Raw genomic sequence first — 288,358 nt, forward strand, 5'->3', positions numbered from 1 at the left:
TGTATATTCTGTTGCTCCCTGCATTTTCCATACCTACTGCAGCAGAGCCTTTTAAGAGGCTGCTCACACCACTGAGACCATCCTTCACACAAGCCACCTGACATGGTCCTTACTATAGCCACCCAGAAAACACCCCCTCTTGATGCTGTATACTTTGCCTAGATAGTTCTAGGAGGACCCTGGCAGCCCCCCACCTAATAGATGCCAAGGTGTACTACAGATGCCACCAAGAGAAACTGGTGGGCCGATCTACTATGATCAAGATAGTCAGGCCCAAGAGGGACAATGCATCTTCATATATCAACCTTTAATAACCACTGATCTGAACTGGAACAATCATACACCTTCATTCACTGAGCATACTCAGGCTATGATTGATTGCACTCCATCATTCAGAACCACAGCCCAGTTAGACTAATTACCACCAGTTACTCCTGACCGTTTAACTTTGAAGAATCCTGCCAAATTACCCATGTTGGAGGAACATGCCCCAGTGTGAACCATGAATGCACGAGCTTATGCCCAGAGCCAATTCTCCAAGACAGATGCCTAATGGGACCCTAATGATGACCAGCAATTTCAGATGCTTGAGTGGTATCAAGAGTTTCTTTTTTTAAGTGGCAAGAAGGAAGGAGAGAAAAGGGCATGAACATGAACAAGATCTCTGAGGTGCTCCAAGGACCCAAAGAGAGCCCAAGTCATTTATATGAGAAGCTATGTGAAGCATTCTGATGTTATACCCCATGCAACCCAGAAGTAACTGAGAATCAGAGGATGGTTAATACAACCTTTGTCAGTCAGGCCCATGAAGACATTGGGCATAAACTCCGGAAGTTAGAGGGCTTTGCTGGAATGAATGCCAGCCAACGATTGAAGGCTGAGACAAAAGTCTTGTCCAATGACACCAAGAACCCTGATTTGAGGCAGACTGTAAAATAAAGAAGGAAGATCTACTCGTGGCTGTCGCGTCTACCCGCCGGCAGGAAAGACGACAACAGCAGGATTCTTCTTTAACACACTTTATTGGAAGCTTCCATGAGGTATAGATGAGAGAAAAAGGGGCCCCGGGCCCGAAAAAACCACCCCTTATATACTTCAGCTGCAGCCCTGCTCGTACACCATTGGACAAAGAGTGCATAGCAACACAGCAGCAGCCAATAGAATGATAGACCCAGCACTTGCACATAATGCAAGAGACACCCAGCTCCAGCTTGTGCAAAGCAACAAGCACTTCTTGAAAACAGTTTGTTCCAGGAGCTGGACAATTGATACATTGTATTCTAGGGAGTGGCTGAAAACAAAGAACTGGGTCTCAGCCCAAGAATTAGGCTCACGCCCACACAAGGCAGCACAGCAAAATGGCTCTCTACAGTTCCCCCCTTTTGTTTTCTAAAAACAATACAGGCAAGAGTAGAGGTGAATTGCCATTACTCATGCTAAGCCTTCAACCAGGAACCTTATCAGACCCAAGCAGGTCAGGACGTTCCCGCATGACCGGTATTGGCTGAATATGAAAACAGACACCACAGATCTTACAAGGCCTTGTGAGCTGGCCTCCTTGACGTGCATAAACTTCAGGGCTGGATCCAAGCCCTGGGGGCCGGGGGGAATCCACTGCCAGCAGTGTTTTCCTTTTGTTTGTTGCACGTCAAAGGGAATCAAGTAGCCCCTGTCTTAGGTCGTTCACTGCCCTTACATTGCTTACCCGTCCTTGGGGAGGCCCCATTCCCCTGTCTTAGGTTGCAGTGCAAGCGTGAAAGTTGCCCGTCTCTGGGTACTACAAGATCAGCTCGTTGTTGCCAAGGCGTTTAATGGTATCTACTCAGCCAGTCATTATTAGGTCTCTGAGGCTGAACTGTGGCTATAAAAATACAACGACAAACAAGTTGGCAACACCCTAAAAGAAAGGCACGGGTCCTAAAGCGATAGAAAAGCACTAGTGTGGAAACCCATCTGCGTGCAATGGCAGTAAAGCCGGCAGAGTGCAAGGGCTTTCCAACACTAAGAGAATAGCAAGAAGAGACATGTCGTTCCCAGTGCAATGTCCGTAAACTTGGGGTGCAACGACCATGTCAAAGATTCACTGTTTAATTTGCGCAAGCCAAACTTGAGGTGAGTTGCCATTTTCTAAAGCTGCAAGAGCTTGTGTGAGCATAGCCTTATCATGAGCATTGCGGGCCTTAAGGCGACAGAGAAACCACAAGCAGAGAACCATACCGAAGCAACACATTGCACCAATCTCTGTAAAGTGCTATGCTTCACTTTCAGGCCCTTGGAGCGTAACAGACCATCTAGGGCCGAGAAAAGCGGACTTGAAGGTGCGGCACCCCTGACACAACAACAAGAAAAACACAGAAAACAAAAGACACAGACGACAAAAAGAACACAGAAAACAAAAGTGAAAGCACACATTGCAGCTGCAATAAAATATGAGGCCTACGGGGTCCCGCTCTCGGGGACGAGGGGTCCGCTCACGGACGAGGGGTCCACTCAGGGACGAGGGGTCCACTCACGGGACGAGGGGTCCACTCCGGGACGAGGGGTCCACTCCGGGACGAGGGGTCCACTCACGGGACGAGGGGTCCACTCCGGGACGAGGGGTCCACTCAGGGACGAGGGGTCCACTCACGGACGATCGGTGCACCACTCCTGTCGACTGAAAGTTCTGATTCTCCCGGGTCTCGGCACCACTTGTCGCGTCTACCCGCCGGCAGGAAAGACGACAACAGCAGGATTCTTCTTTAACACACTTTATTGGAAGCTTCCATGAGGTATAGATGAGAGAAAAAGGGGCCCCGGGCCCGAAAAAACCACCCCTTATATACTTCAGCTGCAGCCCTGCTCGTACACCATTGGACAAAGAGTGCATAGCAACACAGCAGCAGCCAATAGAATGATAGACCCAGCACTTGCACATAATGCAAGAGACACCCAGCTCCAGCTTGTGCAAAGCAACAAGCACTTCTTGAAAACAGTTTGTTCCAGGAGCTGGACAATTGATACATTGTATTCTAGGGAGTGGCTGAAAACAAAGAACTGGGTCTCAGCCCAAGAATTAGGCTCACGCCCACACAAGGCAGCACAGCAAAATGGCTCTCTACACGTGGCCATCCTCAGGGAACACTCAGGACATTCCTGGAGAGGTATCATTTCAGGCCAGAGCTGAGGCCAATGAAGGAGCCAAAAAGAAGAACCATCTCACCCAGAGATGATATTAGGATGTGTGCTCACTGTCATCAATAATGTCACTGAGAATTAGTGCCCCCAAAAGTCAGAGGATTATTGCCTAGTCTCTGGACAAAGTAGGAGAAGTCAGTTTATTCAAGGATGGTTCTAACCACTGCAGTGACCACAGGAAGCCCCTGAGATTAATTTTGTTGTTTGGCCACCATAGGAAACTCTGAGAGAGACTAGTACAGACCAGGCTCCATTTTGTTAGGCCTCCAGGAGCCTCTGGTCTGAACAACCTTGGGGGACGGACCCATGGACTTCATGGTTGACATGAGTGCAGAACATTCCATGGTGACTCAACCCAACACTGCCAGTCATCCTGGAACATACCTCTCCTGCCAGTCAGTCTAGAAGCTGTGAACAGTGGACTATCAACTGTTTCATGACCTGTGATCCATAAACCAGGCCACTGTTGGCTTACACTCAGTTATCCCTAATTCCCATACTCTCCTAGGTATCATCTCCACAGAAACTGCCTTCTTCACATATCTAGATCTCAAGAATGCCTTCTTCTCTACTGCCTTTACCCTCAGAGTTAACCGATCTTCATTTACCATTGAGAAAATCCTGAGAACAGAAACAAAGGCAAGCTGACAAGGACTAGACAGCCTCAAGGATTTAAAAATTCTTCAACCATTTTTGGAACCACATTAAACTCTAATTTGAACGCCTTCCCAGTGGACCAACATAGCTAAACACACTATTGCAATATGCTGGCCAGACAGACCCAGGAGGATTATCCCAGGAGGGAACAGGCCTACTCCTCACCAACCTATGGGAAACTGGCTACAAGTTTTTAAGGAAAAATGCCCCAAACTGTCAAGAAATAATTGAATACTTTAGTTCTCACTTGTCCCACAGACAAGTGTCAACTCTCCTTGGAGAGAAAACAGGCCATCTGCTCAATCTTAGTTTAATTTACTATTATAACCCGACTATTATGGTCCTTAATTTGCTATTAAAAACCCTAACCAGAGGACGGGTTCTACAAGTACCAAACTTCATTCTGTATGTTAAATTGCATTATTAGTTATAGGCAATTGCTGAAATTATCACTAATAAAACTTCAAGAGGCCTCAACTTATTAGCCAAGTACTTAAATGAGCAATACTATTGACCAAAACCACTCAGCCTTAGACTGCATGCTTTCTTCTGAAGGTGGGGTATGTGGGGAAATTAACCTGAGCAAACATTTCTTACAAATAGATGATGAAAGCAGGGTCATAGGAGAAATCATAGATTGTATAAGAAAGATCGCTCCCAATCCAATCCAGACCTGGAAAAGTGGTAACCCAAAGGAATTATTTGCTAGTCCTACTGTGCCTCTTACCCTGTCATAAGATCTGTCTCCAGTTTCATGGAGGCTATGGTTGAAAGGAAAACAGCAACACATGTCATGATGTTATGAAAATATAAGCTGTGTAATCAGGATGATGCTCTTTGACACTGAAAGATTTTGAACCAAAAGTGGGGAATGTATTATGGGGTCTCCCCTTACTACATTTAGTATCTATGGGTGCAAGCATGACTGTCAAGCAATGTACAACTCTGTTGCAACTGTGTTAAGTTTAACACTGTTGCAGCTCTGTTGCTGCACCATCGTATAGAATACCCAATCATAACATATGGGGAATACAAATGGGTTAACACGTAAATGGAGGACTAACTGAGGGTTTATAAGGCAACACCCATGACTTTCAGGTTTAGCCTTTTGGATAAGAATCTGCTGGACTGGTGCCAGCACTAATGAATACTGCTTCTGCCAAAAGCCCCAGCGTCCTGCCTCTCTGTGAAAGAATCCTGCATCACACTCATTAGCTCTCCTACCTCCATCTATGCAGGACATAATTTGACTGACACTTTTGTCTATAGTACTTTTGCAGAATGTTTTAAAATTAAGAAATTGAATCCTCCAACATTATTCTCCATCAAGAATGATTTGGCTGTTTGGGAACCCTTAAGTTTCCATATTAATATTAGAAAGAACATTCTTATCAAAAATGACTTTTAGGGACTGGGGTTGTAGATTAGTGGTTGAGCACTTGCCTCACATATATGAGGCACCAGGTTCAATCCTCAGCACCACATAAAATAAATAAATAAAACAAAGATATTGTGTCCACCTACAACTAAAAACAACAAAAATTTTTTAAAGTGACTTTTATGTGTACACCAATAATTAGCCTAAATGGGTCAATTATCAGAAGAACCTAAGAGAATCTTCTTCAACGTGATTTTAAATAGCTGTTCAGCCAAGAGTTCACACAAATATCTGTCAGAGGTAAAACACAAAGGGAGAAGAAGAGAAAAATAAATTGACTTTTCTTCTCTCTCTCTACTAGTATCTCTACATAAAGCTGTAGTCTTGGCTTTTGCCATGCACTGCTCTGTGGTGGAGCCACGGAGAATTGAAGATGTGAGTAGGAGATTTGTAGTAAGTACACTAGGGAATAGAAAGCCACTTGTGGCAAAATTCTCCTGTACCCAGGAAGAGAGACCAGCACTGAGTTTAGGGGACCATGCACAGTAGCAGTAAGGGTGCTGCAGCACAAACTACTGTACACTGAGGACCATGGGAGTCTTGACACTTTGGTGCTAGGACCTCATGATTCAAGACAGAGCTAAATGTGGGATTCCTTTGTTTTCTTTTTGCCTTTGAGAGACTGTGCTGATAAATTCATGCCCAATGTCAGAAAAAGTGTCTTAGGACCAAGTCTTTAGCATTTCAAAGTACATAGTTGGGTCACTTCCAAACATAAAAGAACCCTACTTTGAAAGGGTATTTCCTTTGGGTTTAAAAATCTAAATGACATAAGCTTAGTGTACGCCCTGGTGGCTGGCAAAGAACACATCAGTAAGACAAAGTGTGTACATTTTGACACAAGCAGAAAACTGGGAGGTCTGTGGTTTTATATACAACTGGCCTATGCTGATATTGTCCATGAAGCAATTTTGTTGTCTTCTTCCTCTTGGAGTTAGGCAGTGTCAAAGTGAGTCACAGAACTGCCTACCTCATAAACACTTTAACCATTGTGAAATCTGTAGAATTAAATGTAGTGATGTTATTATACAATTAACAAGAGAAGAGTCATGTAGACCACTTTCCCAACAAGGAGTACATGTTGGCACAAATGACAATCCTGGGGAGACTGTTCCCTTTAGAAAAATTAAAATGCAAACAACACACCAAGAACAATTACTCCTAATTTTAATAATCACTGGTTCATCACTGGTGCCTGACTTGTGTTTCAGAGTCATTATAATTGAGATTGCTTACATAATAAATCCATGATTGCCATGTGAACCACAAATCAGATACTGAACTCTCTGTATACATTGAAAATAACAACAAAATTTACTGAATGCTTTGAGAAAATGATGCCAGTCTTTTAGATGTTGTAGGTTCCTCCATAATGACCAACTGTCAGAAAGTAGTGCCTTCAGCTCCTGTAGAAATTCAGGATTGAACTTTGACAATGTTTTTAAGGCTTCTGCATCTCTGTGGCTAAAGATTACAGGGACTTCTGTGAGGTAGAGAGAGTAGAGGGAGAGTGGTGTGAAAATATGTCAAGGAGACATAATTTGACTGACACAACAGTTTTCCTACTGAGAAGCAAAAGCATGGTTGCCTTCATATAATAGAACATAAAAACAGTCCTGAGTGAGTCCCTCATCCTACATTTGGTCTTTGGGCAGCTTCTCCTCCTGCTGGGGCTCTGTTTTTGCACACCCTATTACTCCTGCTGAAGAGGTGAAAAGGAAACACAGTGCCTCTGCTGTGCCTGTTCCACATTCTCTCAGCCTTCCCTCTGGTGAGAGAAGTTCACACTTTGATGAATCTGCCCCTGCAGAGGAGGCAGCCAGCCAGCAGAGCATCCAGATCTCCAGCAGAGCCTCCATGGTGAAAGTTCAGCCCCTCTACAGCTGTGCAGCCTCTAATATTCAGTGCAGAAAAATAGAAGGGAGGGCTTGGAGCTCTCACCTGACAGTGGTCCTTCTTGCAGTGGCACTTCCTCATGGATATTTCAGCCTCTCAGCCCCCTTGACCTGCATTTGTACCCAATGTCACTAAAAATCATGCCACAAACTCTTCTGAACAGATGTTCTGTGAACACGCAGTGATCTCCCTGGGAAACTGGACCAACAGCAGCCAGACTCCTAGAAGCTAAGAAACGAACAGGCTTGCCATCCTGGCCCTAGTCTCTCTTGCTCTGGCCTTTCTGCCCTACTTGGGGATTGCAGAGGTCTCACCTTTTGACCTGAGCCTGTGTGTCTCCCTGGGCTTCAGGCCACTTTCCCTCTTTGGCTCAACCAGGCTTTTATATGTTTGGGGGTATAGCTCAGCTCCTGAGCCAAAGTTCCAAGCTCCACCCCTTCCCCACCCACCTCTACTGGTAATTGTCTTCCTCAGGTTTGTTCACTCTCCACACCTCTCCTCACTCCACACTCACATCCTTGCATCCTCCCATTCATCTTTTGACTTTTGTTTAAGAGTTTCAAATGCCTTCTTCCTTATTCATTCATTTCTTTTTCTACATTCTATTGACGTGGTTACTGAAATATCTGTAACCCATTTGGTGCTTGTTTTTAAATCTCAAACACAGGGGAGTCTCATCATAGGAAACAGAGTTGAACAAAAGACATGAAAACCTGCCTTGTCAGCTCACTGCCAGTTTATCTCAGTTCACTCTTTCTGCATAAATAGCTTCCCATCAATTCACATTTCTTTATATTTCTTCTTTAAGGCATTACATGACTAGAATTATATAGTTACAGTTCCCAGTACATCCATCCATAATATTGTGATGCAGGAATGGACTACTTTTTCACAAAGGATAGGAAACGGATGACGATTACCTATGTACTATGAAAAGTATGAAAATTTCTAGTAATATCACATTAGGTTTCCATAAGGATGTCTAACTGTTACACTGTTCTTTCCTATTCATTCATTTACAAGATCAGAAACTTAAGTGGAGAGGACACCCAAAGGCCATTATTACATCTGCCCTCCAGAGAGCCTGAGGAGACAACAAGCAGGGGCTCCTAGAGTTGCCTGGTAAGTCTTGGAAGAGCACAGGTTGCAGGTCTTCTCACAATGGGAGAAGTCAGATTCTAATCACCTTCTATTCTTTCTTTCCAATGGTTTTCTGGGGCATTGGTTGATTTTTTTTCCCTGTTGCAGGAATGTTTTAGTTTGATACTGTATTCTTTATGTGTAGTGATGGACAACACACACATACACACACAACATAAAAGTAAAGAAAAAGTAGCAGAAACCTATAATCCAGAAAGAGTATGTTGTTGATGGATGTTCTTCCAAAAGAATTAAATCATTTATGATAAATTTCCTGTATTCTATGTGTTTTGTGTAGAAGAGAAAATGGTTTTTCATTTTCATATAGCACAGTTTTCTTGGCAATGGGCACACTAGATAGCAGTCAAATCATACAGTGTGCTTTGGAATGCAAATAGGGCCACATATTTATAAGACTCTTTTGTTTGTGTTTTACCTCTGTTCCCTCAGGGAAACTGGAGGACTTGTTGTGATTTGGGGTACTTTAAAGAAACTAGTAAACAGCCTTAGTTCCAAATAAAAGATAGAATTTATTTATTTTTCACAGTGGAATAGGGACTTGTCTTTTGTAAATTTTTAAGAGTAAAAAGTAATTGATGAGGTTATATCATTAATAAAATAGGACTAGGATACTTCTATGGTAGAAAAAGATTAATCTTCAACTCATGGAAATAATGGACAGATTTCATTTTTACAGTAAAAACATCATAGTATTATATTTCCAAGAAGGTTATTTTTCAAGAAATGTTTATCTCAATATAGAATGTGGTTGGTTTTAGTGATTTGGATGACTTAAAATGGGATATGTATAGTGTCCTAGAGAATAAACACCCAACTTCGACTAGTTTTTCCCTACCCATGGTGAGAAAAACTAACACTGAGTTTTTGGCACTGCGAGAAATCCCTGAGGATGTTTTTTTGGGAAACTATGGGACTATGAAACCCTACTGAATTGAAAATATAGTATTAACCCCCCAGGTTTCAAGGCACAGAAAAAATGTTGGAACTGAATTTAAAAGACTTTAGAATAATTTTCCGCAGTGCTAGAGTTTTGATGTATAGTTGATTTATTAAAGTGAAGTCGGTGGATATTTCTTACACACAAGGGACTGGGCTTGTAATTCATACTTGGTACATACAGAAACAATTTTTGAGAATAATCCATTTAGGTCACTTAACAATGTTATTTCAATCTCTTAGAAGCAGGATAGAAACCAGTCTAAAAGTGTTTGAATTCCTTGGAGAGAAAAATTCAAGTTAGATGTTTTTATAATCTGCTTGTGAGCAAAGGCCATTTCAATAGCACCAAACAAGTACTCAACTACACCACCGCATGGTTTGTGATATTATTTTTGGATGGTGTTAACTGACAAGTCACTAAAATTATTTTGATACTTTAATATGTACTTGTTTAGGCAATGTAGACAGTGCTTTTGTTGGTTAAAGTGATAAACATGTTGCAATCATTATTATGTTAGAAGATGAAAAAGCAACTGAGGTAATTTATACGTTAATAAAATAGAACAAGGATACTTTTATGGCAGAAAATAATTTTCAACTCATGCTCAATCACAGGTGATTTTATACTTACAGTAAAAACATCATCATATTATGTTTACAACAAGAAGGCAGGAACCTCTCTCATGGCTACCTTTTCTGTTAACAGGGGTCCCAGTGTTCTTAGGTTTCATTTAGATTCCCGATGAGAAAGGCAAGAAAAAAAATGGATCAAAAGAAGGAGACGGGGTATTCGGGGTCTAATTTTGAAAGCTACAACTTACCACCCTGACTTTCCTGAGGGCTGAAAGCAGAATCTAAGTGCACTGGGAGCCTCCTCGGTGTTCCAGGGACTGCGGATGCTTTCAAGACCGCTGGGACGCATGCGTAAAAGTGCATCCGGACAGGGGTGGGGCCGGGAGAGGTGGGGTCCGCAGACAGCGGTTGCCACGCTACCTGGCCCCGGCTGAAGGACCCAGGGATGACGCAGCTCTTTGGTTTACTTCTGCTGTGGTTTGGGCCCCTGCTGCTTCAGTTCTCCAGTCAACTTAGAGAAGACTTAACCAAAACCAGGAAGCTGTGCGGCAGGTACCTGGTGAAAGAAATAGAAAAACTCTGTGGCACTACTAACTGGAGCCAGTTCAAGATTGAGGAGGAAACCCCTAATACAGAGGAACCCCCGATTCCTGGCGAGATTGAAATCTTCGACCCCTACGAATACCAAAACCACCGGGACCGTTTCTCCGAGTGGGGAAGAGTCACAAACCCAGGTAAAAATCGAAACCAAGGGCATGTTTGTTCATCTCAGTACATTTTTTATCCTCAAGCTTGCTCCACGAGATAATGAGCTTCTGCAGGAAGTGGAATTTGTGCCCAGTACACAGGTAAATACAAAAATTTTAAAGGCAGTATATCGAGAATATATTAATTCTCTATGAGAAAACTTCTTTTTAAAAATCTGAAGGGAAATAAATGTATATACATATACTTATAAGAACACTGTCTCCCCCCCCCCCCGACACACACACACACACACACACACACACACACACACACACACTTCACCTTGTTGGAGGGCTCTTGTCTTCTGGCACACTCTCTTTGTCCTTCACAGCCCACCATTGATATTTTCCCTTGTAAAATCATCATTGACCTTCCCATAGTTAACTGCATCATTTCTCTATTCTGTCACAGTATCTGGCCCATGCAGTAGTTTTATTTGACTGTCATTAGGACTGGCTGCATAATTGGCTAAACCCAGTGCCCAATCCACTGTTCTAAAAGCAGAAAAGAGCCAAATGTACTAAAATGTAAAGCTTTTATCGTTTTTTGTCTTTATCTCCTCTGCTCACACTCGGTCCATTCTCCCATCAGACTTCACTTAAAAGTTCATGTACTTAGACTTCACCTGCAAGTTCAAAGATAAGTTATTGAGAATTTCAAGACTGCACCAACAGAACTTTAGAAGCAAACGCACAGCTTGGGCAACTGTACAAATCTCACACCTATAAAGCCAGCCAGGCATACCACATCATATTATGGGAACTATCTCATTCATGTTTTTACCTAAAATGCCTAGCAAAGGGCTTAGCATATAAATCTGTGCTTAGTATATATTTAATTTGTACTCTAAGCTTTCAAGCAGTTTTCAGGAAAATATTCTTGTGTCATGTCTATAAGTATATCTTCCAAATACATTTTTACATTTTGTGACTAACAGATTTCAGGCCTTACATGATTTGCCATTTTAATAGAAAATGCACTTTGTTGATATTCTATTCACAGTGTAGTCGTTGAAATTATTGCCTTTTAAAGTAATTCACTTGATTTTTGGACAAATATTGCAAAAGTTAACTAAGATTAAGGAAAGAGTCAACTATCATGCCAAAAATAGACACTAATGTAGATGACTGAACAAATAGTGCTGGCACATTTTAAACACTTGTTCAATTTAACTTTTTAAGGAGTGAATGAATGAATGAAGGGATGGCTGGATGGCTGAATGGAGTTAATTAAACTATTGCTGTTTAGGGAATGAAAATTTTGAGACAGAAACTATCAGACTAAATCTCGATTATTTTACACCATCAAACCTACTTACAAATAAACTTATCTTGTCCTTCTCTTACAAAGGAGGAAGTCTCTCTCCCCAAAGTCTTCTACTTGTGATTTAGTTCAGTGATCCTCAGATTTAATGTTCATATGAATCACTTGGGAATTCTGTTAATGTAGAATATGCAGAGTCTGATTCAGTAAGTTGGTGATGGGATCTGAGATTTTGCATTTTTAACAAGTGCCTTGGGGGATGCTGATGATACAAGTTGGTGGGCAATATCTAAGTTACTAGGTCTATTTCACCTTCTCTGTTTTATTCCTTCCTTTTTTTTTTTCTTTTTTCTGTTTGTTTTAGGTTTACTATCACATTAATTCAAAGAAAACTCTGTCATTGGTGCAGTCTTTCAGGCATTTCATTAGACTTCATATTCCAGCAGAGAATTCAGTAAGAAACTGCTACCTGCACTAGTAACATATGCTTTCCAAATCCTCTGCCTTAGAACCTCAGCTATCAAGCCTACTCTGAAGACAATTTTGGTGTTATTTATAATTTCTTGGATGAATAAATGATATTAATTCAATGAGAGGGAATCTACAATGGAACTGGAGTTTCAAGTGTGTCTGATAATGTTTCAGAATTGTCATACTCACTAAACTTGTTAATATTGGCAACTATTAGGTAAAGGATAATTTGGTGGAGTGGAAATATGTGCCACCATTGTTTTGAAATGTGTAAAGAAGGAAAAATCTGTTTGAATGTATATCAAAAATTTAAAAAGTTAAAAGAGAATATGACATTTATTCTGTCCTGTTAATTTCTCATGAACTAGAAATTGAGAGGTATGTGTTTCCAGTATTAAATATATAACTATGCCATTTATTTTACACATGATGTGCTTAAAAATTTATTAATTTTTATTTAGCTGTCACCAGTGGGCCACATTACTATATTAGATCAAGTCAATTTTAATCTTCTAATGATCTGTTTGACTCTTCACACAGGAAAAGATAGTTTGTACACTGATATTAAAATTTTTTTCAGTGCTACTCATACAAAATTTGAATCTGAAATCGTGTGCTTCTTGTTAATAAGTGTGTGGACTGTGTCTCTAAGACCTACCCAGAATATGGCACCATGAAACAGACATCATACTTCTAAACTATGGTTGAGTAGAGCCAGGTGAAATCATTCATGTTTCAACATCAGCTTTTTATAATCCATAACCCCTTTTGCAGTTAAATTGATCACATTCTCTTATTTTTGGTCTTATTCATCTATTCCTGGTTTTCTACTTGTATTTTTAGATATCACCACAACTAGCCCATGCAGGGTTCCTCTCTTTACATAATAATTCAACAATATTGTTGAGCCCAGGAGTACTTTGCCACAGAGCTACACCCATAGTCCTTTCTACTTTTCTTTTTTCGTACCAGAGATTGAACCCAGATGCTCTTAACCACTGAGCCACATCCCCAGCCCTTTTTGTTTTTATTTTGAGACAGGGTCTCACTAAGTAGCTTAGGGCCTCACTAAACTACTAAGACTCTCTTGAAATTTGTAATCTTTCTGCTTTAGCCTCCTAAGCCCCTGGGATTATAGGTTTGTGCCACCAAGCCTGGCCCTTTTTATTTTTTATTTTGAGATAGGGTGTCACTAAATTTCCCAGGCTGGCCTGGAACTTGTGATCCTCCTGCCTCAATCTCTTAATTACTGGGATTATAGGCATGTGCCACTGCACCCCAGCCTAATTTAACACCATCTGAATAACTATTATGTGCTACACATACTCTTGGTACTTGGGATATAAGAAGAAACAGTAACGCTCCTGCCTTCATAAGGTTTACATAATGATGAAGATAGAAAAATATAAGTAAATTATACAGTATATTAGAGCATCATCATCTTCACTTGTCCTCTTTCTACTCCCATGCCCCTCCTCTCATAGGCAGCTTCTCCATACATTTATTATGTATGCTTGTTTTTATACATTTTGGAAAATTATGCATTGCTTCCAGTATAACTTTTAAATATATCTAAATTATAGTTAAGATCTCTTGTTGTCATGTGAACATTTATTTCATTGCTTTTAACTGCTGCACACTACTCATTTTGCCTCAACTTGTTCTTGGTTTGAGCATATTTCACATGCATCTTAGCCTTTTGGCTTTTCTCTTTCTGAAACATTCCTGCTTTTGTATTTGATTGGGGTTTTTTTTTGGGGGGGGGGGTGGTGGAGATTGTAATTATCATTTGATTTTTAACAGTTATTCAAATACAATAGTTATACTTTTACTTTCCACACTATGTCCTTAATTCTTCTGGGGTTCATTTTTAGTTCTGGTCTAGATAGGGATACTATCTTGTGTTAGTTTTCTCAAGTCTTATTTTTCTCTATATAAGGAGCTAGTTTCCTGAACCCTTTTACCAATCATTTTTTCCCATTGATTTACAGGGATCCACCTTTATTTTTATTTTATTTTATTTTTTAAAGAGAGAGTGAGAGAGGAGAGAGAGAGAGAGAATTTTTTTTTAATATTTATTTTTTAGTTCTCGGCGGACACAACATCTTTGTTGGTATGTGGTGCTGAGGATCGAACCCGGGCCGCACACATGCCAGGCGAGCGCACTACCGCTTGAGCCACATCCCCAGCCCCGACCTTTATTGTTTATTAAATTTGAATAAGCTTCCTATTCTATTTAATTGGTCTGTTTGTTTGACCTTGTAACATGATTACACTATTTCTAACACTATAATTCTGTAGTATGTCATATATCTGTGAGGGCAAGTCTTTGGTGTTTAACTTTTAAAAATTTTGTTCCCTTAAGATTGACCAAGTTAATTTCCAACCTTCATTCTTTTCTATATATAATTAATAGTATATTTATTTTTTTAAAAAATCCATATGAAAATTTAATTGGGATGCATGGAGTGTAGAGCTGAATTTGAAGAGAATTAACATCTTTATAACATTAAAGTCATCTCAATCAAAAACATAAAATATGTTTATATACTATTATTAGAATTTTTAAGTTTTCTCTATAGAGACTTTTTGTATTATTTAAGTTAATGCTTAACACTTTGTTTTTGATGCAATTATAAATAGTTGTGAATTATACGTCTTTGTTAGTGATTATTGGTTAGAGAAACTTAAATTGATTTTAAAAGGTTGAACTTGATCCAGAAACCATGATGAAATATTTTCATGGTTCTAATAGTTTTCTGATTGTATAGGTTTTTCTATCATTTGCAAATGATAGTTTGTCAGTTTCTTTCTAAACCATTTTTTTTCTTTCCACATAGAGCTGGCTAGGTTGTCTAGTCATGTTAAATCAGTATGATAGTGGGATATCTTGTCTCCAGTCTTAAAGAGCATGTATTTAAATTTCTCCATTAGTCATATATTGGTAGGTTCATGTTATATAATCTTTACTAAGACAAGGAAATTTGCTAAGAGGTTTATTTTTTATAATTAAGAGCAGGGTTGAAATTATTAAGAACTTTGTTTTGCATTATGTATAGTCACGTGATTTTTAAATTTTTATCAATTAATTCAGCAAATACTTATGAGATACCAATTAAGTGGAAGGCATTGTTCTGGATCCTTGGGATACATAAATAGGACAAAACAGACAAAGGTTCTGGCCTCATGGAACTTGCATAAATAATAAATATAATAAATAAGGAAATATTAGAAGGTAATAATAGCTACAGAAAAAAATTAAAAATTAAATAGGATAAGGGAGACACATAAGATAAGGGATTGAAAGGTGGTCAGAGGACTCATTGAAAAGTTGATATTTGAGAAAGGAGATTTCTGTGGTTTAAATGTATCCATCAGAGTTCATATGTTGGAAACCTACTCCCCAGTGCCACAGTGTTGGTGGCAGCACCTACTAAGAGGTGATTAGGTAAAAAGGGCTCTTCCCTCATAAATAGATTCATGTTGTTAATGTTATTATCATAGGAGTGGGTTATCACAAGAGTGAATTATTTGTAAAAGCAAGTTCATTCCCCTCTTGCTCTCTTGTCCTTGCTTTCTCTTGTCACTCTATCTACTATCCATGAGATGATGCATCACAATGGCTCTTACCAGATGCTGGCATCACACTCCTGGATTTTCTAGACCCCAAGAACCATTAGGTATCTAAATTTATGTTCATTATAAATTACCTAGTATCAAGTATTTTGTTTCAAGCAGCAAAAATGGATTAAGACAGAGGTGGCAAGGGAATTATCCAAGTGAATATCTAGGGAAGAGCATTTAAGAGAAAACAGCTGAGCAAAGACACTTTTGCCTGGTGCATACAGGAAACAGCAAGTATGCCAGGATGACTGGAACAGAGAGAGTAGATGAAAGTAGTAGAAGATAGGTCAGAGAAATATCAGTCAGGAAAGTTAAAATAGGATGTTTTAGGCCATTTAAGAGACTTTATATTTTACTCTGACTGATACAGGGAGTAATTACAGATTTTTGAGCAGTAAAATGACATGAATAATTTTTTAAAGGGATCACTGTGCCTACTATGTTGAGAATAGACTATAGGGTAGAAAGAGTAGAAGCAGAGAGGTCTGTTAATGAGGGAGGGTCTTAAAGTTGGTAGCAGTGGAAATAGTGAAAACTATTATAATCTAGATATATTTGGGAAACTTTGAACAAAAAGAAATAATGACTTTCAAACATAAAAAAGTGATTCTAAAGTTTTTATGTGGACCACCTAGAAAGATGGGGTTTCCATCAACCAAGATAGGACAGGCCTCAAGTGGAACAGGTTTGGAAGACAATATTAATAATTCAGTTCTGGACATAGTTTTTAAAATCCAGGTAGAGTTTTAAATATATTGAGTTTGTTCAAATCAGAAATATTGAGGTAAAAATGTTCAGTAGAAAATATTCTATATGAATCTAGATTTTAGAAGAGAAATCTTGTTTGAAGGTAGAAATTTAGGAGTTATAGTTGCATAGATAATTTTTGAGCCATAAGATTAAAGGAAATTACTAAGGGAGAAAATATAGATACAAAAGAGCACCAAGAAATGAACCTTAGGAGACAAAAATATTTTAAAATTATGGAGGAAGAATTTGCAAAGGAGATAGAAAAAGGGATAGCTAGTCTAGTAGGAAGAAAAGAGAATGTGGTGTCCTGGAAACCGAGTGAAGAACATCTTTCAAGAAGCGGTTGGTGAGGTTATAACTTTCATAATCTAATGCCTTCACCTCTGAACGTTTCTACACTGGCAATCATGTTTCCAACACATGAGTTTTTTGCAGGGGGCATTCATGTCCAAACCATAATATGCTACCCCTGGCCTCCAAAACCTCATTCTCATCTCACAATGCAAAATACATTTAGTGCATCTCCAAGGATCTTCATAATCTTAACAGTTCCAGTATTTCTCAAAAGTACTGAAGTCCAAAGTCTCAACTAAGATTCAAGACAAACTCTTGATCTCCTCTAAAAATCAAAAAGCAAATTACATATATCCAATATGCAGTGGCACAGAGTAAACATTCCCATTTCAAAAGGGAGGAGTAGGGGTATAGAAAGAAGCAAGATCAAAACTGAACCAGGCAAACATTAGTTCCTTTAACTACATATCTGCTACCTGAGCCACATGGTGGCAAGATGTGAGTTCCAAAGGGCTTGGACAGTCCTACCCTTGTGGCCTTGTAGGGTATAGCACATATGGCCTCTCTCTGGACACATCCTTCAGCTTTCCTGAGCAAACATTCCATGTTCCTAGCATCTCTTCATCTCTTAATTGTTGGGGTATCCATTCCAGCTTTGGCTTAATTCTTTCTTTCTTTATTTTAATTAAACATTCTATATTCACATCAAACAAATCTTAACCACAATAATATTATATCATCTTTTTCTGAATATTAAGTAACAAACTGAGTGAGCAATTAGTTGCCAACATATCTTTTATTACATATTTTAAAATATATTATGGATTATAAAATTAGCACATTTGAATTTACAATTAAAACATTCACAGATTTGTTTTTAACTAAACTAGACTTAGCATGGTAGAAGAAACACTCCACCTTGCCTTTCTGACCTCTGCCCTGCTAGCCTCACTCTGTGTAGCTGCCTAATGTTGGGAACATCATGTGTTCCCACTTTCTGCTGGAGTCTTCAGTCCCATGTGGTCTCCAGTTTCAGAGTCTATTCTGGATTTGTCTCCCTGAGTCCCCATTTCTTCTAGTACACAGCCTTCTTAGGGCACCAGACCTCCCTCCTTTGGAGCAATGCTCATCTTCAACTGAGTATCTTATCCATGAGGAGTTCTACAGGGTTCTCTGTGATTGTCAACTTTGGCTCCATTATTACATCTTCACGTACCACCCTCTTGTGGGCTTCACACAAGGATTTCAATCCTGCTACAATTTTCTTGACATTCCAGGCCTTCCTTTGAAATCTTGGTAGAAGCCTCTCTGATCCCCTCATTTCATTGTCCTACATTCCTGCAGAACCAGAACCATGTAGACAATGCCAACATCTGCTGCCAACTTGTGTAGTAGCTTGCTCCATCAGTGCAGCAGCCTCTGAGTTTCTGGGCAGCTGAGCATGATGAATCAAATCCTGGGGAAACAACTTCCTAGCCTGTTTGAGTAGGGTCTCTTCTCATATGACTTTTAACTTTTACCTTACCCTTGATCCTGCATAGGCATGGTCTTGCAGCTTCCTGAGATGTCCTCAAGGCATGTTTTCTCTTATCTCTGTCCAAAGTACTTACTTTGTCTTTAGTGGTGGTAATCTCTTCAGCAACCATGCTTTCCATGGCCCCAATTTTACATGTGCTCCTTTTCTAACTAAACTGCAAGTTTTTCAAACATTTGCTCTCCACTTTCTGCGTCTGATTCCCACAATAAACTTAGCTAAAAGCTGCCAGTTATGCCTGTGCCACCACCTGAATGCCATGATACAGAGAGGCTGGATTTATGGTGGAGGCTATTGACAAATATATCTTCCTAGAAGATTCTATAGATGAGTCAGGGTCATGGCAGAAGTCTAACAAGTCTCCAAATAATTGTCTGATGTAGTTATTTTGTTTTCTTGTGGATAATATCCAATAATGTTGAATGAGTTAAGAGCACTATAACAGCAACAATCAGATCATTCATTGAACCTTGAGCATATACCACTTCTTGTTTCTTTATATTTTGATGAAGAACAAAATGGTTTCTGATGACTGTTTACTTATAAAATATCCATAAAAAGACAACCCAATTTTAAAATGGATGAAGACATTAAATGGACATTGATCCAAACAGGATATCCAATAAGCACATGAAAAGATTGCTTAGTATCATTAAGCATTAGGTAAATATAGATTAAAAACTCAATGAGATAATATTTCAAATCCATTAGGATAGCTGTATCAGAAAATGGAAAATGTCAAGTGTTGGTGAAAATATGGGGAAATTGGAACACTATTTTGACAGTGTTAAGATTGTGAAATGGTATAGTTGCTGTGGAAAAGTTTGTCGATTCCTCAAAAAATTAAAATTATCATATGATCTATGTGTTTAGCCAAAAGAATTGAAAAAATATTCACATAAAAACTTGCATGTGAATGTTCATAGCAGTGCTTTTTTGTATTAGCCCAAAAGCGTACACTACTTAAATGTTCATCAACTGATGGGAGATAAATGGATAAACACAATATAATGTGGAATATCTCTGCAACAGAAACTCTTTCCGTCATAAAGAAATGAAAAGATCACATATGTTACATCATGAACATAGAAAACATTATGCTAAATGAAAGAAACCAGACACAAACAGCCACATAGTATATACTTCCATTTATATTCCATTTACTGTATATACAAAGAAACAAAATAGATGCCTGGTTGCCAAGGGCAACCAAGGAGGAGAAACTAATAGTGACTGCTATTTTTTCTTGTTGTTTTATTGGGTTAGTGTTTTTTTTTGGGGGGGTGATATATATATATTCTGGAATTAGATGGTAATGATGGTTTTATATCCCTGTGAATATATTAAAAACCACCAATTTACATACTGTAAAATTTTATGGCACAGGAATATTTTAGTTAAAAATGTTATTACAAAAATGTTCAAAGAAATTATAGGAAAATCCCACAACTATTTTAGTTAAAAATATATATTGCCTTTGAATAACCATACTTTCTATTCTTTATTTAAAATGTAATTGTTTTAATCATTAGCTGATTTCTAGTATTCCAATATTTAATTTCAATCTAAGGGAAAACTTTAATAAGGCAGTAATATTTTCTTGTTTCTCAACAGCCTCTGCCTCTCCTGGAAAACCAATAAATAGTTTGAGGATACAGTCACACTCTAAGTATCACTATAAAAAGGTCAACTGGCTGCCCATCAAGATAAGCGATTCTTCTTCATCAGATGATGTTGATCCATATTCTCATGACAGTATAAAACCTCAGAAGAAAAGCTCAACTAAAATTAAAACACCACACAGTTTATTTTGGGGGAATCATCCCCAAAGAAAACGCAGAGGATTCTCAAATAAATGTTGTATTAAAGGATGTTCAAAAGCAGAACTTGCCATTGCATGTCTCCCATATATTGATTATTTAAACAATGATAAAAGAACCATCACTTTTGACTAAGATATGTTATCCATCCTATGAACTATATTAATTTAATAAAAGTTTATTATATTTAATTTACTATTTATTTTTGGTAATTGTACTTATAGGTACTGTGTTGTGAACTACATCTGAATGTACTTGCAAACACATATAGTAGTAATAGGAATCCTAGTATTTTCTTCAATGACTCCAATTTTTTTTCTTATGTTTCATATATTTTTTAAAGAAGATATTATTGGAGGTGGCAGGGTCCATGGAGGCATCTAAGAATCACCTGTTTGTTTTTTGTTATTATGAATTAACCCTCTGTTAGCTGAATTTAAATGGATTGTGGAATGTTATACATTCTATCTATATGACATACAGACTGATATCTGTGACTATTAGGTTCACCCAAGTATTAATCCAATACACTGTTGTAACAACTTAGAAATAACTAACCAACTACACTCCTGGTAGGAGGTCTTCTACTGTCATAGTAGGTACACTTTTATTTCCTTGAGTTGTATTACAGAAGCTTGGCACATTCTCTTAAAATTTCTGCTGAGACAGTTCAGTGACTGTCAAGGTTTAAAATCTCTCCAAGATACTCTTCACTTTGAAGGTATAAAAATAAGGTATACGAACAAATTATTCTCAATATTATTCAGAAGTCTGCAGCAGGGGTTCTCAAAACATGATCCTGGTCAAACCAGAAGCATCAGCATCTCCTGAGAATTTGCCAGAGTTCAATCCTTGGGACTACCCTGCCCCATCCAAAGAAAAGAAATACAATTCTAAGGTTCCACCTAGACATGCTAAACCAAAAAGTGAGTATGGAGACCAGTAATCTGCTTCTTTTTTTTTTTTTTAACAGGTTTTCCAAGTCATTTTGATGTAGGTTAGAGGTTGAAAACCACTGATAATAAAAGTCACTATGAACAGTTTTAAAGTCCTACAATGTGTGTACTTGCATAGAAAAGGGCTAGGGATGTGGTGCAGTGGTTAAGTGCCCCTGTGTTCAATTTCTGGTACCAAAAATAAATGCACATCTAAATAAATATAGATGTTATTACACTACAGAACACCGAGTTTTGGTATATTTTTCTACTTTAAGTCCACATATGAGATAATTTTAATTCTACAAAGTAGATCAAACTTGAATCCAAAGAATCCAAAGTGTTATTTCTACTTTCCACCCATTAATTAATGAGTAAGCATCATTTTTTTTAAAAAAAAATTATCTCTATTTTCTTCTCCAAGTATGTGCTATAACACTCTTTTCAATTAAAATTTTTATTCCTATTTAGCTCTGTTATTTAAGACAAAGGTTCTTTTTCACATATATCTATATCACACTCTGCAGGCATTAACAAATGTTGATTTTTTTCCAAATGTTGCATTTTTAATCAACTTCAGGATATAGTTGACAGTTTTCTTTGTAACATATGGATCCACTTTTTTATATAGATGATAACAGATTATATCATGGTTGAGTGAGAGAATATATCTGTAGCTTCAAATGAAAATTCAGAATTGCCTATGCTTGGGCTAAAAGTACACATGAACTGCTTAGAAAATGTATAGGTAGTTTAGAAAATGTATTTGTAGTTTAAGAGTAAGAATACATCCTATTAACTTATATCTACACATCAAAAATCCAAATTAGAAAATCATGAGGTTGACTGAGAGCATTATTATTTGCACAGCTATTTAGTTCCCTACACACTTCAATAATTTGTATGTGCTTTAGCTGGGCTAATTATCTCCCAAAGGCCCATGAATTAAAAGCTTGGTCCCCAGCCTGTGGGAAGACAGAAAACCTTCTTTAGAGATGGGCCTCGTTGGAAATCTTCTGGTCATAGCAGGTGTGGCCTCAAAGGAGATATTGGGACTGTGGCCCCCTCCTCTTACTCTGCTTCCCTGCCACCATGCAAGAGTACAGCTTCTTCGACCACACCCACCCACCATGATATATTCCCCTACCACAGGCCCAAAAGCAATGGGGCCAAGAGACCCTGGACTGAAACCCTGAAACTGTTAGCCAAAACAGTTTCCTCTTTACAGCTTCATTTATCTCTGGTGTTTGTTATGTTAATGGAATAATTAATAATTAATTAATTAATGGAATAATTAATAATAATAATTAATAATAATGTTATGATAATGGAAAGTTAACACCAGATGTTAGGTCATTTTTTATTTTCCATATTATTATTTTCAATATTAATAATTATACCAACAATGATGTTGTACACTTGGATAGAACACTCAAGTTTATCTCATAGGCTCTGTGGAGCAACCCCAAAGTAGGGGGAAAATAGATGAAAGCTGAGATACCTTGATAATTGTTAGGAGATAGTGAAGATGTAGGTAAACAGAACAGGCAGATTGATGTTTGAGAGGTTGGCTCAACACACTTGACACATGTAGACCATTTGAAAAGTGCCTGGTACAACACTGAGAAAAGATAAGATGTAAAATAGGCGTTGTAAGGAACTTCATTCTGGTTGGAATAAAACACTTTGTGAGTGAACCAATCAACTTAGCATTTCTCTGATCCCCAATTAACATATATGGTGAGCAATGCCAGTATTAATTAAGTCCCTAGACTAAAACACTTGGATGGCAAACCTTTATCAGAACCCCTGTCACTCAATGAGAGATCTTTTCTTTCTTGCTTGCTTGAATAAATATTATTCTTTTGTGCTCATTCTCCACTATCCATGGATTTTATTCTTTGCATTTGTGAGACAAGAACCTTGTCTGGAGGAATGGCTGATAGACGGCTACTAAATGGCAATACCTGCTGCAGAATTAATGAGCTATAACAGCAAACAGACCTCACCCACCACTATCCAAAACATCCAGTTTCAATATTAAGTATCTAGTTGAAGATCCTGCATGTTAAGTTACTTGTTGGTGGTAGAACGTAGAGCTGGATCATGATTTTAATCCTGACATTTCACCCAATACTACTATACTTATTAAAATCATGAACCAAAATTATCCACGCATTTTTGGTTGGCATTCATTATTTATCTTCTACGTCATTTTGTTTGGCATTTGTGTTAAAGAGTAATCTATTTGTTGTCAGCACCAAGTCTCTTTTTTACTCTGCTTCCTGATGCTGGGGCTTGGATTCTGTAAACCATGTTTTTCATAATAACTGGATTTTGTTAGGTTCTGCCAAGGGGGGCACTAGAGGATCCTCCTTCTCTTATCCTCCCATCTCACCATCACCCTGGCAACATTTCTGTACACTTCTAGAGCCAGCCTCATCATTTTCCCTCAGATATACTGACACCAGCTACTTGCCTCTTTCTCAGCACTGTCACATCTCTGTAGTGGCCATCCCTCAAACTTCTAAGGCACAAACACTACTGGGGCAACATGTTCATCAAGAGGTTCTAGTTTAGACTCATGGGCGGCCCTTCTTCCAGGCTTTTAGTTCTTAACCTCAGCTTCCTTCCTGTGTTTTGGCATGAAAACCGTGTGGGAGGCGTGGGAGGATGCTGGGATTTGAATCCAGGGCCTTGACATGCTGCTATCCAAACTCTACCAGCTATATCCCAAGCCCTTTCCTAAAGTTTCTCTCTCTGTATTAACTCAGTGTTCAACGTTTTCCTTTTTAGTCCTCCAATATGAGCTTAACTCTTTTATTTGTTCATTTCAATTACACATAATATTGGGATTTATTTTGACGTACCATACATGCATGGAACATAATTGACTCCAATTTACCCCAGTACTACTCCTTTTTCTGCCTTCCTGCCTGCCCCTGTTTCCTTTCCTCTACTCTACTGATCTTTCCTCTATTAATTTATAGTTTTTGCTATTTTATTGCATTATGGACATACATAAAGGTCAAGTTCACTGTTTTATATTCATGTATGTACATAGGAAAAGTTTGGTAAAATTTATTCCACCATTCCTTCTTTTTCCTATCTCTCCACCCTCCCTCACCCACTCAATCCCCTTCCTCTACTCTACTCATCTCTCTTCTATTTTCATGGAATACTCTCCTCCCTTTCTTCTTATTTTTTTTTCTTATTTTGTATTACGTTCTCTGTTAAAATAGTGTGGTTTCTTTCTGTTTACTTGAGTTGTCTGGAATTATAAAGTCCCTGACAGTGGTTTAGAAAGTGGTTTTGAGTTGTTTTAGGGCAAGAATGATAAAAGGGTTTCATCTTAAATGCAAACTCCAAATTATTAGCAACAGCTTGCCCATTTATAGTCAATCTGTGTTGAGGAAACCACTGCCATCATAGCTGAATCTTCCCTTTTCTAGAATTTAATGTAAATGGGAATCTGCATTATATTCAATTATGTCTGACTAGTTTTACTTAGCATAAGATTTTTGAGATACATATATATTATTGTATGAATCAGTAAGTTGTTCCTTTTTATCTTTGCATTACATTCCATTGTGTTAGGAATAAAGCTGCTATGAAAATGTATGGACAAATTTTAGTGTGGACATAAGTTTTAATTTCTCTTAGATAAATACATAGGCAATGCTGTAGCATCTGAAAAGTATAAATTTAATTTGTAAGAAATTGTCAAATTGATTTCCAAAGTGAGCTACAGTTGCTCTATATCCTCTATATCTGTAGCCATTCTAGTGAGAGTGTTGTGCTAGTTTGTTATGGTTAAACCTTGTATTTTCCTGACAATATTGAGCCTCTCCTTCTACTATTCTTGGCCATTTGGACACCTTCCTTTATGAATGTCTATAAAAATCTTCTGTTTATTTTTAACTGATTTTTTTCTGATTAATATAAGAAGTTTTCATTGATTCTGAATAGAAATTCTTTATTGGATATATACATTGTACATATTTTCTCCCATTCTGACTTACTTGTTTTTGTTTTCTGTGACTCTAGGGTTGAATCCAGGGGTGCTTTACCACTGAGCTATGTCTTCAGCCCTTTTTATATTTTATTTTGAGACAGGGTCTCCCTAAGTTGCCAAGGTTGACTGCCACAATCTGCACAGCTGTTAATTCAGAAAACTGATGAGGGCTGATGGGAGATTAAGAAAGACACACAAACATTTAGATAGAAAAGTAGGATCAGGTGAGACACTGATCTCAGGTGGAGAAGAAGTGACCCAGAGCTGGCTCTGCACATTTATTATATAGGGTCTCACAATCAGGAAGATAAAAACTATAGAAGTATATATATATATTTGGTGCACTAGACAATTACAAGACTAGAAACATTTTGTAGCTCAGAATCCTCTATTCCTGGAAGCTATTGTCTGAGATTTAGGTCAAGACTAATATAGGTTCATGGTTTGCATGGAGCCTTCATGGACAGGGTGTCACCATAGCAACTGGGATTTTTTTTTCCTGGTACACAGGATAGAACACAAACCACATGCCCAATCCCATTTTGTATTTTATTTAGAGACAGGGTCTCACTGAGTTGCCTAGCATCTCACTTTTGCTGAGGCTGGCTTTGAACTCAAGATCCTCCTGCCTTAACTTTCTGAGCTTCTGGGATTACTGTCTTGCTCCATCATACCCAGCTAACAACTGGGAAATCTTGACCCATACTTTTTGCACAGGAAGTTCCCAAGGTTTGGAAGTGCACCACAGACACTAGCCAAAGACTCTGATCCAGATCACCACATACTTGACCATGAAATAGTGATTCTCCTGCTTCAGTTGGGCTTGTCTCTTCTTTTGTTTCCTTGACAATAAAAGAACAGATATTTTTAATTCTGATGAAGTTCAATATATCAATTTTCTTACTATTTCTGATATTTTGCATTTTATTTTAATTTTGCCTTTTTTTAAGTTCAAGATTTTCTCCCAAGTTTTCTTATAAAAGTTTTATAATTTTATCTTTTATGTTAGGCTTATGATCCATTTGAATTCATTTATTCATTTCATTCTTAGGAGTCAGTGTTTGTTGTTTCCACATTTTTCTAACCAGCAATTTCAAAAAATTTATTTTAATACTATTCTTTCCTCCAGTCACCTTGGTGTGCAAGACGTGCACATATATAATCACACTCATATTTATATAGGTATATTTCTGTTACTCTATTTTGTTTCCTTAATCTACACATTTATCTATACATTTATCTTTATGCTAGTACCACACTGTCTCAATAACTACAACTTTTAACTAAGTTAAAATGTTTAAATATGATAGCTAAATTCTCTGACCATTTAATAATTTTTCAAAATTGTATCAACTATTTTTCCTTCTTTGTATTTACACCTAAACATTAGAACCATTTGTTATCTTTCTTTACAAAATTCTTTTGTAATTATGATAAGAGCTGCATTGATTCTATAGTTTAATTTGGGTGGAATTGAGTCTTGTGACCAATGAGTATGGTATATTTTTCTAATTTTTAGTCTTATATGCAGCAGAAGCTTATAATTTTCATCATACACTTCTTATATCTTGTTAAACATACCCCTGAGTATTTTACTTTTATGCTCTTATGAGCGATATTTTAAAAATTTTGCTTTTAACTGTTGCCAGTATAAATAGCTAACTTTTTATATCAGCTATGTATCCTACAACACTGTAAATACAATTTTTCTAGTACCTTCTAAACTTTTATATAATGTGTAGCATTTTCTACATAAACAATCATGTCATCTGTGGGTACAATTTTTCTTTCTTTATAACATGATGTCTCTTTTTCCCCTTGACTCATTGCTTGCCTAGGACCATTAATACAACATTGACTAGAGAGTTGCCCTTCTTGCCTTGTTCCAATCCTACGGGAAAGCTTTTTTTATTTTTTAACATCATTAAGTATTTTGTTAAAGATCAGTTTTAGGATTTTTGTAGATAAATTTTATGTGCTTGAAAAATTCCTTCCTATTTTCCTTGTTTGCCGGGAGTTTTTATTGTGAAAGGGTATTGAATTTTGTCCAATTCCTTTTCTGCATTAGTGAGATGATTATTTAGACATTCTCTTTTATTCAGTTCATATAGTGAATATAGATCTGTTGCTAATGGGGGATTTTTGTGTGTATACAGAGATATTAGTTTATGGTTTTATCTAATGTCTTTGTTTCTCCTTGATGTCAGAGGAATGGGACCTTATAAAGTGATTTGTGAAGTGTTTGCTTCTTTATTTTCATAAATTAATTGTTAAGTATTATATGATTTATTCCTTAATTGTTTAATAGATTTTAACAGTGAGGTTATTTTGGCGAGTTTTTAATTACAGTTCAATTTTTTAAAATATGTATTTCTATTTAGAATTCGTATGTCTTCTTGAGTCCGTTTTGGAATATTTTTCTCTTAGAAAATTTGTCAACTGTGTCTAAATTGAGTTATATTTATTGGCATAAAGTTGTTCATTATATTACCTCACAATCCTTTCAACGATTGTAGAATAGGTATTCTAACTCTTCTTTTATTATTGATTTTGGTAATTTGTTTTTCTTTTTCTCTTGAAAAAGATTGATTAGCTGTGGTTCATCGATTCTATTGATCTTTTCAAATCATTGACATTTGATTTCAATGATATTTCTATTGTTTTTCTATTTAATTGATTTATGTTTCTAATTACATTTCCTTTGTTTTACTTGAATTTATTTTGTTTTCATAGATTTATTGAGATAAAATTGAAGTACAATAAAATATGCATATTTGAAGTATGAAATTTGATCAGTTTTGACATGTTTTGACACGTATGTAACCAATACAACCAATATAAAAAACATTTCTATTACATTTTTTAAAAATTGAAATCATGCAGACTGTGTTTCCTGCATGATTTATTACATTAGAAATCAATCACCTGAAGATATATAGAATTCCACTCCCACATGTCAAATACTTCAAAATTAAATGGCACATTCACAAATATCTCATGGGTCAAGGAAAAAAGAAAAAGAAAAGTAAATAAAAAATACTTTGAACTAAATGATAATAAAAGCTTAAAATAGGGGCTGAGGATGCGCTCGTTCAGCACGTGTGAGGCACTGGGTTTGATCCTCAACACCACATATAAATAAACAAAGGTATTATGTTCATCTACAATTAAAACTATTGTTTAAAAAAAGCTTAAAATATCAGAATCTCTGTGATGAAACAATACTAAGACGAACATTTATAACTTAGTTGAATTTAATTTCCTTTTTGTTTTCTAGTTTCTTAAGTTATTGATTTTAAGCTTTTCTTACTTTTCAGTAGAAGTATGTAAAATTGTAAATTTCACTCTAAGAAAAACTGTAACATCACATGCTCTTTTCATTTTCATTCATTATAAAATATTTCCTATTTTATCTTGTGATTTTCTTTGATGTATGGGGTTATTGTTTATTTTCAATTTCTAATGTTTCAGCATTTATAAGATATCTTTATTTTATTGGCTTGTATGTATATTGCTGACAGAAAATATTAATTTAAACTTTTAAATTTTTTTGACAATTGTTTTATGACCCAATATATACTTCATAATGAACATTTTTTTTGTGTCTGCTTGGAATGAATGCATATTATGCTGTTTGATACAATGTACTAAAAATATTCATTAGGTCAAGTTTGTAGATACTATTGATCTTCTGTTTTCTTACTTTGTAAATTAGTGAAACAAAAATTTTGAATCTCAATAATTTTAGGTTTGTATACTATTTTTAGGTCATTTATTTTTCTTCCATTAATTCTTTATTTATTTCAACATTCTGTTGATAGGTGCCTGTCATGTTTTCTTGATGAATTGATCCTTTGATCATTGTAATGTTTCCTTTTGATATTAGTAATTTTCTTGATATTAATATAGCCAATCCAGCTTGCTTTTGATTAGTGTTTTCACCAATATCATCTTTTACCTATCTAGATTTTTACATTTAAAATTGGATTCTTATAAACATGTTATTGGTTCTTGCTTTGATATTAAGTTCAAAAATAACTGTCTTTTATCAGTATGTTTAGATTATTGATTAATATTAATTATCAATATGGTTTGAGTTTAATTTGATAATTTTGATTTTTAAAAAAATTTATCCCATCTGATCTATTTTTCTCTTTTTTGTACTCTATTGGGCTAAATTTATTTATAGAATTTCATTTTATTCTCTCTTCTATTGACTAGCTATTTATCTTAATTTTTAAGTTTGGTTTTTGGTTGTTGCTCTGTCTATAGTAAATCACAGGCTGCCTTCAAATAATAATATACAATTTCACATGCAGTTTGAATTGTATAATTGCATGTTTCAATTTTTCCCTCCTATCTTTTCTGTTATTTGTGTTATACTTTTACTGCTGTATATATCATAAACCATAAAAACATCATTTTTCTTTAAACAGTCAATTATCTCTTTGGGGCTAGGGTTGTGGCTCAGTGGTAGAGTGCTTGCTTCGCATGCCTGAGTCATTGGGTTCAATCCTCAGCACCACATAAGTATAAAATAAAGATATTGTGTCCACCTAAAACTAAAAAATAAATATTTTTTTAAAAAAATTATCATTTTTATTCATGTATTTTTATTTTTTCCACATTTTATGGTGCTTTTATGTAGAAATTATTCTACATTAAAGAATTTATTCTACATAACTGTGGGATTTGTTGTTGCATATTTTTGCATAAATATTTGGCCAACATTTTATCCACTTTTAGTGAGATTATTGCCACTTCATCCATCATTTAACGAAGTTTTACATTAAGTCACTATCCATCATGTAGCCATAGAATATCTTACACTAATTTACATGAGGTTTTAATATTAGACTCTTGCTTTTTGAATCACTATTTTCTGACTGTTTTCATTAAGTCCTTATATTCCACAAATTTATAAATACGCCCACTGTGGTACAAACATTTCTCAGGTTTTGCTATGGTTTAGATGAGTATCCCCCAAGGTCCATATTTATTTATTTATTATTTATTTATTTATTTATTTATTTATTTATTTTTTAAAGAGAGTGCGAGAGAGAGAGAGAGAGAGAGAGAATTTTTTAAAAAATATTTACTTTTTAGTTTTTCGGCGGGCACAACATCTTTGTTTGTATGTGGTGCTGAGGATCCAACCCCGGCTGCACGCATGCCAGGCGAGCGCGCTACCGCTAGAGCCACATCCCCAACCCCCAAAGGTCCATATTCAAAGGCTTGAAACTTAACATAGTATTGGGAGGCGTTGTGGATCTTTAAGAGGTGAGGCCTGATGGGAAGTCCTTAGATCATAGGAGAATGTCCTTAAAGGGGATTATGGGATACTGGTTTCTCTGTCTCTATCTTGCTCCCTCTCTCTGTTTTTCTGTTGGAGATGTGACCATTTGCTCCTACATATGCTCCCACCATGATATTCCACCATCTGTCACCCTCACTAGAAGCCAAACCTATAGGACAACCCTATTTTAGACTTTAAACTTCCAAATATGTGAGCTAAATAAATCTCTTCTCTTTATTTAGTTGCTTCAAGTATATCTTTGTAACACAAAGCCAATAGTCTGTTTCATTAAAGTCATCTGAGCCTCATACTTGCTTCTAATAATTTATTTCATCATGCCTTGTAAAGGTATCTATGGATTTTAATACGTGTTATCTTGTTTGTTCATCTGATTATTCAATAGTTTCTATTTGCTTGGAGGAAGCAAAATAGGATCCACTCTACTTGGCTGTTTGCCATCACAATCATTTTAGCTCTGTGCAGAGTATTATATACATTTTTTAACACTATTCAAGTTTTCTGAATCTATCAGCTGAAGTACTTTCAGAAAACCAATGTCCATCAATGGCATCTATTTTTTTCTGTAAAAATGATGCATAGCATGACTTGTAGCATAAACATTTCTCTGAGCAAATGAGCACTTTCACCCATGAATTTATCTACAGTAGAAATTATTCTACATTAAAGAATCTATTCTACATTAAAGAAATTGAGGAATTTCAAGATGGCAGAATAGAGAAAGTTGCTTCCCTGGCTGCTCTGCAGCATGAAACAAAGAGAGCAGATTGCAGCTTCGCAGAAAGGTGAGTGAACAAAAAAAGAGGGGTGGGGGGACTTTACTGGAATTTAATATTGGAAGTTCAAAGCAGATTAAGAACTCAGGAATTTGGATATACTAAAATAAAGAAGACATCTCCAGTGTCATGGTTGCTGCCATGGATAGAGGCACCAATCAGAGCAGTCCATCCATGAGGAAAGTGGAGGAATAAGGAAATTAAAGGAACCCACATTTGAGGAGGCCTGATGTGTCTGCTTATGAAGAGTTTAGAAATCAAAGACACTGCCCAACTAAACTGAAAGTCATGCTATACAATATCCTTGTGCAGGAAAGAAGCCCCATCATGCTGGATTTGTCTGGAAGATAGAGGAAGGAACCATTTTGCAGTCATGTTAAAGGCCAGTAGCTGAGGGAGCCAATTCCTGGCAAACTCAAAATACAGGCCTAGCAAACACATATAAGTGAGTCTAAGTGACCAAGAGAAAAATCAAATGTGGAGAGAGGTTTACACAGGATAATACTTGTCAGGGAAACCCACTCAGCTCTCCCTCTCCCCCTCCAGACTGGCTGCTTGCAGGAACAGCTGGGAGAAATTCCCCTGGCCAGGAATTCCAAAGTTGAGGGAGGAAAAGATTGAGTTTGGAGACTGAACCCAAGACCAAGAAATATGGGGCCCACAGGTGATGTAGTGGACTCAGAATTGGCTCCTCTACCACATGAGAGGAACTCAGGGTGGATCCCTGGGGTGCAGTCTTCCAACATGACTTGGTAATTGCTGGACCTAGGGAGTACACTGATTTAAAAAACTCCAGATAAATTGGTATTCAGTGAAGAACCTGGATCCTACCTAAAACCAAACGTTGCCTCCAGGAGTTCCACCTACAGGATTAACTATCTCACTCCAGCAACCCCACCCTGAAGGTGGAGCTTCACATGCCAGACAACCTACCTAACACTGTAGAAAAGGGGAAGCTGAGAAGCTTTTGAAATTCAAGGGAAATAATTCTTTAACTTTTCATCAATAACTTCTTTTCCCTTTCCCCCTCCCTCTAATTGTGACCTTAATGGTTCATGGACATTAACATCTGCTTTGAACTTATTTATTTATTTTTTTCATTTCTAGCATTTTTGAAGCCAGTAATTTTTCATGGATCAGTTCTTTCTTTCTCTCTTTCTTTCTTTACGGTCTCTCTCTCTCTTTCTTTTTATTGATTTTTAAAAAATGTCAGCAGAATGCATTACAATTCTTATTACACATATATACCACAATTTTTCATTTCTGTTTGTATATAAAGTATGTTGACACCTAATTCGTGTCTTCATACATGTACTTTGGATAATGATGTCCATCACATTCCACCATCCTTGCTAATCCCCTGCCCCCTTCCTTTTCCCTCTCACCCCTCTTCTCCATCTAGAATTCATCTATTCCTCCCATGTTCCCCCTCCCTACCCCATTATGAGTCAGCCTCTTTATATCAGAGAAAACATTTGGCATTTGTTTTTTTGGGGGATTGGCTAACTTCACTTAGCATTATCTTCTCCAATGCCATCCATTTACCTGCAAATGCCATGATTTTATTCTCTTTTATTGCTGAATAAAATTCCATTGTGTATATATGCCACATTTTTTAATCCATTCATCCACTGAAGGGCATCTAGGTTGACCCCACAGTTTAGCTATTGTGAATTGTGCTGCTATAAACATTGATGTGGCTGTGTCCCTGCTTTTAAGTCCTTTGGGTAAAGAGCAAGGAGAGGGATAGCTGGGTCAAATGGTGGTTCCATTCCCAGATCTAAAAACTAGAACAAGACAGGAATGCCCTCTTTCACCATTTCTATTCAACATAGTTCTTGAAACACTGGCCAGAGCAATTAGACAGACAAAAGAAATTAAAGGGATATGTATAGGAAAAGAAGAACTTAAATTAGCACTATTTGCTAACAATATGATTCGATACCTAGAAGACCCAAAAAACTCCACCAGAAAACTTCTAGAGCTAGTAAATGAATTCAGCAAAGTAGCAGGATATAAAATTAACACCCATAAATCAAAGGCATTTTTGTATATCAGTAACAAATACTCTGAGAAGGAAATGAGGAAAACTACCCCATTCACAATAACCTAAAAAAAAAAAAAAGATACTTGGGAATCCACTTAACGAAAGAGGTAAAAGATCTATACAATGAAAACTACAGAACCCTAAAGGGAGAAATCAAAGAAGACATTAGAAGATGGAAAGATCTACCTTGCTCTTGGATAGGCAGAATTAAGATTATCAAAATGACCATACTACCAAAAACAATATACAGATTTAATGCAATTCTGATCAAAATCCCAGTGGCATTCCTCATAGAAATAGAAAAGCAATCATGAAATTCATCCTCCTCAGTTTCAACTGTTTATCAGAATAGTTCACAGTACTCAGAAAAACATGTATTAACGTTTAATAATTTATTATAAAGGTATTTCAAAGGACATAGATGAACACTCTGAAAAAGAGGTACATAGAATGTTGTCAAGAGGGTCCCATGTGCGGAACCTTTTGTCTTTAAGAAGTTGAAATTGGCACCCTCCTGGCATGTGGATGTGTTCAGGAACTAGGATACTCTCTGACACTTATAGTTTAGGAATTTTTATGGAGGCTTCATCATATAGGCTTGATTGTTTATTAACTAAATATCCATTACCTGTTTCCTTTTTGAAGAATGGGGGATAAGGCTAACCATTCCAAGTTTTTGGTTGTGGAATGGTCTTTCTGTCTCACCTCCCATTTAGGAATTCACCAAGAACAAAAGACATTCCAGCACCCAGAAAATCCTAAGAGATTTAAGAGCTCTGTATCAGGAATCAAGTTCAAAGGTCACATATTAGAACAAAAGATATTCCTAGCACCAGTGTTTCTTAGGAAAGTACAAGGTTTTAGCAGGAAACAGAGGCAGAGACCAAATATACATTTCTTATTATGACACATTATCACAATTTGAAATTATCTTAATTGTTTGAGTACTTATTCATTGTCTTTCTCCCCTAACTACAATGTAAATCTCTGTGGCTGTAAGGACCTTATTAGATTGTTTCTTGTCTCCCCAGCACCCAATAATCATACCTAGTATTGGTTTAGTATTAGGAATTCAGTACATATTAGTTTCTCTTCTCATGAAAATCCAAGAATTTATATTTTCTTTCTTACTATTATAACAATTGAAGTTTATATATGGGGAAGATAGGGGACCACTGTGATCTGTAAATGGCAGAAAAATAGAGCAACCTGTTTAGTTTGGCACATGACTGCTCAGCTGAAGACTGTATTTTCCTGCTTCTTGTGGGCTATGGTTAGTAGGGCTATGGGATTGAGTGGACAGGTGTGTGCAATTTTTGGTAGTGACTTTAGAAAAAGAGTATAGGTGCTGTTTATTTTCCATTCTGTCTTCCCACAGGGCAGTGTGTGATGCTATTGGGAGAAGTTGTTTCATACCACAAGTTGGAAGCTGCATTATTATAATTAAAGAGAAAGAAGATAGAAAGATGGAGCCACCCAACTGGGCAGTTTGCTGCAGTAACAACCAATTACAAATTTCTAGAGGAGTATAGAAAGAATTTTTTTTCATTTATAGAACATGTAAGGTGACTGCTGCTGTGGGTTGGGCATGGATGTTTTCTATGTATCTCCATTTTACAATGCTGGAGAAACATTTCCCAATCTGGACATAGTCTCACTGTAGTAGGAAAAAGAAAAGGAAATTGGTGGAAGCACACAAAACTCTTAAGAGTTCTGTGTTATCAATCAAACAAGTCACATGCTATCAAACAAGTCACATGGCAAAGCCCAATACTAATAAGGCAGGGATATATATATATATATATATATATATATATATATATATATATATATCAATCATGGTGAGAATATATGTTTTAGCTTTGGAATACTAATTGGGAACAATAATATAATATACTACATCTGCATAGCAACTCTAGATTGCTTATGCTTGAACCACTGTTATTTTGACTTTAATATGACAGTCAAAACTATTAAAATTTATGTTGCAATGGAATTCTCCACAAATAAATTTAGACAAAGGAGGAATAGTTTTTAAAATATAGAATATAGATGGTATCAAAGTGTTTTGGAACTTTTTTAAAACATAAGGCCTGCTGAGGACAGTGGTGCATGCCTATAATCTCAGGGACTCGGGAGGTTCAAGGAACCCAGGTTCAAGGCCAACCTCAGCAATTTAGCACAATCCTGTCTCAAAATAAAATAAAATAAAACGGGCAGGGGAAATATGTCCATGTTAAAGCACTTTCCTGGCATATACAAGGCCCTGAATTTCCTCCCTAATACTATAGACAAGAACAACAACAGCAGCAGCAATATCCCTAAGGACAATAAGTAAATAGAAAAAGGGATTGCTAAAGGAAAGGAGTTATCCACTTCCTTAGTTTAATTCTTTTGTCATTTTTAAACTAAAAAAAAATCAGTTGTAGATGGACATAATACCTTTATTTTATTTATTTATTTTAATGTGGTGCTTAGGATTAAACCCAGTACTTTGCTTGTGCAAGGCAAATGCTCTACCACTGAGCTACAACCCCAGCCCCTTTATTTATTTTACTACATATTTTTTACATTTTCTTAGTGGTTGCCCTTGGGATTGACATCTTAATTTATAATAATGCAGTTCAAATTAATCCCATCTTAGGGCTGGGGTTGTGGCTCAGTGGCAGAGCACTTGTCTGGCACGTGTGAGGCACTGGGTTCGATCCTCAGCACCACATAAAAACAAATAAAATAAAGATATTGTATCTGTCTACAACTAAAAAATATTCAAAAAATTAATCCCATTTTAGTTTTAGTAGTACATAAAAGTTTTACTCCTATATAGCTCCTTCCTTCTCCCCTGTGCTGTTGTTAGAAACTACACCTTTATTTATTATATGCCAATCAACATAGATTCATAAGTACTGTTTTATGCAGCTGTCTTTGAAAGAAGATAGGAAAATAGGTTGTGAACAAAAATGCATTGAAATGGTCATATATATTTACCTACATCCTTACCTTTGCAGGTGTTCTTTTTTCATGTAGTTTTGAATAACTGTCTGGTGTCATTTTATTTTAGCCTGAAGGACCCTCTTTGGCTTTTTTTTTTTCTTGTAGCTTAAGTCTACTAGTAACAAATTATCCTGTTATTTTGCTCTTAGTTCTGGTAATTTTGTTAGATATAGAATTTTTGGTGACAGCTTTTTTTTTTTAATCTCTTAGTACTTTGACTATCTCTTCCCACTTCCTGTTGTCCTCCATGCTTCCTAATGAGAAATCAGCTGTTGATCTATTTTTTAGTCTCTCTTATACACAATAAATGGCTTCTCTCTTGCTGCTTTCAGTATTCTTTTTCTTTCAACAGTTTGCTTATGTCATATCTTGGTGTGGATCTTTTTATCTTCCTTGAAATTTCTTGAGCTTCTTAGATGTGTAGACTCATGAATTTAATCAAAATTAGAGATATTTTGCTCTCCGTATTTTTTCAGATATTTCTTCTTCCTCTTTATCTCTCTCCTTTCTCAGGACTCCCATTATTTTTATGTAGGTACACTTAAAGGTATATCATAGGTCATTTTTTTTCTAAACTTTTAAAAAACTTCTCAAAATGTGGTCCTTAGGCCAGAAGCATCAATATCTCCCAGGAAATCATTAGAAATGTAAATTCTCAAAGCTCTACCCCATATTGAAAAAATTTCTGGATAGGAGACCCAGCAATCTGTGTTTTAACAAGCAACCTAGGAATTTTGATGCATGCTAAAGTTTGAGAATCTAGAATGTTGACACGTTGACTTTACTGATTTAGCCTAGCCATTCTTTTCACACTTTTAAAAATTCCTACTTGGTGCTAAGCACTGGGGATATAATGATAAGATACTACTTCTTCTCTAAACAATAGGACATAGGTTTTTCCTCACTGGATTACAGAATTTTGTTCAAGAGGCTACTACATATATTATACAAGGTTATGTGTGCAGTTGTGAATAGTTATTATGGGATCTCAAAGGAGGAGCATTGAACATAAACATTTATCCTGAAACTAGAGCAGTGTTAGTATTAGTTCCAGGCTGATGTGGAAAAAAGCTCACAGTTTCATGATGATTAAAAAAAGGGCATAATGAATTAGCAGGGTGGGTATAAGTGTGGTCTTGAGCAAGTTCTCTGTGAACTGGGAGGAGCTAACTTCTACCCTGGCCCTTACATCTGAGGGCCTGTGGTTGAGCCAAGTAGACTTTTATCCTTATGAACATGGAAGTGTGGAAGCAAGTACAAGGCAAGGAATATGTCATTTATCATTTAGTATGAAAGAAGAATCTATGAACAGATGTAAAACATTGTAATAGATAATTTCAAATATAAGCAAAGATCAACAGAGTTGTATCATTAACCTGTATTTATCTTTTAAAAAATTATTTATTTGTTCTAGTCAGTTATACATGATAGCAGAATGCTCTTTGACTCATTATACACAATGGAGTTGTGCTAGCACAACTTTTGACTTCTCTTGTTGTACCCAAAGTAGGATCACACCATTCATGCAATCATACATGTACCTAGGATAATGATGTCTGTCTCATTTCATCATCTTTCCTACCCCCAAAACCTCTATTTATCTTTAATATAACATTTGAACTAATTGGTATGAGGATAAATAAGATTACCTTGGTGAAACCTTTAGCATAGAGCCTCATTCCCAATAGGACTTCAATAATCTTATCCAAGATATTTCTTGTGGCTTGCTGAGATAGAACTATGCAGGGTTTGTTATGGTTTGGATGTGAGGTGTTTGTTCCTCAAAAACTCATATGTGAGACAATGCAAGAATGTTCAGAAGTAAAATGAGTATCAGAGTTGTAACCTAATCAGTGGATTAATCCACTGATATAGATTAATTGGGCAGCAACTCTAGGCAACTGGGGTGTGGCTGGAATAAGTAGGTCACTGGGGGTACTCCTTTGTGATTTATATTTTATCTCTGGTGAGCAGAGTCCTGTTTCCTAGTTGCCATGTCCTAAGCTGCTTTCCTCTGCTGCACTCTTGGCCATTGACCTGTCTCACCTTGGACCTAGAGCTATGGAGTCAGCTGACCATAGACCTTACTTCTGAAACTGTGAGCTAAAATAAACTTCTCCTCCTCTGTATTGTTCAGGTCAGGTGTTTAGGTCACAGCCACAGAAAACCCTAACTAAATCAAGAGTACATAGTTATACTGTATCAAAACTGAAACAATACAAATGTGCCACAGTGAATCTTTTTCAATTATTTATTACTTTATAAAAACCTCTCCTAAACCATATTTTAATATGATAACAATAATTGGTTTAGTTTATGGATATGCAATTTGGACAGGGCCCATAAGGAATAGCTCATCTGTGCTCCAGATGGCCTCAGCTAGGATGGCTGCAAAGGCTGGTCAGAAGCTGGCTGGGGAATGGAATCATCTGAGGGCTTGCTTATTACCCTGTCTGGCAGTTGATGCTGGGTATCTACAGGAGCAGTGTGCTCTCTCTCCCTCTCTCTGTCTGGTTCCTCTAACATTACAACTTCATCACCATCAGACTTATGCCAGGCTTTTTATTAAGTATTCAGAACTTAGATAATATTTTGTTCTGATTTTACCATTTACTGTTACCACTTTATATAAATTATGTTTTTTTTTCTGAATCTCAGTTCAGAAATTTAAGGTCAGGATTTATTTTGGGGTTGCCCAGAAGAAGACCCCAAGGAAAGAATTTGAGTGAAATTAATTTATTTGTGATTTAATTCTAGGACATATCATAAGGGTGTTGGTAAGTGATACAGGGAAGGAAAGATTCTTAACCAAGCAAATTACCATGGTGGGCACGTGAAGCTTAAATTCATTGGGGAATCCTGGGGAAACACTGCAGAATCTATTATCTCAGAGCTATCTCACCTAAGGGTTAAGGAGCTGAGGTATTTATGTATCAATTCCAGTTAGTCATAAGTTGAAGACTCTGGAGGGCATTAACTCTCTTTTACTATTGACCAGGTAAGTTGCTTGCAGGTGGAAAAACCCCTCAAGCAGAGATGAAGCTGATGGTGGAAGAAAACTGAGTAGGTTTGTGCTGAAAATAGTAAGGATATGAACAGGGCAGCTATAGAGGATAATAGTTTTTTCCTTGAGGTTGTTGTGTAATTAAATGAGATGACATATATTAAAAAAAAAAACCCACACCTGGTGTGAGTTCCTTCCCTCCTTTTAGCATTCTCTACTGAATAGCAGTCACTCAGGGTCCTGGAGCTTTTCCATGGCTCCCTTCCTAACCACTGTCAGCTCCATAAAAGGCAATCTAAAGGAGGGAGGATGGGAGGCAACCGGAAAGTACTGGGGAATATGATTGATCAAATTACATTCGTGTACAAATGACATAATGAATTACACTATTATGCAGAATTATAAGGCACCAATAAAAAAGGCAATCTCCAGAAACTGTATTAATGGGTTGCCCACTTTTCTCAGTGAACATCTGGGCTGATTCTATTAAATTCTATCTACACCTTTACTATCCTGTCGCAGTTTAGAAATTTATACCTCTCAGGTGGTTCCTCATAACCGACCTACCCACTTAAGTCTGGTTATATCTCTTATTCTTACTCCAGCTCCCATCCCTTTCAGACACTCCCTTCCCCCACTCCCATACCCCAATGTGTGTTCTGAAACTCAAGTTCTGTCCAAGGAATGGCTGCCTAATTCTAGGAAATATATAAGGGTATTGGTAAGAGTTACAAGGAAAGGAAAGGTATCTAACCAAGAAAGTTACCTCTGTGGGCATGTAAAGCTTAAATTCATTGGGAAATTCTGGGGCAACACTGCAGAATCTATTATCTCAGAGCTGTCTCCTAAGTTTGAAGTTATTTGATAGTCGACTGTGCATCTTTGAAGGTTTTTAGGAAAGAGAGTGAAAAACTCCAAGATTCAGTAAGATTTTGGTGTGCAGGATTGGAGGACAAAAAAGCAGCATTGAAGTTATTACAACTATCCATTATGAAGTATGTGAGGTGAAGGGCTAGTTTTGACATAAAACACACGGTGAATATAAAGAACAAATAATTAAGGGCCACAACGAGCTATCTCAAAAGAATAACTTGGTGTCGAAGGGCATATCCTAATACAGGCTACCACGTCTAGCTTCATAGTTTTCCTGTAGTAAGTCGGAAGGCACTACCTTCCAGGGTGACAGTGGAACAAAAGAACTGCGCCGGCAATGCTCTTAGCACTGCGCGGATAGCAGGAGAGGCGCGCCAATCTTGGTTTTCTCTTCTATTAGGAAAAAAGCAATAACTGATCATATCATTTATATTTAATACTACAATTAACATTTTGGACTTCATAACAGGAACTATTTGGTTCAATGCTATAAATTATTTGCATTTTTTGTTCTTATTTGTCTCCCCCTAACCAGTGAGGTACTGTAAACCTTCAGGGACAGTGTAAGTCCACAGGGTAGAAGCTCAACTGCCTCTAATCCATAGTGTTAGATGGGTAGACAAACAAACAATGTCAAAAAGCAAGGGAACAAATTTCCCCAAACAAGCCAAAGCCAAGATTCTCTGGTGATAGAATTCATTGACACCAGTGGAAGAAATGTCAGAAAAGGAGTTTAGATTGTATCTAGATAAACTAATCTGTGGAGGAAGGGGTAGGGTGGATCAGGCCCTCATGCTGGACTCTGAGGGCAGGCAGTGAGGCTCTGTGCTAGGTGAGGTAGTTCTGGTGGTAAAACTGTGTACGGGGCCCAGTCATGTCACATGGCCCAGCCAGCCTGCTCCAGGTGTGTCAGGCTCAGGCACCAGATGGGTCAGGGTCAGGGTCAGGGTCAGGTACCACAGGCCAGCCACAAAGCTGTGTGCTGGGACGGGCTGGTCTGGCAGTGTACAGCAACCTAGTATGCAGGGCTGTAGGCTGGCAGCTATGGTGCAGGCCTAGTTGGCAGAGAGGTGAGTCAGGTCATGGGGTTGGGAGACTGGGAATTAGGGAGCCAGAGGGTTCTGGTGGGTGCCAGACTGGTGATGGACCAGGGAACAGTGGATGCTGGACTGGGGAGGAAGCTGGGGCCTGGAGAGTGCCAACCCAGGGGAGGCCCAGGAAATTGATGGGTGCCAGATTGAGCCAGCTAAGAGCTAAAAGCCCTCACACCATCTTTTCCAACCTTCCAACCTGCTAGAGCCAGCCCCATCAGTCCCCACTAATCGCAGGTCTCATGAAGCTAAGTAGAGCCTCTCTGGAGCCTCTTTAACCTGTGTGTCCCATACCCCGCCCCCTACTGCCCTGGGTGAAATATACTCAATTTCTGGCTTTTCTCATATTTTCTAGGCTCAGACAGGTCCACACAGAGCTAACTGCAAACTCATGGATCTGGGTTTTCAGTATCTGTGGGCTCCACCATACTGGAATCCCAAGATGGCTCCTGATTGGACTCTCCATGGATAATTGATAAGCTCAGGTAAACAGTTTTTTTCTTCAGATCTGTTTAATGAGTCAAACAGTCTCTGATTCAGCTAGGGAAGACTGCTTACTCCTCCAGTCTCAGGATTTTTCACTCTAAACCTGCTAAATACTTGCTAAGAATTGTTTTGTGGCCCAAGATATGGTCTATTTTAGAGAAGGATCCATGTGCTGCTGAGAAGAAAGTATATTCAGTCCTTGATGGATGAAATATTCTATATTTCTGTTAAGTCTAATTTATTAATTGCTTCATTAGTTCCATTGCTTCTTTATTTAGTTTTTGTTTGAAGTGTCTAACCAGTGGTGAGAAAGTTATGCTAAAGTCACCCAGTACTATTGTGTTGTAGTCTATTAGATTTTTGAAATTGAGAAGGGTTTACTGGATATACATAAATGTTCCATTGTTTGGGGCATAAATATTTATGATTATTATATCATCTTGATATATATAACTCCATTAAGCAGTATGAAATGACCTTCATAGTCCCTTATAATTAACTTTGGCTTGAAGTCCATTTTATCTGATATGAGGATAGAAACCCCTGCTTGTTTATTATGTCCATGTTAATGTTATGTTTTTTCCCATTCTTTTATCTTCAGTCTGTGGATGTCTTTGCTTATGAGGTGAGTCTCTTGGAGACAGTATATTTTTGGGTCTTGCTTTTTTATCCAATCTGCCAGTCTGTATCTTTTGATTGATGAGTTTAGGTCATTTACATCTAATGTTATTATTGATAAATGATTTTTATTCCCTATCATTTTATTTCTGATTTTTAATTTGAATTAGTTTCCCCTATGATTGTCTATTCTTCTATCATAGTTCCTTCCTTTACTTGTTTTCATTTTGATTTTTCATTTCTTCTTCATGAAATATTTTAATTGGAATATTTTATAGTGCAAGGTTTCTAGTTGTCAATTCTTTTAACTTTTGTTTATCATGGAAGGTTTTTATTTCATCATAAGTTCTGAGGCTTAATTTTGTTGGCTATAGTATTCTTAGCTGTCATCCATTTTCTTTCAGAGATTGATATATATTATTCTACGACCTCCCAGCTTTGAGGGTTTGGATTGAGAAATCAGCTGAGATCCAGATTATCTAAATGTGATATTTCGTTTTTCTCTGGCAGCCTTTAAAATTCTGTCATTGCTGTGTATGTTAGTCATTTTCATAATAATGTGCCTTGGTGTGGGTCTGTTGTAATTTTGTATATTAGGGGTCCTACAAGTATTTGGTATTCCATTTTATTCTTAAGATTTGGGAAATTTTCTGATATTATTTCATTTAAAATGTTGTGCATTCTTTTGGTTTGAATCTCTGAGCCTTCATCTATTCTGATATATCTTAAGTTTGGTCTTTTCATGTTATCCCATATTTCTTGAAATTTCTGTTCATGGACTCTACATTTTTCCCATGGTCAACCTTATTTCTAGATTATATATTTTGTCTTCATTGCCTGAAACAAGGTCTTCCAAGTATTCTAGTATATTGGTGATGCTTTCCATCATGAAATTCATTTGGAGGCACAGAATAGCCAAAAAAAATCCTTAGTGAGAAAAGTGAAGCAGGAGGCATCACAATATCATACCTTAAATTATATTGCAGAGCTGTAGTCACAACAACAACAAGGTATTGGCACCAAGACAGACATGAAGACCAATGGTTCAAAATAGAAGACACAGAGATAAACCCACATACAGTTATCTCATACTAGACAAAACCCATAAACATATATTGGAGAAAAGATAGCCTCTTTAACAAATAATGCTAGGAAAACTGAAAATCCATATGTAGTAGGTTGAAATTGAACTCGTGTATCTTTCCCTGCACAAAACTCAACTCAAAGTGAATCAAGGACCTTGGCATTAGAACAGGGACCCTGTACCTACTAGAAGAAAATGTAGGCCCAAATCTCCATCATGTTTACTTGGAAACTAATTTCCTCAATAAGACTCTTAAGGCACAACAAATAAAATCAAGAATCAATAAATGAGATGGCATCAAACTAAAAAGCTTCTTCATAGCAAAGAAAACAATCAAGAGAGTGAACATACAGCCTATAGAATGGGAGAAAATCTTTGCCACCTGCACCTCAGAGCATTAATCTCCAGGATATAAAAATAACTCAAAAAACTTAACACCAAAAACCCCAATAACCCAATAAATAAATGAGCAAAGAAACTGAGCCAGCACTTCATAAAAGAAGAAATATGAATGGTTGGCAAATATATCAAAAACTGTTCAATATCTCTAGCAATTAGAGAAATACAAACTAAAAGAAGAAGATTCCTCAGAAAACTTGAAATGGAACCACCATTTGACCCAGTTATCCCACTCCTCAGCTTATACCCAAAGGACTTAAAATCAGCATACTAGAGTGAAACAGCCACATCAATGTTTAGCAGCTCAATTCATAATAGCCAATCTATAGAACCAACCTCAGTGCCCTTCAACAGATAATGGATAATGAAAATATAGTATGTATGTATGTATATATATATATATATACACACACACACACACACACACACACACACACACACACACACACCAGAATATTACTCAGACATAAAAAAGAATGAAATGGTTCACCCTTTGTGCTCCCAAACCATTTTTTGATAGCCTTGAAACTTGCTGTCTTTAGAGTATGCTTTGATGAAATACCATGTTTATGGGGGATGCTGAGAATGACTATGGTTACTGGGGTGGGTAAAGAGGTAAAAATGAGAGGAGAGCAGTACTGGAACAAAGAGTATGAATGGTCCTGCCCATCCCAATATCTCTTAAGGAAATCAAAAAGAAAACATTTTTTTGTTAGGGCTGAGATTGTGGCTCAGCAGTAGAGTACTCACCTAGCATGTGCAAGGTGCTGGTTTTGATTCTTAGCACCACATAGAAGTAAATAAATAGAATGAAAGTATTATGTGCAACTACAACTAAAAAATAAATTTAAAAAAAACATTTTATGTTTACCTTTATATTCACCATTTCTTGATCTTTTCATTTCTTTATTGTGGAATCAAGCTTCTAGGTAATATAATTTTCTTATTGTCTGAAGATCTTCCTTATTTATTTATTGTAGTAAGTAAGGTAATAATGAATTCTCTCAGCTTTTGATTTTCTGAGAAGTCTTTGTTTTTGATAATAAACTTTATGTAAGTCTTTATTTTGGAAAATATTCTTGTTTTGGAGGATATTGTATAAATTTTAAGTTAATAGTTGATTTTGTCCCTTCACATAGCTTTATTTTTTATTTTTATTCTGCCGAGGATTCATGATCTTCTTGAACCCCTGGTTTTATTGTTTGAAATTTAAAACATTTTCAGTCATTAACTCTTTGAATAATTTCTACTTCTTTAAAATTTATTTATTTGTTTGTTTATTTATTTATTTTGTGTGTGTGTGGTGCTGAGGATTGAACCCAGGGCCTTGTGCATTTGATGCAAGCCCTCTATCAAGTAAGCTATACCCCCAGCCCCACTTCTACTTTTTTATTCCATGTCTTCAATATAAACACAAGTTATAATTCTTGAGAGTATTCCACAGGTCAGTGAAGTTCTGTTTGAGTTTTTGCCTTGTTTAAATCTTTTCTTCTTTGTGCTTCAATTTAAGATAGTTTCTATTCCCACTCACATCCTGCATGGGCGAGAGAAAGGATTCTGTCAGAGGGATAGGCTGGCTGAGAAATAAAAGCTAAGAAAATAGTACTACAAAATAAACACAAAGCACCAGAAATATGTTTTCAGAATGGAGGCAGCAACAGGCCAAGCCGACCAGAGGGATGCAGCTTCTAACTAAGAGCCTGCACACACTTTATTTATGCCGGAACAGATCAAAAGGATTCGATAGCAACTTCTTCACAAAAACAGGATAGGGGTGGGGACAGGTAGACTGTTCGGTTCTTAATGGGTCATGCTCATCTCTGGTGTTTTGTGAAAACTTTGGCAGAGCTGAAGAGGAGTCACATGTATCACAGGCAGTCTCAAACCAGCAGGGTTGCCACTGGGAATTCCCAGATACCAGATACTTTCCTATCCAATGGCTTCTATCCCAATTTGGTTCACACACATTTCATGGATGGCTTCCCATATTCTATATTGGAATTATCATACAGTACACCTCACTTGTTTCTCTTCTCTAATGGAGCACAATCTTGCCTACCATCCAGTGTCTGAATTGAGGTGTTTTTTATGTTTTATCCAGTTATCTATTTGGTTTTTTTTAAATTATAATTTCCTTTAATCCTTCTATAGTTATAACAAATGTCTCTGAATTTTCTGTAAATGGTCAAATTCCTTCTTAATCCTGAGTAACCTGACCTAATGTAAGCTGAGTCAAAAATTCCAAAAACACCCTCTGAGAGATAGCTGTAGTTTACACAATGTATTATTTGGCTTTTGTGAGCCATTCTACCAAAGGGCAGTGAAATATCATTCTGAGAATACCTCAAATATCAAAGAAGGGAAAGGGAGGCCTAGGTGACTTTTTATCCTTTTAAGTAAGTAAAGGCAAGAAGAACTACTAGGATTGCTCCACACACACTGTAGAGCCCTGTTAAAGGGAGGAACATCTGCCCAGTTGATGCACAGGGCCTAAATTCCTACAGACACCATGTAGATTTAAGTTCTGTGAGGCCCTGAAGTATGTATCCTTCCAGGTGTACTTCTGATAATATATGGTTGTCCTTTGCTCTAGAAAGTTTCAGTAAATTTTTGTCCTTGCTTCTTGCCCATGGTTGTACAACCAGCAAGTGGTAGAGTAGCTTTCAGACCTAAGTTTGGCTGTCTCCAAAATCCTCATTCTTTGTTATACTCCTCATCATCAGGGGGTCAGAATACTCCTCTATCCATCAAAACCTTCCTTACAGTTTCAGGAGTCTCAGTTCATAGACAGCTGGCTCTATTTCTCAGGGCACAAAGTGAGGCAGAACATCATGGCAGAAGAGTGTGGCAGAGGGAAGCAGCTCACATGATGATTGGCAAGCAGAGAGCAGTTCTCTATTTGTATATGGGGGGGAATCAAGTCTGGTTACAATGACTCCATCATGGCCCAAAACAAAAGACTCTGCTTCATGTTTTAGGAAATAGTAACATTAGATATGGGTGAACCATCAAATTGACAGTGTCAGCTGGTAATTTCACTTCAAGCTTCAATGAGATAAATTTATTAAAAGAAAATATTCTCATGTTTCTATTATCAAATTTACAAATCTACGCATATTACCCTCCATTTTACTATCTTTCCTCTAAATACAATTATAGAAGTACCCACATCTATTCAAGACTCATTTCTTTTCTTGTGCTCTGGATTCCATTCAGGAAATCACTTCTTTTGTAATTTTCTTCCTCATATCATTCCCTCACTCTATTGTTCACCCCATCAGTATATAAATTTGGTATAATATCTCACAACTAAAAAACAAGAGTTCTCTTCACCCCATTAAACTGTCATGTTATTGTTTTGTTTCCCTTCATGGCAAAATTCTCAAGAGGATCTGCTTTCACAATTATCACTTCCTTGCCAACCTCATCACCTCTTCAACCTGATCCAGTCTGGAAGTTTTCCTTCCACTATACTGAGATTACCCATCTGTTCAATATGGCTAGTTTTGGTGGTCAATTCATGGTACCCTTATTACTTGATTCTTCCTATAACTCAATTGCTCTCTACAATTAAAACAATTGTTTTCTATAATTTTTGTCTCTTGCCATAAGACCTCATTATCCTTTTTTCCCTTTTAGTTCAAATGACCATTCATTGCCTTTCCTTGCTGACTCTTCTTCATCAGTCTAACTTGTAAATGTCAGACTGTCTGGGTCTTGCCTCTAGTTGCTTCATTTCTCTAACACTTCTTTAAGTTACCATTACATGTGTTATTTTAAATGCCAATCATCACCACTTGAAATCTATTAGCCATCTCAAATTTAACATATCCAAAAGAGAATTCTGTCTAAACTCACTTCTCCCCTACTAGTAAATAGCTCATACCAACCAAAACTTGAGACATCCCATGATCCTGCTCTCTCATCCTTTTAATCCAATATACCAATAGTATGGTTTTCTACTCTTCATTTCTATCACCACCTCCCTAGTCCAAGGTACAAGAAGCATTCAAGAAATACACGGTGAATAAACCAGTTGAGATGAGTTGAAAAATTACTGTTGGAGAGTAGTGGGAGATAAATATAAGAAAGTTTAAGGTGTGTTTTGAAGGTCTTGGAATGACAGAAGCCTAGTTTAAAAGGGTAGCAGCACCAGGTGTAGTGGCACACACCTGTAATACCAGGACACTAAGTAAGGAGGACTGTCTAAGCTCAAGAGTTTAAGACCAGCCTGTGCAACATACCAGATCCCACCTCAAAATCAAACTAAACAAATATAATAACATGGGGTGGGGAACAGAGGGAAGTATTCTTTTTGTGCATGAGTCTCCTGAAAAATAATACTTTTTTCATAATTTAAAATGTTGCCATAACAGTTGTTAAAATTATGATGAAAAACAGCTAATGGAAGTAATACTAAGACACAGTTAGAAAGGTAGTCAAATTAAAAGAGAGAGAGAGAGAGAGAGAGAGAGAGAGAGAGAGAGAAAGAAAGAAAGAAAGAAAGAAAGAAAGAAAGAAAGAAAGAAAGAAAGAAAGAAAGAGCAAGCCACCAAGATAGACCTTACCCCAGGGGTCCCTTTTTTTAATTTGTTTTAGTTATACATGACAGTAGAGTCTATTTTGACATATTTATACAAACATGGAGTGTATCTTATTCTAGGATCCCAGTCTTGTGGATATACACTATAATGAGATTCACTGTGGTATATTCATATATCTATGTTGGAATAATTCCACTGCCTTTCCTATTCTTATCCCTCCTCCTGTCCCTTTATTCCCCTTTGTTTAATCCAATGAACTTCTATTCTTCCCCACCCTACCCTCTTATTGTGTGTTAGTATCCACATATCAGAGAGAAACATTCAACTTTTGTGTTTTAGGGGATTGGCTTATTTTACTTATCACAATTGTCTCCAGATCCATCCATTTACCAGCAAATGTCATAAAATCATTCTTTATGAAGTTAAATTTTGGTTCTGTCTCTGGTGAGTCTGGGATCATGGATTTTTTCCTCTAGGAAATGGGAAGAAACAGAAAACTTTTGAGAAGAGTGACACGTTTAAAATTGTGTTACAGGAAGAATGGCCTGTGATATGAAAGACATTATAATGAGAAAAGGTAGGAAGACTAATTAGGAGTTTATTACAATAGTCCATACAAAAAATATAAGGGAGTATAAGAGAAGAGGTGACAGAAACACTAAGAAAGAGGAGAAAGTGCATATGGTTAAAAATAAAAGTCAAAGGGGTGGAGGTGTATCTCAGTGGCAGAGCACTTGCTTAGCATGTGCAAGGCCCTAGGTTCAATCCTCTAACAACAAAAAATAAAAACAAAAATAAAATACATAAAAACAATAGTCAAAGGCTTTTACTCATATTTTGAGTTGTGATGACTAATAGAGTTGTGATGCCATTATTATAACCAAGCATATTAAGAATGGAAGCTGTTTTGCAGTGAAAATATGAGTTCTGCCTAAGTTCTGACATCTGTGAATGAGAGTTCTCAAGTGTGATTTTACTTGGTATAATTGGTGTAATTCTATGGATCATTCACCATCATACAAATAGTTTTCCAATCTTGGTTCTAGGTTAACATTCCCAAGGTAATTGATTTAATTTAAATAGAATGTCTATTTGCTATATACATAACTGAAACTGCTCAAATTTTCTTTGTCACTCATTTTCTTCTACAGCAAATTCATCAGAAGTTACTTCATTTTAGTAACATGTTATCGAATATTCTGTTATTTTCTTAGGTATTTGCAAGCTGTTTTTATGATGCTTTCTAAAGATACAACTTGGCCACATCTCACTAAAACAACCCCTTGACAAACTTGAACATCTGTTTTTCACCAACATTTAGCACAGTGTCTTTTTCAGTGAAGTCTCTCAAAATATTTTGTGATAAATAATTATGATTTGCTTACAACCTAAGCTTACTAAAAATAATTTAGCATGCTGTAGTAGAAAGAGCATTTATCAGTGCCAGAAGACAGCCTGGCTTTGCTCTTGACCAGATCTGTGATATGGGCACATTAAGGTAACTGTTTTGGACTTAGTTTGCTCAGCTGTAACACGAATGGTTTCAAATAAATTTGATTCTTTTCTAGTACTTCAGTACTCTTTAATGTAGCAAATATTTTGGTGACTTTTGGAAAGTAGGGTTCAGTTCCTCAAGCAACTAGACAGATGTCTAGACTTGAATCCAATTTAAATCCTTATATTTTGACCTTGTATTCTGAGGAGCAAAGATCATCCAGTCCAAATTTTTTAAAATTTAAACTTTCTCTTGTCATCTTATAAAAGATGGTATTATTCCCTAGGTACAAAGACTTCCTTTAAAATCGTTTAACAACTAAATTTTTTTTGTTTGGAAAATAGGATGTAGGGGCTGGGGATGTGGCTCAAGCGGTAGCGCGCCCGTCTAGCATGCGCGCGGCCCGGGTTCGATCCTCAGCACCACATACAAAGATGTTGTGTCTGCCGAAAACTAAGAAATAAAATGTTAAAATTCTCTCTCTCTCTCTCTCTCTCTCTCTCTCTCCACTCTCTCTTAAAAAAAAAAAAAAAGGAAAATAGGATGTAGTGATTCAACTAGAAATACATTCAAATAATTTCCACTAGGAACTGAAATGCTTTGGTCACCTTGCTTCCAGGGCAATATAACCACAGATCACTGCAGGCTATCTAGTTGATTTCTGCTTAGTATGTATTGCTGCCAAAGCTATGAAAGGCAGCCCAGACAAATGGGGGTTACAAATTCTTACATTGGAGTCAAACTGCCTGAGTTCAAATTCTAGTATTCTTTCTTTCTACATGTAGGTCTTGAGAATTTACTATGTCTTGCTAAACTCCAGTTTCTACATACTTAAATATGAGAAAATGGTTCCTATTCGTATGGTTATAAAATGAGATAATCCACATAGGAGGATACTATCCTTTCCCAAAGTAATCTCTACATTCAGTGTAACCTCTATCAAAATCTGAATGACTTTTTATTTTTTTTTGTAAAAGTAGAAAACACATTCTAAAATTCATGTGAAATCTCAGGGGACCCTAAAAGTAGCCAAACCAGTCTTTAAAAAAACTTTCTACAAAGTTACAGTGAGGAAATGATATAAGTATAGTCATTTAAGACTATAGTTAAGTCATTTGGTGCAATAGAGAAATGAACTGTTGAGTGTTTGGTCAAAAGATTCTCAACAAGGGTGCCAAGATCAATTAGTCAGGAAAGGAGTTTTATCAATAAGTGGTGCTAGGACAACTCAATATGTATATGTAAAGGAATGGAACTGAAACATTATTTTATGTCACCTAGAAAAATTAACTCCAAATGGATTATAGACCCCTGAAAAAAAAATCAAATACTTAGAAGAAAACTTAAGAGCAAAAGCTTCATGAAATTGAATTTGGATTGATATTTTGGTTATGACATCAAAAGCAAATGCAACAAATGTTTAATCCCTTGATTTTGTTGGAATATTTATTTAACAAGGAATTCTTAATTGATACCATCAGGATTTACCCTCAAAGAAAATAATCCAGGATTTCTTTGCTATGTCAATAAATGGTTTATCTATCTATTCTTTATTTTCAATATGTGAACAAGATTTAGGACATTATGAAAATACTTAAGAGGTCACGATTTCACTATTACACCATTAACATGAGTTACCTGATGCAACTTGAAAGTTGTAGATACTTAGCACTGTGGTATTTTAATGACTGGGTGCATATGCTAAAAGATCTGCAGCGATATATAACGTGGATACAGTCCTCAGAAAACTCGGAATGAAACCATTAATTGACCCACATATCCCACTCCTCGGTCTATACCCAAAGGTCTTAAAATCAGCATATTACAGTGACACAGCCCAGGACAATCTTTATAGCAGCACAATTCACAATAGCTAAACTATGGAACCAACCCAGATGCCCTTCAATAGATGAATGGATAAAGAAACTGTGGTATATGTATACAATGGAATATTATTCAGCATTAAAAGAAAAAAAAATATGGCATCTGCAGGTAAATGGATGGAACTGGAGAATATCATGCCAAGCAAAATAAGCAAATCCCCCAAAATCAAAGGCCGAATGTTTTCTTCTCTGGTAAGCAGATACTAATTCACAATAAGTGGGGGGGGGCACTAGGGAAGAATAGTTACCATAGATTAGGTAGAGGGAAGTGAAAGAAGGGAAGGAAAAGGAGAGGATATGGTGATAGGAAGGATAGTAGAATGAAACAGACATTATTACCTTACGTACATATATAACGGCAAAACTGATGTGATTCTACAACATGTACATTCAGAAAAATGAAAAATTATACCCCATCTATGTATGATACATCAAAGTACATAAGTGAATTATACTGTTATATATAACTAATTAAAACAAAATTTTAAAAATTAACAAAAAAAAAAAAAAAAAGAAAGAATGGGGAAGGACTCTACCAAGAATTTAAGCATTAAAATGTAGCTGAACTATTTGAGCAAGTATAAGAATGACCTACACAATGATTAGAGCCAAGATTTTGGCATTTTATTGAGTTTTCCCTACACTAAGCTTCCACATTAAGTACAATAATCATAAGATAGTAAAAGTTCAAGATATTGGGTAAAAAATTTCTGTTAAGACACAAATAATCTCAGATTTGTCCTTTTCCCACCTCTTACTCATTTCTCTTTAGGTCACAATTTCCAATCTCTTTTTAGGAAAAAGGTTGTCTTCTCCAATAAAGTCTCAATTTTTAGAATCATCTTCCTCTGAAATAATAGTTTTGAAATTAATGATGGCTCCTTAGGAACTGTAATGGTATGCTCAATGTCCTAGTGTTGAACTTCAACATTTTTTCAAAGTCTTTCAACAAAAAAGTTAAAACTTGGTTCCAATTTTCTTTGTAAACAATACCTCACTCCTATTGTCAAGAATTTCTATTCAACAAACTGCAATGCACTATTATATGACTAATAAAGGAAAACGTGGTTATTAGGAGATTTGTGCTACCTTCAAAATTACTGATAGAAATAAATAAGTATTCAAAATAGCTCCTAAAAATGAAAGAAAAGAAAGTCCTGGGAGAATTGGGGGGAAATAGTGTGTGACCATTATTTTGTAAATGATTTCTGAACATCAGTCAAAGAATGCTATCAATCAACACAAAGCAATTCTTACTTGTCCTTTAGCTCTGGGCCACCTGCAGTTTATATTTATCTCACGGCCTTTTCTAAGAAGATTGAAAGTATTTTCATTGGTGCTTTTCTAATGAAGTATCTGACAAATTTCAAACAAATTCTCAAATTTCAAACAAATTTCAAACAAAGTCTCAAACAAATTTCCTTTTTGCTTTTTCTCCAATTAAAAATTGAGGAATCTTAAATGTTTATCGGGACACAAAAATAATTATGTCTAATGTAAGACACTACACATTTAGGATACACATAAAGGTTCATTGTTACAGAAACCTTCAACAGAACTATCTGCAGAAGAAGAAAGTATCATGTATATATTTGAGTAGTCTTCCACTGTGTTCATATTTGAATACCATGAATATCAGGTTTATCTTTCTCATTTGTTTCTATTTACTTTAGTATCTTTGACTTCTTTAGTTCTTAACTTCAGTAGGTAAGCTCCAACAAATCATGTAGTAACATGCTACCAGAAAATTCAGTCTCTGAGATTTGTATCTGCTCAAAGCATTTGAAGGATTCTAAACCTTTTCAGTAAAAATACCATCTACTTACATCTACTTATCTTTTTTTTGTGAAAAAATACCTAAACATTTTCATCTATGTACAAATTGTGATTTGTTAGGTGACATTACAAAAGAAAAACAATATCTGAACATCTATTACTTTGGTCTTTCAATTTTGTTGGAACATGCTAAAAGTAAAAAGACATTAACATCATCTCAATAAATTGAGCATATAAGCCACCCCATGGAGAATGGCTCCCTAGATAGAGAAATGTAGGCATTTTCTAATGTTTATTGCACAATAAAGCTGTTTAAATAAAATTCAAGTATCAGAATTTACACCTGTGATAAAAATTTCACTTAACTTTAAAGCAGAACTATTGGATTATAAGAAAGTGCTGTTCCACAACAAATGGTAGTACCCCAGCAGCACACACAAATAGCATAAAAAAGTGATCATTTTCTAAAGCAAGTGCCCAGGGAAGTAGAGAATTACTTATATTAATATTACATAACATATTGAAATACGTACAGAACTCTAATTAAACATTTTTCCCTCATTTCTGAAGAATGTGAAGAAACATTTGGCATTAACTGATAGATACTATAATTACTTACCTGTTTCTTTTATAGAACCAAATTAACATAGATACAGGGTTAACTTCTTATGTAGAGCCAAAATAAAAATTTAAAATATTCCAAACTCTCATTGTAAAAGAAATCTACTGAAAACTTGAAATTTTACAATAAAGTAGTCATTTCTCTTTAGAAACTTAAGAATATTGTGATTTGTTAGGTGACATTAAGAATATGTATGTGGGATTCTTTAAAACTAAAAAAAAATGAAACATTAAAACAAAGATACTTTTTTAAAGAAAACAAACAAAATGCTACAGAAATTTGAGAAGATAGAATCTCTCTCTTACTTGAAAGTCTACAATAAATACCTATTATACTCAATTTTTTTTAAAGAGAGAGAGATGAAATGAGAGAGAGAGAGAGAGAGAGAGAGATGAAATGAGAGAGAGAGAGAGAGAGAGAGAGAGAGAGAGAGAGAGAGAGAGAGAGAGAGAATTTTTTAATATTTATTTTGTAGTTTTCGGCGGACACAACATCTTTCTTTGTATGTGGTGCCGAGGATCGAACCCGGGCCGCATGCATGCCAGGCGAGCGTGCTACCCCTTGAGCCACATCCCCAGCCCTATTATACTCAATTTTAATCAAAATATCTATCAGAAATCTTTTTTAAAAAATTGAATACACTCTCATTTTAGATGACATCTGTATCTGGTATCTACTAAAATATCTTATAGACAAAGAATGCAAGAAGCATTTCTTTACTTTCCTTTCCTTCAACCCAAAATCAGAAATTTTAAGTATATGTTTTACAAAATGGCATACACCACTGAAAATAAAGAAGTCATTTCCTTCTTAACTATTATTAAACTTTGTATAATTAATACACATACACACACGTGCACACACACAAAACCACCATATTTTATTTTAGGTATGGGATCTAAATGGAGTCACAGTAAAACAAATGACAACAACAAATTCTTTACACTTGTATGAAAATATGTATGTTCTCTCTCCTTTTCCTTAAACCTATACATCATGAATTTTCTACTAGAATTTTTGAATCAAATTATTATAAGCATATTTTTTCACCAATTTACCTCTTTTGTGTAGGAGACACTCTAAAAAATCTATGACTGCAATAAGAAAGTTTGGAAACCACTCAAATACATACTCTTTAGAAAAATAATTCTTAATCCAATATGCATCTTAATGAGCTTGTACATTTTAGAAATTATTTTATGGCTTATGTTTAAATGTAATGCATTACCACAGGTCCCAGGGATTGAAGAAGCTTATTGGCAGTCAACAGCTCAAGGGATGACAATATTTCCAGCATTCTTAATCTCAAAAATTTTAAAGAATACTATTCATTATAGTCTTAGAAAAGTCTGAAGATACTTCTATTTAAAAAAAAAACATACTTACCACAAACAGACACAAGGGAAACAAATAAGAAAATAGATTGTGTTATGTCTTTGTAAGCTTGTTCCATTTCAAAATGTGTTCCTTAGAAGGTCAGGGAAATTCCCTATACAAATAAAACTAGACTTTTGTTCCCTCTGCTTTGAAAAATACTTACAGTACATGAAACTACAAGTCAAAAGTATAAGCCTGCTTAATATTGCCAGACAGTGACACAGATGAACAAGAACACAAAGTTGCTTATTCAATTTCTTAAGCATCTAATTTGTTTGCATAATGAAGTTATTTAAATCAATTATGGAAAAATTAGAAAACGTTACTAATGAACATCAGCCCTTGTGTATCTCACACAAGATGCCAAAGTATAATACATTCACTGTGGTAAAAACTGTACATATATATTCTATGTATCTTTAACATTGAAAAATTTACATTATAATATTTCATCTCTCAAAAAGCTGAGTTGAAAAAGAGTCTATTTTTTCTTTTGCTAGAGGAGGAGATGTAACTGACAAAATTCATGATACTTTTCACAAACTTTCTTGCTCAAGACTCTTCATTAGTATCCTCTACGGATGGCTGAATGAAGAAAAATTCACAAAAGTTTGAAGTTTTGAGCAGGTATTTTCACATCTTTGCCAGCGGGCATCATGGTTTATATAAGAATGATATGTGTAAATATAGTCCACAGCATTTCTTTTCTAAGTGTACTTTGGTCTCAGTTTAAACACGATTTCTTTCAGCCAGACATGCTGTCCCTTATTTGATCCACTCGAAGTGCTAGGTCCCTGAAGGTGGGGCGTTGATTTACATTATTGTTCCAGCACTCTGTCATGATCATATAAATCTGTAAAAGAAAAAAAATTATAATAAATCCAAAGTATCATCTTTTTAATTGATGGAAAATGAATTTAGAATTTCTATTTAATTTTCCTATAGATTACATATTTCATAGCTATGCCTCGATTCACAGTCATCTATTTCTGCTATTTGTGTAAAAGCTCAGCAATTTCAGTGACCTAAAATCGTAGAGTAAAAACAAAAAGAAAACACATGATTACTGTGAATTAAAAAAAAAATGCTACCTCATCTGGGCATCCATCTGGCCTTGGTAATCTTCCATTACTCTTCAGGAGTTCTATCAAATGGAACACAATCATCTGTCCTTGCTTGTCATTGCCAATCATACGCATAAATTCCTGAAATACAAATTCATATTTTAATGATGCTTTTGTAGTTTTAATTTGAAGAATTCTTTCTCAACTTCTTCTAGTAAATGGGGAAAATTCAGCTTATGTATTATTTTAAACTTTTTCAAAAAACAGACTATATTAAGAATCAAAAACTTCCTTTTCAGTCATATTTTAGAAAAGACTTAAATGGTATGGAACCTCTTTAATTCCATTTCCACAACTTTTCTTGAGAAAGGCCAGAAACACATAAACTAAAAATGTATCACTCAAGGTTTTTTTTCATTGTTGTTTTTAACACATCTTATTATATTTTAGCTGAAATGAAAAGTTGAATGTAAAAGAGGACATGAAAAAAGAAAATGCAGGATGAATATTTAAGCATAAATGAAATGCAGAGAAAGTTTTCATATGCTAAAAATCCATAAAATTCTGAATTAAAAGTTGGAAAATATTTACAATAAACATATCATGTTTATTTTAAATACAGAGAGCTATTATAAATTGGTAAGAAACATTACCAATGCAAAAATAGGCAAAGCATAGAAAAGACAATTTATACACACACATACTTTAAATATTCAATAAATACATACTCAACACACTAATAAGAAAAATGCAAAAACAAATGCCAAATGTCTTCTTTGATATAATGAGAGCAACTAAGAACAGAGCAGGGAAGAAGAGCAAGAGGAAAAGATTAACATTAAACAGAGACATGAGATGGGAGGGAAAGGGAGAGAAAAGGGAAATTGCATGGAAATGGAAGGAGACCCTCAATGTTATATAAAATTACATATAAGAGGTTGTGAGGGGAATGGGGGGAAAAAAACAAGGAGAGAAATGAATTACAGTAGATGGGGTAGAGAGAGAAGATGGGAGGGGAGGGTAGGGGGGATAGTAGAGGATAGGAAAGGTAGCAGAATACAACAGTTACTAATATGGCATTATGTAAAAATGTGGATGTGTAACCGATATGATTCTGCAATCTTTGTAATGTTTTGAACAACCAATAAAATGAAAAAAAAAGATATGGACATCATTATCCAAAGTGTATGTATGAAGACACGAATTGGTGTGAATATATTTTGTATACAACCAGAGATATGAAAAATTGTGCTCTGTGTAATATGAATTGAAATGCATTCTGCTGCTGTCATATATAACAAATTAGAATTAAAAAGTTTAAAGAAGATTAAAAAAATGCAAGTAAAATAAAAAGATAACTCCTCTCATATCGATTTCACAAAATTACATAAAAACAATTGCTAGTATTGGCAAATAATAAAATGTATGCCCCTGAGCATTGCTGTTAAAATATAATCTTGTACAATTTTTCTTAATTATTTTGAAATAATTTAGAACCTTTACAAAAAGACAGCTTTTACTAGCTCATGACCTTTCACCTATAATTATACTTTTATTCTAATAAACATAGATAAACAAATATTTATATAGGACTGTTCATTATGTTCACTTAAGTATTATATTGAAATGTTACATAAATAAGTGAAGATTGGAAAGCGTCCAGAAATATATACCCTTATGATAGAATTCTACTTAGAAATTAGTAATGATATTTTTAGTAAATATTTCTTAATATAGTAAAATACCAAAAATGTAATAATGAAATAGCCGAATAGCAAACTGTACATTATAACTTTAGTTTTATAAACCAATACATACTTCTTCATAAAATTTAACATTTATATATAAAATAAAAAGAGGCCAAGAAGAAAATATATCACAATATTAATGTGGTTGTTTCTGAGTAATTGCATTAGAGATGACTTTTATTTTTCATATTTTCCTATATTGAAAACAAATCTGAAATGAACAGAAAAAAATTACGTTGAAAGATTTAACTGGAATGATTCAGATTATTGAGTTTACTTAATATTAAAAGATGTTTTGGCTTGGATGTAATTTGTCCTCTAAAGGGTCCTAGGTTAGAAATTCGGTCCCCAGTGTGGAAGCATTAAGATGGTAGAATCTTTAAAAAGTGGGGCCTAGTGGAAAGTAATTAAGTCATAGAGGTCATAGCCTTCTGAATGGGATTAACCCTACAAAGGGGTTAAGGCTGCTTTTATAGAATGTTACTTTTCCTGAAAGCAAGTCATTTTATAAAAAAAGCAAGACTGTCCCCTCCTGACTCTCTGGCTTCAAGTCCTGCCATATGATCCTTCAGCTCGTAGCTAGTTCCCTTTCTACTAACCTGTCATGTTGTGACACAGCCAAGGACTCTCTCACTAGAGGCTGAACATATGGGGCATCTTGATATTGAATGGGACTTTTGTCCTCCAAAACTATGAGCTAAATAAACTAACTTCTTTTATTTTCTCCTTTCTTTCTTCTTTTCTCTTTCTCTATTTTTCTTTCTTTCTTTTTTTTAATTTTGATACTACAGAATTAAAGTCCCAGGTACTTTAACACTAAACTACATTCCAGTCTTTATGTTTTTAAATTTTGAGACAGGGTCTCACTAATTTTCTTAGGGCCTTGCTAAACTGCCATCACTGGCCTAGAAATTGTAATCTTCCTGCCTCAGTTTCCCAAGTTGCTGGGATTATAGGATTGTACCAGTGAGCCCAGCAAAACCTTTTTCTTTATAAAATACTCAGGTATTTTGCTACAGTAACAGAAAACATACTAAGAAAGAGATTATACTAAAAAGTGTTCTAAAACATCCTTTGACAAATTTTAAGTTAATTTAATGAATAAATTTAGGGTTATTTTGTTGACAGCACCTTACAAGTTGGCAATTAAAGGCTCTAAAATGAGCCCTAGGCTTATTATTATTCGTTAGGTAATACCTTTCTCATGTTAGGGGAAAAAGAAAGAAAGACAAATACATTAAAAAGCAGACTGACCGCTGGCGGACTTTTACTCTTTTCAATGTATGTGAAAAGTTCATACAAAACCACTCCAAAGCTCCAAACATCCGAGGCCACAGAAAACTTGCTCTCCGTTAGAGATTCTGGAGCATACCTGTTCATGGAAAACATTTAAAAAGACAGTTATTTATGTGTCAATTCTACATTTTACCAACAAAATATTACTTGTTTGTTTGTTTTAAATTTTATAGAAAATCGTTAACATAGCAGGCCGGAGACTGACATCTTTAGAAGGACCTCCTTGCAATGTTGATCCTTGACTGGCACCTGGGAACTTAAGATTTCAGGAAGGTTTCTACAATTCCCTAAATGATGAGCACCTTACTTGTGTATGAAGTATTTATGCAAAAAATGTGGTTTATGTTCACATCTGCTTTTCTTATGGGACTCTGGAATTTTGGTATGTGCCAGGCATAGAGTGCTATGTAACCATTCCTAATAAAAAAATCTTGCATTCTAATGAGCTTCTCTGATAGACAATATCTCACATGTGTTGTGGTCATTTATTGGTGGAAGAATTAAGTTATGTTCTATATAACTTTACTGGGACAGAAGATGGAAATTTGTGTCTGCTTTCCTCCAAGCTTTGTGCCACACACCTTTTCCCCCTTTGTTGATTTTGCTGTGTTATTCTTCCTGTAATGAATCGTGCTGTGAACAGGACTACATGCTGAGTACTGTGAACGTTCCCATCAAAGCATAGAGTCTGAGAGTGGTCTTGAGAACCTCTGACATACACAGATAAGGAAAATCTAAAGAAATTTATTTCTGTCTCTATGATCAGCTCCAAGGTCAAATGCAAAGTACCTTCTAAAAACTGAAAAATAAGTGTTTATGCAAAATTTGGGATGAGAGGGGAAAAGAAATATAAATTTAAGAATAAAAGAATGATATAAAGTTTCTATCAAAAAGAAAAAGTGTTTCTGTACCTTTTTGAATGTTGTGACACTGGTATTAAATTTGAGTGCATTTAAAAGATTACTATATTTGTTATTTAGATGTCAATATTTACCATAGTCAAGAAAATAATTACTCATAACTATCTAAAATTTACAAAGAAAAATTTAGCTATTCATTTAAAAATATCCTTGAGAGGGCTGGGAAATATAGCTCAGTTGGTAGAGTGCTTGCCTCACATGTACAAGGCCCTGGGGTTCAATCCCTAGCACCACACACACACACACACACACACACACACACACACACAAAATATATATATATATATCGTTTTAAGATTTCTTTTATTAAGTATATACACACAAAATGTTTAAAAACCAATTATTTAGATTTCTGAAAAAAATCTACCTATGTAGCTGCTTCTCTGCTTTTTGCCTCTTCTTAATGTATGTCCTCTCTATAGTATCAGTCTTTTGGTCTCAGGATCCCCCATATGCTCTTAAAAATTATTGATATTCCCCCCCCAAAAAATTTTGTTAATGTGGATTATATCTACTGATATTAGCTAATATTAAATATTGACATTAAGTATTAAAACTAAGAAAATACAAAACTATTAATTCATTTAGAGTAAAAAAGAAACCCATTACATCTTAAATAAATATGTGAGAAAAATAGGATTTTTAAGCATTTTTTCAAATCTCTTTAATGTTTGGGAAATAGAAACATGTCCTGTAGCCTCTGGAAAATTCTACTACATATTCATGAAAAAAATGAGAGTTAAAAATTCCAATTAAATTTTCATATTATTATGACTTGGAGTTCTACAGCACAAGTAGAGCTTTATACCAAAAATATGAATTTCACCATGTTATTCATCTGTATAAATTTCACACCTTACACACTTGTCTACTATGTAAGGTCTGAACTCTACATGATATATGAGGCTTCTCTTAGGCCATTTATGCTGCTCTAACAAAATACCTGACACTATAATTTATAAAAAACAGAAATTTATTGGGAAGTCAAAGATCACAGTATAGACAGGCCCAGTTGTTGCAATTGATACATTCTTCAGAGGGAAGAATCATCGTGTCCTTAGATGGAAGAAGCTGGAAGTTCCACAAGAGGAACCAAATGCTAGGCAAAACCTCCTTCCTAAGAGCCTTAATCCCATTCCCAAAAGAGCCTCCTGTTTTATTCATCTCTTAAAGGTTTCCCTCAATCTTAATACTATTCACATTGGCAACACCTAAATTTTGGAGAGCACACATAAGCCATACCAACGCTCAATCTCTTTCTAGCCCCAATTACATCCTGTTTGTTCTGTGATTATGCCTGTCACCTGCAAGCCCTTGATTCTTTTGCTCTTATCAACTTCCTCATTGTCTAAGTGGTAAATTCCTCCTAATCAATATTTGAAATATCATTTCTTAGTTGTCATCTTTTTTACGCTTTACTTAAACTCTCAGCAGAATTATTTGCACCCTTGTGTTTTACCATTATATTCATTGTTGCACTTCCATACTGCATGAGAGTGATTTGATTATATATTTGTGTTATGGTTTGGATATGAGGTGTCCCCCAAAAGCTCATGTGTGAGACAATGCAAGAAGGTTCAGAGGAGAAATGATTGGGTATAAGAGTCTTAACCCAATCAGTGATTTAATCCCTTGATAGGGATTAACTGAGTGGTAACTGATGTGATGGAGTGTGGCTGGAGGTGGCGGGAATTGGGGTATAGCTTTGGGTATATATTTGTACCTGGCCAGTGGACTCACTCTCTGCTTCCAGATCACAATGATGTGAGCTGCTTCCCTCCGTCACACTATTCTGCCATGATGTTATACATCACCTGGAGCTCCAAGAAATGGAGCCGGCCTTCAACAGACTAAGACCTCTGAAACTGTGAGCCCTCAAACTTTTCCTTCTTTAAAATTCTTCTGGTCAGACCTTTTAGTCACAACAGTGAAATAGCTGACTAAAACACTTTGATTTTTCCTAAATTATGAGCTCTTAAAGGGAAAGGATTATAGATAGTAGGCCTGTCAGCTGAATGTGCCTGCCATACAAACTTTTCCTTTTACTCAACATTACTAGTAAAGGACAGTTCTTTTCTGATGCTGATCCTATCTTCTCAAATTCCTTGCATGGAATTTGAAGCACAGTAGGTGGTTAATTAATGTTAACTACACTGGATTCATTAAGTTTATACAAAGTTTATCCAATTCATTGAATTTTCACGTAATTAATTGCCAATTAATTCCATTTAACTTCTTAATCTTCCACCCTAGAAAATGAAAAATGAAGAAAAAAAAAGAATGAAGTAAAAAATAAATTAAATTCTGGTATCACTTGGACATGACCAAAGAAATGATCATGTAGATGAGTCTTCTAGTTTCATACATACTCTAAAAATAATTAGATGAAAGTATTGCTAAAAATTATCATGAAGATACTCCTTAAAAATTGTTTTAAAATTATGAAACAATTTAAATATATATAAATTAGAACATTAAACTACCATGTACCTCTCACTCAGCTAAACTCATCATCTCTTATTTCATATATTACTCTCCATGTTCCCTGCTACTGAATTTATATGAAGTGAATTCCGATATGACAATATTTCAATTTCAAGATACATTTCCACATCTCTAAAAGATAAGAATTCTTCTTTAAAAAAATTCATAATACCATTATAAATTACACTTCTGTGGAAATAATCAATTTGTTCTAAATCATTGGTGTCTTTTTACTTGACTTTTCCAGAATAACAATTTGTAATAGATGGTATCAACTGTAAAATTTACAATTACAAACAAAATGAACATAAGTAGCACATATGGATAATCTATGAACTTAGCAGTAACAAAACAAACCATTAATATCTTTCTACTTATAAACACTATTGTTTGCATTAGCACTTCTAATTTTTTTATTTCTTACATACATGAGAATAGTGGAATGCATTACAATCATAATTATCCATTCACAACACAATTTTTCGTAACTCTGTATATAAAGTATGTTCATGCCAAATTATGCCATTATACATGAGCTCTCTTATTATTATTTTTGCATTACAATTCTTAATACACCTATATACCACAATTTATCATATCTCTGATTGTACATAAGGTATGTTGACACCAAATTCACATCTTCATACATGTATTTTGTATAATTATGAGGGTCTCCTTCCACCATCCATGCTATTCCCCTTCTCCCTCACTTTCCCTCCCACCCCTATTCCCTATCTAGAGGTAATCTTCCTCCCTTGCTCTCCCTTCCAACCCCATTTTGAATCACCCCCCTTATATCAGAGAAGACATTCAGCATTTGTTATTTTTTGGGGGGGGGGATTGGCTAACTTCACTTAGCATAATCTTCTCTAATGCCATCCATATCCCTGCAAATGCCATGATCTTATTCTTCTAACTTTTAAGTCATATATAAAAGACTAAATAAAGCATACTTAACTAAAATAAATAAAACCCCTCCTTTAACATTGATATCTGACTCAAATGACACGATCTTAATAGTATTATTTTAGCAGATAAATAAAACAGAATTAAAGTCTATTTTTGGAATGCATACAAAACCAAAACAAATGATTTCAAAGTTATCCCTAGAAAAATGAAACATACCATAAAAGAATGAAGGCATAAAGTAAAAATGTTTCATCAAAGCATCTATCAACAGAACATTTTTTAATGTGTACATAGCACATTAAAAAATGAGGATTTAATGTTCCTCAAAATAATTCACAATTTTCAGACCAATAATTATCTTCAGCTTCAAACTGTTATCTTCAGCTTCAAACTGTTATAACCTATAAAAATAATCAGTTAATGCCAGACTGTACACTACCCTAGTTAGGAAAGCTTAAGAGCTCAAACTCTAGAATCAGACTATCTGGTTTAAATCTAGTTCTACTCTGTACCAGTCACATACTAGTGGGCAAACTACTTAACTTATCTACACTTCAGTTCTTTCATGATTAAAATGGAGATGCAGGCTGGGTACAATGGCACATGCCTGTAATCCCAGCGGTTCAGGAGGCTGAAACAGGAGAATTGCGAGTTCAAATCCAGCCTCAGCAACAGTGAGGCACTCAGTGAGACTCTATCTCTAATAAAATACAAAATAGGGCTAGGGATGTGGATCAGTGATCAAGTACCCTTGAGTTCAATCCCCAATACAAAAAAAAAAAAGGAGTTGCAGATGGAGGAACCCTTATCTAAAATGCTTGGGAACAGAAGTGTTTCAGATTTCAGAATTTTTCAGATTTTGGAATGCTTATATAAAGTATACCAGTTAAGCATCCTTATTCTAAAAATCCATATTTTAAAGTGCTCCAAAATTTGAAACTTTTCAAGTGTCATGTGAGGGCTAAAAGATTTTGGATTTCAGAATTTTGTAGTAGGACTCATTTTTTTTTTCTCTTTTGGCGGTACTGGGTGTCAGTAGCCATCTGTGGGCTGTGTGTGGACAGTTGTGCAACACAGCCTAACTGAATAGGGAAATCTGATGTCTGGGAACTTCCAGTGGACATTTCCTCTGGTTGACTGCTCAGATACATTGTGAGCCTTATTCAAGCTCTGCCAGGTCCCACATAGCACCAGAGATGGGGTGACCTGCTACAGTCACACATCCCCTCTGAGATGGATGTGACTTATTAAGATGTCAATCAACCTGCTGACTACAAGATATCATAAAGCCAGACTCCCCTCCTGAAACCTTCCTCCTGCCTTTTATGTACCCCCTTAAATAAACCACAGGAGCCATTTTCTATTTGTCTATCTCCAGCTCATGTGTGGACTGCATCTATCAGGGCTCCATCTTTAAAACTGTCTTTTCTGACTCTATCTTTTGTTCTTTACTAATTATTCTAGACTTTAATTTCTCAGGAGGCTTATCCCTCCAAGCAGGCAAGAATTCCCTGGTGAGATGCAAGACACCCCACCTGGTGCATGCTGGATGAGTATTCTATCATTGTGCTACACCCTCAATTCTTTTTCAGAGCATTTTGGATTTTCAAGTTTGGGATACTCAGTCCGTATTCTCCAAGGGCTGTTATGAGGATTAAGTGAGATGATCCATGAAATGCATTTAACCCAATGTAACACATATGATAAATGATTGCTACTATAATAAGCAATATGAAACATTATTATATGTTATATAATAATAATAGTAACAAGAATGTTTGAAGTTTGTGCTTTAAAAATTCATTTTATAATACTGAAGTAGACTGTACTCACCAGAATATGGGACTTTCACCAGGTTCTTTCACTTTATAGTATTCTTTGTCTTGTGGCAAGACTTTAGTTAATCCAAAATCTCCAATTTTAACTCTGTTCTCATTCTCCACTAATATATTTCTTGTTGCTAGATCTCTATGAATATACCTTTTTGTACCAAGATACTCCATGCCCTATGAATAAAATAACATTTTCCTTTCAGCCGTTTGAATAGACCTAATTTAAATGACTTCATCCTTATAAATTCCCTTTGTTAGCTAATAAAAAGTCTAGAAGATTTCTTAATTACTTCAACATGCTCTTCATCTACAAAAAATAACAAGGATATTAGGTACCTTGCATATCTGAGATGTGTACTGCAGAAGTTTCTTGTGATCTATCCGTTCTTTATGTTTTTGGAGGTAGTCTCGTAAACTTCCATATGGTAAATATTCCATAATTAATCTTAGATTACGCCGTCCTTTTAATGTACAAACAGAACATAATATTTTACTTTGCTTTATTTTACTTACTACTAGAAAAAATATATAAATAACTTAAATAAATGTAAAATTATGTCTATGATGATAACACTTCATTATAACTTAAAGGTAATGTAGTAGTTAAGAATTACTTAGTTAAAAACTACACAGGGTTTTTTTTAAATCCAAAAGTTTTGGGAACAATAATTAAAAATATGTTTTAGTCTTCTATGTTTATGTTTTAGTTTTCTTCTAAAATAAGTTGATAAGACAACTTTGATTTTCCTCATTGAACAAAATCATATAATTTAATAATCTTTTGATAGAAAATATAAGGAAAGATTTTTTTTAAAAAAATAAATTCTTGTTAAATTTAAGCAAGTGGTGAGGAGAATGATTAATCAAGCCAAAGACTTCCTGTAGTTATAGCCCATGGCTACCATGCACAATCTCTAGTCATAGAGTATGCATCTGTCTATGGGCATTGTCATTGTCATATGCTAAATCCAGATCTTAAAACATTAAGTGTTTTGATTACCTAGGATGTCAAAGACAAATCTTCAGTTTAAAATAGGTTTCAATGTGCAACATACCAGCACTGTAGCATACTCCTTTGTACTTTACAATGTTGTCATGCTGCAGAGATTTCAGGATTTCAATTTCCCTTTCAAAGTCTCTGAGATGCTCCTCAGTACTGTGTTGGAGTTTTTTAACAGCCACCACTTCCCCAGTGTTGTCCTGTAGAGGATCATACCGGCACATCTCCACACTCCCAAAATTACCCTAAACAACACACTCCATATTAAGATAGAAATCTCAAGCTTTTCAGACAAATTACTAATGAATTCTAATTATACAGAGGAAATCCTAGTAGCTGGAATTAGTAGACATATCTCTAAGCTAACATTAGGCAGATTGCAGAGCAAGAAAAGGAAATACTATCTCAACAAGTGGGTAGGAAACCTATATATTTAATTTTTTCAAAAGAAATTATATAGGCTAAAATGCAAACTATTTCAAAAAGGCATTTTAAAAAAGGATAAACATTAATTACTAATTAATTAATAATTTTAAGCCAAAGGACATGCCAGAGAGTTCTTATATTTCTGTAACTTTCAGAAAGAACTTCTTCAGAATGTATCCGTGATATCATTCTAAGTGATCTGGATGAAATAAGGGTCTGTTACAAACTGAATGCTTTTACTGTCTCAAAGTTTATACCAGGAACCCTAATCCACAATGTGACTGTATTTGGAGATAAGGCCTTGTGAGGAAGTAATGAAATTTAAATGAAGTCATTAGAGTGGGTCCTAATGTAAATAGGTTAGTGCCCTAAAAAGAGCTGGAAGAAACACTAGAGCTTTCTATCCCATGGGAGGACACACTAAGCAGGTACCTTTGAAAGCTAGCAAAAGACACTTCACCAGAAAACAAACTCTGCTGGAAGTTTTATCTTGGACTTTCTACCCTTCATAAATGTGAGAAATAAACTGTTGTTTAAACTACCCAATCCAGAGTATTCTGGTATAGCAACCCAAGCACTAAATACAGAATCTTATCTATTTAAGAAAATAAATTTTTAACTTATGGGGATGTTCTTACATTTTTTTTAAAGAGATCACCTTTAAGAAATTCATTTTCCTTTTACTTAGACTCAAGTTATTTATGTAGAATTGGTATGTCAACATATAAAATATAAAGTATATAATTTGTATATTAATCAAATCCATGTATTTTAAATATTACTGTATTCTTAAAGAATATAGTTAGTTCTTGAGCTACAAGACTATATGAGTGACTAAATTCTCAGTTATATACTTGATGTCAATTTTTAAAAACCAAGACTATATGTAGGCTCAAAGTTAGATCTCTATTTTAGAGAAGAAGCCATGTGCTGCTGAGAAGAAAGTATATTCACTTGTTGATGGATGGAATATTCTATATATATGTCTGTTATGTCTAAATTATTTATTGTATTATTTAGTTCTATAGTTTCTTTATATAGGTTTTGTTTGGAAGATCTGTCTAGTAGTGAGAGAGGTGTGTTAAAGTCGCCCAGTATTATTGTGTTGTGATTTATTTGATTCTTGAACTTGAGAAGGGTTTGTTAGATGTACACAGATGCTCCATTGGTTGGAACATAAATATTTATAATTGTTATGTCTTGCTGATATATACTTTCCTTAAGTAGAATGAAATGTCCTTCTTTGTCCCTTCTGATTAACTTTGGCTTGAAGTCCACTTTATCTGAAATGAGGATGAAAAACCCTGCTTGCTTTCACAATCCATATGAGTGATATGTTTTTTCCCATCCTTTCCCCTTCAGTCTGTGGATGTCTTTGCTCATGAAGTGAGTCTCTTGGAGACAGCATATTGTTGGGTCTTGCTTTTTAATCCAATCTGCCAGTCTCTGTCTTATGATTAATGAATTTAGGCCGTTTACATTCAAGGTTATTATTGAGATATGATTTGTATTCCCAGTCATTTTGATTTATTTCTAGTTTTTAATTTGACTTAGTTTCTTCTTTGGTTAAATATTCCTTTAGTGTAGTCCCTCCCTTTGCTGGTTTTCATTTTTTTTTTCACTTCATCCTTATGGAATACTGTGTTGAGAATTTTCTGTAAGGAGAGATTTTTTAGTTGTAAATTGTTTTAATTTTGTTTATTATGGAAGGTTTTAATTTCATCTTCAAATCTGAAGCTTAACTTGCTGGATATAAAATTTTTGGATGACATTCATTTTCTTTCAGAACTTGAAATATATTATTCCAGAACCTCCTATATCTGAGGGTCTGGGTTGAAGAATCAGTTGAGATCTGAATTGTTTTCCTCTTAAACATAATTTGATTTTTTTCTCTCATGGCCTCTAAGATTTTATACTTATTCTTTGGGTTAGTTATTCTCATTATAATGTGTCTGTTATAATTTTGTACATATAGACCATATTTTATGCCACAAAGCAAATCTTAGTAAATACAAAAAAATGGAGATAATACCCTGCATTCTAACAGATTACAATGGGATGAAATTAGAAGTCAACAATAAAATAAAAAATAGAAGCTACTCCAACAAATGGAAACTAAGTAATACACTATTGAATAACAGATGGATAGTAGAATAAATCATGGATGAAATTTTAAAAATTTCTTAGAGGTAAATGACAACACCAGAACAACATATCAAAATCTCTGGGATACTATGAAGGCAGTACTAAGAGGCAAGTTTACTGCATTGAGCTCATTCTCTAAAAGAATAAAAAGTCAACAAATAAATGATCTAACATTACATCTCAAAGCCCTGGAAAAAGAATAACAAATCAATACCCAAAGCAGAAGAAGATAGAAAATAATTATGATCAGAGATAAAATTCAATGAAATTGAAATAAAAGAAATAATAATTGGGAAAAATGACAAAACAAAAAGTTGGCTCTTTGAAAAAATAAATAAAAAAGATAAATCCCTAACAATGCTAACAAAGAGAAAAAGAGAGAAAACTCAAATTACTAAAATACAAGAGGAAGAAGGAAATATCATAACATACACATCTGAAATTCAGAAGATAATTAGAATCTATTTTGAAAAATTATACTCCAATAAAATAGAAAATATCAAAGACATCAACAAATTTTTAGACATATGACCTACCCAAACTGAATGAGGAGGTCATACACAATTTAAGCAGATCAATTTCAAGTAATGAAACAGAAAACGCCATCAAAACCCTACCAACCAAAAAAAGCTCAGGATCAGACACATTCTTATTTGACTTCTACAAGACCTTCAAAGAATTAATACTGATACTCCTCAAAGTATTCCATGAAATAGAAAGGAAGAAAAACCTTCCAAACTCATTCTATGAGGCGAATACACCCTCATACCAAAACCAGAAAAAGATGAACATCAAGGAAAGATCAATATCCTTGATGAACATAGATGCAAAAATTCTCAATGAAATTCTGTCAAATCACATATAAAAACATATTAAAAAGATAGTGCACCATGATCAAGTGTGGTTCTCCCCAGTGATGCAGGGTTGGTTCAACATATGGAAGTCAATGTTATACATCATATTAATAGACTTAAAAACAAAAATTATATGATCATCTCAACAGATGCAGAAGAAGTATTTGACAAAATACAGTATCCATTCACCTTAAAAACACTAGAAAAATGAGGGATAATAGGAACATACCTCAACATTGTAAAAGCTATATATGCTAAACCCAAGGGCAGCATCATTTTAAATGGAGGAAAATTGAAAGCATTCCGTCTAAAAACTGGAAAAAGACAAAGATGTTCTCTTTCACCATTTCTATTCAACATCATGCTTGAAACTCTAGTCAGAGCAATTAGAATAAAGAAATTAAAGGGATACAAATAGGTAAAGAAGAACTCAAACTATGACTATTTGCTGATGACATGATTCGATATCTAGAAGATCCAAAAAGTTCCACCTGGAAACTTTTAAAACTAACAAATGAATTCAGCAAAGTAGAAGAATATAAAATTAATATCCATAAATCAAACATATCCCTATATATCAACGATGAATCCACTGAAAGAGAAATAAGGAAAACTACCCCATTCACAATAGTCTAAAAAAATAAAATATCTGGGAATCAATCTAACAAAAGAGGTGAAAGACCTCTAAAGTGAAAACTACAGAACACTAAGGAAATAAATTGAAGAAAACCTTAGAAGATTAAAAAGACCTCCCATGATCCTGGATAGGAAAAAGTAATATGGTCAAAATGACCATACTACCAAAAGCATTATATAGATTTAGTGCAATTCTTATTAAAATCCAATGATATTCTTCATAGAAATAGAAAAAACAATCATAAAGTTCATTTGAGAAAATAACAGACCCAGGATAGCCAAAATAATCCTTAGCAAAAAAAAAAAAAAAAAAAAAAAGTGAAACAGGAGGCATTACAATACTAGACCTTAAACTATACAGCAGAGCTATAGTAACAAAACACGGTATGGTATTGGCAACAAAACAGACAAGTAGACCAATGGTACAGAATAGAAGACACAAAGAAAAACCCACATAAATACAGTTATCTCATACTAGACAAAGGTGCCAAAACATTCACTGGAGAAAAGATAGCTTATTCAACAAATGGTGCTGGCAAAACTGGAAATCGATATGCAGCAAAATGAAATTAAATCTCTACCTCTCAGCCTGCACAAAAATCAACTCAAAGTAGATCAAAGACTTAGGCACTAGAACACAGACCCTGAACCTAACAGAAGAAAAAGTAGGCTCATATCTTCACCATGTTGACCTAGGATCTGACTTCCATAACAAGACTCCTAAAGCACAAGAAGTAAAACCAAGAATCAATAAATGGGATGAATTCAAACTAAAAAGCTTCTTCTCAGCAAGGAAACAATCATGTGAGGAGAGAGCCTACAGATTGGGAGAAAATCTTTACTACATGCACCTCAAATAAAGCACTAATCTCTAGGATATATAAAGAACTCAGAAAACCTAACACCAAAAAAACCAAATAACCCAATCAATAAATGGACTAAGGAACTGAACAGATACTTCAAAGAAGAAGAAATTCAATCAATAACAAATATATAAAAAAGTTTCAACATCTCTAGCAATCAGGGAAACATAAATCAAAAATAAACTGAGATTTCATGTCTCTCCGGTCAGAATGGCAATTATCAGGAATACAGGCAACAATAAATGTTGGCGAGGATGTGGTGGAAAAGGTACACTCATACATTGCTGGTGGGACTGAAAACTGGTGCAACCACTATGGAAAGCAGTATGCAGATTCCTCAGAAAACTCAGAATGAAAGCACCATTTGACCCAGCTATCCCACTACTTGGTTTATACCCAAATGACTTAAAATCAATGTACTACAGTAACACAGCCACCTCAATGCTTATGGCAGCTCAATGCACAATAACTAGATTATGGAACCAACCTAGGTGTCCCTCAATAGAAGAATGGATAAAGAAAATGTGGTACATATAATGGAATATACTCAGCTTTAAAGAAGAGTGAAAGTATGGTATTTGCCAGTAAATGCTCAGAGTTGGAAAATATCATGCTAAGCAAAATAAGGCAATCCCACAAAACCAAAGGCCAAATGTTTTCTCTAATATGCGGATGCTAATTCACAATAAGGGGGTACTCTAGGGAAGAATACAGTTACCTTAGATTAAGTAGAGGGGAGTGAAGGGAGGGGAAAGGAAGGAATATGGGGATAGGAGGAATAGTAGAATGAAACAGACATTATTACCTTATGTAATACATACATACATATATATATATATATTTACACACACACATATATATGACTGCATGACCAATCTGATTCTACTCAGATTCTACTTAGATGTATACTCAGAAAAATGATAAATTATATTCCATCTATGTATGACATATCAAAGTGCACAAATACATTCCACTGTCATGTATAACAAATTAAAACAAATTTTAATCTTTTTTTAAAGTTAGATCTCTAGTTACATAGTTTGAAAGGCCATAGAGAAGTGGTTAAAACCTGATACTCTCCAGTCAGACAGACTGGAGCTAGAATCTTGGTGTACTATGTACTCCCTTTGTGACCTTAGACAATTCACTTACCTCTGTGAATATGTTTTTTCCTCTTTAAAAATGGAAGATAATAAAATATCTACTTCATATTACCATTGTCAGAAATTATTCCAAAGGGTGCTTATAAAAATTAAAAGTGGGAAATGAGAATTTTATATCCTTTCCCCTTACTTAACAATGTTAAAAATTTATTTTCCAATAACATTATATTTCCTTGAAAATACATATTTTCTTGATTTTTAATTATTGTACACTGTTAGATAAATACACTAATTTTTAAAATTATAAACAATGTACACTAAGATTTTTAAAGCACATTCATGTCATTGCAATGATACACTTATTCATAAATACTGTGTACAACTTTACAGAGGATACTTAAGAATTAGCTGTTCAAAAGATAGCAGCATTTCAAAGGCCCTTCATATCTACTGCATCAGAAACTCTCTAGAAAAGTTTACTAAATTCTATTATGATGAACAATGGGAAAGTGTTTATCCTATCTTTGCTAACACTAGCCACTATTTTTTTCTATAGTTTGTCAATTTGAATGACAAAAAATCAATCTTGCTGTTTTAATTTGGAACACCTCCATTTTCTTTTAGAAGAATAAGGGGAAGCCAAATGCGGAGGGTAAAGACAACAAGTAGAATAGAAAACCAGAAGGGAATGGAATGGAACCAAAGAAGAAACCATGTAAGGGAGAATAAAATAACCATCACTAAAAGAATCTTAAGTACCTAGTCTGGAAATTAGTTTCAAATGGAGATACACATTTATATCTATTTTTTTTCTTATAGCATTTGAGAGATAGAAGCATAAATAAGAAAAAAATCAGAACTGTATTTTCACTATACTAGGAAATAACAGGGAAAGTGAATCTGATAGTCAAGGGGAAGAGGGTGATATAACTGCAGATATATGTGAAAGTAATTTCAGTAGTCCACCCAGAAATCTACTCAATAAGGAAAGGAGTCAATTAAATCTAGAAGGTTGCTAACAGGCTTTAAGAGGAGGAGAGTGTCAGCTGGGCTTGATAGTACATGCTGTAATCCCAATGACTTAAGAGACTGAGGCAAAAGGCAAAAGCCTCAGCAATTTAGCAACATCTTCTTTCAAAAATTTAAAAAATGAAAAGGGCCTACGGTTTAGCTCAGTTTTAGAGCACCGGTTTCAATCCATACCACTAAAAAAAGGGGGGGGGGGGAGTGAGTGTCAAAGATATCAGCAATACCCATGCTATTTTTTAAGTGTAAATTGAGAAGAGTCAAAAGATACAAAGTAGAAGCATCTGTTGGTAATTAGAAGAGGAGACTTCAGGTTCTGAAATTCCATCAGCAAGGTTATTATAGGGGATTACAGAGTTCAAAGTACTCTCATCTAATACAGACACAGGGTAGAAAAGTTGAGAAGTTTTAAAAAAGCATTGGTTGGGCATTCATGCAGGAAGTAAAGTGAAGAAAATAATGAATACCCAAAATACTCAAGGATTGTGAAACAAAATATTAGCCAGTGATGGTAAGAAGGAAGAATAACAATCATATTCAGAAAAGACTAAGAGTTTTGTTGATAGTTTCAAAGTGGTAGTGGTAAGGTATACAGATCTCTAAATTCTAGATCTATACCACAGAGGGATAGACAATAAAAAGGATTTTTAAAAAGCTAGATTTAAATTAAGGCAAGAAGGTAAAGGATATAAAGAACATATGTTAGGCATTAGTTCATTAGAATTCATGTGGCAGGAGAAAGGCTTCAAAATAGTTTCTTAGCTCTTTTTACAAGAGTATTAAATAAAAAATACTTTCCTTGGTTTATTTATAGTATGCTTAAATGAATTTAAACTCAAATAGTTATGTAAAATTTTTAAATGTTTTTAGAAGAAATAAAAATAAATGCTACAAGCTTCCAGAAAAAGGAAAATCAATGATAAGCTGGAGACATGCAGGAAAAACTTTATGGCACTGATGATAGTAACAGGCAATACCCATATGACTTAGTATTTGAGGAAATTCCTATTTCCTAACTGGAAATAGAATATAAAAATAGGACATAGATAGAAATTTCTATTTCCTTTTTATTCAGAAACATACTTAGGATAAGACACTGAAAACAGTTTAAAAAGAAAAACAATCTAAAAGTTTAGTTGTTTAAAGAAGACAAAACAGATGGTGTGGGAGAGATACTATAAATTTTACTGCCAGATCTATCATAAAGGAAGTTTTGAAAAAACAAACAAAGATTATAGCACTCTTCAAAAGTTTTTTTTCTTTGTTTTCAATGGTTTTAGAAAGTTTCAATTTATCTTTAATGTTACTTACCTTATGATTAGAAAAATTGCAAACAATCATAAAGTTCTGCCCTGATTTGAGATGAAAATCTATGTTTTTAAAGGAACAAACAGATGCTATAACATGTACATTTTCTAGTCTTTAACATTTATTTTCAAACCATGGCAGAAAACTTCAAGTGAAGTATGGATGACAGAACTATTTGAAAACCTCCTAATTCATACTTCCTAATTCATTTCTGCCTCTCAATTGGTCTTAATCATCAGGTATGAAAAAGTCCATCAATATTTAACACAGACATGCCTGAATAACAGGGAAATACATAATTTTTATTACCTCTCTAATCGGGTAAATAAGAAAGGAAAATTGTAATTATGTTTTAAGAAAGCTCAAATATCCATTACTTTTAGAAAATAATGAAAATCATCAGATTTTAAATTAAACTAAATAAGAGTAATCTGAATAAGTGAACAGTAAGCCAAAAGGTACTTATCGAACTACTGACGAGTAGCTTTATCAATGTAGTTACTTTTTCTAAGCAATTTCTCTATAATATATAGAAAAATGTGTCACATGTCCATGTATGGAATATGTGCCTAAATATTAATTCTCTTATAAAATATTTTAATTATAGAAATATACTTATATCCAGCCGAGTTTGAATTATTAAAAATATTGAGATTGTTAATTACAAATATGAGATTGTAAGGAACATTTACAAAATGGAAATTTTCTAAAAACAGAAACATACCCTAACAATACCAGAAAATATTCCTAAAAATAATTTTATAATATTTTGATACAAACAGGTATATCACAATTTACTACAGGCCTGTTTCACTTAGGAATATTTTCTGGGTAATTCTAAACCAATTCTCACTAAGTACTAAATAATAACACAGTGTTGCATTCTTTTGCATAAATTTTTATTTTTTATTTTTGGGGCCTCATGCATCCTAGGCAAATACTCTACCACTGAACTACATCACTAGTCTTGCATCCTATTTTTTAAAAATATCATTCAAATTATGACCAAAAGTATGTAAGAGCCATCTATGTATGACCAAAAGTATGTAAGGGCCATGTTAATGGAATTTTATGTGAAAAGCAACTTGCATTAAGGAAGCTATGAACTATCTCAAAATTAAACAACAATCAAGCATATCACAAATATGTATAAAATAAGTAATGTTGACATTTGTTCCAATCACATCTTAAGAAAATCTTAGAAACTGTGATCAGCATGGAATTTAAAAAGAATACATTCTTATCATACTTTCTTCCAAGGCTGTCTAGTTCCTAGAGTGCTCTTTAGATTGAAAAAGTTCTGATTCTAATAGAAACCATGATTTTTCACTTTAGATTATGGAATTTGAAATACTGACTTTTTTCCTAGAAAGTCAAAAAAGGTCTTTTGTTGTTGTTGCTATTGTTTTGTCTTCAGTTTTATTAAGGTAAAACTGGCAAATAAAAATTGTGTATATTTAAGTTATATAACATGATGATTGAATATATATGTATACATTGTGAAATGATTACTTTAATCAAGCTAATTGATATAGAAAGGGTCTTAATCATACAAATGTTCACATATTCATGTTCATATTAAGAAGAGGTATAAGAAGAAAATTAAAAAGCTAATTGAAAATATCACTTTCAACTGAGTACAATGAAATTTCACTAGATTTCTTCCCTTTACTTCAAATAAATTAAACTTTTATTTCTAAAACTTTCTTTGTATTCTACCAAAACAAAAATTTCTAAGAGAGATAATAATACCCATTAAAGGCTATATCTAGGGACTAGAGAAATTAAATTGTTCAGAATCATAGGTAAAATAATTTTAAGGCTCTCAGGATTTTGACACCAAAAATTATGATCAAATGTTCCAATGACTAGTGTTTATGGACATGAAAATATCTGTATACAACTAACAACAAATTGAGATGTATTCAACAATAAATCCATGAATAAGTCATACTGTATTAATTTCTGCCTTTTACATTAATCATTTAGACTTTTGCCATGTGATCAAAATAAAACCTTTGAGTGGAAAAATATAATAATTTTATGTCTTAATGACACAATATATGATTTGCCACAGAAAGACACTAGAAGATACCAATATAACTGAAGCATATTTACACCCAAAAAAATAAAAATCAAAGAAGAAATGGACAGAAGAAATAGCATGGAATTAGAAGTAGGGAAACAAAGGCTCTCATCACATCTGCTACTATCTTGCTGTATAACCACTGGCCAATTATTTAACTTCTCTATACCTCAATTTTTCTTGTCAAAAAATAAAGAGATTTATTATTGTATCTAAGGAATCATTCCCCAAATTGTCCTAGAAAACACTTTCAATAAAATGACAATAAATAATTGAGAGGGACATTGAAAAGTCTTTCATGGTCTAATTAAGTTTAGACACACTACATACTACCAAGAAATTGGTTCTAGTGACATATAATGAGGCTAAAGTCAGCTAGTTTGTTGGAGGACTCTAAGATATTTCTCAATGATCCACACCTTCCAGTATTCATGTTCTTACATAAATCTCTTCCTTTAGCATGTGAACTAAATTTCTTGACTCACTTGTGAAGAAGAAAATATTGCAAGAGTGTGATGATGTGCTCTCTGATACTATGTTGTAAAAAGACCATGGCTCCCACCTTGGGTTCTGCTCTCAGCTGCTCTATTATGAAGCAGCCCTGTGGAGAGGTCCTTGTAAGGAACCAAGAAATAAGATCTGAGGCTTTCAATGGCCATGTGACTGAGTTTGGAAGTAGTTCTTCCCCTAGTAGAGCCTTCAGATGAGACTGTGAGGCCTGATACCTTGAATAGCTAAATTGTTGCCAGGTTCCTGACTCGCGGAAACTGGAGATAATAAATATTTGTCTGCAGCTGCTATGCTTCAGGGTAATTTGTTATACAGCAATAGATAACCAATATACCCCAATACCTAGACTTGTATTTGTTTTTTTATTGCTATATCCCTTCAAATGTTCTCAAGAGTATTTTACAAATAAGGAACAAACAGTAAAGTATTAATGTAGTTAAGTCAAGCAAGAGTCCCACAATCAAATCAATTTGGGAATTACTGCCCAATTTAATATCCTCTTGAAGATGTTCATTGCATATTACACAATAAAGGCTCTGAGAAGTTCTTCATTTCTTTCCTTCAGTTCTTTATTTCACAGAACATGTCAGACAACTAAGCCTTTATTCTAAAAACACCCCTTAAAATATTTATGTAAAGTGAACTTTAGAGACTCTTAAAAGCCTTTTTTTTATTCTCACATAAAATGCCATACTCTATTTGAAAAACTTAAGATACCTTGCCAAGTTGCTGTAGAAATTTCAAATGTCTCTCTTCAAATTGTGTGGGGTCTCTGTCTTCAAATGCACCAGAAAACCCTAGGGCACCAATCCTCATGTTTGGTAGCATGTCATTTTCTGTTAATAGTTCATAATCTGGAGAAATACAGAAAAATACCATCTAAAGTTGGCAAATACATTCTCTGCATTAAACTCAAACACATTCAAGCTGACAAAATAATAAGAGTGAGTTAGAAATACTAAATGATATAAGAAAATGTAAATGGTTAGATTATCTTAATAGAGCCTTTACTTATTACTCATATCTGATTCACTTTCAAGAAAAATTTTTACAAAGAATGATTATTTTACAAAATAGGTAATTTTAATATTTAAAAAAAAGGTATATATTCTGATTTTTGTGGTGAGAATGGTGAGTAGGACTGAAGCAGGAAGTACCCATGGGGAAAATACTTGTGTATTTAGCTCAATATTTTAAAGCAGATAATAACAACCAAAACCAAATTCACTTCATGTTTAGAAAATCAATCATTAATAAAATATACAGGAACCAGTTGAAAACCTAAAGAACTAGTATTAAAAAAAAAAGCAAGCAATGTAGTCAAATAAACATTTGTACCCAAATAAACATGCTTCTCATTACCTGGCAAACTAAAATTAAGTTGGAGTCTAATACTCCCATGTTGTGGGCATGTAATAAATTCTGTTTCTTTTTCCTTTTCAAATGAGCAAACAAACAAAAAACGAAGTTACTGAAGAATAAAAGGCATTTTTAAAAATAAAAGACTACCCAATCAAGGAGATCAAAATATGTATAAAGCATGAGAAATCATATAAATTAAGAATGCCTAGAAGATATCATAAAACCTTTTGATAGGGATTGCAGAATTAATAAAGTTTATTAAATACAACAAAGAAAGATAGTGATCAGTATGATGACTTAATCAATACATACCTGGAGTAAATAAACTGTTAAGATCTCGTATAATAGCTCTGAAAGAAGGCCTAAAATCTGGTTCATAATCCATGCAATTATTTATAAGGTTTGCTAATTCTGTCCACTTTGGTGCAGGAAGCTGATGCCTATCTTCATAAAACTGTAGCTTCTACAATTAAAAAATAAAATGCTGAAAATAAATTGTATAATGATATACAACATTCTTATTAAAATTAATGTGTTAAGAATTATCAAATCATCTGGAAGAAACATGAAGGATCACAAAGTCATTCTAGAGTCAGTCTGTATCAACTTACTCTTTGAGAATCTAGAGCATTCAGAGGCTTATCTCCTCCACTGCAGATTTCCCATAAAGTGGTACCAAAACTCCACTTGTCTGTTGCCAAATTTAGATTTTTAGGATTTTCAATGCATTCAGGTGGTACCCACGGTATTCTCTCCTGAAGAACTTTTAAATGATAAGGACAAAGTATAATAGTTAATAATCCCCAGAAATAAACCAGTGTTTTACATGCAAATAGTTTTCAAATTTATTTGAATAATTGAGTCTTATTTTGTTGGAGGGGGAATGCTCATGCTCACAGTTGCATAAGCTTGGAAGGTACATTTGAGATAATCTAATTCAATATTGCAGCTTTTACAATGACAATATAGAGATGAACAAAAACTGACTGATTTGTCAAAAAGTTACACAATTTGTTAGCAGAATGGACAGCATTAGAATCCTATACAAGGAATTCCTTATCACTTAAACTTCTTTGCATTAAATCTTAGCATCTCAAATGGCATACTGCTTTCTCTATCTCTTCCCATTAGTTCACCTTTCAAAAAAAATTTTTTTAAAAAACTACAAAATTTGCCCTAAATACTTCCTGATATTTAAAATTTTTCTTTATAATGTGAAAATAGTAAATGTGTTGTTAATGACTGAAAGTGCTTAATGATTTATTAGCAGTGGCCATCCTGACTTTCAGATAAACAAGGATCAACAGACATTTACCATAACATGAAGTGAATGACTAAATTATACTAAAATATTCTAGGTATTGATAAATTGTTTTCTGCTCAGATCATGGGAGTTCCAAAGTAAAGTTTCTGTGGTCCATGACTGCAACAGAAAGATGATATTCAAAGAAAGAAGAAGCAATATAATTCTGTCCTCTGATATTCTAGCACAGGTAGATGAATAGATTGTATATACATAATAATACACTATTGTATCTTTCAGTATATTTTGGTAAAGCAATGTGAATATTTTTGCTGTATAATCAAGATTAAAGAGGACATCAATTCCCCTCCTCTTCATCATATGAATATATTTTTTCTCTATCTTTATCTCCCATGGGAAAGGGTAAAACTTCCTTGAGTGCCAGATCTAAGACCCTATTAGATTTTCTGCCCTATACTATTATTATTGTCTGTTATTGTCTATACTATTATTGCTGTCTTCACTTTTGGATAAGCCATCAAGTTTAAGTACTATTGGATCAAGTAAGATACTGTACATCAATTCCAAAAAAATTGATCATTTTAGATTCTAAATTAGAACATTTCATTAGAAAATTTAGCTAAGATAGTGAAATACAATTATAATATTATTTGGACACTACCACCGCCAAAAAAAAAAAAAAACTCTCAACTCTTTGAAACTTTTACTATTAACTTACTGTGTAAACAGAAGATTAACAGGCACACAAAAAAAGGCTTTTTTAAGAAGAGTTATTAAATGTCAGAATTAGCCAAATAATTAAATGAGATCTCAAGCTGGATAACATCTCTTTTCACACAAAAAGTTTTTTTAAAAGTAACTAGAGAAAGGGAGATTTTAAACATTTACCCTGGCTCAAAGAATAATATTAGAAAATTTCAAATTAAAATGAAATAAAATCTCATTTTCCATAAAATAATTATGGACCAAAATTCCATAACATAATTAGGGACCAAAACTGTTTTTTAAAAATTATCTCACAGTCCACAGTGGCATGCTTATCATGAAGAAGAAATGGACAAAGACAAGACTGTAACTGTAACTTAACTGAAACTGTTAAAAGGGATAGCTTAATATTGTTATTTAATCAATGTTAAATGCAATCCCTATTGAACTTACTGTCCTTTGGTAAAACTGTAATACTAATGCCAGGATCACTAAGTTTGATGAAAGGAGGATTTCCTGTTTTCCTGTCTTCTTCTCTGATAAGCAGAATATTTTTGGCACATACATTCCCATGAACAAGGGATTTTTCTTCCTATTAAAGTTAAAAGAACATACATTGAAATATCAATCCACAAGTATTTGAGCAATTAATTTGGTCCAGACCCCAAAGTAGATTTAAAGAAGAAAGATATGTAAGATAGCATAATAAATATTAACGTGGTAGCATGCTTTGAGACAGTAAAAGTATTTATGACAGTACAGTTTTCATTTGCACTTTACATAACACAGTAATTTATACCCAGGATGAATAAATAAAAGCTACCCAGTATTACTTCACTTTCCAAAGCTGAGATTCTAAACAGTATATATTTCTAGATGGGAGGAAGTATTGTTTTCAGTTCAACAATAGGACACAGGTACATTTTGAGGGGTCTGAAAACTGGGTTGACTCTCTAATATGCTGCTTCTCTGTCAACACTGCTTTCTACTGGATATAAGGTTCAACTGTCCCCAAACACTGTAACAAGGTATTTTCTGCTATCCACAGCAACACAACATATTTCGGCATAATTTTTGGTCAAATTTTCTAACCCAACTGACACACTACAGATTGTCCAACAGTAGTTCTATGAGACCAATGGGATGAAAAAACTGTTTCTTTCCAAAGGCATTTTATTTAAAATGTATACATAAAATAATCCCTTTCATCACCTAACACAGACTTTTTGAATGACTCAGCATCTCACAAATTTATTTCTTTTTGCCAGATCAACATAATTTTACAGTGCTTCATAAAATAAAACAATAAGTTGTGATAAAAAAATGCTAATTACTTACTAGAAAATGCATGGCCCATGCCAACTGTTTAGCCACTTCAAGTTTCCATAATATATTTATAGAATTTTTATTCTTTTTCAGATATGTATCTAGTGATCCATATTTTACAAACTCCTGAACCAGAATATCTGCATTAAAATATAGGTAATAATAATAGGGCTCAAGTATAAACATAATTAAAAATGTATGTTTTAAACTTTTATAAATATATTTATAGTTATCTTTGAATATCTAGATAAATTAAAACTAAACAAAATTCATTAATATAAATGAAATATAAATGAATATACAGAATTTTTAGTTTTTAGTTTATTCACAAGAGTAAGATATAGCAATATAAACAATTATATATAATATTTTAAATAATCACATGTAATATACATTATACAATATTATATATGCTATTACTCTAGTACAGATAAAGACTATTTCTGATATCAATATCTAATAATTCCAGTCAGTTCCATTAATAATTCAGTCTTATTTATATACTTTGTCTTTTGAATTCTAAATAATGAATGAATTATTTGGAATTATTTGAAAGGGCCAATTGTTTCAATGTTGTACTGAACAAGCCAAAATCTGTATTGCCATGGTAAACATAAAAGGTTGTAATATGTTTGTTTACAATAATATTCTATTGTTTAGTCATTGTAACAAAAGGTGAATTAACTGTCTTCTGCATTTTAACTTCATTCATTGGGTTCCTTTTCAACAAGGCATAACTGCACAGTCCTAAAATGTTTTCTGGTTCAACAATATTTAATACCTACTAAGTTATAGTTTATACTGATACCTAACTGTGATCATGAAATTGAATTTTCTATATAAGCAAGAATGGATTCTCTGGGAGAGGTATGACACTAGCATAAGAAAGCAAATGGTTTTACTTACTCTCATCTCCACAGACACATACTCCATAATTTAAAACCAAATGCTTATGAGAAAGCTGGCTCATCATGCTTGCTGCTTCAAAGAAAGACTGGGGAAAGAAAAATAACAAGACATGCAAAAAATTATTGTGTGACTTTTATTCGTTAGTATCCATAGTTCAGAAAGATACTCTCTGCCATTAAAGAAATGCACTTTCTCCTATACTCAGCAGGCTACAGTGTGTTTTGGTACCCTTATATGGACTTGCAACTGACATCAACCTTAATTTTCATGGTGAGGAAACCCTTAAGTAAGTCTGGAATATGGAGATAGCAATGAAATAAAGCAATAGTGGTAAAGAGTACTATGAACAATGCAAGTCAAACAGGCTTAGACCTAGAACTCCTGGAATACAGAGAGACACTAGACATGTGATATGGAACTAAAGTAGGAGGATGTAAACTTTAAACAATGGTTCCTAAATAATTAAGAATGGTCTCTCTGCAAATAAATAACACCTATCTCAGGATACTGGTATAGTATTGATATCACTCTAACAACCAAACTTTGACAAGAATTTCTAATTCTATGAAACCCATAAGGCTCTGGACAGCCAAGTTTAAAAGCCACTAATTCAGGATATGAAGAGATGTAATAATACCAATAACACAATGCTAAAAGTAATTAATTTGGAAATCAGCTATTATTTTAAAAATTCCTATAATTTTCAATAGCCCCATCAGAATGCATTCTCAGAAAATTCCTTGACACACTTTTTAAAATTACAGTTTTGAAAATCTGTATACATAAATCTGTGTGCATATGAAATCACATCTCTACATAGTATAAACTACATGAACTGCCCAAAGAACATACATACCTCTGAATAATTTCTATGTGCTTTATCCAGAACTTTTAAAAGAACTTCCGTTTCATGCAGTTGACCATAGTCTCCTACTTCTCTTCTTATACCTTTAAAAATTTTTGTAAAAGTGCCTTGACCAAGGCTTTCATTCTTTAAAAGAAAAAAGATTTAAAAAAAATTAGTAAAATGAAGAAAGATGTGGGAAATAGGAAATATAACCAATGATGAAGACAAAAAATACAAGGCCATTGTAAATATTTCCTTTAAAAACTAAACCTAGATTTGAGATTCTAAATTAATTCTTTTATTCTTCTTTAAAAGTATTTAAAGACAGAAAACAAGGATTAATGAATAAAGTACATTTTGGTTCTAGCCTTTTTAAAAATCTTCTGCATTGGCTGTAATTATCACTTTTTAGAGTCAAGGTTTACCTACATTTATAGATGAGTCTCTTTTTCTGTTTGCCTTTCCTACTAATGCAAGAAAAAAGTAAACCAGTGTGGTCTGGGAAGGCAGAATATCTGACTTGTTCCTTATCATTAACTAGCTATTTGACTTTGTATGGACTATTTTCTCTCTTTGTGCTGCACTTGTCTTGGTTTCTTCATCTGAAGAATAAGGAAAATAACAATCTTTCCCATAGAATTTTTTTAACAATAAGTGAATGAATACATGAAAGCACTATGGTACAGACTATGACACATAATAAATTCACATTAAATAATAGCTACAACTAGTAATAACAGTACCAGTATTTCTTGTATATCTTCATTGACTGTTGAAAGCCTACACTCTGAAGCAGGATTATCGGTGTCCATATCCAAGCTCTACTCCTTATTAGTTCTGTAATGTTAGTTAAATTTCTTGGCCATGAGATATTATGCCTTTACAGTCTGGGTAATTCTACCATCTCTTCATGGAATTTTAACATCAATTAGTCTTCAAATTTCCCTTCCCTTAATTTCTTTTTCATTTCTTTCTATTTGCTGCACCCTGGATAATTTCTTCAGGTCTATCTTTTAATTCAATAATAGTCTTCAGTTATGAGTTATCCGCTTTCTGATCTGTCCATTTCATTTAAATGTCAATGAACATATATTTGATTTCTGTGTCTCCCTCCAACCAGAGTTCTTTATCCTTTAAAATAATGTCTTATTAAGCTGGGCACAGTGGAATACACCTATAATCCCTGTGACTCAGAAGGCTTAGGCAGGGAGATTGCAAGTTCAAAGCCAGCCTCAACAATGTAGGGAGGCCCTAAGCAACTTAGTGAGACAATGTCTCAAAATAGAAAATAAAAAAAATGGCTAGAGATGTGGCTCAATGGCTAAACTGATGGATTAGCTTAACCCATGGATTCAATCTCCAGTACCAAATAGTAGTAGTAGTAGTAACAACAGAAACAATAATGTCTTATTTTAAGTTGTTTTCATTTTCCCATGTTTTCCACTTCTTTGTTTATCTTTAAATACACATGTTTTGCAGATCACACTACTAGCATAAACTAAAATTCAAAAGCTTATGACTTAAATTCTTAGAAGAGTCTCTTTTTCCTAAGAGCCCAATTAAAATAGACAATGTTCCTTTTCCTCTCCTTTTGCAAGTGGGTCAATCTTTCTTTTTCCATATATATTTTTTGAATTGAGGATAAATATTCTTGAGGGATATGACTCAGAGATGGTCTCACTTTTAACTCCTATCCTTGCACAGGCCTAACATATGGCCCTCTTCTTTGTACTGCTTTGAATTTTAAACTCCATGATAAATGAAACTAATCTCCATCCTCCCAACACCAACAGACAGTCAACAGACAGTCAAATCATCAGCTCTTATATACTGTTTTACTTTCAGTTATTTCCTTATTTTTAATCCCTTGAATTTCCTTTAATTTCTTGAGAACTTGAGATTTAAGATATGTCTTTTATAGATTTTAAATTTTTATGATTTGTAGAGGAATATTTTTAAATTTCTGGAAAAAAGGCTTTCATTCTTAAAATAATTAATTTTGCCAATTTCTCACATAAGATTGGTATATTCTTTATAAGAAATAAAAATATTTAAATTACAAGTAAATTTTAACAATATGGTTTGTAACAAAATAGTTCCAAATGTCACACGAACATATGTAGGATAGTAAATCAAGAAAATAGTTATTGTTTTAACACTTGTTTTTTTTTTTTTTTTTGAGGTGCTGGGGATTGAACCCAGGGCCTTGTGCATGTGAGGCAAGCACTCTACCAACTGAGCTATATCCCCAGCCCACTGTTATTGTTTCAAGAGGATAAAAAAGACAATAATAAGTATCTAATGACTTACGAATATTAAATCTTCATTTCTGATTTTGTGAAACACCATTTGGTTCACATTATTATGCCTCTGTAATGTTGGTGAGGTTGGTACATCAGAAATGCCATTGGTTCTGAAGACCAGAAGATTTGATTTATCTAGGAGAAAAACAATAAAAATATATTTTTGTATATATATGTGTGTGTTTATAACTATATATATCATCAAAACACACTGAAAATACGAATTGCTCCAAGGATGAATAAAATGAAATGTGTTCTATATGTAAAAAAGTCTTAATAACTCATTATTGTTAATCTTTTTTCCTAGAAAATTACTTTAGGTATCTATTCATTGAACTTTTAAGTACTCTTACCAATTATTTCATACATTCAAAATCATAATCTCTTCCTTAACAAATATAATTTTTTCAGCATTTCAATAATTTTAATAAGACTTATTAACTCAATAAATTACCAATCTATTTTTTAAATATAGAAAGTAAAATCCTAAAAGCATGTTTAAGTTTATATTTAAAAACACCTGAGAATTTGGTAGTGAGAACTTCCAGTTCAATAAGTAAGCAACTGATTTATACCAAGTAATTATTATCTTTAAAATGTCATTTTTACAAACACAGAAATTCAAGTCACTTATATACAACTCAAACCAAACTATACAATCCTATTTGATGATGTTTGCATGATAAAATGAGACAAATTTAATTTGGTTTTGGACTACTGCTTTAATATTTTTTTTGAAATCCATGTATTTAAGTTACATCCTACCACAGACACAATGCAAGACCAGTAATTTTTTTAAAATAACTAGAAAATTACCTTTTGGCTTTGGGGGACAGCATTTAGTAAACTGGAAAATTATATTGTCTGAGCGAACAGTTTCCATCTGGTAGCAATTCAAAAGATCTTTAAGATTACTGAAATTCTTCTTAGTTCCACTGAGATTATATTCTCTATTTTCATTTTTAGTAATCAAACAGTGTTTATATTCAATGACACTTTCTTGCTACAAAGTTTAATTATAAAGACAGGGAGGAAAAATCACAATAAACATCATAGTGATTATTCTGTCAAAAAAATCGCAAAACAATCAACAGAATATTCAGACATTTGAACTGTGAATCCTAAAATAAGTGCTGGTATAGTGATATAATCAAGAATTTCCTCAAAAAAAGCATAATTATAATGTCATATAGCCTTTTACTAAAAGTAAAAAAAATTAATAGTAATTTATTAGATGAATAATATATAAAATCTAAACCTAGTGTTATCATGGTCCTTCATAAGTTTGCTTCTCCCTCTATGTTCAACCTCAGTTCCTGCCCCTTCCAACATGCAATCTATTTTATAGCCAAATTAAATGACTTAAATAATTTCAAGTACCTACCACACTATTCATACCTTGGTAACTGTATTTGCCATTCCTCTACTATGATTGTATACCCTCCCTGAAATGAACTGTTACTCATTCCTTAAAACTCAAATCAAGCTCTACTTTTTCTGTAAGGTCCTAGCAACAGTTATCTATTTCACAGAAAGGTTACTGAATACTTATTCCATTGCACCACTATTGTATTTGTTATAATTATCTCTAATATGACACTTCTAATATTTGGCAGTTTTAAAATATTAGTCTTATATGCTATACTATGAATTTGTTCTTCCATCTTTTTTTTTTTTGGTAGTAGGGATTGAATCCTATTAAATGCCCTAGTAAGGGCAATTAACCACTGAGCCATATCCCCAACCCTTCTTTATTTTTTATTTTGAGACAGAGTCTCACTATGCTGCTTAGGGCCTTGTTAAGTTGCTGAGATTGGTTTTGAACTTGTGATCTTCCTGTCTCAGTCTCCCAAGTTGCTGAGTTATCTTACTGTTTTTAAGCTGCTTTTTATAAGCATATTCATTCCACTTAGAACCATTTACAAAACATCTACCAGACCCTCAATTTCAATTTCAAATGTTTCCTACTCCAAAAGACCTTTCTTAAAAATTGCAATCCTTTTTGTTATTGTCTATATTTGTCAATGCTAGATAATTACTAAGTTCAATGTCATATTTTTTGTTATTTTTAAATTTTTTACTTTCAAAAGATAAGTTTCTCAAATATAGGGTTATATTGTATGTTCCCTAATGCCTATCATTCACATTGGAGTGGGCACATGTAGTAAATTATATATACATTTTGAATTTATAATTCAGTGTAATGAATTGTTAAATGTATAATAAAAAGATACTCTAAAATTAGAATATATTATCAACTTTATACAATAGTAAATGATGAGAGGAAACATCCAACCCTTTGTAACTATAATGTTCTAATTTTTAAAAAAGAAAAACTAAAAAAAAATGGTAAATGATGGAGTAATCTACTTTCTATATTGATAATTAATCCATTCTCTACTTTTACTAAATATAAGATGGTTGCTTTTATAATAATTTTATTACCTTACTTTCTCTATTTGTAAAAAGTAAAATGTATCTAGATGTTGTTATAAAGGCTCTCAGAGTTTAAACAATGAAATTGCCTTATAAATGATATTATCTTTTAAGATAATTTCAGGTACTAAGTAAATCTTAAATAAGGTTGAAAATTATCTATATTAACAATGAGGTTTCACTGCAGTTTTTCACTTAAAACAAACTACAAATCATTATTCTTAAAATTGGAAAATCACTAGTTAAAAGTGCTATGATAATTCTATTTCTTTATTATTGTTCTGTTTTGCTCTAATTAGTAACTGCTGCTAGTAAACAACAAATTTACTTCTAATTTATTTTATTCTACCTGGGAGGGTACAGATTTCCATTTTTGTGAAGAGACCACCAGAAATCTGATGAAATGCCATTTGACACAGTGATAACACCCAAACATCAAACAACAAAAAAAGAAATGCCAAATAAAACCATAGAAGAACATTGTATATCATTTTATACTTTAATGAAAACACTAGGAATTATATATTTATTTATGCAGAATTCCTGAGGTAAATGACACATTATCATGACAGTTATATCCAGAGCTGTAAATCTGCATATTAAAAAGATAAATACTGTATGGTAGATAAATATGAAGAGGAAAGCACATGGACTAAACAACACGCTACTATTAATAAATGTGATATACTAACCTCAACGGCAAAAGTCAGAAAATACTTATTAAAGTCCTTAGGACTACATCGAAGTACATACAGCCCAGTCTGATTACCTGCTTTTTTCAGTTTACTGATGGCAAAATCCATTCTAAAGGTAAAGAAGAAAGAATTTGAAGGCTAGAAAGCACCATGATGTTATGATCAAATGTTATCCAAAAATTCAGAAATAAAAATCTAAAACCCTCAGAATTTTTAGAAGACTTCTCTACTTTATACGTTTACAATAATCTTTCAAGAAAAAAATTAAAGTCCCAAGCTATTTTACAATAAGTTCAAAATAATTCAAGGCAATTATATTACTTTAAAAACACAGAAAAGATATTATGAGATAAAAATCACAAAAAATTTCACTCAAATATTTTGCCTCTGATCACGGATTTAATATTTGAAAAATCATACTCACTCTCATAAGATTTCATTCAACTATGCAGACAACATATCAGAAATACTCCTCATGTCTCTTGAATCATAATTTAAGTTACTAATACCAACAATTATGTGCACTACTTTAACATTTAGTACAATATCAAAGTCTAACAGAAGGCTTGTGAGTAGCTGGAGACTAATGAGTTTTAAATTTTTCTACATTTTTGAAGCTGCACATCTTAAAAGAAAAGCAAAATAGGAAGGGCGGAGAAGATGGCGGCGGGAAGTGAGTAAGCCGCTCTGAGCCCCGCGCCGTGGCGTCTGAAAAGATGAGGTAAAGATCATTAAAGGAGATCTGTCGACAAAAACCCAGCACCGTGTCATGATAAGGGCCTAGGTGGAGTGAATCAGCCACTAATCCAGCCAAGGTGAAGGGAGTACAGCAGGACTTCAGCGCGAGCAGTAAGGCTGCAGCCCGAGCCGCCTGGCTCCATCAACCCCTTCTACTTCTCCCTCCCCTTCTCCTCTCCGCCTTTCCACCTTGCTTCTTTCTCCCCAGCCGTCTCTCCTCCCAAGCTCAGTCTCTAAATTTAGATCTCAACTTCTTTCCCCCACCCCGCCCGCTCTCCTGCGTGTCCGGTACCCGGACCGCGTGGCCTGAGGCGCCGCCTCCCCTCCCCCAACCCGCACCCCCTCCCCGGGGGTCCCGAAGGCCGCCGCTGCCGCCGCCGCTGCTGCCGCCGCCTCCCACAGAGCACCACAGAGCAGACGCTTCACCGCGCGATTGAGCTGCCGAAGTATATGAAACAGCTGATAAGATGAGCGACAATTTAAAATCCAAGTGATCCGAGAACACGCACTGAGCTCTGGCCCGCTGAATTCAAACTCCCGGTCACCTGCTTCCCGCAGACAAACAGCTATGACTCGGCATTAATTCATCCCGCTGAAACAACGGGTCAGCCCTTCTCATCCTACGAAGGTAAATGCCTACCGAGCCTTCATAAGTAGTGGCCACAGGTTTGAAACGGGGCTTGGGAGAGAAGGACCCACCCGTAGAATTAGTCTCCCGGCAAAGGGAAACCGTGTCATCAGACTGCTGCGGAGATAACTTTGTTGAAACAGGTGTGTGATCCCATAGCCTTGCCTCTCCACACATCGGGAAAACTCTAAGAGCCCCTCCCAGCTCTCCCCTAAGGGCACCTCCCAGCTCTCTTTGTGAGTGCTTCAGCCAGCCCGAGGGAATCAGAGGTGGTGCGGGTCTCGCAAGCGGAAATACCGCTCCCACCTGGGCTGATTGCTGAGGCCTCTTGCACCACCTACGGGAAGTGGATACCAGAGGGCAAGTAAAAGCCGCTGAGGATTCTCAGCCCCAAACTCTACAAGCTTAGGGTCTGAGGGAATGGCAAACTGGAAGAGTGTGCCCAGTCGTTCATGAAAACAGGGCTCCCGGGAGCAGCAGACTTGGCGTGTAGCCAGTATTGTGGTGAGAGGGGCCTGGCTAGAGAAAAAGTGGGAAGTGACTAGACACAAGAGGAGGCCCTAGACACTCAGGATTGGAGACTCGCCCAGTCTGGGAGGAGCTGCTGCACAGTGATTGGTTCCCGCGTATTGACAGGAGAAACTTGACCTGGTGGGCACAGCGCCATCTACTGGAAGAGAAGTTAATCAAACTCTAAGACTGCAGTTATTAGGTTTTTTTTTTCTTTTTCTTTTCTCCTTTTTTTTTTTTTTTTTTTTTTTGATTTAGGTTTTTCTTTCATTTTCATTTTTTTCTTTCTTGTTGTTTTATTAATTTTTTTTTTTACAAAATATTTTTTAAATTTTTTTTTCTACTAATTTTAACTTAAATTTTTTTAATTATTATTATTATTTTTTTTAAATCTTTTTCTTTTTTAGTTCCTATTCTTTTTCTTCTTTAGTCTTCTCATTTTTCTTATCCCCCCTTTTTTCTTGAATTCTACCTGCCTACTCTCATTCTCTTTAGAGACTTCTTCCCTTCCCTTCAAATACCTTTCCTCCCAAGCATCAAACTAATTTATAGGAGTAAACAGTAACTCAGCAGTCAAACAGAACAAGAAACAACATGAGCAGCTTCAAAAAACAAGGAAGAAAAGGAGTACAAACAACGCAGGATAGCCTAAATATTCAGGAGGACCTAGAGTCATCAGAAAAATGGTCATATAAAGAACTCAAGGAACACCTAAGACAGATGGAATGGAACCTTAAAGAGGATACAAGACAGCAAATTCAAGCAGCGAAAGAACACATTGAGAATGCATTTCACAAACAGATAAAAGAAGAAGTTAAGCATCTTTATCAGGAGATAGAGTCTATAAAAAATAATCAAACAATAATTCTAGAAATGAAGGAAACGATAAACCAAATTAAAAACTCAATTGAGAGTATCACTAACAGAGTGGAGCAAGTAGAAACCAGAACATCAGATAATGAAGACAAAATACACCATCTTGAAAAGAGTCTAGCCAACTCAGAAAGGCTGGTAAAAAATCACGAGAAAAACATCCAAGAATTATGGGATAACATTAAGAAACCGAACTTGCGAGTCATCGGGATAGAAGAAGGTACAGAGATTCAAACCAAGGGAATGAGAAACTTACTGAAGGAAATAATTACAGAAAACTTTCCAGAAATAAAAAAGGAAACAGATATACAAATTGAAGATGCATACAGGACACCGAGCACACAAAATCACAGTAGACCAACGCCAAGACACATTGTTATGAAGATATCCAATATACAGAACAAAGAGAAAATATTAAAAGCTACAAGAGAAAGGAGACAGATTACATTTAGGGGTAAACCAATACGGTTAACCACGGATTTTTCATCACAGACACTGAAAGCAAGAAGGTCATGGAACAATGTATTTCAAACACTGAAAGACAATGGATGCCAACCAAGAATTCTGTATCCAGCAAAATTAAGCTTCAGGTATGACAACGAAATAAAAATCTTTCATGATAAACAAAAGTTAAAAGAATTTGCAGCCAGAAAACCAGCATTGCAAAGCATTTTGAGCAAAACACTACACGAGGAAGAAATGAAAAACAATAACCAAAACCATCAGTGGGAAGTGCCGCAGTAAAGACAGAGGGCAAGGGGAAAGACAATCATGGAGAGACAAACTAAATTTTTTTTTTTTTTAAAAAAAGGATAAACAATCAAACATGGATGGAAGTTCAAACCACATATCAATAGTAACTCTGAATGTTAATGGCTTAAACTCTCCAATAAAGCGACATAGGCTGGTATCATGGATTAAAAAAATAAATCCAACAATATGCTGCCTCCAGGAGACACATCTGATGGGAAAAGACATACACAGGCTGAAGGTGAAAGGATGGGAAAAAATATACCACGCACATGGTCCTCGTAAGCAAGCAGGGGTGGCCATCCTCATATCGAATAAAATCGACTTCAAGACTAAGTTAATCAAAAGGGATAAAGAAGGTCATTATATACTGTTAAAAGGAACCATTCACCAACAAGACATAACAATTATCAATATTTACGCACCAAACAATGGTGCTGCGACATTCACAAAACAAATTCTCCTCAAATTCAAGAATCAAATAGACCACAACACAATAATTATGGGAGACTTCAACACACCTCTCTCACCATTGGACAGATCCTCCAAACAAAAGTTAAATAAAGAAACTATAGAACTCAATACCACAATCAATAACCTAGACTTAACTGACTTATATAGAATATATCAACCATCATCAAATGGATATACTTTCTTCTCAGCAGCACATGGATCCTTCTCAAAAATAGACCATATATTATGCCATAGGGCAAACCTCAGTAAATATAAAGGGGTGGGGATAATACCATGCATTTTATCTGATCATAATGGAATGAAACTGGAAATCAAGGATAAAAGAAGGAAGGAAAAATCCTACATCACATGGAAAATGAACAATATGTTACTGAATGATCAATGGGTTACAGAAGACATAAAGGAGGAAATCAAAAAATTCTTAGAGATAAACGAAAATACAGACACAACATATCGGAATCTATGGGACACAATGAAAGCAGTTTTAAGAGGAAAGTTCATCGCCTGGTGGTCATTCCTCAAAAAAAGAAGAAACCAACAAATAAATGAGCTCACACTCCAACTCAAAGCCCTAGAAAAGGAAGAGCAAAAAAACAGCAAATGTAGCAGAAGGCAAGAAATAATTAAAATCAGAGCGGAAATTAATGAAATTGAAACAAAAGAAACTATTGAAAAAATTAACAAAACTAAAAGTTGGTTCTTCGAAAAAATAAATAAGATCGACAGACCTTTAGCCATGCTAACGAAGAGAAGAAGAGAGAGAACTCAAATTACTAACATACGGGATGAAAAAGGCAATATTACAACAGATGCTACAGAAATACAGAAGACAATTAGAAATTATTTTGAAAATCTATATTCCAATAAAATAGAGGATAGTGAAGACATCGATAAATTTCTTAAGTCATATGATTTGCCCAGACTGAGTCAGGAGGATATAGACAATCTGAACAGACCAATATCAATAGATGAAATTGAAGAAGCCATCAAAAGACTACCAACCAAGAAAAGCCCAGGACCGGATGGGTATACAGCGGAGTTTTACAAAACCTTTAAAGAAGAATTAATACCAATACTTTTCAAGTTATTTCAGGAAATAGAAAAAGAGGGAGCTCTTCCAAATTCATTCTATGAGGCCAACATCACCCTGATCCCGAAACCAGACAAAGACACCTCAAAGAAAGAAAACTACAGACCAATATCTCTAATGAACCTAGATGCAAAAATCCTCAATAAAATTCTGGCGAATCGAATACAAAAACACATCAAAAAAATAGTGCACCATGATCAAGTAGGATTCATCCCTGGGATGCAAGGATGGTTCAACATACGGAAATCAATAAATGTTATTCACCACATCAATAGACTTAAAGATAAGAACCATATGATCATCTCGATAGATGCAGAGAAAGCATTCGACAAAGTACAGCATGCCTTTATGTTCAAAACATTAGAAAAACTAGGGATAACAGGAACTTACCTTGACATTGTAAAAGCTATCTATGCTAAGCCTCAGGCTAGCATCATTCTGAATGGACAAAAGTTGAAGGCATTCCCTCTAAAATCCGGAACAAGACAGGGATGCCCTCTATCTCCACTTCTATTCAATATAGTTCTCGAAACACTGGCCAGAGCAATTAGACAGACGAAAGAAATTAAAGGCATAAAAATTGGAAAAGAAGAACTTAAATTATCACTATTTGCAGATGACATGATTCTATACCTAGAAGACCCAAAAGGGTCTACAAAGAAACTACTAGAACTAATAAATGAATTCAGCAAAGTGGCAGGATATAAAATCAACACGCATAAATCAAAGGCATTTCTGTATATCAGCAACAAAACTTCTGAAATGGAAATGAGGAAAAACACTCCATTCACAATATCCTCAAAAAAAATAAGATACTTGGGAATCAACCTAACAAAAGAGGTGAAAGATTTATACAATGAAAACTACAGAACCCTAAAGAGAGAAGTAGAAGAAGATCTTAGAAGATGGAAAAATATACCCTGTTCATGGATAGGCAGAACAAACATCATCAAAATGGCGATATTACCAAAAGTTCTTTATAGATTTAATGCAATGCCAATCAAAATCCCAACGGCATTTCTTGTAGAAATAGATAAAGCAATCATGAAATTCATATGGAAAAATAAAAGACCCAGAATAGCAAAAGCAATTCTAAGCAGAAAGAGTGAATCAGGCGGTATAGCGATACCAGATTTCAAACTATATTACAGAGCAATAGTGACAAAAACAGCATGGTACTGGTACCAAAACAGGCGGGTGGACCAATGGTATAAAATAGAGGACACAGAGACTAACCCACAAAGTTACAACTATCTTATATTTGATAAAGGGGCTATAAGCATGCAATGGAGGAAGGATAGCATCTTCAACAAATGGTGTTGGGAAAACTGGAAATCCATATGCAACAAAATGAAACTGAATCCCTTTCTCTCGCCATGCACAAAAGTTAACTCAAAATGGATCAAGGAGCTTGATATCAAATCAGAAACTCTGCGTCTGATAGAAGATAAAGTTGGCTCAGATCTACAGATTGTGGGGTCGGGCTCCAAATTCCTTAATAGGACACCCATAGCACAAGAGTTAACAACTAGAATCAACAAATGGGACTTAATTAAACTTAAAAGTTTTTTTTCAGCAAAAGAAACAATAAGAGAGGTAAATAGGGAGCCTACATCCTGGGAACGAATTTTTACTCCTCACACTTCAGATAGAGCCCTAATATCCAGAGTATACAAAGAACTCAAAAAACTAGACAATAAGATAACAAATAACCCAATCAACAAATGGGCCAAGGACCTGAACAGACACTTCTCAGAGGAGGATATACAATCAATCAACAAGTACATGAAAAAATGCTCTCCATCTCTAGCAGTCAGAGAAATGCAAATCAAAACCACCCTAAGATACCATCTCACTCCAGTAAGATTGGCAGCCACTATGAATTCAAACAACAACAAGTGCTGGCGAGGATGTGGAGAAAAGGGTACACTTGTACATTGCTGGTGGGACTGCAAATTGGTGCAGCCAATTTGGAAAGCAGTTTGGAGATTCCTGGGAAAGCTGGGAATGGAACCACCATTTGACCCTGCTATTGCCCTTCTCGGACTATTCCCTGAAGACCTTAAAAGAGCATGCTACAGGGACACTGCCACATCGATGTTCATAGCAGCACAATTCACAATAGCTAGACTGTGGAACCAACCCAGATGCCCTTCAATAGACGAATGGATAAAAAAAATGTGGCATCTATACACAATGGAGTACTATGCAGCAATAAAAAATGACAAAATCATAGAATTTTCAGGGAAATGGATGGCATTAGAGCAGATTATGCTTAGTGAAGCTAGCCAAACCCTAAAAAACAGATACCAAATGTCTTCTTTGATATAATGAGAGCAAGTATGAACAGAGCAGGGAGGAAGAGTAGGAAGAAAAGAGTAACATTAAACAGAGACTTGAGATGGGAGGGAAAGGGAGAGAAAAGGGAAATTGCATGGAAATGAAGGGAGACACTCATTGCTAAACATAATTACATATAAGAGGTTGTGAGGGGAATGGGAAAATAAACAAAGAGAGAAATGAATTACAGTAGATGGGGTAGAGAGAGAAGATGGGAGGGGAGGGGAGGGGGGATAGTAGGGGATAGGAAAGGTAGCAGAATACAACAGTCACTAATATGGCATTATGTAAAATTGTGGATGTGTAACTGACGTGATTCTGCAATCTGCATTTGGGGTAAAATTGGGAGTTCATAACCCATGTCAATCTAATGTATGAAATATAATATGTCAAGAGCTTTGTAATGTTGTGAACAACCAATAAAAAAAAAAAATGATTGAAAAAAAAAAAAAAAAAAAAAAAAAAAAAGAAAAGCAAAATATAATCTGCATGAAAGCAAGAACCATTTCTATTTCAGGTGTCACCATATCTCTCATGCACAGACCAGTGCTTACATTTAGTAGGTCCTCAGTAAACATTCTATAAATAAATAATGGAGATAAGGGCCAGGGAACGGATGACTGAAAGGAGTTTTTACACTGTTGAACATATAAATTACAAAGATAAATTTCAAGAAGTTCAACCTTGTAGTAACAACTATATTTATTACTAAGTATACACTGAGCACAGCAGCAAGTCTTAAATATTATTAAAGATACATTTTCTCAAACATTTAGGTGTAGGTTAAGTTCAATACACATGCTCAGAATACCAAATCTTTTTTTGTATTCAGGTTCTTCAAATATGATACCAATCATAAAGAACACCCTATCTGAAAAATAACTAGAACTTACATTAAGTAAATTTTATACATCACAGCTAGCTTTACCCAGTGTTAAAGCCAAGTTCTATAATTGTGTAGGTCGATATAGAAGTTATTAGCCATACATAGGTATTTAAATGTAAAGAAATTAAAATTGAATTAAATATAAAATTCAGTTTATCAGTTGCAGTAGCCACATTTCAAATGCTAAATAGCCACATATACCTAGTGCCTACTGGATTAAATATCCTATACAAAGAATATTTTCATCACTGATGAAAGTTCTATTGCACAGTCATCATCTAGAAATACGGACATCATATATACATCTTGCATTTAAGGCATTGCTGCATTATTCAAAAATAGTAACAATTTTCAAATTTTGACTTGTGGTTCCTTTGCAGTATTTCAAAATTAGTGTAATATAAATTGGAAGTGTTCTTTTAAAAAGAACATCTATGAGTTAACTAAGTATGCACAAACAACTAAATGTTAAACTTGTATAACAAGTTGTGAGTATTGTAGATTGGGACACAGATGGTAAACTATGTCCAAAATAATTGTTATGTAATCTGACTTATGCAAACAGACTTTATGTCAAAAAAGAAAACATAAATTATAATAATATTTTTCAAGAACTTCTAAACCTACATCTATTTATAAAATTTTCTTTAAATACAGTCATTCCTTGGCATCCATAGAGGCTTGGTTCCATAATCAAACTCTGAGGTTTTGCTCAAATCCCTTATATAAAATGGCATAATTTTCACATGTAAATATATACATCCTCCTCTATACATTAAATCGTCTCTAGATTATTAATAAAACCTAATAGAATGTAAATTCTATGTAAATAGCTAGTACACTGTGTTGTTTAGGAAATAATGAAAAATAAGGTTGGTACATGTTTAGTACAGACACAAAATTTTTAAAATATATATTTTCAACTGTAATTGACTGCATCCATGTATGTGGAATCTAAAGATAAGGGACTGTGCAACACTTGCTTTAAATTTTTTTTTTTTTTTTACTTTTAAAGTTGGTATTACTCACGAAATTGGGCCATGACAGTTGCTCTGTATATTTTCAAGCATTGTTGGAGGTGCTACTTCTTTACAGAGATAATGATGCGCATCTGCAGTTAATCTGTAATACCCATCAATTAATGACACAAAAGACAAGGCTTCTCTCAATGAGCTAAGTTCAATTTCCTAAGCAGAAAAAAAGAAAAATAAGCTGTTAAGTATCATTTAAAAAGTAAATTGAATGCTAAATAATAAAAATTCACTACACTCCATGTAATATCATTTCTCCTAATTTTATTTTTTTAAATTGCTTAAAAGTCTTCTGTGATTCCCAGTTACTTTATCATGTACTTCCACTTGTAGTTCACTCTATATCATAATTTTACTGTATTTTCCAATACCCCTATTAGACTAATATGAGTCTTCTCAATTAGAAATTCATTTAATCTGATATAAAAGTTGGTATTGAGAGGTCATAAGCAGTTGTTTTTACATACCTACTGCACACTGCTAAGTATTCATGATATAAATTAAAATGTTAGGATATGTAGCTATGTTTTGATTGTATCATTATATATATATATATATATATATATATATATATATATATATATATATATAAACATATACTCAGCCTAAAATACAGTATTTATCTAATGGGAAAGCATACATACATACATATATAAAAGTACATGTGTATGTGTGTATATATACACACACATATTCAATTTTATTATGTTATGAAAAAATAAAGCCCTATTTAAAACAATAAAAATATGTAGTAGTGAGGACTAAAGTTAACAAAAAATGTGCAAAATGATTAATAGAAAAATTTCAAAACACTTGTGCAACACTTTTTATTTGAATATACAGAAGATTACCTATGTTCCTGCATGGGAAAATTCAACATCATCAAATGTAAAAATCTTCCCTAAGTTAATTTTCCATTTTGTCAAATCCTAAAAATACCAATGAATACTAGAGGACATAGCAAGAAGAACAAGGCAAATATGGGATTCAGAGAACCAGGGATCCAACACAAGAGAGATAAGATGGTAATTCCCAGGATGATAAAAAAGGAATGCTGAAAGATTACAGCTGTGGTTATTAACAACTGTATCTAGAGAGCTTCCAGGTGAGATTAGGAAAGCCACTAATTAGTGATCAAGGCAGAGCTTCTCTGGAAGAAAGAGACATTATATAATATTTGACGGGTTTGACTATATGAAATTTTATACTGAGAAATGAGCTACTTTACAAAGTCTTTGCAGGGAATGGAAAGACAACTATAAATACAAAGGGGAAAAGCAATAATTAACTACTGGAAAAACAAAAGATTACAAAAGAATGGAAATGTGATCTGAGTATGTTTCTTGGCTCTTCAATAAATAATATTTACATAATCATAGTGGGAACATAGAATAGGGAGTTAGAACAAAAAGTTTAATAAGAAGTATGTGATATGTTTGAATATTTACTTAATAAAATAAAGCCATAAAAATAGTTACTGTAACTGGGTGTGTTGGTGCACACTTGTACTCCCAGTGGCTCAGTAGACTGAGACACAAGGATTGCAAATTCAAAGCCAACCTCAGCAACTTAAGCAAGTCAGCAAGACACTGTCTCTAAATAAAATACAAAAAGGGTTGGGGTTGTGGCTCAGTGGTTAAACACCCCTGGATTCAGTCCCTGATACAAACATACTCTCTGTGTGTGGGGGGGGGGAGAAGGGGGGGTTACTGTAAAAGACTCTAGAAGCAATGTTAAAAGTCTTTGAGAAAAGTTAAAAGCCAGTACAACAAATGATTGATACTCAATATGTATTGGGGGAAAATTCTATAAGTCAACTAAAATTAAAAAGGAAAACTAGTCAAAGGATATGAAAAGGGAATCCATAGAGAAGAAATAAATATAACTACCCTATATAAGCACATAAGACCTGCTCAATCTCAGGTTCCAATTAAATAAATAAAATATAACAAAAGGAATGCATTTTTAATCATCAATTTTGCAGAAAAATTAAGACTGATAATATCCAGTGTTGGCACAGATTACAGGGACATGGGGATATACACACATTGGAAACAATGTTGAGACGCACTTTAAAAGTCTATCAAATTATAAGCATTTATATCCTTGACCTAGCAATTTCACTTACTGGTATATATCTCTTAATGAGATATTGACATATATATATAGAAAAGCATACTCAAATGCCTTCTTTTAGCATTTTTTGTAGTGACAAAAATAGCCAAAATTAAGTGTCTAACAATATAATTATTATTAATTCTAAATTAAAGATATATACAGTATATGATATGCAAAAGTTAATTATAAATTATAGGTTAAGGTATATATACAATATGGAGAAACATGCAATAGTTTTTTTTTAATTAGATCTATATGTACACAGAATGACAAGTCTTTATTTTTTTTAAATCAAGTTCAAGAACAATACATAAAACATGGCTATATTTTTGTAAATAAAACATTTGTTTTAAATGACAATGAAAACATTTATTTTAATGAAAATGCCATATATGTTGATATGTGTAAAAATACAAAGGCTAGAAAAATACATACACACAGATGGTCACCTATGAAAAGGGGGATAAGACTGAATGAATGTTGATGAAAAAGAATAACCTACTTGTTCTTACATCAGAAAACAAAGAAAAGGGACACACATAAGTAAATATAAAACAATACTGACTTAAAACATAAGAGTGGATAAAATGGAATAAAAGTATTTTAACAATCAAAATAAGTCAGAACTAAAACCAAAACAAAATTCATAGGACAATCAGAAGGCAAATAGCAAAATGGCAGACTTAAAACCCAGCTGTGTTAGTAATTATGCCAAATTTAAATGGACAAAATACTATATTAAAATTAAAGATTTTTATTCATAAAAAGTAACTATTAAAAGTAAGAAGGCAACCCACTAACTAGAAGATAGTATATATTTTAACAGATATCCTACAAAAGACATGTATCCAGAATTTTTAAGAACTCTACAAATTGATATGAAAAAAGGTGCATTAGTATAACAACTTTGGAAAACTGTTTATCAGTATCACCATGACACAATATTATCTCACTCCTAATGTCTACCAACAGAAGAATGAATTTTGAAATGCAATACTGATTGTGGATACTAACACACAACAAGGGTGGTGAAGAATAGAAGTTCAGTAGATTGGGCAGAGGGAAGTGAGGGGAAGACAGAGGAAGGGAGAGAGATAAGAATGGGAAAGACAGTGGAGTGAGTCTGATACAGGTTTCCTATATACATGAACACACCAAAATGAATCTCCACCATGTACAACCACAAGACTGGGATCCTAATTAGAATAAGATATACTCCATGTTTGTATAAATATGTCAAAATATACTCTCATTTATATCTAAAAAGAATAAGTGTTTTTTAAAAATGCAGTACTACCCAGGAATAAAAAAGGAATGAAAATGTAAAATCATGAGTTTTCAGATATGCTAAGAATAAGACCTAGATTTTAAAAAATACATACAATATTATTCCATTTATATAACAGAGCAGAGATAATTGAAGGTAAAAGTCAGAATGATGGGTACCTTAAATTGGAGGCAAGGGTGGGAAGAAGCATGTGGAAATCTTCTGAGAATACTGGAAACAGTCTATACCTTAAACCAGGTATGGCTACACAGGTATGTGCATATGTAAAAATGTATTGAGCTATACACCTAAAATTAATGTATTTTACTGTGTTCAAGTTATGTCTCAACAAAAATAAAAGAAAGAAAAAAATAAAAGAAACAAAAGTAAAAGCTATATTGAACTACCTCGAAATTTAAAACGTCTAGGCATCAAAGGACACAAACAACAAAATAGCAAAGCATACTATGAATAGAAGACAATATTTGCAAACCTATGTCTGATAATGGGTTAATTTCCAGAATATAAATAACTATTAGAATTCAACAACAAAAAATGGCAGCAAGTACATGAAAAGATGACCAACACCACTAACCATTGGGAAAATGCAAATTAAAACCATAGTGAGATACCACTTCATTCCCATCAGTAGGGTTATTATTCAGAAAACAGAAAACAAAAAGTGTTGGTGAGAATGTGGAAAACCTAGAATGCTTGTGCACTGCTAGTAGGAATGTAAAATGGTACAGCTACAACAGAAAATAGCAGGATGGTTCCTCAAACAATCACATACAGAATACCATATAATCTATCAACTTTATTTCTTGGTTTATCTCCAAAGAAATTGAAAGCAGGGTCTTGAAAAGATATTTGAACATACACATTTACAGCAATGTTATCTACAATAGCCAAAAGGAGTAGAAACAACCCAAAAGAGTATTGATGGATGAATAAACAAATATGACTATATATATATATATATATATACACACACACACACACACATACACATACATACATACAATGCTATATACATATCTATTTTAAAGGAAGGAAATTCTGATACATGTTTTAACATGGATGTATCACATACTAAGTAAAATAATACAGTCACAAAAAGATAGTATTGTGTGATGCCACTTATAAGAGGTTTCTAGAGTAATCAAATTTATAGAGACAGAAAATAGAATGAGGTTGCAATAGTTTTTAATGCATACAGAGTTTCAGTGTTGCAAAAATAAAAAGTTCTAGAGATTGGATGCACACCAATGTGAATATAGTAAACATTATTGAACTGCATGCTTAAAATGTTTATGAGTCTAAGTTTTATTTTGTATATATTTTACTAAAATTTTAAAACAATAAAAAGAAAAAATGCCAGAGTAAAGAGAAAAAATGGTAATAAAACACATAAAACTAACATATAATAGACAAGGAAAATGCAAGAATAAACAAAAATTAGTTACTTTCTTATATCTAGCAACAATTTATTCGACAAATAAACTGAGAAAAGTTCTTACTTCTAATAAATAACAGAAAAGCATAATACCATCATTAATAAAATTCAGCAAGAAACATGATATATCAAAATGAATAAAACTATCAAGTTACTGAAAAACAATATAATACATGGATACAAGAGAAATATGAGGTATTCCTAAAATATATGTTATATGGGAAAGAAACATCAACTCTCCCCAAACTAATCTTTGGTGCAATTACAACAAAATGTCAATGTAATATTTTTAAGAAGCTTTAGGAATACTCACAATTAAGAACTTAGGTTATCAAATAATGGATTTGAATTTAAATAGCCTTAATATTTTATCAATACTGTGACCTCGGAAAGATATTTAACTTCTCTGTATTGCAGACTTCATAAATTAAGCCAACAAGTCCACACACCTTTCCATAAGGAATATTACTAAAGAATATTCACATTAGCATCAACATACTTTTCCAGAAATATTTATTATAGATGCAGAAGGGGGTTGATAATTATTAAACACCCTTTCATCCATCCATGAAATTTAATCATACTCCTAAACTAGCTCCTAGAACACTGTGCAAAATGCAGGAAGTACAAACATACATGAAAATATAACTCTTGCCTTCAAGAAGTTCATAGCCTACTAGATAGTAGGTATACTTTATCATGTTTTTATCTAAGAATGGGAAAATGTGCTGAATAAAGTGAATTATAAGTCAGTTATTTTTTTAGTAATCTTTTAGAATCAATCATGTCTTACAGATTGAGTGAAGCTGACCTGGGATTGGTTTGTATTTTGTCATATAAATTCCATATAATATTGCTTTATTTTTGTCCTTTAATTAGGCAGAATGGTTGGCATTATGCACATCCCTCTTGATTAAAAAAAATAGTCAAGAATGAGTATTACAACAGGCAACTAGCACAGCCCAGAGTCAGAGGGGGTGGGGGAAAGAACTGGTGCTTTGTTAATCACAAAAAAGTATAAAAAACTGTGGGAAGAGTGTTTGGTAAAAAGTGAGGTGAAAGTTTTAAAAAAGTTCACTGAACTGATAATTATGTTTAGAGCTATATTAATAACTATAATTTAAAAAGTAACTTTAGTGTTGTCATGTATAACTAATTAGAACTAATAAAAAATATTTTTAAAAAGTAACTTTGGTATTTTAAAAAAGTAAATTTGGCTTTTGGATTCTGAAATATTTATTTCTGATAGATGTTCAATGTAACCACTATTTAGTCATAAAACAAACTTACCAAATTTTTACCATCTTGTTTATGGATAGTTACAATTCTACTTTCATTTGAGCCTTCCTGGTTTGCTTGCTTAATACTGACATCAATAACTTCAGGAAAATCACAATATAATTGTAAATTCTGTAATTAAAAGCATTTAAAATTTAACAATTATGGAACCATTTTTAAATAAAACTTATAAAAGAGACAACATTGGTTCAAAATTCTTTAAGAAATATAAATTTTTATTGATAACAATAGATAAGCATTATGTGATTCCTTCTTCCAAAATTCTAATCCCAAGACTATACTGTATCTGACTTATAAATGAGAACATTAAAGGATGCAAGAATCAGAGCTGGGGGTGTAGCTCAGTGGTAGAGCACTCGCCTAGCATGTGCGAGGTGCTGGGTTCAATCCTCAGTACCACATAAAAATAAATAAATAAAATAAAGATATTGTGTCCAACTACAACTAAAAAATATTTTTTAAAAAAAAGGAAGCAAGGAATCTAAAGTGTGTTATCATACTCTCCAACCCAATTAACATTAATAAGAACTGCTGCCAGAAAACTGAAAATCTAACTACCAAAAAAAAAAATTAAAAATAAGAACAAAATCATCTTAAATCTTTAAAACAATCTAAGAACAATACAAACATGAAGAAATTTAAAACTTGCAATGCAAACCTTGAAAAGTAAATTAATTATTTAACAGATATATAGTATAATAAAAATTAATTTAAGTGAATATTTTCCATTTTATTTTATGATTGTGCCTTATTATCAATAATAATGAATGTAAAAAGGAGACAAGACTATCTTAAAAATCACTTACAGAATCCAACTCTTTTCTGAAACTATAAGAAAGTCATTAGAAATTATTCTGTCTTTAAAAGATTAAATAAAAATCCATTTAAGAACAATGAGAAAAGAACTATAGATACAATCTTGATAGCGTCACATGTTACTAGAAACTTCCACTTCTAACAGTGGAAGAAGTGCAAGACCAGGTTTGAAATAATTAAAACTACTTTGCTTATATTGTCATTCTACTTAAAATTTAAAACAAAGAATGAGAACATATCATTAAGGATTACCTGTTCTGTCAGTGTCTCACTTTCTTTATGTTTCCCTCTTGACCACTGAATTCCACCGTTTCCAGTTATTATAATGGTTGCAAAAATCTCCTCACCTGAAGGACCTCTTCCAGGTTCTTTTACTTCAAATTGCTCTGTGTAGAAGGCAGACTGAAGAGTTTCCAGATTTATAAGATACTTAAGTTTCAAGTTTCTGGCAGTGGCTTTGCATTGACTGAACTGCTGAATAAATTTGCGAAATCTGTACCTTATTCGCTTCCTTGTCAAAATATGATAGTCTTGAATCTTTGCTCGAACACATTTTGGTAAGAATGTCTTATAGCTAGGAATACACAGAAAGAGCATACACAGAAAAGGAAAACAAAGAAAACAAAAATTGGAAAATAAACCGAAAACAAAAGTGAAAGACAATTTCTTATCTTTTTCCATGATAGGTAGGTGCTACAACACGGTAGTAAGTTGGAGTAAGTTGATATAACCATCCACAGAGGAGAAAACCTCAATGTTTCATTTGATGGTACACATACTCTAAGTTACCATAAAGCTCAGAATAGAAGATTTTAATTTTCTTCTCTTCATGAAATGCACTCTCAGTCTAGTAAAAGAGTCTCGAAAAATTCATTTTTTCTGATTATCTTATATCTCTGGGATGGTGATTTATAAGGTTTTTTTTGTTTTTGCACTGTGCTGAAAATATTTCCTAAAATATGGAAATTTTTATTTGAATTTTAACCAGATTTTATCTGAATTTTGGAAATGGTTGCTTTTTGTTGGTGCTGTTTGTTGTTCATTATGCAAACATACTTTTTTGTATAAGTTATTTTGTTAGGTTAACTTCTTAAATCCTAATAATTCCTCTGATTGAAATAATTCTTTCTAGAAATACTCTGACCTTTCTGTACTTTTATCTCTATGTATTAAATAGCCTAAAAAGGGGGAATAAATTAATATTTCTGCTTCTAGTGAACACAGACATACAGAGTAACCTCTTATATGTATTTTTGTTTTTTAGGTGTAGATGGACACAACACAATGCCTTTATTTTTTATGTGGTGCTGAGGATCAAACCCAGATCCCACCCGTGCTAGGCGAGCGCTCTTCCGCTGAGCCACAATCCCAGCCCTTATATGCATTTTTTTAAATCTAGTAAAGTATTTAGACTATTCAAAGATCTATATCCTACTGGATATTTCCAGAAACAAGCACCTTATTTCATTCTGCAAGGACTAATTTCTCATCTGTTCTCCCATCAATTCTAAGTAACTTAACAATAATTAGAGTTCCTTGTTTATTTTTCAGAAATTACCATCAAATAAGAATTCAGAAAACATCAGTGAATTAAATATGTTTTTAACTGTTAAGAATAGCAGGCATGTTTTTCCACAGGGCAGGAATAAATTATTTATCCACTCCTAAAATGCCATGGCACAGTAGATAAAAGAAAAATAGGTTAAGTGGGGGTATTTCAAATTTAAAACTTTTATTCTGAAAATGATAACTTCAAGAAAGTAAAAAAAAATACACAGAATGGGAGAAATTATTTGCAAATATTATATGATAACTTGTATTTGGAGACATATCCAGAATATAAAAAGAACACTTACACCTCAATAATAAAAAGACAACTCAATTTTAAAATAAGCAGAGAATTTCAAGAGACATTTTTCCAAAGGAGACATACATATGGCCAATAAGCACATGACAAGATGCTAACCATCAGTAGTCATTAAGGAAATTAAAATCAAAACCAGAATGGGATAACACTTTTACTTGGTAAGGTGGGTAAAATAAAGACAGAGAAGTGTGGAAAAAGTTAGAATTCTTATGTACTGCCAGTGAATCTAATATGGTATAGCTGCTTGGGAAAAGTTTGGTAGTTTGTCAATAAGTTAAACTGAGTTATTGAATGAAATAGGAATTCTACTCCTAAGCATGTACACTGGAGAAATAGATATATACATCCACAAAATAACTCATATTCAACCCTTCATACCATCATTATTCACAGCAGCCAAGAAGCAGAAACAAGACAAATTTTCATCAAGTGATGAACAGGTAAGCAAAATGTAGTATGTTCATACAATGGAATAATAAAACTCAAAAGGAATGAAATATTGATATATGCTACAACATGGAAGAACCTTAAAAACATTATGCTAAGTAAAAGAAGCCAGACAGAAAATGATACCACATATTGTCTGATTCCAATTATATGAAATGCCCAGAATAGGCAATCCATTGAGACAAGAATTAGATAAGTGATTGCCAGAGACTGGGGGGGGAAGAGGATGAGGGCTGAATGCTAATAAATATGGGATTTCTTTTAGGGAAGATAAAAATGTTCTAAAATCACATTGTTATTATCTTTTACAATGCTTTGAACACAACAAAAAATAATTAATTGTTTACTTTAAATAGGTGAACTTCGTGATATGTGAATTTCAATAAGTTGTTTTAAAGTGTCATCAAATTTTATAAGGAATGTGTAATATTCATGCAATTTAAAAAGTAAAGCAAAAATAACGATGCAGAATTTTAAAGATATGTTTATATACTGATTCAGAGTATGGGTTAAGAGAATCAGAGATTGGGTTATTTGTTATCTTATTGTCTAATTTTTTGAGTTCTTTGTATACTCTGGATATTAGGGCTCTATCTGAAGTGTGAGGAGTAAAGATTTGTTCCCAGGATGTAGGCTCCCTGTTTACCTCTCTTATTGTTTCTCTTGCTGAGAAAAAACTTTTAAGTTTAATTAAGTCCCATTTGTTGATTCTTGTTGTTAACTCTTGTGCTATGGGTGTCCTATTGAGGAATTTGGAGCCCGACCCCACAATTTGTAGATCGGATCCAACTTTGTCTTCTATCAGACGCAGAGTTTCTGGTTTGATATCAAGTTCCTTGATCCATTTTGAGTTAACTTTTGTGCATGGCGAGAGAAAGGGGTTCAGTTTCATTTTGTTGCATATGGATTTCCAGTTTTCCCAACACCATTTGTTGAAAATGCTATCCTTCCTCCATTGCATGCTTTTAGCCCCTTTATCAAATATAAGATAGTTGTAACTTTGTGGATCAGTCTCTGTGTCCTCTATTCTAAACCATTGGTCTATCCGCCTCTCAGAGGAGGATATACAATCAATCAATAAGTACATGAAAAAATGCTCACCATCTCTAGCAGTCAGAGAAATGCAAATCAAAACCACCCTAAGATACCATTTCACTCCAGTAAGATTGGCAGCCACTATGAAGTCAAACAACAACAAGTGCTGGAGAGGTTGTGGAGAAAAGGGTACACTTGTACATTGCTGGTGGGACTGCAAATTGGTGCGGCCAATTTGGAAAGCAGTTTGGAGATTCCTGGGAAAGATGGGAATGGAACCACCATTTGACCCTGCTATTGCCCTTCTTGGACTATTCCCTGAAGACCTTAAAAGAGCATGCTACAGGGATACTGCCACATCGATGTTCATAGCAGCACAATTCACAATTGCTAGACTGTGGAACCAACCCAGATGCCCCTCAGTAGATGAATGGATAAAAAAAATGTGGCATCTATACACAATGGAGTACTATGCAGCAATAAAAAATGACAAAATCATAGAATTTGCAGGGAAATGGATGGCACTAGAGCAGATTATGCTTAGTGAAGCTAGCCAATCCCTAAAAAACAAATACCAAATGTCTTCTTTGATATAATGAGAGCAACTATGAACAGAGCAGGGAGGAAGAGTAGGAAGAAAAGATTAACATTAAACAGAGACATGAGATGGGAGGGAAAGGGTGAGAAAAGGGAAATTGCATGGAAATGAAGGGAGACCCTCATTGCTATACAAAATTACATACAAGAGGTTGTGAGGGAATGGGAAAATAAACAAGGAGAGAAATGAATTACAGTAGATGGGGTAGAGAGAGAAGTTGGGAGGGGAGGGGAGGGGGGATAGTAGGGGATAGGAAAGGTAGCAGAATACAACAATGACCAATAGGACATTATGTAAAATTGTGGAAGTGTAACCGATGTGACTCTGCAATCTGCATTTGGGGTAAAATTGGGGGTTCATAACCCACTTCAGTCCAATGTATGAAGTATGTTATGTCAAGAGCTTTGTAATGTTGTGAACAACCAATAAAAAAAAAAGAGAAAAAAAAAGAGAATCAGAGAAATACAATTATAAACAAGAATAATAGATGATATATATTTCAACCTATGTGAAAATATTCTATTTAACTTTGGATATGATCTAGTCTCAAATGCAGAATTATCCCACCACAGTAGAAGCCTAAAGATGGCTTCATATTTACAACATTTGCCTTTAGTGGCTCAAAGCTTCTATTCTTCAACTATGTTTCTTCAATTTTCATCAACAACTTTTAAGATACTTTTTCTCTAATTCTGTTCTACTGTAACCTGGCATATACCAAGTATTTAATAAATAGCTGTTTGAATGAATGAATGAATAAATGGATGGATGAATACACTAACATATAAGACATATCTGTCTGCATCTTAATAAAGACCAAGGAATTAGTAGAAAATAGAAATGTTTTTGGTGTTCCTTTGAATCTAGTCTTCTAGATTCCTGAGTGAGTTCACAAAATCATAACTACAGCCTGTTCCATTTGAGTTAAGGCCTAACAGACATCTGCAAGCAAAATAAAAACACTTAAAACCAAAGAGAGAAACATAGAAACTGATCTAAAAATTGGGTATTGAACTACTTTGAGAAACTTAGTGACAAAACAATGTCAAAAAAAAAGGAAGTCAACCACATTGACTTTTAATCTCGTAAGTATGTCACTTGTAAAATATTTCATCTTCAAAACTTAAGGAAAATCAAGGTATTCTTATGTAGAAGTTCTTGGGGGGTGGGTACTAGAGATTGAACCCAGGGGTGCTCTATCACTGAACTACAGCCCCAACTCCCACCTCTTTTTATTTTTGATTTTCAGACAGGGTCTCATGAAGTTCTCCAGGCTGGCCTCAAACTTGCCATCCTCCTGCCTCAGCTTCCCAAGTTATGGGGATTATAGGCATGCACAACCATGCCCAGTTATATAAAACTTCTTTAAAAAGTGGAAATTTTGTAGACCTTAAACCTAGACAGTAGAAGTAGTGTTTCAAAGAAGTGTAATTTAAAATTGTCATGATTGTCAAAATCCAATATGCAGAATAATAACTTGGGGAATGCTGAGTTTGGATAACTTGTATAAACAGAATCCCTGAAGTACTTGTAAAATTTCTTATTTGTGGGCTTCATCTTAGAATCTTCTCTTTTTCTATTTTTTGGGAGGAGGGGGCACAGAGTGCTTAACTACTGAGCCACACTCCCAGCTCTTTTCTTAAAATATGTTATTTAGAAACAGGGTCTTTCTATTGCTTAGGGAAGAATCTTCAATTTTAACAGGCCCCTCAGGTGATTTTAATGCAAGTAAAATACAGACCAAAATTTGAGAAATACTGATTCAGATAATTTATACAAAAAATTTGAGGATCTACTACCAAAAATTATTCCTGCAGATGTTCTTTCCATTCATCTCATCTTACCTACCCTTTTCAGAATAAATGAATCAAACAATAAATTGATACTGATCATCTATGACACTTTCTGTAACACTACAACTTTTTCAATAATTTCATCTTACAAAGTATGTGTCATACACAAGAAAAATAGTTACCCATGTGATTTTTCTTATTATAAAATCAAAAGGTGGGGACAAACAAAAAAACACAAGTAAATTCTATAAAATCTCTAATTGTTGACATTTATGCATATGCATATGCAGCAGGAAATTACCTGATAGAGTTATAAATGGCCAGTGGAGTTTGATCATTTTCTTTGGCTATTCTCATCATATCTAACACTGCCATCCCAAGACATTCTTCCTGTGTTTCATGAGTCACAGGCACTTTTATCCATCCATGCACAAAATCATGCCGCCACTAAAAGAAACAAAAATATCTAAGGAAATATCTCAGCATAAATTTTAATCTGCTATCATATTTTAACCAATAACATAATTTCCAGAAAATATGTATTTAAAAGGCATAAGTCAAAAAACAGCATTAGAAACATAAACTATAGCCCATGTATTCATATAATCCTATCTTCTCAGATCCTTGTTAGAATTCTGTAGTAATCATGAAATAATTTGTCCAAAATGGTCCTATTTCAAAGATATTTGGACAATGAAAGCTTATTGTTGTCTTTACTGGAATATAAGTATTTATTTTAAGGCTATGCAAGAAAAATGCTCACCATAGGAAATGTCTCATTTTCCTAATTCTTTTTTTTTTTTTTATACCAGGGACACTATACATCTCCAGCCCTACTTTGTATTTTATTTAGAGACATGGTCTCACTGAGTTGCTTAGCACTTTGCTTTTGCTAAAGCTGGCTTTGAACTCATGATTCTCCTGTCTCAGCCTCCTGAGCCACTGGGATTACAGGCATGTGCCAACGAGCCCAGCCTAATTCATTTCCATCTTGTAGATCAGAAAGCACTAGAATTCGTCCTACCTTTGTTGAAATGGATCCATACTAATAAATTGATGACCATACAGTTTTATTTAACAAAAGAAATGCAAACATTATTTTTTTCTGTAATGATCATATATTAAAATCAATTTTCAATGATAAAAGGCACAGGTCAACTCCTTCCTTGATTTAATTTTACCATAAAATTTTAGTAAAAATATAATTTGCAAATGAAAACCAATTTAAATTGGGTTTGCAGCTATACAACACACACGCTGTCAAACTATTTCACTGCATGTGTTTTCAAACTGTATCTCCTACATAAAAATTACCTAAATTAAAATAGTAACCAATTATGTCCTGAATTCCATTTAAGTTAAAAGCATTATAATAGAGATTGTGTTGCATACAAAGAAACACATAATACAGGCTTAGCCATCAAAAGGACTAAAATGTAGTTTAGAAGCTAAACATGAAAACAATAATTTTAATGCCAGATACTTAAGAAGTGCCACAAAATTGCTGATTGAGGATATTTGAGAAAGGTGAAATTGTATCCACTTAGGGTAAACAGGAAAGGTTTCATGGTTGATTTAAAATGTTATGTAAACTTAAATGATGAAGAAATTTTTGATGAGTAAAAAAATCAGTAAGAAAATAGAAAGAATGACAAAAACAAAGCAAAAGACATGTACAGAGATTCAAACCAGTTTGGTTGGGAGTAGAATATAGGTAATCTTGAATGAATTGACTCTATAAACAATAAATATCTGGTTTTTAAAGCATCAGTTTCACCATATCTCTTTCAGTGCTAGAGCAGTAGCAGTCACAAATGTGCTTAAAGAAAATTAAATGTGCTCAGAGAAGTTCTAAGAGGCTGCTGTATGGCTCAGATAGAAGATAATAAGTATATGATATAGAAAACAGAAGACATTAAAATTATCTCACCACTAGATAGAGCCTCCAAACAAAAACTAAATAAAGAAGCTATAGAACTAAAAAATATAATTAATAATTTAGACTTAACAGACAGTTATAGAATCTTTCATTCATCAACAAATGAATACACTTTCTTCTCAGCAGCATACAGATCCTTCTCTAAAATCAACCATAGCTTAGGCCACAAAGCAACTCTTAGCAAATACAAAAAAGTAAAGATCCTTTACTAAAATCAACCATAGCTTAGGCCACAAAGCAACTCTTAGCAAATACAAAAAAGTAAAGATAATATCGTGAATTCTATCAGATCATATGAAATCAAATTAGAAATCAACAATAGAATAAAAAACACAAGCTACTCTAACAAATGGAGACTCAATAATATGCTATTGAATAACAAATTGATAGCAGAAGAAATCAGGGATGAAATTTAAAAAAATACTTAAGAGGTAAATGAGAATTGCAATACAATATATCAAAATCTCTGGGACACTATGAAGGCAGTGCTAAGAGAAAAGTTCATTACATTAAGCCCATTCATTAAAAGAATAGAAAGACAACAAATAAATAACATAATATCACATCTCAAAGCTCCAGGAAAAAAACAACAAATCAACACCAAAAGCAGTAGGAGACAGGAAATAAAAACTAAATCAGAGCTGACATCAATGAAACTGAAACAAAAAAAAAAATCAACAAAACAAAAAGTTGGTTCTTTGAAAAAGTTAATCAAATTAACAAATCCTTTGCCAAGCTAACAAAGAGAAAGAGAGAGAAAACTCAAAAGCCTAAAATTTGTAATGAAAAAGGAAATATCACAATGGACACCACTGAAAGACAGATGATACTCAAATTATTTTGAAAATTTATACTCAAATAAAATAGAAATTCTTGAAGACATCAACAAATTTTTTGAGACATATGACCTACGTAAATAGAATCAGGAGGACACAGGAAATTTAAACAGATAGATCTCAAGAAATGAAATTGAAGATGCAATCAAAAGCCTAACAACAAAGAAAAGCCCAAGACTAGACATATTCTCATCCAACTTCTACAAGACATTCAAAGAAGAACTAACACCAATTCTCCTCAAATTATTCCATGAAATAGAAAAGGAAGGAAACCCTCCAAACTCATTCTATTAAGCTAGTATCATTCAGATACCAAAACTAGAAAAAGACACATCAAAGATAGGAAATTTCAGACCAATATCCTTGATGAACATAGATGCAAAAATTCTTAACAAAATACTTGCAAATCACATACAAAACCATGTTTAAAAGATATGCATTCTACTGTCATATATAAATTTAAAAAAAAAGATAGTGCACCATGATCAAGTGGGGTTCAACCCAGGGATGTAAGGTTGGTTAAACATGAAAATCAATAAATGCATCACATAAATACACTTACAACAGGAATCATATGATCATCTCAATAGATGCAGAAAAAAGCATTTGACAAAATAGAGCATCCACTCACCTTTAAAATACTAGAAAAACTAGGGGAAATATGAACACACCTCAACACTGTAAAGTCTATATATGCTAAATCCAAGGCAACAACATTCTAAATGGAGAAAAACTGAAACCATTCCCTCTAAAAACTGGAGCAAGACAGGGATGCCCTCTTTCACCACTTCTATTCAACGTAGTCCTAGAAACTCTAGCCAGAGCAATTAGATACAAATAGGAAAAGAACAACTCAAACTATCCCTACAATGGTACAGAACAGAAGACACAGAGACAAACTCACATAAATACAATTATCTCAGACTAGACAAAGGCACCATAAACATACATTGAAGAAAAGATAGCTTCTTCAACAAATGATGCTAGGAAAACTAGAAATCCATATATGAAGAAAAATGAAATCCTCTTACCCTACACAAAACTCAACTGAAGTGGATCCAGAATATAGGCATTAGATCAGAGACCCCACACCTACTAGAAGAAAAAGTAGTCCCAAACCTCCATTATGTTGGCTTAAGAACCTACTTCCTCAACCAGATTACTAAAGCATGAGAAGTAAAATCAAGAATCAATAAATGGAATAGCAATCCCACTAAAAAGCTTCTTCACAACAAAGGAAACAATCAAGACTATGAACAGAAAGCCTACAGAATGGGGGAATATCTTTGCCACCTGCACCTCAGACAGAGTATTGATCTCTAGGATATGTGAAGAACTCAAAAAACTTAACACATACAAAAAATAATAATAACCCAGTCAATAAATAGGCAAAAGAACTGAACAGACACTTTACAGAAGAAGAAAAAATGTTTAACATCTCTAGCAATTAGAGAAATGCAAATTAAAACTACGCTGAGATTCCATCTCACACTAGTCAATGGCAATTACTAAGAATACAAGTAATAATGACTGTTGGCAAAGATGTGGGGGAAAGGGTTCACTCATACATTAGCGGTGGGACTGCAAACTAGTGCAACCACTCTGGAAAGCAGTATGGAGATTCCTCAGAAAACTTGGAATGGAACCACCATTTAACCCAGTTATCCCACTCCTTGGCTTATATCCAAAGAACTTAAAATTAGCAGACTACAGTGATATAGCTACATCAATGTTCACAGCAGCTCAATTCAAAATAGTCAAGCTTTAGAACCAACCTGGTTACCGTTCAACAGATGAATGGATAAAGAAAATGTGATATATGTATACACAATGGAATATTACTCAATCATAAAGAAGAACAAAATTATGGCATTTTCCAGTAAGTGGAGAATATCATGCTAAGTGAAATAAGCAAGTCTCAGAAAACCAAAGGTCAAATGTTCTCTCTAATTTTAATGTGGATACTAACCCATAATAAGTGAGGGTAAGGAGAGGAAGTTTAGATATTCGTTGGATTAGATAAAGGAGAATGAAAGGAAGGGAGAGGAGATGGGAATAGTAAAGACACTAGAATGAATCAGACATAATTTTCTTAAGCTCATAAATACACGAACAGTATAACTTCACATCATGTTCAACTACAAGAATGAAATCAAAACTGTAATGGGTTGTATCCCATATGTCAAAATACACCCTACTGTCATGTTTATCTAAAAACAACAAACTAAAAAAATAAAACTTACAAAATGTAAAAATAAATGAATAAATAAATAAAGACTGGATGGAACCTTAAAAAAATACAGGTACAAATAAATGTTGACAAAGATGTAGGGAAATAGATACACTCATACATTCCTGTTGGGACTGCAAATTTGTGCAACCACTCTGGAAAGCAGTATGGAAATTCCTTAGTAAACTTGGAATGAAACCACCATTTGACCCAGCTAACCCAATCCTTGGCTTATACCCAAAGGACTTCAAATCAGCATACTAAAGTAACACAGCCCATCACTGTTTATAGTAGCTCAATTCACAACAGCTAAGCTAAAGAACTAAATTATATGCCCTTCAACAAATGAATGGATAAACAAAATGTGGTATATATAAACAATGGAATATTACTCAGCCATAAAAAATAATGAAATTATGGCATTGGACATCAATGGATGGAAGTGCAGACTGTTAAGTGAAATAAGCCAATCCCCCAAAAAGAAAGGCTGAATGTTCTCCTTGATATTCAGAAGCTCACTCAACAATAGGCTGAGATGGAGAGGGGAGAGGAGTGGAGGGAGGTTCACTGGATTGGACAGGGGGAAATGGGGAAAAGGGAGGGGAAATGGAAATGGGAAAGACATTAGAATGAATTGGACATAACTTTCCTATGTTCATATATTAATACACAACCAGTATAACTCCACATCATGTACAACCACAAAAATGGGAAGTTATACTCCATGTATGTATGATATTTCAAAATATATTCTACTGTCTTATAAAAGTAAAAAGAAGAAAAAATTTTAAAGTTTTATAGAAACTTTTTAAGAACTTAGAAGATAAATAATTGGATTAAAATGATAAATATACATTTTAAAGTGGTATTTGACTTTCTATTAATAAAATATAAATGATATTTCACTAAACAAAAATATACTACATTTTTTAAAAAGTACAAACCAAAAAATAATCATTATTAACTGAACCAAAGACCTAAATGTTAGTAATACAAAACTTATTTAATAAGTTAGATTTCTCTCCGCTCAATTTTAAACACTTATTTCCTCACACTTTTGAAAATGGGCAAGTTATACTGTTTAAATAGGATGATCAATAACTATATAGATTATTTCTAATAGCATGCTTTTTGTTCTATATGGCATACAAAACTAGCAGATAATAAGTTCTGCTTATCAGAAATTCTATTGAACTCATGATCAAAAGACAGTAAATATGTAAAAATCAGTGAGGGCAAATATTGTATACAATATTTGTATACAAGTATTTCTTAAGTCCTGGATTTCAGTTCTGTTTGTAATTTTTTTTTGAGGAGCTACTATGCTGTTTTCCAAAGAGGCTGCACCATTTATCATTTCTATAAGCAGTGTATAAGTGTTCCAATTTCTCCACATCCTTAGCAATACTTAGTTTTTTGATAATAACTGTCCTGATATGTGTGCAATGGTATCTCACTGTGATTTGAATTTTCATTTCTCTAGTGGTTACTGCTGTTATGGATCTTTTCATATGTTTGTTGGCCATATGTATATTTTTTTTGGAGAAATGTCTATCTGTGTGCACATGAATGCAGCCGGACCTTTCCCTAACAGCATAAACAAAAATTAACTCAAAATTGATTGAAGGCTTAAATGGAAGAGTTAAAATATAAAACTCTTAGAAGAAAACATGGAGTAAAGCCTCATGCACTGGATTTGGCAATGATTTCTTGGGTATGACACCAAAAGCGTAAGCAACAAAACAAAAAATAAAAAATTGGAATACATCAAAATATAAAAGTTTTGTCCATCAAGAAAACCAACAGAGTGAAAGGGCAACATATGTAATAGGAAAATATATGTAAAAACATAAGGTATTAATGTCCAGAATACAGAAAGAACTCCTACAATTCAACAAGAAAAACAAACAACAAGAACGAAAAAATGGGCAAAGGACTTGAATAGACATTACTCCAAAAAAGGATACAAAAATGATGAACACACATATGAAAAGATACTTACAACATCACTAGCCACGAGAGAAATGCAAATAAAAACCTTAATAAGAAACCATTTGATATCCATCAGGACAGCTATTATCAGAAAAACAAAGTATTGTCAAATATGTAGAAAAATTGCAACACTTGTACACTGCATGTAGGAATGAAAAATGGTGCAGCCACATTGAAAAACAGTATAGTAGCTCTCCAAAAAATTGCAAACAAAATTACCATATGATCCAGGAATTCAAATTGTGGATATACGTACAAAAAACTTGAAAGCAGGGACTCAAATATATAATGAATGAATACATAAAATACAGTATAAGACATACAATGGAATAATATTATTCAGCTCTAAAAAGGAAGGAAATTCTCACACTTGCTACATTGCTTTTTCTGAGCATTTTATCACTCAAGTCTTGCCCAAAATCCTAAATTAGCTGGTTGCTGACCAAACAGGGATGAACCTTTAAGACATTATGCTAAGTAAAATAAGCCAGCCACAAAAAAAAAGACAAAAGATGTTATAATTCCATTTGTATGAGGTATTTAAGACAGGCAAATATGTACAGATAGAAAGTAGAATGGTGATTGACAAGGCCCAGGAAAGGAAGAAATAGAGAATTACTTTTTAATGGGTACAAAGCTTTAGTTTGGAAAGATGAAAAGTGTTCTAGAGATGGAGGGTTGGTGATCTTTGTAAAATAATGTGAATATACTTAATTAATGTGAATGAACTATACACTTAATAATGGTTAAAATGGTCAATTTTTTATGTATTTTTACCATAATAAAAACAAATTGGTTGACCCTGTCTCTAAATAAAAATACAAAAAGGGCTGTGGCTGTGACTCAGTGGTCAAGTGCCCCTGAGTTCAATCCCTGGTAACCAAAAACAAAAACAAAGACCAAATTGGTTGACCTCACACCCCAATAAGGTAAATATTTTCTGATTTATTGCTCATAAACTTAACAAGCCTTACTCGGGCTTTTTGGAAATGTGAGGCATGAGGATCTATAGGGTTATTTCCTATGACATTGGCAAATTTTATTTAGAACTCCTTAATTTAATAATACCTTATGAATATCTTTACCCAAGAGCACTAACTGTCTTTTCTTTCTTTAGTTTCTATTCATTTGACTCCAACAACACATGAAAACAAAAGTTATTTAATAATAAAATATTTCAATTAAGATGAAAGAGAAGAAAGTATTATGAAACATTCAAACACAATACAAAAATTTAGTATAACAGTATTAATGAACAAATGGCTAAAGCACAGCTCTTAGAATATCAATATCCAGTAACATTCCTATGAGGACTTAAAATATCAATATCCAGTAACCTTCCTATGAGGACCTATTCAAGCTATCAAAATATATCATTTGTTGTATTGCTTTCTTTACTTTTCAATACCCACTGTTTAAGTCCAAAATTAACCAGAAAAAGAAAACACTCAAGAAATTGTACTGTTCAGTATTTCAGCCACATAGGTCCATATGACTCATAGTGTAAAACTCAGTGTACACTTTGTGAAATCCTTAAAATGATCTAAAGCCCTAAAATAAAAGAAAATTTAAAAATATCAATTCAACAAATCCATTTAAAATAAATTCTATTATTCATAAATCATGAGATTAAAACTTACTGTTAAAAAGACTATCTCTACACCTGCCATGCAACACAGAATTCAATTTTCCCAGATGAAGTTTCCCCTGATTAAGAGATATACTATATGAAAAGATATTTATCACTTACTGCACATACAAATAAGATAATATAATCATACCTGAGCAAAAAGATAAGACATGACGAAGTCATCAAGAAGAGGAGCTTCCGCACCTCGAGATATCCCATGCCGATAAGTTCTGTTGCTGCCACTGCAATACCAGTGAGGAAAGTAAAATCTAAAAGACAGTTAAAACAGTCCATTAGCCTCTAAAGAGATCAAAATATAAACATTTTATATAAAGAACCACTTTCAGCACAATTAAAGGTGTCTTTTCTTATCAGAAAACCTATAGATAAGACCTTGATAATAATGTAGACAGAAAATACAAGAAACACAAGGGTAAAATCAATATATTGCTTACTTTGATGCAATATAGAATGTAGAATATAGAAATAATCATAGGTAAGAGAATTGTAGAAATAAAATGTTAAAAATGCTTAATTCCTTGATGCAATATAGAATGTAGAATATAGAAATAATCATAGTAACAGAATTGTAGAAATAAAATGTTAAAAATGCTTAATTCATTAACATCAGTAAAGGAATCAAAATGTTAAATTGGGGTGAAAAAATAATTGTTTCTTCTTTTAGAGAAATGGAAATTAAAACTATCCTTCAAATAATAAACAAGTACTCTCTATTGATTCAACTGATAGTATTCAATTTAATGTTCTGTAAAATATCCACAGAGTTGTATCAACATCACTATAATGTAAGTATTTTGCTGAAGATTTTTATAACTATATTTATAAAGTATACTGATCTGTATCTTTCTTTTCTTCTATGTATCTTTGAATTAGTTACCATAGAATACAGCTGGAAGGTATTCACACATTTTCTACTTCTTGTGAATAACTGGTAATAATTCTTTAAATGTTTGATAGAATTAACCAGTTAAACCATTTGGGCCTGAACTTTTCTTCATGGGGAGTTTTCTTGAGTTATGAGTTCATTCTCTTTACTAGTTACAGATCTACTTCGACTTTCTATTACTTCTTTTGTTAGTTACTATAATTTTAATCTTTCTAGGCATTTATGCATTTCATCTTGGTTGCCGAATTTGTTAGCAGAAAATTGTTTCTGATAATCCTTTTTATTTCTATAGTCATAATGATGTTCCCTTTCCCATTCCCAATTTTAATAATTTTTTTCTCTCATTTTCAGTCTAGTCAAAAGCAGGTTAAGTTCGTTGATCTTTTCAAAGAACTTTCTCTCTCTATTGTGTTTCTAAATTTCATTTATTTCTACTCTGACCTTTATTATTTCCTTCCTTCTACTTGCTTTAATTTACTGTTCTCTTTCTATATTTTCTTTTCTCTTTTATTTTATTTTTTTAATACCAGAGATTGAACCCAAGAGCACTTAACCACTGTGTTATATGTCCAACCAACTCCTTTTTAAATATTTTATTTAGAGAAAGGGACTCATTAAGTCATGTGGAATCTAAGTTACTAATCCTCCTGCCTCTGCTTCTGGAGCCACTGGGATTACAGGCATGTGCCACCATGCCTAGCTTCTTAATGGGAAAGTTACAGATTTGGAATGTTTTCATTTTTAACATAGGTGCTTATAAATAAAAATCCCCCTTCTAAATACCACTTTAGTTGCACAGGGCAAATCTGACAATTTGGGTTTTCATTTTCAGTCACATCAAAGTATTTTCTGTTTTTCCCTCCTTTGACTCTTTGGCTATTTAGAAGTGTGTTGGTAATAACCATATGTTTGCAAATTTTCCAGTTTTCCTTCTGTTACTGATTTTTAATGTAATTCCATTGTGGTAAGAGAACATACATAGTATGGTTTCATCTTTCTTGTTTTTATTGAGACTTGTTTTACAGCTTAACATATGGTCTATACTTTAAAATAAAGTATATCACGTGTTGTTGGATGGAATGTTCTATATAAGTCTGTGTATCTACCCGTTTTATAGTGTTGTTCAAGTCTTTAATTTCCTGGATTATATTTAATATAATTGTCCCCTCTGTTACTGAAAGTGGGATACTGAAGTCTCCAAATATTGTTGTTCAATTGTCCATTTTTTCCTCATTCTCTTTGTTTTTGATTCATATATTGTGGGGCACTACTGTTACAATTCATTTTTGTCTGTAATTGTTATGTCTTCCTAATGAATTGGCCCACATCCTTATAAAATGGTTCCTTTTATTTCTAGCAATGATTTTTCTCTGAAAGTTTATTTTGTCTGATATTATAGTATAATTATTATAGGTGTCTTTTGTTCACTGTATACCTAGTAAATCTTTTTTATTACTTGTTTCTCACTTTTTGTCATATCACAATAGGTATCTTTTAACTGTGATTGCAATATTGCAATCTTGCTGCCTCAGCCTTGTAAGCAGCTGCAATTACAAGTGTGCACTATCACACCAGGTTTTACTGTATTTTCTCTACCCATTCATCTGTTGATGGGCACCTACACTGATTCCATACCTTGGATTTTAAGCACAGTAATACAATAAACATGGAACTGCAAGTTCTTTTATTTTCTTTTTAAAAATTTATTATTTCTAGTTAAATACAATACCAGAATACACTCTGACATTATCACAAAGGTATAGAACTCAACCCACTCCAATTCAACACCAGCACTTTCCCCCCACACCGGTGCCTGCTCCCCTTCGCTCCATTTTGTTTTGTTTTGTTTTGTTTAATTAGTGTCCTGTAAGTACCCACAATGCCAGGAACCATTATGCCTCATCCATGCATGCACATACAAAGGTTTAGTGAGATTCATTCATTGGTCTACTCTTTTCCCATTCCTTCTTCCTCCTGCTCAATACCCTTCATCTATTCCACTAATTTTTCCTGTTTTGATGAAATTCCCTCATCCCCTTCTTTTTTCCTTTCCATTTTTTTTAAATTTCCCCTTCTTATATTATGGATTAGCTTCCATATCAGAGAAAACATTCATCATTTGATTTTTTTTTGAATTGTCTTATTTCACTCTCTAGTTCACTCTCTTATTTCAGTCTCCAATTCCATTCATTTACCAGAAAATACCTAATTTCATTCTCTTTTATGGTTGAGTACTATTTAACTTTGTATGTATACCATATTTTCTTCATCCATTCATCTGTTGATTCCATAGCTTGGCTATCATGTGTTGAGCTAATATAAACATGGATGTGGCTGCATCACTTTACTATGCTGATTTAAAATATTTTTAATATATTCCAAGGAGGGAATAGTTGGGTCATATGATGGTTCCATTCCTAGTTTTTTGAGGAATCTCCATAATGTTTTCCAGATTAATTTGTAGTCCCACCAACAACGTATGATTGTTTCTTGATAATTGCCATTCTGACTAGAATGAGATGAAATCTCAATGTAGTTTTGATTTGCATTTCCCTAATTGCTAGAGATGCTAAATATTTTTTCATATATTTGTTGAACATTTGTATTTCTTCTTTTGAAAAGTGTCTGTTTAGTTTTTTGCCCATTTATTGACTGGGTTTTTTCTCTTTTTTTGGCGTGAAGTTTTTTGAGTTCTTTGGATATTAATATCTTATCTGAGGAAGAGGTGGCAAAGATCTCCGCCCATTCCATAGGCTCTCTCTTTATACTCTTACTTATTTCCTTTGCTGTTAAGAAGCTTTTTAATTTGGTGCCACACTATGTATTGATTTTTATTTTATTTCTTGTGTTCTAGGAGTCTTGTCAAGGAAGTTGGTTCCTGTGCTGACATGTTGGAGAGTTGGGCCTACATTTTCTTCTAGCAATTGCAGGATCTCTGGTCTAATTCCTAGGTCTTTCAGTCAGCTTTGGTACAGGGTAAGAGACGGGTTAAATTTCATTCCATTACATATGGATTTCTAGTTTTTCCAGCACCATTTGTTAAAAAAAAAACTGTCTTTTTTCCACTGTATGTTTTTGGCACCTTCATCTAATATCAGATAACTGTATTTATGTGATTTTTATCTCTGTGCTTTCTATTCTATTTTTTTTTAATATTTATTTTTTAGTTCTCGGCGGACACAACATCTTTGTTGGTATGTGGTGCTGAGGATCGAACCCGGGCCGCACACATGCCAGGCGAGCGCGCTACCGCTTGAGCCACATCCCCAGCCCCTTTCTATTCTATTCCATTGGTTTTTGTGCCTGTTCTGTTATCATGCTGGTTCTGTTACAATGGATCTGTAGTATAATTTGAGGTCTGATATTGCTTCACTTTTCTCATTAAGGATTACTTTAGCTATTCTGAATCTCTTATTTTTCCAAATGAATTTCCTAAATGCTTTTTCTAGTTCTGAGAAGAATGTCATTAGAATTTTGATGGGGATTGCATTGAATCTGTATAGCACTTTTGGTAGTATGGCAATTTTGACAGTATTAATTCTGTCTATCCAAGAACACATGGTAGGTCTTTCTATCTTCTAATGTGTCTTGAATTTCTTTATTTAGTGTTCTGTAGTTTTCATTTTAAAGTCGTTCACCTCTTGTTAGTTTGATTCCCAAGTATTTTATTTTATTTTTTGATGCTATTGTTAATGGGATAGTTTTCCTAATTTCTATTTCAGCAGATTCATCATTTGAGTATAGGAAAAGGAATGATTTATGGGTGTTGATCCTGCTACTTTGCTGAATTTATTTATGAGCTCTAGAAGTCTTCTGGTGGAGTTTTTTTTTTTTTGATCTTCTAAATATAGAATCATGTCATCATCAAAGAGATAAGCTCTTGAGCTCTTCTTTTCTTATTTGTATCCCTTTAATTTCCTTTTCAATTGCTCTGACTAGAGTTTTAAGGTAATGTTGAATAGGAATAGTGAAAGTGGGCATCCTTCTCTTGTTTCTATTTGTAGAGGAAATGCTTTAGTTTTTCTCCATTCAGTATAAAGTTGGCCTTAGGTTTGTCATACACAGCCTTTAAGTTCCTTCTATCCCTAGTTTTTCAAGTGTTTTTAAACATGAATGGGTGCTGTGCTTTTTCATATGCTTTTTCTCCATCTATTAAGATAATTATGTGATTCTTGACCTTGACTCTATTTACATATTTACATAAATTACATTTATGATTTCCATATGTTAAGCCAACCTTGCATCCCTGGGATGAAACCATTTGATCATGGTGCACTATCTTTTTAACGTATTTTTATATAAGGTTTGCCTATATGTTATTACAAATTTTTGCATTTATGTTCATCAAGAATATTGGCCTGAAGTTTTCCTTCCTTGATATGTCTCTGCTTTCGGTATCAGAATGATACTGGCTTCACAGATTGAGTTCGGCAGTGTTCCCTCCTTTTCTAATTCATGAAATAATTTGAGAAAAATCGGTATTAGTTCTTTAAAGGTCTGATAGAACTCAGTTGAGAATCCATCAAGTCCTGGGCTTTTCTTTGTTGAAAGATTTTTGATAGCTGCTTCAATTTCATTATTCAATATTGATCTGTTTAACTTTACTATATCCTTAAGGTTCAATTTGCATAGGTCATAGGTCTCTAGGAATTTATCAATATCTTCAAGGTTTTCTAGCTTAATGGCGTATAAATTTTCAAAACGGTTTCTAATGACCCTTTGGATTTCACTAGTGTCTGTGGTGATACTTCCTTTTCATGTCATTTTTTTTAGTGTTTTCTCTTTTCCTTTTGTTTACTTTGGCTAAGGGTTTATTAATCTTATTTGTCTTAAAATAATAAAATAAAATTTTATTTATCAAAAAATAAATCTTGCTGTGCCCCGAGGTCTTTTCTCTGAGCACAGCCTCAGACCTAAATTCTGACGCTATCTGCATGGTTGCTGCAGCTGAACCAGAATTAACCTGTCAATCAACCGTCACCTGTACCACTATCACAATTGATGCTGGCTCTGATTCCACTGCTGCCAGCCTAAGATCACCTGGAGTCTTCTTTCTGGATGCTGCAGCCACAGTAGAAATCACTGCCCAGGATGCAACTGAAGCCAACATTGCTGCTGATCCCTGGAGATTGCCTGGTGATGCTAGCCCCACAGCTGCAGTTGCAGCTGCCACTGCAGCCACCGCTACTACTGACCCTTTGCCTATTGCCAACAACAACCACCACTACTGCAGCTTCAGGGGAGACTTCAGGTTTGGTTGCACATGCTGTAACCATTTTTGGGACACCAGTCAGGGCCTGGAGCTGGGGTGCCAGCAGTTTTACCATCACAAGAGCCTCTGTCTGGGGACTCCATCTGGGACCAGTGTGGGAGTCTCTGCAGGTTTGAAGGAGCCTGGGATCTTCCTGCTGCATTTCGGGGTTGCTCCTTTGCTTGAGTATATATCCCTGGTGATCTCTCTGCAAGTAGGAGCAGCACTGAGATATTGGGACTGCACTGTGGCTGAGCCTGAAGTACCTGAAGCCAAATCAGTGGGATAGAGACTGATTTTACGAGGACTGATCTGGGTTTGATGATCCAGAGAGATGTCAAAGAAAGGACTGAGAAACTGACAGAGACAATTCAAATTTCCAGCAAGATTTACTTTATTTTATTTTATTTTATTTTTTGATTTACTAATGTCTCTTACTATATTTGGAACAGAATATTTTTTATGCATCAATATGTAGAGGACAATGATATATGAATGGTGTTTTGCAGTTTTGTTGTATTCTTATGTGTTTAATTTTTTTCTCTTTATTCTTATTCTTCCTCTCTTGTCTATTTTCTTGGATTTTCTTTCCAACTTTTCTCTAATCAACAGCCAAACATAGAATAATGTGATTTTATATTTAGAAGATCCAAAAAAGACATAGAGTGGCAGATAGGATTAAAAAGCAAGACAAAACAATATGCTGTCTCCAAGAGACTCACCTCATGGGCAAAGACATCCACAGGCTGGTGAAAGGGAGGAAAAAAAACTTATCACTCATATGGACTGCATAAACAAGCAGGGGTTTCCATTCTCATTTCAGAAATCAACAAAATTGAAACAAAAAAAAACATTGAAAAATTGAAAAAACTAAAAATTGGTTCTTTGAAAAACTAAATAAGATCGACAGGCCCTTAGCCATGCTAACGAAGAGAAGAAGAGAGAGAACTCCAATTACTAACATACGGGATGAAAAAAGCAATATCACAACAGACACTACAGAAATACAGAAGATAATTAGAAAGTATTTTGAAACCCTATATTCCAATAAAATAGAAGATAGTGAAGATATCGATAAATTTCTTAAGTCATAAGATCTGCCCAGATTGAGTCAGGAAGACACACACAATTTAAACAGACCAATAACAAAGGAAGAAATAGAAGAAGCCATCAAAAGACTACCAACCAAAAAAAGCCCTGGACCGGATGGGTATACAGCGGAGTTCTACAAAACCTTCAAAGAAGAATTAATACAAATACTTTTCAAGCTATTTCAACAAATAGAAAAAGAAGGAGTTCTTCCAAATTCATTCTATGAGGCCAACATCACCCTGATCCCGAAACCAAAGACACTTCAAAGAAAGAAAACTACAGACCAATATCTCTAATGAAATTGGATGCAAAAATTCTCAATAAAATCCTGGCGAATCGAATACAAAAACACATCAAAAAAATTGTTCATCATGATCAAGTAGGATTCATCCCTGGGATGCAAGGATGGTTCAATATACGGAAATCAATAAATGTAATCCACCACATCAATAGACTTAAAGACAAGAACCATATGATCATCTCGATAGATGCAGAAAAAGCATTCGACAAAGTACAGCATCCCTTCATGTTCAAAACACTAGAAAAATTAGGGATAACAGGAACTTACCTCAACATGGTAAAAGCTATATATGCTAAACCTCAGGCTAGCATCATCCTAAATGGAGAAAAACTGAAGGCATTCCCTCTAAAATCTGGAACAAGACAGGGATGCCCTCTATCACCACTTCTATTCAATTTAGTTCTTGAAATACTAGCCAGAGCAATTAGACAGACAAAAGACATTAAAGGCATAAAAATAGGAAAAGAAGAACTTAAATTATCGCTATTTGCGGATGACATGATAATATATTTAACAGACCCAAAAGGGTCTACAAAGAAACTGCTAGAGTTAATAAATGAATTCAGCAAAGTGGCAGGATATAAAATCAACACACATAAATCAAAGGCATTCCTGTATATCAGCAACAAAACTTCTGAAATGGAAATGAGTGAGGAAAACCACTCCATTCACAATATCCTCAAAGCAAATAAGATACTTGGGAATCAACCTAACAAAAGAGGTGAAAGATTTATACAATGAAAACATAACCCTAAAGAGAGAAGTAGAAGAAGATCTTAGAAGATGGAAAAATTTACCCTGTTCATGGATAGGCAGAACTAACATCATCAAAATGGCGATATTACCCAAAGTTCTCTACAGGTTTAATGCGATGCCAATCAAAATCCCAACAGCATTTCTTGTAGAAATAGATAAAGCAATCATGAAATTCATATGGAAAAACAAAAGACCCAGAATAGCAAAAGCAATTCTAAGCAGGAAGTGTGAATCTGGAGGTATAGCCATACCAGAGTTCAAACTGTACTACAAAGCAATAGTAACAAAAACAGCATGGTACTGGTACCAAAACAGGTGGGTGGACCAATGGTACAGAACGGAGGACACAGAAACCAATCCACAAAAGTACAACTTTCTTATATTTTATAAAGGGGCTAAAAGCATGCAATGGAGGAAGGATAGCATCTTCAACAAATGGTGCTGGGAAAATTGGAAATCCATATGCAACAAAATGAAACTGAATCCCTTTCTCTTGCCATGCACAAAAGTTAACTCAAAATGGATCAAGGAGCTAGATATCAAATCAGAGACACTGCGTCTGATAGAAGAAAAAGTTGGCTACGATCTACATACTGTGGGGTCGGGCTCCAAATTCCTTAATAGGACGCCCATAGCCCAAGAGTTAATAATGCCAAAAGCAGTAAAAGACAGAAAATAATTAAAATCAGAGCTGAAATTAATGAAATCTAAACAAAAGAAACAACTGAAAAAATTGACAAAACAAAAAGTTGGTTCTCTGAAAAAAATAAATAAAATAGATAAACCCCTGGCCATGCTAATGAAGAGAACAAGAGAGTAAACTCAAATTACTGAAATATAAGATGAAGAAGGAAATATCACAATGGACACATCTGAAATACCGAAGATAATTAGAAACTTTTTTGAAAATTTATACTCTAATAAAATAGAAAATATCAAAGGTGTTGACAAATTTCTAGAGGCATATGATCTTACCCAAACTGAATGAGGAGGTCATATATGATTTAAACAGATCAATTTCAAGTAATAAAATAGAAAATACCATTAAAAGTCTACCAACCAATAAAAGCTCAGGACCAGAAGGGTTCTCAGCCAAGTTCTACAAGACTTTCGAAGAAGAATTAACACCAATACACCTCAAAGAATTCCATGAAATACAAAAGGAGGGAATCCTTCCAAACTCATTCTATGAAGGTAATATCACCTTGATACCAAAACCAGACAAAGACCCATCAAGTAAAGAAAACTTCAGATCAATATCCCTGATGAATATAGATGCAAAAATTCTCAATAAAATTCTGCCAGATCACATACAAAAACATATTAAAAAGATAGTGTTCCACAATCAAGTGGGATTCATCCCAGGGATGCAGGGTTGGTTCAACATACAGAAATCAATAAACTCAATTCAACATATTAACATACTTAAAAACAAAAATCATATGATTATCTCAATAGATGCAGAAAAAGTATTTGACTTTTGTATTTTTACAGCCCACCTTCATGTTGAAAACACTAGAAAAACTAGGGATAGTAGGAACATATACCTCAACATTGTAAAAGCTATATATGCTAAACCCAGGGCCAGCATCATTCTAAATAGAAAAAAAAAAATTGAAAACATTCCTGCTAAAAACTGGAACAACACAAGAAATATCTTCGCTCATCATTTCTATTTAACATCACCACCCTTGAAACTCTAGCCAAAGCAATTAGACAGAAGAAAGAAACTAAAGGGATGCAAATAGATAAAGAAGAACTCAAACTATCACTATTTGCTTATGACATGATTTTATATCTAGAAAATCCACAAAATTCCACCAGGAAACTTCTTGAACTAACAAATGAATTCAGCAAAGTGGCAAGATATAAAATCAACACCCATAAATCAAATGTATCCCTTATACATCAGCAATGAATCCACTGAAAGAGAAATTAGGAAAACTACTCCATTCACAATAGCCTCAAAAAAACAAAATTCCTGGGAATCAATCCAACAAAAGAGGTGACAGTCCTCTACAATGAAAACTATAGAACTCTAAAGAAAAAAATTGAAGAAAATCTCAAAAGATGGAAATAACTTCCATGCTCTTAGATAGGCAGACTTAATAGCCATACTACCAAAAGTGTTATACAGAATTGATGCAATTCCTATCAAAATCACAATGACATTCTTCATAGAAATAGAAGAAGCAACATGAAATTTATTTGGAAAAATAAAAGACCCAGAATAGCTAAAGCAATGCATAGCAAGAAAAGTGAGACAGGAGGCGCCATAATACCAGATCTTAAACTATACTACAGAGCTACAGTAACAAAAACGGCATGGTATTGGCGCCAAAATAGACTTGTAAACCAATGATACAAAATAGAGGACACTGAGATAAACCCATATAAATATGATTATTTTGTACTAGACAAGGAGGCCAAAAACATTCACTGGATAAAAGATAGTCTATTCAACAAATGGTGCTGGCAAAACTGGAAATCCATATGCAGCAAAATGAAATTAAACCTTTACCTCTCACCCTGCACAAAAATCAACTCAAAGTAGATCAAATACTTAGGCACTAGAACAGAGACCCTGTGCCTAAGAGAAGAAAAAATAGGCCCAGATCTTCACCACATTGGCCTAGGATCTGACTTCCTTAACAAGACTCCTAAAGCACAAGAAGTAAAATCAAGAATCAATAAATGTGATACATTCAAATTAAAAAGTTTCTTATCAGCCAAAGTAACAATTAATAACATGAGAGAGCCAGCATATTCAGAGAAAATCTTTACCACATGCACCTCTGACAAAGCATTAATCCCTAGGACATACAAAGAACTCAAAAAAGTTAGCACCAAAAAAAACCAAATAACCCAATCAATAAATGGGCTAAGGAACTGAAAAGACACTTCACAGAAGAAGAAATTCAATCAATCAACAAATATATGAAAAAGTTTTCAATATCTCTAGCAATCAGATAAATGCAAACAAAACTTCGCTAAGATTTCATCTTACTCCTGTCAGAATGGAAATTATCAAGAATACAAGCAACAATAAATGTTGGCAAGGATGTGATGAAAAAGGTATACTCATACATTGCTGGTGGGACTAAAAATTGGTGCAACCACTATGGAAAGCAGTATGCAGGTTACTCAAAAAACTGGGAATGAAAGCACCATTTGACCCAGCTATCCCACTACTTGCTTTATACCCAAATGACTTAGAATCAACATACTACAGTAACACAGCCACCTCAATGCTTATGGCAGCTCAATGCACAATAGCTAGATTATGGAACCAACCTAGGTGTCCCTCAATAGAAGAATGTATAAAGAAAATATGGTACACATACTCAATGGAATATTACTCAGCTTTAAAGAAGAGTGAAAGTATGGTATTTGCCAGTGAATGCTCAGAGTTGGAAAATATCATGCTAAGCAAAATAAGGCAATCCAACAAAACCAAAGGCCGAATGTTTTCTCTAATATTCGGATGCAATTCACAATAAGGCAGAGAGCACTAGGGAAGAACAGAGTTACCTTAAATTAAGTAGAGGGAAGTGTTGGGAGGGGGGGTATGGGGACGTGAAGATAGGAAAATGGTGGAATGAAACTGACATTATTACTGTATGTATAATATATATGAATACATGACCAATGATTCTGTAACATGTGCACTCAGAAAAAGAGAAATCATATCCCATCTATATATGATCCCCCAAAGTACATAAATGCATTCTACTGTCATATATAACTAATTAAATCGAGTAAAAAAAAAAACTAAAAATAAGTAAATCTTAGTTGTTGATCTTTTGTATTTTTTTATTCTTAAGGTCATTGATTTTGATTCTGATTTTAATTATTTCATGTCTTCTACTGATTTTCGTATGGGTTTGTTCTTATTGCTCTAGGGACTTGAGATATAATGTTAGATTTATTTGTTATCTTTCTACTATTTAGATGTATGAACTCAATGTTATAAATTTTTCTCTTAGAACTGCCTTCATACTGTCCCAGAGATTTTGATATATCACTATTTTCATTTACTTCAGAGAATTTTTTTTATTTCTCCCTCAATTTCTTCTGCTATCCATTTGTCATTCAAATGTGTATTATTTAATCTCCAAGTATTAGATTGGTTTCTGGAGTTTTTTTTAATCTTATCTAGATTTCTAATTTGATTCTATTATGATCTAAAAGAATATAAAGTATTACCTTTATTTTTTTGTATTTGCTAAGATTTGCTTTGTGACCTAAAATATGGTCTATTTTAGAAAATGTTCCATGTGCTGCTGAGAAAAAAAGAAATAGTTGTTCATTAATGAACAAAATATTCTATAGATGTCTTTTAGGTCCATATTATTAATTGTATTTTTTAGTTCTATAGAATCTTTATTAGTTTATGTCTGGATGATCTATCCAGTAGTAAGAAAGGTGTATTAGAGTAACCCTGTATTATTGGACTGTGGTCTATTTGATTCTTAATATTGAGAATGGAAAAAAAAGATTGAGAGCAGTGGATTAAAAAAGCCAACTAAAGCTTGCTTTCCTTGCTGTTTCTTCCAAAGGATAAGGCAAAGGAGTAACTTCAGATCTTCAGCCTCTCAGCCTAATTGAAACAGTTTTGTTTTACGTTTATCTACTGTATGTTTTGAGCTTCTGAAATGATCATTTGTTCTTTTTTTATGTAAATTTTTAAATTTATATATGACAGCAGAATGCCTTACAATTCTTATTACATATATAGAGCACAAAAAAAAATATTGAGAATGGTTTGTGTTATATATGTAGAAGCATCATTATTAGGGTATAAATACTTACAATCATTATATCTTGTAGTTTTATGATTTCCTTAACCAGTATGAAGTTACCTTTGTCTCTTTTGATTAATTTTGGCTTGAAGTCCACTTTGTCCAATATGAGATAGCTACCCCTTCTTGTTTATGAGAACCATTTGAATGATATGTCTTTTCCCATCCTTCCACCTTCAGTCTGTAGATGTCTTTGCCTGTGTGGTGAGTCTCTTAATGTGAGCATATTTTTGTATCTTGTTTTTAATCCAATCTACAACCTATGTCTTTTAAGAATTTAGATCATTTACATTCTGTTATTATAGAGAAATGATTTTTATTTTCTGTAATTTTAATTTATTTCTAATGTTAGAATATGACTTTACTCTCCCCTAATGGACTATTCTTCTAGTATAATTTATCCCCATACTGGTTTTCATTTCTTCAAAAATATTTCATTGAGTATATTTTATAGGAAAGGCTTTCTGGTTATTCTTTTATCTTCTGTTTAACATTGAGATTTTTATTTCATCTTTAATTCTGAAGCTTAATTTTGCTGAGTATAGGATTCCTGGTTGGCATCCATTTACTTTTGGAGCTTGATATATTATCCCAAACCCTCCTGGGCCTTTAGGGTCTAGACTGAGAAATAAGTTGAAATCCAGATTGGTTTACTTCTAAATGTGACAGGTCATTTTTATCTTGCAGCTTTTAAAAGTCTATCATTCTGTATGTGAGGCATTTTCATTTTAATGTGGATGTAATAATAATGGAGTGGATCTATTGAGACTTTTTTATTTTGAGTCCTATTTGCCTCTTGTATTTGTATTTCAATTTCATTCTTAATATTTGGAAATTTTTTTGATTAGTTCATTGAAAAGACTATACATCCCTTTAGCTTGTATTTCAAGCTAAACCCATCCCCCAATAATTCTTAAATTTCACCTCTTGATGTTATTCCATATTTTTTGAATATTCTAGTCATGGACTCTTAACATCTTTTCTTTATGGTCAACTTTATTTTCAAGATCATATACTTTATCTTTGAGGCCTAAAAATCTACCTTCAGAGTGATCTAATCTATTAGTGATGCTTTTAACTGGATTTTTTACTTGGTTTAATGAGTTTTTCATTTCCAGGATTTCCATTTGGTTCCTTTTTAGAATCTCTTTATTGAAGTGATCTTTCACTTCCTGTATTTTCTCTCTAATTTCATTTTTTACATCTATTTTAGCTTAAAGAACATTTTGACTATGAACTCTCTAAACTTTTTCTGATATTTCCTCCCCTTTGTGTTGATGGAGTCAGTTGTTGAAGAATTATGAGTTATTAGAAATGGTTTATTGTTTGTATGTCCACCTATCAGGATAGTCACCACTTCTTTTAAGTAACAGACGACTTTGTGACCTTCTTTCTTGTAAAAGCCCTATGTTAGGTGAATATCCAACTATTGATACTTTAAGTCAATGTGTAACGTATGCTGATCCCAGTATCAGCACCACTTTGAAAGATGCCTTTGAACCCTATTTACTATAATCACTTCAGAGCCAAGCCTCAATTCAACCTTATGAGAACAAAAACTTGCCGCTATTATTCTCCACAATTCCTCAAATCCAGGGATATACTTGTAGTAAAGTTCTGGAATAGGTCAAAAAATTACTTCCTAATCTACTAAAATTGCTATAACTTTAAATGAGGGCTAAAGCAAGGATAAGAAAGATTGAGCAAAAAGGAAAAAGAGAAGGAAAGAGGAAGAAAAGGAAAGATAGAAAGAATAATCTATAGCAAGGTAAAAAGGAAGAATAGATGGGTGGTAAGTATTTGAGATAGTAGCAGATAATGCAAGAAGATGAACAGCAGGAAAGAGAAGCAAGTATAAATTAGAATTAGGAAAACAAACATAGAAAGATTCTAATTAATGCTTTAAACCATTAGATGAAATACATTCAAGTGGCTTGAAAGTACAATCTTAGCTAATATGGTAACCAATATTGTTCAAGTTATTTATATGTTCAAAGTTGATTTTAAATAAAGAATGGAATTATAGCATTTATTGGTGAATGGATGGAACTGGAGGATATTATGCTAAGTGAAATAAACTAGTCCCCAAAACCCAAAGATAGAATGTTCTCTCTGATATAACCCACAACAAGGGAGGGAAGATTGGAAGTTCGGTGGGCTAGAAAAAGGGGACTAAAGGGAAGGGAGAAGGAATGGGAATAGAAAAGACAGTAGAATGAATTGGAATATCTTTACTATCCTTGTATATGAATACACAACCAATGTAACTCCATATCATATACAACCACAATAATGGAATCCTAACTGGAACAAGTTATACTTATTCTATGTATGTATGATATGTAACATACATTCTACTTCCATGTATATCTTGAAAGAATAAATATTTATAATTTTTTTAAAAACATACTCTTATTTGAAATGGTGAGAAATTTGAAATTGTATTATTTTTATTGGTTTATATTGTTCTTGATGATTTGGATGTGTCATTTACTTCTGAAATAAGTAATAAAAGTTGGAATTAAAAGTGGAAAAGAAAACAAAGTTGATATTAGAGTTACTTATAGTAAAACCATGCCATGGTGAAGAAAATTCTTTTTATATCTTGGTTTGAATTTTATTGGGGTTCAGACATTTAGCAGATGTCCATCATTCTTTGGCTGTGGATCTCTCCAAAATTTTCAGGAGCACAGGAGTCAATTCCCTAGCTGCTGTGGAACTCCCACCAATTAGTTCTGTTTTGTCAGCTCAGGATCCTGAAGTTGACTGCTTGGAGAGTAGAGTGTTGTGACTTGGTTTTTTCTATTATGTGTAGGAATTCAGGATGCAGGCTCTGGAGTATCCTTGTGATTACTATGAATCACCATGAACCTGCTCCCCTCTACAGGAGCCATTTCATGGTGGTGTAAATCCTGGTGGCTCTCTGTGAACATACAATCTCTGGCTGTGAATTTTCCACAGGTGTTCTGTGGTCCAGAAGTATTCCCCTGGCCAACACCAGTCTCTGGAGTACTGTAGTATAGGAATTCAGTTAGTTCAATTGGGTCCTAATTTCCATTGCTCCATATTGTGAACAGCAGGAGTTGATTACCTCTGTTGACTAGGACTGATGCAAGATCCAGCCAACATCCAAACAATGCCCTTTCACTCACTAGTTGTGATCACAGGTGAGGCTGGAAGCCAGTTAGGGCTGGGAACAGCCACTTCCTATTGCCTTGGATCAGGCAATTTTTCACTTTAACTGATCTCCCTCTAGCTATGATTGCAGATGCCTATCCTGGGATATTCAGGGAACTACTCTTAGCAGCCTTCTACTCAGGCTGCCACCATCCAGGAACTGGATCTCTATGTCACTAAATATTCGGGCAGCTTCCCTCTGGTATGGTCCCATGATTGAGAGGACAGTCCCTAGGATTCCCACAATGCCTCTCCACATTGTCAATGGTTGGGGCTGGGGCTGCTCTGATGGATCCACTTTCCTCTGCTGTGGCCAAAGATGTTTTGCTGCTCTGTCTCTGGGTCACAGAGGATACACACTTCCCCCATACAGGTCTGCTCTACCCTACTCCCCTTGTTCATGGTGAAGGGGAAGAGGGATGAGTTTCTGTGATTTTCAGCCCAGTATTTGTTCCTTTAGAAGTTCCTTCTGGTTGGATTCTTAAGAAGTCTCACTACAGGGGACTTCCCTCTGATTTAATTTGCAGCTCTCTGGACTTGGAAAGATGCCATAATGATTTAAGAGAGTGACTAGTTGTTGGCTAAGGGCTCCACAAGATGGCTGTAGACTCCAAGCATAGCTTTCTTTTCACAATTTGGTTTAAGCTGCTTGCTCTGTTTTAAGGACCCTACCGTTCCCATTGCACTTTAAATTTTGTCTGCCTTGCCAAGTATTTTTATATGGATGAAAATAAAATATTTTCCACTCCATCTCGATCTCTCTGTTGACTCTCCCCCACCCTCACCGGGATTTAGGTTCAGATTAGGGAACTCTGAGCTTATTTTTTTAATATCTTTATTTATTTATTTTTGTGAGTGTGTGGTGCTGAGGATCAAACCCAGCACGCCATATATGCTAGGCGAGCACTCTACCGCTGAGCCACAACCCCAACTCCTATTTACTTATTCTTATGTGGTGCTGAGGATCGAACCCAGTGCCTCATATGTGCTAGGCAAGTACTCTACCACTAAGCAACAACCCCAGACCTCTGAGCTTATTTTCAGCTCTAGTAACCAATCTTCAAGTTTCTCCAGGTCTCAGATTTTGTAATATCCATTCAGGTTATTTATTTTGTCATCTACCTCTCAATTCCGCTTTTCCTTCAAGGCCTCCTTTCTGCACTGCCCTTTTGTTTGGGTTACTCTTTTTTTGTTGTTTTTGAGTTCTTTATATATTCTGAAAGTCAATTTTTTGTAAAATGAATAACTGGGAAAAAAAATTTTTTCCCATTCTGTGGGTTGTCCCTTCAGTCTGCTGATTGTTTCCTTTAGTGGGCAGATTTTTAATTTGATGTGATCACATTTGATCAATTTTGTTTCCTGAGCTACTGGAGTCCTATTTGGGAAATCATTGCCTGTGCCAATATCTGGAAATGTTTCTCCTATGTTTTCTTCTGGTAGTTTTAATGCCCTACATTAAGGTTGTTGATCCATTTTGAGCTGATGTTTTTTTTTTTTTTTTTTAAATCAGGAGAGAGAGAGGTGTCTAGTTCAAATCCTTTACATGTGGATATCCAGTTTTTCCAGGATTATTTGTTGAAGAGGCTATCCTTTCTACAACACATGTTTTGGGCACTTTTGCTAGGAACCAGATGGTTAAAAATGTCCAGGTTTATCTCTGGGTGTCCACTGATATGCATTTATGTTATTATGCTAATATTGTGCATATTAGTAACAATTTGTTACTGTTATCTGTAACATGTTTTAAAATCAAGTATTGTGATGTGTCCAGCACTACTCTTTTTACTCAAAATTGCTTTAGCTATTCGGGGTCCTTTTTAGGATTGTTTTTTCTAGTTCTGTGAAGAATGACATTAGTGTTTTGATGGGGATTGCATTAGTTCTAGGCTTTCTTTGTGAGGAGATTTTTATTATTATCTCAATTTCATTACTTATTATTTATCTATTTGGGTTTTTTATATTCTGAGTTCAATTTTGGTAGGTCATATGTGTCCAAAAACTTGTATATTTCTTAAAGTTTTTCCAATTTATGCCATATAGTTTTTCAAAATATTCCCTAATGATCCTTTGAACTTTAGTGATATGTGTTGCAATGTTTCCTTTTTAATATCTAACTTTATCTGTTTCTGTCTTCTCTCTTTCTTTTTGGCTATTTAGATAAATGTTCGTCAGTTTTTGTTTATTTCCAAAGAACCAACTCTCATTGATTTTCTTAGTCTCTATTTCATCTCTGATATTTATTATCTCTTTTTTTGTCATTTTTGTTGGTTCTTATTTTTCTAAGGCCTTTAAATGCATCATTAGACTATTTACTTGAGATCACACTATTTTTTTTTAATGTTGCTGCTTACAGCTATAAACTTCTCTCTTAGTACTGCTTTCACTGTAGCCCACAAATTCTGCTATGTTGCATTTACATTTTCATTTGACTACAGGAATTTTTAAATTTCCTGTCTGATTTCTTCAATGACAATGTTCATTCAATATTACATTGTTCCATCTCCATGTGTTTAATTTTTGCAGTTTCTCTTGCTGTTGATTTCTAGTTTTATTCCATGTGATCATTTAAGATGAAAGAAATTATTTCAATTCTTCTTAATTTTTTAAGGCTTGCTTTGTGGCCTAATATATTGGAAAAAGTTCCATATACTGATTATATATATATATATATATATATATATATATACACACACACACACACACACACACACATACACACACACACACACACACACACACACACACACTACAGCAGTTGGAGGGAATATTATGTAGCTGTCAAGTTCATTTGACTTGCAGTGTAATTTAATTTTGATGTTTCCACATTGATTTTTGCCTGGATGATCTATCTATTGTAATAGTGGGGTATTGATGCTGCACACTGTTTTTGTATTGGGATCTATCTCTCCCTGTATGTCTAGTAGTATTTATTAATTGGGTGTTCCCATGTTCGGTACATAAATATATTTACAATCATTATATCTTTATAATGAATTGTGTCCTTGTTCTAATTCATTTTATCTTGAAGTCTATTTTGTCAAATGCAAGTATAACTACATCTGCTTGGTTCTGGATTCCATTTGTTTGAAATATCATTTTCCATGCTTTCAGTTTCCATCTGTGTATGTCACGACAGGTGATCTGACTTCCTTATAGGCATCATATTGTTGGGTCTTATTATACAACATACATATTTTGACTTAGTGTTTTATCTATTAATAATTTAAAGCAATAATTAAAATCCAAAGGATCATTAGAGAATCTTTTGAAAAACTATATGGAATAAATTGGAAAATCTTATTCAGTCACTTATCCAGCCTGCATCTTTTAACTGGAGCATCGAGATCATTTATATTCAGGGATATTATTGACTTGTTCTTGTTATTTTGTTGTTTTTCTTTTCATTAATTTGAATATCATGTGTTTATTTCTTTCTTTCTTATTCTTAGAAGTTTAATGATTTCTTATATCTTAGAAGTTTAATAATTTACTGTGTTTATAATGTTTGGTTCTTTCCTACTTCTCATTTGTTTGCCTACTCTTCTAATGAAATTTATTCTTGTAATTTTATTGTGAATAAATTATTATTATAATTGTGTTTATATTTCTTTCTCTTCTGGATATAGGATTCCTTTAAATATCTTCCATAAAGTTGGTCTAATGGTCATGAATTTCCTTGGTTTATGCTTACTTGGAAGGTGTTAATTTTATCTTCAATTCTGAAGAATAACTGTGCTGCAATCTTGATTGGCAGTTATTTTCTTTTAGGACTTGAAATATATTATTCCATGCCCTCCTAGCCTTTAGAGCTTCTGATGAGAATTCTACTAATAGGATTTAGTTTAAATGTGATTTGGTGCTTTTCTTTTGTAGATTTTAACATTCTTTTTTTTGTACTTTTGGCAATTTATACTATGTCATGGAGAGGTTCTTTTCTGTTCATGTCCATTAGAGGTTATAAATGCCTCCTGTATCTAGATATCCACATCTTTCCCAAGATTTGGGAAATTTTCTGACATTACTTCATTGTAGCATGTTAATGAGATAGCTGGAAATGTGGCGGTCAGTAAGCAAAGATTCTCAGGAGCTTTTGGGGCTGGGCACTCCTTAGATGATGTAATATGTCCCCAGATGCCCCACAGGAGGGAGAGGCAATGGAGATGTTGGAAGTCTCAATCTCTTTAAACCACATATCTTTGAGTGACAAATTCTGTACTTGAGGAGCTTACTGGGACTCTTTCCCTTTCATCTATAGCACCCAGGGGATATCTCCTGTCCTCCTGCCATGATGACATGCAATCGATGCTGGGAAGCTCTATTTCTCCCACTACTCTGTTATCAAAAATCTCTAGGTTTCTCCACGTTTCTTTCTCTCTACTATTGAATTCCAGTGCTCTCTCACAGTCACTCACATCAACAAGCAACTATACACCTGTTGTTTTGGTTCTATCTTGTAAAAAAGTAGGTGAGTTTTGAGTGCCTCTGATTCACCATCTTGAATCCTCCTTGCTTCTTACTTTTTATTGTATCTTTTTAAATCCTTTATTTTCACCCTACTGTATCTTTGAATATAAAACATGCCTCTAAAACCATATGTAGTTGGATCATGTTTTTCATCCATTCCTTTAATCTCTGCCTTTTGACTTAGTGTTTTATCTATTAATAATTAAAGAAATTACAATGAAGTAGGACTTATGTCAGTCATTGTGCTAGTAATTTCTAAACAGCTTGTCTTTTTTGTTCATCTATTTCCCTATACTGCCTTCGTTTACATTAAAAAGATATTTTCTAGTGTATTGTTTTAAGTCTCTTGTTTTTTTCTTTTACTATATACTTTTGAGTTATAAGGAGTAGCCCTTAGGATTACAATTAACATCTTAATTTAAAATAATCTTGTTTTTATTAATACCAGCTTAATAATGACACTATATACAAACTTGTTTCTATATCTTTTGTGTTATTGTCATATAAATTACATCTTTATTCACCATAAGCTCTTCAACAGTTTTTAACTATTGCTTTTTTATGTTGTCTTGATCTAATTCATACATATTTTATAACAGAAATGAAGAATAACACTAGGCAAGTAAGATTTTTCAAATTATATAAGATCTCCTCATCAATAGTATCTGGTCAGACTTTTCTTTGAACTTTTGATTATAGGTAGCTATGGATATATGACTCTTTAGTTTAAGAAAAGGAATTTCTATTCTAATGGTAAGAGAAACATTTTTCAATTCTTGAGGAGAGATTAGCAAACTGTAGCTCATAGGTCAAATCTAGCCCACTGCCAGGTCTCAGTAAATAATTTGTTATAATTTTTGAGACACAGCTACCCCTACTTATTTAATATTGTCTCTGAATTCTTTTACACAACACGCTTGGATAGTTAACAGGAGAAACAGTATGACTTACAAAGCCTTAAATATTTAGTATCTGTCACTTTTCAAAAGAAATTGCTGATCCAGCCTGCTCTACATGCAGTTTTAAATAAAAAGGAACCTTTGTTGATTGCATAAAATATGGTAAATAAAGAAAATATGGAAAAAATCTTCAAAAGAAATTGATATATTGTCAATTTATATAATATTCTAGCAAGCTGCAAATACAAAATTTTAGAATAAAACCTGAAGGAATGAAATGTCTTATATAATTTTGGAAAGATTTAATACTAGATACTTTGCTATTAAATGACCTCATTTCTCTTTGTGACAAATAGAAACAAGTGATTTTTGAAAATATTAACCATAGAAATTTAGTGCCCTGCTGAAAGCTTATAACTTATGCCTGTAGCCCTGTTCATATCTTGATAGAATTGATAACAATTCTATCAATTCCAATGACTTTTTGTTTCTTTGTTCTATATTGTTAAACACTTTAGTTATTTTTCTTGTCTTACTATATTAGTTAGGAACTCCTCTAAAATCCTGATGTAGTTGCGATTGTGGACATCTTCGCTTTCTTGTCTTCTTCTTCTTTTTAAATATTTATTTTTTAGTTGTAGATGGACACAATACCTTCATTTTATTTATTTATATGTGGTGTTGAGGATCAAATCCAGGGCCTCGCAATGCTACGCAGATGCTCTACCACTGAGTTACAACCCCAGCCCCCTTATTATTCATTTGAAAGAGAATGACTCTAACATTTTACCACTAAAAATATTTGCTACATGTTTTTAGTAGATATACTTTATCATTTTAAGTACTTTCATCTTAAATCTTACTTTGTATTAAAGTTTCTTTTTCCTTTCTTTTTGTAATTACAAGTGAGTCCATATTTTTTTTAGTATGCCCTACTGTCTGCCTGCAAAGAATTGATATGGTATATGAATAAGGGCCACCTATAATCTAAAAATCCACAGAAAACCATGAGGAATAGCAGGTGACACAAGAACAGCAAATACTGTAAAATTATTTTCTAAAGATGATACACAATATTAAGTTTTCACTAGTAAAATAATTATGAGAGCTTGCTGGCTTCAAGTATTCACTATTTTTATAACTAATGAGATCAAGCATTTTTTCAAAAGGACATTACTTATTTGTCCTTTTGTGAAATTACATCTCTTTATGTACTTTTAAGTAACTAATTAATATAACAGTATTTTAAATTTTAGTTTAGTAAAACTACTAACAACTAACTGATTTGTTGAAACCATCTTTAAAGTTTGCATTTTAATTTTGATAGTTGATTTTAACTTTCAGAAGTTTAAAATTTTTTATATTTAGCAATAGTAATCAGGAGACATGCGACCGACCGGCAGAGCAGGCCCAGGGGCCTGCCACGAGGTGGACACATCGCCCCAATTGTAGGAGGGGCAGAGCAGAGCCGCTGCCCGTGCCTGCAAGGTGGGCATACCTGCGACCAACCGGCGGAGCAGGCCCAGCAGCCTGCCAGCATGGTAGACACATCCCCCCAATTGGAGGAGGAGCACAGCCACCACCCGCGACTGCAAAGAAGACTTTGCAACTATACAAGAGCAATATAAATATATAGGGGGAAAATTCAATAACACAACAGTTTCACCAAGCAGAAAGAAACATGAGCAGTATGAAAAGACAAGGAAAGAAAGGACCACAAGCAATGCAGGTCAACTCAATTTTAGAAGAGGTGTCAGATAAGAATTCAGGATTTACATGCTTCAGATGATCTGGAGTCTTAAGGAAGACATTAGACAGCAAAATCAGACAATGAAAGATCACTTCAACAATGAATTACATAAACAAATCCAAGAAGCAAAAGATCAACTATATAGGGAGATAGAGGTTATAAAAAACAAACAGAAATCCTAGAAATGCAGGAAGCAAGAAACCAACTTAAAAACTCAAATGAGAATACTACCAGCAGAGTAGAACATTTAGAAGATAGAACATCAGACAATGAAGACAAAGTATTTCAACTTGAAAAGAACATAGACAGCTCAGCGAGACTGTTAAGAAACCATGACCAGAACATCCAAGAAATTTGGGATAGCATAAACAGACCGAACTTAAGAGTCATTGGGATATAGGAAGGTATAGAGGTCCAAACCAAAGGAATGAGCAATCTGTTCAGCTAAATAATACGAGAAAACTTCCCAGACTTGAAGAATGAGACAGAATCCCAAATCCTAGAAGCCTACAGGATGCTGAATGTGCAAAATCATAAGAGATCCACACCTAGACACATTATAATGAAGATGCCCAACATACAGAATAAGGAGAGAATTTTAAAAGCTTCAAGAGAAAGGAAGCAGATTACATTTAGGGGTAAACCAATCAGGATAACAGCTGAACTCTCAACACAGACTCTGAAAGCTAGAAGATCCTGGAACAACATATTTCAAATGCTGAATGAAAATGGGTTCCAACCAAGAATTGTGTATCCAGCGAAATTAAGTTTCAGGATGGAAGATGAAATTAAAACCTTCCATGATAAACAAAAGTTAAAAGAATTTGCAGCTAGAAAACCATCTCATCAAAACATCCTCGGCAAAACATTACAGGAAGAGGAAATGGAAAATGACAATGAAAACCAACAGTGGGAGGTAGTACAGTAAAGGGGAAAAATAATCAAAGAGGAAAACAAACCATGTTAAGTAACATAAATAAACAAATATGGCTGGAAGAACAATCCATATCTCAATAATAACCCTAAATGTTAATGGCTTAAACTCACCAATTAAGAGACACAGGCTAGTAGAATGGATCAGAAACAAAAGATCCAACAATATGCTGCCTACAGGAGAGGCATTTGATAGGAAAAGACATACATAGACTGAAGGTGAAAGGTTGGGAAAAATCATATCACTCATATGGACTTCGGCAACAAGCAGGAGTGTCCATACACATATCAAATAAAATAGATTTCAAGCCAAAGTCAATCAAAAGGGATAAAGAGGGACACTACATACTACTCAAGGGAACCATACACCAACAAGACATAACAATCATAAATATATATGCTCCAAACAATGGTGCAGCTATGTTCATCAAACAAACTCTTCACAAGTTCAAGAGTCTAATAGACCACCATACAATAATTATGGGAGACTTCAACACACCTCTCTCACCACTGGACAGATCTTCCAAACAAAAGTTGAATAAAGAAACTATAGAACTCAATAATATAATTAATAACCTAGACTTAATTGACATATATAGAATATACCACCCAACATCAACCAGTTACACTTTTTTCTCAGCAGCACATGGATCCTTCTCAAAAATAGATCATATATTATGTCACAGGGCAACTCTTAGACATTATAAAGGAGTAGAGATAATACCATGCATCTTATCTGATCACAATGGAATGAAACTGGAAATCAACAATAAAAGAAGGAAGGAAAAATCATGCATCACTTGGAGAATGAACAATAGGTTACTGAATGATCAATGGGTTATAGAAGACAACAAGGAGGAAATTAAAAAATTCTTAGAGATAAATGAAAACACAGACACAACATATCAAAATCTATGGGACACAATGAAAGCAGTTCTAAGAGTAAAATTCACTGCCTGGAGTTCCTTCCTTAAAAAAAGAAAAAAACAACAAATAAATGATCTCACACTTCATCTCAAAATCCTAGAAGAAGAAGAGCAAAACAACAGCAAAAGAAGTAGAAGGCAAGAAATAATTAAAATCAGAGCTGAAATTAATGAAATCGAAACAAAAGAAACAATTGAAAAAAATGACAAAACTAAAAGTTGGTGTTTTGAAAAAATAAATAAGATCAACAGACCCTTAGCCATGCTAATGAAGAGAAGAAGAGAGAAAACTCAAATTACTAGCATACGGGATGAAAAAGGCAATATCACAACAGACACTTCAGAAATACAGAAGATAATTAGAAATTATTTTGAATCCTTATACTCCAATAAAATAGAAGATAGTGAAGGCATCGATAAATTTCTTAAGTCATATGATCTACCCAGATTGAGTCAGGAGGATATAGACAACCTAAACAGACCAATATCAATCGAGGAAATAGAAGAAGCCATCAAAAGACTACTAATTAAGAAAAGCCCAGGACCGGATGGGTATACAGCAGAGTTTTACAAAACCTTTAAAGAAGAACTAACACCAATACTTTTCAAGCTATTCCAGGAAATAGAGAAAGAGGGAGAACTTCCAAATTCATTCTATGAGGCCAACATCACCCTGATTCCTAAACCAGACAAAGACACTTCAAAGAAAGAAAACTACAGACCAATATCTCTAATGAATCTAGATGCAAAAATCCTCAATAAAATTCTGGCGAATCGGATACAAAAGCATATCAAAAAAATTGTGCAACATGATCAAGTAGGATTCATCCCTGGGATGCAAGGATGGTTCAATATACGGAAATCAATAAATGTAATCCACCACATCAATAGACTTAAAGATAAGAACCATATGATCATCTCGATAGATGCAGAAAAAGCATTCAACAAAGTACAGCATCCCTTCATGTTCAAAACTCTAGAAAAACTAGGGATAACAGGAACATACCTCAATATTGTAAAAGCTATCTATCTATGCTAAGCCTCAGGCTAGCATCACTCCGAACGGAGAAAAATTGAAGGCATTCCCTCTAAAATCTGGAACAAGACAGGGATGCCCTCTCTCACCACTTCTGTTCAACATAGTTCTCGAAACACTGGCCAGAGCAATTAGACAAAAGAAATTAAAGGCATAAAAATAGGAAAAGAAGAACTTAAATTATCACTATTTGCAGATGACATGATCCTATACCTAGCAGACCCAAAAGGGTCTACAAAGAAACTATTAGAGCTAATAAATGAATTCAGCAAAGTGGCAGGATATAAAGTCAACACGCATAAATCAAAGGCATTCCTGTATATCAGCAACAAATCCTCTGAAATAGAAATGAGGACAACCACTCCATTCACAATATCGTCAAAAAAAAAATAAAATACTTGGGAATCAACCTAACAAAAGAGGTGAAAGATTTATACAATGAAAACTACAGAACCCTAAAGAGAGAAATAGAAGATCTTAGAAGATGGAAAAATATACCCTGTTCATGGATAGGCAGAACCAACATCATCAAAATGGCAATATTACAAAAAGTTCTCTATAGGTTTAATGCAATGCCAATCAAAATTCCAACAGCATTTCTTGTAGAAATAGACAAAGCAATCATGAAATTCATATGGAAAAATAAAAGACCCAGAATAGCAAAAACAACTCTAAGCAGGAAGTGTGAATCAGGCGGTATAGCGATACCAGACTTCAAAGTATATTACACAGCAATAGTAACAAAAACAGCATGGTACTGGTACCAAAACAGGTGGGTAGACCAATGGTACAGAATAGAGGACACAGAAACCAATCCACAAAATTACAACTATCTTATATTTTATAAAGGGGCTAAAAGCATGCAATGGAGGAAGGATAGCATCTTCAACAAATGGTGCTGGGAAAACTGGAAATCCATATGCAACAAAATGAAACTGAATCCCTTTCTCTCGCCATGCACAAAAGTTAACTCAAAATGGATCAAGGAGCTAGATATCAAATCAGAGACACTGCGTCTGCTAGAAGAAAAAGTTGGCTACGATCTACATACTGTGGGGTCGGGCTCCAAATTCCTTAATAGGACGCCCATAGCCCAAGAGTTAATAACTAGAATCAACAAGTGGGACTTACTTAAACTAAAAAGTTTTGTCTCAGCAAGAGAAACAATAAGAGAGGTAAATGGAGAGCCTACATCCTGGATGTTATGATTTTGAATTTAATTATGCAGCTTCAATAATAGATACTGCTTTGTAGCTTCATATAATGTGACAATATCTCCTAAAATATTTTATAACAAATAAATCTCCTTTCTTTTGATTATCTTATTTAACTAGTAATTTGAGATTAACTTTGTAATAATGTGGCAAGTTTCTTAAAATGCTTTGTTGAGATTTTACTGGATTAGAGTTAATTCTATATTTTAAGAAAAATCATTATCTTTATAATATGCCATCTCTCCAGTCCAGTACGGTCAGTAGCCCTCCCTATACATGAGTTCTGCACCTGTAGATTCAATCAACTGCTGATCAAAAATATTTAGGAAAAAAAATGAGTCTGAATGTATATACCTTTTTGTTGTTATTTCCTACATAACACAGCATAACAACTATTTACATACCATTTATATTGTATGAGGTATTATAAAGTTCTAGAGATGGTTTAAATTATAGGTTGAGTATAGGTTACATGCTAATATTAGGAATACGTGACTTGAGCATTTGTGGATGATGATATCTGGGGGGGGGGGTACCTATAACCAACACCCAATGGATAATGAAGGATGGCTGTATTATACTCTTATTATTCATGTTTTCAATGAAGTTTGTAATTTTTCCATCCTGTCTGATGTTTTTCTTAATAGAATTATTCATGAATGCTTAATGTTTTGCAGCTATTTTGAGTGGATCTTCTTCATCTATTTTGTTAAGACTGGCAGTATATAAGAATGACATTTTTGTAAATGACACTTACTGAACACTAATTTTGTCTTTTTGATAATTCCATCAAAAATGATCTGTTGAATGTAATATAAATTATATCCTGGAAATCAGAAAATTTAAACACATCAAACTACATATTTTCATATAGAATAGAGTGAAGGAAAGACGCAATACAACATTAAAATATAGTAAAAGTCAAACAATTGATAGGTACAATGTTAAATAATATTTACACATTATTCTTTAATGAGGTACATATAATATGGTTAAAAGGCAAGCTTAGGAAGAAACTTAGGTTGGATTTGAACCCTGCCATTTCCTAGCTATGAGACCATAAGTAAATATAAGAAATACCTCAAAGCTATATCTAAAAATAACAAATTTTTTTAAAACTTTAAAAAAGAAATACCTCAAATCATCAGATATTTTTAACATGGAACTTTAATACCTCATGAAGTTGTGAAGAAAAATAATACATATAAATCCTTGGAAAACCACAGGTTTGTGTTATTTGCCTCCTGCTTTTGAATAAAAAAAAAATACTTCTGAATTTCTCTAAGTAGGCATTACACACTGCCATACATTATTAAATAAATTAACTTAAAAATTAAGGCTCTAGGGCTGGGATATAGCTCGGTTCACAGAACACTTGCCTTGAATGCATAAGGCCCTGAGTTCAATCCCCCCTCCCAAAAAAAAAAGACTTTAAGACTGTACATGAACACCAATAAAAATGTATCTTTTTCATTTCAACTTTTCAAAAAAGTTATTTATGAAGAAGAAATGTGAGGCCATATTTTAATGCACAAAACATCAAATTTCCTGGGAAATCAGCAATATTCCAAACATTTTGAATTTTACTAATAAAGGCCAATCCCACCCCTTTTTATTAAATTTCATTTCACTAATTATAATCTAAAGGGGTTAAGTGGCATCTCACCAAAAAAATTATAATTATCAAATTATATAGCTGGAACTCTCTCACACTTTGCCCTTTTTCCAAAAAGTAAGTCACTGTACATCATAAACAATAAAGTACCTTATTCTGTAGAGTACATTATGCCTTGTTGATTCATCTATATGGAAGACGTGGTTTGGGGGATACCAGATCCTGTCTGTTTCACTCATTAAAGCAAACATATTATGATACACAGGTGTGATACCTAGAAAAGAAGCAGAAATAAAAATGATGACAGATGGTTTAAAAAAAACTTGTTAGAAATCAGGAGAAAATGCAGTAGCAATTGAAAACTTCTGGTACAACAACATTTAAAACTGAACTTTTAATCAGACACCTCTTATGCTCCATATTTTTAAAATATGACTGTTGATTGGGCGTGGTGACATACACCTGTAATCCCAGGTATTTAGGAAACTGAAGCTGGAAGATCTCAGGTTCAGGGCCATCTTCAGCAGCCTCGGCAAATTAGCAAGACCCTGTCTCAAAAAAATACAAGAGCTAGGGATGCAGGCCAATGGTAGAGTACTCCTAGGTTTAATCACCAGTACTGCCTAGTGATTAAATATATATAAAAACAAAAAACAAACAACAACAAAATATCCCAATAATCATCTCACACACAGATTCTCTCTCTCTCTCTCTCTCTCTCTCACACACACACACACACACACACATACTCACATCCATCCTTCATGCAGTTTTTTTTAAATCCAGTTTTAATTGTCTTCTGTAGAAAGGTTAATTCATACGTTCAAGTTTCCTTTAATTGAAGGGAAGCCTATTTGTGTATGTACATATGTGTGTGTGTTTTTATTGATATGGAGAGTATCAAATCATTAAAATATTTAGAAATCATCCAACACATTTAAAAGAATGATGGAATGATGAAATGGTTTCATTTTAAAATGAAAAGTTTTATACAATCCACTAGTAATTACATCCCTTTCACCTTTATTTTTTTATTTTTTTTCTTATAAAGACTTTAAGATCAGAATCTTTACTGTCAACTTAAAATGTACAAGGCTACATGATTTTATCAGATATTTTAGGCAACAGATAAATGGTTGAAGGGCGCTGAGTTAAAAACATATAGAAAACCTAAGCCTCACAAATACTACATATTATTTTCAAACACATATAAAACATTCACATACATGCATACAAGCACACAAATGCACACAAAAATCATCTGAACTCAAAATTAGGTCTCCACAAATGTCAAAGAAAACCAAATATTCATGTTTTCCTAGTGATGCTTCAATTAAATCAGAAATGAATATGTAAAAATGATTTTAAATCCTTTATATATGAAATATAAACTTCACAAAGAGTATTTTTATTCTAGTAATATTTTCATTCTTTTCCATTGCAGACAAAAAAAAAATCAACCCTACACTGTCAACAAAGATTTAAATTCTGAATTTAAACTGTTAACATAACTATCTATAGATGTATAATAATTTCAGCAGGTATTTAAAAAAAACATTATTCAGTAGCAACTTTTAAACTGTATCCCTGCATTCATTCTTTTATTTACAAATATTTCTAAATATCTCAGATTTTAATTTCTTTAATATTTTAATTTCTTAAAATTTAATTTTAATTTAAAAATTAAATTAAAATGCATAAATTAAAATGCATTTATAGTGAATGATTACCAAATACCACACATTATAAATTTGTGAACTACAACTAGAAAGACTGAGAAGGAAAATTATAGCTACAATCTGCTGACATTAGAAAATAGCAAGAAAGATCTAAGTATCTGGGCTGGGATTGTGGCTTAGTGGTAAAGCGCTTGCCTAGCATGCACCGGGGCCCTGGATTCGATCCTCAGCACCGCAAAAAAATAAATGAATGAAATAAAGGTATTGTGTCCAACTACAACTAAAAAATAAATAAATATAAAAAAAAAGATCTGAGTATCTAACCCCATTACATTAGAGAACAAAAATGAAGGAAGCACAGATAAAAAGAAGTTAACAGAGGATACTCAATAGAGAATTGACAAAAGATAATTCTTTGGAATTATTTACAAAATAAATATGTCTTTGTTAAGTCTAAAAAAGAATAAAAGGCATAAACACTATGAATTTTTAAAAAACATAATTATAGGTTGTGAAGGCCAAAAGATAGTACTGCAATTACAAATAAATTTGAAAATAGTGGACAATTTTGAGAAAAATACAATTTTAGAAACTAAGTTCAAGAAATAAAAAAACTCCAATGGAACTATAATCATGAAAGACATAGAATCAACCCACTTTTTAAAATGGAGAAGACAGAAAAAGAGGAAGGAAAATAACAAAGAAGAAAGGAAAAACCATCAGATCTGAATGGAATTTATATGTGAATTCAACCAAACAAGAAAGACAATTCCGTCTTAAACATACTATTACAGAGAACAGAAAAGAAGCAAACAGAGAGTTGAAATTGGCCATGAAACCCAAACCAGACAGAGATCATAAAAGAGTAATCTCACCAAAATAAATGTAAAAAATCCTAAACTAAGGGAGATCCAAGATGGTGGGCTACAAGAAGGCTGAATTTTGTGTCACTCTGTGACCTGGGATTCAAGTAGTGGGAATATTGTTTCTCTGCGAGTGATTAGTGGACTCCCAACAGCTACTCCTACACAGGTCTCCAGGCCTTAGCATTAACACAAATCTCCCAGCCACATGCCGAGGCAGGACCCCTAGGTGCCCAAGCAGGACCACCAGCACCAGCATTCATGCATGACTCTCAGCTGCCCACCCAAGTAGGAATCCTGGCCACTATCCACGCTCAGGAATTCTGGCTGTCACTCCCATGTGGACCACCATCTACCAACGTGGGGCACCCCCAGATGCCTCCATCTTGGGACACTGCAATCACCACCATAGTCCCCTACAGGCAATAGCCTACACCTGGGGACACCTCACAGGGTCTGGAGACAGCTGCCAGCCACAACACAGCACACCACAGAGCTGCATCTCTCTGAACACGCCACTCACAACTACTGCCCATCCCCATACAGCCTGACACCCCATTGCTGAAAGTAGCTGTCTCCATCTTGGGACACCTTCGTGGCCATTTTTAATTAGGGCAACCTCCAGCTTAGAACACCAACTGGGGCTCAGAAGCAATATCAAGATATCTTTAGTCCCCAACTGTCCCCATCTGCCCGGCAGCCACAAACCCAGCACAGTGCTTGCAGCTATGTGGACAATAGATAGCATGCAAAACCTGGTTCTAAACTGCCCAATACAAAACACCTCTCCATGACCGGTGCAAAGCTCCCAGAGCACAGCCCACAAGACCTTCAGAGAAAAAGGCTCCTGATTGGGAAGCAGAAAGGGAGTGGGTGAGTGAGATACAGCATAGAGACTAAATTGGAGACCAGGAATTGTGAGGTTTACAGGTAATATAAGAATAAAGGACCAGGCACCCACATCATAGGCTCTCCCAGAGGAGATCCTTGGGGTACAGTCTCCCATCTGGGACCAGCAAGTGCAATACCCCACATCTAGGAGCTCTGACCAAAGACCGACACTCCCACCATCCTGAGGATGGAGATACCAGTGAATAATAGACAACCCCACCTGTTGGACAAGAAGGGAGGCAGGAAAGATACTGATCTCAAACCGAAACAATCCTTATATCTTCCTTCAAGATTTTCTTTTCTCTCTCTCCTGCCCTCACATCCCCAACATTGTGAAACCAAGTATTTTTCATGAATTAGGCTACTGAGAACTGAAATGTCTGAATGTATATTACAGTTGTGTTGTATATTCTTTCTTCTACCTCCTATTTGTACATTTTTTAATTTGTCTTAATATTTCTATTGTCTTCCCACTTACTTGTCTCCCCAAAAATCACTTTCTCTCTCTTCTCCTGCTACTAACCAACTTCCTTAGATTCCTCTTTCACACATCTTTAATTCTTTCTAAGATCTAATAACTCTATATCCTCACCTCCTATCCCCTCACCATTTCATCCTATACCTCAACCTGGTTCTTTGTCTACCATCAGAAACTGTAGACACTTTTCCAAATCTACTGTTTACATTGTTGATAATAATTGAACTCAACATTTCTGTATATTATGACAAAACCATAAACATCTTAATAGCAGCTACTTGGTTTAAGGTTGTATATTGTTTGTATTATGATCTGTTAATATTGTTCTCCTCCTTGGAACCCTACAGGGACACTATAAGCAGATAGGATAAAAACTGTAACATCTTGGATCTGCAGTGCTAGAAGGGAAGAAACACGAACAAGAAAAAACAAGGAAAGAAAGTGTCCCAAACAAATCAAGATACTACATTATTAGAATCCATGGGTAGCACAACAGAAGAAATTACAAATAAGGAATTTAGGATGTACATAATTAAAATGTTCTGTGAACTAAAGGATGATATAAGAGAGGAAATACAGGCAGCAAAAGATCATTTCAATAATTAGCTACATAAACAAATACAGGAAGCAAAAGATTACTTCAATTGAGGTTCTGAAAAAAAAAAAGAAATCCTTGAAATAAAGAAACAACAAATCAAATTTAAAACTCAATAGAAAGCACCACCAATAGATTAGAACACTTGGTATACAGGACCTCAGACAATGAAGACAAAATATATAGTCTTGGAAAGTATATTGACCACACAGTGAAGATGGTTAGAAACCATGAGCAGAACATTCAAGAATTATGGGATAACATAAAAAGACCAAATTTAAGAGTTAGTGGGATAGAGGAAGGCATACAGTTTGAAGTCAAAGGAATGAACTATCTAGTCAACAAAATAATATCAGAAAATTTTCCAAACATGAAGAATGAATTGGAAAATCAAATACAAGAGGCTTACAGGACACCAAACATACAAAATCACAACAAATCCACACTAAGTCACATTATAATGAAAATGCTTGGCATACAAAATGAAGAGAGAATTTTAAAAGCCACAAGAAAAAGGAATCAGATTACATACAGGGGAAAACAATTATGATATCTGCAGATTTTTCAACCCAGACCTTGAAAGCTAATATCCTGGAACAACATATACCAAGCTCTGAAAGGAAATGGATGTCAACCAAGAATCTTATACCCAGCAAAATTAAGTTTTAGATTTTATGATGAAATAAAAACCTTCCATGATAAACAAAAATTAAAAGAATTTACTACTAGAAAGCCTGCACTACAGAACATAATCAGAAAAATATTCCATGAGCAGGAAATGAAAAACAGCAATGAAAATCAGAACAGGGAGGTTTTACACTAAAGGAAAATCAATCAAAGGAGAAACAAAGTCAAGTTAAATACCAAAAGTAAACAAAAAATGACTGGAAAAACAAATTGTGTCTCAATAATGATCCTGAATGTTAATAGCCTAAACTGACCAATCAAAAGACACAGATTGGCAGCTTGGATTAAAAAAAAAAAGACCCAACAATATGCCCCTTCAAGAGACTCATAAGAAAAGACATCCACAGACTGTAGGTGAAAGGTTGGGGAAAAAACATACCACTCACATGGACTACAGAAAAAAACAGGGATTTCCATCCTCATACCAAATAAAGTAGACTTCAAGCCAAAGTTAATCAAAAGGAATAAAGAAGGACATTTTATACTAATTAAAGGAACCATACATCAACAAGTCATAACAATTGTAAGTATATATACCCCCAAACAATAGAGCATCTACATTCATCAAACAAACTCTTTGTCAAGTTCAAGAGTCAAATAGACCACAACACAATAATGGGTGACTTTAATACACCTCTTTCACCACTGGATAGATCTTCCAAAAAGCTAAACAAAGAAACTATAGAACACAATAATACAATCAATAACTTATACTTAACAGATAATGTATAGACTATTTAATCCATCAATGAGAATACATTTTCTTCTCAGCAGCACATAGATCCTTCTCTAAAACCGACCATATATTATGCCACAAAGCAACTCTTAGCAAATACAAAAGAGAAGAGAGATACTACCCTGCATTCTATCAGATCATAATGGAATGAAACTGGAAATAAATGATAAAATAAAAAATGAAAGCTACTCCTACACCTGGAGACTAAATAATATGCTACTAAATGAACAATGGGTGCAAAACACACCAAAAAGGAGACTAAGAAATTCTTAGAGGTAAATGAGTACACTGATAGAACATATTGAAATCTCTGGGACACTACAAAGGCAGTACAAAGAGGGAAGTTTATTGCATGGAGTTCATTCCTTAAAAGAAGAAAAACTCAACAAATAAATGGTCTAATATTACATCTCAAAGCCCTAGAAAAACAAGAACAAATCAACACCAAAAGCAGTAGAAGATGGGAAATAATTAAAATCAAAGATGAAATCAATGAAATTGAAATAAAAGAAACCATTGAAAAAAATTAACAAAACAAAAAGTTGATTCTTTGAAAAAATAAAATTGATAAAACTTTTACCATGCTAATGAAGTGAAGGAGAGAGAAAACTCAAATCACTAACATAGTGATAAAAAAGGAAATATCATGATGAGCATTACAGAAATGCAGAAGATAATTAGAAATTATTTTGAAAATTTGTACTCCGATAAAATAGAAAATATCAAAGCCATCGACAAATTTCTAGAGTCATATGATTTGCCGAAACTGAATCAGGATGATATACACAAGTTAAACAAATCGATTTCAAGCAATGAAATAGAAGACGTCATCAGAAGCCTACCAGCCAAGAAAAGCCCAGGACCAGATGGACATACAGCTAAGTTCTACAAGACCTTCAAAGAAGAACTAATACCAATACTCCTCAAATTATTTCATGAAACAGAAAAAGAAGGAACACTTCCAAACTCATTCTATGAGGCCAATATCACCATGATTCCAAAACCAGACAAACACACTTCAAAGAAAGAAAACTTCATATCAATATCTCTAATGAACATAGATACAAAAATTCTCAATAAAATACTGGCAAATTGAATAAAAAATATATCAAAATTATAATGTACCACAATCAAGTGGGATTCATCCCAGGGATGAAAGGTCGGTTCAACATATGAAAATCAATAAATGTAATTCATTATATCAACAGACTTAAAGATAAGAATCATATAATCAACCCAATAGATTCAGAAAAAGCATTCGACAAAATACAGCACCCTTCATGTTCAAAACACTAGAAAAACTAGGGATAACAGGAACATACCTGAAAATTGTAAAAGGTATATCTGCCAAGACTAAGGCCAACATCATTCTGAATAGATAAAAATTGAAAGCATTTCCTCTAAAACCGGAACAAGACAGGGATATCCTCTTTCACCACTTCTATTTCACATAATTTTTGAAACACTAGCCAGAGCAATTAGAACAAAGAAATTAAAAGGATATGGTTAGGAAAAGAAGAACTCAAATTAGCACTATTTGCTGACAATATGATTCTATACCTACAAGACCCAAAAAATTGCACCAGAAAAATTCTAGAACTAATAAATGAATTCAGCAAAGTAGCAGGTTATAAAATCAACACCCATAAATCAAAGTCATTTCTTTACATGAGTGACAAATCCTCTGAAAGGAAAACTACCCCATTTACAATAGACCCTCCAAAAATAAAATACTTGCAAATCAACTTAACGAAAAAGGTAAAAGACTCCTACAATGAAAACTACAGAATGCTAAAGAATGAAATTAAAGAAGACCTTAGAAGATGGAAAGATCTACCTTGTTCTTGAATAGCAGAATGAATATTGTCAAAATGACCATACTACCAAAAGCAATATACAGTTTTAATTCAATTCCAATCATAAAAATCGAAAAAGAAGTCATGAAATTCATCTGGAAAAATAAGAGACCCAGAAAAGCTAAAGCAATCCTTAGCAAGAAGAGTGAAGCAGGTGATATCACTATACCAGACCTTAAACTATACTGTAGTGCAATTATAACAAAAACAGCATGCTACTGGCACCAAAACAGACTTGTAGACCAATGGTGCAGAATAGAGGACACAAAGACAAACTCTCATAAATACAGTTACCTCATATAAGACAAAGGCACCAAAAACATATATTGAAGAAAAGATGGCCTCTTCAACAAATGGTGCTAGGGAAACTGAAAATCCATATGCAGCACAATGAAATTAAACCCCTATCTATCACCATGCACAAAACTCAACTCAAAAGTGGATCAAGGGGCTGGGGATGTGGCTCAAGCGGTAGCGCGCTTGCCTGGTTTGCGTGCGGCCCGGGTTCGATCCTCAGCACCACATACAAACATGTTGTGTCTGCCGAATACTAAAAAAATAAATATTAAAAAAATTCTCTGGGCTGGGGATGTGGCTCAAGCGGTAGCACGCTTGCCTGGCATGCGTGCGGCCCGGGTTCGAATCTCAGCACCACATACCAACAAAGATGTTGTGTCCGCCGAGAACTAAAAAAATAAATAAATATTAAACACTCTCTCTCTCTCTCTCTCTCTCTCTCTCCTCTCTCTCTCTTTCTTTAAAAAAAAATTCTCTCTCTCTCTTTCTCTCTCTCTCTCTCTCAAAAAAAAAAAAAGTGGATCAAGGACCTAGGAATTAAATCAGAGATCCTGCACCTAATAGAAGAAAAGGTAGGCCCAAATCTTTGTCATGTTGGATTAGGCCTCAACTTCCTTAATAAGACCCCTATAGCACAACAAATAAAATCAAGAATCAATAAATGGTATAGATTCAAACTAAAAAGCTTCTTTTAAGCCAAAGAAACGATAATTTAGGTGAACAGAGAGCATACAGAATGGGAGCAAATTTTTACCACACACACATCAGATAGAGAGCACTAATCTTCAGGATATATAAAGAATTTAAAAATCTTAACGCCAAAAAAACAAACAACCCAATCAACAAATGGGTGAAGGAACTGAATAGACACTTCTCAGATGAAAAATAATGAATTAACAAATATATGAAAAAAAGGTTCAACATCTCTAGCAACTAGAGAAATGTAAATCAAAACTACTCTAAGATTTCATCTCACTCCAGTCAGAATGGCAGCTATTAAGAATACAAACAACAATAAGTGTTGGCAATGATGTGGGGGAAAAAGACACACTTATACATCGCTGGTGGGACTGCAAATTGGTGCAACCACTCTGGAAAGCAGTATGAAGATTCCTTGGAAAACTTGGAATGGAACCACCATTTGATCCAGCTATCCCACTCTTTGGTTTATACCCAAAGGACTTAAAAACAGCATACTACAGTGACGTAGCCACATCAATGTTTATAGCACCACAATTCACAATAGCTAAATTGTGGAACTAACCTAAATGCAGTCAATAAATGGATTAGAAAAACATGATATATATACAAAATATAATACTACTCAGCATTAAAGAGAATAAAATCATGGCATTTGCAGGTAAATGGATGTAATTGGAGAATATAATGCAAGTAAAGTAAGCCAATCCCAAAAACTAAATGTCAAATGTTTTCTCTGATATGGGGATGCTGATCCATAATGAGGATGGACAGGGAACACAGAAGGATGGAGAGACTATATATAGGGTAAAGAGAAGGGAGGGAAAGGGAGGGGAAATGGGGGAAAGACAGTGGAATGAGATGGACATCATTACCCTAAGTATATGTATGAAGATACAAATGGTGTGACTCCACTTTGTGTACAACCAGAGACACGAAAAATTGTGTTCTATATGTGTACTATGAATTGAAATGCATTCTGCTGTCATGCATAACATATTAGAATAAATAAATATTTTTAAAAACTCCTAAACTAAGTACCAGCAAAGCAAATCCACCGATGTTTCTTTAAAAATATTCATCCATTTATCTTAGGATTGGCAGAGATAACAAAATCTAAAAAAAATATATTAATGTAATTCATCACAATAATGTATTAGGGCAGGTTTCAAGATGGCTAAATAGCGATGGTCACTTTCCTGGCTGCTTCATGACATAAAACTAAGAAAGCAAACAGGCAGTTTCTCAGCAAGGTAGGTGAACAAAAATAAAGCAGGGCAGAGTACTGGAATTTAAAACTGGACATGCAAAGCTGATAGATTGATCTGGGAGTCAGGAGGTTGAATATAATAAAATAAGGGAGAAATCCCCAGCACCACAGCTGCTGTTGCAGCCAGAGGCACAAGCAAGAGCAGTCCCTTTGAGAGCAAAGCAGAGGGATGAGGGAGTTAAAGGAACCCACATTTTTAGGAGGCCTGATGTGTGTCTGAGGTATGGAGAGTTTAGAGACCAAAGACACTGCCTGACTAAAATGAAAGGCATGCTATACCACCGTCTCTTCTGGAAGCATGTAGAAAACAGAGGAAGGAACCATTTTGCAGCTGTGGTGTGGGAGTCGGCATCTGAGGGAAACAATTCCTGGTAAACCAGAGTTTGGCCCAAAATATAAGCCTGGTAACCCACACTGCACAACAAGAAGTGTGCCTAAGTGACTAGGAAAAAATAAAATGTGGAGAAAGGTTTACACGGGGGACAACTGGTTGTGGGAACTCACCCAACTTCCCTCCTGTCCCTCCAATCCAGCGGCTGGCAGGACTGTCTGGGAGAGACTAACCTGGCCAGGAATTCAAAAGGGCGGGGCGGGGGAGGGGGTTTCAGTTTGAAGACTGAATCTGAGACCAGGAAACTTGAGGATGCACAGGTAACATAGTGGACTGAGAATTAGCTCCTCTGCCACACAAATGTAATCCAGGAGAGCTCAATGGGTTGCAGTCTTCCATTGTGGACCATCAACTGCTGGGCACTAGACCTACACTGATTTAAAAATCTCCAGACCAGCTGGCATTCCGCCAAGAGCCTGGAGGCCACCTAAGTCCAAGCCCCACCTCCATGAATTCCACCTATAGGATTACCTCTCACATTCCATCAATCCAACCAAAGAGTGGGGCATCACACTGCAGAGGACACCACCTAACACTGCTGAGAATCTTTTGAACTCCAATCGAACTTGAACTTTTCTTGAGATTTTTTTTCTTCTTTTTTATTCTTTTCTCTTGTTTAATTGTTACCTTAATGATTCATAAACATCTATACATACTTATATTTGGGGTTTTTCCTCATTTTTAGAATTTTTGAAGCCAATTATTTTTCATGGATGAGTTTTATTTTGAGGACTAAGATGTATGGTTAGTATATTTCAGTATTGTTTGTATTCTTGTATTTCTGTTTTTAATTTTTTTTAATTTTACTTTATGTTTTTTCTCTCACTTATGTTTCCCTTGATTCTCTTTCTCTCTTTTCTCTGTTATTAGCTAATCTCTACTGTTCTCTTTTTCACTCGTCCTTTAATTTTTTAATTCTATCTTCTCTCCTTTTCCTTCATAATCATCACATCTTATATCACTTCTGTTCTCTCCCTGTCCACCATCTGAAATTGTAAACACTTTTGCAAACTTGCTGTTTTTATTGTAGGCAATAACTGATAATATCATTTATGTTTATTGTGACAATTAACATTATAGATGTCATAGCAGCAAATATTTGGTTTGATGCTGTATATTGTTTGCTTTGGTGGTAGTTATTATCCGTCTCTCCCTACATGGTGAGGTTCTGGAAACCTTCAGGGATATCATAAGTCCATAGGGTAGAAACTCTACTGCCTCAGATCCATACTGTTAGATGGGTAGTCACACAAACAACATGAAAAATCAAAGGAACAAATCACCCCAAACAAAACAAGATATTCCAGTAACAAAATTCATCAACTCCACAGTGGAAAAAATGTCAGAGAAGGAGTTTAGAATGTATACAGTTCAACTTATCTGTGAGGTAAAGTACCATATAAGTAGTGAAATCAGAGAGGAAGTGAAAGATCACTTCAATAAAGAGATGGAGATTCTGAAAAAAAAAAATCAAGCAGAAATCCTCAAAATGGAGGAATCAATAAACCAAATTAAAATTTCAATGGAAAGCATCACCAATAGACTAGGATTACTTGGAAAACAGAGTTTCAGACAATGAAGACAAAATATATACTGTTGGCCATAGATAAAAGATGTTAAAAGACCATGAACAGAACTTCTAAGAAATATAGGATAACCTTATCAGATCAAATTTAAGATTTACTGGGATAGATGAAGGTTTGGAGACATAAACCAAAGGAATGCACAATATTTTCAATGAAATGATACCAGAAAGTTTCACAATAATATATTAAAGAAATATTTAAACTAAAAAAAAAATGGCAAAATTATAAATTTACAAAGTTCAGTGGTGAGTACCCTAGTACCTATTTTTCTTTTATAAATGAACTATTGTTTGACATATTTTATAATTATAAACAGAATTAAAAATTAACAATGGCAAAAATGGAAATAAATTATTCATAGTACAACAAATCCATATGACTAATAATCATGAAAAAGGAGAATAATATGTAGTATTGAAGGAAATACAAACTAAAATTACATGAGAGCACTGTATACCCACTCATCTAGCAAAAACAATAAGGATAAACACCTAGTAGTGAACTGTAGTGAAAATGATATTGCTACAATAGTACTAGAAATAAAAACTGGTACAGTTCTAAGAAAGCAATATATAATGCAACTTAAAGAAATTGATGTCTACAAAAATTGAAAATAACACTTCAGCCCAACAACCACTCCTATGTATTTCTAAAAGGGTAATAAGGAGGTAAGAAAACAGAAACAAAACAAAACATAAATTTAAGAGCACAAGATAAGAAAAACTTGTGGTCATAAGAGCAAATGTAAATGGTTTAAGTGGATTTTTCACAATGTGTTTTCATAAGAAAAGCAAGATGGACACCAGAATATGATTTCATTTAAAAGAATTACCTCAAAATTCTAAACTGGTGGGAGGCAAAATATTCTACAGAAATGATAACTATATAATTACGGAAAAGATCACAGACAATCATAAGGAAGGGCTGCCATAATTATCAGGATGGAGACTATGAGTACAGGAAGGAAAGAGTACAGTGGAGAAGAAACTTCATTTTTGTTAAAAGGAATTCAGAAGATAGAAATGGAAACCCCTCATGTAAAAAAGGAATAAAAGTGAAAGAAAAGAGAAAAAAGTAAAAAGTTGTCAAGAATAAAAAAAGAGGTAAAGCAATACCAAGATGAGGCAGGTTCATCCTATAGTTCATCTCCAAACTACAGAGAATAATGACTTATGTAAACTTTAAAATAACCATAACAATGTCATTCAAATAATATACCAAAAAGTTATTTTGACTAGGTGAATTATGTATTGAAGAATATTTTAAACTTGGACATTCAAATGCCATCATCTAATTAATCAAACATCATAATTCCATGTCTATGCCTTGAACTTCTTTTATTTAGAAGGTATAATTCTCCTCTACCACTAAGTGTCTAGGTACACAAGAAACACAGTGGGAGATGGAACTGCCCAAGAAGGGGCCATAAGAGGCCTGGTATACCATTTAGAAAAACACTAGAAAGAGAACCTTAATTTCAAAGCTGGCATTTATTTTAAATGTCACCATATAAATAAAATTGTAATCTCTATTCTTAAGGATTAAGAATAGATTTTTTAGAATAATACAATGCCATGATTTCTCAAACAATAAGGGCATTTATATAAAGCATGAAAAATGAATTCATATTCATGACTCATCAGAATTTCTGAAATGATGAATAATGAATTTTTAATATAAATAAGACCCTATGCCTTAATTGGAGGTATCAAAATAAGAAAATGAATGTGTAGACATATAAATTGGCACAAATAGGTCAGAAAAAGGAGATAAGCACCTAAAGAAAAATGGTTGGATTAGCATTGCAAACAAATAACAAAAGACAACACTTATAAGTCATGTTTAGTCAAAGATTTCTTATTCCAAAATTGTAGCTATATATTATATTAGTTACATTTGTTTCTTAGTAATTTACATTAATTGGGTTGTCCTAAAGAAGAAGAAAACGTAGTAACAATATATTTGAGATATATTTTATAATGAAAAGATAGGACCTCAAAGAAACCTCAGAATCATTGTTAACTCCCTTTCTATCCCTACTATTATAGTTCAGATATGAGGTATCTCCCAAAAGCTCATGTATAAGTCAATGCAATATAACTTAGAAGTGAAATGATTAGGTTATGAAAACCATAACATAATCATTGCATTAATTCACTAATAGAGATTAACTGAATAGTAACTATAGTCAGGTAGGATGTAGCTGAAGCAGGGTAGTCATTAGGGGCATGCCTTTTGAGTATATATTTTGTCCATGGTCAGAGGAATCTATCTCTCTCTCTCTCTCTCTCTCTCTCTCTCTCTCTCTCTCTCTCTCTCTCTTAGGGCCATGTCCTAAACTGCTTTCCTTTGCCACATCCTTCCACCAAGATGTTCTGCCTCACCTGGCTGTCTATTGACTGAGACCTCAAAAACCATGAGCCCCAAAATAAACATTTCCCCTTTTAATTGTTATTGTTAGATCGCTGGGTCACATCAGTAAAAAAGCTGACTAAAACACCAGTATGCCATATCCAAATTCTTTTTACTCTTATCTATTAAAAATCACCAAGTATGTTTCTTTCTTTCCCAAACCATTTCACCAGAATTGTCATTCAGATTCATAATCTAGAGGAGGTCTAGCCATCCTTCTGATAATATTAACAGAGTCCTTATTTTACAATAGGTGCAAGGCAAGTATTATAAATACAAGAATAAAGAAGAATGCCTAATATTAAGGCTCTCAGAGTATAACAGATGAGACAAAGAAGACATTGGAAAATTACAATTCAAAAAGTTTAGTGCAATTAGTAGAGACCACAGAAGAACAGAGAGGTACAGAAAAGAGGTAAAAAAGTTATCACGAGGGTCAGTAGAGTAAAAATTTCCAAAAAGGGCTTCTGAAAATGTAATTCATAAGCCAAAATACTTAGGAGCTAGGTATTATATTCTACATAATTCCAGGCAGAAATCATAAAATGTACATAGGCATGGAGGTGGAACTGTATATTAGCTGTAAATGTTTCTGGAGCTAAAATAGTTACACAGAAAAAAAAAAAAAAAGTGCTACATAACCTAGCGGTTATAGATAGGATGAGCATACAAGCCAGCTGGACCAAATAATTTCAGTTCATGTATAGTGTCTCAGCATAATAACAATTAGTATTAGTGTTAGTATTCTGGTGGTGCTTGGGATTAAATCAAGGAACACTATACTTCTGAACTACCTCTCCAGCCTGTTTTTTATCTTATTTTGAGACAGGGCCTCACTAGGTTGCTGAAGCTAGCCTCCAATTTTTAATCCTTCTGACTTAGTCTCCTAAGGATTACAGATGTGTTCCACTGTGCATAGCCAATGCATTTTTTTATTTTTATATTTTTTATTGGCGCATTACAATTGTACATAATGGTGGGATTTGTTGTTACATATTAGTACATGTAGACCATATAACAACTATAATTTGGTCAATTTGGCTCCCCAACACTTTCTCCTCCCTCCCTCCTCCCACTCCTAGGTCCCTTACACTACTGATCTTCCTTTGACTTTTACATTTATTTTCCTTTTTCCTCTCTAGCTTCTACACATGAGAGAAAACATATGACCCTGGACCTTCTGAGTTTGACTTATTTTGTTTAAAATAATGTTCTCAATTATAACCCATTTTTCCTGCAAATGATATAATTTCATTCTTCTACATGATTGAATAAAGCTCCTTTGTGTATATATATCACATTTTTTCCACTCATCTGTTGATGAATACTTAGGCTGATTACATAGTTTGGCTATTGTAAATTATGCTGATTTTAACATGGAAAGGCATTTATTGCTATAGTATAATGACTTTAATTCTTCAGGAAAAAATACTGAGGAGTGGTATATCTAGGTCATATGGTGGTTCCACACTCAGTCTTTCAAGAAACATCCAGACTGATTTCCACAGTGGTTTAACCAATATATAATCTCACCCAAAATGTAAAAGTGTTCCTTTTCCTCCACATCTTCTCCAGCATATATTATTTTTTGTATTCTTAATGACTGCCATTCTCTCTACTGTGAGATGAAATCTCAGTGCAGTTTTGCTTTGCATTTCCCTAACTGCATAATGTCCTCTACAAAATAAAGTGCTTTATGATTTATCACATACAGTGACTTACTTATTATATAAAGAGGTAAAGTGGGGGAATTTACAACTATTTTGGAGACAGTTCCATGAGTCATTAAGAAGAAAGTGTATTCAGTTATTGTTAGATGGAATGTTCTATTGATATCTGTTAAGTCCATTTGATTCATAATACTATCCAAGTACAAAGAATTTTACTGAGTTGAAGTCTGGGTGACCTACCTAATGGTGAGAAAGGTATGTTGATATCACCCAGTATTATAGTACAGTCTATCTGGGGCTTTAATTTGATTAGTATCTGTTTTATATAATTATCTATACCCACATTGGGGACATAAATATTTATAATTGTTATATCTTTGTCTTGTTGGATTATTCCCTTTACTAGTATGAAGTGACCTTATTTGTCTCTTCTAATTAATTTTGGTTTGAACTCTGATTGAGATGAGAAGAGTTATTCCTATATGTTTTGGGGCTCCATTCACATAGTATATCAACTTCTATACTTGCCCTTTCAGCCTGTGACTGTCTTTGTCTGTAAGGTAAGTCTTTTGCAAAAAACATAGTTGGGTCTTATTTTTTAATCCATTCTGCCAGCCTATGTCTTTTAAATGGAGAGTTTAGACCATTTACATTCAATGTTATTATAGAGAGATGTTTGTTAATTCTGCTGTTTTGATTTATTCATGTTTTATTTGGTCTCATTTACTTAGCTATTCTCAAATGAGATTTGTTCATTTATGATTTCTGGGGTTTGTATTTTGCTTCTTCTGTGTGGAATATTTCTTTAAGTAAGTTCTGTAATGCCATTTTAGTAGTCATGAATTATTTTAGTTTCTCTTGTTTAGAAAAGTTTTTATTTCTTTTTAGATTTTTAAGGATAACTTTGCTGTATAAAACAATCTTGGTTGACAGTTATTTTCTTTTAGGACTTGAACACACCAAACTAAGCTCTCCTGGCTTTTAGAGTTTGTGCTGAGAAATGAGAAGTAATCCTGATTGGCTTACCATAATGTGACCTGACATTTTTCTCTTGAGGCATTTAAGTTCTACCCTTGTTCTGAAGGTTAGGCATTTTTTTATCTCTCTTTGGAGTTCTGGATGCATCTTATATCTGGATGTCCATCTCATTCTCAATGTTTGGAAATTTTTCTGTTATTATTTCCCTCAAGAGACTTCTTATTCCAAATAGCATGCATCTCACAAGTCTCCTCAATTCCAATGATACTAAATTTGACCCTAATATTTTCCCAGAGTTCTTGTATATTCTGGTTATGGTTACTTATTTTCTTTATTCTGTCTGAATGTTCATGGCCTGCCACTTTGTCTTCCAGCTGTGAGATTTTGTATTCATCATGGTCTATGCTATTGGAAAAACTTTCAACTGAGCATTTTATTTGATTTATTGTGACTTTCACTTCCAAAATTTCTGTTTGGTTCTTTTTCAATATTTCTTTCTCTTTATTGAATTTCTCATTCATATGCTATACTGACTTTCTTAATTCATTCAGTTTTTCTGCATTCTCTTAGAATTTATTGATCATTTTTATAATCATTCTTTTTAATTCTTCATCTGGTATTTCATCCACTTTAATATCTCTGGAGTCAGTTGCTGGTGAATTATGAACTTAAGGAAGTGTCATGTTACCTTGTTTATTCATATTTCTTGTCTTCCTGTGTTGGGTTTTATGCATCTGTTAGGATGGATTTTTTTTTCCATTCCATTGTGGGGGCCCTTTTAGGGCACAGCCTTCTCTTGCCAAAGTATCCTAGAGTAATCTGAATTGATACCCCCTTACAGGTGTGGTAATCACAGACCTTGTATTAATTCTATTTTTGCTATAGCTGTGGATTTCCATGAATAGGACCTAAATGCCTATTCTGAGGCATTCTTACTTAGGGCCTTATCATTAGTTTGGGTTTTTGTCTCTCCTGTTCTTTGTATAAAAGCATAGCTGTGATATGTGCCCATACCCCAGTGATTAGGTAGGCTGAGACAGGACAATCTCAAGTTCAAGACCAGCCTTAGCAAATTAGCAAGGTCCTCAGCAACTTAAACTTTGTCTCAAAATTTAAAAAAAAAAAGTTAATAGAGTTGGGGATGTAACTCATGGTAAAATACCCCTGGGTTCAAGGCACAGTACAAAAAAAAAAAGTATAGCTGAAGTCTGAATGTTGTTAATTTATATGTGGAGCAAGGTGCCCTGTCTTTTGGCTGAGTTAGTTCAGCAGATTCTCTAACCTGTGAACTTGTAGTGTCCCTATAGTTTCCTAGTAACTCACAGAATAAGAGAAAACAACAGCAATAGCTAATAATGTAAGCATTAAAATAAACACCTGACTCCTAATATAACATCTTCAACATTTTGTTCATTACTACAATGAACAAAAACAGTGGGGTCAGCATGAGCCAAAAGCAAAAACAATAAATAACCATGAACTAGATCTGGCATTAAAGCAAATAGCAGGTGTCAACTATGTTATCCACACCAATAATAACTGCACCAACATGAATGGTGGGGACAGAAGTTATATAAACTAATTAGTTCTAAAAGATGGTAAAAATACAGATCATTAATAGAAAAGAAAATGTGACAGAAAGGTAGAAGAGAGTTTACAATGGTCAAAAAGAAAACAGAGAGAATCCAGAACAGGTGTAGCAGGTGATGGTTATGAGGAAGCAGTATGAGAAAAAGGAGAGAAGAAATAAACAAAAGAGTAAAACAAAACAAAAAACTAAACAACCAAAAGCCCTAATCCTAAAAAGGGGGGGGGGTCAAGAAAAAATAACTACATTTTATTAAATTCTAAAAATGAGAAACAAAGAAACAAAAAGGTACACTCATACATTGCTGGTGGGACTGAAAATTGGTACAGCCAATATGGAAAGCAGTATGGAGATTCCTTGGAAAACTGGAAATGGAACCACCGTTTGACCCAGCTATCCCTCTCCTCAGTCTATACCCAAAGGACTTAAAAACAGCATACTACAGGGACACAGCCACATCAATGTTTACTGCAGCACAATTCACAATCGCTAAACTGTGGAACCAACCTAGATGGCCTTCAACAGATGAATGAATAAAAAAAAAGTGGCATATAAATACACAATGGAATATTACTCAGCAATAAAAGAGAATAAAATCATGGCATTTGCAGGTAAATGGATGTCACTGGAGAAGATAATGCTAAATGAAGTTAGTCAATCCCAAAAAAACAAATGCCAAATGTTTTTTCTGATATAAGGAGGCTGATTCATAGTCGGGTAGAGAGGGAGAGCATGGGAGGAATGGACGAACTCTAGATAGGGCAGAGAGGTGGGAGGGAAAGAGAGGGGTTAGGGGGTTAGCAAGGATGGTGGAATGTGATAGACATCATTATCCAAAGTACATGTATGAAGACACGAATTGGTGTCAACATACTTTATATACAACCAGAGATATGAAAAATTGTGCTGTATATGTATAATAAGAATTATAATGCATTCTGCTGTCATTTATTTTTTAAAATCAATTTTAAAAAATTTTTAAAAATAAATACATAATGTCCATATGTCCAAACACAAATCAACACAAGAATACCAAAAACAAATAAATAAAAACAGAAGAAAATATTCTTAATGAAAAATTAAGGAACTGTCTCCAGTGAGGTGATCAAAATAGTTGATGATAATGGATGCCTTCACATAACTATCTTTATTTCTATTTCTTCTTGAGATATTTACTGAGAAAAAGGGTGTGGGGGAATGTTTTATGATGTTCACTGAGCTGACAATTAGAGTGGCCTAACCCTGAAGCTGGTTGAAATAGCTCTCATCTTCCCTTCTCACGAATATAAGGCAGAATGGAGTTGGATGTACTTTCAATTAGAGTTTTGTCTGCACAGACCAGATGAATGCACTCTCTGGGCAGGGTTGCTACAGAGTTCTATGAGAGAAGTTCTTGTGGTTGGGGATTAAGTCTAATCAGTAATCAGGCCTTAGAGGCTTTGTTGGATGTTATTTGGTCTGGAGAGATTAGATCAACACACCTCTATGGCCTGTCAGGGGTCTGGATCTCAGAAGCCTCCAAAGAACTGTACTCATGCCAGGTGCAGTGGCACATGCCTGTAATCCCAGCAGCTCGGGAGGCTGAGACATGAGGATCCCAAGTTTAAAGCCAGCCTCAGCAAATAGTGAGGCGCTAAGCAACTCAGTGAGAGCCTGTCTCTAATAAAATACAAAAAATAAGGCTAGAGATGTGGCTCAGTGGTTGAGTGCCCCGGTTCAGTCCCTGTTCTTCAAACACACACACACATACACACACACACACACACACACACACACACACACACAAAGAATTACACTCAACCACAGGGAGCCAAACCTCCACATGCTCTGCTGCCCAGGAACACAACCTTCCGAGGCTTAATAATTGAGTGTGTTCACATCTACCTGTTTAAATTTCACAACCCTCTTCAGCTGGTCAGGTGAACCATCAGATTTAAAGGAAAAGCAGTTGGCTTCCCTTAATTTTTTTGGACTTGAATCCCCCTGGATACAATCTTCTCTATGCCCGTTTCACTCATATACTGCCAGTTATCCCTAAGCTGAATGGTAGGTGCTTGCCAGGACAGTATGGCAATGTTTGTTATGATCTCCCTTACTCCTGCAGCAGCAAGCTGCAGTGTGGCCTCCTCAAGAGATGGCTGCTACCTCAGCTCTCCACTTTCTAGTTGAGAAACAGAGCACTTTTCAACATCCAGTTCACAGTGAAGCCTCTGGATCAGCTATATTTAGGCTGCTTTTCTGGGCTACAAATTTTTCCATACCAGATCTATCCATTGTATTTCTTTCTCTGTGTTATCCCTCACCTATATGGTGAACCAGTGCCACTGTCTTTGCCCCTGCCTCAACAAGCTTGGTTCCAATGTACTTTTTTTTTTGTTCAATACACCCGAATTTCTGAGTCTCTAAGATACTCTGATTGTCCAATACTGAATTTTAGTGAAATCCCTTCTACCCACCTGGCTGAGAAGCAGTATTCCCAATGTTTAAATCCTGAGACATGGAGCAACTATGTATGTATTCTTCCTCTAACCTACCATCTTGAACCTCTCCTCCACAGCATAATTATTAATAGCATTTCAAAAGGGTTACAGTTTGAAATGTGGCAACATAGTTATTCAGTGTACGCTCAAAATCAGATATGGTTAAGTCCAAATTCTGCCAACTACCAGCTTGACAAACTTGTGATAGTTAATTTCTCTAAGCCTGTTTCATCATCTATGGAATTAAGACACACACAAAAAAAACTGAGCTCATAAGAGAGTTGGAACAATAAAAGTGATGATATGATTAAAGTGCTTAGCAAAGCATATGGCACAAAAGAACAGGTTTCATAGCAAAGATCCCAGGAGCATGTCCTAACTGGGTTATATAAGCTACATAAATACTTTTTAATTGTTTGCTTATTTCTTCTAACTGAATCAATTAGACCAATACTTTTCTAACTTAATGTGTCTAAGAGTAACTTAGGGACTGTGTTAAATATACATCATTTTTCAGTAAATCTAAAAGGGGCCTCAATTCTGTGACCTTGGAAAAAAATTTTAATAAACAGAATAATCAGAAAATCCCCCAAACAAATCAGTATCCAGAGTTACTGTATTATTTAAATATCCAGTTTTTAACAAAAAGACTATAAGACATGCAAAGAAACAGAAAAGTGTAATCCATACACAGGAAAAAAGAAAGCAGCAGATACTGTTTATAAAAGGATGTCAGATTTAACAAATAATTCAAAGCAGCCATTGTAAATATGTTGAAATAATTAAAGGAAACCATGATTACAGAAGTAAGGGAAGACAGATAGCTGTGAAAATAGTAGAATACATTGCTCCAAGTTTCTACTCTTCCAAAGAAATTTTTTTTAAAAAAAGAAAGAAAAGAAAAACTGAGTAAAAATTGTCACAGTGAACTCTATAAGAACTCTGAAAAATAGTCAAAGATATGCAGTAATCAAATAATGCTGAATTAAGAAAATAATGACTTAAATATGGTAGGAAAATTTTGCAGCATTTTTACTTTCCCTCGAACCATTCCTTCCCTGTTCAGTAAGGTGTTGAGGATGGTAAAAGGTGGTCTCAGTGTGGAATTCTGTTCCCTGGCTCTAGAATGTTCAGAGTCAACCTTAGTCTCAGTGGACTGTTTTTCTCTCTATTGATATTACTAGAGGCTGACCAAAAAACCGATGCAAGAAACTCACCTATGTTTCACTTAATTCAGAACTTTCTTGGGGCAGAAAAGTGATACAAGAAGATTCTTGACAACACTGTAAGGCAAATTAACAATTAATGCAATGTGGGGCAAAGGTCTAAATCTGGGGCGAACAACAGACACAGTGAAAGCCAAACAGGAAATACAGGGAGAAAGTTTATTTGGGAAATTAGGGCACTGAAATGCACTCACATATATTGGAAAATAGAAAGGTTACTTCCATGCTAGTGGAAGGGCACTGAGAGAAGACTGTAAACTTTCAATTTATAATGGTCCAACTATATACTATCTACAAGAGACTCATTTTAAATATAAAGGCACAAATAGGTTGAAAGAAAAAAGATAGAAAAAGATCATACATGAAAATAGTAAGCAAAGGCAGGCAAGCATAACTACAATAACATCAGACCAAACAGACTTTAAGGCAAAAAGTGTTATAAAAGATAAAAAGAACATTATGTAATATTTCAAGAAGTATCAATCTTTCAAGAAGATACAATGATTATAAAGATATATGTAACTAACAAAATAGCTCCAAAACATAAACCAAAAATTGAGAACTCAAGGGAAAAATAGATAATTCAACAATAATAGAGAATTCAATACCCCATCCTCAATAATGGGAAAAAAAACTACACAGAAGAACAATAAAGCACACAGGACTTAAATAAAAACTATAAATTCACTAGATTTAACAGACATTAGGAAAAAAACACTACTCTAAAACAATACAATTTTCAAGTACATATGGAATATTCTCCAGGATTGGCCATGCTAGGTCACAACATTAATCTCAATAAATTGTTAAAGATTGAAATCATCCAAAGTTTTCTTCTTTGACCACAATGTAATGAAGAAAATTAGAAATAATAAAAGAAGAAAAATAAGAAATTTTACAAATATGTGGAAATTAACCCACTGTGAAATAATCATTGGGTCAAAGAAGAAACCACAGGATATTATAAAATACATTGAGATAAATGAAAACAAAAACACATCAAAAATTATGGGATACAGAGAAACCAACAGATAGAGGGAAAGCTATGGTTATAAACATCTACATTAAAAACAAAGCCAGTCAAGGTGGAACACACCTATAATGCCAAAGACTTAGGAGGCTAAAACTAAAGGCTCACAAGTTCAAGATCAGCCTTGGCAACTTAGTGAGTTCATGTCTCAAAATTAAAAGTGCTGGGGATATAGACCAGTGGTAAAGCTTACCTAGGTTTAATCCCCAATAATGCAAAAAAAAAGAAAAGAAAGAGTGAAGGCATCAAGTCAATAACCCAACCTAACTCTACACACCCTAAGGAACTAGAGGGAAAAATAAAACTAAACTCAAAGCAAATAGAAAGAAGAAAATAACAAAGACTAGAGCAGAGACAAAAAGAATAGCAAATAGAAAAATAGGGGGAAAAAAATCAATGAAACCATACATTAGTTCTATGAAATGATAAATAAAAGACAAACTTTTAGCTAGATTGAATAAGAAAAAAGAAAAAGATTCAAACTGCCAAAATTAGATATGAATGTGGGTACAATACTATTGACATTACAGAAATAAAAGGGATTATAAAAAATACCATAACAAATTATTCCCAACAACTATACAATCCATATGAGACACCAAAATTTCTAAAAAAGAACTCTTTACAAATTGACTTAACAAGAAATAGAAAATATAAACAGATCTAAAAGAAATAAAAAGATTGATTACTGTAATCAAAAACTTCTCAAGAAATACAAGTTCAGGACCAGATGGCTTTATTTATGATTTCGATCAATCATTTAAAGGAAAATAACAACAAGACCCACTCAAAAATCTTTCAAAAAATAGAAAAGGCAATACTTTCTAAATTATTCCTTGAGATCAGCATTTTTTCCAAAGTCAGAAAAAGACACTAGGAGAAAAGAAACTACAAACCAATACCCTTGATGAATACAGATGCAAATTTCCTCGGCAATAGTAAAAAATTACACACAGAAATAAAGAATTAAAAAGATTATTCACCATAACCAAGTAGAATTTATCCCAGAAATATAAGGTGGTTCAACTTATGAAAATAATATAATGAAGGGACAAAATATCATCTTAATTTATGCAAAAAAAGTATGTGATGAAATCCACTACCATTTTGTAATGAAAATCACACTTAAACTATGAATCGTAGGGAACTTCCTCAACTTGATAAAGGGTATTTATAAAAATAAGAAGTAATATCCTAATAACTGATGAAAGATTGAAAGCCCACCCCTAAGATCAGAAATAAGACAAAGATTCTCCCATTTACTACTTTGATTCAACACCGTAATGGAAGTTCTAGTCACAGCAATTAGGCATAGGTAAATAGATAAATGGCATCCAAACCGGAAAAGAAGTATTTAAACCATCCCATTTTACAAATGACTTTATATACAAAAAATAATAATCCCCCCAAATTATTAGACATCATAAATGAATTTAGCAAAATTTCAGAATACAATATCAACACACAAAAATCAGTTGTACTTTATTTCTTTAGTACTGGGGATTAAAACCAAGGCTTCATGCATGCTGTGAAAGTGCTCTACCACTGAGCTACATCCCAAGGCCTAAAAATCTTTGTATTCCTATATACTAGCAATGAACAATCAAAAAAGAATAATAGGAAAGAATTTCATTTATTCTAATATCCAAGTGATTAAAATACCCATTAATAAATTTCAAAGATAAAAAATTGAAAACCATAAAACATTGCTAGAAAAAAACAGATATTTAAATTAGTAAAATGATATTCCAGGTTCACAGACTGGACTGAAAGTCTTAACACTGTTAAGATGACAATACTCTCCAAATTAACCTGTATATACAATGCAATCTCTCCTGAAATCTCAACTGTCTTTTTTGCAGAAATTGATAATCATAAAATTCATGTCAAAATTAAAGGGACTGGAATCACCAAAATAATCTTATAAAATAATAAAAAAGTTAAAACACTCACATTTCTTAATTTCCAATAGTAGAGTATCTGCCTATCATATGCAAGGCCCTGGGTTTGATTCCCAGCACCACAAAAAAAAAAAAAAATAGAGAGTGATTCAAACTGTATGCTAACAGCATGAAGACCACTAACATCTAGCTACACTATACTTCTGGTTTTTAAAACAAAGCAAAATAAAAACTTTTTTGGTTTCAAGCATTATTTCTATACAGTAATTTTTTAATTAAAACAATTTAACATTAAAAGAATTTTTCTGCCATTACATAGTTGTTATATCCATATTTTTAAACAGTTATATATCAGTAACTCTCAGTAGCTGGATGTGTCTCAAACATAAAAAAGGGAGGCAACTCACTCTTCCTAAAACAAACTATGAGAAAAGTACAGAGCAGTCCACTAAGCTTACCTTTAAATTTATTCAAGTGAGAAAGAAAAAAAATTTAAAGGATTCAGCAAAACCAAAGACAAAAGGGGACTTAATGTCTAAAAAAGTCTCTGTAAACTGTTTTTATGCCTTCAATCAGCTTTTGTTTTTCTTTTCCCATTGTTTCATCTTTCCCAGCATCCCATTCATTATTTAATGGAATTACATCTACAGCACTACTGAAAAGAAAAAAACAATTAGAACAGCAGGTTTTGCTCCAAACCTTATCCCTTTTCATTGGCTTCTCAAATTAAATATATAGTATAAGTGAAATGAGATTTTTAAAAAATGATTAAGGCTCACATGCTCTATGTCTTGACACTTAAACTTCCTGTATCTCATATGTAACAAATTATAAAAGCTACTCAATGGGTCAATTGACCATTTAATCAGCATCTTAACATGGTCTGAGTTGAAACTGTCATTCAAGTAAAACAAATTTTGCAGGATTTAAAAAACAAAAAACTTTTGAACTACTATTAAAAGTATCAGGAATACATTTACTTTGAAATTCCTACCACAAAACTTTTAGAGGCTTTTTTTTTAGGATTTGTAGTTTCTTTAAACTACATTTTATTAGGATATTTTCAAATGCAACTAGAACTTTATTTAGAGTAGAAGAAATTATGATTGCATTCAGTACTTTTATACTTTTTATAGAAAATCTAAAAGAAACAAATGTAAGAGAGTTGGCAGATACTTTAGGAACTCCATAAATTTGAAGTTATTTTAAAATAACAATGTACCTTTTATTAGTAACTCAAAGAGACACTCATAGGAGACTGTATGATGATTTCAAGATGTTAATAAAAGCAAACTGAAGATATAATAAACATTGTATAAGTAATTAACCTAAATTATTCATCAACTAATCTTAAGAAAATAACCACTATAGATTTGGGACAAATAGCTACTGCTACTTATAAATAGATCATTTTGATTTATGAAATGCCCTCTTTGGAACCATTGCTTTAAAAACTACACTTAATAAATTTATGTCAATGAATGCATACTGTTTACAAATTTAAACTGTTCATCTTCCAATTAGTATTAGTGTGCTTTACTTTTATATTCTAGTTCAAAACTAAATATATGAAAATCATTTTCTCCAACTCACATTAAATGATTATTCTGACTTATATTGATCAGATAATCTCATCTGCATTGTTAAATAAGACAGATAAATTCATGTTACAGCATATTCTTATATCAGACATTTAATTTACCTCTAGAATTAAAATCATAACTAGTCTTCAAAACAAACATAAACATCAATTGGTCCTTCTAGTAAAAGAACAATTAAAAATTAGATCCCATTATATAAGCTCTTTAGTAATTTCAGTGGTCAGGAAAATGTGTCACCTCTACAGAAAGAGTTCTATGGTCCATAGCTTTGGATAGACTATAAAGACAAAAAATAATCAGATCTCAAGAGTAAAAATTATTTTAAGATACACCAAAGAAATAAGAAAACTGCATTTAAGGGGAGAGACTGATAGAGATCTTCAACAACTAACTACAAAAAATGATGATCTTCAACCTTGAATGTAAAATGTTTCATCAATATTTTAAATTGAATACATAGTCCGACACTTTGTTTTTATGCTGTACTCAGGATGTAGCTTTAAGATTGAGTTATGAGAGTAGAAAGAAGAGGCAGATTAGAGAGGAAGGATGCACTTCCCAGCAGTTCCTAAGCTACATATGGAAAGAGTCAGACGACTGCTCCTCAGTAAAGCAGGTAACTAAGGGAACTTACTCAAATTCAATACAGTAAAAGAAACCATACAGACCAAAAAAATCAGAATCTTCAAATATAATATAAGAAATAATGTTTCAGATGTGAAAGCCTTCCTGTCAGCAACAGGCACAGCTGCTGAGGGGAGGGAAGCACAGGTAGAAAGAGTTTCTCTAGACTCTAAAATTATAATTCATGGGAGGGACCTAAAACCCAGATGTCCTACAGAGATCGGCATCTCCCCAGCAACAGAGGGTGTGAATCAAATCTCAAATACCAACAAACAGAGCTCCAAACGTCAGTGAAGATTAAATCCCAACTACTGGAACTTCCAATTTAGAACTCTGTACCACCCCCACTACAGAAGTACACAATTTGTCGGCACTCCCAATTCTATCCCACCCTATACGGGGAGACAGGAAGCTGAGAGCTACTATACCCAGCTTTGGCTCCTAGCCACAGTGCCTGGCAGCTAGATAAGGAACAAAAAGATAGAACTCCTATCCCTTAAGCCAAGGGTTAGATAGCCCAAAAATAAATTCAAAAAATGAAAATTCATTCATGCCAATAATTCTGATAACCTCAGTGGAAACAAGCCCTGTATTTCTCATGAAGAATTTTTAATTTTTTTATTATTTCACCATTTTAAATTTTTTTTGCAATTAAATGTTTTGTCTTTATTTTAATTTTGAAAGATTTATTAAAGGCTCAAGTAACGAGATACTGCTACCAAGCAATACAACTCAGTCAAGTAACAGCGAATCTCATTTCATTTATAACTTAACTCCACCCGAGCTTCGGTGATACTTCAACACATAAAATAGGGGAGACAAAAAAATCAAAACATTAACCAGGCCCCAAGAAGGAACAACCAGGCAGGAACCTCAAGTCCTACTTCCAAACATCTACTCATGCATCAAAAAACAGACAGAAGTCCCAGAACAAAGAAGACAGGGAAGGGGACTTCATCTCAATTGATGGATGAAAACATAAGGGAACAGGCAAATAAGTCTCTCCACTCAAAAAAAAATTTTCACAATACCCCAACAATATGCAAGTAAATGAAATTCCAGAAAAGACTACAAAAAAATGATTTATAAAATGTCCAATGAACTAAAAGAAGGTCTAAGGAACAAATTATGAGAATATAGGAAATGAAAGACTATTTCAATAAAAAAATAGAGATAATGAAAAAAATCAGAATTCCTAAAAATGAAAGTCAAAATGAATCAAATTTAAAATTCTCTTAAATGCATCACCAACAGATTAGATTTCATAGAAAACAGAACATCAGACCTTGAAGACAGAACTTCAGCCCTTGAACACATGGTATATGAAATTGAATACTCAGTATGCAATAAAAGACCATGATCAGAATATACAAGAACTCTGGAAGAGCATCAAGAGAACAAACCTGAGAGTCTTTGAAATAGAAGAGAATGTGGAGATATAGACTAAAGGCATTAAGAATATCTTCAATGAGATAATAACAGAAAATATTTCCCGTACTGGAAATGAGACATTCACATAAAGGACACATATAGTTCCCAAATAGACAAGATCAAAACAGAATCTCTCCAAGACACATCATAATCAAAATGCTTAACACAGAAATTAAGGAAAGAATATTAAAAGCTGCAGAAATAAAATGTCAGTTCACATTTAGAGGCAAGCCAACAAAGCTCACTTTCAACTACTTAACTCAGACCCTAAAATCAAAGAGGGCCTGGAATGAGATATTCTAAGCTTTAAGAAAAAAAACAAATTGCCAGTCAAGATTGCTATATTCAACAAAGCTCTCTTTTTAAATCTATGAGTAAATAAAAACTTTTCATGATTAAGAATAAAAGAATTAATGACCAATAAGCCAGACTACAAAGAATATTCAAAGATAGACTGTATCCAGAGAAACCCAAAAACAAACCCCAAAGCTCCCAAATAAATGAAGATCTCTAGAATAGCAATCAACTAAATGAAAATCAAGTCAGAATTAAATATAGAAAAAAATGGCAGGAACAAGCATCTATAATAACACTGAATGCAAATGGTCTCAAGTCCCTAATTTAAAGACATAGATTAGCAGAATGGTCTAAAACAAAGATCCAACTGTTTGAAAGAGACTCATCTCATAGGCTGACAATAAAAGTACGGAAAAAGATATTTCACACAAATATAGTACAAATGCAACCAGGAATAGCTAGTCTCATATCTCACAAAGCAGAAATCAATCGGAAATTAATAAGAAGAGACAAATAAGGCCACTACATACTAGCAAAGGGAACAATACGACAGATACAAATATTATAAATATATATGCCCCCAAAGGTCGGTGCACCTAATTACCAAAAAAAAAAAAAAAATTACTTCTTGACATGAAATCCTGGATAGACTACAATACAATAACACTGGATTATATTATTTATAACAAACATCTACAGAATATTTCACTACAAAAGAGTTCAATTTATTTTCTTCTTAGAAGCGCATAGAACCTTTTCCAAAATAGATCATATTCTAGGTCACAATGTAAGTCTTAGCGAATTTAAAAAAACATATGTATAATATCATGCATCCTATCAGACCATAATAAAATGAAAATAGAAATCAACAGCAAAAAAAAATAGAAAACACATAAATACATGGAGATTGAATAATACTCTTTTAAATGATCACAAAAGAAATGAAGAGAAATCAAAACATTCTTAGAAATAAATGAGAACAGAGATATAACATCAAAATTTCTGTGACAAAATAAAAGCAGTACTAAGAAGAAAATTTATTGAGTGACTACATTAAAAACTAGATTCCAAATAAACTTACACTCTACCTTAGGAGAAAAAAAAACTAACTCCAAAATCAAAAGGCAAGAAATGATAAATATCAGAGTCAAAATTGGTGAAATAGAGAATAAAAAAAAATACACAGGGTCAATGCAACAAAGAGTTGGTTCTTCTAAAAGATGAGTAAAACTAATAAACTCTTACCCAAACTAACCAAGAAAAAAAGAGAGAGAAAACCTAAATCAACAAAATTAGAGATGAAACAGGAGATATCATCTCCTGTATCTGGATCTGTATCCATCTGAAATGTAAAGGACCATGAGAAACTGTTCTGAAAATCTAACCTCCACTATACTGGAAAATATAGAAGACACTGACAAATTTCTAGACACATATGACCTGCCCAAATTGAACCAGGAAGATAAAGAAAACCTAAATAGACCAATAACAAGTAATGAAATTGAAACAGCAATTAAAAGTCTCCAACAAAAACAAAAAAAAACAGGATTAGATGGATTCTCAGCAGAGTTCTAGCAGACCTTTAAAGAAAAATTAACGCCGCTCTTTCTCAATTAATCCATAAAATTGAAAGGAAAGAAACACTCCCAAATACATTCTATGAAATCAGAAAAACCCTGATACCAAAATCAGACAAATATACACTGAGAAAAGAAAACTATAGATCAATATCCCTGATGAATATAGATGCAAAAATTCTTAATATTAGCAAATTGCATTCTGAAACACATCAAAAAGATAATATATAATGATCAAGTCAGTTTCATCTTAGAAATGCAAGGTTTGTTCACCATATGCAAATCAATGACTGCAAATCACCTGTAAATAGAATTAAGGATAAGAATCATATGAGCATCTTCAATAGATGCAGAAAAGGGTTTTGATAAAATCCAGCCCCATTCATGTTAAAAATACTGAAGGAACTAGGGATAGAAGGAACTAACCTCAACATTACAAAGGCTATCTATGACAAACCCAAACCAAACATCATACTAAATGGAAAAAAACTAAAAGCATTTACTCTAAAATCAGGAACAAAACAGGATGTTCACTCTCATCACTTCTTTTCAATATACTTCTTGAAACTCCAGCCAGAACAATCAGGCAAGAGAAGGAAATTAAGGGATACAAATAGGAAAAGAAGTCAAATTATCTCTCTTTGCTAATAACATAATCCAAAAAACTCCACCAGAAGACTTCTAGAACTGATAAATGAATTCAGTAAAGTAGCATAATATAAGATCAACATTCATAAATCAAAAGCTTTATACACACATACACACACACACACACACACACACACACACACACACAATGGAGTTTTACTCAGCCATAAAAAAGAATGGAATTACGGCATCTGTCAGTAAATGGATGGAAATGAAGAACATCATGCTAAGTGAAATACGCCAGACTCAGAAAATCAAGGGTCAAATGTTTTCTCTCATATGCGGAAACTAAAGAAAAATAAGAGAAACAAGGGGGTGGGGGGGCCAGGGATCAGATATTATAAAGATATAGGGAAGATCAGTGGAGTGGAAGAGAGAGAGAGGAAGGGAGGAGGGATGGGAGAGATAGGGAAATGTGGGATGAATTTAACAAAATCATGCTATGTGCATATATAAATATACTATAGTGAATTCCACCTTTAGCACATGTATAAAGTGCCCAACAAATATATATATAAATAAATAAATAAATAAATAAATAAAAGATCTGTAGAGGAAAGAGAGTAGGAGGAAGGAGGAGAAGAGGGAAAGGAAGGGCACCAGGGACTAAAACAGAGTAAATCAACATTCATTCATGTATGATTTTGTCAAAATTAACTCAATTACTATGTACAATTAAAATACTCTAATAAAAAATAGATTAAGTTATGAGATATTTCATAATAGGATTTTTAGTCACCTTATACGGCCTTTAAAATATGCCCAGTAAATATTTATAAGCAGCCCAAGGAAAAGTCACCTTAAATTCTCTTCTAGTACTGTTATCCTTTTTTATGCATGTTAAAACACACCTGCATTATCCATATGCACTTAACTGGAGTAGCATAATCAAAGCAATGATCTATCAGTACAAAGAAAAAATGCTGATTTTTAATACTTACCACAAGCTTTAGAAGCAGCAACACATATTTCTTCTGCAATGTACTCTCCACTTGGAAACTTCAGATAATCTCCCTCAGCTTTCCCAAGGGAATGGTAAAGATACACTTGAAGAATTGGATCTATATGCTTTAGAGAATTAGTGTTTCCAGGAATATCACCATTCTGATGTACAAGAGATGTGGATGTTGTTTCCATTTCTGTCATCATAAGGCAAGCCATTCCCATGCAGAGTCTTTCTCAGAACATTGCCCTATTAGAGAAAAAAAATTACAAATCAAAGTGATATTAATAAATTATCCCTCATACACAAAGAAGTCTTCTTGACAGCAGTGACCCTCAAAGCCCTTAGCACAGTGCAAGAAATCAGATCATAATCATAATATAAATATGCAATACTAACAAAAAAAACCATTAAAATCAATTATAGACAGCAGAAGAAACATGACTACAAAACAACTGAATTACTCTGACAATTGCTTAGTGGTGTCTACAGGAGAACACCAACATTCAAGCTGGAATCACCAATGAGTTTCATTAAAAAGATTTAAAACTGACCTTGAAAAATGGATTGTATTTAGATGAATGGAAGAAGAAACATATTCTAAGAGACTAAATGTGCTAAAGAGTAAGAAGCTACAAGACATGTGCAGTAATATATTGGGGTGAATTGCAATGTATGAGAAGTTATACCACCAGGGAAAGGATTAAAAACACACATGCATACTTGTGGCAAGACTGTTTGTGACCTACTCAATCAATATTCTTTTTCCTTGATACAGAATCTCAGTTTTATTGGAGATACCTAAGTGCCTCCCCAAAATTGTACTTACCCACAAATGGACAGTTACATGAACATGTTTCATCAAATGAGATTTAAGTGGAAGTTATTGGATGGTTCTTTGAGGACCATCTTTGAGGCTGACCTAGCTGGCATGATCTTTTTTGCTTTTTTCTCTGCACCTTCTTTCTACCTGAATCTGACCATAATTTAGGATAGAGCAGTCACCACAACACCATGAGGCAGACATGAAGGAAAGGCCATTATAAAACACCTAGCAGGCCTAAGCAGCTGAATCTGTGCCAGAAATCACATACCTACTGTCAGACATCTTGTTACTTGCAAATTAATGCAATCCTAACTTATAAGTACAAAATTAAAGAAAGGAAGGTTTAAATGGCAGGCCAAAGAATTAAAACTTGATTCCACAGACAACAAATTAGAAAGGTGATATAATTAACATTTTAAAAAAATTATTACAGCAGTTCAAACAGGAGCAAGAATCTTAACTGAAATAGCTGAATTAGAAGTACTATAAAAACAAGACTTGATGCTACTACATATAGAGGGAGCTAAGGGAGTAAAAGATGATGTTCAGAGTTCAAACTTAGGACATATGTAAAACCATAAACTGAAATAAGAAAGTGAGAAGGACATTGCCCCTTGACTTTGGAAGGTAAAAAGTATAAGGACTACTGTTTCGCAAGTTTTCATTTAGAAATTTAACTGGGTAATTATACCAGAATTGAGCTGGCAGCCAAAAGATGAGATTGGTATTTAGAAGAGTCATGAATAGAAATGAAAACCTTTCCCACAGATATAATCATAGGCAGCAGGGAAGGGATGTGAAAAATATCAAACAAACTCAAAGTATTTTCTATGTGCGGAGCAATGCTCTAAGTCATACAGATACAAAGAAAATACTGAATAAGTACATTGCAACTTACTCAATTTATTCTATATTCATATCGAGAATATTACTCTATTGGAGAAAATATTAGAGTTAATGCTTAGTTATTCAAATACCACCCCATGAAACTTGCAGTGGGCAAAATAAAACAAAAATCTGACAGTTGTTGGAACAGATATAAAACCACAAGATTTTTGAAGTCCATCTGCAACTGAATGTGCAAAATTTTAAAGAATTTTAATTTGTTCAAAAATATATAATTTAAAAACCATTTCTTGTAATCTATTAACTCTTGTTAACTGTAGAAATTCAATTAAATACAGCCCAAGCAGTTCTAAGAGGGAAGTTAACAGCAATAAACACATCAAAAAAGATCTCAAATAACCTAACATTATAGATCAAGGAACTAGAAAAACAAAAACAAAAAACTAAGCCCAAAGTTATAAATAAAGAAATAATAAGACCAGAGAAGAAATAAATGAATAAGAACTAGAAAAACGGAAAAGATCAACAAAACTAGTTCAATTTTTTAAAAGTCAATTAAAATAAATTATTAGTATTATAGAGCAAATTTGCTAGAATTATATCACTTTGTGCTCACCACTGTTTTGGACTTCTAAATCTTCCTTCTGGGCTTACCTCTTCCTGTGGAAATATCTCTTTTGGTAGATCTTTCAGTGAGTTTCAGTGGGTTTTTAAGTTGTAGTCATTAAAAAATATTTTGCCCTCACTCTCAAAATTCTATAGTTCTTTTCCCCAGCACAATAAAATATTGCTATATTGTTTTATGGCATCTGTTGATATAAAGTCTGATATTATATTAGAATCATATTTTTCTATCTAGTCATTTTAATATTTTTTTGTTTAACAGCAATGTTTATAATTTCTTTGCAATCATACTGGTGTAGATTTATTTTTATTTATCTTAATCAAAATTTGCTATATACTTTTAACCTTAAGCCTTGAGGATTTTGTTTTTTCCCCCCATTCCAGATAAATTCTCAGCAACCACGCATTCAAAAGTCACCTTTTTATCTTACCCTCTAATTTTTCTTAGCAGAGTTATTCATTAACCCTGGGAGCCTTTCAAGTTCTCTTGCACATCCCTTAATTGTTCGTGCCCATGGTGACAAAAGTTAGGACTATGTTCACCTTGGAAGGACAAAGAGACTGACTGGTAGGAGGTGCAAGAAGCACACAAGACCACTGGGGTGCTGGTAATAATCTATTATAGTCAGTAATGGTTAACACAAATGTGTTCATCTTATGAAAACTCTTCAAGCTATACACTTATGTCACACTTCAATTAAAGGCTTACTTTAAAAAATTTTATAAGTAAATTCATGTTTCAGTCTTTTTTATATATATTTTTGTAATACTGGGGATCAAACCCAAAGCCTTGTGCATGTAACACAAGCACTCCATCACTGAGCTATATCCCCATCCCTTTTTATTTTATTTTGAGACAGGGCCTCACAAAGTTTCCCAGGCTGGCTTTGAACTTGTGATCCAGAAATGCCAGAAAACATCGTGATCCTCCTGCCTCAGTCTCCCAAGTAGATGGGACAACAGTAGTGCACTACAATATTCAGCTTGTGTTTCAATTTTCAATTTTGTTGACTATCTTTCTTTGCATTAGAATTCTTTATGTATTTTGAAATTTGGTTTGCAAGCTCATTGCACTGTTTCCTTACCCCTGAAACACATGTGTAGTCTGTGATCACCCCTTCTTGTTTGTGGTCAACCTAGCTATCCATATATAACATGAAGTCTCACAACAACAAGTTAAAATTTCTGACAGGAAGAGACATCATATACAATGTAAATTCAATCACAAAGCAGGGATGCTTGGCTCCATTTTGGTGTTTAAAACTCTGCATCATCTAGAATTCCTAAGCCTGCAACTCATCCAAAACTATAGCACCAGGCAGCATATGGCAATATTTCAATAGCCCATATAGAAGAAAGCAATGGCTGTCAGTAAAACTTATCATTCTGGACCCCAGCACCTGCTTCTACACAAGGAAACCACAGGCTTTAACCTAGTCTGTTTTGTATTTATAGTCTATAGGTATGTTCAGCTTGATGTGTTTTATCTAGAATATGTGTTTTTGTTGTTGTTATCACTTTTTACATTTTAGAATGACTCAAACAAGTTTAGAACAGAAAGGATGTTAAATGAATATCACACCACATCAAACATAACCTAGAATTCTACAGGCATTCAATAAATGTTTGCCTAATTTAAAAAAAAATCAGGATTTTAGAAAACATATGTATACACTATAGAATACAGTTCTCAATTTTTAAAATAAATGACTATAGCTTTATACAGCATAGATAAATCTTAGAAATACAATGCAGTGAAAACAGTAGATTGTAGACTTGTAAGCTATAAAATAACCATTTTTGTAAAGCTCAAAACAAGCAAAAATGAAAAGTGCATGGTCAAGATATACATTAAAACAAGTCAAGGGGCTGGGGTTGCAGCTCAGAGGTAGAGTGCTTGCCTATCATGCCGTAGGCACTGGGTTCGATCTCCAGCACCACATAAAAATAAAATAAAGATATTGTGTCCACCTGTAACTAAAAATAAATATTTTTTAAGAAGTCAAAAAATAAAAAAGCAAAAAACAATGTCAAACCAATTCAATAAATGAATGTCTCATTCATTACTGTACTCCAGTGCCTAGAACAGTGCCTTACACATGGAAGTTGTTGAATAAATAAAGATTAGGGGCTGGGGATGTGGCTCAAGCGGTAGCGCACTCGCCTGGCGTGCGTGCGGCCCGGGTTCAATCCTCAGCACCACATACAAACAAAGATGTTGTGTCCGCTGAAAAAAACTAAAAAATAAATATTAAAATTCTCTCTTTCTCTCTCTAAAAAAAAAAAAAAAGTTAAAAAAAATAAAGATTAAGTAAGAGTTGTAATGAATTTTAATACAAAATAATTGGAGATAAGCAGAGGAATAACTAGAGAGAATCACATATGTAAGTGCAAATAAACGATAATATTCTAGTTCCTAGAATGAATGTGGTTTAATGGATATTTAACATATTATTCTTTAGAACTCACATGTAAGTTATATTTATTCGATTTTTACATGATTTTCCCCTTTATGTACAATGAAATGTACAAATCTCAAGTGTATTCAATGAGTCTGGACAATGCACATACCTGTGTAGCCCAAAGCCTACAGAAATTATCATTATCCCAGAAAGTTCTTTTATGCTCCTTCTCCACCAATCCCTGCTCCAAGCAGGCACTACTTTTCTGATTTTTTTCCACTATGCGCTAGATTATTCTTTTGCTCACTGATTGTTTTATATCACTAGAATAAAAATTTGCAAAAAGTGCTAATAAACTAGATGTCTCATTCACTACTGCATTCTTATTGCCTAGAATAGGGCTGGACACAAGGAAGTTGTGAAATTAATGAAGAGTAAATAAGCATTATAATGAATTTTAATCAACCTATACATATACAATGGAAACACAGAACCTCAAATGTGAAACTTTTAGAAGTTAATATTATCAAAATTTACTCATATACTTTATAACTCTAAGAGACACTGACTTCTCAGATCAATAATACCCATGAGCAAATAATGAAACAGACTAAAACACTACTAAGCTGTGAACTAAAAGATCTAAAAATAGGGGCTGGGGTTGTGGCTCAGCGGTAGAGCGCTCACCTCGCATGTGCGAGACCCTGGGTTCGATCCTCAGCACCATATACAAAAAAAACAAATAAATAAATAAACAACTGAAAAAAATAATTTTAAAAAAACCTTATATTAAAAAAAAGATCTAAAAATAATTTTAATCCACTATTATTACAAAGTAATGACAAGTGAATTACACCTTCCTGGCTTCAATAATAAAATTAATAAATTAAATTACAAATGTTTTTCTCTAGTCTTAAAAATCTATGATTTCCAGTCAGTTAACACATAGCTTAAGTACCAAATAAATAATTTAAGTGCTGTAAAACTGACAATGAGAAAATGATTGTGATTACTAAAAAGAAAGAAAAGTTTTAGAAGTTTCACAGAACAATTACAACATGGGCTAGAGCTTAAAAGAAAAAAAGAATTTAAAGAATGAGAAACAGAACATTATTTTCAGGGAGAAAGGAATTAAAAACGTGATAAGAAGAATGTGCAAAGCATATTCCTGAAAGATACAGGTCCCAAAAAAAGAAGAACTAAGGGAAAATTAAATTTATAATGAGTCGGGAAAGGTGGTGCATGCCTCTAATCCCAACTACTAGAGAGGTAGAGGCAGGATGATCACGAGTTTGAGGCCAACCTGAGAAACTTAGAGAGATCCTGTCTCAAAATAAAAAAAAAAAGGCTGAATATGTACTACAGTGGTAGAACACCTCTGGTTTCAACTCAAGTACTGCTAAATAAATAAAACATCATGAGTCTAATCTTCATGTTTCAAATTAGCAAAGACCAAGTCATCTGAAAACATTCTGTTAATAAAGGTGTAGAAAATCATGTCTATATTAATTTGGCAACATGTGTTAAAATTGAGAACACTTTCCAATTATAGACAATTCCCAAGACTAAATACCAGATCCACACTCAGTTCTGAGTACTAGAGTGTCAGCCTTCATTTCTTTACCAAGTTCTAGTCATATGTCCCAATGTCTGGCTATAGATTTTCACTTGCCTATCAAATGTCACCTCAAACTCAACATATAAAAAATAGACTCTACTATAGATAGAACTTCAAATCACTACTATGTATACAATTTTGTCAGTACTATCATAATCAAATTCTAGTTCTTTCTTTGTCATTAACTAACTGAGTAACATCAAACACATTTTTATATTTCTCTGGGTCTCAACATTTCTTATGCACAAAATGTATGAACTGGCTCAAATGTTCCAAGATGTCTGATAGTCCCAAAACCCTCTGATTTCCTGCCACTGAGGATCAAAACTTCAAAGTCATTTTAAACTACTCCTCTCCCCATATCCTCTTTTTTTATCCAGTCCAAGACAGAGTCTTGTGACATCTCTCCACTCTGACTTATTTCCACTAAGTCCAATTCTGCATTATTTCAGGCAGAGAATATTTTCCTACCTCTACCCCTTCATTTTCAATTTCATACTACACTAGTACTGGCACCACTTTAATTTTCCTAAAATATTTATTTTAGAAAGCTCTTTCCCAATCTAAAACTTTTAAAACTTCTTCTTTACCTATGGGGAAAAATACATTCTTCTCATCCTAATCCTTAAAGTCTCCATAAACCAACTCCAATCTACATTTAACCTGATTTCTTACTACTTTCTCACACAAGCATTCATTTCTGTCAAATTTTCTGTTCTCTATAAATGTCATATATATTCATCTTTGACTACTTCCTACACAAGTTCCTTTCTCTTACACAAAATCAGATCCTGACTAGTTTGAGTCTTTCTCCTCTCTAAACCTTCTCTGCTCACTTCAACCCTAAGTGGTCTCGAATATTTACAACTTTTATTATTTATCTTATATCCCCAATTATACCATAAGTCTCCAGAAAAAAGAACCTATTTTATATTTTCTGTATCTCCTTCAGATGTAGCAAAATACTATTTATGGTGCAGCTATTAGTAAATATTTGGTGATTAAAGCCCTTTTTAATTTACAACGAATATGTATTTATTGAATATTGCCCATATGTTCTGCACTGTGTGTTTTTTAAACCTAAGGTACTATGCCTCAAAAAATCCACAATAAAACTGAAAAGATATAAGATAAGGAAAATAACTATCAAACAACCAAAACACAGCATATAATTAAACTATGTGAAGATGTGCTTAGACTATGAAGTTATGTGAATATAGAGACCAAAAAAAAAAAAAAAACACATTTACTGAGAAACCATTGCACAAATTAGATAGAATTTCATTATTATAATAGTAGCATTAATTAATAATAACAATAATTAACACTTAAGGAGATCTTAAGGTGCAAGGCTTAAGAGCTTTTAATGTATTAATTCATTTAATTCTTACTATAATCCTGTTGAACAAGTACCATAATTCTTCTTATTTTCCAGATTAGGGGACTGACACACTGATCAGTTGTTCCATAACAAGTAGCTGTGAAATAGGGTGTAGAATTAAGATGGAGAACATAAGCAAAAGTTAAAGGATAGACCAAACATAGCTTGTTATCAGAAAATGGAGACATTAACTTGCCAATCTACAGCAGAGAATACGTGCTGAGAATCCTTAGACAAAAGACTGAACAGAGAAGAGACTAATAGAATGTCTAAAAGCCAGGAAAACAAAGTTAAATTTAATGGGCGAAAACAAAAAGCCACTTAAAACATGGGAATAAGAGAATGCCACAATAAGGAGTATTATAATGATAACTTTACTTAGGACAAGCTGGAGGAAGAGACAAGATTTTGAGAAGCTTATACAATGTTCAATGTTTTAAGCATTGAAACAAGTCTTGGGATTCAAGTGGGGAAGGGGAGAAAGTAGAATTGTGATATACAAAAAAAATTAATAGCTATATTGAATGGATTAATATAAAAGGTAAATGGAAGAGGCAATTTAGAGATAATGCCTAATTTAAAGCCTACATGACCAGGAAAAGGAAAGTTTTAGCTTTGTGTTAATCAGTTTTCAGAATACTTGACATAATTAACTTAAAACCAGTAAAGGTTTACTTGGGTTTATGATTTCATTCTTTGGATGCTTGGGCCCATTGCTTTGGGCTTACGGTGACAGAACTTGTGATGCTAAGCATGTGGAAGAGAAGCCCTGTTCACCTTATGACAGCAAGGAAGTAAAGAGAAAGAAGGGGCCTGGGTTCTAAACCACCCCCTAAAGAGGGGTGTCCCCAATTACTTAACTTCCTTCCACTAAGCACTACCTCCCAAAGGTTCCACAACCTCCCAGTAGTGCTACAAGCTGGTGACCAAACTTTTAACTCAAGGGCCTTTGGAGGATATTCAAGATCCAAAGTAAGACAGGTGTATAAGATGATGATTTTTATTTGGATCACATTCAGCTTAAGGAGATGATCAGAAATAGTGTCAGACCAGTACTGAAAAAACTGTAATGACAAGTAAGCAACAGAATTAGTTTTAAAGTGAAAGAACTGAGCAGAAATTATAATGATATAAAAGGAGAGGAAATATATTAAGTCATGATCAACTGGCCCTGGCTTTTTGTATCAATAATTGTATCAGAAAAACCAACTAAATACTAACACAGAGGTTCCAAAATTGTCTCCAATCAAGGAGCTCTTGGAATCTCAGTAATTTTTTCATGACATCCTTGCACTAAAAGAAATACTTCAGCATGTTCAAACAACCTAATAAGTATTATTATCCTTACAATTTAATGTTTGTTAGGCACTGTACAACTTCTCAAACTTCAGAATCCAATTAAACACTACCAATAATTTCCTGTTCCACACCAACTTTCAAATAATTAGTAGTTGATTTTCAGCAGAGCATCCTTTGAAAACATAGCTTTACAAAGATAGACTGTTATAGAAAGGGATATAGGTATCTGACATTGAAACTGTGAAGTGAACTCAAGCCTGAGTTCACTGATGCTCCAGGCACCTTATCACACAGTTTGGGAAACTGGAGACTAAAGGAAAAGGCTCCAAAAAAGGAAAAATAACATAATGGGGGAAGAACAAAAAAAAAAAAAAAAAAAAAAAAAAAAAAAAAAAAAAAAATTCTTAGTATAGTGAACCACAGGGGGGCAGCACACAAGCTACAAGGGGCAGGACAATGGGGCTCAAAAAGAGAGATAATAGTAAAAGGCTACAAGACCTCTTAGCTAGTTCAAGATCTAAAAGTCTTTTTGCTCCTCAAACAAAAGAGCAAGAAACACTGGTCACTGGCAGATCACTGTATGTGAAGTCATCTTATCTTTCTTTGATTCCCCTTTGCCTGCCCAATTGCAACAGCAGTCAAGACTTTTTTTTTTTTTTTCCCTGCCTTCCCCAGTCAGGGTTTCATTATATTGCCCAGGCTGGTCTCAAACTTCTGGACTCAAGTGATCCTCCCACCTCAACCCTGGGAGAAGCACCAGGCACCAGCCTGGCTTAACCAAGACTTCTTTAGCAGTCAGGCAATTTACTACTTTACATGCATCTTATTTAAGCCTATAACAATCTTATAAGAAAAATGTGGTTCAAAGGCATTTTAAATAATACAAGTGTTTAGAAGCAAGAATATCATGAGTCAAACATAGATCTGACTCTAAAGCCAAATTTCTTTCCTGTTTGCCTAAAAATCTTTCTTTCAGGAATACCAGGTCAGGAAGAGAAAGATATTACATTTGTCTCCCATACCTGAGACACCTGTCTCAAATCACTAAGGAAAAGATACTAAAAGAAACTATTTCCTAACCAGTCCCTTCAAATATGCTATAAACTCCAAACAGAATACTACTCACTTGGAGCAAAAATAAGCATTATGTGCTCATCTAGCCAACAAGTACTGCAGCTTTCCTGTACAAGTAAACACATGCACTATTATGGCAAGTGCTGGACACATTTAATTTACATACATTACACTACAAAAGATAACTACACATACAAGCAAGTGAATCTCACACTTGATGAAGTAAAAGATGAAGCAGATGGGAGGAAAGAGGCCAAAAAACTGATTATTCATTTTCAAATCTGCTGGGTGTTATTATCAGAATATATGAAGTAGCCCAACAACTCACTTGTATAAACCTATTATGAAACCAAAAGCAATCAACATCTCCCTATTTCCACTTCTGTTTTCTTTCTCCACATTTCTCCTCCTTTCTATGACATACTCAGCTGTTCCTATCCTTTCATTGAGAGAAAGGAGTTTCCCTTGACAGATTAATAACCACCGGAAAGTAAACTGGGTAAATTCAACCGACACAGCAAGATCAGACAGATAAAACTACCCAGGAAGAATTCAATGTGGTAGCAGAAAGAGCAGCAAGAACAGCTCAATAGGTATTCCTTACTACCTGGAAATATCCCTCTGAACGTTTAAGAATTTCTGGCCGTTTGAAGATAAAGAGAAAGGGATGCTTTGCTTTTTTCTGCAAAGCCATGTTACTTTTAAGATCAACAAGAAATGTTTCTTGAAATATCTAAGAGCAACAATAAACATCTCAAAATTATTGTCCCAAGGCAACATTAAAAGTTCAGCTCTGCCATTTTCAGAGTAAGCAAGAGGAGCCCTGCCTGTCCACACAGGCATCCAACCTTCCTAGGCACACACAGCTCGCCTTTACACCCTCACCTTACTGCAGCAATAGAGGACAGCAGCCAGGATATCATAACCACTGTCGCGGGAGGGGGAGGAAGGGCCTCTTTTTCTGCAGAAGAGAAACAGTTCACATCTTGTTCCCGTTGCCTGCTTCTGAAACCTAAAAATAGAAGCAGCTGTTACTACCGCAGAAATCCAGGGGAAATAGATGCTCTTTTCTAGGATGTTTAGATGTCTCAAAAATGTTAAAGAGGGACAAGTAAGGAGGGAGAGACTACGAGGGACACACGGATGCAAATATCAACAGCAAGGCATTACGTCCTCGGTTTTGTCTTAAAGAGGAAGATTTTCTGGCAAAGTTCACTGCCACTGGCCGGAGTGGGGTGGGGGGGAGTCGGGGATCGCGAGGTGGTAAGGGGTTGGAGAGACAACTGCTGCCCTCATCTAGACGCCAGGCAGCGACAACACCCACCGGCTGCGCGGATCGGGCGACAAGGGACTGTCCTCAAGCCCTAAAGAGTTGCTCCTTCACGGTGCCTCCGGTGGGCCAAGGTCTGCGAAGCCCGGGACCCAACACGGGTCCGAGCGTCCGCCAGGCTGGGCCCTCGCGGGCCCTCCCGTGCGGGCTCGGCTCCCACTCACATCCCTCGGCGGCGAGGACCCGGCCTGTCCCCGCGCCGCGGCAGCCCTCCGCCCCGACGGGTGCCGCAAGACCGGGCTCAGGGGCCCACGGGCCTGAGGTGGCTGAAACGGCGGCACGAACTCCGGAGAGCGCCGGGCGCCCGCCTAGCCTGTCAGCGCCGCGGGAGGCCGTTAGCGGCGGCCGCTGCTGCCCCCTTCGGCTCCTCTTCCTCTCTCCTTCCTGCAGCCCACACCACTCCCACTTTGGGCAGCCGGGAAGCCCGTCACAGACGTTGTCTCCACCCTTTCCCGAGCCACACCGTCTTCTCAGCGCCGTAGGCGACACTGCTTAGGACGCCCTGTTTGCGTCGGACTCAGCCTCCGCGTTGGCCTCGAGTCGAACCGCCAGTTGGCGGCGGACTAAGGCAGGCTCCCGGCAGGGCCGGGGAGGCAGCGGGACTCTCTCCTGACTGCGCGTGCGCCGCTCGGCGGGCTACGCTTTTCCTGGCGCTCGCCGGGGTTTGGAAAGGGTGGGCCACGCAGGACCGAGGCCTCTCGGGAAGCTGGTGTGCGCGCGTGGAGATTCCCGGGGCAACCCCCGGCGTGAGCGCGCGAAGAAGTTAAGGTAGCGGCGGCTCGCTGAGCGCCGGGGCCTGGCAGGGGCTCGGTGTCAGCACTGGTCCCGGCACTCCCCAGATGGGCGTGTATGTGGCCGCCGCCCGCCGTGAAGGCGGCTGGGAATGAGTCAGCCGGGCTGGGAAGGCCCCACTGCACGCAGGCTGGCACCAAAGGAGGAAGGGCTGCCTCCGCACGGAGAGTTTCCCCTCCAGTGCACGTTGTCCCCTTCTGCTTTCGCTTCCACGTTCCGGGTACTGCAGACCCGTCCTTACCCAGGCTCTGGGCCGCAAGGGTCGGAACAACTGGATCACAGGCGCTGTTTGGTGGCAATACAATCCCGAATGAACCCCTGACTCCAGTGAGCCACCTCTGCTGAAAAAGGGAGAGGGTAGAATTAGGCTCACAGCGAATGAAGAGAAAACTTCTGTTAAGAGCCTTATTCATTCATTGAAACATTTACCTGTTGCCTACTGGGTCCTAGATGAAGGCAACCCGCATTTCCTTGTCAGGTTGGAGCCTGTCTTTTCACACAAGTGACAAAGTATGCTTTGAATGTGTAATGTACTGGGTGTGTAATTGCCCCTAAGAAAAATAATACTCAAGGAGTAAAAAGTGAGGGGAACGTTATTTTATGGAGGCCAAAAAAGACTTGTTGGAGTTAACATTTCAGCAAAGTTCTGTAGAATGAGAATGTGACAATCCACGAAGAGTTTAAGGTAGAGGGACTAGCAAAAACAAAGCCCTAAGAAGGGAATGTGTTTGGCAAATTGAAAGACCAGGAAATAAGTCATTGTGACTGGATGACAGTGAAGGAGGGGACAAGAGGTGAAGCAAAAGGCTTTGTTGAGTACCAGAGTGTATTTTGTCCACCTGAATGAAGTGATGCACTTACGGCTTCTGTTTCCCCTTACATAAAAGATGTTGCCATTCAGATCTATCTTGTATGTGTTTCTTTAAATAAACTTCATCAGTGCAACCCCTGCATTTCTTCCTACATACGACCCATTGCAGAAGATCTCTGAGCAAATGATAGCAGGATATGAAATGACTTGAATTCACACTGACTAAACAATGAACTAGAGCCATTGTTTTCTCATAAGATGTGAGGTGGGAAAATTTACAGGGATATTGCATACCTGTGGTTACTGTCTTATAAGCAAAATATGATGGAGCTCCTTTTTTTTTTTTTTTTTTTTTTTTGGTTAGAAACTAAAATCTGCCTAAAATATTAAGGCTGAAATTACAAACAACAACCACCATGAGATTTTCCTTTTCTATAAACAAAAACTCTTGCTGAGGTAAAGGCTGGAACACAAACCCACACAAAGAAGTGCTGAAGATGGCCATAAAGTCATTGTTAAAATTAGAAACAACAGAACTGTGGGAAAAGATTATCTTTCCTGAAGAAAAAAAATAAGTTTTAGAACTCTGAAACTATGTGCATGTATCATTGTAATAAATGATGTTCCTATATTTTGCAATGATGTGTTATTCAATTTGGCAATGTCTGTTACTGTCTCCCACCCTGTTTTCCAGGAAAAGAGGTTTGGAACTAGTGAATATTCAGGAATTTTTTTTTGGGGGGGGACTTTTTTTTTTGTACTGGGGATAGAATCCAGAGGCACTTTACCACTGAGACACATCCTCAATCCATTTCTTTTCTTTCTTTTTTGAGACAGGATCTCACCAAGTTGCTTGGGGCCTTGCTAAATTGCTTCAGCTAGCTTTGAACTTACAATCCTCCTGCCTTAGCCTCCCAAGTCACTGGGATTACAAGCATGTGCCACCATGCCCGGCAGGAATTTCTTTTTTATATTAGAAATTTGGGTATGGAAGATAAGGTGGACAAGCAAAATATATTATCCATAAGCTTACAAAACGAGAAATTGAGAAATTCTCTACCTACCCACACTGATAGATGAAGTAACTTGTTTAGTGTTATTCAGAGAGAAAAAGTCTCTCTCCTCCCTACTATATGATTTTAAGCCAATGCTATGCTGGAATGTTGATCTCTTTTTACTCTGTGTATTAGGGGATTTTGGAGCTCTTTAGATAGTTCCTAGTAATATATCTAGAAATTTGCAAACATTTAGAAATTTACCCTGTTCTTTAATAATGAAAAAGGAGAATTCTAAAGAATTTGATCAAGTCTTTGAAGTCATTCACTCAATATGGAGATAAGAAATGTTAACTAGATGGTTAACACATTTGGATTCAAAACTGATTATATAGCCACATTTACAGTTTAAAACAAGCAGCTAGTTGTCAATTATGGCACCCTGTATGGATTCACGTGGCAAGATTCTGTCTTTCCACTATGGGAGAGCATGGCAGCAGAGGATCTTACATGCTGCATCCAAGCCCATACCTGCAACAAAACTTGACTTAGTCAAGTGGAAGATGGGGTCTTGGCTTCTATATTTTCTTTTAAGTTCTTGGGTAGTTTTGATATAAAACCATGGTTGAAAATCCATGACCAATTGTTTAAGAAATTATACTTGACAGTCCAAACAATGCAGGTTTTAATCAAAGCTTCTCTTTCCTCATCAGGCAGGATAATAACATTTCTCTTGCTTGAAGAGACTTGTTTTAGTTTCTTTTCCACATTTTTCTATTGTTGCATTACAGTTGTAATTATTGATGGGGTTTGTTATTGCATACTTGTATATACACACATTGAAGAGATACTTTTAAGATTAAACAGTATTTTTAAACCCTTAAGCATAACTATTAAGTGCCTGTATGATACTTAAGGAAAAGGGAGAGAGTAAGACACCATGTCCGTGAATGCCCCTTTCTTTTTCCAAAAACCCTGCCAAGTTATGAGAACAAGCCTGGGCCAGAATGTCCAGATACACATTATCTTGAAGGACACTGGCTTTCTCTTATGCAAATGGGAGATAGGGAAAATTAATGTTATTTTGTAAAAAATTCCTTTTTGCAACTACACCAGTACAGTTGCTCCTTGGGGTACTAGTCATACGATAAACTAAGCAAGCTAATGTTGATGATGAGATTGGAAGAAGAGATGAAGGATCCCCCTTAGAGGATTCAGAGGGCCCATGGACCCACCAACACCTTGCTTTAGGAAGTCTAGCCTCAGAACTATGAAAGAATAAATATTTATGATTTAGGGATGGGGTTGTGGCTCAGAGGTACAGCGCTCACCTAGCACTCACATGTGAGGCACTGGGTTCAATCTTCAGCACTACATAAAGTAAAATAAAGACATTATGTTCACCTATAACTAAAAAATAGATATTTTTTAAAAAATTATGATTTAAGACACCAAATTTGTAGCACTTTACTTCTGCAGTCTACAAAACTAATATGCCATCCTACAAGCCTTGAGAATAATTTTTTTGTTGTTATTGCTAACATGCTGGGGATTGAACCCAGGGCCTCACACATACTAGGCAAGTAAGAGCCCTACCACTGAGCTACACCCAGTCATTTTTATCTTTTATCTTGAGACATGGTCTCACTATGTTGCCCAGGCTGGCATCAAACTTATGATCCTCCTTCCTCAGCCTCCTGAGTAGCTGAGATTATAGGCATGCAGAATTTTCTCTTTTGCCAGCCACACCTAACACTGCCTCCCACTGAGCATTGATATAACTGTCCACTTGAAGGAGGAAAAAGTACCTTTTTTGCTTTCTACTTTTGTGTAATGGAGCTTCTGATTAATTGTTCATTGACTGTCACCTTCACTAGTTACAGAACAAGCATAAAATGGTGTAATAGTCCTAAGGCAAACTGTTTTGGCTGAGTACTCAATGCCACAAGAATTTTAGTATCATGTGCTTTGCACTCGGATGCCAATTCGGCTCTTTCACTATTCACAGGAAATGTGCTGGGAATCAACAGCATTACAAGTAATAAAATTTTAGTAAGAGTGATGACTTTGAAAAATTTTAAAAACAACTGTTCATTACTGGAGTAGAGATGTTTTAAGGTCCAAGAAAACTTACTGTTTTTACATTTTAGAACCTATTACCCATATTAAAGGGTTTCTAAATATATTTGTTGAGCAAGCTACTTTTTCTCCCTTTTAATTCACAAGTAAACATTAATACATACTAATTGTGGAAAATCCAATTTAATTCACAAAGTGGAAATTGCTGTTAATCCTCTTCCTGGCCCTCTTCACTTTCCAGAATTAGCACTGATAATTCTCTGAGGAATAACCTTTCCAACTTTTTTCAAAGCATTTTCCTACTTATTTCCTATAGATATAGTTTGAATTCTGTAAACAACATGAATAATTCTACACATTTCTGATATATTTTTTAGTTTCAATATCTTGTCTTTATTCTTTTTAAATTTTTTTATTTATTTTAATGAGTTATATGTGACAGTAGAATGTATTTATGCTCTAATATATTCTACATAGATGGGATATAATTTCTCATTTTTTTTTTTGAGTGCACATGTTGTAGAATCATATTGGTCATGCAGTCACATATATACATAAAGTAATAATGTTTGTTTTATTCTACTATTTTTCCTATCCCCACATCCCCTGCCCTCCCCTCCTTTCATTTCTCTTTACCTAATCTAAGGTAACGTTATTCTTCTCTAATGCTCCCTGCCCTTATTGTGAATTAGCAGCCACACATTAGAGAAAACATTTGGCCTTTGGTTTTGTGGGATTGCCTTATTTTGCTTAGCATGATATTCTCCAACTCCATCTACTTATAGACAAATGCCATAATTTCATTCTTCTTTAATGCTGAGTAATATCCCATTGAATATATATATATACCACATTTTCTTTATCCATTCATCTATTGAAGGACACCTAGGTTGGTTCCATTGTTTAGCTATTGTGAATGGAACTGCTATAAACATTGACAAGTCTGCATTACTGTAGCATACTGATTTTAAGTCCTTTGGACATAAACCAAAGAGTGGGATTGCTGGGTCAAATGGTGGTTCCATTCTAAGTCTTCTGAGGAATCTTCATACGGCTTTTCACAATGGTTGCACCAATTTGCAGTCCCACCAGCAATGAATGAGTATACCTTTTTCCCCACATCCTCACCAACATTTATTGTTGCCTGTATTCTTGATGATTGTCATTCTGACAGGAGTGAGATGAAATCTTAGTGTAGTTTTTATTTTAATTTCTCTAGTTGCTAGAGATGTTGAATACTTTTTTTATATATTTTTGATCAATTGTATTTCTTCTTCTGTGAAGTATCTGTTCAGTTCCTTAGTCCATTTATTGATTGGATTATTTGGTTTTTGTGTGTTAAGTTTTTTGAGTTCTTTATATATCCTAGAAATTAATTCTGTTACATTTTTTCACTTAATGTATCTTGGAGATCTTTCATTTCAATACATATATCTTTTCCTCATTTTAAAAAAATTCTTATATAACATTCAAAAATATACAACTCATAATATTAGATAATTATATTTATGCTCTGCTTTTTGACAATAAAAAATGATAAAACAGGGGCTGGGGTTGTGGCTCAGTGGTAGAGTGCTCACCTAGCACGCATGAGGCACTGGGTTCAATCCTCAGCACCACATACATATAAAATAAAGATATTGTATCCACTTAAAACTAAAAAATAAATATTAAAAAAATGATAAAATAGAACACCTATATATATCACGAGCATAAAAATATTTCCTAAGATAGATATTTAGAAATAGATTTTCTGAACCAAGGAAAATATACATTGAAAATTTGTTGGCAATTGCCAAATCAGCTTGCAAAAATTTCACAGCCGTCTATCAATGCTATTTCACTATAATCTCACAAATTCTGGATATTATGAATCTTTAATTTTAGATAACATTAATTCCAAATCACAGTCATTCTGATAGTTTGACATGTATTCATTAAACATCTATTACATGACAGGTATTTGGCAAATGTTAAATAATCTTTAGTGTGATATTAGATAACAATATTAGATTATGAAATTCACCAACCATATTGATGAAGAAAATAATTTTTCAATTAATGGTACAGCTTTTTATACCATTTCCTTACTGGAGAAAAATTATTCCTTTGAGAAAATGCTAGTGAAATACAAAGATCACAGATAATTACTATTGGGAAACTGGATCAGTTATTCAATCTTTCTGAACTTCTGTTTCCTACTCTCAGCAATGAGAGTAACAGAAGTGTTTTATCTTGATTGATCTGAAGTGACAATGAGATGATATATAGTAAACACTCAACAAATTTCTGATAACAATAATAGGTAACATTCCAGTGCTTACAATATATCAAGCATTGTTCAATTTATGTGTACTTAAAAAAAAAAAAAAAAAAAAACCTCTAGTTATTTTCATCATGCTTAGTCACTGGCTCACTGGCTGAGAGGAGCCCAAGGAGGGAGGTATGAGAGGAAGAAGAGAAGGCTTTCAGAGAAAAGAAGATGGCGGTGGGAAGTGAGTAAGCCACTCTGTGCTCCACGCCGCCGCGTCTGAAAAGATGAGGTAAAGATCATTAAAGGAGATCTGTCGACAAAAACCCAGCACCATGTCAAGAAAGGGGCCTAGGTGGAGTGAATCCGCCACTAATCCAGCCAAGGTGGAGGGAGTCCATCACGACTTCAGCGCGAGCAGTAAGGCTGCAGCCCCAGCTGCACGGCTCTATCGGCCCCATCTCCTTCTCCTCTCCGCCTCTCCGCCTTGCTTCTCCCCAGCTGTCTCTCCTCCCAAGCTCAGTCTCTAAATCTAGATCTCAATTTCATTCCCCCACCCCGCCCGCTCTCCCGCGTGTCCAGTACCCGGACCGCGCGGCCCCGAGGCGCCGCCTCCCCTCCCCCAACCCGCACCCCCTCCCCGAGGGACCCGAAGGCCGCTGCTGCTGCTGCCGCCGCCGCTGCTACCGCCGCTTCCCGCGGAGCACCATAGAGCAGACTCTTCACCGCGCGAATGAGCTGCCAAATTAAATGAAACAGCTGATAAGATGAGTGACAATTTAAAATCCAAGTGATCCGAGAACACGCACTGAGCCCTGATCCGCTGAATTCAAACTCCCGGTCACCTGCTTCCCACACACAAACAGCTATGACTCGGCATTAATTCATCCGGCTGAAACAACTGGTCAGCCCTTCTCATCATACGAAGGTAAATGCCTACCGAGCCTTCATAAGTAGTGGCCACAGGTTTGAAACGGGGCTTGGGAGAAAAGGACCCACCCGTTGAATTGGTTGCCCGGCAAAGAGAAACGACGTCATCAGACTGCTGCGGAGGAGATAACTTCGTTGAAACCGGCAGCTACAGGTGTGTGATCCCATAGCCTTCCCTCTCCACACATCGGGAAAAATTTAAGGGCCCCTCCCAGCTCTCCTGTGAGTGCTACAGCCAGCCTGAGGGAATCAGAGGTGGTGCGGAACCCACAGCGCAGAACTACCGCTCCCACCAGGGCTGACTGCTGAGGTCTCTTGCACCAGCTACGGGGAAGTGGATACCGGAGGGCAAGTAAAATCCGCTGAGGATTCTCAGCCCCAAGCTCTACAAACTTAGGGTCTGAGGGAATGGCAAACTGGAAGAGTGTGCCCAGTCGTTCATGAAAACAGGGCTCCCGGGAGCAGCAGACCTGGCGTGTAGCCAGTATTGTGGTGAGAGGGGCCTGGCTAGAGAAAGAGTGGGAAGTGACTAGACACAAGAGGAGGCCCTAGACACTCAGGATTGGAGACTCGCCCAGTCTGGGAGGAGCTGCTGCACAGTGATTGGTTCCCGCATATTGACAGGAGAAACTTGACCTGGTGGGCACAGCGCCATCTACTGGAAGAGAAGTTAATCAAACTCTAAGACGGCATTTATTAGGTTTTTTTTTTCTTTTTCTTTTCTTTTTTTTGATTTGGGTTTTTCTTTCATTTTCATTTTTTTCTTTCTTGTTGTTTTATTAATTTTTTTTACAAAATATTTTTTTTATTTTTTTCTACTAATTTTAATTTAAAATTTTTTAAATTATTATTTTTTTTAATTTTTTTCTTTTTTAGTTCCTATTTTTTCTTCTTTAGTCTTTTCATTTTCCTTATCCCCCCTTTCCTTGAATTCTACCTGCCTACTCTCATTCTCTTTAGAGACTTCTTCCCTTCCCTTCAAATACCTTTCCTCCCAAGCATCAAATTAATTTATAGGAGTAAACAGTAACTCAGCAGTCAAACAGAACAAGAAGTAACATGAGCAGCTTCAAAAAACAAGGAAGAAAAGGAGTACAAACAATGCAGGACAGCCTAAATATTCAGGAGGACCTAGAGTCATCAGAAAAATGGTCATATAAAGAACTCAAGGAACACCTTATACAGATGGAATGGAACCTTAAAGAGGATACAAGACAGCAAATTCAAGCAGGAAAAGAACACATTGAGAATGAATTTCATAAACAGATAAAAGAAGAAGTTAAGCATCTTCATCAGGAGATAGAGATTATAAAAAATAATCAAACAATAATTCTAGAAATGAAGAAAATGATAAACCAAATTAAAAACTCAATTGAGAGTATCACTAACAGAGTGGAGCAAGTAGAAACCAGAATGTCAGATAATGAAGACAAAATATACCATCTTGAAAAGAGTCTAGCCAACTCAGAAAGGCTGGTAAAAAATCACGAGAAAAACATCCAAGAGTTATGGGATAACATGAAGAAACCAAACTTACAAGTCATCGGGATAGAAGAAAGTACAGAGATTCAAACCAAGGGAATGAGAAACCTGCTGAATGAAATAATTACAGAAAACTTTCCAGAAATAAAAAAGGAAACAGATATACAAATTGAAGATGCATACAGGACACCGAGCACACAAAATCACAGTAGACCAACGCCAAGACACATTGTTATGAAGATATCCAATATACAGAACAAAGAGAAAATATTAAAACCTACAAGAGAAAGGAGACAGATTACATTTAGGGGTAAACCAATACGGTTAACAACGGATTTTTCATCACAGACACTGAAAGCAAGAAGGTCATGGAACAATGTATTTCAAACATTGAAAGACAATGGATGCCAACCAAGAATTCTGTATCCAGCAAAATTAAGCTTCAGGTATGACAACGAAATAAAAATCTTTCATGATAAACAAAAGTTAAAAGAATTTGCATCCAGAAAACCACCATTGCAAAGCATTTTGAGCAAAACACTACAAGAAGAAGAAATGAAAAACAATAACCAAAACCATCAGTAGGAAATGCCTCAGTAAAGACAGAGGGCGAGGGGAAAGACAATCATGGAGAAACAAACTAAATTTTTTTTAAAAAAAGGATAAACAATCAAACATGGATGGAAGTTCAAACCACATATCAATAGTAATTCTGAATGTTAATGGCTTAAACTCTCCAATAAAGCGACATAGGCTAGTATCATGGATTAAAAAAACAAATCCAACAATATGCTGCCTCCAGGAGACACATCTGATTGGAAAAGACATACACAGGCTGAAGGTGAAAGGATGGGAAAAAATATACCACGCACACGGTCCTCGCAAGCAAGCAGGGGTGGCCATCCTCATATCGAATAAAATCGACTTCAAGACTAAGTTAATCAAAAGGGATAAAGAAGGTCATTATATACTGTTAAAAGGAACCATTCACCAACAAGACATAACAATTATCAATATTTACGCACCAAATAATGGTGCTGCGACATTCATAAAACAAATTCTCCTCAAATTCAAGAATCAAATAGACCACAACACAATAATTATGGGTGACTTCAACACACCTCTCTCACCATTGGACAGATCCTCCAAACAAAAGTTGAATAAAGAAACTATAGAACTCAATACCACAATCAATAACCTAGACTTAACTGACTTATATAGAATATATCAACCATCTTCAAATGGATATACTTTTTTCTCAGCAGCACATGGATCCTTCTCAAAAATAGACCATATATTATGCCATAGGGCAACCCTCAGTAAATATAAAGGGGTGGAGATAATACCATGCATTTTATCTGATCATAATGGAATGAAACTGGAAATCAATGATAAAAGAAGGAAGGAAAAATCCTACATCACATGGAAAATGAACAATATATTACTGAATGATCAATGGGTTACAGAAGACATAAAGGAGGAAATCAAAAAATTCTTAGAGATAAATGAAAATACAGACACAACATATCGGAATCTATGGGACACAATGAAAGCAGTTTTAAGAGGAAAATTCATCGCCTGGTGGTCATTCCTCAAAAAAAGAAGAAACCAACAAATAAATGAGCTCACACTCCAACTCAAAGCCCTAGAAAAGGAAGAGCAAAACAACAGCAAATGTAGCAGAAGGCAAGAAATAATTAAAATCAGAGCGGAAATCAATGAAATTGAAACAAAAGAAACTATTGAAAAAATTAACAAAACTAAAAGTTGGTTCTTCGAAAAAATAAATAAGATCGACAGACCCTTAGCCATGCTAACGAAGAGAAGAAGAGAGAAAACTCAAATTAATAACATACGGGATGAAAAAGGCAATATCACAACAGATGCTACAGAAATACAGAAGACAATTAGAAATTATTTTGAAAACCTATATTCCAATAAAATAGAGGATAGTGAAGACATCGATAAATTTCTTAAGTCATATGATTTGCCCAGACTGAGTCAGGAGGATACAAACAATCTGAACAGACCAATATCAATGGATGATATTGAAGAAGCCATCAAAAGACTACTAACCAAGAAAAGCCCAGGACCGGATGGGTATACAGCGGAGTTTTACAAAACCTTTAAAGAAGAATTAATACCAATACTTTTCATGTTATTTCAGGAAATAGAAAAAGAGGGAGCTCTTCCAAATTCATTCTATGAGGCCAACATCACCCTGATCCCGAAACCAGACAAAGACACCTCAAAGAAAGAAAACTACAGACCAATATCTCTAATGAACCTAGATTCAAAAATCCTCAATAAAATTCTGGCGAATCAAATACAAAAACACATCAAAAAAATAGTGCACCATGATCAAGTAGGATTCATCCCTGGGATGCAAGGATGGTTCAACATACGGAAATCAATAAATGTTATTCACCACATCAATAGACTTAAAGATAAGAACCATGTGATCATCTCGATAGATGCAGAGAAAGCATTGGACAAAGTACAGCATGCCTTTATGTTCAAAACATTAGAAAAACTAGGGATAACAGGAACTTACCTTGACATTATAAAAGCTATCTATGCTAAGCCTCAGGCTAGCATCATTCTGAATGGACAAAAGTTGAAGGCATTCCCTCTAAAATCCGGAACAAGACAGGGATGCCCTCTATCTCCACTTCTATTCAATATAGTTCTCGAAACACTGGCCAGAGCAATTAGACAAAAGAAATTAAAGGCATAAAAATTGGAAAAGAAGAACTTAAATTATCACTATTTGCAGATGACATGATTCTATACCTAGAAGACCCAAAAGGGTCTACAAAGAAACTACTAGAACTAATAAATGAATTCAGCAAAGTGGCAGGATATAAAATCAACACGCATAAATCAAAGGCATTTCTGTATATCAGTGACAAAACTTCTGAAATGGAAATGAGGAAAAACACTCCATTCACAATATCCTCAAAAAAAAAAATAAAATACTTGGGAATCAACCTAACAAAAGAGGTGAAAGATTTATACAATGAAAACTACAGAACCCTAAAGAGAGAAGTAGAAGAAGATCTTAGAAGATGGAAAAATATACCCTGTTCATGGATAGGCAGAACCAACATCATCAAAATGGCGATATTACCAAAAGTTCTCTATAGATTTAATGCAATGCCAATCAAAATCCCAACGGCATTTCTTGTAGAAATAGATAAAGCAATCATGAAAATCATATGGAAAAATAAAAGACCCAGAATAGCAAAAGCAATTCTATGCAGAAAGTGTGAATCAGGCGGTATAGCGATACCAGATTTCAAACTATATTACAGAGCAATAGTGACAAAAACAGCATAGTACTGGTACCAAAACAGGCGGGTGGACCAATGGTATAAAATAGAGGACACAGAGACTAATCCACAAAGTTACAACTATCTTATATTTGATAAAGGGGCTATAAGCATGCAATGGAGGAAGGATAGCATCTTTAACAAATGGTGTTGGGAAAACTGGAAATCCATATGCAACAAAATGAAACTGAATCCCTTTCTCTCGCCATGCACAAACGTTAACTCAAAATGGATCAAGGAGCTTGATATCAAATCAGAAACTCTGCGTCTGATAGAAGAAAAAGTTGGCTCCGATCTACAGATTGTGGAGTCGGGCTCCAAATTCCTTAATAGGACACCCATAGCACAAGAGTTAACAACTAGAATCAACAAATGGGACTTAATTAAACTTAAAAGTTTTTTCTCAGCAAAAGAAACAATAAGAGAGGTAAATAGGGAGCCTACATCCTGGGAACAAATTTTTACGCCTCACACTTCAGATAGAGCCCTAATATCCAGAGTATACAAAGAACTCAAAAAATTAGACAATAAGATAACAAATAACCCAATCAACAAATGGGCCAAGGACCTGAACAGACACTTCTCAGAGGAGGATATACAATCAATCAACAAGTACATGAAAAAATGCTCTCCATCTCTAGCAGTCAGAGAAATGCAAATCAAAACCACCCTAACATACCATCTCACTCCAGTAAGATTGGCAGCCACTATGAAGTCAAACAACAACAAGTGCTGGCGAGGATGTGGAGAAAAGGGTACACTTGTACATTGCTGGTGGGACTGCAAATTGGTGCGGCCAATTTGGAAAGCAGTTTGGAGATTCCTGGGAAAGATGGGAATGGAACCACCATTTGACCCTGCTATTGCCCTTCTCGGACTATTCCCTGAAGACCTTAAAAGAGCATGCTACAGGGATACTGCCACATCGATGTTCATAGCAGCACAATTCACAATAGCTAGACTGTGGAACCAACCCAGGAGTACTATGCAGCAATAAAAAATGACAAAATCATAGAATTTGCAGGGAAATGGATGGCACTAGAGCAGATTATGCTTAGTGAAGCTAGCCAATCCCTAAAAAACAAATACCAAATGTCTTCTTTGATATAATGAGAGCAACTATGAACAGAGCAGGGAGGAAGAGTAGGAAGAAAAGATTAACATTAAACAGAGATATGAGATGGGAGGGAAAGGGAGAGAAAAGGGAAATTGCATGGAAATGAAGGGTGACCTTCATTGCTAAACAAAATTACATATAAGAGGTTGTGAGGGGAATGGGAAAATAAACAAAGAGAGAAATGAATTACAGTAGATGGGGTAGAGAGAGAAGTTGGGAGGGGAGGGGAGGGGGGATAGTAGGGGATAGGAAAGGTAGCAGAATACAACAATTACTAATAGGGCATTATGTAAAATTGTGGATGTGTAACTGACGTGATTCTGCAATCTGCATTTGGGGTAAAATTGGGGGTTCATAACCCACTTCAATCTAATGTATGAAATATGATATGTCAAGAGCTTTGTAATGTTGTGAACAACCAATAAAAAAATTAAAAAAAAATAAAAATACAAATAAAAAAAAAGAATAAGACATATCCTATGTTTGCATAAATATGTCAAAATAGATTCTCCAATCATGTATGATTAAAAAGAACAAATAAAATTTTAAAAAAGAAAAAAAGAAGGCTTTCAGTGTAAACTCTGCAACTGACCAGAAGTGGAATCAGCTGGAGGCACTCAGCCAAATATGCATCTCATAACAAGTTTTCTTGGGCTGAGCACCTCTATGACTGCCTAAGAGTAAGAGAAGATAGGTTATTAGCACATAAAACTGGGCTGGGGATGTGGCTCAAGCGGTGGCGCGCTCCCTTGGCGTGCGTGCGGCCCGGGTTCAATCCTCAGCACCACATATCAACAAAAGAAGTTGTGTCCGCCGAGAACTAAAAAATAAATATTGAAAATTCTCTCTCTCTCTCTCCTCTCTCACTCTCTCTTTAAAAAAAAAAAAAAGAACATAAAATTAACGGCAGATTTTTTTTTTTAATTTTTTGGTTGATTTTTTTCCTATGTATAGAGAGCAAGGTTAGTTGGGTGCAGTGGTACATACCTATCATCCCAGCCACTAAGAAGACTGAGGCAAGAGAATCATAAATTCAAGGCCAGCCCCAGCAATTTAGAGATCCTGTCTCAAAATAATTTAAAAAAAAAAGTTGGGTATGTAGCTCAGTGGTAAAGAGCTCCTGGGTTCAATCCTAGGTTCAAATAGGATTTTAAAAAAACAAGGTAACTGACAGAGAATGGAGGAGAGGAAGTAGAAATGTTGAGGTTTTAAGATAAAAGTGGAGGCATGAAGAAGTTCTCTAGAAGAGTAGGAGGGTGAAAGGGCCAAGGACGTGCACAGTTTGATTATTAGGCAGAATTAAGAGCCCACTAGACCTCAGGAATCTGACGTGAGATTCAGCAGCGGTGTGGTTGTGGGTTTTTCTCCACCCACACTCAGCTGCATAAGTCAAAGACCAGAATAAAGAAAAAGTTCAATTAAAGCAGGGTTGGAATTTTCCCAGGTATGTAAGACGAAGTGAAAAAGGGGCAAAAGTTGAGAATGCATGCAAATAACAGATACAGGTTATTTGTATCCCTTATCCAAAATGTTTGGGACCAGAAGTGTTGCAGATTTTAGATTTTTGTGGGTTTTAAAATATTTGCAAATTTTCAGATTTTGGAGCATTTTGGATTTTGAGTTTTCAGATTAGGGAAGTTCAAACTGCACAATAGTTGATCATGAAATTTAAAGTAGGTAAATAAGGAAATGAAGATATGGAGGTGTAACAGTGGTCTCCTTTAGGCTTTGAATATAACCCTTGCTGCTCTGCCACTGCAACTTAGTTTTAAAATGGAAATGTTTCTTTCTCTTCCTCTCTCCCTGCTCCTCCTTAATCTTTCTCCCTCATCTCTCCCCCTCCCTAATCCCAAGGGAAACAGGATTACCTTTCTTCCCCATCCTAGGCAGAGTTATCCATCCTTGAGTACACATACAGCATAGAACCCAGCAAACCAGATTTTGGGGATAGTAATGTAATGCCAGATTCATGGGACCCCAATAGATGCAATCATACAAGAGTCTTTATTGCAAACTGGAGCCTAGACTCACAACTGTTTCTGATGCAGCGGTCCTGAGGAGTGAGTCCCCCAACCCTTAGTTCAGTGAGGATTTATGGGTTTTGGGGGGATAATCTATGCATCACATCACACAGCAAATCATTTCATACTGCAGGAAAATCAAACAACAACTCTTAACATTGATTAGCACATTCACTGGTGGGAATAAGTTGGGTAAGGGTGATTGGTGAGTTCAAGAGGTGAATACATTTGAACTGATGGGTTTAGGCCACAAGGTGTTGCAAGAGTGTATAACCTAAACTGCAGGGTTGCCTAATCATGTTATCAATCATTGAAACTACTGGGAGGATCACCTGGCATTTCAGATATTTTCCCTGTCTCATGCTGATTGGTGGTTGCTAGGGGGTTGCTATGGGTTCTCACCTAGCGTAACTGAGTCAGGGACACCTGGCGCTGCAGATCCCTCGGGCTAAACAACTCAGCAGGGTGGGTATGTGCCTAGAAGCATTCTATGGGTTTTTCCAAGGACAAGGGTCAAGCCTCCTCTCTCTGGACAGGCCTTAAACTGGTTTCTCAAAAATGGAGTTACATCAGTTTCTCAGTAACAGAAGGTGTCAGAAATGACAATCTCCCAGATTAACAAGTAAATTACAACTCCAACAGAAAACATATGGAATGTAGCCTTTGAATCATCTCTTTAAAAGCCCCCTGCTCCTGCTGATGGGCAGAATCACAGCCTCTTGGACAGGAGTCCCCTGTGTTTCTCCTTTGCTAGCAAAGCTATAAACCACTTTTTGTTTTGTTTTGTTTTGTTTTTCCTTTTTCTCAAAACTGTGTCCTCATTATTGGATTGGCATCAGGGACAAGTACTATGTAAGGACAAGCAGTGGGCAATTCTTTGAAGGATCATTGAAGTTGAGTGTGACCTGGAAATAGTAGAGATGGAAATACAAAAGGTAGTAAGATTTCAGGGAAACTTCTGCTGCCGGCTTGTCCACCATGTTTCCATTATACAAATAGTTTTTGTCTCTCAAATCAAGGTGCAGCTACTACTTTGAAGAATTATCCTTAACTATTTGGATGATGAAAATGTTCCTTGTCTATATAAAAGATTGTCTTTATCAGTTTCAATAGCTATCAGACTGTAAGCCTTAACGCATGCCTCACACTGAGGTTTTTTTGTTGTTGTTGTTTTTTTTAGAGAGAGTGACAGAGGAGAGAGAGAGAATTTTTTTAATATTTATTTTTTAGTTCTCGGTGGACACAACATCTTTGTTGGTATGTGGTGCTGAGTGAGGATCGAACCCCGGCCGCACGCATCCCAGGCGAGCACGCCACCGCTTGAGCCACATCCCCAGCCCTCACACTGAATTTTTAAAGTCATAACCGCAGGCAGTATCTCCATTTTTACTTCCTTTTTTTGGCCTTCACTAATAATATCAAAACAAACTTGAATTATTTTCCTGATCTTTGACCTAATTTTAAAAACTTTGGGAGATTATTTTCTTTAGAACATTTTTTGAAATATTTTTAGTTGTGGATGGAAACAATATCTTTATTTTGCTTATTTATTTTTATGTGATACTAAGGATCAAACCCAGTGCCTCACACATGCTAGGTAAGAGCTCTACCACTGAGCCACAACCCTAGTCCTAATACATTTTTTTAAAAATAATATTCTTCAAACATTTTTTTTCTTTGCAATACCTGGGATTGAACTCTGGACCGAGCTCTACCACTGAGCCACAACCCTAGTCCTAATACATTTTTTTAAAAATAATATTCTTCAAACATTTTTTTTCTTTGCAATACTTGGGATTGAACTCTGGACCTAGCTATACCACTGAGCTACATCCCCAACCCTTTTTATTTTCTAATTTTATTTCCTAAATTGCTGAGTCTGGCCTAGAACATGTGATCCTCTTGCTCTACCCTCTTGAGTAGCTAGAATTACAGGCATGTCCCACCATGCCTAGCTATTTTTTTTTTTTTAATTTTAACTCATGTAAGTTTTCCCACTCCCTTCTCCACTACAGTTGAATCCTCAAGCCTTGCTACTCCCTGTGTGATCTAGAGTCCAACAGTATCAGAATGACTTATCCAGCAATATCAGGGTCTTCGGCTCTACTCCAAATGTTCTGAGTTGGGTTCTATATTTCAACAAGATCCTGGGTTAATTTTTATGAGCACTGCAATTTGAGAAGCACTTTTATAAAAACATTTCAAGGATGTTAAAATATACATTACTTCTCATAAGATCTTTTGCCAGTAACAGAAACTTTTCAGGAAAATTCAAAATTTAAGATTACTTATGAAGTTGGAGTATAATTTAGAATAATTATTTCAATAACTTGGTAATATATTCAAGAATCTTAAAATGGTGGGCTGGGGATGTGGCTCACTAGTAAGGTGTTTGCCTGGCATGTGTGAGGCTTTGGGTCTTATCCCCAACAACAAAATAAAATTTTTAAAAAAATTAACTTCAAAATAGACTAACTACATTGTTTCTGTTTTTGTTGTTGTTTTTGAGTAACTACATTTCTGGAAATGTATGCTAAAGAAAGAATCTGATGGAATGGTAAAAGTTTTTAAGTATAAAAATGTTCATTTAAAATTAGAAGCAAACTCAACATTTCTTAACAGTGCAGAAGTAATAAATTATGGTACCTCAATGGGTAGAATGTTATTTAACAACCAAAATTATTTTCACTAAAACACATGACATTGACAGAAAATGGCAAAGTAGAGAAATATAGTTCTCTGTCCCTCTGCAAAAGCAATGAATGAGCTAGCTAAACCTGTCAAATTCAATTTTTGTGGAATTGAACTTTTTCTGTAATCATCTAGTTAAAAACTCAGGACGAGGGCTAGGGATATAGCTCAGTTGGTAGAGTGCCTCATATTCACAAGCCCTGGGTTCAATCCCAAGCAACACACACACACACACACACACACACACACACACACACACACAAAAACAGACTAAGGGGCTAGGGATGTGGCTCAAGTGGTAGCGCACTCGCCTGGCGTGCATGGCGCGCTGGCTTCGATCCTCAGCACCACATAAAAATAAAATAAAGATGTTGTGTCCACCGAAAACTAAAAAATAAATATTAAAAAAAAAATACAGATTAAGAACAAGCAGGAGGAGATTTGGAGAAGAATCTACTTTATGCTTGAGAACACTGCAATCTGCTAAATTGCCTACCTCCCATCCCCCACACCCTGAGCGGCAATGGCCAGGAGGATCACACTCCTGGAGCAGGTTGCCAGGACCAGGGGAAACAAGGCAAATTTTATTCTTAAAACACCATGGATTTTAGTTTTGAGTTCCTGAAACACCTGACATTTCCCTTAAAGACCTGCGCAAAGGATTCACTCTGTTTCATCTGACTCAGAGTGTGCCCAGAGCTGGGGCAGCTTCTGGGGTAGCTCTTTTTGAAAGCATTAAAGACATCACAGTGGCAGGGGCAAGGACCAACATTTTGGACAGAAAATAAGACTGGAAAGAAAAAGATTGGAAGAGGAGATAAGTAGTAGGGATTTTTAAAGCTCCCTAGTATACAGGAAAATTAAGAGACTATGGGCATATCCAGTGCAAGACATACACTCTACAAAGAGCTGCTGTGTATGGTGGCATACGTCTATAGTTCCAGCTACTTGGGAGGCCAGGCAGGAGGATTCCTTGAGCCTATGAGTCTAAGACCACCTTGGGCAACACAGTAAGAAATGAGAACCCATCTCAAAAAGAAAAAAAAATTTAAAAAGAGGGAAAAAATTTAAACCAAAATCGCATAAAGGAGAATACACATACACAATAAATGTTCAGGTGCCCTAAACACATAAATAAATGTTCAAAACCATTAGTCAATGAGATATTGCTATAAACACATCGGAATGGCTGAAATAAGAAGACTTTGCAACACCAAATGTCAGTGACGGTAAAGAACAATTGAAACTCTTACACACTCTACTAAGTTATTCATTATTTATTACTTGTTGCTCAATTTAAGTTTTTAAGGATTTCTTACCTATGAGGTACAGGGACATAATGGGTTAAGATTGTGCATTCACTGTATGTAAAATCTTAACTCCTCCAAAATCCATATACAAACATTGAATTCTAATTAATGATATGCATGCTGAAGTACTAGATGGAGTATAATGATATCTACAACTTCACCTTGAAATGCCTAAAAATCCAGATGGAGAGAGAGAGATCAATAGATGATTGGATAAGCATGTGATGAAGCAAATTAATTGCTAATTATAGAACTAGGTGGTGAGCATACCTAAATTCACTGTGCATATATTTCATTTTTCCACATACTAGACAATTTTCATAATAAAATATTAGGGAAAAAAAAACCTATGTGTTAAAAAAAATCCTGAAAGGAAAAACACAATTGACATTGACATTTTGGAATATTTTTTCAAGTTATTTATAATGGCACATATTAATTTGATAAAAAAAAATGCAATGTACAACTTTAAAACTTCCTGCCATTTCTATGGTACAAAAACAAATAGGTTTTTTTCAATTTTTTACTAATCAGTGGAATATAGCTTTCTAGGTAAACAATGAATCCAAGTTTTCAAATGAAACTTCACATTAAAAACAAAATGAACACTATTGTCCATAATTAAATTATTTTAATTTGGTTAAATTACTTGAAGCACATTTTCTTTGTACTTTCAGAGGGTTTCACCCTCAAGAGCTTAATAGTCTAATTATATCATAGATATTAAGTAGTTGTGTGATTTCATTTACAAATGTAACCTTCTGTTAGAAATATCTTTAAAATGCACATGAAAATGCCTGAATCACTTTATGAAATAATGTAAAATAGAATAGTCATGCACTATTGCATAATGATGTTGCTTTCAAGAGTGAAGCCTGTATGATAGTAGTCCCATTCGATTACATTGGCTACTCACACAGCCATCTTAATTTGTGTAAGTACCTTTTTTTTTTTTTTTTTGTACCAGGGATTGAATTCAGTGGCATTTGACCACTGGGCCATATCCAGAGCCGTATTTTGTATTTTGTTTAGAGAAAGGGTCTCACTGAGTTGCTTAGAGCCTTGCTGTAGCTGAGGCTGGCTTTGAACTTGTGATCCTCCTGTCTCAGCCTCCCCAGCCGCTGGGATTATAGGCATGCACCATGGCACCCTGCCTTGTATAAGTACTTTCTATGATGTTGGAAGAACAAAATTGCCTAACAATGCATTTCTCAGAATGTGTCCCATCGTTAAGTGATACATAGCTATCTGGTGGATATATAGGTATTTTGAAAATGTAAAGTTCTGATAATAAATCTGTTGAGATGGTATTAAGATATTTTTTCATTTTATTCATGTTGAATACCATAAATTTGACTTTTATGCATTTTCCAAAGACTTAATTAAATCTGCTACAGTCTTTTTTTATTGTAAAAATGATTGCTATGATTTGCTTAATTACCCTTTTTTATTATAACAATAATGGTTATAAGTTATTTTTGTCTATTCAAGAAAAAAACCTCTTTTGGGTAAGGGACCTGGCCTCAGTCCATTGAATATAGAGGACCACGCAATGATAAGGCTGAAAAATTGTGCTTTCATTCATTCTTTCAGGATAATTGCTAGTTAATCGGAATGGGAATTTACTTTTTCTTTGGAAAAGATATCTAGGTACTGTACTTCAAACCAAAAGTTACATTTCAAAAGGAAGTCCCCTAAACTAGAATACAAAATGCCAAGCTCTCATCTTTCAGTGTCCTCATCTATCTATTTAGGCTAAGCTAGCTAAATTTTCCTAAACTGAAATGACCCTGACATCATTGCCTGACATTGATAATTCCCGATCTCTTATTTCTATCCAAATTTTAAACTGAATTTTGAGGAACAAAAATATGTTCCTCCATTAATTTAAAAATCAGATAAAATTCCCTAATAGTTTTCCTTGAACCTATCACTTGCTCTTCTCCTCCTGATTTATCAGCTCTTCTTATTTCTTAAGAGTTTAAAGTTCTTGTTTCAATGTGAATGACTCTATCTTGAACTTAGACTTTATTTATCTCTTGCTTTTGCTTTTTATACTAAAACAAAGAAATAAAAAATTTCCAGAGAAGTGTTCTCATTCTGAAAAATTGAAAACAGAACCTCTAGTTTAAAACTTTTGCCTTTAAATCAGCTTCTTTTAAAAAAAAAAGAAAGAAAAATAAGGCTTATTTTTGTAGAGACTCATAATATAATAAAGTTTAAAACCACAAGGAACTACTTTTCTTGAGTCACCTTTTCTTACCAAATAGTGGTTTCTATCAAGTGATTTCCTTTCAGGGTACATCTTACTCCTTGGTTACACACCCCTAAAAAACAAGTCTGTGGGTATAGTTGTGGGTATGTGGGGATGGGTAACCTAAAGTCAAAATCCAAAATCAAAATTTCACCTACAATTTCCACTTGGCTAGATACCCAACATAATCAAAACTAGCAATTTCATTGAAGTATCATGTTATATATGGTAATTGAACTATTACTATAGTAATAGTTCAAATATATGGTAAATATATATAATATATATGGTAATTGAACTATATTATATTAAATTTTCACTGGTCTATTTGAAAAAACAGGATATTGTTTACACATGGAAATAATGTTACTTATTCTGCAAGCCAGTAGGTATTTCTCTTGAATTACTTGAATTAATATACTAGCATATTGTCCATATATGCCAGTGTTCATAGATTACTGTTCTCAATCCTTCACCTCCTTCCTCTGTCATGTGAACTTCCCATGGGAATTATTTTTCTATCCCATTTATGCTAGGAAAGATCATGTATATGACTTGCTTTGGTCGATGGATAAATAATAGCAACACAGATACAGACCTTAAATAAGTAGTTTGACTGGGCCTCTTGTGCTTGATGTTCAATTGGGAGAAGAATGTGTTTCAGTTAGCTAATGGGATTGTAAAGCAGAGCATGTGAAGCAGACCTGATAGCAATCTGAAACACTGATACAAGCCTAGCTGTCCTGCAACAGAAGCAAATGGGTACCCCCTGGTTCATCCACAGACCCTGAACAAAGAAAATAAAATGCTTGTTTTCATAAACCATTGAGTTTGTGAGTTGTTTGTTACAATAGCGGTAGCATAACAATAGCTGACTAATATATTGTATAGTTCCCTTTTGTTCATTGTCATATATATGTGTGAAAACTAACTGGTAGAGTTATATACTTACCTTAATTTTCAATCCTATGATATGCAATGGGAAGTTCAGACAAGCAAGCACATTCTAGTAGCCAGGGTTTCTTGCTAATATCAAGAAAACAGACAAATGTAAACATTAGATAAGCTTCTGTAATGAAATTGGGAGAGAGAGAGTGAAGTAAAGGAATCAACAAAGATGTAAGAAAATTCTAAAGCTGTAAGAGCCAAATAAAAATAGCTGACATGGGGAATACTTAACTGGGCAATCTGCCTTGATAAGAGATTTAGTGACATAGCCCTAAACTTAATTCTCCTCTGGGTGTCAGAGCCTGGAGTGTTATACTCTGTAACAATCTCTTCCTTTTTTCCTCTATTTGATTTGAACTAGTGACATTAGATATTTTCCTTCCCGATCTCAGAGCTAGGATAAACAGGATATCCTAGAGAACAGATGAGGGGGATTTCTTGATAGCATATTGTAGATCCTTCAAAACTATGCTTCAAGAAAAGCTCTTTTTTTTTTTTTTCTATAGTCTCTCTCCAGTTAGAGGACAGAACAGGAAAAAATCAGAGATTGGACCTATCCCTGGGATGCTTATTTTTGGAAAAGGGGTTTCATAATTATAAGTCCCCCAACAAGATTACAAGATTACTTTTGTATTCCTGATAGTCAAGGTTAGTTACTGGAGTTTTAGGAATAGGACAGAGAAAAATTAATTTAAATATAGCACTTTTGGATTAAAAATGAAGTACCAGATTTATATCTTGATTAATAAGAAAATACTTCTTTCTATCATAACAATAATTCTGATCATTTCTTTGTACACATCATTTTTTATATATTATATGATTTTTCATGTGGTTACAAACTAGTGAAACTCAACATTTTTCTGTTTCCATGTCACTGATTTACCTAAGGTATTTCCACTAGGGTTATCTACTGTAATGTCACTATCTGTCATAATTTTTTCATAATCACTATTTAGAGTGGCTGCATAATCTTCAACTGAATAGATGTACCATAATCTAATCAATTATTTCCTATGGACTTTAGAGTGTGACCAATATTTCAGAATTACAAATAACTTTCCTATAATGCAGCAATATCTTCAATGATACTTTTTTTAATCTTTGGGTTATTTTCTTAGTAAAAATTCCCGTAAGATTCTACTGTGCAAAAGGATATAAATATTTTTAAAAATATCTTGATAAATACATCTAAATTGATTGTGCTAAAAATAAAAGACTTTAGTTCTGTTGGGCTGAGTAGCACAGTCCCATTAATTTCAGGCTGAAGCAAGAGAATCATAAGTTTGAGGGCAGCCTGCGCATTTTAATGAGACTCTACCTAAAAATAAAAAATTAAATGCAAAGGGCTGGGGATGTAACTTGGTGGTAAAGCACTTGGCTAACATGTGCAAAGCCCTGGGATCAATCTCTAGTACCACAAAACAAAACCCTTAATTCCACTGGTAATGTGTGGAATTATTACAAACACTGAATACTGTTATGAATGTTGCTTGTTTTGTAGCTACATGAATGGAAGAAAAAAGACATCATATCATTTTAATTTCTACTTCTTGAAGTGAGATAGAACATGTTGTTTAACTACCTAGATGATCTCCTCCTAAGTATCTATTTATTACACTGTGAAAGAACTGAAGTAACTTTCAAGCAGTACGGACCAACATTTGTTGAATTTATTGTTTCTTATGTGAATGTTTCATATGGGTTGCCCTGTGGCTTTGTATATGAATCTATTCCCACAAAATAAGTTTGTCAGGAACATTCTTTTACAAAAACCTAAGAAAAAAGAGCAACAACAAAATATTTCTGGGGAAAAAAGTGCTAGAACATTTTGCCAGCATTTATTTACTTTCATTCAAAATATTGAGTTTATAGAGGGACCCAATCAACTTAACAAACCAGCCAAAACCAACAGTACAGGACTGATCAAATTCCATTTGAACAAACACCACACGGACTGGGTAATTTCAGAGGGCAGAAGTAGGACCAATGAGGGGAAGTTGAAGGGAGACAAGATTTTTGCCTGTGGAAGGACTTTCAAAGAGCTCGAGTTCAAATGGACATAGGCTGTCCTGTGAGGCAGCCACAAAGATGGTTAGAAATAGTTTGGAGGGCTACATATCAGGGTACAGGAGCCTTGCAGTGATCAGGATGGGTGACAACCCTTAAACCCAAAATTCTTGGTTCTAGGAATAGGGAACTACTTTGTGTAGGAGAGAGAAAGAGGAAGAAACTGTCTCTTGTTGAGGGTGGGGCTGACTATAGACAGAATTTTGAAATAGAGTTTATCTTCGACATCTTCTCACTTCCCTTTCTGAATTTTGCTTTCTATCTCCCCCAGATCTAAGGTCTAATGCAGCACCACTCCTAATGCATTATTCCTTTCTCTCTAACCACTTCAAAACCCCCATTCTTCCAATACAGCTAACCTCAACTAGGTGTTGAAAGAGAAGCAATCTTTTTGAAACATTTCACTCCGAAATGTGAATCAATGATAGTTCCATGTCCTTCCCAGACATATATGAATTTTCTAAACAAGATGTTTTGAAAACCCAAAACTAATAATATATGGTAAACTAAACTCCAACTAATACAACATCTAGAGTTCCAACTCCTTTAATAATGGTCTGATGATCTTGAGGACATTACTAAACCACCTTGTGTGTTTCAATATTTTCATCAATAAATGAGGAAGATATATAGTGAAACCAGAGGATTGAAATAACCTGCCTAACATAATGCTTGATACATGGATATTAATAAATGCTAGTTATGATTTTTCGCCTATGCAGTCCTCCATACATGGGTATAAACATGAATTTCTAGCTTTCTTCTTTCTTTCTCTACTTGACTCTCTAAAACCTATATTCCTTTGTCAAGGGGGTGGGCCTCCAAGTCAGAGACTGGATAGCTGAGATGCTTGAGTAAAAAGAAGACCTTTTCAAGTCCAGCTGTCTATTCTACCATTTTATATAGCATTATTTTCTACCATTACTTTTTTTTTTCCATTTTCTCTTTATTTTGTATTCATTTATTTTCACTTGATTAGTTTTTGGACTGGGGATTAAATTTTTATTTGAAAATTTGATGAATATTTTCAATGTCTCATTTTCTAATACATATATTTAAGACATTAGTTTCCCTCTGAGAAGCATAATGATTATAACCCACATATTTTGTACAGTAATGTTTCTGTCCATTCATCTTTACATGCTTTAAAATTTGCACTTGATTTTCCCCTTAATCCAGGAGTTATTTATTAATGTGTTTTTACTTTTTCACCTATATAACCATAGTGGAAATTATTTTGATTTGTGACTCATGAGCAGTCTTATTATGAATATAGTCTTACAATAAATAAATGTACTCCATTTATTATTAAAAAATCTTAAAAACCAGAAGCCATCTGATGGATCCTCTTTGTGCCATAAGTGATGTTCATTCTAAAAGTTTATATTTAGTGCAGGCAAGCTTTAAAAAGGTCTTCATTAAACATATTTTAAAAATAAATAATATAGTATGGTCCTTTCAGCAAACCACATCAATTACTTTAAAAACTCTGTAACAACAAATAAATTGTATTCTATTATCAATGAAGGAAGTTGTAATAAAAGCAAAAGTATGGTTAGCCAAAATTTAAAATCTTGGGCATGCATGTGTATGTGCATATGAATGTGTAAAATGCAACATCTTTGCAGATGTAATACATTTATTGTCACATGCTAAGCTAAAATTTGGTAGTGTTTTATTAGTGGTTTCAGCATGGAAGTTTAATTATGTAACTGTTTTTATTTTGAAAGCCACTTTGGGAGTTCTTATCTTAATGAGATAGCAAAATTGACATCCTCCCAAACTGGGCTAGTTGTTTACTTATGAAAAAATTTTGTCTTTTTTCCCACAAATACTAGGGTCCAAATTCACAGTCTTATTAATGTGCAAATTAAGAGATCATAAACTACTTTATATTTGGGTCTTAAAGGGTAAACAGATACTTTGGTTTGCCCAGGATTTGGGGGTTTCCTGAGATATGGAACTTTCAGTGTTACTATGGGGACAATCTAGGACAAACTTAGACAGTTGGTTACACTACCTTTTTTTTTAGTGAATATGCTTTATTTTTAAATTGACACGTCAAAATTGTACATACTTATGGGGTACCATTTTATGCTTCAATAAATGTGTACAATGAGTAATATTCGAATTAGGATAAGCATATCTGTCTCCTTAAATATTTATCATTTCTTTATAGTGAAAACATTCAAAATTCTTCCAGATTTTTTTAAATAATACAGTACATTATTGTCATCTATACCCACTCTAATTTTTATAGTACACCAGAACATATTTCTCTTATCTAATTATAATTAGTATTCATTGACCAACCTTTCCCCATCTCTCCCTCCCTAATACTCTTCCTAACCTCTGCTAACTGCTATTCTACTCTCAACTTCTATGAGATAACCTTTTTAGATTTTACATGTGAATGAGATCATCTGGTATATGTCTTTCTATACATGACTTATTTGACTTAACATAATGATCTTCACTTCCATCCATTTGTCACAAATGGCTGAATAGTATTACATTTTGTATATTTAATCACATTTTCTTTAATGCATTCATCAGTTGATGGACATTTAGGAAATCCTGGCTATTGTGAATAGTGTTTCAGTGAACATGAGTGTGCAAATGTCTCTTTGACAGACTGATTTCATTTTCTTTGGATATATACCACAGTGGTGGGATTGCTGGGTTATATGATAGTTCTATTTTTTGTTTTTTGAGGCACCTCCATGTTGTTTGCCATAATGGTTATACTAGTTTACATTCCCACCGTAGGTGTGCAAGAGTTCCCTTTTCTCTACATCCTTACCACACTTGTGACTTTTGCTTTTGGATAATAACTACTGTTACTGGAGTGAAATGATGTCTCTTGTAGTTTTAATTTGTATTTCCCTGATGATTAGTGATGCTAAGTATTTTTTCGCATACACATTGGTTATTTCTCTGTCTTTCTTGAGAACTGTTTATTTAGAGCCAGGCAGGCTGGTGCACACCTGTAATCCTTGGGAGGCTGAGAAAGGAGGATTGCAAGTTCAAGACCAACTTCAGCAACTTCTTCAGCAAGGCCCAAAACACTGAGGCCCTGTCTCAAAATAAAACATTTTTAAAAGAGTTAGGAATATAGCTCAGTGCTTAAGCACCTGTGAATCTGATTTCTGGTGAGGAGCAGAGAGAGAGAGAAGTTTATTTAGGTCATTTGTGCATTTTTCCATCAGATTGTAGTTTTTGTTTGCTAGCTACTGGGTTGTTTGAATTCTTATATATTCTGGACATTAGTGGCTTCTCAGATATATAAACAAACTACAAACATTTTCTCCCATCCTAGGTTGTCTCTTAACTCTGTTGATTACTATATTTGTAATGCAGAAGTTTTTAGTTTGACATAATTCCATAATCCCTATTTTGTCTATTTTTGCTTTTGCTTCATGCTTTTGGGGTCTTCTTGGAAACATAAACAAAACCACCCTTGTCCATTCCAATGTCCTGAAGTGTCTTGCCTGTAGCGAGGAAACTCGTTTTTTCTAGTAATTTCATAGTTTCAGATGTTACATTTAATTCTTGTTTCCCAATCTTCAATTTTTACCTTTAGAGTCAATTCTTTATATATATATATATATATATATATATATATATATATATATATATATATATTATATCCCCAAAATTACACTCTGAAAACTACACTTTCAAGGATTATTTCTATAGTTTGTTGCTAGAATTACACATCAGCAACTTAGGCATTACTTTTAAAAGTGCTTCATTACAAAATGCAAATCTGGAAAAGAAGAAAGAAGATGATTTTTTACTTTTCTCATCTCCTAGCCTAAAATATCCTTGGAAAAAAAAATTAAAGAACAACCTAATAAGAGTTACTCAGAATGTAAATGAGACCAGGTGTCCCCAGCTGAGCTGCCCCTTTTCTGCAACTCCCTTTTTTTTTTTTTTTTTTTGTACAAGGATTGAACGCAGGGGTGCTTAACCACTGAGACATATCCCCCGCCCTTTTACTCTTTCTTTTGGGACAGGGTCTCACTAAGTTACTTAGAGCCTTGCTATATTTCTGAAGTTGGCTTTGAACTTGTGATCCTCCTGTCTCAGTCTCCCAGTCGATGTGATTCAAGCATGAGTCACTGTGGCCATCCTTTCTACACCTTTCTTCGGGTCATTAGTTCTTCATTCTCATTTTCCCTTTCTTATGACAAAACCTCTCTCATAACAGGAGATCGTAAGTGGATCTACACTACATATAAGAATTAGAATAAGTTTAAATCTTCATGAAGCTTAAAGGGTTATTCAAAGGACTATGCATTTTAAATAGAAATAAAGTTTGTCTTAAGCAAAAAAAAAAAAAAAAGAGGCACAAAGTGGGAAATTTGAGGTACAGTTACAGAAAGAAGAAAACCTGTAGGGGCCTAAAATTCACTTAAGCCACCACCTTCCAAAAGTATAGAGAGTACTGTGGAGCTTCTACAAATAGGAAATTTTCATTAAGAAAAACTCCCTTTCATTCTTTCAATAAACATTTGCTGGGCATTTGCTGTGTGCCTGGCACATTGTGCTACTGAGATAAATGAAACATCTTTCTATCAACAGGACCTTCTGGTTCAGGTAGAGATCCATGTGTGCTATGTATTCTATGTGTTCTATAGAGGCACAAAAAGATGTTATAGTAATAGGAAAGGAGTGCTCTGGGTGATGATAACTGACAGGATGGGACAGTGAATACAGAATTTAAGTTTATAACACCTATGCTCATAAAATAGCCTGAGAAGAAAGTCAAGTCCAAAAAGCAAAATATTTCCTATTTCACGAAACCCCTTCCTGAAACCAAATTTTGAACTCAAAATTATATTGAGTATTAAAAAAAACCTAAAAATGTTATTTTTATATATACAAAAATGCATATTCATTAGTTAATATATAGCAAACATTTAAAAAACCAAAACTTAAAGTAAATCTAATAGTGTAAATAACTTATGCAATTCTAAAGGAATTGCAAACTCAATTAAAACTATTTTTCTGGAGGAGTAATGATTAAAAACCCCAAATAGAAAAATACTCCAGCTTTTGTGGGCAATGAGCTTGGCTTTGTTGTGGTTGGTATTATTGATGCCATTGATGTTATTCTTGACTTTTATCTTTTTCTCTTTCATTTCCCATAAATGAAATCTGTTTCCATTTCATGATTTCTACTTCCCAAATTACGTTACATGCTAAATGAGTCATCTTTCATTCTTAGCCTCACAATGAAATCTTCCAACCCACATTCCCTTTCTCACTTTTACAAATCAGAAATCGAATGAAGCATTTGGTTTTGGTTTCTTAATTTTATTCCTACTTATTTCAACAGCACAACTGGGCACTTTCTTCAGGAAGCACTACAGATTTTCAAGGAGATTATGGAGACTGATACGAGTTATATTACCTGCCATCAGGTTATCAGTGGAAAAACCAAAGCCTGTCAAAGTTCAGAAGTAAATGAAATTCTGATGCAGTAAAAAGATCACACAAGGGAGTTGTTCATTCTCTAAATTTTTAAAAAAGTGAGAGAGCGACAATCAAAAGATGTCACTAGAAAATATTATAATTGTATGGGGATACAGAAGTGAATAGTTTTAGATTCTAATATGATTCACTGGCTCTGTGAACTCAAGCAAGTTAATTCAATATCACTAATCCCTTACCACACCTGCAAGAGGACAACAATAGCACTTTTCTCATAGGACTTAATAGGATCAAATGAAGCAAATGTGTAAAATGCTTCCCAGGGCCAGCATTTTCCTGAGTCCTTCCCAAAGTACATTTTTGGGCTCCATTCTTCCATTTGCCACTCCAGACACTTGGCCCTCCTCCAGCCTCCCTGAGTACTGAGAGCCTGCTTGCATTACTTCTGCTTGGAATTGGTTACTTGAGAACCCCAGCAGCAACTTTTTTTCCTTTTTTGTGGGGGTGGGGATGGATACCAGGGATTGAACTCAGGGGCACTTGACCACTGAGCCACATCCCCAGCCCTCTTTTGTATTTCATTTAGAGACAGAGTCTCATTGAGTTGCTTAGTGCCTCACTTTTGCTGAGGCTGGCTTTGAACTTGTATCCTCCTGCCTCAGCCTCCCCAGTGGCTGGGATTACAGGTGTGCACCACCATGGCTGGCTTCCCAGCAGCAACTTGAAGGGAGGAAAGAGATTGAAGGTGAGGTATGTGTTGCCATAGGGATGTCAATATTCCTTGACAGATGGCCAGTCACAAGGCCTGTGAAGTGGCCCATTCCACATAGCCTCCAGGCCTAGATGAGGGGACCAAGCCTTGCCTTGGCCACTGTGCTCTCTCTGGCATTTCTTAGATATTCCCAAGCCACTTAAATACTCCCTGTGTTAAACTTTCCTCAGGTTACCCAGCTGGAGTACACCATTTGATAAAGCAGCCTACAGGCCCTAGTGGCAGCCTTAGCACCTACAGTAGTAGTGATTATTGGAGACTGAGGTTAAGTGTTAAATGAATTATAGAAATGAAGCAAAATATATAATATGATTTAAATAAGTCCCTCCTCCTTAGTTCTCAGAATTTTTCATAACATACCTGAGGAATTGCTTTCTCTTTGAAGATTCTCTTCTTTTTAGGATTGTCAGATTTAGAATCAACAACATCAGTTATGACATCCAGTTAAATTTGGATTGCACATAAGCAACAAATAGATACTTAGTGTATGTCACAAACGTCAATATTGTTTATCAGAAATGTATTCATTGTTTATCTGTAATTCAAATTTTACTAAGCATCCTGTAATTTATTTGACAACCCTATTTGACATGGGAAGATTTGGACCTTCCATCCATTTTTTCTTAAATACATGTTTAGGAACACATTTGCCTTTACTACCAGATGACAAAGTCAACTTTCATGATTGATAAGTACCTTCCTACAGAAAAAAAAATATATGTTCTCTATCAGCCTGAGAACACAAGTAACGAATACAGAAAGGCCAGCCTCTGAGTTGCATTCTATTCAAGAGAAATTGATTATATCTGCCTTTCCCTCCAGCCCTTCCAGCTACAATGCCTTATATGCTAACCTTGTCCAAGGAGGACTATAGAGACCACAGTTGATGGGACAACTGCCTGATAGTGACTAACATCATCTTGCATAGAAAGTTGAGCTGAACCAATCAGATTTCTGGCATCTCTAATAAATTTTGACTAAAGAAAAGATGCAGTTATCAATGGCAGACGTAAAAAGGAGCAAAGAAGCCTAGATAAGCTTTGTACAAACTAAATTTAAGACAGTAGAAAGTTGGGGTAAAATACAGTCATCAGAGAGGGAAAGAATACATCTGCATTACAGACAGAAGCAGACTATCAAAGGGTACCTAAGATCCATTAATGATGGAAAACCAGAGAAAGTTGCATTTATTCATGAGATCTCCACAAACTCTTAGAATGCAGAACCAACCTCGGGCTCCTAGTTCACCAAAGCTCAGTTACTTTTCTTTCTCTTACATAATTAGGTATTAACCTTCCTTATATCCTTAAAATAGCTTCTTTCTTATTTGCAGTAATTCAAGTGAGTATTCTTGTGAACAAAACCCCAAATAACCATTCTGGACCATAGACTGTTTGGCCTTAAACAGATTAGGTAGTTTTAACAAGAAATTCACATGCAACTCAGCCCTGTGAAAGTTCAGAACTCTATTATCAGAAAAGAGGGAGAGTGGCAAGGGAATAAAGGGAACCATCTACTCATTTCAGACCCTAATTTCTAAGGTTCTGAAATTGGGACCCCCCTCAATAAATGCAGACAGCTCACTGCTCTTCTTACTTACCTTCTGATCCTGTTTCTCCCATTCCTTGCTAAATGCAGTTATGGTGGTACTGCAGCTGTTGTTGGGCCACATCCAAAGCAAAAAACACTGCAGCAACAAAATCTAGTTTTCCAAGAGACTACTGTCTCCATGTACTTTGCTGATGAGGTAATCTATTCCTATGTAATGAAAATTAAGTATAAAAAGTCAGGTTGAATATTATGTTCTAAGAAAATAAGTGTTGGCGAAGATGTGTAGAAATTAGAACACTTACGCACTGCTAGTGGGAGTGTAAAATGGTGCAGCTTCTATGGAAAACAGTTTGATGGTTCCTCAAAAAATTCAACAAAGGGTCAGAGGTCTGGCTCCATTATAGAGTATTTGTTTAGTGTGTCTGAGGCCCTGGATTCAGTCCTGCTGTTTTCTTCTCAAAGTCTAGCTTATGTATGAATTACCTGGGTATCTTGCTAAGTGCAAATTCTTATTGGTGCTCTACAGTAATGTCTGAGCAGTTCTAAGCTCCCATGTAACACCAGTGTCACTGGTCAATGGACCACACTTTGAGTAGTAAGGCTTATCTTTGCCAGTTGTGTATGTATGTCATCTGAAAATTAAATCAGCATTTAAGAAGTGATTCTAAGATTTACAACTTTTTTTATTAAGAGAATCTTCATATACCACATTTTTATTACCCACATTTCCTCAGCCTAATATAACATTCCTCCATGCCCTTCTCTCAAAATCCCAGATGTTATCATCAGCTGCTTAAGATTACTGAATGCTTATCCTCAATTCCGCTTTTGTCTATCTTCACGTGTTCTTGTAGATTTAACTATAGATCCAGACATATCAGTTTAATGAACTAAAATTATTTCCATATTTTAGTTGTGGTACATAAAAAGGCAATATCAACATTTCAGTCAAGCTTTTTGCCAGATAATTTAGGAATAAATCATACAAGATACCTGTTATGGTTTAAATATGAAGTGTTCCCCTAAAGCTCATGTATGAGACAACACAGAATGTTCAGGGGTGAAATTATTAGATTATGAGAGCTATAGCCTCAAAGTGTTTTAATTTATCTGATGGATTAATAATTTGAATGAATTAACAGGATGGTTAAGTATAGGCAAGCAAGTCATGACTGGAAGAAGTAGGTCAGTGGAGGTATACCTTTGGGAATATATTATCCTCAGCACCCTGCACCCTGTTCATTCTGCTTCCTGGCTGCCATAAACTGAGCGGCTTTCCTCTGTATGAGGTCTTAAATAAGGATGGTGATTAGAATTTAAGTACCTTGCCTTTTGAAAAAGCACATTGGGTGAGCTATTAATAAAGATTGGTAAATGGATGTCATTACTTTGTTAGCATCAACTTGTTAGCATCAACTTGTCAGATTAAGTATAAACCAGAAGAATAGAATACAAATTTCAGAGCTTTACTCAAAGTCTTTTTTTTTTGGGGGGGGGGGTAGTTCTAGGGATTAAACTCAGAGGGCACTTAACCTCTGAGCCACATCTTTAGCCCTTTTTATGTTTTACTTTGATACAGGGTCTTGCTAAGTTCCTGAGTGCCTTACTACATTGCTGAGGCTGGCTTTGAACTTGCAATCCTCCTGTCTCAGCCTCCTGAGTGGCTGGGATTACAGGTATGCACCCCCATGCCCAGCTCTAACTTTTATCTGATGCTGGAACAATGCTGGTGCCAGTTTAACTGGTGCAACCCATTTGGAAAACATGGCTCAAAAGTCACAAAAAGTTTATAAATGTGCAATTTCCAATAGTAATGAATGATAGCAATGTATCTAATGGTATTAAGACTAAAAATACTGAAGAGATGAAGTAAAAAGAATAAACAATACAGCAGAGAATTTGTGAGAATAGTTACTCAAAATATATTTTTCCTAAACAGCTGATGATGACAATTTAAGAATTCAATTACAGTATCTGATGATTTCAATTTTATAAGAAAAAGCACTGAGATAAGTTTTCAGAGCAATAAATAAGGACTCTACAGTAATAGAAGCCATAATAAATAATGCAAAAAACAAATCCTAAATTCATGTTCCAAATAGCTATATAGCAGTAAATAAGTAAGATGAAAACTTAAAGAAGAAATAAAACCTTGATCAAGAAATTTCAATCCTGTGCTTCCAGAAAAACATGTATCAAAAAGATAAAGCATTAATAAAAAATACTACAGATCTGAATAATTTATTATATTGCTCAGTGCCTCTTAGATTAATTTCTTCATGAAAAAATCCTCTCAGAGCTCATAGCCAAGACAGAATTTTCTCTCCTAATTAACAGATATTCTTTCTAAGTGACAAAAAAGACTATAGAATTACTTCATAAAGTCTCAAAATTATAAAATCTATGCATTTTCTTTTTTGTCAAGGCTGTTAGAAAGCTCAGGGCCAAACTTTACTTTTAATGATGCCACTTCCTTCAGGGACTGCTTGAGACAGTATAAAGTCTGCCCTCCTCGGCTTGACTTTCTTATTATATCTGTTATTTTATTTTAAACCACTTCCTGTGTGTTTTGAAGTATATCATGAAAAATAAATCAATACAAATGTAGGTTTGAAATGGTATCTAATAAGAGAACAAGTTGTTCAGACATGTTGGAAATCCTTGGCTATCCTCAGAATTGGCTCTTCTAAGAATGGACAGGATCAGGCAGGCATTCCTGGGTTGTAAAGATTTTAAAGGACTCCTTATCATTTGCATAAACCAGCATTAAAATGCATGGCACAAATATAGATGGTTCAGATGTGAGGGTTTTTTTTTTTGGCAAACTCTGTCATGAAATGTCTGCTACACTGGTTTGAATCTGTTTCTCTAACTAGCATAGTGTGCATGGGCCATTTTCTTTCCCAGTTCCTAGCTTGCTTATCTCCACTTTGGCTTCCTCAGTACTGATCTTTTTCCAACCCTTGCTAAGAACAATTCTCATCTAGGGAATCCAGCAAGCTAATTCTTCCAAAAGCTAATCACTTCCAATGCCCAGACCTGACCAAGTCTGTTTTTAAATCCTAGCACAATGGGAGACACCATGAAAAACATGAGAACCAAGGGAATTCAGAACACATGCCTTCTTTCATTACAATGTATATTACAAAAAGACAAGCAGAAAAGCACTTCATAATTATAAAAAAGCCTGAACTCTATAAACATCAATGCTATAAATTTGAAAACAATAAAGACACATGGAAATGTTAATGTCTCAAAATCTATGTAAAGAAAATATTTCTAAGCCTGATTATCTTTCCTGAATTACAAGCTCAATTTTCCAAATTTCTTTTATATAGCTATTATGGTTTGGATATGAGGTATCCCCCCCCCCCAAACTCCTGTTAATGCGGAAATATTCAGAAGTTAAATGATTAGATTGTAAGTACTATAAACTAATCAATTCATCCTAGTTCAACAGACTGGACAAGTGGTAAGTGACCAGTGGAAGTAAGTCACTGGGGTTGTGCCCTGTGAAAGCAAATGAAAGAGAAAGAAAAAGAAACAGAGACAGACCTCAATGGATCAGCAATGCTTTACTAAGCAGCAGAGGGACACATTTTCAAGAGGAAAATGGCAACTGGCTACAAGAGGGGGTCTATGTTTTTTAGGGTTCAGTGAGATTGAGTCATAGCTGAATGTGCCAGTTGGGCAGTCAAGGGAACAGTTGCAGATATGGGAATTTTTGAAAGTCCAGCACCCATCATTTTCCTTTTCTCCCTGGGGCTCATTGTTCTCCTTATCTTCCTGGGGTTGTTATTTTCCATATTCTTCATTCCAGACTCTGGAATAATAATGGGATAATACATAGGGACATCAATATCATAGCTGGCTGCTTCCTGCTGAAATGGGGTAAAGTAGGGGGACCCCCCCTTCAAAATTCTGAGAGAGAATACAGAAATCCCAGAGTTGAGGCTTAAAAGGGATGTATATGGAAGAAGTCTCAAAGTCACTGTAGGTGAATTCCCCTTTTTGTGGTTTCAGAGAATCAGATTGTGAGTGCAGAAGGAGAAAGGCTTTGACATGCTCCTGGGAGGCAGTTTGAGCTAAATGGGTTACCTTGCTAAGAAGCTATTTCTGTATAAAATTAAGAATATAAGGAAAATGTGCTGGGGTTGTGGCTTAGTGGTAGAGCATTCACCTAGCACACATGGGGCACTGGGTTTGATCCTCAGCACCACATACAAATAAAATAAAGATATTGTATCTACCTACAACTAAATATATATATATATTTAACTAAATATATATATATATATATTTAACTAAATATATATATATATATATATATATATATATTTAACTAAATATATATATATGACAGAGAGGAAAGGTTATTATGATAAATATTAGGGGGGAATAGACTGGGAATACAGCTCAGGGATAAAGCACTTGCCTTGCACATGTGAAGCATTAGGTTCCATCCTCAGCACCACATAAAAATAAATAAAGAGATTGTGTCTATCTACAATTTAAAATTTTTTTAATATTAAGGGGGAGTAACCAGTAGATCCATTGTTTTAAATCCCCCAATGAGGACCACTAGGAATCAGCTAGTTCTCATCTCCACTGTCCTAGGCAGTCAGTCCTGAAGCTATTTAACATTGTCAGTTACCAATCCTGACTGGTTTACATAGAAACAGCTTTCTTCCCTGAGGAAGAGGCAGAGGCCACTATGTTTGGCAGTGAAGAGATCTAGGCCCCAACAGTTTTACATAATGACAGATGTCAAAGAGTTCAATTGATTTTGTAAAGTTAGTACTGAGTTGGCAACCTGTTGGATGTCTTCAATAATCTTTCTGATAATTTTTTTGGCAATGAATTGAGGTCCCAGTTCTACTGCTCCTGAGCCAATCCCAATGGATATCTCTAGCTCTATGAGTAAGAGAACAAACTGAAGGGCTCTCTTATGTGTGTACTGTTATCAGAATAGGCAAACATTGGTTGTTAGGGAAAAATGTCAATTTGAAGAGCAAGAAAGAGCAAGGTACAGAGGCTAGTCCAATTTTTGGTAGGCTTGGGTAAATATGAACCTCACAAAGAAAAAATGTCTCAGAATTTGGGGGCACCAGGGCTGTGGGACTGACACAAGTGTGTATCTTCAGCTCTTTTAAAATAACTATTGTTTTTTCTTTTAAATACCTAGGTAGGACTGTTCTTTGGTTATAACTGTTTTTGCTAGATGTTTAAGACCAAACTGGTTAAAATGACCTTGATCTTATCTATTGTTAAGAGTCAGCTGAGTTCCCTCAGTGGATCATTCTTGGGAACTTGTGAGCAGTATCTCAGCTTCTTTAGTGCCATCTGCCAGGATGGGTCAGGGTTTTCTTGACCATGTGGCTTCCCTTGGAAGCATCCAGGATGTCTCCTTCTCCAAAGACCCTTCTCTTTGCAGCATGTGCACTGATTAGCTTTCTGTTCTCCAGAGTCTCACTAATCTCCCTGATCAGGAGATCATGTGGCCCAGAGTCACAAAACTATTAGAGAAGTTCCCTTTTTCACTGGGTTCAAGCTACTCAGAGGGCAAGAGCCAAATATTGGGTATTTTCTTTCTTGGCCCTTTTATTCTTTAATATTTTAATCTCTAAGTTTTGATCTTAAACATCTAGCAAAACAGTTTCACCAGTCTTAAAGTAAGAGTACTGAGTTTTACCTTTAATTTCTATAACTTTATAGTTATTTACCTCTTGTATTTAATTAGGGTCAGTGTTAGTGCTAGAAGTTAGCCCTACATCCTTCCTATTCTATACATGATGGCCTATTATCTCAAATTAACTCAGGTTGTTATATTAGAAGTTGTACTTTTGTAAGGAACTACCATATAATAGTTAAATCTTACAAGGAAAATACAAAATGAAATTAATAAGAGTAAAAACATATTCAGTTTGTATAATAGTTATGAACTAAGAAACATAATTTTTATAATCCCAACCCTTTATTTTAAACTTTAGTTTGAAGAGCACCAGCTTGGTAAATGTTTTTCTAAACCTTACACTTTAAATATATATGTACATGGAAGATATGAATACTTTTAGGAAAATTCAGAATCTGTAGTATAGTGTAATACTCTAAACTAACTGTTGTTGTTTAACTAGATTTGTAGGAACCCTAACTTCTTTAAGACTGGTTTCTCTAAATAATAAAACTTAACAGACACAAATTATCTTGATAGATAAGAGCAGATTAATGTTGTAATAAATTCTTGTTATTTCAACATATAGAGGATTAAACTTTGATTTATATCCATACATTAATATTTGGCCTTAGGAAATAGCCTTCTTTATGAAATTTCTGAATTTTCCAATTATTCCTCTTAAAAAGATGAAATACTTTACACTATTTACAGTACTTTAATTGAAACAGAGCTGAAACTTTTTGGACTCTTTGCATATAGAATTTCACCTATTAGAACTTTAACTCTTAATAACGTTGCTTTAGTGAAGACCAAGGAAAAAAGCAATCTTAGACCCTTTTTTATTTACCAATTTATAAAAACACATTTTGATGTTAAATTGCCTTATAGAATTTAAGAAGTCAAGATTATTTGATTTTATATTTAGCAGTTGATGTTTTTTAGCACTTTAACTTTGTAAATTAATCATATATCTCCTCTAACAAACATATTCATTTTTAACTGTAAAAAACAAGATAGCAGACAAGTGTAGTTAACAGTACTATACTCTGCCCTGTTCAAGAAAAACACTTGTAAAATAAATACTACATTCTAGACATTTTGTAGAAACCAACACTCTGTTAACTGTCTGACCACTTAGAATAACTTGTGAGTTAGTAATTTTAAAGACATCGTTACTCTCATCTGTTTACCTAATTTAAATTGAACTTTTTAAAGTCACATGAACTAAAAGAGAAATGGGTCCCTTTCTCTTTTAAATTTTAATTTATGAGTGCTCCTTTATCGATATGCCAATTTTGATACCATGTACATGATATATGGACACAAAGACATATACAGACACAACACAATACCCAGGTGTGCACACATACATAAAACAGACAGGAAACAGAGATTTTGTAGCTGTTTGTAGATAGGTAGGAGGCAATGCTACAGATGTTTGTTAAAGCTGCTATTAGATTTACACTGTTAAAAATTAAAATAAAGCTTATCAAGTCGTTCACATTACTACTTGAATACAGAGGCCTATGCTAAGTATATAGTCCAACATCCATGGTGAACACATCAATCAAAGGCTTAGGTGGCCAGTTGTCCTCAAGGGCTATCAGATTCATTCCCAACATCATCACATCTATGTCCTTTTTTTTTTTTTTTTTTTTTTTTAGAATTTTGTAAAAGGAGATTCTCCAATGTATTTGAGAGCTAACCCTTGAAAATTTGGCCTCTTAACAGTCAGAGAACAAAAATCTCTATAGTTAGATAAATTAAGACTGATCAGAGAGAAAAAAAATTTTTTAATTTAGGCACACAAGAACTAGTATGGATTTACCATAAAATCATAAGCTCAAAAATATAGAATTTTTAAAAACAACAATTCTAAAATAATAATAATAATAAGGCCATAATTAGTAAAAGAGCATGAAGAACACCTTTATGAGATCAGAGTGCTCTTTTGGGTCAGATTAGCATCAGTTCAGATATTGAAAGAAAGACAGAGCCCTGAAATCCTTAGGTAAAGATTTTCAAGGTATGTATATATGAGATCATTCCATCTTCCCTCCCTGTGCTGCAGTGTTCAGGGAAGAGCTTATTAAGAAAGCCTCATGGTAGACTGCTAAGAGGAGATAGATATCGAGCCATTTAGGTCCCACAAGCAGCTTGGACTTAAAAGTGACACTTTCCCCCCCCCCTTTGGTTTTAATTGGATCTCTGCAAGCCTTGTAAATCTTTCAAGCTCTGCAGACTCTGTAAGCCTTGGATAGATAGAGATCTGGCAGAAGCTAAGAAGTAAGGAAGATGCTGTTTTGAACAAAATCTCATGAAGAGAGCATTTTAACCATTTTTCATTTCCCCAGTTGGTAAACAGGCCAGGTTTGGATGCAGAAGATTATTGGGCAGCTCCTGTATCTCAACTGTGATTAGGTTACCCCCTACTTTTTGAGGATGACACTCCTTTATGAATTAAAAAAAAAAATGAAAGAGAACAAAACATGCGTGCCTGTGCTGAGAAAACTGTCTCTTTGTCTAGGGGGTATCCCCCTGATCCCAGAGCCTCTAGTGATCAGCAGTTTCTGCCTGTCCTTCCATGACCTCTGGCTGGGATCACACTCAGAATGAAGGATAATAACTAACTTCTTTGTAACTATTTTAACTTAAGGGAGGACATTTGTCAGCTAGTTGTGCCCTTAAAAATTCTTACATGTTCCCTTTGTCCTTTTGGATCCTCATACTCACAGGACCATGCTTTTATATTATTTCCCTCAATTTGAAGTGGGAGGAAGGCCTGTTAGTGCTCTGTGTGATATTGCCATTACAGAAAAATTAATAATAATTTGGATTCTGAAAAACCAGCCTCTACCTCAGAGCAAAGCCTGTCCAAGGAAGGGACATGACCTTTGTCCTTGAAAAGACCCACAGAGCACTCCTAGGCAATTCCCACCCTGCTAAGTGGTTTATCCACAAATAACAGGAGAGATCTGCTGTGCCAGGTGTCCCTGACTCAGTCAGGCTAGGTGGGGATCCATAGCAACCCACTAGCAGCCACCAATCAGCATGAGACAGGGAAATACCTGGGATGCCAGATGACCCTCCCAGTAGTTTATGGTGGTTGATAACGTGTTGGGAAACCATGTAATTCAGCGTGAACACCTCTCTTGGCTTAAACCAATCAGTTCAAATGAATATCCCTTTTGTACTGACCAATCACCCCTACCCAACTTGTTCCCACTGGTGAATGTGCTAATCATGTTTTAGATTTGTTATTTGATTTTCCTGTGGTGTGTGATGATTTGCTAAGAGATGCTATGATGTATGTGGGGGTCCCTGCCTTCTCCAAAGAATGTATAAAACTGCTTCCCATTTCTGAGATTCTGTAATTTGCATAGTACACTCTATTGGAGAGACTTTCCACTGAATATCTTATTTTATTTCTTGTGACTTTCATTTCCAAAATTTCTGTTTGGTTCTTTTTCATTATCCATATCTCTTTGCTGAATATCTCATTCATACCTTTTAGTGACTTTCCTAAATCATTTGGCATTTTTCTGTATTCTCTTAGAATTTATTGATAATTTTTATAGTCACATTTTAAAATTATTTATCTGGCATTTTTCCCACTTCAATATCTTTGGAATCAGTTGCTGGTGAATTATGAACCTTAGGAGATGTCATGTTACCTTTATTATACATTTCTCTTTTTTTTTTTTTTTTTTTTTTTGGAAGGGGCAATACTAGTGATTGAACCCAGAAGTACTTAACTACTGAGCAACATTCCTAACTCTTTTTTTAAAAAGTTGTTTTTATTTTGAAACAGAGTCTCACCAAGTTGCTTAGGGCCTTGCTAAGTTGCTGAAGCTGGCTTTGAATTTGCAATCCTCCTGCCTCAGCCTTCCAAGATGCTGAGATTATAGGTGTGTGCCATCAAATCCAGCTTTCATATTTCTTATAGTTTTGTGTTGGGTTTTATGCATCTGCCAAGGTGTATTTTTCCTTGACTCCTTTGTGTAGGTCTTTATAGGGTTCAGTATTTTTTCTGACAAAATGTTTTAAGATATCAGGTTGTTGTGATTTTCTCAATTTATTTTCAAGTGGTTTCTATAGTAAAATTTCCCTGCTCATTCTTTGGTGATAATTGGTGTGTTTTGATACTGTGCATGTTATGTCAGAACTTGAGGATCCCACTTTTCCTATAGGTGTAACAAGAATGGGATCCTTATTTTTGATCTGTCAATTGTGTCACATATGGTAGGATTTGTGGGTTACACCCTCTGTGATTGCTCTTCTTCATGTAACTCTGTATATTATAAAAAGGTATAAGAGTAATCTAGTTGGAGAACTTTAGTGAGATGGTTTTCACAGTCTTTGTGTTAATTCTCTCTGTTTTTGCTGTAGGAGTGTATGTCCATGAGTTGGACCTGACTCCCTCCACTCAAGTCATTTCTGCTTGTGGCCTAGTCATTGCTTGGGGGGTTTTCTCACCCTTATTCTTTGTATTGAAGTACTAATGGAGATTGAGCTTGGTTATTTTGTGTGTAAAACAAGGTGCACTTTCTCTTGACTGGGATTTTGGTGTTGCTCAGCTACCCAGTGAACTTTTAGTGTACTAGTACATTCCCAGCTCCTCACAGAAAGGGGGAAAACAAACAACTGCAACAAGAGCATGAACAATATACAGCATTAAAACAAATACTTAATGCCTACTCTGACATCTACAACACTAGTTGCCACAAAAATATGAATGGCGGGATCAGCAATTGACAACAGTAACAATGACAAATAGCTGTGAACTAGATCATGTATTAAAGTAAATCACAGGTGTCAACTGCACCATTCACAGTAATAATAATCACAAGGTGAGTGGTGGGGGCAGGAATTATATAATTCAAATAGTCCTAAAAGATGATAAGAATACAGTTGATTAACAGAAAAGAAATGTGATAGGAATGTGATATCTATACTTATACCAAGTATAGGTATAAACCTATGACTAAGAAAATGTTTAGAATGTTCAAAATGTGAACAGAGAGGAAGCAGAAGAGATGTAGCAAATGACAGCTATAAAGAAGTAGGAGAAAAAAATAAATAAAATAAATAGGACAAAAGAAGTTGAGAGAATTATGTATAGCCTCTGGGACAAGAGTCCCCTGTGCTTCTCCTTTGCTAGCAAAGTAATAAACCTTTTTCCTTTTCCTCAAAAACTTGTCTCTGTTATTGGGTTGGCATTGGGGATGAAGAACAAACTTTCAGTAACAAATTAGTGACCTTGGCATGACCTGAAAGCAGCCCCAGCTCCAGTTTTCTTGGACAGATCTAGCACTCCAAGTGACTCCTCCCACACTTCCATGCTGAGAATACAAGGTAGCTGATGAACTTGTTGAGAGCTGACCACTGGAGAAAGACCATGTGAGTTTACCTCAGATTGAACCAGAGGAGCTATTCCTGTGAGTAAAGGGAGGGACAAAGGAACTGTCCTAGCAGCTGCCAAAGCTCCTTTTGCTTCAGGGAACTCCCATCTTCTTCCATGAACTGCAGAATCTGCTTCATCAGTTGCTCTACTTTGACAAAAAGGAAACTGAACTCCATAAAGTTTCAACACACCCTTGGCCAGCTGCTAAGTCACGCTGTGTGCAAACCAAGACCCTTGATTCCACACATCTGGCTCCTCTTTGTGGGAACATCTGGTCCCTCTTTGTGATAATATCTGTTGCATAATTTGTTATAGGATTCTTAGTTAAACAGGACTCTGAAACTTAGGGATTTTACTCCCTTCTGATCTGCTCTAGGTTTTCATCTGTCTGTCAGGCTAGATTTGGGAATTCCCTCTGATTCTTTGTGTTGTTTTTTGTATCTGTTACTGGCCCCTTTAAAACATGGGCAACACTGCATCAATTTCCACCCATTGTCTCTTGGAAAGATCCTGGCTGACTGAGCCAAGCAAAGGTTTAAACCTATGACTAAGAAAAAGATGGTGTTTTACTGTAACACAGTCTGATTGATGAGTGTTCTGGAAGGGGAAGAAAGGTAGCCATTGTCTTATACTCCGAATTATCATACACTCTTGCAGTTGGAGTAACTGTGCAAGAGGTCAGGAAAATGGGAAGAAATCCCATATGTGCAGGCATTTATATTGCTACATAATAAGGAGTCTGAACATCCAGGGACTAAGTTGGTGGTGCAGAGAAAGGCATGGCCTCTCATAGAGACAGTTGGTAGAGAAAGTTGAGGAGGATTTGATGAACTTAACTATAAGAAACCCCTTCAATCCTAATTCACCTCTGGCTCCCACTAGCTCTCTTAGTCTTATAGGGAGCCATTCACATGAAGCAAAATGGGCTCCCACTATGGGCATCACAAGGCTATGACTCAAGGTCAGGGATAACCTCCTCATCTAAAACCTTCCAGGGAACTCCTTTTGGCTGGGGAGCACCTGTTGCTGGGGCAGGTCAATAATTCCCCCTAAGGTTATACCCTATCGGCACAAATGCACAGGGGAAACCAGCAGGGTATTATTGGGATTATAGTTCCTCCTTAACTTCTAACTTGATGAATTGGAAAAATTCAAACCCAACCTATTTAGAAGACACACAGAAAATGGATGAGTTGTTTACTATCATTTTCGCCACTCACTACTCCACCTGGACAGACATACAAACTCTGGTTAACATGTTACTCACAGCTGATGAATAGTGAGTAGTGATAGATAAGGCAAGGCAAGAAGTTCAGAGGCTTCATTATGAGGATCCCAATCACACCCCTGCACCAGCAAAAGCTATTCCTATGAGGGAGCCCAATTGGGACTCAAATGAGGTGGCAGACAGTGCAATGATTAAACATTATGGGAAATGTATTTTGTTGGGACTCAGGAGGGGAGTACCGAAGCAAAAAGTTTTAAATAACATTCAGCAGTTACAGCAAAAGATCAATAAGTACCTGTCAGAATTTTTAGAATGAGTTTATCAGGCAAACAGCAAATACACAGATGCAGATCCAGAAGCCCCTGAAAATCTTTGCATGGTCAAAATGACCTTCATTGGGCAAAGTGCCCCAGACATAAGGAGGAAACTTTAGTGGATAGAAGGGGAAGAAATTGGTATAAATCCCTCACAGCTGGTTATATTGCCTTTAAGTATACAATGCCCAAGAGAAACAGAAAAATAAAATCAGCATGTGTTTTCTTGGTAACCTCCACAAAGGGAGCCTTAAGAAAATTCAAAAGAAGGGATAGGAATGGGCATCCTTCATTAAGGCAAGTCCCATGAGCCTACTGTAAGGAGGAACAACATTGGAAAAAAGATTGTCCAAGGATGCGGAAGAATTGTCCAAGTACCAGATCTCCCCCTGAAAAAGAAATGGTCTCCTGAATCCAAGGCTCAGATGACAAGTGATGGGGTCCAGGGCTCCAGGCCTTTTTGAAGGCTTCTACCAGCCCCAGAAGAGCCCCAGTAACCTGTTGTCAATAAATTATATAGCCAATTTTGTGTTACTCTTGACAGTAGAGAAATCACTTACAGTTGATGGCATTATGAGAATGATAAGAGAGACAGATCAGGCTCAAAAATTTCCTGTGATCCTACCCCTGTAATGCAACCTGAGAGGGGAAAAAAAATTAAGGCAAAGTTTTTGTATATGCTGGATTGTTCAACCCTCTCCTGGGATGAAATTTGTCATGTAACTTAAATGCACAGATAACATTCATAAGGATTGTTTCAGTATATAAATTTAAGAAAGGGTCCAAAACTCAAAAAGATAAAAGTTATAGGTATGGAAATATATTTTAGTACAGAAAATTAAAAGGTAAAAGAAATGTTTCTGGACAAGTAAGTATTTTGTCTGATAAGGTAATATTTTTGTGCTAATGTTCAAAATGAAAGGGAGGACAAAACTAACGATATAACCAAGTTGTGAATGTCTAAGCAAGTTGCAGAACGTTTGTGGCAGGTAAATCTCAAAAAGTTTGTGTTTGTGATTAAATTGGTTATAATTAGAACAAAGTTATTTGGATTTTAATGTGTTAATATGAGTAAAAGTCTGAAATATTGATATGCTATTATCTATCAAGAAAATTTTCTTGGGCTGGGGATGTGGCTCAAGCAGTAGCACACTCGCCTGGCATGCGTGCGGCCCGGGTTCGATCCTCAGCACCACATACAAACAAATATGTTGTGTCCACCAAAAACTAAAAAATAAATATTAAAAATTCTCTCTCTCTCTCTCTCTCTCTCTCTCTCTCTCTCTCTCTCTCTCTCAAAAAAAAAAGAAAAAAGAAAAGAAAATTTTCTTGTATCTATTATGTTTTATTATTTAGGAAAACTAAGTCATATAGGAATTAGGGTTCATACTTGTTTAAAGTCTTTTCAACAATTACTTTATAACTGATTAGATAGATGATTATTTTAGGTTACGACTATAGTTGACACCCTGAAAATATGTGACTAGATATAAGTATACATCTGAGAATTATATCTACCTGAGCCAAAGAGTTATGTAAAAGCTTATAAAATGAAAGTTTATCTAGTTTACTGGCAAGGTAACAAATAAGTGCTCTCCTTTTTACATTGTATCTGACATAGAAGGGCAACATTGTCACTTGAAGACCTGCCTTGCTTTGACAAAGCCAATTTCTGATTATTAACACTGTTTCCTAAATGTATAAGAGATTTAAGAATATTATTTGATTTTTGCTAGTATTGTTAATACATGACAAACTGTATTTATCATTTCCATAATCTCTGGGTTCTAAATTGTACTTTAAATGTTCAATTTAATTAAATGTAAAGCTCAGAGGAAAGCAGTTCACCAAGTTGGGGTCCTCAAAACTAAAATTCTCTTTAGAAATAGTCTTGGAATTGTATAGAAATAACAAATTTGGTTGCTATTTATTCATGTCATTTGAAAAAGAGGATCAGAGGATTGTAGAGAACAGGAAGCCAGCACACATTCTGCAAAAAGGAAGAGAATCACTGGAGACAGAAATGTTCCTGATGCTTCCAAGAGAAGCCACATGTATTCATCAAGACTCTGACCCATCCTGGCAAATGGCACTACTAGTAGAGGAAAGCTAAAGGAGCCAAGAGGCTTTTCACACTTTCCTAAGAGTGATCTCTGAGGAATCTCAGCTGACCCTTAGGAGTAGATAGGAGGAAGATCAGTTTTGACCAACCTGGTCTTAAACACCTCGCAGGAGATGTATAGCCTAAACCCAGTTCTACCTGGACATTTAAAAGGAAAGACAATGTTTCTTTTAATGTAACTTAAGATGAACACTTGTGTCAGCCCTACCAAAAGTAAGTAAAGCTGAAGAATATAAAGGAAAGGTTTTTGTGTAGGAGTACCTAATAATTATGGTCACAAAGGATGGTCTAGAGTCACAAGTTTGTCCTAATTTGAGACTGATCTCGCTACAAATCTTCCTTACCTCCTACATTGATAAACTTGTTCTGCTTTTCACTGATAAGATTATTATTTACTGGGTTCATGGTTTTCAGAGACTTGCTTTTGTGCTAATAGTTTATAAAAAAAAGTAATGCTTCACTGTTCTGTTTATTTTTTACTTAACCTGATTCCTGCCCTATGTATGCCCTGTCTAGTTACCTGCTATCTGCAACTGTGGACCACTGAACTGCTCTTACAATGAATATCCTTAACTGTCCATGCCCCACCTAATAAAGAATAGGGACTTTGGGATACTTCTCCACAAATTCACCCTCTTTCAGCAGGAAGTGTCTTGGAGATATCGTTGCCCAACTTTTCATAGAATATAGAAATTGACAGTGGGGAAATGTAACAGTGGTTCACTTTATGCTTTGAATATAGCCCTTGCTGCTCTGCCACTGCAACTTAGTTTTAAAATGGACATGTTTCTTTCTCTTCCTCTCTCCCTGTTCCTCCTAATCCCAGGGGAAATAAGATTACCCTTCTTCCTCATTCTAGGCAGAGTTATCTGTCCTTGAGTAATACCCACCATGGGAACCAAGTAATCCAGACTTTGGGGATAGTAACAGAGGTATCAAAAATGACTATCTCTAAAATTAACAAGTAAATTACAACTCCATCAGAGAACACATGGAATGTGGACTTTGAATTACCTCTTTAAAAGCCCCTTGTTCCTGCTGATCAGAATCAAAAGCCCCTTGTTCCTGACAGAATCACAGCCTCTGGGACCGGAGTCCTCTGTGTTTCTCCTTTGCTAGCAAAGTAATAAAACTTATTTTTCCTTTTTCCTCAAAAAGAGAGGAAGGGAGGGAGGGAGAGAGAGAAACGGTACAAAGTTGACTATAAGAGGGAGAAGAAAAGAGAGAAAGAGAAACAGAAAACAGACCAAAAAAACCCCCTAACCTTCAAATGATAGAACAAAGAAAAATAATAAACATTTTTAAATGAACAAAAAGGAAATATATATGTATGTACATACATATTTTCATATGTAAAGACCCCCAAATGGGGGTTGGGGGAGTTAATTAAAAAGAAAAGACTGTCTCCATTTTGGTGATCAAAACTGTCAACAAGGACAGATGTTCCCATTCTATGCCAGAGTGTCCTTATTTCTTTTTCTTCTTGAGCTATGTACCTCTTGGAGAGAGCAAAGACAGAGGGTTATTAAACTCATCTTTTTACTATGTTGCTCACTGCACTGCCAGCTGTGGTGGCTTGGAACTGAAGCTAGTTGAATCAGCTTTCACTTTTCCTTCTCACCATGAAAAACCAGCCTCAATCTCAGAGCAAAGCCTGTCCAAGGAAGGGACATGACCTTTGTCCTTGGAAAGACCCACAGAGCACTTCTAGGCACATTCCCACCCTGCTAAGTTGTTTATCTACAAATAACAGGAGAGATCTGCTGTGCCAGGGTCCCTGACTCAGTCATGCTAGGTGGGGATCCATAGCAACCCACTAGCAGCCACCAATCAGCATGAGACAGGGAAATACCTGGGATGCCAGATGACCCCCCTCCCAGTAGTTTGTGCCAGTTGATAACATATTGGGAAACCATGTAGTTCAGCATGTACTCCCCTCGTGGCCTAAACCAATCAGTTCAAATGAATCCCCCTCTTGTAGTAACCAATCACCCCTACCCAACCTGTTCCTGCCAGTGAATGTGCTAATCATGTTTTAGAGTTGTTATTTGATTTTCCCGTGTTGTGTGATGATTTGCTAAGAGATGCTATGATGTATGTGGGGGTCCCTGCCTTCTCCAAAGAATGTATAAAACTGCTGCAAACCCTGGGCTTGGGGCCTCTCAGCGTCACCAGTTGCTGAGTGTGTGTGTGCGGAGGACTGAGCTAGCTCACAATAAACACCTCTTTGCTGCTTACATGGATCTTGGGTCTCTGGTGGTCTTTTGAGGGTCCCAAATTTGAGCATAGCAACCAATACAAGGTCAGATGAAATGAGACGGAATATCAATTGATATTCTTTGCAGACAGAATGTATCAATGTGCTCCCAGTTTGGGGCTGCCACAGAGTTCTAAATTGGAAGTACCAGCAACTGAAATTTAGCTCTAATCAGGCCTTTGGGGCTTTGTTGAGTGGTATCTGCTTTAGAAAGATTAAATCAACATACTCCTGGGGCCAGGCAGATGCTGATCTCTGCTGACCATCTGGATCTCAGGGACCTCCCAAGAATTCTACTAGTAAGGCACAGGAGCCAACCCTCCACAGGTCTCACACATTGCACCACCCATGAACTTCGCCTTCACAGGTTCACTCCCTGAATGAAATCACACCCACTTCTCAGTTTCCAGGCCCTCTTTATCTGTCACATGAGCCACCAGACTCAAAGGGAAAACAAATTTTACTTCCCTTCCTATCTCTCACTTGAGTGTCCTGGAATACAATCTTCTCTGGGACTATTGAATTCGTATTCTGCTAGGCACACCCTAGGCTATGTAATATGCAGTTGCTAGGTTAGTATGACAATGTTTGCTATGATCTCCTAGTTTTACAGATGCAAGCTGCCACATGGCCTGATTCAAGATGGATCCCACCTCAGCTCTCCACTTGTTAGTAGAGAAACACATATCATTTCTCAAATACCAGCTCACTCTGCAGCCTCTAGTTAAGTTCAAACTGCTTTTCAGTTCTGTTGGTAAAGATGGCGACCGGAGCTCAGGTCCATGATGCACTGAATGGCGCGCAAACCGTTACCTCCAATCCCTGTGAATGGTGCGAACTTTGAATGGCGCACCTCCAATCCCTGAAGTGGCATGAACTCTCGGCCAATGAAGAAGTGGCAGCCCACTCACCTTGCTCCTCCTCATCCTGTGTTAAGCCCATAAATATCAACACCCTGTTCGTGCTTACTCTCTTACTCTTACTCTCTTATTCTCCCTCTCCCTCTTACTCTCCCCCTCTCCTCTCTCTCTCTCTCTCTCTCTCTCTCTCTCTCTCTCTCTCTCTCTCTCTCCATCTCTCCCCCCCTTTTCTTCTGTGACTGGCTGCTAAGGTCCTGCTAATAAAATCTCGGACAGGTAAACGGTTATTTTGGCTTGTTGAGTTTACAGAGCTTTTCTGCCGTTCTTTACAAGTTCTTCAGGTTTTTCTATGTCAAATTAGTCCACTGTATTTCTCTCTGTCTTTCCTTCACTTTGCAGTGAATGAGCACTGCTGCTGCTGCCACCACCAGCTTGGCTCTGATATACTCTTTCTTAAACTTTGTTCAATGCACCCAAATTTCTAAGAGTCTCTGACGGTCCAATTTTGAATTTCCATGAATTCTCTCTTTCACTCACAAAACTGAGCAGCAGTATTGCCATCACTTAAATCCCAACTCACAGAGCAACTGGAAATTTTGCTTTACCCTTTTTAAGTGGTTGATAAAGGCCAAAAGAAGAATATTTTGTGACATATGAAAATGAAATTTCAATGACTATAGTTTTATTGAAACACAACTATACTCATACATTTACACATGAATGTTGTCATACAACAACAGAGTAAAGTAGTTACAACAGAGAGTGTAAGGCTTTTGAAGTCTCAAAAGTTTACTATGTGGCCCACTATAGAAAAAGTTTGCCAACATCTGGAACATACTACTGATTGACAACAAATCTCTAAGCCCTTGAAATCAGAAAAATGAATGACAGAATTCTGTAGAGGAAGCCATCCTCAGATTCCTAAGCCTACAATAATTTAGAGAGGAAGCCAGAATTTCCCTTAGACGGTCTCATTTAATCTTTTACCTTTTAATTAAGGGGTTTACTCCTATTTTTATAAATGAAAAAAAAACTGAATTCAGGTATTTAGTGGTGGTGCAGACAAACTTCTGGGCAAAGGTGGTACAAAAGAGAAATTCAGAATCTTCATTCTTGATGTTGAGAAACTGATGTGACTCCATTTTTGAGAAACCAGCCTCTACCTCAGAACAAAGCCTGTCCAAGGAGCGGGGAATGACCCTTGTCCTTGGAAAAACCCACAGAGTGCTCCACCCTGCTGAGTTGTTTGTCTGTAAGTAACAGGAGAGATCTGTGGCTCCAGGTGTCCCTGACTCAGTTATGTGAGTTCCTGAAAAGACCAAAGAATGTTTAAGGCCTGACCACGTGATGACTCATAGCAACCCCCTAGCAACTACTAATCAGCATGAGACATGGAAAATACCTGGAATACCAGGTGACCCTCCCAGTAGTCTCAGTGATTGATAACATGTTAGGAAATCATGTAGTTTAGTAGTACACCCCTCAGTGCTTAAACCAATCAGTTCAAATGTATCCACCCCTTGAACTAACCAATCACACTTACCTGACTTGTTCTAGTCAGTGCTACTCAATGTTAAAAGTTGTTGTTTCATTTTCCCACTGTGTGAAATGATTTGCTGTGTGATGTTGTGACACATAGAGTATCCCCCAAAACCTATAAAATCTCACTGAACAAAGGACTGGGACCTGGACCTGAGTCCAGGCTTAAGCTAAAGACTCTTGTGTGCTTGCATTGGATTTGGCTCCTGGAGGTCTATTGGGGTCCCACAAATTCTGCATAACAATGTTATTGTAATAAACAAAAATAGAAAATCCCAAAGTTTACCAAATATATAACCAAACATGGCAAAGATTAATCTTATGTCATGAACTTCTAAACATGGCTGCTATGAAGGAAAACCCAGAAGCATGCCACCAAGGAAAAGTAAGACAATAACACTATCATTAATTATCCTTATTTTGTAAATGAAGTGAGAGATGGGTAACAAAGTCAGGAGAAAGTCTAAGTCAGGTTTTACAGAGACAGAAAGACCTGTCACTTTCCAGGATATTGTGCTGAGTTAGAAGAATGAGTAAAAGCCCTTGGAAGTGGTAGTTTCCATGAACATCTGAGCAGGCACAGCTGAGCCAAACTAAAGACTGCACTTATTCTGGCCCAGCTCACTTCCTCCCTAGACCTATATCTGTACTATTGGTTTGCAAAAAAGTGGATAGAAAGCAGCACTTAGCAGAGGTGGAATGAGGACAGATAATCTAGTCTACTGAAAGTAAGAACAATTATAATTTGAATTGATGCCACGGTGGAAAATGTAGGAGATAATCAGTTAATGCACCGGAAAAAGATAAGTTAAGCCAGTTAAGAGGAAAGATAATAGATAAAGAGAAAAATATAGACAATCTTGTATAAAAATAAGTGAGCTCACTGAGTACACAGCTGGCTCTCAAAATGGCATCAAAAGATGGCAAGGCTAAGAATCAACCTGGAGTTTAATTCAGACTTTACACATCCAATAGAATATAAAATTTTTGTTGCTTGACTTTTGGAATCGGAAGATGGCGGCAAATGGAGTGCATCATCCCCGTGTACCGCATCACTGTGCAGGTGAATGACGAGTTAGAACAGCCAAAAGCTATCTTGTTAGGAATTTCCAGCAAAATTGGGGTGCACTGAAACCTAGAGGAAGGATTTCCATCGCCCGAGGATCGGTTACTGGGGCTCAACCGCGAGTGATCTGTCCTCCTGGAGATTCAAGCTGTTTATTCAGCAGCCTGCCCAGCTGCTAGAGACTGCAGCGCGCCGGGAAATGGCATCCCTAGAAACAGCAAGCTAGCAACGCAGAGAAACGGTGCTGCAGATTCTGTGGGCTCCTGCCAGCTGTGCCTTCACTGTGCTCCAGGCTGAATTCTGGGTTGAGACAGGGGAAGGAAGCAGTCCAGTTCTGTCCTCCACACCAGTCAGCCCACCGAGGAAGCCAGCGGCCACCATCTTGGAGAGCTGACGTCACCATCACCAGTTTTCGACGGATCGCAGCTCATTCAGCGATAGAACAGGTCTGTGACATCTAGACCATCCCCCATACAATGGGGAAATCACATAAAATCTCTCCCTGGCTTTCCGGGGGCGTGATTAACAGAGTGAGCGTGAATAGAGGCATGGGGGAAGGGTAAAGGCACCTGACCTCCAACAACCCCCTCCCACCAGCGGCGAAAACAAAACCTGGCTAGCCAGCTCTAGGAGGAGGGGCTAGCGGAGGGAATCAAAACAATAGGGGCTGGTTCCCAATAGCCGAGCTCCACTTCCAGGAAACTGCAGGCCCAGAGTGTAGTTTGAACTGCCGAGAGGTATCACACTGGGAAAGGCCTGGCTGACAGAAGAAGCCAGGGGACCAGAAACCAGGAATAAACCTAAGCTAACAGGTTTTGAGAGACACCAGGGGGGGGAGGAGGGAGCAGCCTCACAGATTGTTTCCTACAGCCGGAGGGCAAAATCTTGGCCCGGAAGGCACAGCACCACCTACTGGAAGCGAAGAAAATAGAAGCCTAACAGTGTCCCTTTTTTCTTTTAATTTTTTTTTAATTTTTAAATTTTATTTTTTTTCTTTTCTATAATTATACTATTATTTTTTAAATGTAATTTTTATTTTACTGCATTTTATTATTTTTTTATTATCATTTCCTTTTCTTTTCTATTCTTTTCTCTTTCTTTCCTCTCTCCCTCTCTCTTTCTTGGTTTGCTTCCTTACCTTTTCCCCATCTATCCTCTTAAGCATGACCACCCAGATTATGTACAACTTACTAAATGCAAATAGATGAATACTATGAATCGGTCCATAGTCCGCTGAAGCCCTTAACCACCTCCAAGTACTCCTGTCTATTCTCTTGTTATATCTGCCTGCATTTGAGCAACCCCCCAAAGAAGCTGACATATACTAACCTCCATACCATCAAAGCGCCCGACCTCAACATAAAATCCTAAGTTCAAACCTCAATTCTATACATGCCATCAAATTCTGTAGGCCTTTAATGAAACTAATGAATTTACCTTAAATCACAATTAAATCCAATATCTCTAAATATTGTCTCCCAACACAAAAGAGAGATATTGGAACTATAAGAACCAAAACAAATTTAAAGAAGAAAACAGAAACACAGCAGTCAAACAGAGTTGGAAAGTAACGTGAGCACCATAAAAAAGGGGGGGGGGAAGGATTACAAACAATGCAGGACAACTTAAATTCACAGGAGAACCTAGAGGCATCAGAAAAATGGACAGAGAAAGAACTCAAGGCATACCTAACTCAGATGGAACGGAATCTTAGAGAAGACATTAGACAGCAAGTCCAAACAATGAAAGTATACTTTGAAAACGAATTAAATAGGCAAATTCAAATGGCAAAGAACGAGCTCTATCAGGAGATAGAGATTTAAAAAAAAATTAAACAGTAATCCTAGAAATGCAGGAAACCATGAACCAAATTAAAAACTCAAACAAGAATATTACAAATAGACTAGATCAAATAGAAGTCAGAACATCAGATAATGAAGACAAAGTGTATCAACTTGAAAAGAATATAGTCAACACAGAAAGGATGCTAAGAAATCACCAGCAATCTATTCAAGAGATATGGGATGTTATAAAAAAACCAAACTTGAGAGTCATCGGGATAGAAGAAGGTATAGAGGTTCAAAGCAAAGGAATGAACAATCTATTGAATGAAATAATCCTAGAAAACTTCCCAGATATGAAAGATGGAATGGATTGCCAAATCCTGGAAGCCTACAGGACCCCAAACATACAAAACCATAATAGACCAACTCTAAAACACATAATTATGAAGATATCCAACATACAGAACAAGGAGAGAATATTAAGAGCTACGAGAGAAAGAAGGCAGATTACATTCAGGGGTAAACCAATTAGGTTAAGGGCTGATTTTTCATCACAGACGTTGAAAGCAAGAAGATCCTGGAACAACGTATTTCAAACGCTGAAAAATAATGGATTCCAACCAAGAATACTGTATCCAGCAAAATTAAGTTTCAGATTTGACAATGAAATTAAAATATTTCATGATAAACAAAAGTTAAAAGAATTCGCAGCCAGAAAACCAGCACTGCAAGGCATTATGAGCAAAACACTACAAGAAGAGGAATTGCAAAACAGCACCCAAAACTAACATTGGGAGGTAACTCAGTAAAGGGAACAAAAAAAAATAACCAAAAAGGAAAAATGAGCCATATTAAAATAAATAAATAAATAAGCATGACTGGAAGTACAAACAATATATCAATAGTAACCCTAAACATTAATGGCTTAAATTCACCAATCAAGAGACAAAGGCTAGTAACCTGGATTAAAAAAACAAATCCAACAATATGCTGCCTTCAGGAGACTCATATGATAGGAAAAGACATACACAGGTTGAAGGTGAAAGGTTGGGAAAAATCATACCACTCACATGGTCCTCAGAAGCAAGCAGGAGTGGCCATACTCATATCGAATAAAATCAACTTCAAACCTAAGTTAATCAAAAGGGATAAAGAAGGACACTATATACTGTTAAAAGGAATCATCCACCAACAAGACATAACAATTATCAATATGTATGCACCAAACAATGGTTCTGCAACGTTCATAAAACAAACTCTCCTCAAGTTCAAAAGTCAAATAGACCACAACACAATAATTATCAGTAACTTCAACACACCGCTATCTCCATTGGACAGATCCACCAGACAAAAGCTGAATAAAGAAACTATAAAACTCAATAACACAATCAATAACCTAGACTTAACCGACATATATAGAATATATCAACCATCATCAAGTGGATACACATTCTTCTCAGCAGCACATGGATCCTTATCAAAGATAGACCATATATTATGCCATAGGGCAACTCTCAGTAAATATAAAGGTGTGGAGATAATACCATGCATCTTATCTGATCATAATGGAATGAAACTGGAAATCAATGATAAAAGAAGGAAGGAAAAATCCTGCATCACCTGGAAAATGAACAATATGTTACTGAATGATCAATGGGTTACAGAAGACATAAAGGAGGAATTCAAAAAATTCTTAGAGATAAATGAAAATACAGACACAACATATTGGAATCTATGGGACACAATGAAAGCAGTTTTAAAAGGGAAATTCATTGCCTGGAGTTCATTCCTCAATAAAAGGAAAAACCAACAAATAAATGAACTCACATTTCATCTCAAAACCCTAGAAAAGGACGAGCAAAGCAACAGCAAATGTAGTAGAAGGCAAGAAATAATTAAAATCAGAGTGGAAATCAACAAAATTGAAACAAAAAAAAAACATTGAAAAAAATTGATAAAACTAAAAGTTGGTTCTTCGAAAAAAATAAATAAGGGGGCTGGGGATGTGGCTCAAGCGGTAGTGTGCTCGCCTGGTATGCGTGCGGCCCGGGTTCGATCCTCAGCACCACATACCAACAAAGATGTTGTGTCCACCGAGAAGTAACAAATAAATATTAAAAATTCTCTCTCTCTCTCTCTCTCTCTCTCTCTCTCTCTCTCTCTCCTCTCTCACTCTCTCTTTAAAAAAAAAAATAAGATCGACAGACCCTTAGCCATGCTAACGAAGAGAAGAAGAGAGAGAACTCAGATTACCAACATACGGGATGAAAAAGGCAATATTACAATGGACACTACAGAAATACAGAAGATAATTAGAAATTATTTTGAAGCCCTATATTCCAACAAAATAGAAGATAGTGAAGATATCGATAAATTTCTTAAGTCAGATGATTTGCCCAGATTGAGTCAGGAAGACACACAAAATTTAAACAGACCAATAATAAAAGAAGAAATACAAGAAGCCATCAAAAGACTACCAACCAAGAAAAGCTCTGGACCGCATGGATATACAGTGGAGTTTTACAAAACCTTCAAAGAAGAATTAATACCAATACTTTTCAAGTTATTTCAAGAAATAGAAAAAGAAGGAGATCTTCCAAATTCATTCTATGAGGCCAATATCACCCTGAACCCAAAACCAGACAAAGACACCTCAAAGAAAGAAAACTACAGACCAATATCTCTAAAGAACATAGATGCAAAAATCCTCAATAAAATCCTGGTGAATTGAATACAAAAGCATATCAAAAAAATTGTACACCATGATCAAGTAGGATTCATCCCTGGGTTGCAAGGCTGGTTCAATATACAGAAATCAATAAATGTTATTACCACATCAATAGACTTAAGGATAAGAACCACATGATCATCTTGATAGATGCAGAAAAAGCATTTGACAAAGTACAACATCCCTTTATGTTCAAAACAATAGAAAAACTAGGGATAACAGGATCTTACCGCAACATCGTAAAAGCTATATATGCTAAGCCTCAGGCTAGCATTATTCTGACTGGAGAAAAACTGAAGGCATTCCCTCTAAAATCTGGAACAAGACAGGGATGCCCTCTCTCACCATTTCTATTCAATTTAGTTCTTGAAATACTAGCCAGAGCAATTAGACATACAAAAGAAATTAAAGGCATAAAAATAGGAAAAGAAGAACTTAAATTATCACTATTTGCGAATGATATGATACTATATCTAACAGACCCAAAAGGGTCTACAAAGAAACTACTAGACTTAATAAATGAATTCAGCAAAGTGGCAGGATATAAAATCAACACGCATAAATCAAAGGCATTCCTGTATATCAGTGACAAGTCTTCTGAAATGGAAATGAGGACAACCACCCCATTCAAAATATCCTCAAAAAAAATAAAATACTTGGGAATCAACCTAACAAAAGAGGTGAAAGATTTATACAATGAAAACTACAGAACCCTAAAGAGAGAAATAGAAGAAGACCTTAGAAGATGGAAAAATATACCCTGTTCATGGATAGGAAGAACTAACATCATCAAAATGGCGATATTACCCAAAGTTCTCTATAGGTTTAATGCAATGCCAATCAAAATCCCAACGGCATTTCTAGTAGAAATAGATAAAGCAATTATGAAATTCATATGGAAAAACAAAAGATCCAGAATAGCAAAAGCAATTCTAAGCAGGAAGCGTGAGTCAGGAGGTATAGCGATACCAGATTTCGAACTATACTACATAGCAATAGTAACAAAAACAGCATGGTACAGGTACCAAAACAGGCAGGTGGACCAATCGTACAGAATAGAGGATACAGAGACCAATCCACAAAATTACAACTTTCTTATATTTGATAAAGGGGCTAAAAGCATGCAATGGAGGAAGGATAGTATCTTCAACAAATGGTGCTGGGAAAACTGGAAATCCATATGCAACAAAATGAAACTGAATCCCTTTCTCTCGCCATGCACAAAAGTTAACTCAAAATGGATCAAAGAGCTTGATATCAAATCAGGGACTCTGAGCCTGATAGAAGAAAAAGTTGGCTCTGATCTACATACTGTTGGTTTGGGCTCCAAATTCCTTAATAGGACGCCCATAGCACAAGAGTTAATAACTAGAATCAACAAATGGGACTTACTCAAACTAAAAAGTTTTTTCTCAGCAAGAGAAACAATAAGAGAGGTAAATAGGGAGCCTACCTCCTGGGAACAAATTTTTACTCATCACACTTCAGATAGAGCCCTAATATCCAGAGTATACAAAGAACTCAAAAAATTAAAGAATAAGAAAACAAATAACCCAATCAACAAATGGGCCAAAGACCTGAACAGACACTTCTCAGAGGAGGACATACAATCAATCAACAAGTACATGAAAAAATGCTCACCATCTCTAGCAGTCAGAGAAATGCAAATCAAAACCACCCTAAGATACCATCTCACTCCAGTAAGATTGGCAGCCATTATGAAGTCAAACAACAACAAGTGCTGGCGAGGATGTGGGGAAAAGGGTACTCTTATACATTGCTGGTGGGACTGCAAATTGGTAAGGCCAATTTGGAAAGCAGTATGGAGATTCCAGGGAAAGCTGGGAATGGAACCACCATTTGACCCAGCTATTGCCCTTCTCGGACTATTCCCTGAAGACCTTAAAAGAGCATACTACAGGGATACTGCCACATCGATGTTCATAGCAGTACAATTCACAATAACAAGACTGTGGAACCAACCCAGATGCCCTTCAATAGATGAATGGATAAAAAAAGTGGCATTTATACACAATGGAGTATTATGCAGCACTAAAAAATGACAAAATCATGGAATTTGCAGGGAAATGGATGGCATTAGAGCAGATTATGCTAAGTGAAGCTAGCCAATCCCTAAAAAACAAATGCCAAATGTCTTCTTTGATATAATGAGAGCAACTAAGAACAGAGCAAGGAGGAAGAGCAGGAGGAAAAGATTAACATTAAACAGAGACATGAGGTGGGCAGGAAAGGGAGAGAAAAGGGAAATTGCATGGAAATGGAAGGAGACCCTCATTGTTATACAAAATTACATATAAGAGGTTGTGAGGGGAATGGGGAAATAAACAAGGAGAGAAATGAAGTACAGTAGATGGGGTAGAGAGAGAAGATGGGAGGGGAGGGGAGGGGGGATAATAGAGGATAGGAAAGGTAGCAGAATACAACAGTCACTAATATGGCATCATGTAAAAATGTGGATGTGTAACTGATGTGATTCTGCAATCTGTATTTGGGGTAAAAATGGGAGTTCATAACCCACTTGAATCTAATGTATGAAATATGATATGTCAAGAGCTTTGTAATGTTTTGAACATCCAATAAAAAAATTGTTGCTTTTTCTAGTAAATATGGTTTTCTTCCCAAATTTCCCACATTTTCTGTTTTAAAATAGGAAAAGTATCTATAGAAAAGGTTAAAGTCAATGGAAAAACTGGAAATCTCAGGAATGTTGTACACATTGAATATTTCAAGAATAAAATCACATTCATTTCTGAGGAATTGTTTTTGAGAATGTCTTTGAACTATCATGTCAAGAAATGCCTTAATTAGAATACTCTTTGTTTTTGTGTCATTGGATCTGATGAGAAAACTTATAAACTTTATTATTTACATATTAGTCAACATGAAGAAAGATCAGAGTCTGAGGACTAGGTGACATTTCTAGGGTGGGGAGTTGCTTTTAAATAATACAAATAAAACATACACAAGAAAGAGACATCTGGAAATGGAATTTTAGTTTGTCAGTAAATAAAAAATATGAACGTTGTACTTTAAAAAAAATAATACTGGTACCCTGGGAAAAATTGATGGAATATAAATAAATGTTCAGAAACATAATATAAGAAATTTTCTGAGTGAGCACAGTGGTGCACACCTGTAATCCCAGTGGCTCCAGAGGCTGAGCAAGAGGATTGTGAGTTCAAAGCCAGACTCGGCAACTTAAGGAGTCCCTAAGCAACTTAGTGAGACCCTGTCCCTAAATAAATTTAAAAAAAATATGGATTGGGGATGTTGTTCAGTGGGTAAGCACCTCTGGGTTCAATCCCCGGTTTAAAAAAATGAAAAGAGGGCTGGGGATGTGGCTCAAGCGGTAGCACATCCACCTGGCATGCGTGCAGCCCGGGTTCAATCCTCAGCACCACATACAAAGGAAGACGTTGTGTCCGCTAAGAACAAAAATAAATAAATAAATAAATAAATAAATGTTAAAATTCTCTCTCTCTCTCTCTCTCTCTCTCTCTCTCTCTCTCTCTTAAAAAATACTTCAAAAAAATAAAATAAAAAATAAATAAATTTTAAAAAAGAAAAGAAAGAAAGAAAGAAAAAGACAATTTCCTAAAATGATTAAAGAATGAATTAAAATATCTAGTAATTTTTTTAAAACAGCAGCAAAAGGGTCTCAAAGGCAGGGCATAGGCCAGGTTCTCTTTGGCCATTTTTCTACAGCCCAGGCAGATTTTCTGAGATTTTTCCCCCCAGTTTAGGGCTGGTGTATTGACTCACAGTGAGATGATCTGCAGCTGCCTGAAGCCAGGCTGAGAAACAGTGCTGAGAGTGCCAGCGCTGGGTTTAAAAGATTGAAATCTGTTTTAACACTTTTTCTGATATCCTGCTATCCTTGCACACAAGAGGCAGTGCCTTTTGTCACCTTCAGCTTAATTTCTGACTGTTCAGACCTGTTATCATGCAACTGCATAAATGCCTGTACATACAGAATCTCTTTCATATACTTTACCCCTGAAAGACCAACTTCAACTTCAAAATTGTATAATGACCTAGAAAAACCATTCAAAGGCAAGACTGTGTTACAGTAAACCATCTTTCTCTTAGGCTTATCCTTATAGATTGCCCATTCAGCCAAAATCTCTCTGCTCAAGAGACTAACAGTAAGATCAGCACAGCATGGCCCATGCTTTAAAGAGCCAGTGATAAAAAAACAAAACAAAACAAACAAACAAACAAAAAAACAGACAAGAGAGGATCACCAAAACCAGGGATGACAGACAGAAACTTTTAAAACAGATAGACCTACATGTAGAAATTTCTTCCTCTTACTTTACATCTGACAGACCAACTCCAATTATACGATTCTACAAAAAAAGAAAAGGAAAAAAAAAAAGACAACCAGAGAGCATCACCAAAACCATGACCAAGAGAGGGACTTTTAAATTGACCACCCAGGACCTTTCTCAAGAGACTACCTATAAGATCAATTCAATATTGGCCATGTCTTAAAAAGGGCAGTAACAGATACAAACAAAACAAAAACACAGACAACCAGAGGGAATTCCCAAATCCAAGGCCAACAGATGAGAACCTAAAACAAACCAGAAGGGAGTAAATATCCCTAGGTTCTCAAGTCCCATTTAACCATGACTCCTACACCAGTGATGCCACAGATGTTCCCACGAGAAACCAGATGTGTAGAATCAGGGATCTTGACTTACACACCAGAAGACTTACCAGATGCCCAAAGATGTCTTGACTTTACTAAGTTCAGTTCTTTTTTCTCAAAGTGGACCATGATGGAGCAATAGTATCATTTGGGGAGAGAAGGTGGGAGTTCCATGAAGCAAAAGGAGCTTTGGAAGCTGCTGGGGACCATCCCTGGGTCCCTCCCTTACTCACAGGAATAGCTCCTCCAGTTCAACCCAAGGCAAATTCACCTGTCTACTCTCTCCTGCAGATGGCTCTCAACAAGTTCGTCAGCAACCTTGCATCCTCAGCATGTAAGTGGGGTTCCTTGTTTTTTCAAATATATTTTGAGTTTTTATGTATTTTTAGTCACTTCTAAAATTTACACATAATAAAACCCCTTTGTTTGTTGTTACATAGTCACGTGACTACCTCCAAAATCAACACGCAAACCAGTTGCATCACCACACGAATTTTCCTCATGCTACTTCTTTGTACTCACTTCCAATCCCCCAAACCACTAATCTCATTTTCTCTTATCCTTTTGCTTTCCCAGATTTCATGTAAATGGAATAATACAGTATATATAGCCCTTCGAGGCTGGCTTCTTTCACTTAGCATAATCCATTTCAGATCCATTCATCTTATGGGTATTAGTAGTTTATTCACTTTTATTACTGAGCAGTGTTCCATTGTTTGGCTGTTTCCACAGTTTTTAATCCATTCACTAGTCCAAGGACATTTGCATTGTTCTCATTTTTTATTACGAATTAAGACATTAAAACATGTGCATATGAGGTTTCATGTGAATATACACTTTACGTTTCCTTGACAATACCCAGCAGTAGCACTCCCAGTTCACATTGTTAAGTTGTATGTTTCATTTTGTTTGAAATTGACAAATTGTTTTTCAATGGCTGTGCTATATTCCATTTTCATTAACAATTTATGAGATTTCCAGCTTTCTGCATCTTAATCATCACTTAGTAATGTCAGATTTATTTGTGTGTTTTATTTTTTTAGATATACTAAAAGTATAATATATAGTATGGTATATTTAGTATGTGGTAGTATCTCATGATCTTAATTTGTGTTTGTTTCAACTTGAATTTTCTGCAAGTGTCACTTTTTTAGGGAAAAATGTTGAAAGTTATACTTAAAGATAGAACATAGAACTTTAGATTTCTAAAAGATATTTTTATAGGCTTCCTTTTATAGTTTTCCTTTGTAAGTGTGGTGCACAATCAGACAAGAACCACCTATTTTACTCAAGAGATCACATGTTACTCCCAGCTCTGCCACTTTGTAACTGCGAAACCATATCCTCCAGGGCTGATTCCTCAATTGAAAAGTGAGGGTTTGGACCACCTCAGCTGTTCTCAACTTGCCTGAATCTTAAAGACACCTAGGAAAACTTAAAAGACCTTTTCTTTTTTTCCACATTTTTAATTGGTGCATTATAATTTTACATAATGGTGGGATTTGTTGTTCTATATCATACATACATACAATTTAATAATATAATTTGGCTAATATCATTCCCCAGCACTTTCCCCCTCCCTCCCTTCTTCCTACCCCTTGGTCCCTTTCCTCTGCTGATCTCCCTTTGATTTTTAGGAGATCCATCCCTACGTTTCTTTTCTTTGTTCCTCTCCAGCTTCCACATATGAGAGAAATCATATGACCCTTGACCTGAGTTTGACTTATTTACAGTCCCACCAACAGTGTAAAAGTGTTCCTTTTTCTTCACATCCTCTCCAGCATTTATTATTATTTGTATTCTTGATGATTGCCATTCTAACTGGTGTGAGATAAAATCTCAATGTAGTTTTGATTTGTATTTCCCTAATTGCTAATGATGTTGAATATATGAATATATATATGTACAGGGGATTGAACTCAGGGGCACTCAATCTGAGCCACAACCCCAGCCCTATTTTGTATTTTATTTAGAGACAGTGTCTCACTGAGTTGCTAAGCAACTCGCTTTTGTTGAGGCTGGCTTTGAACTCAGTATCCTCCTGTCTCAGTCTCCTGAGCTGCTGGGATTATAGGCGTATGCCACTGGCCTAATCTCTAATCATTTCAAACACCAACTTTTTTTCCTTTTCATTTTTTTTGTTTAAGAGTGAGGTCTCATTCTTGTCTAGGTTGGCCTCAAACTCCTGGGCTCAAATAATTCTCCTCCCTCAGGCTCCCTCGTACTTGCAGCTAAAGTGCAGGCCACTGGGCCTGGCTAAAACTTCAAATTTTTGTTAGTCTAATTTCAGCTATATTAGGCTCTTTGAGTCAGGCCCACTACACTGGAGCTGGATATTTCTTTTGCTAGGGTGGAAGACCCTTATGCACAGCAGGATGTTAAGCAGCATCCCTTGCCTCTACCCACCAGGTGCTAGGAATAATCCCCCCAAGCCAGCCCCAGTTATCAGTTAACCAAAAATGTCTCTGAACATTGCCAAATGTCCCTTGGGAGGCATTCCTTGCCTGATTGAAACCTACTGCTTCACTGCAAGCTACAGTAAGCCAAGCACAGTTCAGCAGAATTTAAATGAAACATGTTATGTCTTGGTTTTTTTTTCCTGTCTGCTAGTGTCTCCACCCTAACTTTTTATTAAACCAATAGAGAAACTCTTTCCAGACTTTAATTTTGAGATTGAGTCATCAACAACCAGCAGAGGGCACCTCTAAACATCAACTGATATTTCTACTTTCTTCTGAGCCCCTGTGGGTGGTGATAAGATAAAGTCACAGGTGGCAGCTCGACCCCACAACCCCTGCATGTCAGATGAAGGGAGTATAAGGAGCAAGACAAGACTAGGGCTGAAGAAGAATCTGAGGAGAGAAAAGATAACCCAAGAATTGGCAATGATCAAAAATGTGGACCATTGAACTGGAAACTGGTTCTAGAAACTAATGACCTCAGTTCTCCCTGAGAACTGAGGTCATTTCTAGTTTCTAGGAAGGGCCTAGAAGGAGTGTGGAGGAACATTCAGACTTCTTTCTCCTTTTTCTTGGCCTAACCAAACTGCACATAAGATGAAGCACCCTATTAGGGTATAAATAGTCCCTCACCACTTGTGACCTTGTGAGGGAGCCCAAGATATCACATTGTAACAGCCAGTATGTCGTAAATTATAATGGCTACAGTACAGGTTATACCATCTAATTTTCTGAAAGGTCTTAACATTCCAGAAGTCTCTTCAAGCTCCTGTCATGCTGGTTTTGTTATTATTCTTAATAAAATACTCTTCATTCGGTTTTAAGAATTATGAAATCTTCCAAAAACAGGTCTTCTAAAGTCAGCTTTGATTGCACACTCCTTATCTTTACCTGCAGGCTTGATTTGCCCCCTGGGTTTCCTTCTTTCAACAACATATTCCAAACATCTTTCATGGGGCCTTTACCTGGACAAACAGTTCTAGATTGTTGCCTCTTTGGTATTTTGGCAAAATCAGAGTAGTACCTATCTCACAAAGAGAAGAATGGCCATCTGAGATAGTATTTTTTTTCTAAAAATAGATTTATCATATTTTCCCATTTTAAAATAATACATGCTCAGTACAGAAAATTTGCTAAGTAGAGAAGAGCTTAAAAAAATAAAAGAAGAAGGTAATGAAAGTTAGTTGAAATTTAGGAACAAGAAAAATCTACCAGTGTGAACACTTCATCAAACTAAATGAATCACTTGCATCCTCAAGCATTTCCTTGGCCCTTGAGTACAAATATCCTCAGAGGATAAAAATGTTAAACTTTAATCCAAAGTTTTCTTTGGAATACGGTGTTGCATAGAGAGGAAGAATTTAGGCTTTGGAATCAACTAGCCCTGGGTTAAGTACTAACTCTGGCAACTGATAGATGTGAGACCTTGGGAAAATTACCTAATCTCTTCAAGTGTTGCTTTCCATCACTTAAAAGGGGGGATTGAGTGTGATGATAATAGAACTCAATTTTGTGATGACCAAAGGGGATAATGTTCCAATTCCTTAGGAATAATATGGGGCATATACTGCTAGGAGCCACAAGCAAATATACAATGTATGGCACCTTTGGTTGTAAAGTGACGCCAGCTAGCCACTGAGATGATTATGTTAAGATTTACATTCATATGCAAATTGGACTCCCGCTGTTCACCTTGGCCTGCTACCGGACTCATGTTACGGACTCATGTTACCAGACTCTTGGAGAGTTCCCATTGGTTGGGGAAGGATAGTAGGAGGAAATTCCGGGGGAGGTCCGGGGGACCCCGGGGTTCCGGTCGGCGCGCGGTTCCGGTCGGACACCCTCGTGGGAGGACCGGTTTTTGACTTGCTGGCGCTGAGAGTGTTAGCGGCTTTTTCAAAATAAAGTTTTGTTCCTGCTTGATTGGCTCGTGATTCTGTGCCCAGCCAAGACTGCGGCATTTGGCGGCCCGTGCGGGGAACGCCTGAAGCTTAGAGGTGAGTAAATTGCTCGCCCCTGAGGGAAGGCGACAGGATGGATGACCTTCTCAGAAAACAATGTGTTCTTGTTTTGATTTATTTTGTTTTCATTTCGAGCTCCCTAGCCCTAGAATTTTCTCAGGCGAACTGGAAAAAATGGTTGGCTCAAGGTTTGAAGTTATTCAGCCCTGAGAAAGAGAAAATTGATACAACCATTGTCTGCTCCGTCTTTGTTTCATTCTGCTTCGGCTTTGTTTTATCCTACCTTATTGGGTTAGGTTATAGTAGATTAGAATCCAATAAAAAACAAACCGAAAAACTGTTAAGTAAATTGTTAGAGGTCCAGACTATGGTAGAAAAAACGCTAGGTCAAGCAAAAGAGAAGGTCTCTCAAGCTAGTCAGACAGAGGAGAATTTAAAGAAAGCAAGCTTAGAGGACAAGCAGCCATCAGGTGGAGAATTACAACAGGAGGTTGCTACCAACTCCGTTCTATCACCAGAGGGCGTAACTCAGCCAACAGCTCCATCTACCGCTGAGCGGCCCTCAATTCCCGTAGTTGATGGACGGAATTCTGAGGCAGGACCCCAAAGATTAGCATGCCCTGTACTTGAGCAGGCAGGAGGGCAACGAATTCACCGTGCTTTAGATTTCAAAACAATAAAGCAATTAAAGGAGGCTGTAACGACCTATGGGCCGCAAGCTCCCTTCACAATAAGCATGGTCGAATCTGTTACCAACTTGGACATGACACCAGCAGATTGGGCTAACATGTGTCGATCTGTGCTAGACGGAGGACAATATTTGTTATGGAAGGTTGCCAATGAGGAATTTTGCATGGAGACAGCTAGGCGAAATGCAGAAGCTGGCTATCCTCAAAGAAATATAGAAATGCTTTTGGGGAAGGGACCTTATGAGGGTCAAAGACAACAAATTGAATATGACCCTGGTGTGTACGCACAAATTGCTGTAGATGCAGTTAGGGCATGGAAAACTTTACAGGGGCATGGAGACTTACAAGGTCAATTATCTAAGGTAATACAAGGAACTAATGAACCTTATGCTGAATTTGTAGATAGACTTATTCAGTCAGCCTCTAGGATATTTGGAAATACAGAACAGGTAATGCCATTTATAAAACAACTGGCTTATGACCAAGCAAATCGTTGCTGCAGAGAGGTCATTAGACCATGGAGACATGAGGATTTAAACACATATATTAAATTATGTAGAGACATTAATGAACAGGGGCAAGTCTTAGCAGCAGTACAACAGGCTTTAGATGCCAGGCCAAGAACATGCTATAATTGTAATCAAACAGGACATTTTAAAAGGAGTTGCCCCATAAGAGGAGGGTTTAACAAAGCTGGATATCAAAGGAATAGAATACCAGGTATTTGCCCACGATGCCGTAGAGGGAGACATTGGGCTAATGAATGCCGTTCTCAAACCACCATAGAGGGTATTCCGTTATCAAAAAACGAACAAGGACCAAGTGTTTACCCACGATATCGTGGAGAAAGGTATCAAGCTCCATTGCCAAAAAACGGACTAGAGGGCCCAATGCCCCGGGGCCCCAAACCACAAATATATGGGGCAATGGAGGAACCCAACAGCCCCATCAAGGTAGTGCCCAGGACGCATTATCCATTAAATCCCTCATCAGACAAACTAGAGGGAGCGCAGGGCTGGACATCTGCGCCTCTGCCAGAGCAGTACTAACCCCAGAGATGGGAATTCAAATCATTCCCACAGGAGTAAAAGGACCTCTTCCCCAGGGAACAGTAGGCTTATTATTGGGACGCAGTTCTTCTACACTAAAAGGACTTATAATAAGTCCTGGGGTAATTGATCCCGATTATGAAGGTGAAATAAAAATTATAGCTAGTTCTCCAAGAGGTATATCAGTAATTTCACCAGGAGATAGAATAGCACAGTTATTAATAATACCCAGCCTGCATGATAAATTTTCCAGTTGTAATGTAGAAAGAGGTTCCAAGGGATTAGGCTCCACAGGTGTAGATTGGGCTATGCTGTCTTTGAATTTAGATTCTCGCCCAATGCTAAAATTAAATATTCAAGGACATGACTTTAATGGGCTGCTGGACACAGGAGCTGACCTTAGTGTCATCTCTCGTCAAGAATGGCCAAAATATTGGCCATTACAACAAGCCACTCAAACGCTTCGAGGCCTAGGAGTGGCAACAAATCCCCATAGAAGTGCTATGGTATTAGATTGGAGGGATCCTGAAGGATGTGAAGGAACTATACAGCCCTATGTATTGGATCATCTTCCTGTAAATTTATGGGGACGAGATGTCCTAGATCAATTAGGATTGACATTAACAAATAACATCAATCCTAACGCGCCCACTACTAGGGCTAAACAAGGCTTTAGGAAAGAAAAAAGATTAAGAGAACAAGAACAAGGTATGACAGCACCTATTCAAATAGATCAAGAAATAAATAGACATGAATTGGGTTTTCAGAAAGGGCCACTGAGACAATCAAAATTACTTGGAAATCAGAAAGACCAGTGTGGGTTCCTCAGTGGCCCTTGACTAAAGAAAAGATACAAGTAGCCCATGACTTGGTCAGACAACAGTTAGCGGAAGGACATATACAACCTTCCGTATCCCCCTATAATACTCCCATTTTTGTCATTAAAAAGAAATCTGGTAAATGGAGATTATTACAAGATTTAAGAGCCATTAATAATGAGATGGTTATTATGGGGCCTGCTCAATCAGGGATTCCTCAATTGTCTGCTTTACCAAAAACCTGGCATGTTTTAGTTATAGATATTAAAGATTGTTTCTTTTCAATTCCAATTCATCCCGAGGATAGTCCACATTTTGCATTTACTATCCCTGCACTGAATCATGAAGGTCCTGATCAGAGATATGAATGGAAAGTACTCCCTCAAGGGATGGCTAACAGCCCAACTATGTGTCAAATTTATGTTAATAAAGCAATCCAGCCACTTAGAAACCAAAATCCTGAACTACAAATATTTCACTATATGGATGATGTGTTATTGGCACATAAAGATAAAAACACATTACTAGAATGTTATGCCACACTTACAAACTTATTGAAAAACTATAATCTAGAGATAGCAATAGATAAAGTACAATTAAATCTTCCAATTAATTATTTAGGAGTTCTATTATCCTCAACCATGGTCCGTCCACCAAAAATTCAAATACGAGTAGATCAACTCAAATCACTTAATGACTTTCAAAAGTTATTGGGAGACATAAATTGGATAAGGCCTTATCTAGGCATACCAACAGGAGAGTTAGGACCTTTATTTGATATTCTAAAAGGTCCATCAGATCCAAATTCACCCCGCATGTTAACGCCTGAAGCAAGAAAAGTATTAAAAATCATTGAAACATATATGGAAAATATGCATTTGGATAGAATTGATATAAGTTTGCCTTTATTATTTATTGTACTACCAACAAAAAATATTCCTACAGGAGTATTTTGGCAAGAAGGTCCATTATTGTGGATACATTTATCTTATTCCCCTAACACTATTCTTACTAGATATCCTGAGGCTGTAGGACAATTAATACTCAAAGGAATAAAAGCAGCTAAGGGAGTGTTTGGGATTTCTCCCAATAAAATTATTACTCCATATACTATGGATCAAATTGATGAGTTAGCTAATGAGTTAAATACTTGGGCAATAATCCTGTGTAAAACTAGTGTTTCATTTGATAATCACTTACCATCTAATCCTTTGTTGTCTTTTTGGTCTAAGCATCCTGTAGTTTTTCCAAAAATGACAAGAAAAACCCCTATCATAAATGCTCCAAATATATTCACTGATGGGTCAAACAATGGTACAGCAGCAGTAGTTACTCCTGATCAAACTTTTACATTTTTAGTACCCAAACAATCAGCTCAAAAGGTAGAGCTTAATGCAGTATTACAAGCTTTTATGATGTTTAAAGATTCTGTATTTAATTTATTTTCTGATAGTCAGTATGTAGTTAATGCTATTAATTCCCTTGAAGATGCTGGTAGGATTTCCCCTTCCTCTACTGTTTTCTCTTTGTTTTCCGATATACAAAGTCTAATCTGGGACCGAAAAGATCCATTCTTCATAGGTCATATCAGGGCACATACAGGATTGCCTGGAGCCCTTAGTATGGGCAATGAACTAGCAGATAAATCTACACATGACATACATATTTTCTCCACAATAGAAGAAGCTATAAATTTTCATAAAAGGTTCCATGTCAATGCTAATACTTTACAAAAGCGTTTTAAAATAACTAAAGAACAGGCCAGACATATAATAAAACAATGTCAAAATTGTGTGACATTTTTACCACAAGTTAATCTTGGAGTCAATCCTAGAGGACTAATACCTAACCATATTTGGCAGATGGACGTCACACACTTGCCAGAATTTGGAAAATTAAAATATTTACATGTTACAGTTGATACCTCTTCCGGATTTTTGATGGGCTCCCTTCATGCCGGAGAAAAAACTAAAGATGTTATAGCTCATTGCTTACAAAATTTTGCCACTGTGGGCGTTCCAAAACAGTTAAAAACGGACAACGGTCCTGGTTATACTTCCTCCTCTTTTAAACAATTTTGCTCATCATTTGGTATTACTCACATAACAGGAATTCCATACAATCCACAAGGACAAGGCATAGTTGAAAGAGCTCATCAAACTATTAAAATGTACTTATTAAAACAAAAGGAGGGAATTGGAAAGGGGTATATATCCCCCAAAGATAAACTTAAAATAACCCTTTTTACTCTAAACTTTTTAAATTTAGATTCATCGGGACTTAGTGCTGCGGAAAGACATTTGTACCCCAAAAATGTACATAAGCCTAAGGTACTTTGGAAAGATATTCTAACAGGACAATGGAAAGGCCCGGATCCAGTGATAGTCTGGAATCGGGGCGCTGTCTGTGTTTTCCCACAGGATGAACAGCAACCGATTTGGATTCCAGAGAGATTAACTAAAACAATTTCTACAGAAAAAGAAGATGATTTGACTCAAATCCATAACAGCTGACATCCAGAGCTCCAGCTTGGCTATTCTTACATCTGCGACAGTGATTAACCAAGGTTTTTTTTTTTTTCAGTATCTATTTTATTATTGCATTTTTCCACATCATAAAGTTCTATTTTATTTTTGAGCTCATACAAACCTAGGTTAATGTTTTTCTGATCAGTTTTATTTTTTGACTGTGTTTTATTTTTTTATTTATTTATTTATTTATTTATTTATTTTTTGACTGTGGAGTTTTTAAACATTGCAATGGAGATTTCACCTAAGTATAGTTACAAGGCCTTTATTTACTATTGTCTTATGTGTTGTATGTTGTGTGCACACTTCTGTTTTGTGTTGTATGTCTGTATGTGTGTATGTCCATATTTCTTATATATGGAGCGCTCATGAAAAAATGGATCCGAATTTTTTCTTTATTCACGTGATTTATATGGTTTAATTTAAATTAGGTGAACAGCTGTTTATGATTGTTGTTAAAGATGGTTAACAGATCTGTTTGTTTACTTTCACCATTCCTTTTCATTATATTTAATAACTCTGTTCAGGATAATGTCTCTTTAGCATCATTGCCAGAATTTCCATCTCCATCCCAATTCCGGTGAAGACTGAGATAAAACCAAACTACAGCTTCTATGATAGCTATCACAGTAAACTGTATAAACTGATGCATCAATGAATATAACTCAACAAGTAATGCTCAATCAAGGACTTGATTTACTTTGGGAGGAAATGGACATATTGATAGACTCCTCCAATTTGAACTGCTTGCAGAACTTGCCTGGACTATATATCAGTTGTATACATTGTAAAATATCATCTGGTGCACCGAATTGTGGTACTGCTGGCATATCTTTGCTGATGGTGTCACCAGTGATGCAATTTCCTTGCCAGCTCACCCCATGTTTATTGTGGTAATACTGGCATATCTTTGCTGATGGTGTCACCAGTGACGCAATTTTTCCAAGGAGCCATCAATTGGCTTGGTGTCGTGGCATTTCTGTATCCTCCTCCCTTCTACTAGTGATGGTCTAAAATTTGGGGGCCAACAGAGGTGAGGCAAAGAACCTCACCCCCCCACTGGCACCAAGGCAAAATTTGGGGGCCAACAGAGGTGAGGCAAGAACCTCACCCCCCCACTGGTGCATAGGCCTATCCACGAGCATGGCTGAATGCTGGACCGGTAGTCAGCGACGGGTTGCTCTGATTACAGTGGATTCAACCTAAGACAGGAAGCTGACGCCTAAAGGTCAGTTCTCCCATGACGGGTAAGAACCATATGTTAAATTGGACAACCTACCAGGCACGGTCCCTAGCCACATTGCTTGTTGCTTAATTAAACAGAAGGGGGCAGATGCTAGGAGCCACAAGCAAATATACAATGTATGGCACCTTTGGTTGTAAAGTGACGCCAGCTAGCCACTGAGATGATTATGTTAAGATTTACATTCATATGCAAATTGGACTCCCGCTGTTCACCTTGGCCTGCTACCGGACTCATGTTACGGACTCATGTTACCAGACTCTTGGAGAGTTCCCATTGGTTGGGGAAGGATAGTAGGAGGAAATTCCGGGGGAGGTCCGGGGGACCCCGGGGTTCCGGTCGGCGCGCGGTTCCGGTCGGACACCCTCGTGGGAGGACCGGTTTTTGACTTGCTGGCGCTGAGAGTGTTAGCGGCTTTTTCAAAATAAAGTTTTGTTCCTGCTTGATTGGCTCGTGATTCTGTGCCCAGCCAAGACTGCGGCAATATACTAAGTATTTTTAATATCTCTTTATCTAAGAATTTCGTAATAAAGTCTTTCAAATAGATATTGAGGTTTTTAAAGTCCTATTTTTTTTTTCTGGTACTGTAGATTGAGCCCAGGGGCATGCTACTACTGAGCCATATTCCTCTAGACATTTAACTTTTTTATTTTGAGACAGGTTCTTGCCAAGTCACATAAACTGGCCTTGAACATGGGATCCTTCTGCCTCAGCCTCCTGAAACACTGGGAATACTGTTGTGCACCACTGTGCTTGGCTCCTGGAGTCCTAAACTCTTGATGACCATTGGTCTTTGGAGTATCTCTATTTGCCAGTTTCATGATATACTTAATCCAGTATAAAATCCAGTCCCTAAAAAAATAATAAAATCTTACCATATTTCCTCTAACTCAACACCTACATGTTACAAATAGAGACTCAAAAAAAGAGAGTAAGCGCCTGACCCAAGAAGGTATAGTTGATCTCAGAGCTGGGATCACACAGCTTCTTCCCTTTAGAGAAAATATAGGCAGATTGGATCTGAATCCATTTTTAAGCCAATTTTTAATTCAATATATAGTTAATATCAATATATTATTGTCACTTGCTTTCACAGATGATAAACCTTGGTGAATTATAAACTGCAGAAGCTTTGTGTCCATGTTTGAATTTTGATTCTTTCCCTTAAGGTAAAAAAGACAACCATGATCTTTGGCCTAACATAGTGTCTAGGATACAGTCAATGATTAAAATTAGTTGATGATACATGAGTCAATGTTGTGAAAGGTATTTGGTTTTTCTTCAGAATAGGGAAGAATACAATTATGCTTGATAGTACATTGGTTATGCCTAAAAGAAACTAAGTACTTAGAGACAACACCCAGCAGGATAGATTTTAAAGAACAATGAAAATGGATGACTCTGTAATTTGAGAGAGATGTAGAATTATAATTTGCTAAGAGATTATAAAACACTCTGTGAATCTCTTGAGAACAAAGCTGAGAGAGTTAAATGACTTAGCAAGATTCAAATTCATTCAGAACACAAATTTAAGAACTTTGGGAGTTTTTGTCTTCTCCTAGAGCCATTTTGTTTTCTTCAAGATGTTGTACTTTAGTTCCTGGGATTACCATATAGTACAAATTGAACAGACTCCAACTGATAACAGAATGGCTAACTCTAAGACTAAATGGTAAACCTAATATAATTTGAGTTGCATTTAAGGAAATTCAAACTGAATACAATTGCTTATAAATTTAATGGAATTTCCCCTAGAAATTCCTTCTGAGGTTGTTGATATTTGCACTTTTGTTTCACAGTAACTTTTTCAACCAAGAGGTAGGATGGTCCTGTAGACATACAGCAGTAAGACAACACAGTGTTTTTATATGACTTGCAAGGAAACATCTATCAAAAATGACCAAAAGCAACAGAAAATGAGAATCATATCAGTGTTACAAAAAATTTAGACTTCGGTAGACTTCAGAAGTTTATGTGTATTTGGAACTGTAGTGTCTCTCCCTTCATTTTAAAATTATACCTTCTTCATTTAGTCCCAACTTTTCAGTAAAATCTTACTTTCTCAGTGTTGTGATATGCCAAACAGCAATGTCTTGAGAAAGTATACATTTAAAGGGAAAGTATTACTATTGATCTGACATAGTCAATCCTTATTATTAGAAGACTTATTGTGAATTTACCTAATTGATAAAATTTATTTTTAACCTTAAAGTCAATACTGAAAGAGCTTTAGCAGTCATTCACAGATGTACACAGAATGGAGAAAATTTTTTATTATCTGAGACACACATTCACTGGTGAGGAAAACAAAGCAATTGTTTTACCTTCTTGTTTCAGTTTTTATACTGTAAATAACTATTCTTTTCATGATCTAATTAAAACCATATTTTTCACGTTTTTGTTGGTGATTTTGATATTTAAAACAACCTCCAGATAAGGGCTCTAGTGAGGCAAGCACTCTACCAACTGAGCTACATCCTCAGCCCATAGATAGTCTTTAATATCTTAAAACAGCTGAAGTGCTGCCTGATGTGCTTTATTGAGAAAATAAATGTGTTCGGTATTATTTATGCAGGAGTTGAAGTGCTGCTGGCCAATAGGCCAATGCTAATGAATCAACAATACATGGTGAATTAAGATGTTTTTAAACAGAAGACAGGTCTGGGGATATAGCTCAGTGATAGAGCACTTGCCTAGAGTGTGTGAGGCCTTATGTTTGATCCCCACCACCCCAAGACAAACAAAACAGAAACACATAAAACAAGGTTACATATTGATCATTTGACAACAACACTATGAGCAGAGACTCACAGGAACCTAATCATGTATTTCCCCTAAGAGCAATGATCCAGTATTGGTTATTCAGTGTTCACAACATTAGGGGACTACTGTAAATTCTGAGTTAACTATCATCAGATTGTGTTTATCTGTCACCCCCATACCTACTCAGGTTGGTTCTAGATATAACTCTAAGTTAGACATACCTATACTTTATATGTTCCATTAAGAATATAGTTGGGGCTGGGGATGTGGCTCAAGCGGTAGCGCGCTCGCCTGGTATGCGTGCGGCCCGGGTTCGATCCTTAGCACCACATACAAACAAAGATGTTGTGTCCGCCGAAAACTAAAAAATAAATATTAAAAATTCTTTTTAAAAAAAGAATATAGTTAAAGGATTCCAAATGGTTAGGCTTTTTAGGATGACATATCCACTAAATTATTAAATTACATAATTTAATTCCTCAAAACCAAGTTCATTTGGAACCAATGAATACTGAAGTATTTCCAACTGTCTTACTGATCCATCAAGGTTTGTTTTAACCTACAAACTTAGATGCTAAATAATGTTCTCTATGAGCTAACAAATTGGTGCAAAAAATAATTCAGAAGTCTGGGTCTTATACATATTAGAATGTAATTAGTTTCTTTGGCTAACTGAATCTAAAATTAACTTGGTTCTTTCTTTTCCAACAGGGAGTTTACATGGGTAGAGAACAGATACAATTCAAGGATAATTTAGTGGAAAATTAGCCAAGAACATCTGTGGTTTTTCATCAATATTTTTTCTTCCATAGACTTATACCTATTTATTATTTAAAATATATGTGAAGGATTATGAAGTATGTTAAGATAGAAGAGATAATAAAGTTCTGTCAATTTTCTTCCAAAGCAACATAAAAAAGTCATCATATCCATAAGGATGCAAATTAAAGAGACCGATATTTATGTTGCTAGAAGATTTTAATAGGACTTATATAAAAGCCATTAAAAAAAACAGTACTTAGGATTCTCAAGCAGGTTATATTGAAAAACCAACCTCTACCTCAGAGCAAAGCCTGTCCAAGGAAGGGGGCGTGACCCTTGTCATTGGAAAGGCCCACAAAACACTCCTAGGCACATACCCACCCTGCTGAGTTGTTTTTCTACAAATAACAGGAGAGATCTGCTGCGCCAGGTGTCCCTGACTCAAGTCAGGCTAGGTGAGGACCCATAGCAACCCCCTAGCAACCACTAATCAGCATGAGACAGGGAAAATACCTTGGATGTCAGATGACACTCCCAGTAGTTTATGGTGGTTGATAACATGTTGGGAAACCATGTAGTTCAGCAGGTACTCCCCTCTTGGCTTAAACAAATCAGTCAAATGAATCCCCCTCTTGTACTAGCCTATCACCCTTACCCAACTTGTTCCCACCAGTGAATGTACTAATCATATTTTAGAGTTGTTTTATGATTTTCCCGTGGTGTGTGATGATTTGCTAAGAGATACTATGATGTATGTAAAGTCCCTGCCTTCCCCAAAGAGTGTATAAAACTGCTGCAAACCCTGGACTCGGGGCCTCTCAGCATCACCAGTTGTTGTGTGTGTGCGGAGGATGGAGCTAGCTTGCAATAAACACCTCTTTGCTACTTACATCGATCTTGGTCTCTGGTGGTCTTTGGGGATCCCAAATTCAAGCATAACAATATCAAGGATAAAGAATGGACATTAAATATGAAATATAGTCTAAATAGTTCTTACAGAGAGGGGGACACTTAATATTGAGAAATTGATGTGACTCCATTTTGAAAAAACCAGCCTCTACCTTAGAGCAGGGCCTGTCCAAGGGAGGGTGACCCTTGTTCTTGGAAAACCCACAGAGCCTTCCTAGGCACGCGGCTACCCTGCTGAATTATTTGTGAGTAAACAGGAAAGGCCTGTGGCACCAGATGTCCCTGACTCAGGAATGCTACTTCCTAGGAAGACCAAAAAATGTTTGAGGCCTAAGGCCTAACCATGATGACCCATACTAATCCCCTACCAATCAGCATGAGACAGGGAAGATACCTGGAATGCCTGGAATGCCAGGTGGCCCCCAGTAGTCTCAGTGATTGATAACATGTTAGGAAACCGCGTAGTTTAGCCCAGTACACCCTGGCAACCCTTCGAGGCCTAAACCTATCAGTTCAAATGTATCCACATCTTGAACTAACCAATTACCCTTACTGGACTTGTTCCCGCCAGTGAATGTACTAATCAATGTTAAGAGTTCTTGTTTGATTTTCCCGTGGTATGAAATGATTTGTTGTGTGATGTTATGACACATAGAATATTCCCAAAACCTGTAAAATCTCACTGAACGAAGGACCAGGACTCAGTATTCGGAAACGCTGTGAGTCCAGGCTCAAGCTTGCAATAAAGACTCTTGTGGGCTTACATCAGATTTGGCTCCTGGTGGTCTTTCTGGGTTCCCCAAATCCGGTATTGCAGTACTGGATATAATTTAGTGGTCAGTAACAAGGCTTATTACTTAATATTTTATATATTAATTTCATATAACTCTTCCAGGTGATAAAGTGCTAATTGGATGGTGATAAACTATAGAAAATACTTCCAAAGCCATGACTCAAAGTATACTTGTAAAATAGCAGTCTCAAAGATATCCCTTATAACTTCACACACACACACACACACACACACACACACACACACACACACATTTGTCCCTTTGATTCTTAAAAAATTCAGCTGATGGTTTGCAGCCATCTTACTTCAGAGGCCAAAATGAATGACGTTAAAAATATATATACAGGGCTGGGGTTGTGACTCAGTGGTAGAGCACTTGTCTAGCATGTGTGAGCACTGAGTTGGATCCTAAGCATCACATATAAATAAATAAATAAATGCCCATCAACAACTAAAGTAATATAAATATACACACACACATATACACACACAATGCACACACACATATTTATACAACTGTTAGATGTTTTCATAAAAGTCCTTAAAATATAATAGTAAGCATAACTTTACTCTTTCACAAAAATATGATGCATTTTTCAAAACCTGAACTGAAGTTACTTTGCAGCTGGACTCCAAGGCTATCCACACTTAAATCCAACTAGTTAGGTTCAAATCCTGGCCCTATCTCTTACAGTCTATGTAACATTATATAACCCCATGAAGGTAATAAGAAGCTACCTTGAGTGATATAACATGTGTGAAACAACTAACATAAAGTTTCCACATAAGTAATTTGCAATAGACAATAACAAATATTATTTTAGAGCTGCCCAGAACTAGGTGAAAGAACAAGGAACTGTATTTCACATGAATAAGACAATAAATAAATGTGTTCAAAGAGAAAAAGAAATGAGTTGAAGATTTCAAGGGAAGAGACTGAACAATTGAAAAACCTGGGCCATTCAAGTCCAGAAAACTTTGGAACATAGACAGAAAAGTGATACTGCCAGTTACTGTGAGGAGACCTTGCTTCCTGGAATGCTGAAGTATAACACCAGAGAAGCACACCGAGGCAAGTGTAGAGTGGAAAATAAAAGGCTTTATTAAAGGATAGCAGAGAAGACGCCCCTCCTTCCCCAGGAAGAAGGGGATCCAAAAGGCGGAATCCATGGGATGGGGAAGTCTTCTCCTTTTTATGTCTAAGGTCTTCTTTTGTCTTCCACTTTCCTGTCCTTTATCTTGCTATTTCCCTCTCACCTGCATATGGTGGGGGATGCAGGTGGGAAGGCCAAAAAGTGGAAAACAGGTGGGCCAATGGGGTGGGGAGGAGTGATCCCAGCTGGAAGGGCCAAGGGTGATTTGATTAGTACCTCCCCATTTGCTGGGAGCTGCTTCATTAACAGTTTTTTAGGATGGGCCCAGGCCTTGGAGGGCATTAATGTTTCAATATCCCAGGTGTATTTCTGATTTCCCCAGTTCAGATCAGATTGAAGCCAGATTTAAAGTTAGGTAGTCAGTGTAGTTAGGTAAATCGGGCCTAATATCCAGTAAGATCCAAAATGGAGACCATGTTGAGAATGAATTCTGGGAAAAGCAGAATAACTCTTGGAATGTTAATGAAGTCCGGGAAAAGCAGGACAATTCATGGAATGTTAATGTCCCCAAGACCCAGAGCCCATCCCAAAGAAATGTTAATGAAACAGCTCCCAGCAAACTTGAAGATGCTGACACAAAAGTCCTTCCTACCCAGATTACTCCTTTGGCCCACCTGTGCCCCACCCTTGACAGAACAAAGGACAGGAATGTGACAGGAATGCATGAAGACCCTAGGTATAAAAAGGGGAGACAACTGAACTTCCACGGATTCCATCTCTTGGGTCCCCTTCTTCCTCCGGATTCCATCTCTTGGGTCCCCTTCTTCCTCCGGGAGAAGGCTTTTCTGCTGTCCTTTAATAAACTTCTACTTTCCACTCTGACCTTGCCTCTGCGTGCTTCTCTGGTGTTATACTTCAACATTGAGGAAGCAAGGACTCGTCACTGGTACACAGTGGTAACAAGATTCCATTGTCTTTATGGACTCCATTTTCTTTATTAGACTTCATATCAGGCCTGATTTACCTAGCTACATTAACTGCCTATCTTTAAATCTGGCTTCAAAAGCAGAGAGGGAAAATGTGATTCCATAAATGGATGAATGAAAGACCAAATTGGAAACTAAGAGTAAAGACTAAGGCAATATAAATGTTGCCGTGTAAACGTCCAAGTCAAGTAGTTGGGACTGATAAATCTTGGGAGGTGAATTAACAGTTTTGTAATGTCAGATTCATGGGACCCCAATAGACCTCCAGGAGCCAAATCTGATGCAATCACACAAGAGCCTTTATTGCAAGCTTGAGCCTGGACTCATAACCTTTTCAAATGCAGCAGTCCCGAGGAGTGAGTCCTGGCCCTTAGTTCAGTGAGGATTTATAATTTTGGGGGGGATAATCCATGCATTACAACATCACTGAGCAAATCATTTCATACCGCAGGAAAATCAAACAACAACACTTAACATTGATTAGCACATTCACTGGAGGGAATAAGTTGGGTAAGGGTGATTGGTGAGTTCAAGAAGTGAATACTTTTGAACTGATTGGTTTAGGCCATGAGGTGTTGCAAGAATATATACGTTAAATTGCAGGGTTGCCTAATCATGTTATCAATCACGGGAACTACTGGGATGGTCACCTGGCATTTCAGGTATTTTCCCTGTCTCCCTGCTAGGAGGGTTGAATAGGTAACTGAGTCAGGGACACCTGGTGCTGCAGATCTCTCCTATTATTTACAGACAAACAACTCAACTGGATGGCTATGTGCCTAGGAGCGATCTTGGGTTTTTCCAAGGACAAGGGTCACACCCCCTCCCTCTGAACAGGCCTTGAGGTAGAAGCTGGTTTCTCAAAAATGGAGTCCCGTCAGTTTCTCAATTTCTCTGAAGGAAAATAATTCATCTGAGGAGGCTCAACTTCTACTGATATGGTTTGAATGTGTTCCCTAAATTCATGTGTTATAAATTTCATCCTAAATATAACAATGTTGATAAGATGAACCTTTAAGAAATGTAAGAGTTAATGAATGGATTAATGACGTTATCATGAAAGTAGATTTGTATAAAAGTAAGTTTCATCCTCACTTCTCTTCTTCCTATCCCTCTCACTTGTGATGCCTTTCACCACGTTATGATAACAGAAGTCCCTCACAAGATACTGTGATAAACCCAGCCTAATTCCTTTTTAAGATCAGGAACCATCTTGTCAAAAGTTACAAAAGATTCATTTCTGTTTTGTGTAAAATATTAGGATTTCTATTCAGCCTGACCATATTGTGATGTTTTAAACTTGCTTGGAATGCCTGCCCATGCTTTGAACTCACCCATGCTGATTGGTGGTTGCTAGGGGGTTGAATAGGTAACTAAATAGGTAACTGGTTTTCCCTAACCAGATAACAACCTTCTCTGAAACCCTAATGGTGCCTCATAAATTCTAATGTTGGGATCTAAATTTACTCCCTAAGTGCTGAATCATTTAGACCATTAACCTACTACCTGCTTTTGTATTATGCTTCTCAAAATCCTGTTATCTGTAAGTTCTCATGACACCCCCCTTTTTTTTTGCAACTTTTTGTGCTATAAAACTGCTCTCCTAGAGAGCTGGAGCACTGTCTTCTATCCCATGGATTTCGGGAGAGACAGTCCCAGCTAGTCAGAATTATAAGCTTGCTTTAATTTGATTTAAAACTGGAGTCGATTGTCTTTTCTTTGCGTCGTGGTTTAACAACTGGCCCTCAATCTGGAACCTCTCAGTCTCCAAAACTATGACCTACAAATTTCTCTTCATTATAAATTGCCTAGTCTGTGGCATTCAGTTATAGAAAAGCAAAATGACACTTAACCACTGTTGAAGGCACCAAACTCCAATAGATCTGGGGCCCTAACAATTTTTGTAATGAGGCATTTCATGCCATTAAAGTTGGCATCATTGGGCTAGAAAACATTTAAGGGTAAGGGGAAATGGCCAAAATAATTCATAAAAACCAGATTATTTAGTCTACATAACAGATGAGAAATATAGCTCTACTGGTACATATAAATAAGGAAGTAGATTTATTTACCAAACTTGAATATAGTCACATTGTAAATAGATGCAATTCTCCAATTTTTTGTGAAAAAGTGACAGATTTTGCACTTTCTTTGTTCCTATGTTTTCCCAATCAGTTATAAACCATTACATAGCACTACTGCATATGACTAGGATTCAGCCATGCCACAAACAACTTGACTTGTGAATCCTACAACTCTTCAAATTGTCTCTACCAAATCAGAAGAACACACTTGTTGGTAAAGATGGCGCCCGGAGTGCTTCTCTTCTGGGAGCTCAGGTCCATGACGCACTGAATGGCGCGCAAACCATCACCTCCAATCTCTGTGAATGAAACGAACTTTGAATGACGCACCTCCAATCCCTGAAGTGGCGAGAACTCTCAGCCAATGAAGAAGTAACAGCCCACTCGCCTTGCTCCTCCTCATCCTGTGTTAAGCCTATAAATATCAACACCCTGCTCCTGTTCCCTCTCTTACTCTCTTGCTCTTACTCTCTTACTCTTACTCTCTTACTCTTACTCTCTTACTCCTTCTCTCTCTTACTCCCCCCCTCCCCCCCTCTCCCCCCTCTCTCTCTACCTCTCCCTCTCCCTCTCCCTCTCTTCCTTTCCCTCTCCCTTTCCCTCTCCCTCTCCCTCTCCCTCTCTCCCTCCCTCCCCCCTTCTCTTACGTGACTGGCTGCTACGGTCATGCTAATAAAATCTAGGACAGGTAAATGGTTGTTTTGGCTTGTTGAGTTTACGGAGCTTTTCCACCACCCTTTACATTGGTGCCGAAACTCGGGATGGGGATCCCCGTCACTCAAGGTGGAACCTTGTTCCCAAACTCTGAGCCCAACCATACCTGTAGTAGTCCACTCCTTTGATCGCCTGCCTGACATCCACCACCAGCCTGCAGATTGGTGAGTTCCCCCATCCCATGAGCACCTGAACCCTAACTCACCATAATGAGGGAGTTGGCCCTTGAGTGTCCAGTAATCCCTCCAGGTGTTTTAGGGGGGAATGCACCCCACCAAGACCCATCAGGGTCGAGGTGAACCCCAGGGAGATCTGCTAGGACACCCCTGGGAATCGACCACCTGGGACGTAGGATTAATTCTCTCTAACTCCTCCGTCTCCCTTCACTCTTATCTCCCGTGGACGGGTAAGTGTAATTGCTACAGCCAATCTCACCTGAGTCCGGAACTCCGTTCCTCTGGTTCCTGACTCTTTCATTCCAGTTGAAAAACTTTCCTGACATCAGGTTGCCTGCAGCCCCGGCCCTATTTGGGTCTCACAGATCGAACTTCACTGGTGATGACCGTGTAGTGCCCTCTGTATTTCCTCACGGCAGTCAGTCATTTTTGGGGACGCCCACTTGATCCTCCCTTCACCCCAAGCTTTCAGGAAGCTTTTTTGGACCTGGGTTTTCTCTCTCTCCCTCTCTCTTACTCTTTCTCTGACTCCCATCTTGCCCTCCCAGCATGGGAAAGTCCTTGTCCCTCCTGGCCGATTCTCCCTTGCGGTGCCTCTTAGACAATTTGAAAACCCTGAGCCTGGCCCCTGATATTAAACCAAAAAGGCTCATAAAATTCTGTACCCAGGACTAGCCTACATACCCCTTAGACAACCAAAACGTTTGGCCCACGTGTGGGTCTCTGGATCCCAATTTACTCCGGGATCTTTTTAATTACTGTGAGTGATCAAAGAAGTGGAAAGAGATTCCCTATGTTGAGGCTTTTTCCTTGCTTCAATCTCATCCAAATCTCTGCACCCGATGCAAGCCTCAACAGCTACTCCTTGCTCTCAAACCTCCTTCCTCCTCTTCTCCTCTACCCTCTGCCTCCACATCTTCTCCTCCTCCACTTCTTCTCTGCTCTCTGCCTCCACTTTTGATCCGGTTGATGAACCGCCTCCATACCGCTCTCCCCCACGCTCAGCCCTACTTTCCCCACTTTCACCTCCTCCCACTTCCCTGTCTTCTACATCTGTGGCTTCTTCTTCGGACACTTCTCCTCCTCTTCCTCCCGACACTCCCACACAAATTCCTCCCACTTCCGTTCCTTCTGCCCCAGTCACTCCAACTCAGTTTAGTCCACCCACCAACTGTTCAGCCACCTGTTCATGCACTAATACAGCACCTAACCCATAAGTCACCACATCTCATCACCTGACTCAAACTTCACATGTTGTGGCCCCCCTTCGGGAGGTCGCCGGGCAGGACGGGATTTTAAGGGTTTATGTTTCTTTTTCTATGCTTGGCCTTTCTCAAGTAGAAAAAAATTGGGATCTTACACTGAAAACTCTGTCTCTTATATTAAAGAGTTTCAATACTTAACTCAAGCCTATAGCCTCACCTTTCATGATCTCTATGATTCTGCCCAATACTCTCCTCCCTGAGGAAAGGAGAAGGGTCTGGGACCAGGCTAGGGCCTATGCAGACCAGGTTCATCAGACTAATGCCCACCATCCCTTAGGGGCCCAGGCAGTTCCAGACCAAGACCCCCATTGGGATTATAATGACCTCCAAGACCTGGGATATAGGGACCACCTTATTATCTGTCTGATAGCTGGCCTAAAGGCGGCAGCATAAAAGGCTATTAACTTTGATAAACTCCAGGAAGTCATCCAGGAGAAAAATGGAAACCTCTCGGCCTTCCTAGACCGACTAACAAAGGCGACCGACTAACTCCTTCAGTACACTAATTTGGACCCTGAATCCCCAGATGGGAAGCAACTTCTTATGACCTATTTTTTCTCATGAAGCTATCCCGACATCCAGGCAAAGCTAAAAAATTAGAGAGGGAACCCTTGACTCCTCAGACCGAGGTGTTGGCCATGGCCTTCAAGGTCTACCACAACAGAGATGAAAGAGCAAAACGCCAAAAATGCCAGATGTTGGCCCAGGTGTTACAGGGCTCCTTCCAACCTATGGAAAGGGGGAGACAACAACCCCCACAACGAGGACCCCTGGGCCCTACTTCCAACCTATGGAAAGGGGGAGACACCAACCACCACAATGAGGACCCCCTGGGCCCTGCTTTAAGTGTGGTGATGAAGGACATTGGGCTAGAGCTTGCCTTAACCCCAGAGCACCACTCAGACCATGCCCAAGATGCTGACATCCTGGCCACTGGGGATCAGACTGCCCCAATTCCCGGAGGGGAGCTGAGGTCAGTCACCTCACCAGTGACTTGCTGGGCCTAGCAGCCAAGGATTGATGGGGCCCTGGGCCTTCTGTCCCGACCTATTCAATCACCAAGCAGGAACCCACGGTGGTTATCCGAGTGGATGGGCGTCCCATAAACTTTTAGGTAGACACCGGGGCCACATTCTTGGTTCTGAGAGAGTTTTGGGGAACTACCTATCCCTCTGAATTTCCTATTGTTGGGGTAGGAGGTCAAACCATCATCCCACACAGAACTCCTCCCCTCTCTTGCTCCTTATCTGAGTTCTCCTTTTCACACGATTTTTTGGTTATGCCTCAGTGTCCGGTGCCCTTGCTGGGAAGGGATATATTATCCATCTTGAAGGCCCCCATAACCTTACCCTTATTGTCCTCCCTTACTTATATCTTTGTTATGGCTTTACTCCCTGACAAAGAAGAGACTTTACCCCTTTGTGTCTGGTGTGGAGACCCCAACGACAACCAGAACACACATTTTCCCCTCCCCTGTAAAAGAGTAGATCCAATTGTATGGGACACTGAAACCCCGTCCTCTGCAAATTGCTCTTCTGTGGAAGTGCATCTTAAAGACCCTAACCTCTTCCCAAACCAGGCCCAATACCCGCTGCCAAATGCCAGTCTTAAGGGCCTAAAGCCAATCATTCAGAGCTTACTAAGAAAGGGGTTCCTCCATCCCACACACTCTCCATTCAATACCCCAATTTTAGCAGTAAAAGAGCCTAATGGAACATACCGTTTGGTGCAGGACTTAAGGTTAATAAATTCTTCAACCAGGCCCATACATCCCTTGGTTCAAAACCCTTATACTATCCTTTCCACCATTCCTGCAACTCCACCTGTTTTTCAGTTATTTAAAGATGCCTTCTTTTCGATTCCACTATCTGTCTCTTCCCAAGACATATTTGCCTTCACCTGGACTGATCCAGAAACTAGACATTCCCGACAGTTAACCGGGACTGTCCTGCCCCAGGGGTTTCGAGAGAGCCCACATATTTTTGGACAAGTCCTCGCTGGAGATCTTGAGGATTTTTTCCCTCTATGGCCCGATTCAACCCTCCTACAATATGTTGATGACCTCCTCCTCTGTAGTCCCTCATTAGAAACCTCAAAGTCTGACACAGCCACCTCCTGAATTTTCTTGCTCACCGAGGATATAGGGTTTCTCCACGAAAGGTGCAGCTCTCTCTCTCTGAGGTTGTTTACTTAGGGTTCCACATTTCCCCAGGGAAGAAAGCTATCACAACCGATAGAAAAGGCCTTATTGAAAGCCTTCCAGTACCAAAAACTAAAGAGGAGATTCTCTCGTTCCTGGGTCTAGCAGGCTATTTTAGGGCATGGATACCAAATTTCTCATTAATTGCCAGACCATTATATGATTTTAGCAAAGGGGAACAAGCATGAACCCTTGTTACTTTCAGCAGCACCACATTTCAGAACCCTCCAGAAGGCCGTCTTACAAGCACCGGCTCTACACCTGCCAGATGTTAATAGGCCTTTTACTTTCTATGTTCATGAAAACAAAGGGCAAGGCTTGGGGTTGTGGGAAGCCATTCTCGAACGTGATTGGGCACCTCCCTGATTGGGTGTGAGGCATTCTGGCCAAACTGTGTCGGAGCTATCCCCACCCTCTCCAGGTGTGAGAGCCTGTCTGTGTGGGGGTGTGACTGACCACTGACCCTGAGACCAATCACTGACCCTGACCTTGGAATGCTGCCCCCCTCGACCTTCATTGGATGGAATTTTCCCCTGAATTTCTTGTTCCACAATAAAAGGCCACTCCCTGGTGTGCTCTCTCTCTCTCCTGCTAGTCCTGAGTAAGCCTTGCTGCCCCACCAGGTGGTTCGAGGTGAGAACCAGAGGGGAGAGCCGTCTAGGACCTGGTCATAGAAAAAGGTAATTGAGTCTGTGTGTGTTTATTTTGATCTCACTAGTTAACTTCTATGCCACGAACCTCTTTAATGAAACCAGCGTGCTGTTCGCCTGGTGGATGGGGGTGCTGGGACAAATGTATGGGCCTACCTTTGCTCCGGTGGCATACCTTTCGAAACACTTAGATCCAACTGTCTGGGGATGGGCTCCTTGTCTCCACGCCCTAGCGGCCTCCTATGTTTTATTAAAGGAATCACAAAAGCTTACCTTTGGAGCCCAAATCACTGTCACCTCCCCTCATCACCTCAAGGACTTACTAACGTACAAAGGACTACAAACGCTCCCTCCCTGTCGAATTCTCTCTCTGTTGGTCTCTTTCCTCTATGACTCCTTCGTGTCCTTCCAAACCTGTGCCCCTCTCAACCTGGCAACTCTGTTACCCATTCAGACTCAAGGTCAAACACAGTCCCCAATATATAAATGCAGGGAAATTCTAGAAAACTTCCTCCCATGCCCAACTAATATCACTGAGGGACCTCTAGACCAACCTGATTACACCTGGTTCACTGATGGCAGCTCCTTTATGCATGCAGGGATCAGAAAAGCTGGATATGCCATAGTGTCCCTATCATGAGTAATAGAAGCCAATCCCCTGCCTGCAAATACCACCAATCAACAGGCTGAGCTGGTAGTTGCAACTTGAGCCTGAGAATTGGCAACAGGGAAAAATCTTATGCTTTATACTGATTCAAATATGTTTTGCACATTTTTTTATCTTATGCAGCAATTTGGAAGGAGAGAGGTCTCCTGAACTCAAAGGGCACCTCTATAATCAATTCCACACACATCACTCAGCTACTATAAGCCTCCCAGCTTCCTAAAAAACTTGGAGTTGTCCATTGCAGATCACACCAAAATGACCTCCCCTGTCACACAGGGGAATTCAAAAGCAGATCAGGCATCCAGTTCAGCTCTTTCAGACCTCACCAGATCTCTCATTGCCACGTGCTCTCCATCATTACCCAGTATCGAAGACCCACCTAAACATGCCCTCTTTACTTACCTCCACTCCATTTTTCACACCATTCTGCAGACTCAGATCCTTTCTCCACTCTTTCTTTACTTTGACTCCCCAGGATAAAGAAGTGATACAGCAAATCACAGCCTCGTGCTAGATATGCAAAAGAGTGAATTCCAATACATCTTTAAAACCCATAACCTTCCTTTGTCATCAGGCTAGGGGTCATATTCCTGGGGCAGATTGACAAATAGACTTTACCAACATGCCCAGAGTAAAAAACTTCAAATACATACTAGTTTTAATAGACACATTCTCGGGTTGGGTAGAGGCCTTCCCCATCTCAAATAAGCGGGCTACCACAGTTGCTAACATCCTCCTAACTGAAGTAATCCCTCGGTTTGGGATGCCCGGTTCAATCCAATCTGACAACGGGTCTGAGTTTGTCTCTCAAATAACCCAGAATGTGGCAAAGACATTGTCCATCCCATGGCACTTTCATTGTCCCTCTCGTCCCCAAGCCTCAGGTAAGGTTGAGCGAGCCAACTGCACAATGAAAGACATCATAACGAAACTATCTTTAGAGACTCATTCAGATTGGGTTAAACTCCCTCTTGCCCTACTATGCATGAGGGCTTTACCAAAAAAGCCATCTCTTGCCTTCCCCTTTGAGATAATGTATGGTCGTCCCCTTCTCCCCCCAGGAATCTCACCAGAGCCTTAACCCCTCCCCTACTAATATCTCTTCCCTTCCTCTTCCTTATACACTCCGAGCTAAAGAAGCAACAAGATTTGTTGCTTCCAGATCCAGAGAACTCAGCTGCCTCCTTTCTGCTCAAACCAGGAGAATGGGTCTACTTTTCTTCCCCAGGGGAAAGATCTCCCCTAACCCCAAAATGGGATAGTCCTATTACACCAATGCTGCAAAACTCCAACAGGAAGGAAAGAAACTAACCCCCTGGATTCATATTTCTAGGTTAAAACCAGTGGCAAGCCACAGTGATTTTTCACAGTCAGGCACCACCCTTCAACCCATTCCGGAGAAAAACATACATAAGAATGGGCCTTCTGATAGGATCTAGGAACACACAGCAACACAGTACACCCACACCTTTTTTAGAAATCAGCAATTGGCAAAACAATCCTATTGGGACCTCTTCACAAACCCTGTCAGCTGCTATATTCTCTCGATACTGGGACCTCTAGTAGGTCTTTTTATTCTGTGCCTTCCTTCCTTGCATTTTAAAATTCCTTCAAGGACAAATTAACAAAATCTCTAACCAAACTTTCAATCAGCTCCTCTTCAGGGATTACCAGCTACTTGCCAATGAGCCGGATGTCATGGACATCCAGTCATCCCAAGAAACCTCCATCAAGTGTTGAAAGATGAAGATACCGAATGACAGACTCCACCGAAGGGCCATCTCTACCCCACCATGCCAAAAAAAAAATAAGCCCTTGGTTTTCAGCTTTATGTGTTCTAATCTGCCTTCTCCTGGGGATAGGCTTTTTTTCTACTAGCCCTATAGACTGAACATACCAGAAATTAATGCTGTTTCTTTTCATAGTTGCAGAGCATGTTCATGGACTTCTCCCCAGAGGAAATCCATGCCTTCAGTGCATGGATATGGGGCCTCCTGGCCATTCTTCTCCAACCAACTAACCTCCTTCCTTCCCTCTAAACGACGCCCCTACTCAGCAGGAAGTAGCCAGATGGAGTATGACACCCCCAAACCAAAACAAAAAAGGGAGGAATGTTGGTAAAGATGGCACCCGGAGTGCTTTTCTTCGGGGAGCTCAGGTCCATGACGCACTTAATGGCGCACGAACCATCACCTCCAATCCCTGTGAATGATGCGAACTTTGAATGGCACACCTCCAATCCCTGAAGAGGTGCAAACTCTCAGCCAATGAAGAAGTAATAGCCCACTCACCTTGCTCCTCCTCATCCTGTGTTAAGCCCATAAATATCAACACCCTGTTCGTGTTCCCTCTCTTAGTCTCTTGTTCTTACTCTCTTACTCTCTAGCTCTCCCTCTCTCTCTTACTCTCCCTCTCTCTCTTACTCTACTCTCTTCCCCCTCCTTTCCCTTCCTCCCCCCTTCTCCCCCCTCTTCTCTCTCTCTCTCTCTCTCTCTCTCTCTCTCTCTCTCTCTCTCTCCCCCTTCTCTTCTTCGACTGGCTGCTACAGTCCTGCTAATAAAATCTCAGACAGGTAAATGGTTGTTTTGGCTTGTTGAGTTTACGGAGCTTTTTCCACCGCCCTTTATAACACTGATCGTGCACAAGTTGTCATAGAAATGTCATTTTGAACATTATTTCTAAATTCTTACTTGAATTTTCTATACTTATCTTGTTGTGGATTAGTATCAAGAAGTTCACAGACCAGCACCTGTCTGTAGACCAAATTTTGAATAAGTGCTGCTATGGAGGGTTTTAAGCCTAATTAGATCAGGTAGAGGATATAGAAAAATCATAATAAATTGAAAGCATGTTGACCTCCAGTTCTACATGGCTAACCAAACGTGTTTCTTCTCACTCGCTATATCCCATTAGAATGATAGGGAAAAATGTAAATATAAAAATAACTTAAAAGAAAACATAGAAAGGAAAAGACAGGCTTCCAGATCTCCTTAAGACTGAGAAACAATGGGAAGATATAACATATATTGACAGTAAAACCTACGAAGCCTAAAACACAAAAGGAAGGAAAAACATCCACAGATAAAAATGAGTTTCCTGGGCTGGGGATGTGGCTCAAGCGGTGGCGCGCTCGCCTGGCATGCGTGCGGCCCGGGTTCGGTCCTCAGCACCACATACCAACAAAGATGTTGTGTCCGCCGAGAACTGAAAAATAAATATTAAAAAAAAAAAATATTCTCTCTCTCCTCTCTCTTAAAAAAAAAAAAATGAGTTTCCTAAGTGTTATGGTTTGGATGTGAGTTGTCCCACAAAAGCTCCTGTTAATGTAGGAATATTCAGAGGTGATATGCTTAGATTACAGGAGCTGTAACTTTATCGGTCCATCTGAGTTTCAATGGACTGACTGGGTGGTAACTGTAGGCAGGTGGAGTGTAGCTGGAGGAGGTGGATCACTGGATGACCTGGAAGAGTGCATCTTTCATGTGTCCTCTTTTGGCTTGCCACCCCTGCTTCATGACCCCACCAGGAACTGAGCAGCTTTCCTCTGCTAGACTCTTCCCCCATGATACCCACCTTGGGCCCAGAGCAATGGAGTCAGCAGTCTGTGGATTGAGACCGCTGAAACCATAAGCCATAAACCATAAACCATAAGCCATAAACTTTCCCTCCTCTAAGCTATTTTTGTTGGATATTTTGGTCACAGTGATAAAAAGCTAACTAAAACATCAAGAGATTTCTAGAATGCCTCAATATTGGAGACAACAATATGTGGGAGAAAGAGTGGGCTTTGAGCTATCAGCTTGGTAATGTATTAATAATGGTGTAGTCAACATAAGGATAACCTACAAACATTAATTTGTTTTTTCTCCCTGATGGTATACCTCAAGCTTGCTCTACTCCTTTCCCAAATAAATTATACAGCTCTGGGGAGACCTACTGTCTCAGCTTCAAGGCTGGGGATCATTGATCTAAGTGAAATTATGTCCCTTGATTTATTCAAGAATGGGCATGTGACTAAAGACTGGTCAATAACAAGATGTTTGCTAGATGGAAGTAAGGAATTATAAAGCACTGAGTGTCAAAAACAGCCAACCTACAGATGAAAAAACTAAGAAATCATCAGAACCTGAGCTTTTGACGACATTGTTGAACTTTTTTGTTTTGTTTTACTGGAAAAGTTAAAAATGTAGTTTACTAAAAGATCTGCATTCTCACATAGAACAATAGCAAACAAAGGAATCTAAAAGTTTAAATAAACGTAAAAATTTTAAAACAAAAAAAATATAAAGCTGAAGTCAATGCCTTGGATCATTCTTAAGGCTGAAACATTGAAACTGACATAATGGCTTGTTTCTACATCCAAGCATCAAACTGGGAGTAGACGTGAGCAGCCAGTTTGCTTGTTAATGAAAATTTATCTGTGGTGACAATTTTACTCTTAGAGCATTTTAGGTAAGAAACATACATTTGAAAGAAGATAGAAACATGAATTTAAGACATCTAAGTATGATTTCAATAACAGTCAATTCGAATAGGCATTCTATTATTATCCCATAACAAACTAACAAACTCTGACATACCTTTTCTGATGTGGTACATAAAAACAGTATGAAATACCAAAGAATTACCTTTTTTGAGGTATGTTTCTTTAGATTCTAGGTTTCAAAGTCTAGGATAATATGTAGCCTGAATAGTTAAAAGCAGTGTAATATCAACTTATACAATACCACTTTAGGATATTCTTATCCCATCAACAAAATTCCGTGTGGAGAGAAAATTATTATGTATTAAAATAAAAGTGAAGCTCCCTCCCCCAACACATGCAAAAACACTTGCCAATTACAAGGAGACTGTCTTGAACAAAAATAATCTTAATTATAGATTAGAGGCATTAAAGCCAGCAGGCATAAGAACACCATCCTGCCTAGGAGAATGGATATTTGAAATGAAACCAACTGTTCCATGTGCACCTGGGGAGATGTGCTTTTCAGAGTGGGAGGGATGTAAAGAGGAACTAACCCAGGCTCCTGAGCCCTGGGGGCTCTATGTGCTCCTTCGTAACAGCCAGTTTGGTTCTCTGCATCCTAGTGCCAAAAATGTTAACAAAACAAACACAATCTAGAAGACAATTTTAAGCAGGTGATGATAATATAACAGTAAGTACCTTATTGTGTGCCGATTATTTATGCCATAATTATTTATGTCAAGAAGTATACAAAGATTATTTATGACATAATTATTTATGTCAGGAAGTATACAAAGATCACCTGTGTAATTTTTTAAAATAAAAATTTTCTTCTTTCATGGTGGCAGAAGTTCCTAAGATTTGTAAACAGCAATACAAAAATCGTAACTTAACAGAGCTTGTACAAAACAAGAAATAAATCCAAATTTACAAGCGGATTAAAAACAACAAGGGCAGCTTCACGCAAAGTTGTCCCTCCTGTGTCAAGTGATTTGTTTTCAATTACAAATAAAACTCTTATGTAAAAAACTGGTATTTGGGGGAGAGCTAATATTGCATGCAAAGTACCCAAAGGATGTTCCAAAATTTGACTTGGGGTAGAGCTTCTGAGAAGAGACTACCAAAGAAGATACTACTCCCTGTGAAATGGTATAGTGCCCCAGCAAATCTGTGTCTTGTACTTCTGAACCCAGAGAAGAAGATTTGCATATTCCAAAACAACTCCCCTTCAAATGTTCCTATTCTACTTTCCAAACCAGTGAGGCTGGGGAAAATATTCACAAATCATACATCTGATAAGAGATTGATACCACAGTATATAAAGAACTTCTACAACTCAATGACAACCATAACAAAACAACTCAATCCAAAACTGGGCAAAGGAATGAAAGAGATATTTTTCTAAAGATGATATACAAATGGCCAATAAACCACAGGGAGAAGTATTAAGCATCATTTGGAAATGCAAATTGAAACCATAAAGAAATACCACTTTTTAACTGAAAATAAGTAATGATGAGAATGTGGAGAAATTGAAACCATGGTGATTTGATGGTGGGACTGTAAAATTGTATAGTCCATGGAGAAAACAGTATGACAGTTCCTCAAAAAATGAAACAGAATTACCATATGATCCAGTAATTCCAATTCTGGATACTTACCCGGAAGAAAGGAAAGCAGGGACTTGAACAAATATTTTCATATCAATGTTTATTGAAGCATTATCTATAACAGCCAAAAGGTGGAACCAACTCAAATGTCCATCATCAGATAATGAACAAATAAAATGTATATATGTAAAATGAAATATCCAGCTTTCAAAAGGAATGAGATTTTGATACATGCTACAACATGGACTAACAATGAAAACATTATGCTCAGTATATATGATATATATTATATTATTCAATTCATCAATAGGCAGAACTAATATTGTTAAAGTGGCCATATTATCAAAAGAAATCTACAGATTCAATGCAAACAATCCCAAAATTAATTTGGAAGAATAAAAGACCCATAATAGCCAAAGCAGTTTTAAGACAAAAATGCACTTCTGGAGACATTATTATATTAGCTATAGTAACAAAAATTGCATGGTATGGTCATCTCATCTGTGACAGAGATGCCAAAAACCTCCTCTGGAGAAAAGATCGCCTTTTTTACAAATGGTGCTAGGAAAACGAACTATCCATATGTAGAAAAATTAAACTGGATCACTATATATTATCCTACACAAAAATAAACCCAAGATGC

At 35.7% G+C, this 288,358-nt stretch overlaps 2 protein-coding genes across 4 annotated transcripts; one reads left to right on the plus strand and one right to left on the minus strand.

Annotated features, from left to right (window-relative positions):
* Nucleotides 1–10,286: 10,286 nt before the first annotated feature.
* INSL6 (insulin like 6) lies at nt 10,287–20,479 on the plus strand (the record flags this gene model as incomplete). The annotated part of the gene is made up of 2 exons (XM_081280205.1): nt 10,287–10,575; nt 20,139–20,479. The coding sequence occupies 2 exons, from the start codon at nt 10,287–10,289 to the stop codon at nt 20,477–20,479; spliced, it is 630 nt and encodes a 209-aa protein (XP_081136331.1).
* Nucleotides 20,480–55,157: 34,678 nt separating this feature from the next.
* On the minus strand, nt 55,158–195,073 carry JAK2 (Janus kinase 2). Of its 3 annotated transcripts, none has more exons than XM_081279363.1 (25): nt 193,798–195,073; nt 192,890–193,016; nt 181,933–182,183; nt 149,651–149,774; nt 120,529–120,646; nt 112,052–112,197; nt 106,263–106,584; nt 105,186–105,305; nt 99,053–99,210; nt 89,732–89,843; nt 87,420–87,606; nt 86,611–86,738; nt 84,310–84,444; nt 83,451–83,538; nt 82,557–82,684; nt 81,672–81,810; nt 79,861–80,012; nt 79,562–79,712; nt 78,605–78,741; nt 66,986–67,175; nt 66,267–66,391; nt 65,932–66,104; nt 59,744–59,861; nt 56,769–56,882; nt 55,158–56,530 (listed from the first exon to the last, which is right to left on the minus strand). In XM_081279363.1, the coding sequence occupies exons 3-25, from the start codon at nt 182,156–182,158 to the stop codon at nt 56,423–56,425; spliced, it is 3,399 nt and encodes a 1,132-aa protein (XP_081135489.1). In that variant the 5' UTR covers nt 182,159–182,183; nt 192,890–193,016; nt 193,798–195,073; the 3' UTR covers nt 55,158–56,422. The 3 variants fall into 3 exon arrangements, with proteins under 3 accessions (XP_081135489.1, XP_081135488.1, XP_081135490.1); XM_081279362.1 differs by lacking the exon at nt 193,798–195,073 and adding an exon at nt 193,329–193,791; XM_081279364.1 differs by lacking the exons at nt 112,052–112,197; nt 120,529–120,646; nt 149,651–149,774; ... (1 more) ...; nt 192,890–193,016; nt 193,798–195,073 and having other exon boundaries at nt 106,358–106,376.
* Nucleotides 195,074–288,358: the final 93,285 nt, after the last annotated feature.

This window comes from Spermophilus citellus (assembly GCF_964194105.1).
Source record: "Spermophilus citellus genome assembly, chromosome: 2".
Classification (NCBI taxonomy): domain Eukaryota; kingdom Metazoa; phylum Chordata; class Mammalia; order Rodentia; family Sciuridae; genus Spermophilus; species Spermophilus citellus.

What these genes read in the sequence shown, in the direction of transcription:
- JAK2 (XM_081279363.1), bottom strand. Translation starts at nt 182,158, where the DNA reads ATGGGAATGGCTTGCCTTATGATGACAGAAATGGAAACAACATCCACA. An exon ending in TTCTACAGCAACTTGGCAAG is followed by an intron (nt 67,176 to 78,604) that starts GTATCTTAAGTT and finishes TGTGTTGTTTAG; the next exon opens with GGTAATTTTGGGAGTGTGGA. An exon ending in ACACATCTCAGATATGCAAG is followed by an intron (nt 66,105 to 66,266) that starts GTACCTAATATC and finishes TTTTATTCATAG; the next exon opens with GGCATGGAGTATCTTGGTAC.